Source organism: Rutilus rutilus (assembly GCF_951802725.1).
Source record: "Rutilus rutilus genome assembly, chromosome: 12".
Classification (NCBI taxonomy): Eukaryota; Metazoa; Chordata; class Actinopteri; order Cypriniformes; family Leuciscidae; genus Rutilus; species Rutilus rutilus.
In genome coordinates, this window is record NC_140217.1 from 29858365 (window position 1) to 30102296 (window position 243932).

Here is a 243932-nt window from a genome sequence, read left to right on the forward strand (position 1 = left end):
AACACAAAGCAATAATCTACAATGAAAGATTGTGTGTTAATGTGAAAAAAGAGGTGCACAAAGTGTGCCTGTGTGACTGGGGCAATAGAGAAAAGAGTTATTACTATTATTATGGTATTATTACTATCGCTATCAGGACAGTGGTTATATTTTAGGACTATTCCCAAAAACAGTACAGGCAACTGACATTGATTGCTACTAATCTGACCACTTGAAACAAAAGGCTTTCAGACGCTTTCAAAAGTGAGGAATTATGCTGTACTGTAATTTACCGTACTGTAATGGACAAACAAATCCCAACAACATTATTAAGCAAAATGAACGATATTATTGGGGGGAGCCATCTTCATAGCAGATCAGTGAATGAGATTTCTTTGGCATTCAGCCTTTAACGGTCGACTTGCACTTTGAAGGTTTTATTTATTACAAGTACATTTCATTGATGTAAAAAAGAAAGAAAGAAAGAAAGAAAGAAAGGAAGCAATGACCGCTTTTAAAACCAGATTTATCTGGTCTGCTTAGTGGCTGAACTGTGGGAAAGATGCTTTATGGGTCACCGTGATTTTGCCAAGTAAGACATGTTCCTGGATCAACATAATTTTGTTGATCCTGGAACAACATTCCTCTCTGAAAATTTTGTCCTAAACATATCCCTACCCCTAAACCCAACCCTACACTAACTTGTCCTTAAAATAAATGGGAAATGATAGGTGAATAACACTGATGTAGAAGCACCAAACCCTGGTTGTAAGCCTAATCTTGACATAAACTGTAAACTGTTGATCCAGGAACATATTTGGCGAAATCACGTTCAGCAGAGTACTGAGTGTTCAGTGAATGCATGTTATATATCATTAAGGATAGCATATCCACCATATTAAAGGTCACTTGAATATGTAAATCTTTTTCTCCTTGGAAACAAAAAAAAAAATCAAAACAACTAAACATTATATTCGTTGCGCTGAAAAGATCCCCTGGCTTGAACGGTGAAGAATAATATCCAGTAGTCTACACCCAATGACACAACGTGACCAAATAAGCTTTTCTATTTCTTTCCTCGGAGTACTTCGTCATTGGAATTAATGCCATTATTAGGCCACTAAAAAAAGCAGTATAATTGGATTTAATTCCAGCATATGGCTTTAGGTCACTAAGATGAACTTTTGGCAAAGTCAGATTTGTCTGATTCCTTGGGGGTGAAGAGCAAAAACCGCTGCTCTCGAATGATGGTTGAACTGGAATAATGGATTGAAGCTCTAGCACCACTATAAATGAACAGCTAATAATTATTGTACGTCAAACTGAATTAACAGCCGCAATAACAACATGTTGAAGCACTCACAGATTATCATCAAACAGAATCGCAAAACAGGTCAATAGTGGATTGACACCTTCAAGAAGCCACAACAGAAAAGATCACTATAGCGTCATGAAATGCAAGAGGAGAAGCGGCATGGCAGCAAATCACAGCACATTTCTGGTTATTCAGAATTTCGTTACCAATCCTTAAAGATTACCTTACAAAGACGCTTGGCACAAACTAAAATGAGTAAGTGTCAAAGATGAAATCAAATAAAAACCTGACTCCAAAGATTAAAGTTACAGAGAGCGGGTGGAAAGGATTTGACTGATTAAATGTTGATACCTTCTGTAGGTCAGATGTATTACAGCTGAAGCTGGTAGAAACCACAGCCCACCACAGTGGTATCAGATGGAGAGAAACAAAATATGCTACAATCATTGAGGAAGAAAATAACAATAATATTGCCTCTGGTGTGCATCACACATTAACATTTACCTATGAGACAATAATGATAATGAAGAATAAGATTACAAAATAATTAATCAAGAAAAGAAAAAAAGCTTGTGATTGCCTCAGAATGTTTTCAGCTAGTGTGAATCCTTTGGTAATGACTATAATTTGAAGTAGATACCTTATATTAATCCATTTGATCCCTCCTAATGGATCATCTCACAGTATCTCTGTGCAGGTGACCCTAAGGCAACACAGTAACAACTCTTATTGTGAATTAAAGTTTGGTAATGAGCACAGTGATTATGTAGGGTTCCTTACTGCAGTGTGCTGAAGAATGTTTGGTATGACTTTACAACATATTCCAATTCACTAACATTCGCTAATGCATTAGGTATCATGAACTAGCAATGAACAATACACTTGAAGGGATAGTTCAATTCTGTCATCATTTACTCACCCTCAGGTTGTTCCAAACCTGTATGAATTTCTTTCTTCTGCTGAACACAAGAGAAGATATTTTGAAGAATTTGGGTAACCAAACAGTTGATGGACCCCATTGACTTGCATAGTAGGTAACAAAATACTATGCAAGTCAATGGGGTCCATCAACTGTTTAATTCCCAACATTCTTCAAAATATCTTCTTTTGTGTTCAGCAGAAGAAATAAACTGATACAGTTTTGGAACAACTTGAGGGTGAGTAAATGATGACAGAATTCTTGGGTGAACTAACCCTTTAACAGCATTTATTAATCAAAGTGAATGTAATCAATGTTAATTTATATGTAAACGAACTCATTTTTAACATTTCAAGTTGCATAAATTAACACAAGTTAATGTATTATGAATGAACATGAATTAACAATGAACATCCGTATATGTATAAACTGACATTAACCTAGATTAATAAAGGCTGAACAATTTTTGTTCATTGTTATTTCAATGATGCAACCATTTGAAACATTTGTGTAAGGTGTTACTAATTACTGTTTTGATTGTGGGTATTATTCTGACACTTCATCTTATTATTAAATGGATAGTTCACTCAAAAATAAATAAATAAAATCTGTCATTATCTACTTACCCTTATGTTGCTCCAAACCTGTATGATTTTTTTTTGGTAACACTTTATTTTATAGTGCCCTTGTTACACGTTACACGTAGATACAATAGTTATAACTATAAATGATGCAACTCCATAATTTCATGCAACTAACCCTAAACAAACCCCAATCCTAACCCTATTGTAAGTATATGTTAATTATTATTACTCAGTACTTAAATGTATAATTACACTGTAACGCGGTCACCTTAACATAAAGTGTAACCAAAATGTTTTTTGAGCACAACCCAATGTCATTTTTTGGAAAAATGCAGGCTAGACATTCTGCTAAATAACGTTTGTATTCTGTGAGTGGAAAATGTAATGTATATGAAAGTGAATAAAGGATGACAGAATTGTACTTTTCAAATGAACTTACAAGTGCCAAATGTATTGCGATTTATCATAGCATGGGTCTGTAGATGCAAGACCTAGACAGAATAATAAAATCTGCAAATGCAAATGTGTCCATAAAGATCCAGAGACACTCAGTTTCCTTGATTTCCTTTGGGCGGTGTTGCTTTTGCTTTACTTGGCGTAGACATGGATTGCAACTATTTTGCCAACTGGACTGAAGGGTGAGAGTCTATGGAACTTATGGTACATTCTATGCATGCACTTTTTAACTAATAAACTGATGCTAATAGACTTTAGGCATTTCAAAATAAAATATAGTCTACTGTATAATATATTAATTGAATCTTTAAATAACCTTTCTTTTGTGTGGAAAAATTATGCTATAAAAATCTAGAAATATAAGCAAACATTTGCAATCTACATACTAATTAATATTCCAAATCTTCCAAAATGGTTCTACTCTCTTGCCATTATTGTGCTGATTCAGGGTAGAGCAGCTTAATACTATAACATGCAGTGACAATGGGTTTAGACATGTTGAATGCATTAAAATAATGGGTGACTATAACTAAAGGTTGAATAAACTCCAAAACAAAACCATCAGCGGTCAGTCAAGACCAGATGATGCTCCTGCCATCATTTCTAAGATTTCTCTGCCTGATGGCTTCTCCTCCAGTGGAAGGCACTATAGATGGCTCTGAAAGCTCCGCTTACATGAAAGCTGGTCTGGTTTTGACTGATGGCTGGATGACAGGTTTCCATTCATGTGAACGATCTACCAGGATTGTAAGAGACACCAAAAGTCAGAGGGTCACATGCTATGCAAGGCATTTTTTTTTCTCACGCTGACTTGGCCTAAGGATTTTTCACACCTTGACTTCTTCCAGTTGCTCTCTCACTCATAAAAAGATGAGATTGTGTGAGAGGAACGTTGTGAATCTTTTCTTCCCCCTGGTACCTGAAGAACAAAAGGCAAAGATCTCTGCCAGAGAATTGCAACCACTTAAAGAGCTTGTGGAAATATCCTTCCTGACCATTTAAAACAGCCTGGTTTTAAGGGTTTTGATGGATCTGCTGTAGCTTTCGGTTTCTGTAGTCTCATTTTTCATTTGCATCTCTCTTCTGGAGAAGTCCTTGTATTACCACAGCTCAACTCTGATAACCAGTATCCACTCTTTTTTTACTGTCCTGGTTCAGTCTATTCTTTGTTTATGCTCTGACAGAATCAAAAGTCAAGTCCTTTGCGTCGTGAGGTGTGAGGGACCGCTAAAGATACAAGTAGCCTACCCAGTAGACAATATTGAACAGTAGGAAAGAGGTGGGAAAAAAGACACGAGAGTATGCATCGAGTTCCAAAATGTCTATATGCAGACGGCCCTTTCGCCACGCTCCATCTTTGCACTCTTCGTAGCAGCAGAAGAAACTCTGGCAGTCTTTTCCATCCAGGCACTCATAAACACAGGCATCATCAAACTCCTGCCAGTACATGGAGTTGTTGAGCGTGATAACTGTGGGAGGAGGACCCACAGCCAGTACTGAGTAGTTCTGTTGGACAAAAACAACATCCTTTTAGAATTTGAAGGGCTCTCGTTTTGCAATACGCATCGGAGTCATACATTTGGATGTGTTTTGCATGTACTGTGCACAATATTTCATCCAATCGAACAACAAAACTGAAGTCGAAGTGTATGCGTGTGCATCTAATCTATGCCATGAGCAAAACAAATCCTTCAGAGTGGGCTGTCAATCAAAGCATAAGATCATGGTGCCTTCTAAGAGATTCCCACTCACTTGAACTAACAGCGTTCCCTTCAGTGGGCAAGTCAAGTGCAGCATCAATCTCTCACGGGCAGGTACAATGACCTCAAAATCTTAGCATGGCTGTCTAAATCCTTTCTCTAAACCCTTTTAGACCACACAAGGAAAAATCTCCAATAGTATTCTACCACTTATTCCCAGTTATTTGTCTCATTATAGTGACATAACTAGCAAAGCATGGTAATTACAGAACTGAAAGATAATCTATGTAAGATCACCTATAGGGTAATATTTGTTTCGTGTAAAATTGCGATGGTAATTATCCGTGCTTCTCAGCAGAGATAAGATCTAATCAAAATGAGTGATCGGCGAGAGAGTGGGAAAATTTCACCTGCGGAGACCGCCACCGGAGGAACACAATGAATAAAAAGTAAGACGCGCTTGCTCAACCATAATTTAGCATCACATTACACACATAGACATCAGCCTAATGAAATCATATTTCCATACCATCTTGAGAGATCGCCTATAACAAACACATATGCGAAAACATATATTTGATAGTAATAGTACATCACTATGTTATGAAAGTACAACAATAATAGATTCTACCTGAAAAGTCATTATTCTGTCAAATTGGATGAGTATTTAATGTATTTGAAAGGGTAAAAGTAACAATTTAATGACTTACTTGACATGTCAATATACTTGTGTTGAGTATTGAGTATACTTCATTAACCGTTGTACTGCTTTATACAGTATATATATATATAATATTTCTGACTGTATTAAAAATGGCCCTGAAAGATTTCAGTATTCATTTTAACGTACATGAAACTTTGACAGGTGACTAGAGCAAGAAAATGAAATAAAGAAAAGAAAAAAAATCCCTTACGTATATAGTGTGAACAGCATGCATAGCTTTATCCCAAAAGAAGAGCAGCATAAACTCTTGGTTCGTGCAGAACATGGTACTCACCGATCTTTTTGTCTTTTTGCAGGTTGGTTTGCCAGCACTGTAGGAGTAATAATTGAGCGTGGCATACTCCATGAGAGCCGCAAAAACAAACAGGAAACAGACAGTGACAAAAAGGTCCATTGCTGTGACGTATGAGACCCTGGGTAGTGATGTCCGTGCCACTGTGCTGAGCGTTGTCATGGTTAATACTGTTGTTATTCCTGCATAATCAGAAGAGGATATTAGATGGAAAGGCTGGTAACAAGGGAAATGCCTGCTAATGAAAAATATGAGCTAAATCATCTAAAGCGTACGCTGACATGGTTAGCATGAGTAAAATGTAGTTTGATATCTCGGCTGAATACAAAACATTGCTATTTTTTTTGGCTCTAAGCTAATTATGTGATGCTTTTTCACTGAGCAGAGCTGATTAAGTTCCATCTAAAACTCCATTGCACTGGTTGTTGTTGGACAGGAATAAAAAAAAAAATAGCTTTGTTCCAAAATCTAGTGAGCTTTCACACTAGGCTGCCTATCTAAAATAGAACCTCAGATTGACTTGCTCTACATAGGCAGGTCTTTAATACAGGCAATATGAAAGAAAAAGAGAAATACTTTAACCACCACCATAATTCAACACTACCGCAAATTTGTATTCTTTTAAAAACAACACTATTATATGCCTTTATTGATGTTTTTCCTTTCAATTTGACACCTGTCCAGATGCTGAAGTCCTTCTCTTGCATATGATAGGAACAGAGACACCTGCAAATTAAAAAATATACCACCCACACAAACACCTAGAATCTTTGAAGCATTCTTAGCTCCACTCTTGCATGGACATTTAGAGTTGCCTCAGAGAACCAGTGACTGTGCCCCTGTTTTGCAAGGGTTTCTATGGAAACAAGCAAGCTTCATCTTCAGAGAGAGATTTCGCACCCCATTCCTTTTTTCCTCTGCTGTTGTTGGCCACGGTGATTACCTTCACCTGTTAGACTGACTTCCCTTGTTACACTGGCACTTAGTTAAATGACTGCCTGCCTGAGTCAGAAAAGCCTGTGAATGAAATATGCATTTCAAAATGGCACTCTTTCCTGAACTGCTTAGCTCCATTTTAGCCTCATTAGTTCTCTCATCAGTTTTTGCGGTGGATAAGAATGACATAACAACCGGCTGGACGTTCAAATAACTGTAATGCGGTACTTCCTGTACTTATCAGTGATGGTACCCAGGCTGCTGGTTTTGAGGGTTGAAAGAGTTAGTAATGATGTAGACCGGCTGTTAGGTACTTTTCTATTCTTCCCCTACATCATTTTCCTGTCAAAGACCAGCATTTATTTGAAAAAGAAATAAATGTTGTATCTTTATAAATGTCTTTATACTGATCACTTATACTGTCACTTCTGATCAATTTAATGCATCCTTGCTGAATAAAAGTATTAAAAATCTTCATGACTCCCAATCTTTTGACTGGTAGTGTATTTTCATAATTTCTGAATTTTCATAACTTAATTTGATTGAAATGATTATCGAAATGATAGTCTAACTGTAAGTAAGATACTAATGAATTATTGTGCGTTGTTTCATTCATTTATTCATCGCCATACGCAAGAGACTGTCCATGAATTTTCTTGGCAATTATTTTTCCGGGGTAGGTTGCCAGGTCTTTCCCCGACCCTACATGGATTGGGACTCGCACACACACACGCATTCACACCTACGGACAATTTTTTGCATCTCCAGTACATTCTCAGATTAAGTTGCTCATGTCTTCAAAGACTGACTGACCACCCTATACTTGACCCCTCACTATTTTTTCTGGGTTCTGTCTTAGTCACATCCTTTTCTAACCTGACATTTCCACGGCTGTGAGTCCAAGCACTCTCTCTCTCTCTCTCTCCCACATTTTATCTCGGCTGCCTTTCTCTCGGGACTTCATCGATCAACCTGTGCCTGTAAAGCAAATCTCTACTTTTTCTCCAACTCCCTTTCTTTCCACTGAAGGTATAATGACTTCTTTTGTCAGACAGATTAATTGCATTCATCCTTCTTTTGTATGTTGCCAGTTTATTTCCTTCTTCCAAACATAGATTGCACAGGGCCTTTTCTTCCAGTTAGCTATAGGATCAGTGTAGATACCCAATTAATGTCAATCTATGATCCCTTTTTTTATGACCATCACAGCTCATGCTTGTTAGCTTGAGAATATTCAGTGGGAACACCATCTCAGGCCATGTGCTCGAGGTAATCGAACAAGACAGCCTAAAGGTGATGATACACAGGGCAACTTTTTGGGCAATGTTGCGGTCAACGGGCAACCAGATGAGACACAGGGCCCACGACCGATCTAAATTATCCATAAATATATTTATTGCCCATTTTCAATGGGGAAAGTGCCCAAGCAACAATCGCTCTGCAAGATTGCCCAGCAACATTGCTCAAAAAGTTGCCCTGTGTATCATCACCTTAAGAGTGGCAAGATAATCAAGCTACGTCATGAGACAGATTAAAAGCCTTTCTAAATTATGTCGCAAGATACATGCAGACCTCTCATTGAACAATATGGGGATCCTTTAAAAATGATCAAGGTCTAATTATTTGATAAATTAAAAGAAACAATGAAAAATGAAAAAAGAAAAATTACCTTGACAAAAGTGACATTTACCAGGACAGGACATGGACTTAATCAAAGCAGGAAACTATAAAGAAATGAGTAAAGCCAACAAAAAACAGATGAAGCGCTGTAATGAAACAAGAATAAATGTGAACAAAAGGACACACTAAAAAGAAAACACATAGATATTCTTTTTATAAAAGCATTTTTGTAATGTCTTGGATTGTAAATAAAGCAAAACATTTATCAACCATCACAATTTTGTGAATGACTTCTGTATTTCATACACATTGAATGATAATTTAGGGTATTCACTATAGCATTAAAGTGCCCCTATTATGCCTTTTTTTATTTAGTGTCTAATATACCGGTAGCTGTTTATGAATGTAAAAGGTATGCAAAGTTCAAAGAACGATGATAAATGGAGTTATAAGCCGCTTTTTCACTGTCGAGCCGAACGGTTCTAAGAACGGTAAGGCACGGTTCCAGTTCTATTTCCACGTGAACAATGACATCAAACCGTTCTCTACCTGGAATTCTCAGCATGTTTGGTGAACTGTGCTGAACCGTGCTGGTAGAATGTGTGACGTCGCCACTTGTCTATTGCCGGTCTACCAATTTCTCTGTAGCTGCCAAGCGCGTGCGTTATTTGAGCAAGTAAACACAAGTTAATTTAATAATCAAATTAAAAGAAATCTCATCATCCTCCATAACACAGTCGTTATTAACATCTCATACCATCTCTAAACTCTTGCGTTACCAAGGCAATGACTGACGCATTTGTATTAGCCTACATTTAAAATGTAACCAAAGCAAAACTAGGAACCTTTAAAATGGTATAATAATGGCACTTTAAATCTTAAAACTTTACAGTGTGTACATGGCCAAAGTAACTTTGAATATACTGTATGTCATAGTATCGTTTTAAGAAGTTTTTTTTTTTTTTTTTAAGAAACAAACATAAAGCCACACATGAATGAATCACACAAGGATCAGGTGCCTGTATTTACTGAATGTACCTAGTGCTGTTCTGGCTGGAGTTGCATCTTTTTTGATCCAAAAGGAGACCCAAGAGAGCACCACAGTAAGTATGCAGGGGATATAGGTCTGAATTGTGAAGTATCCCATTCTTCTGCTTAGGTCAAAATATACAGTCATCACCACATAGTCACCTAGAAAGAGAAAAATATGTTGCTAATGAAACATCTCTAAACAGAAGAAGAAACCAATGGTGTCTCAAATACATTGTTGTACTTCAGAAACTAAACTTTATTCATATGCATTTATTCAACACACCAAAAACACTTCTGAAATTTGAAGGTCATATTGCCTTTATATTTTCTTTGAAAAGCCCTCCTGCCAGTTTTAAATTTAGTATTTTGTAAGAGACTGACCATCCTTGAAAATATCTTAGCTCTGATTCAGTTACAATCTTTCAGAATTATTCTCCTTTCTTTGTTGGCATTGTATCTATCATTGTATTGTATCAAGGCTACTTTTAAGTGCTCATTTGATATAGTAGAGACAAATCTAGGGGTGAAGCTAATATGCAAAAAATGGTTACTCATGGTTACTCACTTAAATATCACAGGCTTTATACGTGGTCTAATCTGAAGGCCTAAACAAAACCTTTTCACTTTTCTTTGTAGCCTACAGAAGTGTCAAGTGTTTTGTTTTTTTCTTTATACAGTGATAGACAGTTTCTATCCATTTTCACAGGCTGAGAGTAAACACCGAGAGTGTGTAAAATGATAGCAAATAATTTTGTTTTAACAGGCAAAATAGTTTGCAATATTTGAAAAAGAGTCTAATTGCTTTTTTTTTCTTGAAAATATTTTTATTCATGCTGTGTTGCAGTTCTCACATATATTGATCATTCGAAAACGGATGGGAACGCTACTGTACTGTATGCAATATTCATTTGTTAATATTTGAAAAAATACTATATAACTTTGATTTAATATAACTTCAATGTAGCATCAGTTTGCACCAGAAAATTCCATTTTGCATCATCCTTGTATAACACATTTGGTATATGAATATGAGGATATAAAAAATTGTATTCAGCCCATTGACCATGTTCCCACTAAGATTTACTAAGCCCGGAGAAAATGTCATTCAATAATGCACGTACAGTAGTGCTTTAACTGAAGTGACATTTTAACAGCTTACAATCTTCTGGACCCAGATTTTCAATCTTAATGGAGATCGATTAAGATGCAGGAGGTACATTAAAGTGAATATTAAAAAAATTCTATACGTTTACTGTCAAGAGAAACAACCTCATATATCATTGGTTGGTTCTACAGAGCATAAAACCTGCATTAAACAAATGCAAATGTCAGTCTAACAGAAAATACAATGGTGTGATGAATCCAGGACATTAAAAAGGTAGTTTCTTGAGAAAATAGGTCAACACTAGTTTAGCATAATTTAATAATGTAAATTAAAGGGAGATATTATACTGATCATTTTTATTCATACCACGTTGGATGAGAATCCTTGGGTTAGAAACCGTTGCTTTGAACCAAACTTCTAGCTCTAAAGCATACATTATGATATTTACATCACCGTTCAAAAGTTTGGGTCAGCATATTAAAAAAAGAAATTAATACCTACTTATAATCCTTATTCAGTAGTGATAAATTGATCAAAAGTGACTGAAAAGACTTTTACAATGTTACAAAAGATTTCTATTTTAATATATGCTGTTCATTGAACTTTCTATTAATCAAAGAATCATGAAGAAAAATATATCATGTTTACTGCAAAAAATGTTAAACAGCGCACTGATAATAATACAACTGTTTCTTGAAGATGTGACACAGAAGACTAGAGTAATGATGCTGAAAATTAAGCTTTGCCATCACAAGAATTAATTATATATTATAGAATATATTCAAACAGAAAACCGTTATTTTAAACTGTAATAATATTTCACAACATTACAGTTTTCACTGTATTTTTTATCAAATAAATGCAGCCTTGGTGAGCATAAGAGCATACTGACCCCAAAACCTTTGAACGGTAGTTTACATCAGCCTTCGAAAAATTATATTTATCAATAACCAACTAATAATCATACTTTATTGATTATTATACTTTCATTTGATCCAAACAATAGAGTAGAAAATTACCTGCAGTTGTCTTAATTATATCTGTGGTGTTCCTCAGGCCCATGAAGTCGAACTGGTAAAGTCTCCATGACTTCTGATCAGCCGCCTGCACTGAGTTCCTCCTCCACTTGTAAATCATTTCATCTCGTGGGTATCCATCTGTAATTACATAGAGCATAAGCCAGTGACCCCTAGCGCCCCCTTCACTTGTGATGGATACCTGAGTGCAGCCCAGTGCCAGGCATCCAACTGCAGCATTTGTCTCTAGCCCAGAGCATGTTAATAAAACGCACATCACGGGCACAAGGAAGACAAAGGCAGAGAGAGAGAACAAGTAAATGAGAAGTTTGGTTCGATTATACACAGCATCCATCTTAATGCTGACACCTAACCTTGAGACGTATGCCTCTCGCGTACAACCTGTGGCCCAGAAAAGAGATTTCAAACAGCTGTCTCTTGAGGCTCGGAAACTTTAATCTTAAAAATGATCACTGATGCTGCTCTTGCGTTGATTATCCATGTCTCTTAAGTATTGCTAAGTGTATGGTGTTTCACTCTTTTTTTTTTTTTATTCTGCCTTAAAGGGATAGTTAACTCAGAAATGAAAATTCTGTAATCATTTACTCACTCTCATGTCGTCGCAAACGACTTGCTTTCAAAAAAGAGAATTTTTTATTTCAATGTGATTAAAGATGCATGCCGCCACACTTCCATACAATAGCCAGCCATAGCCTACTTTGGAAAGAAATCCTTATTCACTGAAAAGCTTGGTAAGATGTCGGATCTTTTCAATGAATCAGTTTACAGGTCTTAAACTGTTCTGAATTATTTGTTAACGACTCAGTACCGGTTTATTGTAATTGCGTGGCAAAGAGAACAAGTCTTCAGAATTAAATAAGGAAGTAAGAAATTCATACAGGTTGGGAAAAAGACATGAAGTAAATAATGACCGAATTTTCATAACTGTCACTTCAAGCAGCAAGAGTGCTGGTGTTCAAGCTACTTATGTTCCACAATGTCTGAAGATAGTTGAAAGAGTTAAAGAGAGCATTATCTGATAAGTGAGTGGATGCACTTCGCCAAGACATTGTGATTAATAAAACAGCATGATTAGATTTCCACACAAATACATATTAATGCTGTTGAACACACAATGACCTGTGCTGTTAAATGACAATCGAGCCTAATAGCCATCTGAGGTAATTGTCATTCTCTTAACAGATTAAACACACTAAATATGAAAAATGTTGTTTTTATTTTATTTTATTTAGTTAAAATCTCCTTGGTCTATGCAGAGGGCATTCAAGTAGCAATGAAGATGGTCTTGGTTGACATTTTACACTACAGAATAATAATCAGACAGATTTGTAAAATATACATTTTTGTATGATGTTGCTGAAATATACAACGGGTCTTAAAGGTATAGTTTACTCAAAATGAAATAATAAAAAAGACATTTTTAAAATATGTTTTCATTTTTCTGAACTATCCCTTCTGTGCTATATGCATATGCAGAATTACTTCAATTCTGAATTAACAAATCTAAAGACCTATTTACACTGAGCAATGCTATGTATTTTGGGGAGAATACTCCCGGTGTGTCATAAACATCTGCTGGACATCCATTAAATTCACAATCCCATTAATTGGCACTATCGAGAGCAGAAAACCAGTACCGATATATATAGGGTTAAAGGAAATACTTTATTAATTGGCACAGAAATAAGCTGGAAAATCTTCATCCTCACTCTGAGAGTAAATCCCGTTGTGCCATCCCTGTGAACTTTGAGAAATAATTAGTAGTGTATTGTATAGAGTTTACTACTTCTTGGCTCAATCAGCCATAAAGAGGTTGCAAAGGATCAGCAAAAATATTTTCAATTAAAATTCTGTGTACACAATAGTAAAATAGATGCTGCATCCAAATGATTTAAGGGGGTACCAGGGGGCCAGAGCTGAAATTGTAGTATCATTGTTTGAGTATATAACAAATAAAGATATTTTGCTGATATAATAGTGAATAGTTGTAGTTTATAGCTAAACAAAAATCTCAATCTGCTGACTGAAAACTTTTTTTGTGGTATAACGGTCCAAATGAATGCTCAACAAGCGCCAAAAGCAAAATTGGCTTTGGCAAGTAAAAAAAAATGAGCTAATGGTAATTTGGATGGACTTGAAACTAACTGCTAAATAAGTGCATGGTTTAAACAGCGAGAACAATAGTCCGACCCTTGTTGTTTTAATCTGATGTAAATCATGCTGAGCGAATCAAATTAAAGACATTCAGTACTGTGCAAAAGCCCAAATCTTTAGCTTTACTGTGCCAGCAGGAAACATTCATTTATGATTTTTAGATGTTGCTTAACAGTACATACATGGCCTCTGTCAAACTCTAAATGCCTTTTTGTCACTCCAAGCAAAACTGTAAAAACACCTACTGGTTTCCTTTCAGTCATATTGTTAAACTGTTTGTTCCTCAGACATTATCAAAAGTAGCCAGCTGTGTCCAGTTTGATGCCACACTTCTGTTCTCTTTATATTATACTGAGTTCATTAGGTGGCAGTGGATATCTCTTTAAGTTTCTTTTGATAATTATCCAAGGTCAGTGTAAAAGATACATTCCTGCTTCATTTGATCCCAAAAGTTGCCCTGCCACCCACTGTCTCTGCCTCCCCCATTTGCATTGTCCTCGGTTCATTACTGTATAACCCTTAGGTCATGATGCGCTAAAAGGTACAAGCAAATTCCACTTAATCAGAGGAAAAAATAGCCATCGCCATGGGAACCAGAACACCATTCATTGGCTTCAGTGGGTGAAGAAAGGGGCGCTGATGAATCACAGCATGCAAGAGCTTCCCGTGATGGTGGGAAGATCAGGCAGCGGGAGGAAGACTATGAGAATTAAACCTAATAGGGTGTGTGGAGAATGCCTTGCTAGCACAACAAATAACATTGTAATTTCATCATTCATCAACAAAGGAGCTTACTATTGATTTGTGGAAGACTAAATGCGAGTCATATATTTTAGTTTAAACATCCTGCCTCTGTCCACCAAAGTGCCAGAGAATGTCATGGACATGTGGGCAAAAAGGATTTATGGCTCATCTTATGACCCAGGCCGCAGCAATACCATCAAATAAGGAAAGAATAAACAGATTGATCTTAGTTTAACATTGAATCATTTTACACACACACACACACACACACACACACACACACACACACACACACACAAAAACTGCTTACCTCCACACTAGTGCCTCCTAGTATGATTTTTTTTATATATATACTGTATGTAGTAACTGATTACATATATATATAAAAAAAACTAAATTCCTGGAAAAAAGGATGTTTAATAGACCTTGTGACCCCGGTCCACACATGAGGTGCTTTATCAGGTTTTTATCAGTGCAGGACTAGAGCACAACTCTAATAGTCTAAAAGCAGAGCTGGCTGGTTGGCTTTTGTGTTGACTGAGATTAGAGAGGATGCAAAGACAGGCAGACCAGTTCTGAATGAACACTGTCAGAGCTAAAACTACCTCTTTCCAAAATAACAGACAGCCTCAGAAACAACTGACATAGATATACCGCTCAAAAGTTTGGAATCTTTAAGATTTTTTAACTCTCTGGGGTTTGAGGTGTTTTCTGTGTTTTGACATGCCCTGACATTTGTGCCTATTTCTGTTACTTATAAAATGTTCATGGCTAAAGTCTCATTACACTGTATTGAGCACAAACTCTGCTACAATAATATGTGAGCAGCACATATGTAAAAGTTTGTAATTTTGAAGAAATTATGTTTACGTCACTGAAATAAGGCCATAAAACCCATACTTACCATAAGACTTTTGATAAAATGTATCTTGTAGCCTAGCGTTTTTGCTTCAAAACGATGTCCACTCATTCACATAAAACAATTTATTGATTTAAATTTGCAAGACATGTTTTGTGTCAGGAAGGCTTACGCGGGGAGGGTGCGCATGAATATTAATGTATCATTTCCAAGGTGTTTGCTTTTTCATTTTACCACGTTCATGTACATTGTTAGGGTTATTTATTTCATGTTATTGAAAGAAGTCTTTCATGCTCACCAAGGCTGCATTTATTTGATCAAAAATACAGTCAAAGTGTGTTATTGTGAAATATGGAATTTGGAATTATTTGTATTTATTCCTATGATGGCAAAGCTGAATTTTCAGCATCATTCATCAGTGTCACATGATCCTTCAGAAATCAATTATGCTAATTTGGTACTAAAGAAACAGTTTTTACCGTGATTCTTTGATGAATAGAAAGTTTAAAATAATACATATTTAAGAAAATAAATCTATTGACATCTCTTTAATGTCACATTTGATTAATTTAATGTGACCTCGATATTAATTTCTTTTAACATTACTTTTGAATGGTAGTGTATCAAAGTTTCCATAAAAATATTAATAAGCAAAAACATTGTTCTCGACATTGAGAATAATTATAAATGTTTCTTGAGCATCAAATCATCATATTAAAATGATTTCTGAAGGATCATGTGCCACTAATGTATGTGTAATAATGACTGCTGAAAATAAATTAAACTAAAAATGTATATTCAAATAGAAAACAATTATTTTAAATTGTAATCATATTTGGCAATATTAATGTTTTTACTGTATTTTGTATAAAATAAATGCAGACTTGGTTAGCATAAGAGACTTCTTTTAAAAACTTTTTTTTTAAAAATCATAGAATCCAAACTAAAAAACGGTAGTGATTATTATTTTTTGAGGGTCATTATGATAATATTATGATAAAACAGTATGCAATATTAATGGTCATTTGTCAAATATGCTTGTGGAAAATAAATAAATAAATAAATAAATGAATAAATAAGCAAAAACCAAAACATTTTCTTTGATGTATAAAAATTATTCACTGCTCTCCCCTATATAAAAATAAATTAAACTTATAAAACAATATACACTTATAGCATTATACTGTGTCAATATTTGATATATTAATACATTTCGATTAAACGTTCTTTCTTTATGAAAAGCAGCTCCAAATACAATTTGAATAAAATTAGCATGAGCTCTGTCTTTTGTTATTTGATGAGCAAGAAGGAGGAGAAGAAAAATACAGCAATGAAAATAATCTTGAGCGACACCATTGATACAGAGATGTGGGGAATCAAGCAGAGTGGAGCTTTATATCTCACCAACAAAAGCAGAGCGAGAAAATTCTTTAGTCACACATTTTTAAAAGAGATTGCAAAATCATCTCCTCTTCGCTCAATAATCAGGACAGCTAGCATACAACATTTGCATGAATATGCACAGAGACAAAGTCACATTCAGACCAGCTGAGACATGGGTAAAACAATGGCTTTAGTCAAGGATGGTGTGACAGATTTGGCCTTAAGTACTAAAGAAGAAAATAAACATGATGGTTATTGAGGATAAATGACTTGGGAGTTTTAGATCTGCTGAAAGTGGGTGTCGCAGACGGATTTCAGTGTAGCCGTGGGCCACGCAGAGGACACAAGAAGAGAGGAGTTATAAAAATGTGCACAGGCAAGCCAAAAAATAGTAAAAAGAGTAAACAATCAAGAAAGGAAAGAGTGAATTAAAAAACACCCTGGCTGCAAAATAAGCATTTTAATATAAGCCTGGCTGTGGGAACTATATGAATATATCAATTTCTGTCATAACAACTCTCGGAGTGATTGGCATGGTAATGGATATGACAATGTTGTATGTTTGGTCTTGGCGGAATAGATCTGCTACGCTGCTGCGGCAGAGCAAGTACGGGACTTGCTACTACCAATACATACACGACACTCTGCTGTGAGCAAGTAAGACATGCTGCAGCTGTACAATATAGCGTACATGAATTACCCGTTGCAGATTTATACAGGTGGAGCTGGGGAAGGTGGAGAGTTTCTGAAAGTGTGCTGCACTGCTAAGGCAAATGCTACCTAAGTATCTGAAGGTTGAGCAGCGAGCTCATTGGCTATTGAATACGGCAGGAACCAATCAGCTGCACCCTATAGATAACGATGTGATTATGAACAGGTGAGTTAAAAGACCTATTAACCTGCACCAGAGAATGTCTAATAAGGCGAGAAGTTTCACTCTCAGTACACTTCCGGCTTCTGAAATGGTTGCAGTTCCACTTTGATTCCATATGAGGGCGCTCACAGGACGAGTGCAGAATGAATGGAGGTCTATGGCAGTATACCCATCAAAATCCACTTTTCTCAGGATATAATTTTTTGTCTAGTAATTTGAATATTGTATTCGAAAGGAGATGCAAAGAAATTACACATTGCTGGGTGTTAGATTTTTTAGAGTCACTTATTTGCTTTAAAAAGTCTTTTAAAGTGTCAATGACGTCATACACATCGTACGACCATTGCTTTACGGCAATCCTTCAGTCACTTTGGTGCTTTCACGCTCTGCACTTTCTTTTCTCTCGAGGCATCGACAACACAGCTGACACAGGTAAATACACGTGCTAGAAGAGTTTTTGTTTTGTTTGTTTCTGGTCCCGCTTCGGATGCCACGATGCCATCAAGCGGTATCTCTGGTCGTAATCAGTCCTTCACTGACCAATCAGCGTTCATTAGCAGAATGCTAGCGTGTTATGGGCAACAACAACTCAACCTGTAAGAAATCGAAAGGACATAAGTACTCGTTCATTCAACTTTCGACCACAAACCCATGTTGAACTTGCAAAACCTACTATCGAATCTGAGATTTCTCAACGGCAATCGGATGAAAGAGACAAATTTAGCCGTCTAGCCCCATAGACTCCCATTCATTCTGCACTCATGGGCGATCGCCCCCGGTGGAACTCTGGTGGAACTACAACCAAAATTTGGTACAATAGGACTTAATCGGGAGTGGGCAGGCTCTCCGTAGACGGGCTCTGCCTGCACCATCTAGTATCATGCCAGAACTTTGTATTTGTACACTTTATATTCAGTGACTCTTCCTGCAGGTTACAATATATCACCAGTAGGTGGCGACAAGTGACTGTCTTAATGAGTGAATCATTGAATTATTTGTATTCATTCAAACATTTTGATTCATTCCGGAACAATTCAAGTGACTTTTTTTATCAGTGCGTCGTTGTTTAAAAATGCTGATTCATTCAGAAATGAAATGCCGCCTACTGTGTGTCGCTTGCAAAATGAGAAACAGATCTGCTGCAGCTTTGTTTGGAACGATTTTCATTGTCAGATAAAAAACAGACAAAGTAACTGGCATTGAGTCTAAAATGATGTAAGTTACACAATATTCTTATTTCCTGAACTGTTATGTAAAAGCAATATCACACAAGTCACACATTTTCCAAGCAAATTACTGTACATGTTTCTGCAAGTAAAATGATCAGGATATTAGGACCTGGCACAAAAGAGCTAAATCATAAGTTATGACGGCATGTTAGCGCAGGTATTGATTAATGTGAGTAACAGCGAGAAACAGACATATTGTAGGCATCACTTTGTTTTAAAAATGTTGTGGGGACAGACAGACGGGGGTGGCGAAACCGTAAAATGACAAAGGCTCAGCTCATATAATTTTAAGGTTATGCACAAATAATTTTACATGAGGTAGCAATCTTTCTTTTCAACCAATTCAAGTGCTCAAACTTGTGAACAATTTTAATTTGGCAAGCAAAAGTCCTGCTAGCAAATTAAGGTTTTCTGCAGATCTTCTGCTAAAACAAATAACATGCTATATCTGGACACTGATCAAACCAAAAGGCAATTTTCAATGATGCAGAGAATGAGAAATGAGCAGCTAATGGCTTTACATTTTCTAACCATCAAAACTATATGATTGACTTTCTTCTGTGGAACACAAAAGATGTGATCAGTGGTGTCTGATCATGTTGTTTGGACTTCTTTGGTGTTCTTCTTTTGTATTGAAGTTCCAATATGCAGCAACTTTACTATTGGGTTGAGCTTTTATTGTGGGTCGGGCATTCATTTCACCAACAGTTGCTGTTTGTAATATACCTTTGTGTGCATTAACATGATGTAGTTCTACTTGAGGACATTTTTTTCCCACTTCCCAGCAATCCTTAATCATAAATCTTCACCAACTCCTCTGACATCTAGGCATTAAGAGACAGAGTTAAAATAAAGAGATGTGTTTCAAACAGAAGAGGTGCATGATCAAAAGGTAATCACAGCAGTCCCTATCATCATTTAAAAATTCCCACTTTATTTAATGAACTGATTCTGTCCTAGATCTGCACTATAATTGGTGTCTGAGTGTGCTGCTCAATTTGAAACATAACATCCTCCCTTTGTTCAACTCACAATATGACTGATTGCCTTTTTAATCAAAGCTTGAAAATAAGAGTGTTACTTTTATTTTTTGTCAAATATATACCATTTCCATTTAAAACTTTCAGCTGCATAAACTTTGTCATCACTTTTTATTTTATTTTATATTTATATCACCTTTATGTTTGCAAGCCTTTGATGGTTGTGTAAGTAAAGATAATGGGCAGGTCTTCTAATTTCACAGACCTTGTAAGTTTGGATTATGACAGTGATTTGATTCCATAAATTACTTGAGGGATCATTAAACTGAATGAGATGTTTTGAAGTTGACGTTATTACAACATTGAAACATTGAAAATATAGAGATGTAACCATAATATGTAGCAGACGATAAGAGTGGAGAGAACATAAAACAAATGAATAGAAGAATTCCTATTAAATTTCCTAATAAAAGACACAAGGTTTATTATGATTTATGTGTTGCACAGCAGAAGCTTTTAAGCTGCTAAAAAAGCTGCCAGTCAATTTGATTTTAGAAATTATTATTATCTTGTGAACTGCATTTTTGCATGCTGGTTAGTCACTTCCTATAATTTCCAAATCTCTTCATCATTTTGTGTAACCTGTCGCTCCTTCATTCAAACACATTATTGCAAACATTAATGTGAGCAAATTATTCTCTGGAATATTCTCCGTTAATAACCCCTACATCTGTCTAGATCTGTTTTTGACCATCCTTTGAAAATGACCAATTTTGCCATCAGAGCATTCATAACTGCCTCTATGCAGAGTAAAAAGGCTTTGATGGAAATGGTTATGTCTTCCCCTCCAAGCGAATCCATGAAGGGAAGCCAAAGCAATTCGATGAGTTAATGGCACTAAGGTGATTCTGTGCGGCAGGAAAAGCAGATCCCATCGGTAAGGGCCACAAAAGGTGTTTTTTTTGCAGGAATTGCAAGCACACGCAGCACTTTCCCACCTTTTAAATCAGTCTGAACAATCCATCTATCTTCATCATTACAGACTGTGTAGAGTTTCATGACCAATGACTTTTCAACAGGTCTCCAAACGGTATTTAGGTCATATGTCTTGATGGATTTTACGCACGATGCATGGACACAACCAGGTATTGCTTTATCTGAATAATGTGCATTTGTAGTGACCATTATAGTATGGAAAGTGTGTACATATTTGTTCCATTTGAATTCTGCCTTGTTTATTCTTCCACTACAACACAAATCATACTTTGCTGTGATGCAATGTGCAATTGCAGATGTCATATTTTTCTGAATAATGACACTATTGTCTTGAATAACAACACTATTGTCTTCCCTACCCCTAAACCTACCCATCACAGAAAACTTTCTGCATTTTTACATTTAAAAAAAACCCAAAAAAAAAAACCTTAATTTAGTATGGCTGGCTGGTCCGCACAATGTAGGTGATCTAAGGTTTTACTATCTTTGTGGAGACATTCGGTCCCCACAATGTAATATAAACCTGTACACACACACACACACACACACACACACACACACACACACACACACACACACACACACAGCTATATGAAAGTTAGCATATGAAGACAGAATTTTCAGTTTTTTTTAGAAGTCTACCAGTTAAGAGTCAGGCCTGCATCCTTTTTCCAGCCTCACTTCACTGTCTGATGAAATAAAAGACAAGAGGCCCATATGAAAAAAATAATGCCACTTTTAAATAGTGAAAGGTCATAGCCAGGAGGCAGGTGATAAACACGGGTAGAAAAGTGCCCACTGCTCTCGTTTCTTGTTTCAACCGGACCAGAGCAGACAAACCTGATGCCTGGTGTCAGGTCTGTTAAACACCTGAAAGCTCCTCGTTCCCTGCAGGGCAGGTACAGACACACTGGCTGGGGAGCGTTTCATTTGTCTGTTTGTTTATGCACACAGAGACTATAGCACTGTATGTTTGAGTCTGTTAAATATGCTTTAGAGGACAAGCTGCTGTGCTGGGCAGCGAGGTGTGAAATATTAAAATAATCTTTCTGGCAAACTGCTCCTCTTGGGTGCAGATGGGGGACCGTTTTCTCTGTGACTGATACAGGGGAGGCATTTCAGTCCGAGTACATTCGCTTCTATGTGGCCGCTAACATGAAAAGGTCTGCAAGGTCCTGCCTGATGGGCATTAACCTTCATTTGCATATCAATTGAATTCAAAATGCAAGGCTTGGAAACCCTGCGCCTGGTTCTCAAAAACAAATGCCAAATGCAGCAGAGAAATGGAAGAAAATAGCTTAGAGGAAGAAAAGGGGGTCCTGAAGCTTGAGGGATTGCTTAATATGGCTCTTTCCTCAACAGTGAACATTCGGACCTTTACTGTGTTTTAGAGGCCCTACGGAGAAGGTCTGGCCATTAGACGAAGAGAATTAAAATTATCCCTGAAAATACCAAAAAAAGAAACATTACTCACATCTTCTGTCAAGAAGCCTCAACTGAATTACATCATCATATAATACCTGACACCTCAAGTAGTAACATCACATCATACTACAAAACTTCATTATGTATCCATCAGAGGAAGTGTAAACATGTACTACAGCAGTCAAGTAAACAGGACTGATTGTGCAAAGTGGGACAGGTGATCAGCAAAAGTGGGATAGTGGTTTTATATTTTTATAGAAAATGTCTGCTGGAATTGAAACTGACTACTACTGCTTCTTCTGCTGCCGCCACACACACACAAAATACAAATTTCTTCAATGAAGTTTTGTCAGATAAGATCTGGAAAATGGAATGTTTTTACTGGCGGTGTATTAGTCCTAACCAGCTTGATTAAGGTCTACAAAGTAAATCTCAGCCCAATCAAGTGGAAGTTCTTCTGATCCAATATTGAACCATGAAAAAGACCATAAACGACTAGCATGGTCATGTAAAACCAGCTACAATCAGAAGGCTAACACTTACACTACCATTTGTAATATCATTGCTATAGTGCAGCTACAATTAGGTTATCAGGAATATCCAACCATTGTATAACATGATTCATGGTAGCTCATAAAAGTATGATGATTAACTATCATAATTCATCTGAACAGTTAAGTGTCCCACTTTAGCAAACATGTTGAGTTTAAAGGGGGACACTACAGATCTTCGCAAATAATTAGACATATCCCATCTTCTTGGTTCCTGCCTTAATGTCATGCTCAACTGACCATCATAAAAAAACATAAAAAAACATTAAAAAAATCCATATCTACTATGATGTTGTAAGGCAAAAAAAAAAAAAATTCAGAATGACACAGACCCTATTGGCAATTACTAATGACTGTTACATGGTATTATCCCCTGATATTTAAAGGGCAATTGATCATGAGATTTATTTCAAGTTTATGGCAAATATTTGTCCCCCTGATGTCCAAGTTTTGCTGGATCCTTACTATCTGATATTATAGATCAGGAAAATGTAACACATTTGGTTTAAGCATATTGTCCAACACAGGAGGACCGCAACTTCTGCATCTTAGGGACCAGTGCCAAAGACAGCAGTGTGCAGAGGCAAAACAGAGAAGACAGATGGTTTGCAAGGCATAAATGTCATAAAGATGCATCCCTGGACGGTGAGGAGAGGGTAGGGGTCTACGACATCTCTTATGAGCTACATACAATGCTGTCCTGACATCTCTACATCTGCATTTCGGCCCAATTCAAAATCACAGCAATTGTGATTCACAGCATCAGGCAGGTGATTCCCTCAGTGATCTAAATTCATACCTACACTGAAGAATTCCCGCAGCAATCTGGGAGTGGCAATACGTGATAAGGTTAAGTGCCAAGGATATTCCCATTTTAATACCACTAATGAAGCCATCTTCAAACATCTTCAAACCATGAGAATTAAATCATGTTATATTGAATGATCTCTGTCAGATATGAAGATTCCCCTGCAGAAGCATGAAAGACAGTTGAAAAGGGTGAGTTTCTGAACACAGACACTCCACAAATGCCAAGTCATTCAAGTTTGCCAAATCACCTGTGAATACAAAATTGTCAAGGAGCATTCAAATATTTTTTTTATTTCTATATAAAAGCTAACCATCTGTTTGTTTCCCCTGATGGTACACCTACTGTATCATTATAAGGACATTTCATAGGCTTAATGGTTTTTATACTGAGCTAATGACGTTTTCTAGCCCCTAACCCTACCCATCACAGAAAACTGTCATTTTTCATATTCTCAATTGCACATGAAATGATTTCATTTAGCCCCAAACTAGTATCTTCTTGATTAATATTATACTCACATCACAAGACATGCAAACTTTCTAATTGTTTACACAGCTATCACAATTGCATTAACTATAAAAACTATTTTAAAAAGTAACAAACATTGTTATACAACTAAAATAAAATAAAAAATAGAATGAGAATAAGCATGAGAAGGGGAAAAGAAAGGTGGAAGAGTAGAAGGTGGTGGAGAGAGTTGAGGAGGAGAGGAAGAGTGGAACAGGTAGAAAGAGATGAGGGGAGAGGAGGAGAAAGTGCATAGAAAGAGTAGAAAGGGGAAAAGGAGAGGGTGAAGAGATAGGTAAAGCGGAGGACATTGATGTAGTTGAAAGAATAAGAGGAGAAATTGTAAGAAGAAATGAAAAGAAAGCAGGATGGAAAAGGAGTGAAGAGACGTACAGTAGAAGGTACAGACTTTCAAATGTAATGATATTCACCCTAATTGACCGTGTAATAAATCATGGCTTCTTGACAGAAGCAAACAGATCCAAAGTGTTACTATGGCATTTCACATCTATATTTAATATATATTATTCTAGTATTGCACTATATGATGGTTGCTGATTTGTAGTTTTGAGAAAGCCTTAAAGTAGCAAGTTCTGTAAATTTAAAAAAAAAAATCAGAAATGAAAGTTTTAGCGTAAGTTCTGCCGGGAAGACTCAATTGTTGCGTCACTTATTACCTTCTCATCTATCCAATCATGTTCTAATACTAGAAGTATAAAGGACCCGTACTTACAGTACACTTGTCTGAGTTCGCAGATGCTGAACGCTTTCACCCACCACCACCAAGATGGTTTCTTCCCTCCACCAACAAGATGGCTTCTTCCCTCCATCTTCTCTACCACTGCAGGATGGTCCCTTCCCCTCCAACCTCCCCACCGCCACCAGGACGGTCCCTTCCAATCCCTCACGGGGGGTCGGCTGCGCCCCTGCCTTCATCTTCAGGCAGGAAATGCTGAATCCGTACCCTCGTATTGCGAGTTACGGACGGGGCCTACGCCAAATACTTTATCGCATATATTGCTTGCTGGGTCACTAATAAATGCATGATTGTTACAATATCTATTCTCCCGAGTCTTTCTGGTAGAATTGAAGTTCAAGAACACTGAGGATGACCATGTTTTTTTTTTTAAACGGAATAAGAGCATGTCATTGATAATCAATACCACCAACCAAAATGGAAAAGGCCTGTGGAGATGTTGAGGCAGAAGAACCATGCATTCAACATTCACAACGATTTTTTCCCTCCCATAATGCATGAAAAGAATATATTTTGTGATGTAGATGAAATTCTCTGGCCAGATGTAAATTAGAGGCGTGATCAATAAAGTTCAGTGATTGCAGTACTGTACAACAGTAAACATTTGCTGCATGTTTGTGTATGTATAACAAAACCCCTCATTGAAAAACTTTCCAATAAACATGTATTTTCATTAGTGTTTTTGTGCGTCTGAATATGTTATAAAAAAAAATAGAGAACACACCTGTAGTTTTGATGATAGCATTCACTTTTAATAAATGCATTAAACAGCAGTGCTTCATTATGCAGTGAATATTCAACTTTCGTCAACATAAGAGTGTGCTTAGTGCGCTGTGTTAATTGTTCTGAGAGCAACTACACTCATTTGAAGAAATGTGTCAAATCGAATGAGAAAAACTGTAACAAAATCGTTTAGTATGTTTATTTAGCATTTTGAATTACAAGGACATCGGCATGTCCTCATAATTTAGCCTAAAACCTGAATACACACAACAAATAAGGACTTTGGTGGGTCCTCATTATGTAGGTTAAACCAGTACACACACACATGCACGAATGCACACAAAATGTATTTATTACTATCCTCATGGTGACATTTTGTATTAATTCTTATTTTCAAAATGTGGTGAATTTATGCTTAAAAGGGGAAAAAATATCAGTCAATGGGGTAAGAAGAGTTTTCCTTTAGAATTACATTTATTTTTCTTACTCAATTGGCAGATATGTTTCTTGTTTAAAGTATAAACTTACTTGATACCATTCATATATCAATTGTTGTCAATAGAGCAGACATTTTGGTATACCTCATAGCCCCATCAGCAAGAATCAAGTACCTCTTCATCGACATCAAAGCAAAAATGTGTTTCTTTGAACTTGTATTATACTGCATATTAACATTATTATTAGCATAACTACAATGACCATTATTAAAAAAATATATATTATTCCTTTTGAGTGAGACAAAAAAGCTGTTGCAGAAATATCTAGATATATGTGTCTTGAGATAATCATGATAAAAAAAAAACAAAAAAATTGGGCTCTCAATAGATTAAGCATTTATTATCCCCTTTATAAATTTGACATGCATGGCAAAATCTAAAATTTCCCAAACACCCCTGGAACCTGCTTTAGTACCTCCTGGTAAGGAAGAGATATCAACAATGTCACAAACTATTTGCCAAAAGAACTAAAAGACTGAGATCAAAAGTTTCCATGGCAATGAAAGAGCAACCCTCAAATATTTCTAGATGTAGGACCTTCTTTAGTGATTCAACTCAATAAAGTCAAGGCCAAGCTTTAAAACATATTTCAAATCAAAAATCAAATCAAATCAAAACTAATTATCAGCAATAAGTAAACACACAACACACACAAATGTTTTCATGCCATATAGTATAAAGTCGACTATCAATAATTATCTGCTAATTTGTTCAAATTATATTTGAATTCAACTCCCTGTCTCAACCATTAAGCATTCATTATAAAGTGTCTTTCTCAATAAAACTTCCATTTGTGAAAGAACATCTTTGGTTAGTGCTTTCCACACAATCTGTAATATTTTAGATACTGCTGAAAATGGGCATGATGTAACACATAGTTTTCTGTAAATGGATGTTGGTTCGGTATGTAATTCCGAGCATGGCTCCACAAATGACTAAGAAAAAAAAAAACATTTCGAGAAGAGCAGAGAGCCTTGATGTGTGAATAAAGGGGTAGAAACAGAGGTGAGAAATCATATTACCCAGGGACACAAACTTTTCCAATTTACCTTCTTTGTCTGGACTCTTAACACCACAGATGCATCACCCATTACCAATCACCCTTGAGTAATGTCATTTATGACACCCTACTAATGAAGCCAGCTTTCAAGAGCCCATCGGACATGCAGAGTAATTACCAGCCTATCTGTGCCCTTGGTGCATACATGCAATGAAATCCATGGCCTAGTTTCTATATAAGAATATATGGAGAGCAAAAATGAAACATTATATCATAAAGCATGAAATCCTAATCAGCTGTGACACATTCCCAGCAGCAATACCATGTCTACCATCAGAAATGTGCTCTTGCAATATTATCCATAAAATCCGATTTTACAGGCTAAATATCACTTCTGATTGTCTTTCTCAGTTAAAGGGGCCTTTAAGGGACATTTTCCTCAATTTTTTTCCCCTGAAGTCCATATATAATGTATTTTCTTTTATGCCAAAACAGTCATAATTTAGTTTTTCATTGACAATTTCCTTCCTTTTGCACCTTTAAAATTAAACAGTATATATATTTTTTTGCTGTTGTGACTCCAATATAAATGCCCCTTTCACAGGTGAAATATTGCCAAATAGAGTTTGAATTGCTTTTGTGGCAAGACTGGTTTAACTGCTATTAATCAAACAATAGGATGAGAATTTTATTGGTGCTGTTGTTATGAGAGAAATGTAATATAATCGAATCCTATAGTGGCTTTTCAGAACATTTCTCGCTTGTTTGTGAAGATATGTGAATATTTCAAAGACATTCCAGGGCATATTGTTCTTCTAAACTGAACATTTACAGCATAAAAGTGAGAAATTGTTTGACCATTCAAAAAGATCGAAGTAGCCTATATGCACCTGTAACCCATCTGATTCTACTCGCCCCGCTTTGAGCAGGATTCGAACCAGCGCATGGGAGGTGGGTGTGCTAACAAGGACGCTGAAGACCACAGCATCTAGCGTCTGTCACTAATGCGCCTCTTGAGATCAGGGGAGTGAGGTTTACCCACACAGCTCTCACTAGCTGACCTCTTTTAAACTCATCTCCTAAACCTCACCGGGTCCCCACCAGGGTCACGGCACCAATGTAACCGGCATCTTCAGGACCTGCCTTCATTGGTGACAGCCAGGTAACGATCGTGTTTGCCGTAAACTTCGGCACTGTTTATCACCGTTGTGAAATTAAACCACTGTTAAAACACTTTTATAGTGTATAGTGTTAAATAGTGTAATTAATTAAAAGATTATCAACAATATGTAACTTTGCTTTTTTTATAAATAATTAGAAGAGGGGTTCCTTTTTACTCACTTGAACACATGCCCCCCCAGCCCTGGCAACACTGTACTGATATGCTTCAAATGAAGCATTTCAAAAGGTTTATTGATATTGTTGTAGCTACTTGAATGCGCAAGGTTGTCTTGTACAAAGAACAAATAGCAAACCAAAACATTCACAACCAAAGGAGAAAAGAAATGGAAATCTAAAGTTGTGAATCCGAGGAGACTAAAAGGAAGAGATACTCACAGCTGGAGAAGATGAGTGGGCAGGAGTGCTCATCCATAGGAAAGTTATGCAGTTGAAGCTGGCATTCTGCGTTTATGGTCAATCTATGAAGAGAAGAAGGAACATACATTTACAATGCAGAAGAATATAAAGCACAACATAAAGCAGAAGGGCAGTGCACAATAAAAGAGACATGGCCATGGCATTTGCTGTAAGTGAAATAACTAAATCCTATTTTACTTAAGCAAACAAAAAAGGAGCGGATGATTCCATTTTGATTCATGACATTTTGTTACAGTATATCAGCTGTTGATCTCATGAGGGACACTTGGTTCACTTTAAATTTTTAGGATGAGAAATTGGCAGTTTGAAGAAGCTTGTTTGACAGATGTCTACTCGGAAACAGGTTTAATTCTTTTTAATTCTCCGACATCCCAGCAAGTGACGCTCAGGTGAAATCACTGACGTTTGAAGCATCTGCTTCCTACATTAGTGTAGGATTTAAAGTTTTAATTATTATATCCCACAGGAAGAATATAATGAACCACAGCTGTGTTGACTGCATGCTTATTAACCATAAAGCATGAATAAGGATGACACTGTTAATCATATGACACAGAAATATAATTATTCCCTATCCTTGACATTTGTATATCTATGGAGTCATTCTGTTACCTGTATTTTGGCTATAGTTAGGATTGCCAAGTAAACTCATTCTGGTAGATACTGTAACTACGCCATTTGGTAATAAAAATCTAAATTACCATGTACAATATTCTGATGAAATAAGAAACATATAAATTGCTAATATTTCATTATATTGTATTTGATGTTGTGCCCATAAGGCTCATAAAAGTGTGAAATTATCTTATTTGGAATATTTTTCCCTGTCTGTTAGTGAGCCTGCTTTTGAATCGGCTAGTGTCAGCCAATCAGTACTGACATGACATTTCAAAAAGTTACGTGGTCCCATTAAAAATTACGTCAGATTTTAGATATTGCGGTATTGCACATATAAATAGTAGTTAAATAAATCAAAGAAAATAGACATGAGATAAGAAATATAATAATACTAAAAATACTAATACTAAAAAAAACATATCATTGGAAGAATACCAGTTACAAAAAATAAAGATGGAATTTGCTAATATGCAAGAGAAAATTCATTATTTTAAGAAAAAAAAAGGATAATAATAATAAAACACCTAAATGGAAAAAAAAAAAACAGTTATAATAACAGTGGTACTGTGAATAGAGAAAATGTAATTTTACTGTAAAAAACTGAGCTGTAAAATAATGGTAATCTACTGGCAGCTGTGGTTGCCAGCAATGTACTGTTAATTTACAGCCCTTTACCGTTAATTTAAAGCTCTCCTTTTTTACAGTATGTTACCGTAAAAATGCCATGAAAGGTAACTCATATCATTTGGGAAACCGATTGCTTCAAACAGTTCGAGTTTAAAAACTAGTATTTATACTGATAGTACTGTGAACTTCATTTGAGTCCACTGAAAATGAATATCTCTTAATATAAAACTGCAAACAGCTAATGTGTAATAGTGAATTCATTAAAAACATGACTTTAACTAAAATCTTTGCAGTTTGTATTTAGCGAACAATAGCATGCATGTATGTGCTAATGTACTAAACAAGGAGATTGTCACTGCATCAGCAACTACACAGTTATTGCTTTTAAATAAAGCAACTGGCAGCATAACATCAGTATTTCTCTGCTCATCTTTGACTGAAGCACAGGCTCTACTCTCCAGCACAATGGTGACCCACAAAACGAATTAATTAAACTAACAGATCTCTCCTATATCATCTTGTGCAAAAACACATAAAACACTTCAGTTTAATAATTACTCTCCTTATCAGTTATTGACTTCGCATAACTTTTTTTCTATGAACTAATATTTCAGTGAAATTAACTTCTTTCGTTTAGTAAATCTGACTGTTACATTTTAGTAGCCTGGAAATCCAGACCTAAATCTGAAAGATTAATGGTCTGGCATCGACTAATGAAAATCGGCCAGCTCGAGGGGCGGCACCAAGCATGCATTTGAAAATCTCACTGCACGCAATTGGATAACACTACGACCAATCACAACAAGCCCCATACGCTTAGCTACCAGTGGAGCTAACTGGTAGATTAGACTCTTGCCGTATCTGGTTGGCAAAACAACAAAAACGTCCTTCTAGCAAAGGAACAATTCGAGCGGCGTCTTCTGTTCCTCTTTCAGATAAAAAGTCAAGTCTAACTCGTTCATTGTAGCGGCCAAAGCCGTTTCAAAGAACTGGTGTTCATCTATAGCCATCTTGCAATGTTTACTAATGACTTCGACATCACAGCGCTGTCATCATCTGTTTAGCTCGCCTCTGGCCCGCCTATATCAGATAACCCGATGTGATTGGTGCAGCTCGGATACAACGGCATATTTAATGAGCATTATTACTCGACGCCAGAGTAAACTCACTGAGCAAATTCTACTTGTGCTCTCGCGAGAACTCTGAATGTCCAGGGTAACATTTTATAGTATATTACTGGTTTTCCTTGATTTTATGGTAATCTACTGGCAGCTGTGGTTGCCAGTAAATTACTGGTTTTCTACAGTTTTATGCCGTAAATAAATTTACAGTTGATTACCGATTAAAATACGCTTCACTCTGTTTTTTTTTATTTGACACATTTAACCCTTTTAACCACACTGCAAAAATTTTAAATTAATACTTGTCTGTCCACACAACAAAGTGTTGGAGTAACACTGAAGCAGTGTTGAAGTATAATATATTATAATTCAGTGATTAATTAACTAATTATTGAGCATTAGTGATGAACACCTGATGTTAACAAGCAGAATTACTGAAGGACAGAGGAACAACAAGAACAGAAAAAAACAAAACACAAGAACTACAACTGACTTCAGCCACAGAAGACATTACATATCTGAAGATCTCAGCAGAGGAGGATTAAACAACTCCAAAAAATAGCATTACCAGCTTCACTTATTACTAACCAGATTTACTTTATTTATTTTTTCATTCGTCTACAGAAATTCCTATTGAGAATTAACAGAGATGTTGTTTTTAACAGAGATTTGACGTTACCATTATGGAGATCAGTGTTTAGTTTAGTTGGGCTCTTGACCCTTGACTTTAACAGTTTTTCTTTGGCTGCTTGTAACTGTGTGTTTTTATAACACATTTGTTGTGGTGGAAACAAAGCCAACAAAAATGAGATCAGGTGTTGCTGATTATGATGTCATCACATAATGTTTGCATCACCAATCTTATCTTGTGTCTGATCCCTTATCAAAAATGTGTTGTTTTAATACAGCTTAAAGGGTTAGTTCACCCAAAAATGAAAATTCTGTCGGTAATTACTCACCCTCATGTTGTTCCAACCCTGTAAGACTTTCGTTCATCTTCGGAACACAAATTAAGATATTTTTGATGAAATCTGAGAGCTGGCTCACTCCTTCATAGGCTGCTATGTAATTGCATCTGCCGGCCCAGAAAAGTTAGTAAAGACATCGTTAAAATAGTCCAAGTGACTACAGTGACTCAACCTTAAGTTTATCAAGGCACAAGAGTACTTTTTGTGCGCAAAAATAACGACTTTATTCAACTATTCATTTTCTTCTGTGTGGGCCTCTGACGTGAGTTCACGAGAGCGTCACGACGCATGCGTGGGAACTGGGGAAACTAACCCTTTAATTTTATATTTCTACACTGTGAAACTACAGCAAAAGATCAAACAGTGATGTGCAATCAGTTTTTGATTTTGAACTGATTTCTTGAAAAAGAAATTGGAACTATGGCTTCAGTTAGACACACACAGACATCAAGAATCAGCCAATGAATCTCAACAATGGTGACAATCAACAAAAAAGATAACACCAAATCTGAACATCACAAAACACGCTACTAAAAGTCAACACAAAACCAACAGCAAAAATAAAAGCAAAAAGTACAAATTAAAGATAATAACCAGACAATTCAGCTGCATCATTTATTCATGCTGCACTGCCATGCTGCATGAACGATTTTTTTGTACTATGCTGGTACCCAGCATGCATTGCAGCATGAAACTTATGATTGTCACCTTTGTTGAGAATCATACGCTGATTCTTGATGTGTGTCTGGCAGATCCAGAGGTTCAAAATGTTCAAAACATAAACTCTTTAAAATCCTTCATATTTTCTGGTTGTCAAAACTACAATAGATCTCGATCTGTAAAATCACAGTGATACCATAATCAAAAATAAAAAAACATCACCCATATAAATACATCAGACAGTAAAAGAGATCAGTGAATCAGGCCACTAGATGATGATTGTGACCATTAACAAACAACCATTGTCATCTGATCCTATTTTCTTTCAGCTTTTTTGCCATAGCAAATGTATTTTAAAGACACAGCTACCAGCCAGCCAAAGAAAAACTAATGTTCAAAAGTCAAGGGTCAAGAGCCCAACTAAAGCAAACACTGATCACCATCATGGTAATGAAAATAAAACGACATCTAAACCTCTGTCACCTTTTAATAAGAACTTCTGTAGACGTCTGACAGAAATAAAGTCAAACTGGTTAGTAATAAGTGAAGCTGGTGGAGTTGTTTAATCCTCCTCTGCTAAGATCTTCAGAGATTTAATGTATTTTATCTTCAGTTGATTTCATCTTTTTTTCCTCTTTCCTTCAATGATTCTGCTTGTTAACAGCAGGTTTTCATGGGTGTCTGAATTAATTTAGAAATTTAATTAAAATAACTAAGAAATGATTCACTCAGTCAAGTGGACTATATTAGTGAACTAATGTAGGGAATAGTGAATGAGGGTATAGGGTGTGATTTGGAACACAGCCTCTGAGTGTCGACATTGAGCGCTGTTATTTCACAGTATTTTCCTGTAGGCTACTTTCTCGAAAATGACAAATATCACCCAGAATGCATTTTTTTCTACTGTATATTGCTGTTTTAATGGAAAACAGCATGTTACTGTCAAAATGTAGCCGTTTTTCTTTTTTTCTTTTTTTTTTTCAGCAATTGTTTACAGTGTAGAGTCTCTCCAGCTAGTTATTGTTTCATGGGTTGAGACACTAAATGTGCCTGCCCCTTATTCTGAAGTCTGTAAACAGTAATATGATAAATACACATCAAGTAGATTATAGGTAAATTCCAACTCCTGCGAGAAAAATTGGTGGATAGTTTCTTGAGCATATGAAATGAATAGACAAGCAGACACACAGTGCTCCGTTGGCTATTCAAACACAATCCCTTGCTTCAACGGGTAACATAGCCAGTGGATAATTGGCTTACAGTTACAACCTTAGCCTTTGCAAATGTGACAAAGAAGCCATCATGGTAAATTGCCATATTGGTAAACAAACGGCCCGACAGCACATATTAAGCATTATGGAGAGGTATGGCAAATCAAATTTCGCATTTCTCAGCTCAGACCTGAATCCGTGCCATTAAGCTCTGTGCGTCGCAGCTCAGAAAGCTTACAGCACTCACAAAATCCAGCATTGTTTACTTCAAAGCTCCGATGACTGCAATTAAAATAGAGAGTGACATTTCGTAGTCTGCACTACCCTTTTCTCTTCACACTCCTCCTAAATACCACTGCTGCATGTCTGCTGTGTCACTGAATATCGATCATGAGCTCCATATGGGAGCATCTAGTTAGCCTTTGTTCCAGATTGGCTTTATCCGTAGAATTTGCCCCTCAGCATCAACGGTGTTTCTCCTGTTGCCAAGGAAATATTTCACGGAACACTGGAGACGGCATGATGTAGTCTCTCCACTGGCCTGTGAAATGTCCACTGGTCCAAATAGACGCTGTGGTCTTCAGGCTGCTGAGAGATACCGGAATAGGCCATCGCCCTGCCTGAGATGCATTAACCAGGGAGCTGTTTTTCTAAAATACTTCTCTGCCGATAAAAGAGCACTGTTTGTTCTGTGTTTGTATGTTGTTGTTTTAACTTCCCCTTCAGTAGTACTTGATAATCTGAAAGTATACAGTATTTAGCATAGGTCTGGAAAGCTATATAAAAAGATTTATTAACATGTTTACGCATAAGGTGAATAATGCAACAAAACAAGTCAGAGTTATAGCTTTCTTTAACAGTTACATTTGTTTCTCTTGGACAAGAGGCATTCCAAGAATGCTGACATTTCCTAAAACAGCACTGGAAAGGAAAATAAACATACTAAATGGCAAAACCTCTTTTGAAATGTACACTAATGTTCAAAAGTTTTGAGTCAGTATGATTTAAAAAAAAAGAAGGAAAAAAAGAAATTAGTACTTATATTCATCAAGAAATCATAAAATGATTAAATTTCAAATAAAAGCTGATCTTTTGAACTTTCTATTAAAAATATATATCCACAGCATCCACAAAAATATTGAACAACTGTTTTTGTTACTTGGACATCAAATCAGCATATTAGAATGATATTTGAAGGATCATGTGACACTGAAGACTAAAGTAAAGGCCACTGAGAATCAATTACTGGAATAAATGACATTTTAAAATACATTTAAATATAAAAAAGTTATAGTAAATTGAAACAATATTTTACAATATTATTGTTTCTACTGTATTTTTGACCAAGTAAACGCAGCCTGGGTGAGCATTAGTGATAAAAAAAAAAACTTTTTTAAATCTATACCGACCACAACTTTTGAATGATAGTGTAATTTTACTAAATATGGACTTCTTTGTAATTGATGCAGGCTAACTGCAATATACATGCATTCATGGTTTTGTACTGAATATCAGATTTGACTCTCACTCTTGTGAAAGTGCTTCATTGTGCCAACTTTCTTTCAGTATATTTATTTGAACACATGGCCTTTAAATTATGATTGTACAGTACCTAAGCAGACAAGGTTTTGATCTTGCTGTTGTTCTCATAGGGGTGAGCTTTCCTGATGGGACAGCTTGAAAAGGACATGACAAGCGATGTAGTGTGTGTGAATAACTAGGGCAGAGTCGGCTTCAGTGGACACTGGACACCCAGTCATCTGACTATATTTGGAAAACTGCAGCAGTAGTTTTAGACTTATGAAGAGACAATAGTAGACAAGTTTCATGTGACAGACCCACATTTTTCACATTTCCAATTTTCTCTTCAAATCAAAGTTGGAATCCTCAACTTGACACTGCAATTCAAGCGAGAAAAAGATTTTACGCATTTTGTAACTTGATGTTGTTAACTAGCAGCTTTGGGCTCTAGCCGGCACTGGGATAATACTTCACTGCTGAAGAAAATCTGTGAACCATTTGCTTACATTCTCAACAGTGTTAGTTTGCTATAAGCAAATGATGCTTTCTCATGTGCACCCCAGTCTGCCGTGATGATACATATGTATTTATAAAGAGAAGTGCCAGAGGCATATACTGTAATTCACATTACTGCTCTCATTAGTAATGTCTACAGTGGTGTTAGCACATTATCTCTCTGGTGCTTTATTAAAAAAATATAAACAAATTTAGAAAAAGAGGAGAAAGAAAAACTTTTATGGTCTCAGATATGCCATTTTATGGTATTTGTTCTTCATAATAATACTATTGCAGTTATGTATTGCAATATATAATTTTTTTTATTTAAATGACAGGATAATTGATAAACTTAAAGGTCCACAAAATAATAAATAGGATATAATGTATATGTTAAGTATAAGTACAACCATTTAAGTATTACAATAATAATAAATTAAACACCATAAAATCTCATAAAATCTATATACATTATTTATGAATAAACAGAAACAAAAGTGGTCAAAAAGTTTTTAAAAAGCAGTCAACATATTATAGATATGCACCAGTACTTCCACAAATCCCAAAGGAATTCAGGTTCCCTTTCAAGGGAACTCGAGCTGCATTTGAGACGCGGTGGGAACACCCTGCGTGATTGCGTCGTGAAGCACGTGTATAATCAGTCCAATGGAAAGACGAGACGTCAAAGGCGGGTGACGTCATCGACCAGAAAACTATAAAGCACCCCCTGACACAGATCGCGTTAGCTTCTGTGCCTTCAGCAAGCGCTCTGTATATCTGTCCTTGTCTATTTACTGTTGTCTGTCAGAGTTCAAGCACACACATATATACATATATATAATGGCGAGCAAGCAAGATTTTAGGCAATGTGTTGTTCCCTGCCCTCGTTACATCACGGGTGGTGACACACATCAGCTTTGTGTTGCTTGTTTGGGAGTGGAGCATGCCCAGTCAGTTCTTGAGGGAGCTGACTGTAAGCATTGCGTAAAGCTGTCCATGCGGACGCTCCACTCTTGCTGGGCGTTCTTTGAGGAGGACGGTTCGGTTCGCGCTTCCCGAGGTGCGGGTCCCGCTGTTGCCGAGGCACAGCGGAAGCTTTCATCTTGGGGTTCGCATATGGATTTAGTAGACGGGCCCCGCCCTTTCTCAACCATTACCTGCTGAATCCAGTGCCTCTGCCAAGGAAGGAGCCCGCTCTGCGGCTTCTCCTTTCCAGGTTGAGGCACCAATGCTGCTGCTATCCAGTTCTGAGGAATTGGATGTCGTCAGTGTTGATACAGAACCGGAATATGAGTCTTCGCCAGCTTATACCCATGTTGATGCGGAGCTTATGGAGGTCTTGACTCGTGCTGTTGCTAAATAAAAAATTGACTGGCCAGCAGATGAAGTTGAGAGTAATTCAAAACGAAAGAGTTTATTAGATGAAAGATATTTGACATCTAAATCACGACCTCCTCGTCGGGAGCTTCCGTTTTTTTCCCGATCTCCACACCGAGGTGTCGAGATCGTGGAATAAACCAGTGTCATTCAGAGTACATAATCCACAGACAGCTAACTATAGTAAAATAAAAGATATTTCTCACTATGGTTATTTGACAATGCCTCCGGCGGAAGAGACGCTCGCGAGCCATCTATCCCCCGAGACAGCATCATCTCTGAAAGCCCCGAAGTTACCCACCAAGCCGTTAAAAGCTACATCTTCGCTGGTGGGTAAAGTGTATTCGGCAGCAGATCAAGCCGCGGCATGCTTACATACTATGTCTATTTTACAAGCATACCAGGTTGACCTGCTGAAGGACATGGACGATTGTGAGGAAGTTAGCGCTGACGCAATTCGAGAATTGCGTCGCGCAACAGATCTATCTCTCCGGGCCACCAAGGAGACGGCCAAATCTGTGGGTCGATCTATGGCAGCCCTGGTGGCCACGGAACGTCATTTATGGTTAAATCTTTCCGATATAAAAGATAAAGATAGGTCTGTTCTTCTGGATGCGCCGATTTCGCCTACGAGTCTGTTCGGTGACGCTATAAATTGTGTCGTCGATAGGTTTCAAGAAACGAAAAAACAATCTGCGGCGCTCCAGAGGTTTCTTCCTCGCCGGTCCAATGTCCCTGAGACTGCTGTTCGTAATATTAAACCTGAGCAGTCTCAGCCGTCTACGAGCTCCTCACAGCAGCACAGAGTGCAACAAAAGCAGAGCGTCGCCGCTCTGGCTCCTCCACAACCTGGGGAGTCTGGGTGGCAGTCGCAGTCCAAGCCTGTTAGGGGTAGACAGGATCTGAGGACCGTCATCTCTAAGAGAGCTTGGACTAAGAAGAAGTCCTGACGCCAAGGTTGTCAGGCTTCTGAGGGTGGTCCCCTCCGGGGAGGGACGGTTTAGAGGAACCGTTCCTCCTCGGCGCCCTCTGGGGGGCGATTCTCCGAGGAGAGTCGCAGCGCTGGCACTTCGGTTGTTCCCTGGCGGTTCGCTGTTTCAGGGCGCCGAAGTGTCAGTGTCCCCATACGATCCTCCTCCGAGGGTCGTAGAACGGTCAGTTCGGTTGTTCCCTGCCGGTTCACCGCTTCAGGGCACCGAAATGACTGTTCAACCAAATCCAGAGGCCAGTCTCGAGAGACTGGTTCCCTTAGCGGAATTTTTGGTAGCGTGGAAACTTCTACCAAATGTTTCGCAGTGGGTCCTGAATGTAATAGAAAAGGGTTACAGAATTCAGTTCGGTTCTCGTCCGCCCAGATTTCAAGGGGTTCTTCCCACAGTGGTGAACTCCGAGCAGGCTCTGGTTATGGAACAGGAAGTACTGACGCTTCTACAAAAAGGGGCTATAGAAAGGGTTCCTCCTCCCAGCAGAGAGTCAGGGTTTTACAGCCGTTATTTCATTGTTCCAAAAAATGATGGGGGGTTGCGTCCTATTCTAGATCTGCGTCAATTAAACAGCAGAGTTCAGAAACTCAAGTTCAGAATGCTTACACTCAAACAGATTGTGTCACAGATTCAGTCCGAGGACTGGTTTGTCACAATAGACTTGAAGGACGCGTACTTCCATGTATCTATCCATCCTCATCACAGGAAGTTCCTAAGGTTTGCTTTCGGGGGCGAAGCATACCAGTATCGGGTTCTTCCCTTCCCTTTAGAAAATGCGTGGATGCAGCTCTGGCTCCTCTGAGACTCCAGGGCATTCGCATATTAAACTATCTAGACGATTGGTTGAGTCTAGCTCAGTCAGAGCAGATGGCAGTTCGGCATCGAGATGTCGTTCAGTCTCACATAAAGAGGTTGGGGTTGCGGTTCAACGCCAAGAAGAGTGTGCTCCTCCCAGCTCAGAGGACCACTTTTCTGGGTGTTTTATGGGATTCGACAATAATGCAAGCACGTCTGTCTCCTGCACGTATTTCTGCGATTCTCACAGCCGTAAAGGGGGTAAAACTAGGCCAGTCACTCACTGTGAAACAGTTTCAGAGACTGTTGGGGCTCATGGCAGCTGCGTCCAACGTAATCACTTTTGGCCTTCTGTACATGAGACCTCTGCAGTGGTGGCTCAGGACCAAGGGGTTTTCTCCGAGGGGAAATCCATTTCGCACGATCAAGGTCACGCGGCGATGCCTTCGTGCCTTGGTCATGTGGAAGAAACCTTGGTTCCTCGCCCAGGGCTCAGTGCTGGGGGCTTCTTGTCGACGCGTAACGCTTTCGACGGAAGCTTCCCTCACGGGATGGGGGGCGGTCATGAGTGGCTGCTCGGCAAAAGGTCTTTGGCAGGACCATCAACGTTCTTGGCACATAAATCGGCTAGAAATGATGGCGGTATTCCGAGCTTTCAAATACTTCCTGCCAGACCTGAGAGGTCACCATGTGCTTGTCCGCACGGACAACACATCGGTGGTCTCTTATATCAACCATCAAGGGGGTCTGAGGTCACGTCATTTATGCAAGCAGGCCCATCAGATCCTCCTATGGGCCCAGGGGAAATTGCTGTCACTGAGGGCGGAATATATTCCAGGGCATCAGAATCTGGGAGCGGATATCCTGTCGAGGCAGGGGCTGAGGCCCGGGGAGTGGAGACTTCACCCCGAGGTGGTGGAGCTCCTTTGCGAGAAATTTGGTCAAGCTCAAGTCGATCTGTTTGCATCATCAGAGACGTCACATTGTCCCATGTGGTTCTCCCTAACGCACCCAACTCCTCTCGGACTGGATGCGATGGTGCAGGTGTGGCCGAGGCTACACCTGTATGCATTTCCCCTGATATCGATGCTTCCGGGTGTTCTGGAGAGGGTTCGCCGGGAAGGGGTCCGTCTGTTACTGGTAGCCCCTCACTGGCCGTCTCGAGTGTGGTTCTCGGACTTAGTGTCTCTTCTGGACGGCTCTCCCCTGGAGATTCCTGTCAGGAGGGACCTCCTGTCCCAAGCAGGGGGCACAATATTTCACCCCAATCCGGAGTTGTGGAAACTGTGGGCCTGGCCTCTGAGGGGGCCCTGCTTATAGAATCCGGTCTCTCGACTGAGGTCGTTGAGACCATTCTCCATTCCAGAGCACCTTCCACGAGAAAACTTTATGCACTGAAATGGAAATTATTCTCTACCTGGTGTGGTGTACGTCACCTAGATCCTGTTAACTGCCCTGTTGGTTCAGTTCTTGATTTTTTACAAGACCGTTTCTCTGCTGGATTATCTCCTTCTACCTTGAAAGTTTATGTGGCGGCTATATCGGCCTACCACACCCCTCTGGGGGGCACTTCTCTTGGGAGAGATCCTCTGATTATTCGTTTTCTCCGTGGTACATTGAGGTTGAGACCTGCATTGCACTCTAGAGCACTGGCTTGGGATTTGGCCATTGTACTTGAGGGTCTGGCCTTGGCTCCCTTCGAGCCCATTGAAGAGGTTTCAGAAAAGTTCCTCACTCTAAAAACTTTATTTCTTCTCGCTATTTCTTCTATTAAGAGAATTGGAGATTTGCAAGCCTTGTCGGTTGCTCCTTCATGTTTGGAGTTTGCACCTGGTATGGTGAAGGCATTTCTTCACCCTAGACCAGGTTACATCCCTAAGGTCCCTACTAATGTTGCGGGGCCAATAGTGCTGCAGGCCTTTTATCCTCCACCATTTAATACCCCAGATCAGGAAAAACTTTATCTGTTATGCCCCGTTCGGGATTTGGATGCTTACGTCCACAGAGCTGTCCTGTGGCGTAAATCAGAGCAATTGTTTGTCACCTGAGACTGTTTTTTTCTCACATTTGATTTAACAACTTGAATTTACCATTAAAGGGATAGTTCACCCAAAAATGTAAATCCTGTCAATAATTACTCACCCTCATGTTGTTCCAAACCCGTAAGACTTTCGTCTGCTCAATTCATATAGATTAGTTTTACGAACTCTTTATGAACTTTTTGAAGCGTCATAGTGGTAGTTGTGTAGCTGTAAATGGAGGGACAAAGATCGCTCAGATTTCATCAAAAAGATCTTCATTATGTTCTTACGGGTTTGGAACGACATGAGGGTGAGTAAATAATGACAGAATTTTAATTTTTGTTTTAAGATACTTCCGTAAAGATCCTTTACCATGGTCACTCAATCGCCATGTGAGAGGGCTATATCAAAGCCACTTCCTCAAAATAGTAGTCCTTGTCTGCATCAACAAGGGATGGACAATGTCTTTATGGTTTTCAAGAGAGGGGGGCAAAGTCTTTCTTAAATGCACTTTTGTGACAGCTGCCATTTGAATCAAAAGAATTGTATTTAAGTCCACCACAAAATACTAGCAATAGAGCCTGTTGTGCAGTTCATCCACAGTGTGATTAGGTCTGTGGTGGTGCCCATGCAGGGTATCCAATGGTTAGTTCACAAGCCCCATTGGCAGTGGACTGTTAAATAATATAACAGGCAGTTTCTGCAGCTTCCTGGCCTAATTTTGGTCAAACCTAACCTAGAGTCTTATTGAATAGATCTGTCACAAATACAAGCACTGAACCAAACTGAGCTAGTTGAATATGAACGAGTGTCATCACATCTCAACATCACAAGACACTGGAGTCACACCAGACCAGAAAGGCTGTCTCACAGTGGAGCTCAAACTCAGAAGACGGGTTGATGTCACTGAGAGTTTTGAAACTAGAGGTTTGGTAGATCTTTGGCCACATATCCAGTGGTCTTTAATGTTCTGATCATAACACAGACATCTCAGACCCATCAAATATAAATATTACTTATCAGGGCTGAACACTGTTTTGCTGTCTCAGGGAATACTCTTTGACAGTGCTTTTGACAGTGACTTCTGTTTTTTTAGCTCTGGAAAGTGGCATAAATTTGTGACCGTTGGCCTAAATTCATCCCAGCTCCTGATATTTCATCAAGGACTGTGAAAGAGATGACCTAATCTGAAATAGAGGTGGCTAAAATGTCAAAGTGACAGTCTGGGTAACTGATTAAAGGCATTAAACATCATGCTTACTGTAGGAACTGAGGCTTCAGTACAAAGAAACGGGGGTGTAAAAACTACAGGGAAACAACAAAAGGATGCGATGTCCACATTTTACTCAAAAGTCAAATTATCCAGTCAAACATTAATGCGAAAGTGTAAAAAACATTTATTACATTTTATTGTAATAGGTCATGTTTTTGATATGACTCTTTTTTGCATGTTGTTTGCATTATTAGCATGTGTGTTAGCATCCAGCTAAATATAGTACCTTAAAATTCACTGTCATAACTTGTCTCATCATACACTTAAAATATGATGTGTTGCGGTTTAAACACTTGAAAAAATTAAAAATTAAACATCTTGACATTTCCTTCCAGCTATCTTGCCTTGGGTCTCCACTCTCCACTGTAAGCACAATTTCTGTTCTATTTTTTTCTTTTTCTTTTTTGTCTTTTTTTTTTGACAGACGCTGCCAGAAGAATTTAACCTGTATTAACCCGGAATGGTATTTTTAGGCATATGTAGACATACATAGGCGAAATATGCATAATGCTATGTACTTTTTACTCTTTTTTATACAAAGTGTAATTTTCAATGTATGAAATCATAACATTTTATTTATTTATAGATGTAATATTATATATATTTTATATATAACCTAAAATATTTAGTTTCAATAGTACTGAGTAAAGTAAACACATTCACATAATGATACTTAGGTATTACACAGCATTAATCATGTACTTTACCCCTTACTTCAAGAAAGTGCAAGAAACGTTAAATTAGAGCATTTACCCTGACCAACTGCCTACTTTATTATAACATCCTGTTTTTCTCTTTTATGCCTTTCATACAGTGCTGTAATGACCTTGTCAAAAGCTTGTGGGTCTTAAAAATCTACTTTCTTTCATCTGATGGCCTTGTCGGGGTGATTCTCTATGAACTGACACAGCCGACAGTGGGTTGTGTTCAGCAACATTTATTTTTTATCATGTAGTGGTGAAAAGTAGTGAATGAAAAACATTTTCAATAAAGACATTTAAAATCAGCGACCCACTGTCACTGATGTAGTGGTTCACATTAAGAGTTTCATGTTTCAGAGTCAAGGAAATGCTTCTTGACTTTTTATTTCACATTTCTAAGAAAGTAATTGTGCACAATATGTGTGCTTAAGTGCAATAATTATAGAAAGCAACTCATACATTTTACAATATTAATTTGATCAAATTGATATATTAAAATTGATATATTGATATATATAAACGACCCTACAAACCAGCTAATTAGCCATTTTTTGTCTCATTTATTGGATAGTTTGGGAGTAAAAAAAAACAAACATATTCTTACTCATATCTTCATCAGTTTCATTATCAAATATCAGCTGGCTTACCTCAAAGTGTAAAGTATTTTCCCATCATTCCATATTCTAAGTAGCTGATTTGGTGTAGTAATCCAATGTGAATCTGCGCTCTTGGAATTTCTGAAGATCGTGTCCGGTAGCCAAATGAGTCCAACCATATTACTGTTCAAAGTCAATATTTTCATAGTGCTGTTATATCTGAGCCGGCTGTCTGTCCATGTCTGTGCAAAAATTATGTCAATCTGGTACTCCTGTGAAAAAAAAAAAAAAAAATGGTCATGTATCAAGAAAGATGAATGACATGTTGACTTAATAATAGCCTATATACTGAAGCTCTTATAGTGATCACTTTTAAACCACAAATTGAATTCACGTCGCTATTCTTGTTGATTGAATATTGAAAATTGAGCCCATTTTAGTACAACCTGGCCTTAACGGTATTCTTTAGCACTCTTAACACATTTCCACTGTGATTTTATTCCTAAACAGCCTTGATGAGTAGAAACACAGAGCCATACAGTAGCAGTCTGAATTCCTAGAACCAGCCCTTAAATTAATGCCAGAATTATTCAGTGATGGAGCACCGCTGATCCCAATGTGGTTTGGATGGAAGACAGAGTCAGCTTTGAGATACTTTAACAAGGATTATGAGGTTCTGGCACTGTACAAGCTGGCAGTAGGAGCCACAGGAATTGAATGTGGGGAAAGACACATAATCACACCTCATGGTCCACAAACTTTCAGGGATTTCTTAGGCTTTATAAACAATCCCAGCAATTGTGTAGATACCCTCAAAGGCTGCTGTATACGTGAGTACATGGTTAAATATTGCATCCGACCCATGCAACCTGTGAGGAAAAAATGCCTAATCACATTTGTTTAAACCACAGGGTTAGAGCCATCTGATACTTCTTATCATACTGTATATTTTCAGTAGTGTGTTTTGGGGGGCAAGAGGTCTTGATTTACTGAGCAGGAAATGTAAAGGATGGATATTTTTAACACAGCTGAAAGGGGCTAGGCAACAACAATTAAACAAAAACTGAATGAGGCCAGAGTTTTTTGAAAGCTTAACAGCTGTTTCATAAATGGTCTTTGCCATTACAGTCTGAATTAGCCTCCAAAAAGGGGTAATTTTTAAATCAGATCCTACCATTAATACATTAATTATGGTACATTAAATCTTGTGCTTGAAATTTTTTTTGTTGTTGTTGTGCTTTTTACTGTCAGAATGAAAGCTGTATAATACATAATAGGGTTAACCAGAGACTAATAGAGGATATGCATTTAATCAGTTCTAATGAATGTTATTTATTTGTAAATGTCTTATATAACCCTAACGCAGAATATGTCAGAGCCTGACTGCAGAAGTTTGACAGGGTCTCTGAGGTGTAAGAGTCACTGCATCTGAAATGGTACATAAATAGCTCAAAATCAATTTCCATTTCAAACACTTGCCACGATTAGAACAATTCTGTGGAAGCAGTCCAATCAAAATATGTGCCTACGCGTCATTGTGTGTGTGAAAGTGTATTTGAAAAAGACCTATCTTCTTTGGAGTGGATTTGAGGTAGGAAGACTAATGGCCTCATTATCTATTCCAGCTTTGATGTCTAAATCCAGCCCTATAAACATCCAGCTAATTTACTCCAGCCGTTTCAACCGACCAGCCTACAAGTGCACTGACCCCACTAAAGTCTACACAAACCTTCACACAAATCGGATCAATGTGACCTGTGCTAACTCAGTAAATGCAAGATAACTGTAGGCATCTGTGCACTACATGACAGACTTCCTTAAAATGTCACCATATGTGAATACCAAAGTGATGACTTCATACTTGTTCATTTCTCTGTATACTTGCAATGTACATATACTTTGAAGAAGAGTTCGTATATGTGCTGTATCTTTCTGGAGAGTTTTTCATCGTGTTTGTGGCCTTCAGCTTGCTCGTTGGGGGCTGTAAGGCAATATTCTCAGTAAAGCTGCTTTGGAACAGTATTTAGTGGGAAAAGCGCTATGAAATTATTCTCTCTGTGTATATAATAGTTGGTAGAAAAAAAAAAAAGATACACTTCCAACTTAATACACACTTAATAATTCTTTTGCCAACAACATGTCTTTTAAGACACAGAAAAGTCACACAGAAAAGTGGTTTTGGTCATTTAAAAACATACATTACTGTATATTTTTCTATACTGTTGAATATGAGTGTATATTCCGTTACATTTTAGGAAGAAGGGAGATCAGAAGGAGATCATTATATTTAGGGGTCCTTGACATCAAAAAAGTTTGAAATCTCTGTCTAAGTGGCACCTCCTCTTTTATTATGACTCTAAACTGATTGTCCCCCTTTCATAATTAATGGTGGTTGTCACCCTCCAACCCCACGTACCTGCGCCGGCCTGACAGTCATTTGACCTTTTGTTATCTCTCCCCAAAGGTGGGTCTCTTCATTATCATACCAGTCTCATTTATCACAAGTCAGTGGGCATGAGAGCAGTCAGGCCATAATTGTGACCTTTTATTCCAGAAGCTAAAGGGAGTTCAGAGGTAGGCGGAAAAGAACATCACTTCAGGTCTAATCGCCATCCAAGTGAAAATGTGTTGAGCGTCAGAATAAACAGAACTAATCTGAGGTGATTCCATTACATCTGGACAAAAAAAATGTACAGACAACAGAGAAAGAGTCTGTTTGTTCAAAGAAGCCTAGAGTCAAGCTGTTGCCATTTTGTAATCCACAAAGTAAAATTAACTTTGTTCTTTTCAACAGAAAGATTATGAATGATCCCATTTAATAAAATGAGTGTAAACATTTTCTTGTTGTTTGAGAGTTCTAGACTGTCACAGTCTGTGTGCTGTGACAATCTGTTATATTAATTAGGTTTTTGGAGTGCTGCTTCAAAGCTGCGGGCAAGCATCAAACGCTGGGGGAAAAAGAGGGAAAAAAAAGAATGTTTTACAGTATTGATTGAGTGTGCACTCTAAGCTGATGCCGATGCGGGGGAGATTCAAAGATGCAGTGATAAACAAGGAATTACATCGCCAAAACATTAGTAAACAGGACACACACAATAAAAGTGTGTAAAGATGTTGTGTGCCAGTGCAAAATTCCCACGGTCTAAGAAATAAATGGTGGAATGTGGCAACAGGTCTGTTTGTGTCCCACTGGATGTCCTTATCGCAAGGCAAGCCCTCACATACCTTAATAGGTCTCACATTTACTCAGCAGGGTTGGCAGTTTGTGGATTGAAATAATTTTGTTATTAACAGTCTGACATAGTTTGATTTCACCAGACTTGTTTTTGTCTGGATAATCCGTCGGGACTGCTGTGGGAAGGGTAATGTTTGGAGAATGCATATAAAATCAAGGTTCCTGCTTTGTGGTTCACTGCAATGGAAAGACTTATTTAATAATTAAGAAGCAAAACAATTCATTTCCCCTTCCTTAGAGGTCCTGACAGACAAATTTATGTCAGTGGTTGTATATCATCACATTCATTAGCTGCTGGTTTCAATGTAGATGCTGATTCAAAGGATAATAACCATTGTGTACAACTGCATTTCAGTAAGAACGACTACTATTGCTATAGGTCTACTTTAGCCATGAGCTAAATGTCAATGCAAAATTTATGCACTTTCGAGCAGTAATTCACCCAGAAATGAAAATGATGCTATTATTTACTCACCCTGATGTCATTCCAACAATATATGCTGCTATTTTTATTTTCAGTGGAACAACAGTAGAAACCTTTTTAATGATTTATTCTATTTTTTGCCAAACAAAGACAGTGACTACAGGGGCTATTTTATAGAGCTTTTATGCTGTTTTTCTCAAGAACTGTTCATTTAAAACATGAAAACACAACATGTGTCAGTGTGTGTGTGTGTATGTGCTTGTTTATATGTTTTATGAGGACAGAAATTTCTATAATGACATGGGTGTTACACTGGTATTACAACGTAAAAGTGGTTTATGAGGACATTTCCTGAGTCCTCATAATTAAAATGGCTTAAAAAAAAAAAAAAAACATTCTAAACAATGTTTTATTAAAAATGTAAAAATGCAGAAAGTTTTCTGTGATGGGAAGGTTTAGGGGTAGGGTGTAGAGGGATAGAATATACAGTTTGTACAGTATACAAACCATTACGCCTATATGGAATGTCCCCATAATGATAGGAATAGTGTGTGTGTATGTGTGTGTGTGTTGAAACATTATTTAATCATGGAGATTTTTCCTACCATGTGACCATTAATTTACCATGTTTATTTAAGGTTGTCACCTAAAAATCTGGCAAGGGTGACAGATGAAAATTTGCCTGCTGGGCTAACTCTGGCTTACAGTGTCTGACTGTTGATTGATAAGCACTGTCTCTATCAAATAGACTTAGAACAAATAACATTATAGGTTTGGAATGACATGAGGGTGAGAACATAATGACAGAACATTCATTTTTTGTGAACTCTTGTGGGCATCAGAATGGCTTAATGTCTGAGTAGTCCCATAAAGCTTTAAAGCCCATAAAGCTTTACAAAATTTGCATAAATTTGTATAAGCAATTACCATAGTTTACATCAGTATTAACAAACAACATATCATTTGATAGCGGTTTTCCACAAATAAGAACCTATTTTTACCCAGTAAAGTGTCGTAACCCCAAGGGAAGTTTCTTGCACCTGTGTACTCACCTCCATAAAGCTTAATTCAAAAATATTATTTGAAAGTATTTCAGAGTGGAAATATTGTCCTATGAAATTTCTGAAGGACTAGTAGGAATATCACTCATTACAGTACATTGTCTGGCCCAGGCTCTTCTGAGTAAGGAATCATTTTCTGCTCCGGTTCCTGTCCCGTCCACAGATGATCTGCATACAGATTCGTGATTTCCCTGAGCAGAGTGGCTCCCTCAGCTGTTGAGATCAGAATGAGTAAGTTAATTCCACCACGCCTGACAGGCACATCACGCCATTTGTGGTAATGACATCTCTCTGCTCCGCTGTCCCGCGCACACACACTTTCACCTTTGATTTGTGTGTGAGAGCCACACAGTATCAGATTCATCAGGCTCCTTCTCCTCCCATAGCTCTAATTAAATTCCTTGTGCCATTTATCATCTAAGAAAGAGAATATATAAATAAAGGCCTGTTGAATGAATGATAAAACAGGCCAAGGCACACTGTAAAAACGACAACTCAAAATTGTTCACCTTACTAAGATTTTTGCATTCACTGACAATAAAATTGCTAGTTGGAACTTGAACTATCTGCTGTAAGCCACTAGAACTCACTTTCAGACGTTTCTGAGGAAAAGTTCATCTTATTTTATAAATTGAGTTGATTTTATTTTGAAGTTGTAGTTGACACCCAGTTAGAGTGAAGTCAAGAACTACAACTGACTTAAGACAGCCTTAGATGAAATCAACTGAAGAGAAAAGAAGACATTAAATGTCTCAGCAGAGGAGGATTAAACAACTCCACAAACAGCATTACCAGCTTCACTTATTACTAACCAGACTGACTTTTTTTAATTTTCTGTTTTAATGAAATCAATAGTTGTATTTTAAAGTCACCATGATGGTGGTTAGCGTTTGCTTTAGTTGGGCTCTTGACCCTTGACTCTTTAATAAAACATATTCTCTGGCTGCTATAATTGTGTGTTTATAAAACACATTTGTTACAGCAAAAAAGCCAAGAGAAAACAAAAAGGTATCAGGTGATGTTGGCTGTTTATTTTTATATTGTTTTATTCATAACAGAAGCCATTTTTTTACAGCATGAAATCTAGCAGTGTTTATCAAAAAAAATAAAATAAAGTAGTTAGTGCTCAAAAACCGTTCATCTATAGCATTACTTAGACTCACACAGACATCAAGAAACAGCATATGAATCTCAACAATGGTGACAAAAGCTACAAAAAATCCAGATGCATAATTTATTAATGCCGCAATGCATGCTGGGAGATAAGGGTGAGTTTTGATTGGTGGTACCCAGCATGCACTGCAGCATGAAGCATTTCATTGATTGTCACCATTGTTGAGAGTCATACACTGATTCTTGATGTCTAAGTAATAATGTAGAAGAAAATGTTTAATGCACTAAATGTTTTTAAAATGCTTTATATTATTTGATTAACTGTTGGATCTAATGCTGTCAAGTCACACAGCTACTATAATAAAAAATGTTTTATAAAAAAACACATAACCCCAATAATCAAAGCATTAGACACTGAAAAAGATGATTCAGGCCACTATATGATGATCACACCTTCATCAATAAACAGCCAACATCACCTGAACTCAAAATAGTAAGCTTTTACAGACTTGAAAGTTCCAGTAACTTGAATTAAAAAAACTTAGTTGTCAGAACTTGAAAAACTTAGCTTACGCAACTTAATAATTGTAGTTCTTTAACACTTAAAAAAATAAGTTGATATCTTCAACTCAAAAATTCTGTGCAGTCGGTTGCCTTGAAAATTTAAGTTGAACTAACTTTTTCTTTTTTACAGTGCAGAGTTATGCAAGCTCTGGAGCATTCACGTCCAGGGGGATGGTATGGAGCAGCATTAAATAAATATGGCATTTAGCCATGACATGACCACAGGGGATTGGCCCGCAGGAAATACACAGCAGGGAGTCTGGGTCTGAGGTGTTCCAAAGTGTTAAAAAGAGTTCATTCTTTCTTGCAAAATTTCATTAGGATATTCAGAGAAATGCTAGTCTGTGTAACTATCCTTCATGTGCCCAGTAATTAACATGTAAAAAAAAACCTGCGAAGACAACCAACAAGTGCAGTTACATTAACAACTGAGCATGTTGCTGCAAAGTCTACACTGTAAAAAAATTCTAACCTCTCCAAGTCAAAATTTTCTAGTGACTGGTCACATCTAAATTTGGCCCAAGTGCAATTCTTGTTGCAATAGTCTGTTAACATTGGCTCAATGAGAAATAATACGTCAGACTAATTGAAAAATTTAGATTTGACCAGTCACTAGAAAATTTTGACTTGGGGATGTATATTTTTTTTACAGTGTAACAAGAACTAATGAAATTGTGAAGTAGAATCAAAGGGGTCAGGAGTCAAAGTTTTGAATCACCGTCTGGGCCCAAAAAGCATTTTTCCCCATTGGCAGCCATTTTAATGTAGCCGAAAGTATTAGTGTATTTATCAATTTTATTTAGTTATAATGGACATAATTTAGACTATAGGGATGTATATTTGCTGTGAACTAGGGATGTATATTTGCTGAACAACATGAGGGTGAGTAATTACTGACAGAATTTTCATTTTTGGGTGAACTAACACTTTAAATTATCTTTACGAAGATCTATAAAAGACTGGAGCTTTAAGAGAACAATCTTAACTCACAGCCAACTCTGTAAAGACCCAAAATGATTGGCATTCATCCACTGTAATGGCAAGTTATGTTGAAAAGGAATACTCTTCTTGATACCAAAAAAGGAAGAATAAAGAATACATTCTCAAAGCACAAACTCTGAAAGGAATTGTACTTTTGTGCTGCACTTTCCCATTTAATTAAATATACATTTTATCCACCTAGTTACACAAAAGTTTCCTACTGTTATAGCTTCAATGAGTTCTTCCTTTATGTTAATAAAGATGCAGTTGAGCAAGATGTCTCCTTGTTTTTTAACAGTATATTACTGTATGGTATTTTATATAATTGTAATTCTGAAAGCAGACCATAGAACTATTACTAACATTTAGCTAATCTTAAAATGACAAACTCAGTAATATAATGTTAATTAGAGAAAATTCCATTAAAAACAGCATAAACATATTTTTTGCATTCATTTATTCAGCAACTTCTGAACCTGAGAAATGAGTTAAGGAAATAACAATGTATTCTCAGGAGGCTTGAGTAAACTCTTTAGATTAGTCAGTGGAAAAAGTTCTGTTTCCATCTGAGCTGCAGATCTGTGCTATGTCTCCTGAGGACACCATGGACTCCAAGGAACCGCATTTATATTACAGAGTCAACAAACTTGTAAAATGGTAACTTTAAACCACAGAGAAACCAATGTTAATATAACATTTCCTCACAGTGTTGACAGCATCAGCAACATTGGTGCGAATTGCAATGCGCAATGGTTTTTGCTTGCTAAGGTAATAAGTTGCTTGATAGTTTGCAAGCATGGTTTTATAATAATAATAATAATAATAAGTTCAAAGGGGGTGCTAAGAAAAAAAAGGTTACACTTTATTTTAAGGTGACGTAGTTACATTGTACTTTCTTAAATAAGTACTGATTAATATTAATTAACAACATGTAGCCTACTTACTATAGAGATACAGTTAAGATTTGGTTTAGGGTTACTTACTTGTAATTATACATAATGTATTACTATAGTAAGTACATATAGTAACGTGTAACTAAAAAAAAAGTGCATCAAAAACTTCAACACCCAGCATATTGTATTGTACTTGTTTCATTTTCCATTTTCCCTTAAATTATACATTTAAAAGGTCACATTGTAAAGCGTGTGTACACAGTTATTAAGCATGCATCACTTTCACTGAATATTTTTTATTATTTACTGTATATTATCACTGGCATTAAGATCGAAAACAGCATTTGCTCTTTTTCATCACCACTACGCTAGGGCGAACAAAGTCCAAGAATTTATATCAATTATGACCGCTGTTGATGAGGAGCTTAATGATCGCTATTCGCTATTCCCAGTACCTGAACGTGCAATTGACTCCTCCCCCATCAAAACCATTGTTTATAGGCACATTAAAACATTTATCAAACCTTATTTAATTTTTTAGGTTTATAATGACTTTTTTATTTTTAATGAAAGTGAGACTGAGAATAAAAAACAGGAAAATCATTAGGGAATCTTTAGGGGGCTGGTGGCCTAGTGCCACCACTGGAGATGGATTGGTGTTATAGTGTGCCTTTTTAATAATTGCCACAACCATTTATATCATGTGGAGTGAGTTCCTCAAGGATGTTATACTCTCAAAGAAAAACAGTCACTTTTCATCCTCTTGAGACAATGCTAATTAACACTTATCATCCCCTATGGCCTAATAATGGAGCTTGCTGACTTTGTCTTCATTGAAATGCTGCGAATTTACCTCCTGGTGAAAGTCTCTAGTTAAAGAAATTTCTGTGAACTGTTCAGCATTCGATTTTTGTCCAATTAAAAGAAAGTAGGATGACCCTTTGAACATTTTGAATTTCAGAAACAAGCCTGTTCTTTTCTTTTTAAAGGGATGGTTCACCCAACAAAGAAAATCCTGTCAACATTTGCTCACTCTCATATGAAATTTGTACAATGAGTTGGGGACTCGAGCTTTCAAGCTTCAAAAAGGATGGAAAAATCACAATAAATGTATCATAAAAGTGGTACAAATTACTCATGTGGACTCCGAATAAGATTACAAGTCCACGTGAGTCACTTGTACCACTTTTATCAAGTTATAAGCACTGTAAAAAATTTCTAACCTCCCCAAATCAAAATTTTCTAGTGACTGGTCACATAACATTTTTTCAATTGGCCCAACTGAAAATCTGTAAATTTAATTTGATAATTTACAGAATTTCACTTGGGCCAATTGAAAAATTTAGATGTGACCAGTCACTAGAAATTTTTTAGTTTTGGATTAATTGAAAAGATCACATTCAAAAGATCATGAAACATTGCTACTTTTCTCTTTTTAATTTGTTGGGGTCTTTCTTTCACACAAAGCTATTGTATGACTTCAAAAGACTTTGAATATAGCACGTGAGTCGAAAAGATGGTGCTTTTTGGAGCTTGAAAGCCCTAGTCCTCATTCATTAAATCAATAATTGTATTATATTGTCCAGGATACTCTTCCAAAATGACATGAGAATGAGTAAATAATGACAGGATTTTCCTTTTTAGGTGAGCTAAAGCTTTACGTAAGACTCGGAACACAAAGTAGTTGTGAATAGCGCTCAAAGAAAAAGCCAGTTTCACTATAGGAATTCCCTCTTGGAGAAAACTCCTTTCAGATTCATGTACTTTCCAGTGAAGCGAAAAAGTGCTTACAGTGCTTTTTACTCCAACTCATTTCTCACCCCTCCCTCTGTCCTCCACGTACACTCTTCTCATTCCACTCCCTTCCTGTCTCACCTCCCCGCAATTTCTCCCCACTCTTGCACACGCTCATTCACATTCTCCTCATCGCATTCTCCTCTGTCCGTGCCCGTCTCAAGCACTCACCTTTACCACACACAGTAATCTTTGTTCCTCCCTCTCTCTCTCTCTTCACACTCTCTTCTTTCCATCATTTCATCTCTCTTTGCATTCAAACTCACCATCTAACTCAGGTGCTTATCTGGCACTTCAAAACTCAAACCCTCTATTTCACACCCTCTCAAAAGAGAAATAGAGACCGTGATGTTCTCCAGCAGGCAGCCTTCCCAAAGGTGTGAAAAGTGTCATTTTTCTCTGATCATCTTAGCCCACCCAGACCAAGTGACAGATAAGAGGGCCACTGACTTGTGGAGAAATGTTGGCAGTGCTCATGATTATTCCGCAGAATTCTGCAGGGTCAACCTCAGACCCTGAAAGAGGGTTGCATATGCTCGCTGGCAGAGCTGGAGGCATGTGCTGCTGCCCTCATTACAGACACCCCAGGGTTATTTTATCGCTGGGAACTACAGGGTTTTCCAGCCTTACTGAGACAGCTAAATAGGTTACGGCTCTAAGCTAGAGGCAAAGCCATGAACTCGATCTAAACATTCCATGCTGCTTTTTTCTTAATCTTTCATATAGCTAAAGATCACCCTGCAGTGTTCACATACACAAACTGTATCATACCTCTGTGCCATGCTGTTAATGTCACAATTTCCCTGAAGCCACATATAAATGAGTTAACACATTTGCCCTAACATCACAATCCTGCTTTTTATAATGCATCCTGGCCTGATCTTTATAAATGACGGGATTTCTCATTGCGTTCTAAACTGCCAGCAGGCGGTGAAGCCACCTGAAGCGTTTGAGCGGAGTTGAGTTGACTTACAGCAACACATTGACCTAAAATCATCCGATTTACAGCATATCAGTCGCAAATGAATAGCTTTTGAGATATATGCACCTACATTAATTGAAACATTATCTGTAATGTTAATGGTCTTTTCAGGCAGGATAAGTAATATATAGAAATCGTTAAGATGAGTGTGTCCACTCCACGCTGCAGACACAGGTAACTGACATAACACAAAATAGATTTCTTTATTTACGTAATTATGCAGAAAATATGATTTGTCTGGGATTATTAGCATAAAATGATTTGAATATACATTAAATATTAAAATATATACAATCCCTTATTACTAAATTTCAGTATACTACATTAAAAAGGTTTACAATGCATAATCTTGCTCGGAGCGACAAATACAATAAAGATGCTTGATACTAGAATACAATACTTGGAAATAAAGCTTCATGTCTTTAATTTACATTTAATTATATTATAATTATAGTTTTTATTATACATTTAACCAACGTTTAAGTCGTTCTCTTTACTGCTTCGAAATACATGTAAAGACATCTAAACAGTATTATAACAGTATTGTATAACACAACAAAATTACATAACCACAGTGAATAACTGCAATGAAGAATTAAGTTGCACATGCCTTACAAAGCAAAATCTGTATTCAGATTTCAAAAGAATCATTGAGGCATTTGTAATAAAAATGTTGAGGTGTCTCGTTCGTCAGCTGATCTGATATTCACTATTGTAACGAAGATGAACATAACTTTTAATAAGCAGGGGAAATTCCAGACTTTAAACAAATAACTATTTCAATGTTTAGGACTTTGTAGGAATGTAAAGAGAGACTGTACATTCCTACATTGCCTATATGAAGCTAGTCTATGCTTTCTATTCATCTGTGCATTATTAAAGCAAGGAATCCATTACATTTTTTTTCCATTAAAGTGTTAGACAAGCAAAAAGGTCACCACTGACCTTAAGTGAGAGGGTCGAACTTTAGTTAAAAAGATCATATCATATGACATCTAAATACCACAAATGGAACACACAAATATATACACACTCTGGAGTTGGTTTATCATTAACAGACCACTAAATCACAAGTGCATGGTCAAACATATTAAACAACTCAATATATTAAGCTGTCATTATAATATATGATGCAACCTTAAGCCTATGTAATTAGGGAAGCTACTTTTAAACCAGGGCTGGACTGGGACAAAAAAATCAGCCCTGGCATTTTGGCCCAGACTGGCCCACTATATGATCATAAACACCACCCATCTTTGCACGCCCTTAAATACATGCATACCAACTCCTATTCCTTAAAACCACAAATGCCATGTAATGAGTGAGTATAGGAACGAGTGAGAGTTAACAGATGAAATAAGTAAAAATGTGACATTTATTAATACAGTTGAACTATACTCCACAGTGATTAATCCTAAAACAAGCTATAAGCTGCACTGGCATAGCAATACCAGTGTTTCTCACAGGATTTTTGGTAAAACTGTGGTGGGTGGACCTTGGTCCTTCTAGGTAAAATTAGTAAAATTTTGTGCATTTTAATGTTAAACTCATCAATCTGGTGCATTTGAGAGTTCAAAATTAAAAGCTCCAACCCATATTCAGTGTGCAAATTAAACAAAGAAAATTTCAAACCTCTTTTAGTGTCTACATTATTTTGTAAAACAAATGCACTAAAAGATAAAGGAAACTTTCATAATTAGTTTTGTACCAATTTCTATACTTGAAAGCAGGGGCGGAGCTAGACTCTCAGTACAGTGGGGGCAGAGCTTCATCATGGGGCCCTCTGCTACCAAGTCATTTAAAAATTAAAACCAGTAAAAAAAACGTAAAATATCTGATGAATGTGTCACTTGTTGAGCCAAGTAAGCTTATATGTTAAATAAAACACAAAGAAAAGCCAAATTTTTTTACAAGATTGTATTGACGAACAAAGAAAACAGTTTGCCAGTCAAGTAAAAATGTTTCAGCACCACGGACAGATTCTGCACATTCAGATGCTCCCAATAGGCTAGTTGCACGTGGCCGCCATTTGGGATTTCGGATCAGCGAGTGTGCGGGTAGACACTTCCCGAAAGAGATAAGCACATGATCTTTTATTTTGACGCAAACTGCATCAAGCTTTTATTTTGGCGGAAAACATGGTTTACAAACGCCTCTCATTAAATTTCTAGTGAATTGCGGTAATCGTCAACTATGCAGATGTGGAAATAATGCCTAACTGGGCAATGGGTTCCTACACTCATGACATAGCCTAAGTGTTTTGAAAGTAGTTCTGCTTATCGCAGGCTCATCTCTCTCCTGATCCTCCTCAACATCATCATCAGTCACTGGAGCTGAAGAAGGTCAGAAAACATATATTTTGACACATTATACAGTGTCTGCTTGAAGGTCCTGTTTCTATTTTTGCACGCTATTTCTCTGCACATTCCTTGCGTTTCTTCTCCATCTCGCTGACTATTTTGACAGATACACACTGACACTGAGAAATCAAGAAAAGAACCAATGGGCCACTGATCTAAGTGTTTCATGGGCTGGTCTGTCAGAAAAAAATAAACCAACGGTGACTTTTTTTGACCAATGCATTACACCGGCACAAACCCAGCGCCGCCAATTAAGCAAAACAAAACAAAACGAATGGGCCGCCGATGTACAAGTTTTAAGAAAAGAAAAAAAAATAATAATACAAATTCTGTATGAGTATGAGATATATCGACCCAAAAAGCACGTCGGCCCACCGGGAAAGTGCCCGGTGTGCCCTATGGCCAGTCCACCCCTGTTTTAAACTATAAGCTACTCACAATTTCATGCAGTAAAATGACAGTCAAGAAACAAAATAGTTAACTACACTACAAGTTATGAACGTATAACAACACTGAAACTCTTCAAAGGGTGAGTTGAAGAGTCTTACATCTTTCTAAATATAATTTATAATTTAATCAGATCTGTATTTCCGTGTCACAAAAATAAAAGTTTTTTTAACGAATTAACTCAATTAAGGTGACTGCTGACTGCACTTCAAAACATACAGTACATGCACGCTAAATTCAACAATATACTAAAATACAGCCTAATTTACAGTATATAACAAAGATTGAAAAAAGTTATACGAATGAATGACCGATTTACTAGAATGCATCAGACTCTCAAGGCTACAGAGAAGACCGTTCAGGAGAGAGCATCTGAAAAGTGCCTCGGGTCACTGGACTGTGCAGTAGTGTGCTGGTTGACATTAAAAAGTGATGGAGCATTTTGTCATGCAACTTATTGGAAAATGTAGCTCATTACTGAAAATACACCAAAATGTGCACTATGTAACTTGAGGCCCTCTAGTGGTAAACTAAATGCATTTTGCGGAAGAACATTGTTTCGGTTGTGCTTTGGCTCTGTGTGACTGTGTGGATGAATATGGTTATGGTACTGCTCATAAAACATTCACTACTAGGCTTAAGAAATATAACTAGTTTAGATGGAAATGATCTCAAGCTGACTAGCTGAAGACGTTACTGTAGCTATACCCAATAATAGACACGGTACTACCTTGAAAATAAATTCCGGCACAGCGCTACAACAAACCATAATAAAATGACCCTTCACAATAGATAATGTTTTACAATGAACTCTGTAAGAGAGCTATATGGCAATTTATCTGTTCAATAAAATACCTAATGCTATCTCTGCGTCGCTTTTACAACATTTCAAATCTTTCAGTTCTCGCCATTTCCGAACAGCCAAGCCAAGCCAATGTTGATTCTCGTATTATTATTACGAGCTCTGTCACATTCTTTTTTTGCCAGCAGACTCTCCTCTGTTCTGCGTTTAAAAAAAAAAAGTGATTCCCGGAGGTTCGAGATTTAGCGTGCTCCATGTTACCTTTCTTGGTCGTTGTGAGAACTAACCTATGCCACTCCCACACCATACAGGCGTCAAAGGAGTGGAAGCAACTTGTCTTTATTTACGGATATGATGAGACACGCACGGGTGAAAAAGGATTTTTTTCATTGTATGGTGGTTGTGTCCACACTCTACAAAGACACATTTATATGCAAACACCATATAAAAGTGCATTTTGCATCCGATGACCCCTTTAAGTAAAAGTACAGTACTTAAGTATCAAAAGTAAATAATTTTTTTCATGTCAACACATTGTTTTATTATTGTTGCATTGTTGTATGAATGCACACTGTGTCATCATGTCATGGTGGTTTAAGCCAGTCCATCCGACATGCTAGCACTACCTTGAACTCATTTCAATACTTGTTTAAAAGTTACAAAACTCTCTCTTCGAAATCGAAATTGTAATACATTGTGTACATTGTTTCATTGTGTTTATTTGACAAGATTATGCTAAAACATATTTCTGAAAGGACTTCAGTTAACATTGTTAGCCCAACTACGTTTTTGCAGGCTAACTAACGTAATTGTCGAAACATACCTATGTGTTAGCGGCGTGTGGCAAATCCTAAAAAAAATCTTTTGACCGACCATACTTCATACTGAAACTTCAGCTATAAAAGCGCAGACAATTTCCATATCAAGCTTTCACCAGAAATCAACAGTTTAAATAACTCAATATGCTTGCAGGTTGGATAGCGTTTTTTTGAAGGTTGTGATAAAGTTTGTTTTGGAGAAACAAAGAAAACGAAACATACTTTCTAAGTATGGTCACGGGTGCGTGCACTGTGCCGAAGAACCGTCTTCTTCCATTTTGCCATCAACAAAAGTGAAAAGTATGACATTTGTCTTTCAAATGTACTGAAGTTAAAGTCATAAGTTTCCAAAAAAAAAAAAAAAACTCAAGTAAAGTACAGATACTCAAAAAGTGTACTTACAGTAAGTATAGTACTCAAGTAAATGTACTTTGTTATGGTCCACCTGTGGAATAATACATTTTGTTAATTAAAAAAAAAAAAAAAAAAGTTGTATAGTGTACCTTTAAGATAGTAGAGTCACTTTTTAATTTACTTTTGCTCCCTGACACATTTATGTGGCCTATCTTTGTGAACACAAAATTAGATACATAAATGTAATAAATCCGAATGTTGCTAGAGAATGGCCTGAATACCTTGTTAGCAGTCCATCTGTGCTGTAATTACTAAATTCCTGATGAGCTTCTATCATTTTTAGAATGCAGTGAACAAGCACAGGAATTTCATCCACGGAGGAATGTTCTGGTCCTGCATCTCACTTTCCCATCATTGTGTCCTGTGCTCTTTGATAGTTTCCTGTAATAAACTGATTTACTGCAGCGGCAGATTACATATGAAAGGCAGTCATCCCTCTCCTCACTGCATTGTTCAGGAGGAAATTAAATAGGAGAATGGCAGAGACCACAAAAAAAAATTGAGTATGTTTAATCTGAAAAGAAATTGGGGGCGCACAAGGTTAACCAGGCAACAGCACATGCACAAATAGCTGTTGTAAAAATCTGAGAGCACAGATCCCCATGACTATTGGGCCACATCCAGTCTTCAAAATATTCCAGAGACTTTGTACCCACAGCCTTTTACATGATGCTTGCTCTTGTTGTTTTATGTCATGTCAACATCTAAGCTTAATATTCATGGAAAGAACTGGGTCAAATCAGCTTACAAAGTGATTAAACGTTTTAAAACGAGACAGACAAAGCAGATAAATATTTACAGGTACATACAGAAAGATAAATATGATATTTTTATCCAAACTTAAGATAAAATTCTGTTTACCTGTTGACACAACCAAACATCCCTTTGAGAGCCTTCAGAACTAATTGCTGTCTGGCAACATTAAAAGCAGTTCAATAAAGTATATTTTAACAGCTGAAAGATGTAATTTTCCCATCCTTCAATAAAAAGAGTCTGGTATGATTTCATGTGTAAATGAGATTTTAAAAGCTTGCAATTATTGGATAAGGTACAGTACAGCCAGATGGTCAATATTGACAAATAACCCATGAGTAAATATAATAATGAACTAATTTTAATTACCTCATTCATTAAATGAACATGAAATAATGATATTAGTTGAAATAATTTTAATATGTGAGAAAAAAATATACGGAACTATAATATATTCCTATGCAGGAAATTGGATTCCAGTGACAAATCAGACCACAGACCAACCGGAAACAAGTTCTCCAGAGAGTAGAGTATTAAATATATCACACAGCCATCATGTAAATGAAAGCTAACTCATACCAACCGTAAAATCATAAATCAAAGCGGCGATTCAAAATAACAGGAAACACTAAATGGATAAAACAGGAAACATTTGATGGATGACTGTATGTGCTGCATGACTTGAAATGAACTAAAGTGGAAGGCCAATCAATTCTCTAAGGGTCACCAATTTGCAACTCATTTGGGCCTAAATGGCTCACAAGTACAGCTAAGTCAATTTAAAAAAAAATTCTGTGCATGAATATGGAGTTCAATTTCAAGCTACCTCATTATGCCAAACAAATGAGAAGGTATGGAGCTCAGCGCACTTAGTGACATCACTGCTTACATCGTTGTTGTGCTACTTCATCAGACTCGAGGAGAATATGCATCTCCATATCAAATGGCAGGTGCACAATTTCAGCTTTGATTTTCTGCCACATCCTACGTCATCGCGCGTCGTGTCCTACTGTAACCAAGCCTAATTTCAAACAGGAAAGCTGTGTCTTCATTGCATTGTCTGTACAACAGCAATGTTGGGTGTTTGAACAGATCCCGTTTAAGGCGAGATCAAAGGGAATAGTGTCTTAGCATTCACACTCTGTTTGTAAGACAGAGAGTGTTGGGACTTACCAACAGCTCTAGGATGTTTTCCTTTTTGTATTTGATCATGTTTGCTATACCATTATGCTGTTGTTTGAGCACTGGTGCTTTTGCTAAATGTTTCTTTTTCTTTTATCATGTTGTTGTCGTTGTATCACACTCCAGGCTAACTCTCAGACTTCCCCAACTTTAATGCTATAAACGAAGGAAAAAGTTTTCTGGGACAATCTTGCTGAATCAGCCAGATCCACCCAAACCTGCAGAGAGGACCCACATGGGAACACTCCTCATGACCTTCTCAACCCGAAATGTACTGAAATAGCCAGATGTGAAAATTTGTTCATATATGCATCCTTTGCTGCTGTATGACAGTGGTGTGTATATTAATCCCACGCCTGAGATAAAGTGAGCTCTGCTGCCCCTGAGAGAGATGCCTCTATTTCATATCCTGTATTTTCCATGTACAGTTCTAGATTAATGGCCTACTTTCTTCAGCACTTCAGTGATTTTCCACCAAACTCACCTTGTTTGTTTAGGCACTTTTAGAACACACTAGAAAAGTTGGTTTTATGGACAAAATCATCATTAAAAAAAATAATCATAATTTCATAAATGCGTTTGGAAAAGCGTAATTTTCTTTTTGATTACATGATAGGCATGCCTTTTTGGCAGCTGTGATGCTGATTAATAGATTACAGGTTTCTTTTGTGATGATTACTGGGTCAGCAAACCATAATTCCTAGTTAATTCCTGGTTGCACTTTATTTGACAGTACGTGCACTTACATGTATTTACAGCGTTCTTACCTAAGAAAGTACTACTGTATAAGGCAACTACATGGGTTAAGGTTAGATTTAAGGGTAGGTTCAGGACACACAGTTACACAGTTAGTACATGTGGAACAGGACTGTAAAATAAGATGCTACCTAATTCCTAGTTAAGATTAACACATAAAAGACAAATTAAAACAGTTTATGTAGCTCTAGTATTTTTCTCTGTTTTTATTTTAAAATGTTTTAATTAATCAAATTTGTTTTAATAGTTTGTTTTGTGTTCTAATCAATGCAAAGAAGATTTATGCCGACATTGTCCAAAACCTCACTCTGCCAAGGGTGTTTCCAAACATTTAGACAGCACTGAATGTGTGTGTGTTAGACTGGCCTAACAATCATAATCATTCACATACTTGGGTCATCTAATCTTATAAATCTTGTAAATGTTTACACTCTCAAGATAATACCTAATTGGTCAGAACTCATCCAGGAGGCTGGAGAGACATTTGAGTTTAAAATCTCAGGACAAACAAAGCATCAGACAGATTCAGATCAAGATTTGGGAGATGAAAATGGGTTAAGAACGAACAGCTTCATTCAAGCCATCTAACTAATCTTGTCTCATTTTTATCTTACTTAGTTTCTTTTCTTTTCCGTTGACAGTCTCGAGTTAAGTTTTGCAGTAAAGTTTAGTCAACGACTCTATAGCCTTTAAATGCCTCAAAACTTCAAGCTTCAGCCACGAGAAAGATTCCGCTTTTCATTAATCTGCCAACACACCGATGTGTTTGGCTTCCCAAGAACTGGTACATTGATCTGAAATTTAATAACCCTGCCTAAGAAACGTTAGAAGGGTTAAATTAATGATTGATGGTTTGTTCGGGTCAGGTTTTACAAAGTGCATACATTGCTAGAAACTTGGGATTCCATCATTTCACTCCTCAAACTCATTCTTTCCTCACTTTTGTTCTCCCTTTGAGCTAAATTGACCTGTTTCCCTTACATAATAAAAAGTACAATAGTATCTCAGTAACAATAAAATAACACTGGATTGGATCAATGAAACCACAATAGGAGGTTGTCAGGAACGGGTTCTGACCACATTCGACAAAGATAGGAATGCTAATGTCTTTTTGTTTTCCACATTCAACTACATATACAATCATTTGTGAGTCAGAACTAATACTCATTATACATTAATCATCATGCTGCTCCTTTATCTGTCACTAAAGCAATGTGGCACGTTCTTGGCTTTCGCAACTTAAACAAGACATGTTTTATTTAACAGACACTGTGGTCGATTTAATTAAAGAAATATTAGTCAGATTGTATGCACTACTTGCATTGTCTGCATTGGATTAATTGCTACTGCATTATTATTGTCATTTGCAAGTCACTTTGGAAAAAACCTGGAAACATGCAAGACTCCTTGCTACAGTAAAATTACACAACAACCTGAATTATTCAACTGGGCTGCACTCGTCACTTGTTTCTCTCCCCAAATCCTTATTCACGTGTCTCTCAAGGGCTGAGTTTCCCGATAACGATGTATCTTAGCTCTTAAGAGCGCTCTCTACGTGCAAGGTTACGAACGCTCGCCGCAATTCCACGCGCGTTTCCCAAAAATGCACTTAACATGAACGCACGAGAACGCGTTCTACGTCCTACTTAAAGAGTCGCTGTCCATTTGTCAAGTGCTGAAATGTCACCTTGTAGAATGGCTCGTAATTGTAGCACACGCTTGTATTTTGAAATGTTTCATCTAATTGTTTTCAACTGATGTGCATTTTCTACGAGGCCAATAATCTACAAAAGCACAAACCTACAAGTGTTTACCAGCAAACCTACACCAGCAAAATGGCTGAACCAAAAAAATCAAAGAAATACTTTTTTTTTTTTTTTTTTTGAGGAGATTAATGTCATTTTAGAGCTATACAAACATTATTTTCAGCAGAAAATCTGGGATTTTGCTAGAAAACTGACTGCAACTAGTGGCATTAGAAGATCAGGGAAGGAGGTCAGGAAGAAGTGGCAGGACTTTGCCAGCCTTGCTAAAAGGAAAAGGGCACTGCAGAGGACAACATTTAATAAAACAGGTGGTGCCCAATGAGTCCTCCCTTCTCACAGCAGAGGAAGAAAAGGCCTTGTCAATGCTTGGCACAAGTGCTTCAGATGGCATTTGTGGTGGTATTGACATCCATGGAGGAGTAGGGGTAACACAGCTTGAGCCTGAGTCAGGTCCTTCATCAGTTTCATCTGCCATCTCCCAGCAGCCACAACACCTCAGCAGTTTGAGAATGTTTGTAGTTGTTGTCAGGGCATATGAGAGTGTCCTTACTTAACAGGGAGGAATAAGATGAAGAGGTGGTGGAGGACTAGGAGGACAAAGATGGCATGATGGCCAACCAAGAAATGCCCAATACATGGCTGGTTTTCTATTTTTTGTTTTGTTTTCTGACCTTTTTAATTATTTTATTTATACATTCATTTAACAAAATAATAATAATAATAATAATAATAAAGTGTACAACAAAGTACAATCAAAACCTTATATTATAATCACATTGCATTTGGATAAAGTTAAAGGTGTAATCTGCCTGTTGTCTTCTTACGACGCACTTAGGGATTTACGATTACTCCAGAGCACTCGTAGATCTACAATGATTTTCAAGTGCTACTTAAGTTACGATGTTTTTGGGAAACAGACCGTAATAATAAGATCAGTCGTACGATCGTTTTTACGATCTACTTAGGCTTACGATGCTTTTGGGAAACGCAGCCCAGGTCTGCTCTTGCAGGGGTGCTTAAAAACTGTATTTTGAACCAGTGTATGGAAATGTAAGGCTAACCTCAATTTTATGCAGGTCAGTGCAATTGGATCTATTTGATCACACTGGAGTAGTTGCATTGGAACACAAAGTGTAAATGCAAGCCAGCAAAAGATTATGCAAAAATTATTTTATTTTTTTGCTAAACATCCACCTGCAGTAGAGCTAATTGTGTATACAAGTAGTGCAATGCACAATGTCATTTGCATGACTAGGGGTGTCTCTGCATCAGTGTACGCGTGGGAGATGACGGGGGCCGGTGATAGATAATGGACAATTTGATTCGTAAGGGAAAATGTCTTGTGTGATAAGCAGGCCAATTTGTCACATGAAAAAGCGCAGAGAGACCACAAGAGTGATGAAAAGCACTCACAGTGATCAATACATTTTCAAAACAGGGACATCTATAAAGATTGTGAACGTGATTTTACCTAGTACAGCATGTTCCTGGATCAACTTCTTTGTTGATCTTAGTTGATCCTGGACCAACATTCCAATCAACCAATCGGATTTGAGGGACAAGTTTACAGTTTATGTCAAGTTTAGGCTTACAATCATTGTTTGGTGGATCATTTCCCTCAGATTTTAGGGATACATTATAGGGTTAGGTTTATCCATGTATAAATACTGAATATTGCGACCAGGAATGAAAACGTTTTTCAGCAACTTTAACGAGCAGTCTATAATCCCACCCACTTTGAAGCGGCACTAAACTGCAGTGGAAAAGCAAAGCGAGCCGAGCCAAACCATGCAGTGGAAAAGCGCCATTAGTGAAGACACATACAGTATAGCTTTGCTGTTTCAATCAGTGCAACAGACAACCAATGGACGAGTAGGTGGAAATCAAACCGTCTGTTGGGCTAAAGCAGAAAACACAGCTGCAGCACAGCTAATTAATAAAAGCAATTATATACTGACCTTGGATTGCAATAATCATTGGATGGTTTACGGTGTAATGAAGTGAACTGAGTTATGATGAGTTTTGAAGGCTTTTTGAGTTGTACTAGGTGCATTCATATGCTCATGGAATGATAATGGTGTTTTGTTAAGTGCTCTTCATGTTTAGAGTCATCGTGCAGGTGCAACTATCAGCCCACGTATGTATTTCTATTAAAGCAAAGACAGTGAAGAGAGAGAGAGAGAGAGAGAGAGAGAGAGCGAGAGAGAGAGAGAGAGAACCCCCCCAAAAACAATTATATTCAGTGTGCTCCTACAGATGACCTATAAAGCTGATTATTTTGTTAACTATTGGGCCATTTTTTATATACATAACACTACATACATTTAAAATCACTGTTACTGTCTCTGTTTAGTGAGGGAAAACTTTCCTAAAATAAAAAAAATACTTCAGGTTTATATGTATATATATACATGTGCTCAGTTTCCATAGAAAACAAATTAACTGCATTGAAGAATTTACAATGGAAGCAATTTTTTACAAGCTATCATAAATTTGTCTATTTACCGATATGACAACAATGTTTATGTTGACATAATATTGACAACAAAACGTTAGCATGCTCTTTATATTTTCCATTTAAATGACATAATGCCTTCCTTCTATTCAGCTTCCTTCTAGCATCAAAAGTGATTGAAATCGCAAGTAGAGATTCCTGCCATTATCTCTAGTTTGTAAACGGATGCTAAAATCATAACTCAATGAATTATGTAAAAATCACAATGGGTAGTTGCCAAATGCATATTAATATCATAAATTGTTTGCCTTCATTAGTTCTTTTAAATTGTCCTGCAGTGTGACAAATTACTTCACAAAAGCGCAAATATCCCATGATGAATCTCAAGAAATATGAGGTCATAAAAATACCCAGTGATAAAATTACACTTTGATAAATGCGATTTAAAGTTTTGGATGTAGTTTATCAAGTCACACATTTCACAGTACTCCTAAAAGAATAGGCAAGTCGTACCTGGATGACCTACTTCCGGCGAGATTCTAAAGTGTGCATACGATGGATGGCCACGGGAGAGGATTTATCAATGGTAGTGAAGTGATGTAACTGACACTGGTAGGTCACATGATAATGACAACATGGCGAATGTAGTATGTCCGGATTACATTCATACTACACAAATTCATACTATACGGAACATACTTTTTTAATGGTCGAGAAGAAATTACTTTTTCAAAATAAGTACCCATTCAAAAGAGCATGTGATTTCGGACACAGTCATAGTATTCGGAAAAAACAGTATAGGCGAAAAGTTCCCATATGACCTACTACTTCCGGCAAGTTTCTAGTGTGCGCATTCAATGGACACTTTACTTTTATGAATGGCAGTGAAGCAACGTAACTGATGCTGGTAGGTCACATGATAACGACAACATGGTGAATGTAGTACGTCCAGTTTACGAAATTATGTTCATATAGACAAAATCAGTAAATAAAAGCTTTTTTTTAAGAGGACAGTGATTTTAAAGTGTCTATATTTTCAATTAGTATTAATTTAAAAGTGACCGTAGTAGCCATCCTTGAGTGCACAAAGAGCTAAAACGAAGAGGAAAGAACAAAATATTCAACAGGACATTTTTACTCTGACTCATCTTATTTGTTCTCTAGTTATTTAGCATCATACTCAGGTACAGTGTCATGATGTCATGTCTAATTCAACTCACATCAGTCAGCCATGTGCGATGAGGTCTTATGACTTCAGGTGCGCTCCACGGTCACATCACTCCAATGTGGCGAGAGACTTTCAGCTCTTGTTATTTGAATAATTGCATTAAAATCACTATTATGCTCTGACAGAAGGGAAAAGCAAGAATGAGACATGTTAGAAGCTGATATGCTCGGCTGATGCTTTCATAACTTGCCCTTAATGTGCTCCCTCAAGCTTCTTCTCAAATTAACTGATATCCATGGAAATGGAGAAAGAGCGGTGCGTCAGCATTTGTCACAATGGTGATGAAATCAGTGAGATGAATTTCAGCCCATCTGTCCATCAGAAATGACAGATAGACAGATAGATAGATAGATAGATAGATAGATAGATAGATAGATAGATAGATAGATAGATAGATAGATACAGTAGATAGATAGATAGATAGATAGATAGATAGATAGATAGATAGATAGATAGATAGATAGATAGATAGATACAGTAGATAGATAGATAGATAGATAGATAGATAGATAGATAGATAGATAGATACAGTAGATAGATAGATAGATAGATAGATAGATAGATAGATAGATAGATAGATAGATAGATAGATAGATACAGTAGATAGATAGATAGATAGATAGATAGATAGATAGATAGATAGATAGATAGATAGATAGATAGATAGATAGATAGATAGATAGATAGATAGATAGATAGATAGATAGATAGATAGATAGATAGATAGATAGATAGATAGATAGATAGATAGATAGATAGATAGATAGATATTTTTTACAGGACAAACTAATACGTTTTTTTGTCTACCAACCCTAGTTTAAGCATTCTTCCTCAACATCACAAACCTATCACTACTGAATCAGGGGGGCTGACTGTTCTGTATAAAACTGAGCCCTAAATCAATTACATGGCTGATGCAACAAGATTGTACCTTTTCCTTGAGCTCAGATGAAATAGTTCTACCCCTCTCCATCCCAACCCCCACCCAACCATCACGGCCCGAACAGCACAGAAGGCGTAGGTGTTGCTCTTGTGCTGCAAATGCTTGTGATCCGAACCCCTGGTTAGCAAACGTCAGGAGAGATTAACCTCGCTCCTGGTTAACACACTGAGAGCGGCGTGTTCTCCTTTCTTCATCTTATGGAAGGGCTTTCACATCCTCCTCTTACTCTAGGCAATGCAAGAGGGAAGGAGTTTGGGAATGGTGTACCTCCCTCACACTGGCTTCTCAGGGGATGAACGATGCCTGCTGCGTGTTCCTTGTGTGTGGGAGGTTTGGGGAGCAACTTCTCCAGCATTAATTAGCTGATTATCATGGTTAATAATGGGAAGGGGAATTAATTTTTGACAAGGCCTGTGTTTTTCTTCTACGCAGTGCATCTTTTATTTGCTTTGAATTATTGAGTTCACTTCAGTTGCATGTTGTTTTTCGTAACAGCATAATCTGGACAGCTGATTATTTTTGAGTAAATACATTCCCTCATTTGAGAGCATTTTTTTATTATTATTGCGTGTTATTCTATGGAAAGTTTTTTTTAAAGCATTGCATAATCCATCCTGAAAATGTTTAATTAGGTTTTAGACAGAGAGTTTTCTGATACACAAGTTTTAAATGCTAATGCTATGGTCAATTAGCTATTAATGCATGTTTAATGAAGAGTTTGCTATTGGTAATGCATTCCTGATAAGTAATTAATTCAGCGTATCATGTTCGAAGTCATTACTGCATGCAAAGCAAAAAAAAATAATAAAAAAAAAAAATCTATGACTTCTGTTTGCCCTCCAGGACCTGCTGAATGATCTCTCTGATACATATTTATGTGTGCAGTATATATTTAACTAAAAGCCACAATATCAACTTTGACAACACAGTGTTTAATTATTTTTTTAAAAAGTGGTGTTTTTTCAGTGTTTGATATTTCAGTACTTAGCCTTTACACTTTTGCTGTTTCATGAATTGTTCGTGTTTCATAATTTTTTTATTTAGTTAATAACTGTTTCTTTTCTATTTCTTTTCTACTACTTACAGTTGCAGCATACCTCATTATCGAAAGTCAAAATGTGTTCAATAATCTGTATCTTTTTTTGTGGGCAATAACAGTGAAAATGTTCAAAAGCATTTGTAGGCAACCACAAAAACAGAACAAAAATAATTTTCTGTCTCTATATGTGTGAGCATGCAGTCGAGCACAGCACAAGAGCGTCATAGGTCTGGGAAAGAGTTTGAGAACATAAATAGCGGCACTTCTCTGCTAGATATCAGGCATAATGGAAAAGCAAATCACTTCTCAGGCTCACAGCCAGCAGTTGTGTCAAAGGCAAAAGATGATTTCTATGTAACAGCTACAATCTGTTCCCTTGTGTTGTTTTGAAGCATCCAGCATGCAAACATTAAGGATTTCAGAGTTGACCCACTAGAGGTAGAAAAGGAGACACTGTCCACTGGACTATGCTATATATTACTGCTCAGGTTAACTCCCTACTGGTCTGTCGGTCAGGACCTAAATGACCAGTTGGTCTGATACGTGTCTTAGATGTTGAAAGGTTCTGGATGAATGCACTGCATACCTTTGGGAATAGCTTAAGTGGTATGCTTTTCTGCTGTGTCTTTATCTGTGAAGCATAGCACATAGGAATTCAATATTTACTTCCTATCAGTATTTACAATTAATCTACTTTTCTTTTTTTCTTTTATTAAAAATGTCCTGGTGAAATCCCCATTACTTAATGAAATAGATTGTGGCTTTAACGTATCTAATACAATCTCCAATCGTCGAGTTTCAAGTTGACATGCAGCTGCAATTTTAAGTTATTTAAGTTATGTAAGTCGCTGTATTAGGGTAGATTTAGCTACATATTTATTTTCAGTGACTCAAGTGTAGATTATATAGTTTCACCAGTAGGTGGATACAAGTGTCTTTATACATAACTTACTCAATTAAACAAGTGCGTTTTAATGAGATTTGTGATTTGTGCAATCACAAAAGATTTGTGCAAAACACTGGTTCATTCAGGAGCGATTTGAATCATTGAGTCACTGAATCATCAATTAAATATTTAATAAAAAAATAACAAAAAGTGTTTGTTTTTTCTTTCAGCCAGCGAAAGTTAGTTGCAAAGAAAATACACACACAAATACACACTAAAGTTGTACAACTTTAGTTTAGGGTCAAATTCTCACTATTAACTAGCTGCTTAGCATGCATATTACAAGGATATTGGCGGTTTATTAGTACTTAAAAAGCACATATTAATGCATTATTCTGCATGACCATATTCTACAATCCTACCTAATACCACTACCTTACTAGCTATTAATAAGCAGTAATTAGGAGTTTGTTGAGGCTAAAGACAGTGAGAATTGGAACCTAATCTAAAGTGCGACCTATTATGCATAACAGAACCAAACAAGAGATTCAAAGCTTGTTTGCATAGCATCTCGCAATACAAGTTCTAAAGTATGCATTTAATCACAATTAAAATATACTGACCTCATGACATTCAGCTGGAAATACAATTTTCTAGCGATAATTATTATGATAGTGTAAGCAGATGGCAGTTGTTGTATTTACATGCAATCATCTATGTTTTGGGGGCAAAGGAAATTAAGATCCTTTTGTTTGTGAGACAATGAGTAGGAGGTTGGTGTTATCTCAGAAAAAAAAAGTATCTTCTGTTTTAAGCAATCAAACATCTTGTGTGAAGAAGATGACAGTCTCAGTAACAGAAGCGTCATAATATTGAATGGGTTGAAAAGATATAGCAAATATTCTAAAATAAAAGAGCACAGCAAACACAGAAAGAGGTACTGATGCTCAGTGTGCTTTTTATGTGTTATAGCTGTGTTCTTTTAAGATATTTGTTTCTGTGCAACACGTGAAACAGACGAAACACAAAAACAATCTTGGTAATCTGAGTTTCCATGCTGGCATTCCATTTAACCAGAAAATGAGTCACAGACTGAGATAATGTCTCTTCACAACAATTGATACATTTTTGGTTCAAAAGCCACTGGCAAATGATTCTGAACAAAAATACCTAAATATTTAAACAAGGAGAACAGGCTTGGTGAGTTATGCATTTTAAATGTCTTATATACTTTCAGAGCAGCATGAAAGTATTCGTTTTAATACTGTAAATTGTCCTTTCAGAGAGAGATTTAAATTTGACAGCAACAGGACACAAACTTAATAATGAAATATGTTAAACATACTTTATGTGCGATTTTCTGATCCTTTCAGAATCTGTCATGACTGGATGATAAAGAATTATCTTTATAAAGTTCTAAGTATAAAGTTGCAATGAACTGAATTTGCTAAGTACAATGAAAAAATATATTAAAACCATTGTTTTATTTTGGAAACAACATAAAATAATTGATTTTGTACCAAAAAAAACAAAACAAAAAACCATAATCGCTCTATATTTTAGGAACTCGGAAGAGGATCATATTTAAGGGGTTCTAGGCATCAGAAAGCTTGAAAACCCCTGATCTATAGCAGTATATGTATTTATAGTTTCCTCAATGGACTCCCCAGTAATGGGTATCAGTGCAAACCTAAAAACTCAGTCATGGTATCTTTATTTGCTTTCTGCTCAGTTTCTCTCTAAAGCTAAAGCAAAACCCTCCTTACCAAAGCACAGATTTGAAAACACTGCGAAACACAGACAAAATCGCCCATGATCCTTTAAGTTCCGGCCTTGAGTGTTGGAGGTCCAAAGTCTCCTTTAGCCTTTCAGTGCAGGAATGAGACAAGCAAAGTGGTTTGTTGTCAGCCTTGCTTGTCTTTAATAGTTTATCTACGCAACACAGTGCACTCTTGATCGCAAATTACCCTTTGACTTCAAGGTGACATTCTCTGGTAGAACGCCTCCCCGGTTTCTGTTCCAAATCTCTGTCAATGGTGTCCACTTCAATCTGCTCTGTCTCATTCTGAAGTAGTGAGTAAACCCATCCTCCATTAACTCAGTGCAGCGCTTCAGTCTTAGCCTCTAGTTCTTCTCCATCTTCTCCTTACACACAGAATCTAGTGATTATCACAGCACGACTGGAGCACTGTAGTGACAGTTTGGGGGTGACTCATTCTAAAAGCAAAACAATTAGAAAAAAATGACATAAGAAGAAGGAGCAAAAACCTTGAAGTAGAAAAAAAAACCTGCTCCTGAGCTATGCCATTTATGATGAATTTGTGAGCGCTACAGAGTGGAAGTGGATTATGCCTTGAGCAAGGACAGTTTTTCTAGTCGGAACATTGGTGTTTAATAATGAAAATTCCCTAATGGAAATTTTTAAATATTGTTACAAAGACAATGATCAAAAATGAAAGGTATATATATAGTGAAATGTAGAATTTTAAATTACTATTTTCTATCATAACATACTTTAAAATGTAATGTATTCCTGTGTTGGCAAAGCTGAATTTCCAGCAGTTAGAATACATCATTCTAATTTGTCGATTTGTTGCACAAGAAACATTTTTTATAATTATCAATGCTGAAAAAAGTTATGCTGCCTTTTTTTAACAATATAAAAGTATTAGCTGTCCATTTGAAGCATGGTTCAACATGCGCGCGCACACACACACACACACACACACACAAATGGCAATCAAAGTGGAGCGAAGAGATACTCTGTTCATTGCATACTCTGGTACTATAATGTCTATGGGCAAGAGAAACATTTAAGAAACCACTTCTTGTCTAAACTTTTTTGTTTATTATTCTCATTATTCTCTATTCACTATGCTGATTATGGCGGTACCTGGAATGCTGATAATATGATGTTCTCTCTGAGGCTTTCATTAAGAGAATAACCACTCATAAAATAGAATTATATATTTGCGGGGCTGCTTAACTCATTAACAGTTTATGTGGTTCTATTACATTCATTTTAATGTTTTTGTATGTGTGCTACGGCTGTTGATGTGCATGATCAAAGTGACAGAGGAACTGGCTGACTTTGTAGTTTTGAAAAACCTGAAATATTTATAATGCATTGACTAATTCCACTTAAGCTTGTAAATGTTTAAAGGATTTTTCCACACATCTGAACAACAAGATAAGTGTAAAACGCTGTTTTTGTGTGCTAAAATACAAATATAACCTCAAAGCTGCTCCAAAGAGACATGCTTAACGTAACTTACCTAAGTAGGACATGTTCCTGAATCAACATTCTTATTGGTCCTGACCTGCAACAACATTACTATTGACCAATTCGATTTTAGAAGCAGACAAAGGGTTCCTAACCAGACGTGATGAGATTAAGCAATGCGATAAAAGCTATCTTCTATGTAAATCAGATATGTTTTGCCCTAACCAGCTGCAACATGACATTCTAGGGTAAAAGTAGATCGGTTAATGCATTAACTAACTAACAATGAGCAATACATTTGTTACAGTATTTATTAATCTTTGTTAAAGGGGATGTCTAATGCTATTTTAATGCATTCTGACTTATTTACACTGTTAAAGAGTTGGATTGTCAAACATGCACTCTAAAAAATGCAGGGTTGTTTCAACCCAAATTTGGGTAGAATATGGACGAACCCAACCATTAGGTAAAAAAATTTAATAAAAAAATGTAACCCAACGGCTATGTTTGTCCATATTTGTCCAACAACACAGCATTTTCTAGAGTGTGAGATTGGCAGAAACTATGTGTGTTATCCCACCTTTCACCATGGGAAAATCTCAGAGTAAAACTGGGAGTTGTGAAAAAATATGATACACAGGTGTTTTGCCAGATGAGACGTTTGTATCATCTTCTTACTCTTTTAATTAATTTTATAACTGTATCATATATCTCTTTTAATTCCTTTTATAACTGTTTATAACTGTTAATTTCCCTTGCTTTTATTTTGTGACTATTTTAATTCCTTTCTGTGTAAAGCCCTTTGAATTGCCATTGTGTATGAAATGTGCTATATAAATAAACTTGCCTTGCCTTATGTGCCAACTTCAAAAGTTACAACTGAAGCGAAAGTGATTTGAATGATGTATTAGCACAGTAAATATTGAAATTACCATTAACTAAGATTAACAAATGCTTTAGTATTTTTTAGTATTAATAACTGAAAAGTATTTTTCATTATTAGTTCATGTTAACTATAATGTTAACAAATTGTTTTATTGTAAAGTGTTACAAGTATATCATAATGTTTTGCAAAATGTTTAACAAACAATGCTTCAAAATATATTATTTTGTGTGTTGGATCCAAAAGAGAAAGTCAGCATGCACATTTGGAATGATATTACAGGGTGAGTGAATGACGACAGAATTTTTTTTTTTTGGGTGTACTATCACTTTAAGAGCCCTATCTTACACCCGGCGAAATGCAGCCAAGCGCGATTCAAGTGTTTTTTGCTAGTTTCAGTCCGACGCCGTTATCATTTTTAATGTCCTGCGCCACGTTGTTATGATGTTTTATAAACAAAGTTCGGGAGGAGCACGTTCAAATAAGCAATCCAATCTACTCGTCATCAAACAATTATGTCTACCCTAATCAGCATGACTAGAAGTATATATATATCCACACTGTCAACTCACCTAATATTCCTTGACAGTTTTTCAGCATCCCTCCACCACCCCGACTCCTCACTCTTGGCTTAATCTTTACAGCCAGGAATACGGGGGGAGTACTCTGGGTTCGGGCCGAATACCGAGCCCGGAGCCCTCTCCTCGGACAGCACGCCAAATATGCATTTATTCTATCTAACTTATTTGTAAGTGTGAACTAGTGAATTAATAGCAAATGCATTTGTGCCCATTTGTGCGCCCATGGGCATGCTGGTCTGAAAACGAGGTGTGTTCTGGCGCATTGTTGGCACATTGCTATTTTGAGGCAACAGAAATAGACTGTGCCATTGACCAACTGAAACTTGGTCTAAAGTCAATGGCGCAATATTTTTTTTATCTAAAGAGCGCGTTAGTAATGTGCGCCTATATGCGGGTCCACAACGCGCATACATTCTGCTTATTAAACACACAGGGACGCACAGCAGCACACAAACATGCCAAATATTTAAAATAAAAGGATTACAGTGTAAAAGATTATTACTGTGTACATAAAGATATGGTGGAATCCGGCTTGCCCGTAGATGGTCTGCTTGCGCACTTTTACCTCGCGCACGAGCACTTCCGTTTGCGCTCTGGAGACGCGTTCGGTCTTTCCACTATCAAATTCTGTCATGTAAATAGCGACTCTGCCATGGCGCGAGCGCAACTGGCATTTAAAGGGAATGGGAGATGAGACTCCGATTGGTTTAACGCACGTAAATCCCAAAACACACCCATTACTCATTAAGAGAACAGGGACAACCCTTTTAGACCATGCGCCTGGCGCGCCGACCATTTTTCCCATCGTTAAACTAGCAAAAGTGGATTCGGACATGCCCTAAGTGAACTTGCGCCCTGCGCTTTAGACCATGCGCTTTGATCGTTAAAACAGGGCCCTAAGAGTTAAATGGCTGTCGAAACATGCCTGAAACTGGTTCAATCACAAATGGAACTAGACCTAACCTGCAGTAATGTCTGCAAACGTCCATAGACAGGAAAGACCTGACTTTTAAAAACCTCCCTGAAAGCAAGTAGGTGGCTGTACTAAAGAGATCCAACTGTACTGGAGGGTTTGTGTGGGTGAGACTGGCTTGCCAGCATGTTACTATCGATGGGTACCACAGTGAAGGATTTCCTTAGCTACACATGGTTGCCTAGGACACAGACTGACCTAGACGTTTAAAAATAGCCACCCCTGGTACTGCCACATGAGCAGGCCTTTTCGAGCCATGCCCTGTTAATGAGGCAAATCTCATTGCGATTTGCTTAGTCATAACACCTTCTTATACTCACACTGTTTACCTGAAAAAATGCCAGAGAGGAAGTCAATGCAAAGGTCTATTTGAGAAAAAGAGAGTGCAACGAGCTGTCAGAATTCCAGAACTTTCTGCCTTTTAAATTACTTTTGGCTCAAGCTATTTTATAGATATCACTGACTAAATCTTTGTTACCAAGGAAGGTCATAAGAAACGCGGTGCATATAGGAGGACAATCGATTCAATGCAAAGTTAATTTTACCCATTTTGGTACAAGCTTAAGCAGAAAACTTATCACTGCATCTTCATTTTCTTTGTGACTGAGGTGTCATCCTATAAAGACATTCATAGGAGATGCAATTTGTGACATCAAGAGCATTTTAGTGGAGAGAGAACAGCTATTTTTATTTGCCTGAACCTGGGATCAAGAGAATTCAGAATCCAGACAATGTTATATGCGGGGCCCTTGTGATTTCCTAGAACGCATTACTGGCAATTCTCTTCAGATGTGCCAGAGACAGATTTCAGCCTCTTATCTAATGTCAAGAGAAAGCTTGTGGCTGAGCTCATACAGCTGGAAATGTGTATGTAGATAGGAAGAGTTTGTTCCATTGAAAAGAAAAAAAAGAAAGAAAGAAATGTCTAGTGAGGATCTTTTGAAGGTGCTGGACGGCAAGTGATGTCCATGGAAAATTACTATTTATAGAGTGTAATAGACTATAAAACAGAATAACAAGGACTGAGATTATAAAGGACTAGATCATCGCTTACAAAAAAAAAAAAAAAAAAAAAAAAATAGAAATAAATTTAAGAACCACAAAGACAAAGATTTCAAAGGAATAATTCAATAATTCATAACATAATAAAAATAAAAAAGATTTTAAAGGAATAGTTCATCCAAAAAAATTAATATAAATTAACAATCACAAAGACATAAGGAATTTAAAGGAATAGTTAATTTAAGATTAATAATAATAATAATAATAATGATAATAATGCATGCATATATTAAAATAATAAAAAAAGACCACAAAGACAATAGATTAGTATAATAGCTCATATGAAAATAAAAAAAGTATAAATCTAAATTAAAATTAAAACCACAAAGATTTAAAGGAATAGTTCATCCAAAAATCTAAATAAACCTATATATACACATGATGCATATATACAGTATATATATATATATATATATATATACACTCACCTAAAGGATTATTAGGAACACCTGTTCAATTTCTCATTAATGCAATTATCTAATCAACCAATCACATGGCAGTTGCTTCAATGCATTTAGGGGTGTGGTCCTGGTCAAGACAATCTCCTGAACTCCAAACTGAATGTCAGAATGGGAAAGAAAGGTGATTTAAGCAATTTTGAGCGTGCCATGGTTGTTGGTGCCAGAGGGGCCGGTCTGAGTATTTCACAATCTGCTCAGTTACTGGGATTTTCACGCACAACCATTTCTAGGGTTTACAAAGATTGGTGTGAAAAGGGAAAAACATCCAGTATGCGGCAATCCTGTGGGCGAAAATGCCTTGTTGATGCTAGAGGTCAGAGGAGAATTGGCCGACTCATTCAAGCTGATAGAAGAGCAACTTTGACTGAAATAACCACTTGTTACAACCAAGGTATGCAGCAAAGCATTTGTGAAGCCACAACACGAACAACCTTGAGGCGGATGGGCTACAACAGCAGAAGACCCCACCGGGTACCACTCATCTCCACTACAAATAGGAAAAAGAGGCTACAATTTGCACGAGCTCACCAAAATTGGACAGTTGAAGACTGGAAAAATGTTGCCTGGTCTGATGAGTCTCGATTTCTGTTGAGACATTCAGATGGTAGAGTCAGAATTTGGCGTAAACAGAATGAGAACATGGATCCATCATGCCTTGTTACCACTGTGCAGGCTGGTGGTGGTGGTGTAATGGTGTGGGGGATGTTTTCTTGACACACTTTAGGCCCCTTAGTGCCAATTGGGCATCGTTTAAATGCCACGGCCTACCTGAGCATTGTTTCTGACCATGTCCATCCCTTTATGACCACCATGTACCCATCCTCTGATGGCTACTTCCAGCAGGATAATGCACCATGTCACAAAGCTCGAATCATTTCAAATTGGTTTCTTGAACATGACAATGAGTTCACTGTACTAAAATGGCCCCCACAGTCACCAGATCTCAACCCAATAGAGCATCTTTGGGATGTGGTGGGACGGGAGCTTCGTGCCCTGGATGTGCATCCCACAAATCTCCATCAACTGCAAGATGCTATCCTATCAATATGGGCCAACATTTCTAAAGAATGCTTTCAGCACCTTGTTGAATCAATGCCACGTAGAATTAAGGCAGTTCTGAAGGCGAAAGGGGGTCAAACACAGTATTAGTATGGTGTTCCTAATAATCCTTTAGGTGAGTGTATATATATATGAAGAGTTCAGATGCAAAAGCCTCTAAGTGCCATCTGAAATTTTCTTCTAGAATGATAATTTTTATCAAGCTTGTATATTTAAGTTCAGTAATTTCACTTAAATGGCATTGAAAATTACCTATTAATTGTCATTTAAGTGAAATCACTTAACTTAAATATACAAGCTTGATAAAAATTATCATTCTAGAAGAAAATTTCAGATGGCACTTAGAGGCTTTTGCATCTGAACTCTTCATATATATATATATAAACAACTATAAAGAAAGAGGAACAGTTCATCCGAAAATGAAAACAAAAACACTAAAACAAATAAAAACGAAAACATCGCATTTACATATATGTTCCCAGTATAAGAGAGTAAATACTGCTAACTCCCCACATTTCCACCATTTGATAAATCACCTTAAAGACAGCGATTGTACCAAAGGAGAAACATGTCTCCTCTTGACAGACTACAATGACACCTGTTATCTGTCTGAGAGAGCATCTACCTGCCCGACTTTGTGAAGCGTAGACCATCAGCAGAGGAAGCTGAAGGATGATGCTTAGTTTGATGCTATCAATCATATCTCGGCTTTCACACGGGATCGTTGATTTTCAAGCAGGGCTTGACATTAGCTCAACACATCAGCCAAACGAATGCGGCTCCATCTCGACATCAACTGCATCATGTTGTCAGCGCTTTTAGCTGTGCGGCAAGTAACAGATCAAGATGATAAGTAGAATGATCTCACATTTTAATGTACATCTTAAAGCTCCATTAATTACAATTATGCTATCAGTTGCGGTTTAGGGACACGAGGGACACGAGGAACAGGGATGATTAATGCTAATTTATCAGCCCTATTCACTGTCTGGCTGCTAGCTGACTCATGTTCTATAGAGCCATTAAAATCAAATTATATGGCGCTTGAGACCCGTTTTCTGCAGTGAATACTATGAAGTTGGCTATTTCAGCTTCTCACAATAGATTGATGAGCAAAGCTGATTTCTCATGTGGACAAAAATCAAGCAGCACTCAATGCAGCTTTGATAATCATGGTCAGCTATTAGGAGTATTCATATTTCTGAAGCACTTTTACAGCATCATATCATACCGTAAGCAAACCACAGTATTATTTTCAGTACAAATCTATTTCAAGCCTCCCGTGCTGCCTTTCAGATAATCATGCATTGCCTCTTAACAGAAGCCCTCTGAATAATTTGATCATCTCGCACCGGTCATTTCTTACCCTTCCAATAAGCCTGCACACCCCTCGGGTAGTCATTGGCCAAGGCCAAGCTTGAAATGCTTGGTGAATGGAATGACCGCTGACTTCAAACTGACAAGCAGATGTTGGCTGATGGCTGCTTTCCTTATTCAATACCTCCATAGTAATCCTGCACTCAAGCCTGAGGGAGAAACTTTTTCCCATCGGAAATCTGTTTGTTGGTTTTGGCACCACAAGAATGTGCACAGACCCATGTTCTATGTGGGATGCGTTTCCCAAACATAGTTCAATAGTTCTGTGTTTTCTGAAAGCATAGTTCAAAGAAACCTTCACATACAACATCACACATTTGTGTGGTTGGAACTATAGCTCTCAGCCTGTGGTTTGAAGCATAGTTTCTTGTAAGTATGACATGTGGACATAGATTATGCTCTAGGCGGTATGACCAAAAATCTTTATCATTGTATTTTTAAAGATGGTTTCCCGGTATATCACACTATTTTTTTCTTTTAATGACTGGAACATTTATTTTCATGACTGGACCGTTTATATTGGTTTATTTTACTGTCAGGAGTACAATACATTGTAACGTCAAATACAAATTTACTTTCAAATATGGAGGTAATCCAATCAATTTATTATTGATTAACACTAACAATTTAAATGTAATCATTTCTTTTTTTTGCCATGTTTACAGTTAAAAAAAAGTTTTTTTATTCCTTAAAAAAAGAATGTTTTAATAAATTATTATTATTATTATTAATTAATTTAAGAAGTGCATTGTACTGTGCAAGTATATATTTCTTTTTATAATTTCTTTAAGTTAGACTGAACTTTTATTTTGGCTGTAATGAAGACTTTTGATATTCTGTGTGTATTAAAAAACTGTATTATTGTTGTTGTTTTATTATTATTACTACAACTACTAAACTATTATTACTAAAGCTCATGTAGAGGGTCCTCATATAGTGAGACAACAGACTCTGAAAACACCACGAGCATCACACGTGCTATTCAGTATGTGTGTAGTAGATGAAACGCCGGTGACACGCAGACCATGCAGACTTCAGATTTCAATAGCAGTCTTTTTGAGCTTTCATTTTGACAGACCCTAGTCCATATTATGATTTGATTCATTGTACAGCCCTACTTTTGATTTATTCATCCAAAAATTCTGACATTCCCAGACATCCCACCCGGCAAAAACGAATATCCAGGAGATGACACCAAAAAAATAAATGTACAGCTTACATCAATTACATACTGTATGTTAACGTGGTTAGAAAAACAATTAACTGCTTTCTGTTGCGTGCAAATGAACTATAATAATGTGATATTAATTGTGATCTTAAAACGATTTATTAGTAGAAGTGAAGTTATCCATCACCTGCGTGTGACATCAACAAAAGTCCTATGTTGTTGAACCAACGTGGTTCAAACAATGGAGGTACAACAATGTTACGGTTTCGGGAAACAGTCATGACTAGCTAGTTAATTTCTCCAACGATGCATCGTATTGTGATAGTTAAGCAGGGAGTTACTTTGTTGTAAAGGAAAAGAACCTGAGCAGTGATGTGAAAGGCAGGAGACAAAAACACAAAAAAAACGGTCATTGGCAATTCATATACTATAGTGTTATTAAATACTGGCAAGTTATATGTTGCTTGCAAAAACAAACAAACAACATCTTATGAATGGCTGACAATGGGAAGTGTTGCCATGATTGAGTAGTTACAACATCTACCAGCAGGGGCAAACTGGGTCAAGTCATATTAACCAACTAAATTTGAACCTTTGCATGAACTCTGTTATTGATGCCCTTTCTCAGACATAGTTTTACTCAGATCAATGCACAAAAATAGATGTTATCAATAACTGTAGAAGCACATTTAAACCAAACAATTAATTATTTCTTCTTTGTAAAGCAAACACATGAGGCTGCAGTGAAAAATGTGCCATTCATTCAGAGAGTGAATGACAAGTGACAGCCAAGTTTCATCATGAAATGAGCTCTCCCTGGCCTTATCAGCGCAACCAAACCAAGTGAAAATGTGATTTAGATGTATATGAACCACAGTGCATGCGTTATCAAAATATAGTCTCAGTATGTAAACACCACTGACTGATATACAGATTTGACAGGTCTTGATATGTTTGAATTCAGAAGACAGAATCGCTGCCAGTTTTGTAATGGCAGTAGAGAAATGAACTGATATCAATGTCAATATCTCTCCCACAGGTAGGGTTTCACAGTATAGTAGTATAAAAAAGTATTGGTACAATACCAGCATTGAACGTATTGAGGTACCTGACAACAATTTTCTGCAGTTCATCACAGTTCTGCAGTTCAGAAAGCATGAAAGCAAATTTACTGTTTAGCAGTGTAAAAATACATTACTGTCTGATTTACAATTAAAATTTAAAGAGGACCTATTAATGTCCTTTACAAAGTCTTGATTTTGTTTTGCCTAAAGTGTAGTTTTCATGCTTGAATGTTTAAAAAAACACATTATTTTTCACATATTTTACATTATTGCAGCACCTCTCTTCCCAGTCTGTCAGTAACACTCTGGGGTGCGTTTCCCGAACAACGACGTAACTCACTGCTTAATAACCATGTTGGTTTATGACGTCACGCACGTGGTGGAGTAATAACTTCTTTTAATGAATCTGTTTGAGATCGAATTAACGCTAGATGTTTTGCTATAAATTACAGACATGACATCTGAGGACTATTTCAAATTTTTCTGAGGACTCTTTATTTCCAGATTCAATCATAGGCTCGTTCTTACATAGTAGAGCACGTTCGCACATGCACACTCTTCAAAAACGGTGCTTTAAATCTCTTGACAAACTAAAAGACGTAAATGACACTTGTATGTATTCTAAATAAAAGACACAGGTTGTACTGAATGTCAGCTTGCTTATTTTGCTCAAAATAAGGATTTACTAAGTCCACATGTCATGCAAACTAGAAACTGTTTCTAACCACAGGTCGAGAGCTGTCGTTCCAACTACACAAGTTTGCAATGCTGTTTGCGAATGTTCGTTAGAACGTTGGTTTCGGGAAACACTGACTCGTTGAACTACTAACTTGTGAACATATTTGGCTAACGATGCTTTTGGGAAACGCACCCCTGTTTAATTCCTTCTCTATAAAACCCTGCCTTCCGAAAAAGTGCACTGTGCTCTGATTGTTTGGCTAGACCAGTGGTTTGTGATTGATCAGCCGCTTTGAGCGTGTTTTGGAAATCTCTCGCCCCTTACCATAACCGTGAGGTTTAACTAAAACAGTCCTTACCCCTTTTTTTGCATATGCCTTGAGCAGGAATTATATAAAGTTTTAAAAACTCCATTGCAAGTAGGACTTGAGCAGGATGTTTCTTAGTGATGCGCTACTCATTTTGAGGTACATAATGAGATGTTGCAATTGTTATTCCTTACCATCAGCTTTAACAAGAGTATGTCCATCAACAAACTGATGTGTATATTTCTAATTTATTGTGGTGCACATGAGGGAACCAATACCAGTGCATACAAACATAAACGTTTGTAAAAGAAATCTTGCTCCATCCTTTACTGAAAGTAGTAAGAACAACAGACAATCTGCATTAAATGGACACAGTTTTAGGTAATAGTGGTCCACAGCTGATTAACAGAAGTATTTCAGTAAGACGGTTAGCTGGAAACTTATACAATATTAAACACAAAACGAAGTATTTTGAACACCCGGCATAAAATATATACATCAATAATTATTCATACTTACAGGTTGTGATTCTGAGGAGGTGTACTGGGTACTGACCCATCTTTCAAGAGCAAGCGTTTTTCGAATCCCGCAATTTGAGAAGCAGTCATCAGTAATACATAGAACCATCCCAAAATGGGATTTGAATTACAAACGACTTGTTTAGGTGGTTCTGAGTCAATTCTTTCTTTTGGGAGACAATAAAGTGCACATTCGACTTTACAATTTTGTAGAAGATTTACATTCACATACAGCTTTATTACACACTGCATGAAAGGGAATATTTGAAAAAACGTAATATGGGCACTGTAAAGAGATGGAAAATGTTCCCATTATATGCAGAGTTATCACATCTATTCAGCGGTCTACCAATACTATTTGGTTTCAAGCCAACCCTATTCACAGGTACCACAGCTTATTGATCACATACCATCTCTAAAGTTAGATATCCAACAGCTGGGCATGAAAATCTAAGGCTACAATAATCAATCAAAATCAACATACTTTGGGAAAAAAAGAAAAATGCAACGAGCCATTGTCTCTCCCCGGGAAATGATTGCAATCCGTAACAGTCGAGCGGTAAGGAAGTGCAAGCTAAGGAAGAGATCAATACGCAGTTGAAAGAGCGAAGGTCTGGGGGCAATCAGGTGTGGCCAGGTTCACAGTCAGCCAGAAAAGGACTTGAAGCTTGAGAACCGTGCTTAAACCTTTTCACCTTTTCTGTAGGGAGTTGTGAGCTGGACAAGGATACCGAGCACAGAGAGACGGGACCTTTTCCTGTTTCTGCAGGGTATTAACTGTGTTTTGTGATGCTGATAATCTGCTGAACTAACTAATCCCCACATTCTTTCATATAATTGTTACCTATAATCCTTGGGATTTTAAATGGCACATGAAGAATTAGGTGAGGCTAAAAGCGACCTGCTGTGTTGGGGGAAATTGATCCTGTCTATCCTCAATTTTCTCCTAGGCCTTTAATTTATTGAGTCTAAATGTTGTGCTACTGGAGAGGTGGAGAAGAAGATGGGTGAAGCATTGAGAGGACCAGATCTGCACCTCTGCAAGCTCTTTCCACAGACACTAGTACATTCGCTTTCCTGTATTAAAAGTTTCTTCAGTTTTTCATAATCAGAATAACAACAAGCACAAATGAAGACCTCTTTTAAGACAACAATCAATGGCATATTAAATGTGTAGCTACCACAATTATGGAGCAGCCCAGCAGGAATTTTGGTGCCACAAACAAGAGATAACGAGAGAGATTGTCCCTGTTTGACAATGGTTTTGGCACATCCTGCATACCAATTATTAAGCTCTATTTAGCTAATCTACTATCACAGCGTGAACTTGAATAATAATGGCTTGATTTAATTGCAGGTATTTCCTGTCCATTACAAGTAAAGCTGGTTCGGTAGTTAGCTGATAATAGTTTTGTATTTATTAATGTCTGTAAATGATGCATGCCATTAAAGATAATTACAAAGATAAGTAAAGCAGAGTACACAATATATTTAAATAAGTTAGAAGTTAAAAAGGGTTCTATGCCATAATAAGTGTAATCAATCACAGTTAAAATAATTCTTATATATTTACTAATACAAATATGAATAAATAATAAATAAATTGTCTTTAATAACAGTATTTATATTAGTGTCTGTAATGCTATTTAACAATTAATAATAATGCATTATAGCTAATATAATTTATATTTCTATAATTTTCTGGATTGGAGAAGAAAAGTCACCTCTCTTCAATAAAAACAAATAAATAAATTAAGCACAAATGAGATGGTAAATTAAATCAGGTTTGCGTAATATTCTGAGTTTGCATTTCACTGTTTTTATTCATTTTGAGGAATACTGAATGCTTTTGTGCAGGTGGAATGAGTAAATTCATGCTAACATTTAGCCTATAATACCCATCATGTTTACACACATCCCACACAACGCCTCTGCACTTACTCCCGATTTCTCTCAACATGGGGACAGGAGAGGTGTCAGTCAATACATGGGAAACTAAAGTAACTTGTGTTACTAATTTGAAAATGTAACAGATCTTTTGTTGTAAATTTAAAAGTACAGCATTACTTTACTAGTTACTTGAAAAAAGTAATCTGATTACGTAACTCGCACTACTTGTAATGTGTTGCCCCCAACACTTCTCATGAACATTAACTAGGTGACAATGTTCAGCCAACAGACAAATTATTTGCTGAATCATTTATGACTATTATCCCTTAGTGCTTGCACATTTGTTACACCAACTTTTCGTGCAACCTGTTGGCAATGGTTTCAGCTTGGTCTTTAATCTGTTTTTTTACATGGCTGATTAAAATTTTTTAATCACTTTTAAAATATAATCATTATTTTCCCCCAAAAAATCTAAGAACTGTTGTGGAAGGGTACAACGGTTGCTATGTCCCTGTGCATCACACCCGACCCATGCAACACGATGACGCACTAGAAGTGCATTTAGCGATTCAGTTCCACAGCACAACCAAAACCCTCCCACTGGAATCACTGCTGTGACTTCTGCGTAGGTGTTTATTCATTTTCTAGAGTTTACACACTATGTAATACGGCAGTGGCCCAACAAAGGAAAGCAAAAACAGCATGAATGGAGCATGATGGGAGAACGGATGCCTTGGTGAGGGGCGTTGTTGAGTCCTAAACATTATAAGATCTCATTAAGATCTCCACTACAAGTACTATACGACAAACAGGCAACAATATATACTGCCTCTAATATATACAATATATTAGCATTCTCCTCTTTTTTGTTGTGTTAAAGGGGTCATATAATGGCACATGCACTTTTACAAGTTGATTGTACTGAAATGTGTGTTGGCAGTGCCTGTACACAACCATCATAAAATGATAAAAATACATCCAGTGGTTTTTTTTTAATCTTCTTATATGTTTTCCCCCATCTCAAATCGACGCCCCTCCCACGATTGTTGATTGACAGCAGCGTTTCAACACAGACCTGCCCTCGCTCGTGAGCGAGCTGTCAATCATAGTCCGCGCGGACCAGCGCGGTCATTGTTGATACGCTGGAGCACTGTCTATGAGCAGAATGGCGTCTAAGCGATTGTAGTGTTCTGTTCTTGGGTGTAATAACGAACACAGCAGTCATTTTGATGTTCCTAAATCCGAACCGCTGAAGACGCAGTGGCTGAGTTTGTTTTCGAAGGGAATATTCCCCACGATCAACGTCAATGCTTTCATTGTGCGAATCATTTCACACACCAGACTGCTTTACAAACGAGGGTCAGTAACGTTATAAAGCTGGTTTTGCTAAGAAGCTGCTCCTGAAAAAAGGATCGGTACCAACTATTCGTGTTCCTGCTGCACCTCCAGAATAACTGAAGTGAGTGTAACGTTTAATTAACCTTTATATTAATATTTATATTAATCTTTGCAAATCGCTTGCTGCACGCTTCACGATGAATGGGGCTGTTTACACTCAGGGTACATTACGGCATGTTTTCTATGTATGACGTTCTCAATATAATTCATAATCCCACGTTTATAATGAACAACGCGTTATGGTTATTGTGTTATTGTGTTACAAACGGTGTATGCACAGAACAGAGGGGCGGGGTGAGCAAAGCTCATTATCATTTAAAGACACATGCACTTAAACGGCGTGCTGAAAACAGCTGTTTTTGACCAGGTAAAATTAGTGTTTTCTTACAATACTAATGAGAATTTTTAATTAAAGTATATTACAGACTTTTAATTTAGACCCTAAAGAATCATATTAGCTTGTACAAAAATGGCATTATATGACCCCTTTAAGTAAAAAACTGTTTTTATTTACTAAGGAGGACAGTGTAAAGGCCAGCTGCAGAAAAAAATGCATTTCGCTTTGTTGGTTGAGCTGGTCCTATCACAGATGTGCAAATAACCTGCCTGACAATGTAACTGTGTGTGCGGCATTTCAAGAAAATTAAATTGTTACCAACAATAATATTGGGAGATGGAGAGACACGGTGTCGCAGAGCAGGAGATAATATATTAATGTAAGCATATTTAAATGTTTCTCGCACTCCCTTTGCATTCTGACAACTAATAAAACCCACGCAATAAACCAAAATGAAAAGATAGGAAGATAGTTAGATATTTCATGTTAATTGACTTCCATTCATACAGCTGTGAACGCCAAATTCCTCTGAACAATGAAACATTTTGTTACTTCTTTTGGCTGAATATGCAAATAAATCATGTGAATATGCATGACTGGGTTCGTTGCAGAGGTCACAATCTCTGTTCCATTCAGATGCAAGTCTAAAGAGAATGTCAATGTTTCAAACTTAAACTACATTTAGACCTTGAAAACTTTCAGAATTCTTGAATATTCTTGTCTGCTGTGAATTCCAAGAAACATCTCCCTTAAGGCTCTTTTAACACACTGTTAGGTGGCATATCGATCAATAGCTGCTGTTTCTTCAGCATTATCCAACCATTCTCTCTGAGCCCTGGACTATAATAATTGGAAGTGAATACACACTCAGATTTTCAAGGATGAATCTGATGTATTGGGAGCCAAAGACAGAATTGAACTCCAGAGGAATTTACCATCCATGTGAAGAGATCTGTCACAGTCGTCCAGATTTACATATGATATCCATCGAAGCGCACATAAATATGGAACAACCGGCTGCTTTATTTAATTTTTTATAACAGTAGATCCAGTCGATACATTTTTATGATGAACTATTATATCAAGTGGCAACTACTATGCAAAAAAAGATATTCTTTTCCTCTGCCGCCTTCCTATGCCTCAGTTTAAGTCTTTATATTGTCTTTCAATCTCAAACTTTTTCTTCCTCTGTCTTTCCCCTGAAGCTTTTCCGTGCCTCAGAGGAGATGAAGCTTAAGCATTGGACTCACATCTCAGAGGGATAGCTAGTGGCCCTGCTTTCAACTCAAACCTATACAGCCATGTGTCACCTATGGGACTGAACTGTAACTGCTGAAGGTGTGAAAGAGAGAATGTGAGAGTGACTGAGAAATAGAGAAATGGAGACACTAAAGGAATAAAAGTTCACACCAAAATGAAAATTCTCTCATTATCCATGCTGTTTTATGGAAAATAGCGGCAGATTCTTTAAAATTTTGTTTGTGTTTGACAGAAAAATAATATAATATAATTAATCTAATGTAATGTAATGTAATATAATATAGACAGGTTCAGAATGACTTGAGGGTGAGTAAACAATGAAGAAATCAATGAGGCATTTATATAGCGCTTTCATATGTACTACTGTACATCCAAATAATGACAGAATAAAATTTTTTGGGTGTGAACTATCCCTTTTAATTTATCAAAACGACCTTTATAATGACCAAAAAAGAACATCTTTATGGACATGCATTCACTCACCATATTTATTGATGACACAGGTCCAATACTATTTACGAAGATATCAACATCAATGACTGTCGGTTTAACTGCAGAGAGAGAGAGAGACAGAGAGAGAAATAAAGTAAGATGACATGAGACTCATTGCCACAAAACAAAAATGTTATTTTTTTTACTAATATTAGGATTTGTTTTACTCTCCAGCTGTTTATTATGCATCCTGTGTGAAAGTAACTTTTAACAAATGAACTGTCTGTGCACCAAGAGGTCATAAACTTTGTGATGACGTCACACTGCATAATCTTCTCTCCCTGAATCCATTCGAAATCTCTTTTAAAGGATTTCCTCTTTGAGCAGTTTATCACAATAATCTACAGTTTTAAACATTAGCTTGATTGACATTAAGCGTGGCTGAAAAGCACTCGTCACTTCTGAGAGATGAGGGAGTGGGGGGGCAAAGGAAAGGAACTGTGAGAATTTCATAATGAGTGAAAGCTTAGGTCTGACAACCCTCCATTAGGAAAGCATTTTCTGGAGCCGAAGAGATGAAGGAGGGGTTCATTCTTCACAAAAACAACAAAATGACAAAAAGACAGTGAGTCAAGTACATCATATCATTCTGATAGCAGCATATAGTGTCAGCCATGGTAATGTTTACAACTCTAAACTCTGTGAAACATCTAAATTTGTCACGATTTGGATTTGTCACAATCACAATTTTTTATTTTCACGGCCCGGAAACATTTTTCCTGAGAGCCACCACAATGTTTTGTAATCTAGAGGTATAGTTAATAAATAAATAAAATACATTTGATTTAAATAATGATATAAATAGAAAATCATAAAACTATGCGGATTAAATGCATTAGGCATCACAAGTAGAATTGGGGAGAAAAAGTAGGTTGCTTTAATTTGAAATCAAATCAAATGTCATAATCTTTAAAGAATATAACAACCGCAATGGAGAGGAGTATTTTTTCGTGTTGCCTTAGCCAACCTCTGACCACTTCTATCAGTCCAACAGCGGCTGAATGGGCACAACCCCCTCAGGTGTGCTTACACTTAAATATGAGCATGACATTTTCAATCTTCCCTCTCATTTTCTAAATGCCTTCTTCACTGAGTGTGCATAAAAATAGAGATTCCCATCTGTGCAAGAATTAACAGTGTCAGTTACCTTGATATCGTACCTGCTGTCTAGAAGTAATGCAGACAGTACCACATTAGGGCCCTAGTTTACGAAGAGGATACATTTAAAATGTGTGTGGACTTCAAAGTGTATTGTGGGTGATTTATGCAATTAATCACATGCAGTTGAACACATCCTCTAAATAAGACTTCAATTCTACGAAATGTTAGCCATGCAGCTAATTAAATATCATTCATTCATTCGAAGATTTGATATAATGTATCCTGCTGTTTTTATGTTGTCTCTTATGTTTACCAAGGTTGCATTTAATCAAAAATACAGAAAATGAAACAGAAATATTACAATTTCAAAATAACTCTTTTCTATTTAAATACATTTTAAATGTAATTTATTCTTGTGATAGCAAAGCTGAATTTGCACATAACACAAGGCATTTTTGTTTAAATACTAAAAAAATCAGGAGTTCTTCCTCTAGTTGGGATCATTATCTTCCAGCCGTTTAATATTAGCAGCGGTGCAGAAGTTAGTTAATTAGCTTCAGACTTACTGGTGCCACAATGGCAGAGATTGTATATACTAAAGTGTTGACTTGGGCCTCTTGTGGAATTCCCCTTTTTGCACTGTTTTAGCATAGTTCTGATCACGTCATCCCTGCCTAATCAAGGTCCTACATCTTGAAAATCTTGCTTGAAACGTTCAGCAATAGTCATCATTCACTTTCATTATGTATAAAAGCAGCCTAGGCATTCTTCTATAAATATCCTTAACAGATTAAAAAACATATATTTAGCTGAAATGCTCATTTAATCTGTTGTTTTCTTCATTTGACTAGACTACATTGAATGTGTTGATTTGAAACCAAGACCATGTCCCTGGCTTAGCACAGTACATGCTCCACTGCTATAAACATTAAGCATTTATTAGGTACAGGCAGTACTTCATACCTGTTTTAAACTTTTATTGGATATGTTTGATTAATTATAAAGAACTACACATCGCTGTCAACTTTGAATGCGATATGGGAAATAACAGCTAAGTACCATGAATATTTCATTACTCACGTAAGTCACAGTTCATCATCCAATGTCCTATTTCACAGCTGGAAAATTACATTTACAGTTTGTAATTGCTTTCAATTTACAGCAGTGATACAAATTAGACAGATATTGTTGCTGTGCAATGATAATGTGCAATAAAGCTAATGAGCTTAGTGTTTGGATCTGGACACAGAATGTTTGGATGCTTTTCCATATAGCATTTATAAATCTCTCCCTGCTGTCTGCCAATGTCATTATGCCTGAGCCTCACCATCCACAAGTCTTCACTCTTCCTCTCTCACACCTTACTTAAGTCGGGGAGGAAGCGTGGCTATTCCATGTAAACTCTTGCTTGGTAATCGTCTGGCAGCTGTGGGGTGGGGTCATGGGTCTGTCTCCGACAGAGGATGTCCGCTCATTGGATTTCGGATAAGGACAAGCACCTGCATCAAATGTCACACTAACTCATTAATTGCTCTACACACACCGATGTGCCGATCTATAGCCAAAAGAAGATAAGACAAGGGCAAACTAGGTACAAATAAATGTATAAATTACTATTTGGAGGCATAATACTTGCAAAAAGACAAGTTAGAAGGAAATCAGAATAGAAAACAGATGCTTAATTTGTGCAGCAACAAGCCCGCGCTGCATTTCACAAAAGCACTGTGAGCCAAGTTGATCTTAGAAACCAATGGTGCCAATGGTTCTAAGATCTACTTAGGCTTACGATGCTTTTGAGAAATGTAGCCCAGATACAGATCCAGTACAGTATTTTAGTGAATCCGCCACCGCATACACTTTATGATGTTTTATAAACAAAGTTCGGGAGGAGCACGTTCAAATAAGCAATCCAATCTACTCGTCATCAAACAATTATGTCTACCCTAATCAGCATGACTAGAAGTATATATATATCCACACTGTCAACTCACCTAATATTCCTTGACAGTTTTTCAGCATCCCTCCACCACCCCGACTCCTCACTCTTGGCTTAATCTTTACAGCCAGGAATACGGGGGGAGTACTCTGGGTTCGGGCCGAATACCGAGCCCGGAGCCCTCTCCTCGGACAGCACGCCAAATATGCATTTATTCTATCTAACTTATTTGTAAGTGTGAACTAGTGAAGTGCACACATGCATAGAAATGTTTGCTATGACCAGTATGTTTATTGAAAATAAGGATTATCAATAATGTTCTTAATAGCTTGCCATTTCACTTTTCATTTTCAAGTCATCTGTACCCAGTCTACACAAATAACTCCCAAAAATCTCATAAGCAAACTCCCGAAGACCTCATAGGTGACCTCATAATTTACAAATGGACATATTTGGTAGATACTGGAAAAAAATTCTTACAACATGGGAGAAAATGATAGAAAAACCATAGAAATAAACTTGTTCTGAGCTAAAAAAACAAATATATAAATAATATATTATGGCAGTTTGGTATGTATATTCAAAATGAATAATTAAAAAAGGTATCTGTGTGCCTAGGTGAATTTTTCTTTTCTTTTCTTTTCTTTTTTTACAATTAATTTAAATAATTATGAGCCTTTGAGTCCAAGATTGAAGATCAGATACATTTTGTTGAAGAGGTATATAAAATATACATGTGATAAAATAAAGGTGTTTATGGTGCATGAAGAGGTGCGGTAAATTTTCAATTGGCAGGTGTGGCAAAAAGTACCCTGTGTAAAACATTTATATGCATTGGAAGACAAAGCGAATTACAAACGAGTAAACAAACACACAATCAAGATCACACATCTTGATCACAATCAAGGTCAACTAAATGAACCAATAAACATTTTAAATACACCCCCATAGAGAATGAACGGCTTTTTGAGGCAAGTGGACTTTTTAAAAGCAACTTCCAAAATAAATAAATAAATATAGATGTTTAATTACTATATGGAGCATTGCGATAGCTAGACGAGGGCTTAATGAACTCATTTTTGTGAAAACCTCAAAATCAACATTTTTCACTTGTTTTGCCTGTAGCTCGAAATTATCCCGTGCGCATTCCTTTTGCCAGCACGGGTCACATATGTATAAAGCCTTAAGATATTGATATAAGTATAGGTGTATGATGATCCTGGAATGGTATGAAAAATTGAGAAAAAAAGATTGAAATTGAAAGAAGATTGAGGAATATTAGCTTAAGCTAAAGTCTGCTCTGAACCCTGTGACAGTCTTGTGCTCTATACCTCTCATTCATCTGTATTCCTGCAGGTGCACTTTGGGCCTCCTTGCATCTTCTTCCATGCCTCCAAATTATCGAACCACGTCATGAACAATTCATCGGTGGGATTTCACGCTCAGCTTCCGCCCAACATTTAAAGAGCAATCATTTAAATTTATTAGCTCTCCCTTGCTACAACCAGCCATTCACGCTTGCGCTGTAAATTGCACAAACATCATTATGCAATCCAGTCCAACACAGGTCTTATGTCTTGGCAAATCAAATCAGTGCAGAAAGTTTTGTAGTCTAACAACACGATTTTTGTCACATGCAGACAAAAGGATTCATCATGCATTTATATCCCATCATGCCGCTGAGGGATATCCTTTCTCTTCAACATCACTGTAATAAAGTGCATGTGCTTTGAAATGCGATTTGACAAATAGTCCTTTGAGACACTAATGGCTTGAGTCCTATTGTTATCTAGCTAACATGTATTGACAGTGGCATAGCAGAATGCACACTCTTATAAATTTACAGCCCTCTAATGTCATGGGTGCTAGGTTGCTAAGATGTAAATTCCACTGGGCATGTTGATAGGTTAGATGAGACAGAACTCATAATAGCTGAGAAATTCATGGACACGTAGCCTATCTCACAAGAGTCGCCACAAAGGCGAAGGAAGTGATCAGCGTATATCCTGTTTGTAAAGTGACCATGTCGTGGCCGGACATTGTGTTGTGTCTTCAATTTTCTGTCAGCCCAGCCATCATCATAGAGGAGAAACAAATTAGCAGCAATCAACCCTGCATGGCCACATTTAGCCCCTGCACCATTATGTTCCCTCCCAGAGCTGTGTGTGTCCATCGATGAGAGCATTAACATGCAAGCTCTCTGCCCAGAATCACCATAGACACACTAATTAAATCACCCGCAACAGACCGAGAGCAGGAATATTAATGATGACATCCACCACCACATAAACAGCCATTAAAACTCTCTAAACACAGAAACCATGAACCAGTTAATGATTCAACCATTTAGAGGTAAATAACATTTGATGAAAAGTCTGTCACAAAACCTAATGAGCTCACTATATGTCCACTCTCTACATGTACAGCTATCTATGTGAACATAAAAGGAAGTTCACAAGAAACCAATATGATACTGTATGTAGCAACCAAGTAGGTCTATAACGCCTGGAGAAAGTTATCTGTTACTTTCCCAAAACATTTCAAAGGGTCTTGCTTGGCTAGACAGTCAAAAAAGAAAAAGAAAAAAGAAAATGTTACACTTTACTGATAAAACTTGGCTAACGGTACACAAATAGTTGTCCCTTGCATATAACTGATTCATCTCTTTAATAAGCTCAAAAGAATGAGCTCATACAAACATTGACTAAAGTTATACATTTTTTATTGGATCAATCTATTTCCTGACGATACTATTCAGTATGAAAATGTACTTACATTTATTAATAATATTTCCCACAGCTAATTAAAGAAAGATGGAAATCTTTTAGTTGAACTTGTTGCAATGCTTGAGATTTCCTAATCCCAGATGAATACATGCAGGATACAAATGATTTGAAATGATTGTGCACTTAAAATTTCAGTCGTGTTACCATCCAAATGGAATTTTAAGTGAACAGAAATGCCATGAAATGCCCTTTGTATTTTTCTTTTTTTCTTGTGCAGTGGTACATTATGTAAGTATAACACTCCAGATGAACTCAGAAAACAACCTGCACTACACAGTTAAAACACATTTAAAGGAGCTCCGGAAGAATGTATGAAGTATAAACACCTACTGCACTGGTTCATGCCACGCTCATACAGAAGTATAAATATGAACCCAGTTGCGCTTATTGATATCTACCCTTGTGCAATCTGTTCATAAAGCCCTAAAGGGGATCTATTTTGTGTGCATAGTATAATTTTTGACAACCGCATACATGCGTTGTGAATTGCTCTTGTAAATGAATAAATAAATAAATAATAATGGTAAGTAACACTATTCTACTAACTATAATAACTTATAGTTAGCCACTAACTCTCATTAGAGTATTAGTAGACTGCCTCTGCCTGTTTTATATCTGCTAACACTTATTTTTTTTGGTCCCACAACACAGACAATTGGAACATAAAGTCCACACTAGAGGCTTAGTAACTACTAGCTAGTTTGTAACTAACTCTGTACTTTATTTGGTTGCACCATTTGTTCTAAAGGCAGAACGAAGCTAGCAGGTTGCTGTAAGTTCTCTGTAAAGTAATGTATAGTCACATAATATGACGTTTACCCTCAATATTCCAATAGCGGCCTTCAAATACGTGAGCAGAAGTTGTGTAAAAATGTTGTGAATTTCAGTTTATCCTTTATTCGAACTTCTTTTGCCTCACGTAACTAACTGTAAAAATAAGTTTCCATTAAATACAATCCCACTTAATCATGAATAACATGTAAAAACACTTATTATGTATAGGTTAAATAACATTCAGAAACTGTTTTTGAAACTAAAGTAATAAGAATCAATAAATAAATACTGATACAAAAAAACAACTACATAAGAAATTACATTTATTTATTATGACTTTACTATTACTATTACTATTTAATATGATTTTACTGGACATGCACAACACGGACCAATGCACAGAGTGTTGCGCTGTTTAACTCCTGATCGGAGGCTTCCGTAAATATTTAGTTTATACGTAGAGTTTAATGGTGGAACGCAAAAATATTTCGTAGTGCATAAGTTGTAACTTAGTGTCCTTACGCACAGCTGGTGCAACCGGCCCCTGAACCTTAACACCTAACCCTAACCTAACAGTCTACTACAGTCTACTAATACTCTAATGAGAGTTAAGCCGGGTGTACACTGTGCGATTTATTATAGCCCTTACGATTGTTGCTTGTCAGACTGTACGAACACAATCCTCGCTGTAAGTCATGTCACACTGTAAGATCTCAGTTGTCATAAATACCAGACTGTACGACAGTCAAGACTCGCTAAAAACGGACGCACGCAAGAAAACTTGTCCATAGTTTGGTAAATTAAAAAATGCATTTTACTTTATGATATGGCTTATGATAAAGCTCCCACTGTAATTAAACTGCAATTTGTATGAAATCTGTATGACAATTCCTCCCAAATTTCATAATCATAACATAGGCCTACACATACATACATTGAATACATATTACAGTATATCTAGCCAGAATCAAAAGGTCAACCAAAGCTCATTTTTTCTTGCTCCAGACTAAAAAGCAAGACTGCGTCTTTAGTCTGGATTCTGGAACTTCACCTGCTAACAGGCAACAGCATAATTAACTCATCGTCTGTGGTTAGACTGACAGAAAGTAACGATTTAGAGTGAAAACTAAAGGCATCTCAGCAGCTGCTTCCAAAGGGCTGACGCTAGTGCTGTTACTTCATGTCTAGACTTTATCAAAGTCACACAAAGCAAGATCTAATAAAAGAACAAGACAGCTTTTCCATTCCATTTTGCACATTAAATTTTAATAGATATCCCCCAAATCCTTTTCCTCCTTTAAAATACTGCTGTGTTGTGCTTTGCTTACGAATATGAACGGCTTGTATTTATTCTCTCTGAAGCCATGTGAACATCCATTCATCAGCAGTCAAAATGAAAAGTGGACAGGAGGGATTCTAGGAGGCTAACATTCGTCTTCACTTACGTCCAAACCCTAATGAAAGATTGCTCAGGCAAATCGAGAGTGTACCATCTCGGCTCCAAAAATGCAATGCCTCCTGAGACGCTGCAATTCAAATTCCATCCCAATCAGCTGTCTGCAAATATCCACCGCCTGTCGGAGCTTATATTAAGACCGCAGAAGCTCTGAGAGCCTGGTTGTGTTAGAAAGTGATACATTTTTAATGCTATTCACAGGGTTCTGTGTGGGAGGAGCTGAGGGAGGGTCAGACCGTCACAAGCATTGGGTAGTAGGAGATATGACTTGTAACTTACACCGCTGTGAAGTTTGGTGTAGTAGTTTAGTTCCATTAGAGAAGTGTGTGTTGCCCTCAGGAAAATGTCTGTGCTCTTATTCATTAACCTCAAGTGAAATAACAGCAGGGGTGATTGAGCGCTCACCAATCAGCACTGTGGCTTGGGGCAAGGCGAATGTCCCTCTTGAAACATTTGCTGAAAAATATTCTCAGTCTTTTTCCAAGTCAGTGCAATAGCTTTTAAACACTTCTTTGGCTAGCGCCTAAACTGCGAGTGCCGTTTAGATGTGTGTTGCGCTCTTTTTTTTCCTCAATAACAAAATAAACACACAACAGCGGTAAGAAATTAGCAGTTAAAAAAGCATCTGATCATGGCGACGTGCATATGTATTCACCAGCTCTGCAATTCAGCTATAATATTCGGTAATATTCTGCAATATTATTGACTTGAATGCACTGACACTATATGAGAACTGAACTGAGCTGGATTATGACATCACTGTTTTCTTCAGAGCTGGTCTATATTTATCCTTTATCTTTTTAGATGAATTGAACTCATTGCCAAATTGATTAACTTTACACAGTTATAGAACCAAACTGAGTCAACACTGAACTAATTTCAACTGAATAATTACTGTTTACGATTGTCTTTTTAGAACTGCTTTACAGCAGAATTAAATTCTGTTTGCATCACTGAATCATTATTTTTTTGTAAAGCTGCTTTGAAACAATCTGTATAGTATAAAGCACTATATAAAGGTGACTTGACTTCCGTCTCAATTTTTATATACCGCTTTGTGGAATATATTGGTTTAAAGCAAGCAGATTTACAGTATTAATCATGAAAAAATGGTGTCAGTGACTCTTTCAAATAGAATTATTCAGTGTGTTCATGTTTTTACTCATGGACGTCTGACCATGACTGACTGAACAGAAGAAATAAACCGAAGATGATTTCCATGTCAAAGCACACCTACCTACTACAAAACTGGTACTGACCAATGGTAGATCGAAGGTAATTTTCAAAACTCCTGAAACAATCTCCAAACAAACTTAATTTTAGCATGATTTTAATCAAAATTACGTCACTCCAGTTCGTTGTTTGCTTGAAGTACATCGAGGCCTTTAAAGTGAACACTAGCAAAATTTTGCAGCCAAAAAAGCTACAATTATCTTTTGTTAATAGTGTAGAAGTATGTACTGCTCACACAGAAGTCATTTTCAAACTAAGAAGCTTTCTGTCTGTGACCTGTCTGCCAAAACAACACCGCTCCCTGTTGCCGGGCTTCTACATTGCTTTTAGGGCTATAAAAATACCTTTGGAATCATTGTAGACTAACATTTCCAATGAAATGCCTGTCAAAACTGCAAAATAACAGCAAATTGTTCTAAATTGCAAAGCTGAAATAAAAAGTACTGCATGCTCTTTAAAGTGCATTTCTTACCGGAAAGATCTTTCACATTATAGTGGTGTTTATGAGTCAACAACAGAGAATCATTGGCCAACACCTTTCATCTCCTCCTGTTTGGCGTAGGTGTATTCATAATGTTCTCACAGTATGCGATCCAAATTTCAGCACAGTTCTGCAACAAAGCAAAGCTGGTGTTTACTCTCCATTTACATATGAGCTTTAAATTCCAGTAAACCAATAGCACCTCGAGGCTTCTAATGGATTATAGTAGTATTTGTACCAAAATGCTGTTGAATTTTACATCCCAATAATACCACAACTGCTGTATTATTTATAACGTCACACCAGTTATCTGTGTAGTGTGAAGTTGGCAATGAAAAAAAAACACACACACAAAAAAAAAAACACTGAATGCATTAATCGTCCAGATTTTCTTGTGAACTCTGTGAAAGCATCATCAGCCAAACAGATGTCTTTGAGGCCAGCTTGCATTTGTGTTAAAAAAACACACACACAAGTCCGATGACATAATCCACACATAGCTCCATGCTGTTTTTACAGATTATAACTTAAATACTTCAATTTGTACAGCAACACAAAATCTCTGCTGTCATATTGGCCAAGCACTGAAAAATAGCCAAAAACTCACCGCGCATTAAAAACTTTCCATATGAGGTGCATAGACCAAAAAAACTCCAAGGGAAATAGTCAATGGTTAACCAGGACACTCTATCAATGCAAGATAAAACCAGTTTTAATGGTAAACGTTTCGTTCACATGTGACCTTTCTCAATGCCAAGTTGACATTTGGTGTGTTCGACTTCGGCTGGATGTAACCAAACGGCGAGAGTTGCCGCTTGCAGTCAGAGAGGAGCTGAAAATGGAGACATGAAGTTGGACACTTTCTGCTTCCCGTAGTGACGCTTGTGTGGTGTTTGGCTATAAATTAATTAAATGCAATATTTGTCAAATACACAGACGTTTCAGAGACGTTTTCATTCAATACTTTATGTACAGCTTGATACAGCATCTGTTTGTAAAAGAATAAAGTTCAGAAAAAAAATAAAAATAAAGTTCAACATAAGCCTATACGATTTAAATACCATTAAAGTTGGGTCCATGTTTTTTTAAATCAGTTTTATTTTGATAAACATGACACAATAGAACATCGTGACTACATGAAAAGAGCTTTTACTCTTATAAAAATACAGATTTTTTGGAGCATTAGTGGAAATGTAGGTGTCAGAATAAACACAAAACGCATGTGATCGTTGTCATGCGGTGAATCCGGCCAATCGTGGAACAGCTGTGTCGTCATCAGAGCTTGTGCAGCTGGTCTTGAGAAGCGGTGCCGGCTGAGTCACTCTCGAATCACTCTCACGGTACTTTGATGCCATACGTCACAGTGTAAGTCAGACAAAATTTCTAACCGGCATGCACTGCTTCAAGTCAGCTGCCGATCGGTCTGGGCAGCACCGCATGAAGTCAAACAAGCGTAATGCTTAGTCCAGGAGCCATCGTAAGAAGTGACATGATTGCATGGATCACATGGTCAACCAAACTGGGGTATGTTAACTAACATTTTTGTGAACAAAATTCAATCTAGTAAAGATTCAAAGATGATACATTTTAAACAAAAAAAAAAGACATATGTGACCCTGGACCACAAAACCAGTCACATGGGTCAATTTTTTTAAATTGAGATTTATACATCATCTGAAAGCTGAATAAATAAGTTTTCCATTGATGTATTGTTTGTTAGGATAGGACAATATTTGGCAACTATTTGAAAATCTGGAATCTGAGGGTGCAAAGAAATCGTAACATTGAGAAAATCGCCTTTAAAGTTGTCCATTTATGTTTCACGAATGTGCTGCATTCACCCACAAAAATAAATGTTTTATATATTTACGGTAGGAAATTTACTAAATATCTTCATGGAACATGATCTTTACTTGATATCCTAATGATTTTTGGCATGAAAGAAAAATCTATAATTTTGACCCATACAATGTATTGTTGGCTATTGCCACAAATATACCCGTGCTACTTGTGACTGGTTTTGTGATCCAGGGTTACATATTGAAACAATTTAACAAAATAAAAAAATTCACCAACATGCTAGATCACAAAACATTGTTTCCAAACAACCCATAGTAAAAAAAAAAGAAAAGAAAAAAAAGATAATCAATTACACAAAAAAATACAAAAACAGAGTGACATATATCAAACCAATTCACCAACATACTTGATCACACAATTTGTTTCCATAACAGCCAGTAATAATACGCAAGTTATGACCATCAAAGAATAAATCAATGTAAATGTAAATAAATAAGTCAAAATGGAGAACAATAAGATGTTTATTGTAGATATTTAAAAAATTGAATTGATATGCATTCTCTAGTTTAAAATGAACTCACAATGGAGCCTTGACAGCATGTGACCTAACATGTGCTGATGCCTCCACTTCACCTCCACCATATATAGGCCTACTGGTTGAACATTATTATTGTATTTTAAATGCAATTTATTTGCATCAATTATACATGAAAATGTCCCATTGAGGGCTAACATGGACATCCAGCTGTAGATGAATAAAATGCAGATAAAGACATTGTGACTAATTAAACAAAGAGAACCATTGCAACAGTATATGGTTTATCTGTGTTCTTCAAGCCATCTCAGTTATTTTCTTAAAGTCCGCGTGAACCGGAAGTTGCAGACGACTTTTCTCCAGTGCTGTGACGTATTTCCCAGTGAAAAGGAATATTGAACAGAGGGCAGGGTTTTACTCTAGCGCTCCTCCTCTCCATCTCTCGCTCATAGCAGACTAACGGTTTGAGGGGAGTGGTTAAGCGTTTCCCAAACCAAGCCGTCAAACATACGTCATCAGAGAAGGTCCTCCAAGGCAGAGGGGAGGAGCATTTTCAGATTTTGATTAAAGATTACAAAGCCAAAAAAAATGTTGGTGTGGATTGACTTGCATGGATGAATTGTTCACCACAAAACTAACAATTTAGGCAAACAAAGTAAATATGGTCAATTTTGAATTCATGTGGACTTTAAGGACAATGTATAATGCAATGTCAACTGACAAAGCCTTTATCACTGTATAGAATACTATAAAATAATATAATTTCTGCATATTTCTGTGATCAGTCCACAGAAGTTATTTTAAACTGGTTGTCATTAAGTGTAATTGTTCTATTGTATGTGATGGTGTGATTCAAAATAAATAAATAAAAATGATCAAAGTAAAGATGAATTTGACTGATAGCATTATTTAATTTAAATTCTTTAAGATTTCTATATATATCGCAATATATCGTTATCGTGAGCTCTTTTGGTCACGATAATCTGTATGCACAACTGCTGTTAAAGTCATTTAATAAAACTCAAGTTGATTGCTACAGCCTAGAAAAATAAAAAAATAAAAATCCCTTCCGTTTTTACATTTCAAAACATATCCAGAGCAAGTATACTGTCCACCATCTGTCCACCCCTGCATGCCATGGCCACAGAGAGAATGCTGGTGCAAAAGAAGAAATTGCAGGGAAAGAGAATCAACAGATCTTAATCAGATGATGTGGTCATCGCCAGAACCTCAGCGAAGCGGATGATGCCTCCGGAAAGGCTGGCGTGTGGGGGCATGTAAACATCCCTCGGGGGGGTAAGTGCAGCGGATCTGTAGCAGGGTAATGACCAGTCAAAGGAGGAGTTTATGTCACAGTGAAGCTGAACCATATCAATGTCAAACACTCAGACGCACAGGAGACATCCGGGAAGATGGGGAGGGCATGATAAACAAGGCTGATATGACCGGTGGGCAAGTGACCTCTTTATCATCTCTTTCTCCCTCTCCTGTCATGTCTCATCGGCCTTTCCTTTCACATGCCTGTCTTCAGCTTTCATAACGTGCCTCATTTATGAAACATTCCCCCATATGTGTAAATTGGCCCAGAATAAATGGTATTAATAAAGTGCTTCTTTCACATTTACTAACACACATTTCTATCAGACAGACACCCATTCTTTCTAGCCCATCAACCCCAGTTTGTAATCCTCAGCACATAATTCACACAATGTTTTCCCTGCAGTTCAGCTATCCTTAATTGAAAAGGCCAGTTGTTTATTGGTCATCAACTCTGTACAATCACACATTAGGCCATGCATAATGCATAAACATAACAAATTACAGTACATTTCTACAGTGTCATTAGTGCAGTTATATTAATATGCATATATTTGCATTTATTATTACAAATTTTATAAATAAATTAGTATTTCTTCAATTATGGTCGCTTGCATGTCCCAGGGTTTCATATTATTAAAAAAGTGCCTTAGCAAGAAAAATAGCTGTTTTATAAAAAAAAAGAAAAAAAAAAGTTTAAAATGTGATTTCCATCACATAATATACATTAATAGTGTGAAGAGTGTCTTTTAAGGCCAGTAGTTGAAGACACATTCTAATATGCATATTGCTGTAGAATGTTCATAAAATGTAATACTAATCCTAAAATCTATTACTTGACTGCAAGTAATTACTTGACTGATTGGCAGGTATACCGGTACATACAGTACAATCTTCTAAAGTGCCTGCATTTTCCATTCACATTGTTCGTCTATATCCGTGAATATTATCTAAACAAACAAGATTATACGGGTGCATAAAAATGTGCGCAAACTTTAAAACCATGTGAACATTAATTATGCTCCAATGCAAACCAGTTACTCATAAATATGTTTGTCATGTTTCATAAATGAGGGCCAGAACAACTATGTCCAAGCTGTCTCTAATCCTCTCCTGCATCTTCCTACATCACATTTAACATTTTATTCTCATCCATGTGTCTTTTTATTTTATACAACAGTCAGACTTTTAGGAATTCTACATGAATGCTGGATTGGAGGGTTGTGTGTGTAAAGGAGAGAGAAAAGGAGAGAGAGAGAGAGAGAGAGAGAGAGAGAGAGAGAGAGAGAAAGAGAGACAGAAAGTGACAGGGACAGACAGGAGAGGAGTCCTGGAATTACACCCTAGTCAATTATGTGACATACGCTGACAGAGACGGCACACAAAACAAAGCTTGTGGCCACAGGCAGAGTTTTGCCTTACTAGTGCAGATCAAATTAATAGTGTCCTTGTCAAGGCAAGTTACTGTATTATTTCCATGGAGAGAAATTAAGAGGCTTGGAAGAGAGCTTGTATGATTGCTGACATTAAGGACACAGCAATAGGTGAATGATGTTGTACTTGGTATATGATAACAGGTACTTGACATATGAAATCGCTGGAACAGTCTTCAACAAAAAAATATCACGATACAGGAAAAATTCAGGGAAACAGATAACACACCTCAACATTAACGTAGACAGGAAAAATAACTGAGCCTAACACAGGGCTTAAATACACTGGGACTAATGAGTAAATTAATGAGACAACAGGTGAACGGGATTACTAATCAGACACGCTTGGAAACTGGGTCACAAGGAAAAAAACACAATAGCTGGGTTTCCATCCAAACGTGAAGCAAATCTTTTCAAAGTTAGCAAAAAAAAAGAAATGCGAATCAGGTCTGTTTCCATCAAGTTGTTTGAGTGGATGATGATAGTATTGGTAACCTATAACCAACAGTAACTAAAACACCATCAGCGGAAACAACCAATTTAGTCACGTGGGTTTAATGTTAAAGTCAGGATTTATTCGGCAAATGCGTTTCTATCTCCCATTATTCACATTCGTGCAAGTCAAAAACCACCTCAAACGATTGTAAAAACTTTTTTGCGCATTAAAAGATTTTTTCCCCGAAATATGGCGTTTCCATCACTCGTTTCTGATGCGATACTTCACGCATAAAAACAGGGTGATGGAAACATATGAAACATAGGAATCCTGACATTAATAAATACTGTGCTAACAAATGATTTGATAATTTATAGTTAATTTTAGTTAATGTATTAACTAATGTTACTTATTGGAACCTTACTGTAACATCTCTTGTTTTGATTTAAAAAAAATTAAAGAAGTTAATACTTTTATTCTGCAAGGATAAATTAAATTGATCAAAAGTAAACAGTACGACAGTAATGCCTTTCATATTGTTACAAAAAAATGTATCATGAAAAAGTGCATCATGGTTTGCACAAATAATGTTTTAAACATTGAAAATAATAAGAAATGTTTCTTGAACACTAAATCAGCATGTTAGAATGATTTCTGAAGGATCATGTGACACTGAAGACTGGAGTAATGATGTTTATATTTCACAATATTACTGTTTTACTGTATTGATAAAATAAATGCAGCCTTTCACAATGCAGTCTTTCTTTCAAAAACATTTAAAAAATCTTACCGAGCCCAAACTTGTGAACTGTGGTGTATATACGCATCTCACAGATTGTTACCCTAAATACCTTCTATTACTCTTCCAGGCATGGAATTCTCTGATATTCTGTGGGAACCCTGGTTACAAAAACATGCCTTTTTATCTATTTTATGCACAATTCTCGTTGTCAAAGGAAACTAGAAGACTTATCTGAAATACACAGAGAGGAATGCCCTTCTGATTTAACAGAGCTGAAGAAATAAACTTACAGCATTTCACAGTAACTTATCTCCGCGTCACTCTGTATCTGAAGCCGTGATAACCTGTGATAAGTACTCATGATCCTGTGGAGGAGGGTGATCTTTAAGGCTTACATCCTGGCAGAAAGGTGTTAAGCGTTCCTTCATGCTCACCTTTTCTACCTAATCAGGAACGTCAGACTTCTTGCACACTTGCTGGATTATGAGGGATTTCAGCATCACTACACTAAATAAATGGGGTCTAGTCCAGGTGAATGAGCAGCAGAAGCGTGTCTGGCTGATACTTTTTCGCTTCAAGCCAAAAGGGTTTGGATTAATGTAGCTGAGCCTGACTCTCCTTAGCTCCCGCCCTCCTTCCACAAGACGCGTATAGGCTCATTACAGGATGAAATGTCAAGGGATTTTGAAATATTCAATGAGCAGGGGCAGATATCCAAGTCGAGACCTGGAAGATGTCACTGACGCTAAGAGGGAAAGAGACATATGAGGCAGGTGGCATGACAAGGAGGTAACAGGCCTGTGGAAATGGCTGGGATCAGACTGTCGTCCTGCTGAGGGGCCAGAGGAAAACGGAGAAGCACTCAGACAGCTGGGCTCACTGACCTTTATTAATAGGGATTAATAAAGACTAGCAGCTAATTCCAGAACAATCACCACTGATAAGGCTTTAACTAGGAGGGTCTTGAAAATAATTAGTATTAATGAGGGGAATTTATTGACAAGTGAAGAATGTCCACAGACCATAGCATTAAAGGTATAGTGCAGACAACATTTTTCATTTTAGTCATCGGCTGCATCCAAAAGCTTAAAAATGCTGCATTCGGAGGATGCATTCCAAGGTAGGACATCAAGGCATGTCCAAATCCAATGTTAGCTTCACTTCCTGTCTCGATTTTTTATCAGCAGCATATGTATCCTTCGCTGTCTTTGATATCCCACAATCCTGTGCAATGCATTCTGTGACAGTTAATCTAAAAAATAAAGATGGCGTGTAAATGTAATTTTGACCAATGTCTTTGATGTCATTTAGTGAGAAATTAGTGTTGTAGTAATTAAAAATTAGCTTAGTTATCAAAGCTCTCTCTATTTTGTTGTACTTCATTAAACTGTTATGCTGCCTCAGAAGTCTGTCCGAAATCAGTTTTGTGAAGTATCTTCATGTGCAAATGCTGCCTGCAATGTCACTGCCTGATAGGGTAGGGATGTAACAAGCTGCTTAAGCTTTTGGATGCAGCCTTTATTTACTCACACTCATGTCGATCCAAACAGGAACTAACTTTCTTCTGGGGAACACAAAAGAATAGATTTTGAAGAATGTTTCAACTGTTGTCCTTACACTGAAAGTCTGTGGGGTCCAAAACAACACTGACTTCCATTGTATGGAGAGAAGAAAAAAAAACATTGCACTTAAAAAAAAAAAAAAACTTACTTAATCTGAAATTTCTTGTAAAAAATTTCTTTAAGGGACTGTTCGTTATTTATTTAAGGGGCCACCGGAGGAGTTTTGAGATCTGTTGTCAAAAAAGACATGACCCTCCCTTCGCCAGCAATAATTTTTTCTATGACCCTCCAAAATGATTGTGAAAAAAGGCATGACCCTCCCCGATAATTTATTGTTCTGTACTGGTTTGCGCTTGGCAAAGATGTTCAGATAGCCATTGTTTGTTTGTTTTTTAAACCATAAACTCTTGCTTTCTCATCTGGCTGTAACGATAGACCAAACCTACGATTCGGTTCGTATCACGATTTTTTATTTTAGATTTGAAAAAAAATCATGTTTTCGGTGCTGATGCGGTGTGACTCGTTCAACATGTGGGTGGCGTTGCGAATAAAGCATCTAAAAGCTGTCACAAAGAACCGGCAAAAGTAATGATTATTAATATGTCATATATTGCTAGAAATTTTAATTGTTTTTAATAAACAAGTGTTTTCTGTGTCGACTGCAAAGATGAAGTTGACGATGCGTCGCGATCTTCTCAGAACGCGCCAGAGAGATTTCATAAGCAGAAAGCAGTCTGTTTTCCTTCGTTTTGAATTGTTCTGCATGTTTAAAAGCAGACATTTCAAGCTTTCTATATATTTCTCAGGTCTATGAGGCAAGTAGCCTACCTTACGCTGAGTTTCGGTTCATTTATGAGACAAGAGTCCAGTTCACTCGCCCGCGCCTCCGTGTCATGATTATCTATTTTCTACTATATTTAGACTACTTCTTATTTATTAAATCCAGATGAAACATTGATTAAAATTAAGATAAAATTAATAAAAAAAACGAAATTCACTTTAAAGAAAGGCTTTGTACTTTCTGTTTGAGGTCTCTGTGCCATTTTTAAAGTCGCTTCAGAGCAGTCATGTGCGTGCGTAATGGAGAACTGTCACGTCCGTAACATTTATTTTTATTTTTTTTACATAAATGCAAACACGAAAAATAAAATAAAAATAATATAAAATGTAATTTTCTGTGGAGGCCGATCTTTATTCATCCGGTGGGTATATATATCTTGGTTTGCAGTGTAATTTATAGAATTAGCCTACTAAAAAATATTTTGCCACCTAAAAGTTAAAGATTTTTTTGTGTCACGTCACATGTGTATTTCCCTCATATTAAATATAAAACGCATGTGTAGACTGATATTTTTCTAATGTCTTGACTCCTTTCAGACGTTTCAAATAAATGCATTTTCTGAGAATTTTTATTTTAAGTTTTGACTGCAAATGTCACGTCCATTCACTGGAATCGCCCAATTTTAACGAATTTATCCTCAACTAGTTTTTGTGGTGTAGGTCTATGTATTTTATGTTAACTTAAATAATAGCCTACTAATAGTGATTTAAAGATGTGGTAGCGCTGCGTAGATCGCGAGTCGTCAACTTCATCTGTCTAGCCGACACTGACATAAAAATAACTGTTTTATTAGTAAACAATTAAAATGTCTCCTGCTATATTGAACATATTTGCCTGTTCCTTACAAAACACTGACAGTGGGGTTTTTGACCGGGGTTTTTTTTTTTTTTTTTTTTTTTGAGCAGCTGCGGACAAATTTTTCGACACACACACACACACACACACACACACACACACACACACACACACACACACACACACACACACACACACACACACACACACACACACACACACACACACACACACAATATTAAACAGGATTTTTTTATTGCTTTTTTAATACAATAAAAATTTCATTTAATTTATTGTTTAATAAAATTATAAGCCTATTATTTTTAGTTTATTAACAGCAACAACAGCTGTAAAGATGAAGTTGACGATCGCCATCTCCGTAGTAGTGAACACGCCTATAGAGAGAAATGCACATCATTACTACATAACCAGAGAGTAGCCTATTTCTTTTCGTTTTAAATGGTTAAAAAGACATTTCAAGCTTTCTTAAGATATATTTCATGTAGGCTATGTGAGGCATATGCTGAGTTTCGTTAAGTTAGGATGAGATGCGCTCCTGTTTACGAGCAGTGCAAGTGATCACGCGGGCGCCTCTATGATTGTGTTGTCTGCTATATTTGGTATTTGGCAATTGGTTGATAAAAAAAAAATATTAAAATTAAGATAGGCTACAATTTATACAAAACGAAATTCACTTAAAAAATCGTTTTCTGCAAAACAAAACTTAATTAAGTGGTCAAAATCATGTCTGACCCGCTCCATGTCTCTCGATATTGCGTATAGGCTACTCGTGTGTGCGGTTCACTTTTCATAATCAACATAGATGAAAAAATAACATTATTATATTTTAACAAAAATGGAACTAAATGAGCTTATTTAATGGTAACAACACAGTAGGCCTACAGACTCTGTATTTGTACAAATTGCTGCACATTCATTTTATTCTGAATTTTGCACACACAAGTTGAAATGCATTTGTTTGTGCATGCATGTAAAACATATCTCCAACATTTATCAAGTTCACTGATAATTATGCGTGCATTTATTAATTATTATCTTAATGAATAATGTAACAAGGACGAAGCATGTAAACTGTTTGTTTAGAATTTGGATCGATCATCGCAAATAGATCCGAATGAAGAAACGTACAAAACCATAGGCTATAGAAAATGGGTGGGCCCGGACCTAAATGCCCACCCGGGTCCAATGGTAGCGCCGCGGCTGGTGGTAGCCCTACATCTTACACATCGTGGAAACAAAATAAGAATGGAAACTAAAATATCCAGTATCGCCCTACAGCGATGACACTGTGCACTTAACAAAAGTTCATGCTCGTGCTTTAAAGCTTTGCCGGGTAAACATTTCTTTGGCATTCTGTTCTGACATGATGCACTTTTTCTAAGCGCGAACTGAAGTGCGCACTGTCAAACAGCGCCAAACTGGATTTTTGTTGGGTCAGACCCATCTGATATCGAAGGGGGGCTGACAACGCGAGATCAACATGGAGATAAATGGAACAAAATAGCACCAAACAAGCCACTTTGAAATGTTGCTGTTTTAATGAATATAAAAGTTGGGTGACCCTCCCCTAGACTAAAAAAAGTTGGATGACCCTCCCCTCAACAAAGAATAAAAAGACATGACCCTCCCCTATTTTCCTCCGGTGGCCCCTTCCATAAATACCGAACGGTCCCTAATTAAATTAAATTGGATTAGGCCAAATTAATATAATATAGTAGTTTAACTCAATTCGATTAAGTTTGTGAAACTCAGTTTTATTTAATACATTTCATGTTAGTCCAACTTAAACTATTTTATTAAGCATAGTGTCATTATATACCAACAAATGCACGTTAGCATTGTAAATATGACTTAATTTGTATTATGTAATAAACAAGCACTAGTTACACAATGTTCACGTCATTTAGCGATTCACAGTCTAAATATAAGCTTCACTCTTCACCACAAAAGAACTATAAGAATAACAAAAATTGTTCTAAATCTCAAAAATCTCCAAGTCTTTCCTTTTACTCAACAACACATAAAATAACACTTGATTTTAAAATGTACTCTCCCAAAAAGGCAAAGCATGTTAGGATACCGAAATTGAAAAGGTTACAAATATTAAAACAAATATTATTCACGTAGTTCACGAAAGGATTAAGTAAACTTTTTACAAATTTAAGTGTATTGAACTTGATGAAATTAAGTTGTAAGTGCACTGATAAAATGATAAATTGTGTTGATTTAGCTCATTTTAAATTGAGCAAATTAAACAAGCAGCAAATGTCCTTTTTGAGTGTCACTTTTTTAAAGATATCTTCTTTCGTGTTTTGCAGAATAAAGAAATGAATATACAGTAGGTTTGTAACAACATGAGGGTGAGTAAATGATGACAGAATTTTCATTTGTGGCTGAACTATCCCTTTAACTAAACAACCCTGTAGCGATAAATTCTCTTCTGCTTTGCTTAGAGGAGGTTAAAGCATGGCTAGGCCAAAATGTCCTCTTTCTAAATGAAGACAAGACTGAGGTCATTGTTTTCGGCCCAAATGAAAATTCTCAGTGTATAAGCCCTGATTTAGAGAGTCTATCGGCTTTTCTATGCGGAACTTAGGTGTTCTGTTTGGTTCTATAGGTGTAAAATTTGCCAAACACATTTCATCCGTAGTCAGTTCCAGTTTCTACCAACTTCATCTACTGTCTAAAATCAAAGGCTTTCTCACACCAAAAACTCCGGAAATGGCTGTTCATGCATTTATAACGTCTCTGCTAGATTACTGCAATTCCTTATATTGCGGTAGTGTATATCAAGTTCTCAAATTGCTCGTCTTCAGTTAGTCCAAAATGCTGCGGCCAGACTTATTCATAAGTGTCGCAAATATAACCACATCTCTCCGACTCTCAAATCTCTACACTGGCTGCCAGTTCGACAGAGAATAGATTTTAAAATTCTACTCTTTGTTTTTAAATCTCTACATAACTTAGCTCCTGCCTATCTCTCTGAATTTGTCTCTCCGTCCAGAAGCCTAAGATCCTACGACCAGGCTCTGCTGGTAGTCCCTCGCGCTAGACTCAAGCGTAAAGGGGAGCGTGCATTTGCGGTGGCAGGGCCACGACTCTGGAATACCCTGTCTGTAGAGATTAGAACGGCCCCTACTCTTGTCTGTCTTCAAGTCTCTGTTAAAAACCTACCTTTTCTTTAGCATATTGATCTCTATTCTTATGTTGGTTTTACTATTTTATATTTGAGTCTGATACTGTTTTGCCACTCCTGTTTTTCCATTCTATATTTGAGTCTGATACTGCTTTGCCACTTCTGTTTGACTATTTGAGTCTCATACTGTTTGCCACTCCTGTCTTTCCATTCCATATTTGAGTCTGATTCTGTTTTGCCATACTGTTTTGCTACTCCGGTTTTAAGGTTTCTCTTAGCTTTGATGCTTTTATTTGTGTTTTATGTGTTGTTATGCAGGTATTATTTTCTTATTATTTATCTGGTTGTTCTGTAAAGCACTTTGGTCAGCCTAGTGGCTGTTGTAAATGTGCTATATAAATAAAGTGAACTTTAACTTGAACTTGAACTTAACTGCACTCTAGGCTACCCAGTTTAAGGTCTAAAATAAAGAACAACCCATATTATTGTGATGGAAAGCCTTGTTCTGTTTCTCCAAATATCTAAAGACTTAATTTATAATTTATAAATTGTTAATAATTCAACTCCCTCAGCTATGTTCATTTTGAGCATGAAGTAAGCAAATAAGACCTTGATGAGAAGTTGAATTATTGAAAGGTTGCTTATGTGTCTGTCCTTGCCGGCAGCTGCACATACTACGGATATTGTTCAGAAATGTCTCAAAGGAAGCTCCTTTTCTACTCTTAAAGACTAAGATGCCCTCCAGTGAGATGAAAAATGTAAAAATCATTTATTTGCATTTGTTCTGTTTTTGAATATTAAGGTAGCCTGCAACATCATTCGTTTCTTCCTGGGAAAATAGCAATTTCATATACAACCTCTCTTGGGTCAGTAGGAACATTCAACCTCAAATAACAATTTTGTGTGATTCTAAACCATTTTGATGATTCCAATTTGTCACAGTTATATCATACCGTATGCATTTAGTGTTTATCGTCACTTCCACAGACCCTAGAACAGGATGTGCAGAGAGATGAATGAGTTTCGGTGGAACACAGCTCATTAAATAAACATATACACAGAAGATACAGAGTCAAAGAGATAGGGAACACAGTAAAAGACTGAACAAAGTTAATGGCAGCACATTAAGCCACGTCCTGCAATGTGCTGGTGAATAGAGCTGGGAATCAGAAGGGTCCTGGTGATACACTATGTGGGTTAAAATGTTTTTTAATGTTAGGTATTTTCAGTGTAAAACTGAAGTATTACAAACCTTTACTCAATGTGTTTCTGGAATGTCCTTAAAATATTAATATAAAAAAATTAGGTTTGGGGTTGGAAAGATTTAGTAATGCTTTTGGGGCTGCAATTAACTGAGCAAAAATACAGTAAAACAGTTATATAGTAGCCATACTCCAGTCTTCAGTGTCACATGGTCTTTCAAAAATCATTCTAACACTTCTGTCATGAAACTCTAGATGGCGCAGGACGATTGGTCCTTAAGTCACATCATTCTTTGTAGCGTACAGCTGATTGGTTCCTGCAGTATCAGTAGCCAATGAGCTCGCTTCGCTCAACCTTCAAATCAGTGTAGCCAGACGTACGATAATTATCGTATTTGTACGATAATTTTGACCTCTGTATGATGTACGATCAATAATGAAAAAAATCCCATAATGTACGATAAGTTCAGAATTTTGTGACAGTTCAAATGATGGTCGTTGTAATCATAGGGCTTCTATACTCATTGATCTAGCTGTGGATGCTATACGTCTACTTTCAAGATTGTGAGGAGAACGTGATTGTGGTGTTACGCATGTCTTCCATCTCAACTCACGTTACGTCTTCTGGGCATTTCATCGTGTAGAATGACTCTCTCTCACAAGCACAAGTTAACATTCCTGCCGCGGTGCTTAGGTCAGCTGCATGTTTACAAGCTGTTCAGCAGTGTCAAAAAGTTGTTGGTCTAGAAAAATAGCTGTATTATGTACGTTTGACTCGTATATGATCATTTTCTTCCAAATACGATCATTTTGAGCTTCTGGTACGATACTTGGACATCTGGACATTCCAATCTGGCAACACTGCTTCAAATACTCGGTCAGCATTTGCTGTAGCATGTTAACAGTCCTGTTTTAATGCTTAGAGTGAACTACTAATGATATTAGGAGCTAGCGAATATGCAAATTTGCATTTATGCAGCAGCAACAGCAAGCAGACAATGTAGTTGCAGTGAGGATACAGTGACGAAGTATTGTTGGCATGTGAACTTGTTAAAGTGAAATAAGCATTCACTTTTGTATTCACATATTTCAACGTAGCATACAGCAGTTTTTAGTACTTTTGTACAGCAGCATGCATAGCAATTCCAGATTGCAATGTGAATATCATCAACAGCAACAACACGCTAGCAGATGTCGCGGTGAAGTAAAGTGCTTGGCTTAACTGAGTTGAGATGAATCATGCGTTGGCTAACGAGTTGATCATGCAATGTAAACTTTATCATTTAATATTAGTCTCAGGACATATTGAGGATACAAAATCAGTTGAGTCTGTTGCAATTTGTTCACGGTTGACCCCCATTTTGGCTTAAAACGCCTGGACTATATGCAAATGAAATGTATTAACCTTATTTCCAATACGGAAGAACGCAAGTAGATGCATTTAGGAACAACGTTTTATGCTATTGTCGAATACTTTTTTGGTGTACACATTATCATATCATTTGTTAAAGCTCACATAGTGCGTGTTATAATTAGGTAGGTTTGAGCCATATTGGCTCAGACACAGATTGCATAGTGTACTAGCATTAAGTCATTTGGCAAAGCATGCCCAGGCACACATAGAATAGAATAACAAAAATCTTAGTTTAGTGGAATGCATGCACTGCTATGTAGGCACATATGTAGCTAACAACACACTGGTAGATCACTAGGGTCACCCCTCAAAAAAAAAAAAAAAAGAAAGAAAGGGGGGTGGGGGGGGTGTACACTAGCTCACATAGGGCTACACTGTGAGCTGCTTAACTCGCATTACATGTCACAAACATGTCACACAGATGCACAGAGCAGTGCACAGTGGCAGTTGAAGAGTGACATGTGGATTAGTAGTACCAGGACTGTGAGGAAAATGGACTGCTGCTGATATACACAAGCCTTGACATCAATGAGCATTATGAAAGAGAAAAGAAAAAGTATGAGGGAAAAAAAAAATGAGAAGAGAGCGAGGGATTGGTTTCTGCATTCAGAGAGGTGGTGCACCTGGGCTTGTGCCTGTGAGGATCAAATCTTTTTATGGTGCTACTTTTGCACACTCATTCTGGCACACAAACTCACATGTTTTTAGTGGCTGATGATGAAACAAAAGTTGCTTTCACTGATGGCAAGAAGGGCCTAAAGGTGGAGACATCCTTTACACAAGTCAGCTTTATACACTCTCACTTTACATATACATGCACATAAATTTTCTTACACTGACACTCTTTTGCCTGAGGGCTTGTGTACAGTACCTCTCTCTCTCTTCTTCCCTCCCACATTCTGGCTCTTTGTTTCTAGATCATTACTTCTTTCTCACCTCACACTGTCTCTCCGCCACGATAAAAATCACAACATAGTAATGACCAGCCCACCTCCCCCCGCTTTCCCACACCACCTCCACCACGCCCCCAGCTCTCTCCATCTCTCTGCTGCATGGATGAATCTGGGCTAACATAAACTAGCACTTTATAATGAGTGTTCCTCCAGGGGGGCTGGTCATGGGGCTTATCCAAAGTGAAGCGATTCTTTTTCCCTCTATTTATGCAGCAGACAGAGCAGATTGTTCTAGCACGTCTGCCACTCACCATACGCCATACACCCTATGAAGGAAACTCTCATGGATGGGCCAGGATTTGCTTCCTGAATTCCAATGCGCATGTGTCACATGCGTTTAATGTCCCTGATCCCTTTTACCCAGTCTTTCCTTTACCCTGGTAATGATGTCGCCCGGCTGAGTGAGGCTCAATGCACATGAAAGGCAAGCGAAGAGGGAGGCTGACCCATTTTGAAGGGTTTCCCCTACAGCTCAGCCCAAAAGAGAGCTGACACAATTGGGCCACTGTGACACTGCTACTGCTGCGACAGTTGCGGTGACAATACCAAAAGTGCATACATACCTCGTGCAGATGCACACCCCCCCCCCCCCCCCCCCCCCCCCCCCGAGATCCATTTAGACATATCATTTAAAGAAGCAGTTCATCAAAAACAAAATCTGTCATGACAAACTGAAACTTTTTATAGTCCGTAATAATCAAAAATGCTATTAAAGTAGTCTATAAGACTAATGTTGTATGTTAAAAGTCTAGTCTAAAACTATAGGCCTTTTCAGAACGTTTGTAAACAATAGGCACCAAGTAACTTCCGGGTGGCAGAACGCGAGCGGCTTCCACTGACTAACTGAAGAGATCCAGCCGGCGACTGCAACAGTTACATAGTTAAAAACATTGTTGTTGATCAAAGTTGAAACGATGATGAAAACGTGTTGTGTTTGGGGTTGCGCTGCCAGATATACAGCAAAAGGTATAGGGGTTTCATCGATTTCCTGTGGGTGAGGAGGTTATAGCGAGTGGACGTCGTGTCGTCAAAAGTAGGAAATCTTAACGATCCCCTAAATTATATGATTCATCCAACGTTTACATTTCTGCTGCCAACCCTGCTTCAACTCTGCTTCGTGTATTCTCAAAATGGTCCATCTACAAAATCACAGAAGAGCATTTATCTTCCGCCGGGGAAATTCGAGACTCATATTAGTAAACTTGTCTCTTTTGATGAAGAGACTCAGTGCCAGTCACTGCCTGAAGTAAAAGAGGGCTGCCCACTCTCACGCATTCACCGTGAGACTCACGCAATTGTCACTTTTCACACGCTCTCACGCCACACATCCATTTTCTCACGCAACTTACCGAAATGTATATTCCACCAATCAATGTTTTTCAACCGCGCAAAGGTCGATATAACAGCTGGAGAACAATTGTCACATAACATTTACCTCAGAAAAGCCATTTAATGACTATGATAGGCTATATAGCACGTTATTTTGGCTAGAAAAAAGAGCTATAGAGAGTATTTTGCTAATTATGTGTAGGCCTACTATATTACATATTTATTATATTTTTTACTTATATCATTAAACACAGTTGTTATTATGATAAAAAAATGCATTATATTTAATTACTTTTTTTTTTTTTATTACATTTTTACTGTCGATGGTGGGCCTCCCTTCCAAGCAATTTACTAGCGTTGCCGTAGGACCGGAAGAACGTCTATTACTGTTGTGACGTCATGGTGAATTGTCGTATACAATGGCTTTGAGTAAGAAAATAAAATGCACGTAAAATATGTGTGATATTCACAGTCAAGTGGATCACTGATTCAGTCAAACAAACAAAATTAACTAATTAATCAGTCATATTTGTAAACAAATCGTTTAAGGTCATCAGTGAATAAAGACTTGCATACCCAGCATTGTTATGTCTGTACCTAACACAAAGCTATTGTATTACTTAAGAAGATCTAAAATGTAGCGCACAAGTTGTATTGACCACTTTAATGGTGCTGTAATGGAGCTATGAAAAGATTCTTTATAAAAAAATAAAAAAATATAAAATAAAAAAAATTTATACACACACAATATATATATATTTTTTTATAAAAAAAAAATTTTGACAGGCATTCCCTGGGAATCAAACCCATGATCATGTGATTTCTATATATTAGAGTGAGTAAATAATGACAACATTTTTATTTTTGGGTAAAATGTTCCTATAATTGTATCACATCATCTATTAAACACTCATATATACTCATATTTATGATGAACTCAATGACATGTTATACTGCATGTCAAAAACAGCTAATTAGCCTGTTAGTAACAAACTGTTTACTATGCATCCATCTTTTCCAAAACATGTCAGTGTGATTTAGTCTATTACTGTTGAATTCCTTGTTGAAAAAAGCATCTGCCCCTCACTCTAATTGCGCGGCATATTAGCTTTAATGCACCAGTCGTTTTCATGCTTTTAGAACGCAGTACACTAAGAGCAGTAGCCATGTGACCCTTTTAAAAGACAACCTTGTAACTAGCTGATTGAGCTTAGCACAGATGGCACCTTGAACATTGGCCAACAAAAGAAGCAAAACACAACAAATGAATGCTAAAGAGGGGAGAGTACCATCTGATGCTATAACACCCAGAAGTCGTAAACCACTGGTCAATTCACTGGCAAAATGGACCCTATTAAGAAAACAAAGCTGATAAAAACAAGCTCAAAGCAACAGGTTCTTTGGACCCAACTTGCACACTTCCAGCTAATTCACTTCCACAGATGGACTATACTATTCGTTAACAAGCTCCATAAAACACTGCCATGTTTAACAGTGACGTTAATGTACTATTAATCACAGGCATTTGGGATAATGTACTGGTCCCATAATCAAATAAAATCTTGTAGATGAGTTTGAGAACAACATCATGGAGAATCAGGAAATTGGCAGTGGCAAGTGTTTACAGAAGCTCCTCTTATCGTAACAGGCATAATAAGAACAGAATAGAAAAATAACCTGAGAGTGCTTTGTACAAGCACAGTCAAATGGATTATTATGACAATAACAATGTACAATACACCGGTTTTCAGTACAAGGGGATTTCAGACAATATGTAGATAAACAGTAAAATAGTCTGTAATGTACCAGCAGAGCTCTGATTAGAGTCTTTGTTCTGTAATCTTTCATTGTTAGCATATTTCACAATACAACGTTAGTGCACGTTTGACAAATAAAACTCAAGGAATATGCAGCATCTGTGGTAAAATTTTTACCATTTTATAGAGGACAAAGGGGAGAACAAACTGAATTTAAGTTCTATGAGTTTCTGCAATCATCTCCATGAGAAAACACAATCAATAAGTATCATATCTCACTGAGGCGGGTTTACTGAACAATCTAGGGATTTATGCACAAATAAAAGGACGATTCTACAAAGAAGATCATTTTCGTGCTAATCTGTTTCCAAAAAGAATCAGGAAAAGTTTAACTAGTGCTGATGTTATGAAGGTACCAGAAGTTCCTGAGGAGTTCATAAATGATCTATAATGCTATATATGCTATTTGCAGTAATTCTAATTTGCAAACCCGCTGAATCAATAAACATGAAGCTGGACAGCATAACACGCTATCTTAATACTGAAACACTGGTATATAAACAATTATGGTCAAGAGGATTCTATTGTTTGCACTCTAATCTTGTACTTCATAACTTCCATGTGAGAATCTGGTTCAAGAGCTCTTTTTTTTCTAGCCACAAATATTTATAAAAAAATAACAAACAAGAAAATGACATTTCTGTCTCTCTCTCTCTCTCTGTGTGTGTGTGTGTGTGTGTGTTGAAACAGAAGGTCTCAACAGTTGTTGAAAGTGTATTAGAGCCTCTTTCATTGACCCACTCTGCACTTGAGTTGGCAGATCTGAGACGTGCCCACCATCTAAGCTTCTCAATTTCTATGGACTTCAACTGCATCTTTCTAATTCCTTAACAGTGTCTCATGTAGCTGTCTTCATACATAGTATCACAGCCATTCAGTGGCATCCTTTTATATAGCAGTACAGTTCTCTCCAGAAAAGCGAGCTACAAAAGGGAAAAACAAAAGCTATTTCACGGCAAGGTGGCTCTGAGGCAATATGCTTGATTTGTGTGGGTTGTTGTAGGTGTGGTGTGTGTGTGTGTGTGTGTGTGTGTGTGTGTGTAAGAGAGCACATAAACATAGTCTTCCTCTTTAAAATCAGATGGTAGTATAAGAAATATAATTTGGAGACTGTCATCCATCAAACATGGGAGGTTGTTCTTCTCATTGAAGGGAAACAAAAAACATGTAGAAACGGTAAGGTTTTTGCAGGGATAGGCTTTCTAAAAATGCTTCGAATCCAATAGGATGCAATATATCACAACGATGCCACAAAACCAATAACAGACCTGACAGATGTGTCAAGAGCGGTTGTGATGTTGTGTGGTGACATCTCAGATCGAGTACAGAATGCGCTGCTTGAATTGCAGATTGTGATTTCCTCTCATGGCACTCTATTTAGTTGCATTTACTAGAAAATAGCATCAATCTCAACCCTGAGATATGTTGTTAGTCTGAGTGAAATGACAATTTCATGTTATTCTGATGGAAAGCCTGAAGTTTCCCGCCGGATCCATGAATCCTGCTCTCATGGAAGCACTCCGTAAGCTAATATAACTCCCGAAACACATGAAAACAAGCAAATCTTTGAGATTACATGCAAAAGTGGATTGAAGAGCACTACATGAGGTTATTAAGAGTGCTGTATGGTTAAAAAAGGAAAACGGTAGGAAAAAAACATGAAATGCCTGTATAAATAAGTAGTAAAATCACAGGAAAATATTCCACTGCTGTAGGAATTCAATTACTTAATGTAAAACAATAAACCAGCAGTCTAGCTTTCGCTCACTCTCAATGTCTCTCAAACAGTGAATACATTTGACATTTTTATTCTTACTAGTAAAAGGAAAATTGTGTTGCTTAGTGTAATTTGCGAGTGCGAGAGATTCTCTACTTTATACTCTTCAGTATAAAGCTAACGCACTTCGCCAGTTTGCAAATGCATGAATTGTTGTGGTAAACACATCAGTTGGACTTTAAAGTAAATTCAGTTTATATATGACATACATCTGTTTGCATGTTATGCCTGTAAATGGAGCCTCAAGTTGGGTAAGGCTGAATTTCAGTACCATGGACAGCTCAACGTAGCTACACAGTCTTCTCAATGCTCACATCTACAAATCCACTCACCTCCAATATCCGGCCGTAGTTTTTTGTCATACTCCTTTAGTAAGTTGTTTAGTATTTGCGTTGCGTCTGTCTCGTGGGTTTTGGGGGCCAACATTTGATTCACAGTAACGTCGTCATACTCATCATCCTCAGAAGCGGCTGTTTGAAAACTAAAGAAATAAAAGAAAATGCATTTCACACGTCACCATTAGGGTCATTCTCTGTGTTTCAATTCAATAATCAATTGGTTTAAAGACAACATTTGCAATTGGTTTTAACTAAAAGTATATCAGTCAGAATTTAACAGTTACAGCAATGTGGAATAACAGAAGTTCATTAGTCCCCTTTTCAGATAAAACTTTCTATTTTTTGAGAGCACAGAGGACTGATTAGCAATCAGTCAAAAAAAATAAATAAATAAATAAATATGGAAGTAGAAAACGTTTCACAGTTGCACTAAATGACAGTTAAAGGCTGGGTTTCCCAAAGCACTCAGTAGACCTTTAGTCACACGCAGAGTAAGTAGTTTCCCAGAATCCTCATTATCCAAATAGCATGTAAAAACATTCATAAATTAACTACAGCCTCTAATCACACTTGTCCATTACATGCCACTTAAAATGGATATTTCTCTATTTTCAGCATTTTATCAGAGACCAGAGGGCTAATTAAATTAATGTATTTTGATCATTGCAAACCACTGTACACTATATCTGAAAATAACAACCTCAGAGACCTATATATATGCTAACTTTCTGAAGGCCTATTTTGATTAAGTAACTAATTGCAATAGGGAGGCAATATATTCGTCATTATGGTTATGATATTTCCCAAGGAAAATCAAGTTTAAATAAATAAAACGTATTCAAATAATTGGCTTAATTATTATTATTATTATATAAAAAGAAAAAAACATAATACATATGTTTATTTAGTTAGCATTAGTAAACAAAAAGAACCATTTTAAGATTTAGAGATCAGTTCTAAATATCAGTTATCTGACACTTAATTGACAAACATTAAATTAATAGGGAAACTGATCAAAGAAAAACAATATCGTTTAACTTCTACAAATATATAGCCTATACACACACACATATATGTTATATATATAATTTGCACGATTCACATCTCGTGCAAATTATTCATCACAAGTTGGGCCAATTCCTACCAAAGCCATTGTCATTTTTATAATTCATTTCAGAACTTTTTAACAACTTTCAGAACCTCGACAAAATAGCATGCAATTTCCACGTTTTCCATTTTCACGCTATTTTCTAGATAGGAATAGAAACTTTTGGACATACTTAGTTCAGCACCTTTGGAACTGACAGCTCCGGTAACGACGAACGCATGCGTTATCTCTACCCTAAAATAACGTAGGCTACGACGGTAGCTAAAATTATTTTAAAAGCATAATTTTCTATGTTATCAGGAAACCCAGGCAAAGACCAATCTAACAGATTACAACCAAAGAGATGCTGTTTAAATACATGACAAAAGCGCTAAAAAAAAAAAAAAAAAAAAACCTATGCAAAGATTGAAATAAACAAAGTATTTTGAACTTCTTAAAAAGCACAAATCAAAAGACTTATTGTTAAACTTAGGTGCTCAGTGCGTGCATCACATCTTCATCGCCAGATTGGTGATATTATGTGGCATCAGGCTAGACTATGCAGAAGAAATCTGCCACGGATAAACAGAATTACCCTTATGAACAATTAATCCATGTCAAGACAAAGAGGGTAGAACGTCACTTACCATGCACGAAACACTGACAGAAGTAAGAAGTAGAGGAACAATTTGGTGGACATGTTTTAGGTGAGATTGACTCCGTGTTGAATGTGGCACACTGCACGGAGACTCTTCTAAGAAGCAAAAAAAAAAATAGTGACAGAGCTGCAGCCTTTTTCTTCCAGCTTCAGTTAAAACAGTGGCGAGTAGTCTAGGTTATAGTCCAACGGGAACGGTAAGACCTCCTCGGCTTAGTGTCCGGTGCTTAAAGTTCACTTGCATTGGCAATTAGCGAGATCAAATAATAGGAGAGCCCCTCCTGCTCCTTGAAGTTGCGCTGCCTTAGATTGCACCACCAGATACACATACTGACGTTCACACAGAGACAGAGCGCAAACTTACAAAGTGGACACCTTCAAACCTCTAACGCATCCGTTAGTTTCTCCAAATTACGTCATTAAAAAAACAAAGTCTGCTTTCCCAGACGCTTCAGCGGAACTTGAGATCATCTTCGGGTACATCTGATATTTTCAGCGGCAGAATGCTTCGAGGAGATACATTCAGAAGCGGCTGTTTACAGTATCAGCTAGGTAAATGATTACCGCGCGGACTATGTGTTCGAAATGAAAATTGGCGCATAATTGCTGCAATTACTTTGCACGTGCATTGATCGCAGTGCGATTAAACCGATAATAGAGCAAGATTGAGGGTGTAGAAAATGTCATCATCCAATTTAGAGTCGAATTAATTATTATTATTCATTGCATCGCACTGTATACATTCTGATGTTTCTGGCATAAATATAAATACAAATGCAGTTTTCTGTACTCTGCCATATTATTGTAAGTGAAATGTCATTCGTCGTTCTTTATTTCTTTCTTTTACTATCTGACTCGGATATACATAAACTGCTGCTAATTTAACCTTTAAGGCTGGAGAAATGTCTATCCATACTTTGTCCTCGCATTGTTGTCTGTATGAGCAGGTGCACATATGCAGTATAATATTTGAGAGACAGCGCCGACATTTATCACCACAGGCAGCTCCCAGTCGCCCACGCACTTTGGAAAAAAACAAGCCATTTCTCTCTGGCTTTGCCCTGCGTGTTGTGAGATTTTTCCTGACTTCTTTCTAGAAAGTTCAGTAGCCTATATGTGGTAGGCTACGCTTAAAAAACGCCAAAGGCGATTCAACTTTTTATTATTTAGAAGAAGTCTTTTGTGACATTTAATCAAATACTAATAAATAAATGACGAGTTTCATTAAAGCTGAAGTGTTTTTGCTCCAGTTGGGTCAAACAACAATAAAAAAAAAATAATAATAATAAAAAAAGAAAAGAAAAGGTGATTGTTTCAAACAGGTTTCCTCGCGCACTCCCCCTCCGTCTGCCATTGGTCAGCAAATAGATCGTCCCGCCCCAAACGCCATTGGTCGAGTCTACGACGTGCTTGTCGGGATCTAATGTTTGGTAGCACCACAAAGCAAGATAGTAGAAACATCAGCCTAAAATGCCTTACTTATAATTGTCTCTAAATATAGGAAAAAGTATTTAACATACAAGAAATTACACACTTCAGCTTTAATAACACATCAAACTACATGTCGAGCTAATTCGCTTTGTTTTCAAGTTCTTATGACGGTGTCGTGTCTCCCTTTTTGGGTTAGTGAGAGCATCAACTCAGCTAGTTCAAATGCAGGATAGACTATCCTCTTGTGGCTGATTACAGTAATGCAGATTGGAAGTGCAGCACACAGTTAAACCACACATAGGCTACTAAACCAAACCAAAGTGGGAGAACAAAAAAGGAGTGCAGCTAACCACAAGGAAACTCACTAGAATTGAAAACTTAATTATTGATGTACAATCAAAGCAGTGCCAAACCTTCTAGTGAAAACAAACGTGCACTTTTTAGACCACTTTGAATTTAAGGAAACAAATGCACAACAAAAGCCTGTAAAAGAAAAATGATTCAAATCAATTAGAAAAAAAAAAACATTGATAGTGAAATGGATGGAAACAAATACATTATGACAATAATGATGCAAATATTACAGTGTACAACTGTTTTGAATTCTATGCTTTTAAATCATTGCCAGTTGTGACATCTCTATGCTTCAATTGTGGATGGTCAATATGTTATCTGTCACTTTCAAATGTATTCCATGTTAACAATCATGCCACTACCAGTTTAAATGGTTTTCAGCTGTCATCTCTGCACAATAGATTCAATCAAAATAGTGACATAACCAAACCCTTTTTAATAAGAAAAAGCATTTTCAGCTTTAGGATATGCAATCTATGTTTTTTTTTCTTTCTTCTCACTAATAAAATGAAAGCAACTGGGTATCTATCCACGATACAAACATAAATCTGTAATGACATATCTTAGTGACAGCTTCTAAACTCTACACTAGCGGAATTCCGGTCCAGCATCAGGAATAGGAATCCAAGCTCTCACTCCGCCACTCAGGGGATTAAAGGTTTAAAGTCCATTGGCATGCTGTGCATTATTGTGTGAGGGATGAATTCAGTATATTGGAGTGGCTTACACTTGCCTTACATGTAATAAAATGAAGTAAAGTCTTTCTGTGAGCCCCCAACAAGACTGTGACATATCAAATGAATGTCAGTGTAACTCTGAAACAAAGTAACAGCTTACTTAAGAATGGTGACAAAAATGTAAATGCATAGAAGAATACACAAATTTAATCTGTATATTCTTTGTACTTCTATATGTTTCTTCTATTTATATTTATACTTCTTGTATATTCTTTGGACATCACACACTGAGCACAGCTGCCAGTGTCCAGCAATATGCTAGTATATAGCACTCGCAATGCAAAAATGCAGTCACTTGGTTGCACTGGTGCTAGTTTAATTTGGTACTATGTATAGAAGCACTGGTTGGAAAAAGCAACTTAAGTGAAGCTAAATCCTTCTCAAACAGATGTGGGCCAGATGTTGCCGGCACACAGGACCAGAGGAAGGATTCCGCATCCTCCCTGCTCCAGGAACTCTGGTCTTGATGTGTGCATGCTTGTCTGAGTGTGTGTGTGTGTGTGTGTTTGGAATCCATACATTATGGGGACCAAATGTCTCCACAAGTATAGTAATACCAGTAATGTTTTACCTTGTGGGGAAATTTTTAAGGCCCCCATGAGGAAACAAGCTTATAAATCATACATATAATGATGTTTTTTTGAAAATCTAAAAATGCTGAAAGTTTTCTGTGATGGGTATGGTTAGTGTAGGGGGATAGAATATACAGTTATACAGTCTAAGTATAAAATCATTTATGCGTATGGAATGTCCCCATAATGATAGGAATACCAGTGTGTGTGCGCGCACGCGTGTATGTGTTTTTTTTTTGTATAATCCCAGGAGTAATCCCAGGAAGAATCCTTCTTCCAGTTACAGTGGCTTCTGCAGCAACTGTTCCATTAGGAAAACATCATGCTAAGCTTGATGTGCACAGTCTTATTGCCATGATCCTGTGAATAGCAGCCATGAACCCAATAAACATAAAACCCCTACAATATCATGGCACATGGTCCAGCGCAAACGAGCAGCATACTATTTTTGATGTAAATAAAGTCCTTATTGATCTTCGTTGCTTTAACTGAGCTCATCAATGTGGGAACATTTCCGTGTAAGGTCGCAAACATTCTAGGTCAGGTTAATTCTAAAGATTGCATAAGAAATGTCTTTGAACACAAGTAATCACAGAACTTGGTCAAGAAACATATCAGGCAGAATTTATTGCTTCAGACATGTATGCTTTGAGGAACAGCTGTACATTTCTGGAAACATCCATTGTTGTAAAAGGGCACATTAATGACTCACTTGAACACTTTTCATGATTCATTCTCTTATAGGCCTGAGTGGCATACAGAAGAGAGGAGCTTAATGGCTCTTGTAGTTGGCCTCTTAATGAGCTACACATCATCCATTGGGTCACTTAGTTCTTTGTGCCGTCTCACTTCCATGTAACAAGTTCAGAATAGAATGATTACAGGATAAAAACCAAAATCTTCCCGAGTCACATTTTCGCAGTAACAAGGTCATTGTTCTTTCCTCCATGTAATTCCCCAAGTAAGTAGCCATGCGTTTCAGTAGAAGGCCAGAAATGGCATTATGGTGTGACATTTCCATTTTATCATGCTTGACAACAGCAGGTTCCACCTTTCTACTGTATGTCTGACCTTCTTTCTGTCTTTTTTCCTGTCTTCACATTTTGAGAATCTGAAAAAAATTTGGCTATGTAAATATTTCGGTTACACTTTATTTTAAGGTGTCATTGTTACAGTGTAATTATATATTTAAGTACTGAGTAATAATAATTAACAACATGTACTAACTATAGGGGGGTTAGGGTAGGACTAGGATTTGGTTGAGGGTTAATTGCATGTAATTATGCATAACTTACTCTTATTACTATGGTGAGTACATGTAACCTATGTAACAAGAACACTGTAAAATAAAGTGTTATCAATATTTTTTTTATTTGGTTTTCAGAACTTTTTACTTGATCATTTCACATTAGTCTTGGTAATGCAAAAAATATCGCTAGGTGTCAACATTTAAGGCTTTTGCTGACTCGTTCCAACCTCAAAACCCACTGACCAATTTACAACACAGAGAAAAGTATGAAAATGGCTGCCACCTAAACAGCATAGTTAAAAGCCAAGTTAAAAACTATTAACTGTAAAGAAATGGCATATTCTGTCAAAGCCTACAGTATTTCACAACACAATCTGCGTTTTCACCATCAGCAAGCTAGCTTCCATTCATGTCGCTTTGGCTGCACATTGGAGTAGCATAGCAGAACCATTTTCAGCTCTTCCTCACTAATGTTAAGCCGCATCTACATTAAAAGCAAAGCATAAACAAGCTATGTACAAATGATTCGAAAGTCTTAGCTGCAACCCGACCTTGTTCACCTTGCAGAATATCTTGGTCTTAAGTGTGGAAAGCTGCCTAAGGCGCACAATTCTATTGAGCTACTTCAAAAAAAGCTTAGAAAAAATGACAAATGAAAGTGAAATCAGTAATTGCGGGACATTCCCGAGTACTCGTATGAAGTAATCCCTCTGAAGGCAACATTTTTAGCATGTCTAAAAACATAGCATAGCATCTGCCTGCCTTACACCACTGATGCTAAAGCTATTAAACATTAAGTAGAGAAGCCTCAAGTCCATTAATACAAAGCAAGGGTTTCATTATAAGCAATTACCCATTACAACATAGTAGAAAACGGTTTTTGCATAGCATTTGGCCTTGCTGTACTTCTTTTCATAAATAATTTTTTAGTCTGTGATAAATGTTGATGCCAAATGCATAAATTTTTGTTCAGGTCCTTTGGAAACTTTTCATGAATGAAATGGTAGCTTGTATGGCACTCATTTCATTGTAAGATGAATGCAATTACGATGGAAGTGGAAACCAGGGAAATATAAAATAAGAAGTCAAGGCAAATATGGCAATTATATTCCCATGCAATTTATGATGTCAGGAAAGAAATGCAAGAAGAGCACTCCTCTTATAGGTTAGCGAAGTGAGAGGTGCAGTAAATGAGTGCTCGTCATCATTTTCAGCGAGGATAGCATGTTGCTGAATACTGACGTGGAGAAGAAAAAGAGGCTGTGAAGGGAATGTTGTGGTGGCGTCGGGTATTTTGTGTGGGTTAAACGGCACCTTTAATCACCGGTTCCCTGTTGAGGTATGTGGCCCAGTAGACCAAGTTAAAAGTCCCAAAGAGGACCGGGAACACTATCCGGGACATCTTGTCAATTTTGCTGACGCTGTTGTAGGTCTTTTTGGGGTCCATTGCGGGCTTGGTCTCAGCGCTCTTCAACTGAACAGTGGTGCTGTTGGAGATGGTGGAGATAGCCGCATCCTTTGTGATGTTGGGGGTGAAGTTAACTCCAGATGAACAGGCATTGTTCGGCTTTTTGGAGAGTGCCAGTGGGTCTTTTTTCTGTGGTTGAGAAAGGTGAGGAGAAGATATTTTTAGAGTCAAGAGATTTCAAACAAGATTGTCAGTGTAAGAATGAAGCTGCTAACTAGTTTGGAGAAAGCCCAGATAATGAACCAGTTTGAAGGTCGTACACTTCTAATTAAAGGTGAAATACAGTCAGGGTTAACAGAGATCTGACTCAGAACATTAAACAATGGCCTCCGCAGGGCCAGCAGAAGAAATTAATTAATAAAGCAACAGTATAATAATGGAGCAGTCGAGACTGTGGTTCAGACAGTAGATTGAACTTGATTTACTCAAGAGTATGTGCAAATGACTTTGAGGCAGTTTTTAAAGTAAAATGCCATTTAGTTTATCACAGTAATCTTCTGTTCTCAATCAGTGAGACTTTCTGAGACATTACATACTATAATTACTTTAGATTGAAGAGAGGACGTGGTTACAGCTCTAAAACTCCTGCTGTACCGCATATATCCAGTACTTCCAGTACTTTCAGGTGGGCAGAGGTAATCTGTCACCATGCCAATGAACAAATGCCAATGAACAAATTGAGTTGCTTATAGAAAGCCCATTTACTTTACTATCTTGGCTTAAAGGAATAGAGCTTTAAAGCTTAAAAGATATGCAAAAGCACCATTACAATAGTCCAATCAAGCCAAATGTGATGTATTACAAGTCTTCTGAAGCCATACGAAAGCTAAAGAACAGACCAAAATTGATGTCAAGTTCGTTAAAGAACTTCGCTAAACAAACCCAACTGCCTTTCTCCGAGCTGGTCTCGAACCCCGATCGCCGGCATGCGAGACCGGCACGCTAACAAGGACATTAAACACAGGCTTCTCTATTCTGGTGTCACTAGCTGGCCTCCATTACACACGCAATGCAAGAGTGGATGTCTATTTATCATAGCAGATCTCTCTTTCAACAGCATTTCTTCAAATCTCCTTCTTCTCTCTCGTCCACCATCATATGCCCCCTAATGCTGATTGGCTATACGTTTATTGTGGTGCTCGGTCAGACCAACTTTCCAACAGCGTTTTTGAAAAAACTTTTACAGTACATTTAAATACTGTTTATTCAGCAAGGATAGATTAAATTGATTAAAAGTGATGGTAACTAATTGTTACCTAACTAACACTAAATTGTTAAAAAAAAAAATCAGTATTTTTATATTTCAAATAAATGCTATTCTTTTGAACTTTTTATTAATCAAAGAATGCTGAAAAATATATAACACTTTACACAAAAATATTAAGCAGCACAGCTGTTTTCAATATTTATAATAATAAAATCTTAAGCATCAAAAATCAGCATATTAGAATTATTTCTGAGGGATCGTCTCAGGATGTGTATGCAACCAGGGTCCCTGAGAAGGGGAACAAGACGCTGCATCTTAGTGTTGGCACTATGGGGAATGTGTGACCGGTGTCTGAAGCATGTGTTAAACCACACTTCAATATTCATTGGAAAGCCTGTCAGTATAAAAGGTTGCCTGTATTACACATCATCAACTCTTTTGTCTGAAGGAGAAGTGCAGGCAAGCCTGAGGCATGGCAATGAGACACAGTGTCTCGTTCCTCCTACTCAGGGAAATTGGTTGCATATGCTACCTGAGATGTCCCCTTTCGAAGTGGAATTTCAACACTGTGTCTTGGTGTTGACGATATGGGGAATCAATAACCACTATGCTATGCTGAAGGGGTGCCTGCCTCACTAAGCTGTGAATATGCACAAAAACAGTGGCCATAGCATTAAATGACTCTGCGGAACTCAGCCGGAGTTAAGAGAGTGTCATCCCCAAGGGTGCATCCTATGTGACTTGCAAAAAGCTAGAAAGTGGAGCTACTCCCTATGCCAATATCCCTGGGTGCTAGGGAAAAAATCCCCAAGCTTCTATGCTCCATAGCAAGAGAGGTCCCGGCTAGTACAATCTTCCTCCCTCCCTTGCAGCACAGGCCTCAGCCCAAAGCCCCAAGAGCAGAGCTATAAGGGGAGATGCACAACATAGCCTCGGATGTGTTGAAGTATGCCTCGCTATCACCTTAGCAATTCTGCCTGAGAGGCTCTTAGGGAGCAGCCTACCAAAGGGAGCATGCAGGGTGCCAAAAACCTCAGTCCTTAGGGCTCCAACATAGTCAAGTAGTGGAACTACTTGTTTTTGTTAGATGTAGCCGAACTCCATTATGCCCAAGCTACAACCTTCATCACTGACACAGAACCAAGGAGGAGTATTTGTCTTTATCGTTATTTACGATGGAAGGCAAAAAAGAGAAGTAGTTTGCCCATTACCTCTCATTCGCCAAGCTCTATATGCCAAGGCAGCTGCAGGGGAGCTTACACCCTACTTAAAAACCTATATATCCACGGGGGAGAGCAGCTCATAGGGTATGACTTCAGTAGGAACTTCTCACAAAACCCGTTATAGCTAGTGATTCTCCTCTTCTTCTTCTTTCTATATTAATCTATATTATGTGACAGATAACAAGGAGGGGTGACCCCTACTTCTACTTGTCAGCATTCTCAACGCAGATCATACTAAAGAGGCATAAAAAAAACAACCAAAGGGGAGCAATATCCCTACTTCAAGACCCAACAATAGTTGGGGAGGGAGGTAAACGAAGTAGAGGGATGCTCTACCCACATAACTCCATGGTGGCACCTGTCTAGAGGGAGCAGGTGAAAAAACTGGATGTCCTCAGACATGTGACTTCTTTCCGACACCTCGCCGAATGCATGAATGTGCCAGCATGCATACCTTTCTTTTTACTACTCTTAGCGCGACAGAGAGAGCAGTTCTGCTTTGTTTTCTTAAAAAAAATAAAACTATTCAATCCCTGTGTAAATTCACCCTCTAGAAGCACTGAAGAAGTTTAAGAGTGTAGAATTGTTTTTTACTCTAACAAAAAAAACTCTACTCCAGTTAAAAAAGGCAACTGGAACAAGAAGAGGTGCGTCATCTCACTGTAACCATCCTTCTTAACCGTTACCCTCAACAGTGCTTAACATCAAGTATTCCACTGGACCAATCAGATGACAGGTCGTAATTATTGCAACACACATCACTTACAACATCATCAGTCCAGCTTCAGAGCCTGATGTAAGCGTTTAACCTTTTATGCCCCAGCGCCCTCCTCCTTCACTTATTCTTTCCGACCACTTTTTATCAATCGTCTCCCTAAGCCTCCAGCTCTCCCTGTGCCTCCAGCTGTCTGAAGACGGGCCAGGAGAATTGGAGGCACTGGAAGGCGAAATGAACCGAAATGATAGCAGCTGCTGTTTGTTTGGTGGCAAGGAGAGCCAAGTCTGTGGTGTAGTGCAGCTCAATGACCGCTTCAGGAGACAGTCTCAGGAGACAGTCCCCTGATCCAAATCTCTCAGCAGATATGCCTGCAGAACAGTCGTTGGGCCCTATCATACACACGGCGCAATGCGGCGCCAGGTGCAATGCAAGTGTTTTTTGCTAGTTTCAGCCTGACGCAGTTATCATTTTCACGTCCTGCGCCACGTTGTTTAAATAGCATGCGTGCTGGTCTTAAAACGAGTTGTGTCCAGGCGCATTGTTGGCGCGTTGCTATTTTGAGGCAACTGAAATAGACTGTGCCATTGACTTTAGACCAGGTTTTTGTTGGTCAATGACCCAGTCTATTTCAGTTAGTATTTTTTTTTGTTATTTAAAGTGCGCATTAGTAATATGAGCCTAAAGGCGGGTGCACAACACGCTTACACTCTGCTTATTACACACACAGGGACGCGCAGCAGCACCCAAACATGCCAAATATTACAAATAAAAGGATTACAATGTAAAAGATTATTATTGTGTACATAAAGATATGGTGGAATCCGGCTTGTCCAGTAGATGGTCTGCTTGCGCGCTTTAACCTCGGTCATCTCCTCCTCTCTTTCCACTTGCAAATTCCGCCATGTAAATAGTGAATCCGCCATGGCGCGAGCGCAACTGGCTTTTAAAGGGAATGGGAGATGAGACTCTGATTGGTTTATTGCACGTTACGCCCAAAACACACCCATTTCTCATTAAAGAGAATAGGGACAACCCTTTTAGACCATGCACCGGGCACGCCGACCATTTTTCCCGTCGTTAAACTAGCAAAAGTGGATTCGGACATGCCCTAAGTTCACTTGCTTTAGACCATGTGCTTAGATTGTTAAAATAGGGCCCAGAGTCTCCCAAATCATAATCAAAGGTGCCTGAAGGCTCAAAAACCACCACTCTTTTGTTCTCATTGAGATGCAAAAAATGTACAGAAAACCAAGACTTAATGTCAGACAGACACGCAACTAAGGATCATAAGCCTGTTTTATCATTATGCTTCAAGGGCAGATAAATGTGGGTGTCATCAGCATAGAAATGAATTGACACCCCATGCTTGGTAAAAATGAACCCCAAAGGAAGCATTTATAGTTAGAACAAAACAGGAGCCAAAATGGAGCCTTGAGAAACTCCAAAATTCAAGGCACAGCTGGATGAAGAAAAACCATCGAGACAAACAGGGAAAGATCTATCATCAAGATCGTCAAGACAATCCAGAGCACAACCTTTAATACCCACATATTGTTCAAGGCATGAGATAAGGATTTTGTGGTCAACTGTATCAAAAGTAGTGAACATTTTGAACTTTTAAAAGTGCAGACTCGGTACTATGATGCTTCCTGAACCCAGATTGAAAATTTTCTAAAACTATTATTTGACTCTAATAAAAACTCTGCAATTGTAATAAAACAACCTTCTCTAACTTAAGGCTTTTGAAATAAAGCATACATTTGAAATAGGTCTATAGCTTGATAAGATGATCTAGATTGTCCCTCATCCCTTGAGAAGAGGGCCAAGCATGAGCGAAGCTTGTCACAGTGAACGCATCCAGCTCCCTCGTGTGCTGAACATGCATACTCCGCTCCCAAGCAAACAACGCAAATATCATGGGTGTCCTCAGGTGTCATAAAACGAGGACACAGCACTTTCTAAAGCATTTGCTGCATGTGGTTACATGAGGGTGTTCCCTATAGCGTCAACACCAAGGTGCAGCATCGAACTTCCACTTCAAAAGTACTGTTCACAAAATTACTGTTTTTACTGTATTTATGATCAAATGTGTGTATAAATATAAACTATAATGCCAATAATGAACAGTCTTTTGTCTACATCACTTACTGCTCTTGCCTAAAGAAGGACCCCACAGCAGTGGTTTTGGGCTTTTAGAAAGACTCCTCAGCAGGAGAGGAGGAATAAGCTGGTGTTTGATAAAAAAAAAAAACTGAGGGTGACATTTAAGAAAGCTGTGCTGGAGGTCCAAATCTGACCTTCAGAGGTCTAACTGTAGAGCCTTTACTAACACACACACCACAGTGACATGTGCACTGACCACTTTGAATTCTGTTTTGTTCAGTGTGAATGAAAAATTGCCACCTGGGTGAAAATGGATCTTGCATAAGGGGAAACCTGGCATTTACATGTACATCAAACAAGCAGCTCTCAGAAATTTCAATGAAGTGGCTGGTCTGAAGGGCATTCTGGGTAAAGGCTAAAAATTCATCCTGTAGAATTTCTAAATGTGACATCCATCAGCAGCTAACACAAATGCAGCACATCTAATAAAGCCGCTGACATGAGTTAGTGTCACTCTCTGAAATGTTGTGACTGAGCACTCTCAAGCTGTTTGTGTGTCTCGAAACAATTAGAAAAAGCACATTATATAACCGTTTCGAGGGACGCAATATAGTGCAACCTTCACGTCAAACAGAACTGAACTGACATGTTATGCAATTGCACTAAAAAATAATACACTTTCTGAGAGTTGAACATCACATATGCACAAACACTCAAACACATACTAACTTACTTTAGGCTGCTGGGCTTCCAATGCCTTCTTTCCATCCCATGCCCAGCTGCGTTTGGTAAAGTAGTTGACTGTGGCAAACTCAATAAGCGCTGAAAACACAAAGGCATAGCAAACGGCGATGAACCAATCCATGGCGGTGGCATACGCCACTTTGGGAAGAGAGTTGCGTGCGCTGATGCTGAGGGTGGTCATGGTCAACACTGTGGTCACACCTGTCGAGGATCAAACATAGATATTAAGAATATTATAAGATAAGAGTTCTCTAAAGCAAAATAAATACACTACTGGTAAAAAAAACTACACTACTGGTTTTTTTATGTTTTTGAAAGAAGTGTCTTATGCCATACTCTGGTCTTCATTGTTACATGATCCTTTCAGAAATCATTCAAACATGCTGATTTGGTGCTCAAAAAACATTTCTTATTAAAATCATTGTTGAAAACAATTTTTGCTGCTTAATATTTTTGAGGAAACCATGATATAATACCATTGAGATAAGATATAAGATATTTTTTAAATATAAATAAATAAAATAAAATAAATAAATAAATTTATTCAGCAAGAACACATTAAATTTATAGACATTTACAGTATGTTAAAAAAAAGATTTCTTGATTGAGTACCAAATCAGTATATTAGAGTTATTTCTGAAGAATCCTGTGAAGTAATGGCTGCTGAAAATTCAGCTTTGCCATCACAAAAATAGAAACAGAATAAGCAAAAAGAAAGCAGTAGTTTTAGATTGTATTAATATTTTACAGTATTACTGTATTTTTGAATAAATGCCGTTTTGATGAGCATGAGACTTCTTTCAAAAACATAAAAATGTTTAATTATCCCAAACTTTTGACCAGTAGTGTAAATAAAAAATTAAATAATAGAATACTATCTAAATCCTTAAAGTTTGTAAAACTCCATAAATCAAATAACACACTGAATTTAAAAAGGTATTCTTTAAAATATATAAGTGTAAGACTATAATTTATTTATTTTAAATGTATAAGTGTTAAACTGTAACTTATTCATGCAAGGCATGTAATGCTTTTAAAATAAAATGATTTGTCTGCCGAAAATGATAACAGTAATCCATCAAAATCTTTTCATTCATTTTGTGAATGTCACCACCAGTGAGCAGGGAAATGTTGTCTTTCATCCAACATAATTCTTTTAATTTTAAAAATACTTTGCATGAATACAATATTGGTTCATGAATCATAAACTCATCTTAACAACAAAACAAACCAAACCAGTGGGGAATACTGACATTAAGATAATTTAATTCCCAGAAATGTAGTTTATTCTATAAATAAATAAAAAAAAAAAAAAAGTACAACAGGTAGCAATGCATCAGTGCAGTTCAAATATTATTGTTTTTAAATTTCAAACATGCCCTTAGAGTGACAGTATTAATAATTAATAATTCTTTATGCAAAGCACCTGAGAATAGTTCTGGAGAATTGCTGAAGGAGCAGAGGTGTTCTGTCCCTGTCAGAGGGAGATCTGCAGATCGCCCCAGGCAGTGGACACAGAGACTTTTAGACATAAATAGCTATGGTACTATAGTGTCTTAGGCATCAGCTCCGGGATTTCTCAGCCTTGGGCTATGCAAATAAAATACTGTCACATGTACGATATCAGTGAGCGGGTCTTTAAACCTCTGTTCATGGATATTTGTGTATGTGTGTGAGAAAGTTTTATGTTTTGATGTATCCTTTGTTGGCCAGTTATAGAAACGTTGTTTGCGTGGGCACATATTTCTTGTGGACTGTCTGCTCGCTTATTATTGCTGATTATTTCCAAGATACAATTCAAGGCATCAAAATTAAATGGGAATGGCGGTGTGAATTCAGAAACAGTCATCTGAGTGGATTAGTTCTTCATTCCCTCTGATTGAATCAGTCAATTCTGATTTCCATTTTGATGAGAATTATCGATGTAAGCAAAACATTAACTGATGGCCAAAAGGAGCAACAGCTAAGAATCCATATATGCTAGACGAGTGAAAAGGGAATATAGTTATAAAAGATGCTCTGCATACAGTCTTGGGGAGTAAATCTCTGATGCTATGAAGTACACTAATGAGTTTTTAAAGGTGCAATCAGTGTGTGTTTTTATGTAAGAGATCTATAATCACTGGAAAAATCTATTAGCTTTAGCATACATTTTTAAGAAATCACATAAGCTACTATAAGGATATATTTGGATTCACTTATTAGATGGAGGCCCGGTCCGTGTAGAATAAAACCTTTTTTTTTTCTTTTTTTTTAAATCTGAAATATCAAAAAAAAAAAAAAAAAAAAAAAAAATCAGTCTTAGAGATCTATAGTAACTGGAGAAAGCTATTAGCATTAACGTTAGCATTTTCTAAATAAGCTATATATCACCTAAGCTATAAACATTATACGGTTAATTTGGGATTTCTCAATAAAGAAAGATGCTTTTTGTGTCCAGAATCAGATGGTGAATTTACACCATCAACCAGCAGGGCTAACAGCAGGTTAATGTTAACTTGAACTATATATAAATATATATAAACTGAAAATTTATGAACTAAATTATAAGTTGAAGTACTAAAATTTCAACAACAACAAAAAAGAAAAAACAAATGAAAACTATGTAGAAATATACATATTTTTTAAATTACAAAATCTCAACATGTTCTCAACGTGGCAGCTTCCATGAGGGGGTGAACCGATTGATGTGGATTAAAAAAGAAATCTGTATAAAATCTGAATTGCCAGAAAAAGCACTAACCGAAGACAGTCCTGGCAGGGACAGATTCACGGTTGAGCCAGAATGAGACTTGGGACAGAATGACAGTCATGAAGCAGGGCATGTAAGTCTGAATCACAAAATAACCGATCTTCCTCTTCAGGTAGAAATGGGCCATCATGACCGTGTATTGACCTGCAGGGGGAACAATGAAACAGAAGAAGAATGAAATGAGAGAAAGGATGAGAATCGAAAACAGTAATGGAAAAATAAGTAAGAGAAGAAACAAAGGGACTAAGAGAGGGAGGGATAGAGTGTGATTAAACTCTTGGGGGGATAAGTGCAAACCAGCTGAGAGGTTTAAAAAGAAAATGAGAAAAAGAGAGAGAGAGAGCGAGAGAGAGAGAGAGGTGGTGATACACAAGTCAATGGAAGATAGAGACATAATAATATGAGACAAATCAAAACAACTGGGAAGTGATGCGATTATGGAATTTTCCAACAGTACTGTCAGTATTCTTATAGGGAAGCACTTTGACATCCTGGTTGTTGGTCTCATTAGCACCAAATAGTGGACAGTTTCTGTAATGTCTGACCACAAAGATGATTTCACTGTGTTTTAGTAAAAAAGAACAACTTATTATAATAAATCACTTTAAATTATTAAAAACTGCATAAATCACCAGTATGGAATTGATAGAATCATCTAAATAAAAGTGACATTTATGGTGTGTTTAAGAGCTGTCAAACTGTGCTCTGGAACATGGTGAGGTAAATCATTAACTAGAATAGAAAAGAGAATACAGAGTGAAAAAACTATATATCCTGTTAACCAAGCGAAGATTGAATTTGAAAAAAAAAAAAAAATCCTTTTGAGCCACACAGTCTGATAAACTATAGAAAATCCACTGATGACTGCTGCTTTCTCCTGGCAAAATCGGATTTTTGTGTCCCACTAATCCCTTGTCACAATCTGCATCCTGTAGGCTCTCTCTCTCTCTCTCTCTCTCTCTCTCTCTCTCTCTCACACACACTGTCACACGTCTGTCTCTCGCTCTTTCAATAGTTCCATCCATTCTGTCAGGCCAGGCCATCCGCGTTTAGGATATAGCACGCAGAAAGAGAGTGAGGGAACAAAAGAAGAGGGAAAACAACACAGCGAAAGCACAAAATCTAGTCGGAATCAGAGGGGATAGATCAAGTGGATCAGATGAAGAGCACAACAAGCTGTTGAGCCTTGGAAGTCAAGGAAAAGTTTGAACATCGTGAGGGCCCTGGGGGCAAAGATGTCCTCATCACGAGGGGCTCGTCGCATCCCCTTCGGCTCGCTCGGCCCTTTATTTCAATGACAGGGAAGAAAGCACAACTGGCAGCGCCCCATTTCAGATATTGCGCCTTGGATGTGCCCTGCTTGGTGGGAATCTTCTGAGAGCTGCAAACATGCGACTGTGGTGGATTTTACTGCTAAGTTTTTGGAGTGTTTATGGAGAACTCCCATTCATAGCAGAGAACAACGCTGCCATGCTGGTCAACTGGTGAGTAGTCTGCTTTTCTACGCTTCAAAAAAAATAAAAAATAAAATAACATAGCATTGAAAGTTGACAGGAACAGATGAGCATCTGAAGGGGTCAGCTTCTAAATCAATTTGAAACAGTTGGGAAGGGCAGGTGCTATTTTCTGGATGGAAGTTCTTATTAATAAAAGGTGACAGGTTATCTGGATGTCTTTACAGTGCGGGCCATGTGATTGAATGTTGACATTTCCACCAGAAATAATTTCACCCCTGTATGGCAGACTCTTTTTTTCTCCCTTCTTTGCTCTTTTTTTCTTCTCCACCGGGTTTTCTAAGTTGAGCTAATGACCCTGCGCTCATGGTATGAAGTACTGGTGGATCTATTTCTGACTTTGTAAAGAGGTTTGCACCTCAGATTAGCAGCAGTAATGACCAGCTGACCTTTGTCCTGCAAGTCAGCCATGACAGGGGTGGGGGAAAGCTTGTTTAGCTTGGAAGCTTGTTTCTAAAAAAGCTTTTGGCTACCTGATGACAGCTGGCATACTTTGATGTGTAAATCAATCAGAATGAGAAAGAGAGATGGCTCAGCCGGGTTCAAAACATGACATGGTCAGCGCAGTTGATAGTGTTTTCCTAGCTCACGATCAAAGTAAGATAATGTCTTATTGAAAATGACTGGACGCCAGCTCAGCACGGTTATCCATATATGTACATCGGAAAAAGGGGAAGCCCCCGACTCCCTCCCCCATGCTTAATGATTACAAAGCTAGAGGCAGCAATGATATGAGTGTATTACAAGTCCTCTTTACATAACCGAATTAAGCAGATGCCGGCTATGCCCCCTTCTCCCCCTAGTTCAGCTCCCATGTGTCTCTTGCCGGCTTGAGCCAATGGCGGCTGACCGACGTCACATGGTAAAAGCACAACTGATGGGTAGGCATGAGGATTTACCCTCCAGACCCAATGGCTCAGGATAAGTGTTGTTTTTTCCCCTCCCTCTCTATCTTCATCTCTTCCTATACTCACGCTGGTCCTAGAGACAGCTGGCCATGAGTGGGAGGTGTACTGAAATCCTCATCATCATTTGTCATCCAGCTTGATTTGAAAAAGCTATAATCACTATAGCTATCACTTTATTTAAGAGAGACAACGTCACATGACGTAGAAGAATAAAACTGAAAGGGTGTGATGCAACACGTTATGTTCCAGAAAATAATCCTTGAGATGCAACAGGTTAGAAGATCAGAAAAAAAATATATAATTACTTACTGGCAAGTAAATAAACTGTAAATAAACAAACTGTAAGCTACACTGTTATTTTAATCTAAATTTCATACACACACACACACATATATATATATATATATATATATATATATAATTTATTAAAAAATAAATAAAAACATTGTGTATAAAACTATAAACATAAAAATAAACACAAATATAACAATAATAACATTAATATTGATTTGATATACTTTTTGTTTTATTGTAAAAAAAAAAAATCTAAAAGAAACATAATACAAAATATAATAAGAATAAGAATTATTTATGAGCATTATATTTTCTCAATTAAGGGAGATACTACAAAATGTTTTGGACCCCAGTCCTACCTGTCAAGTATGATTCACAGATATTTTACCAATTGACTAACTTACACTCATTACAATGAAAGGGTTTGGGTCAAAGTGGTTTACCTCTACTTGTGCTGATATCTTCCGTACCAGCCCTGTGGCCAATCAAATGGTATTGGTTGAGACGTGACCCTTCCTCTGCCACTACCACAGATTTGCCAGGGCCTTTAGTCCACTTATACACAACTTCTGAGATAGGGTAGGCATCTGTAAAAACACACAGTAGTTTACACTTTATACCTGCCACAAAGTTAGATTATACAGTGATAATGGCTTATTAACCAGACACAGTGAGTAACCTGTTTAGTACCGTGTTTAAATAAGGTTACATAAATGTTAGTCACTCTTGATTGTACAGTCATTGTCAGTTGATTGCATTGCATGCAGGCAAGTTTCATTTCTCATATTAAGGAGGTACAGTGTCTACACCTGTCAATCATGGGAAAATATCTGCTTTCTTTATCAACGGGGAGCATGTTTGTCTGACTCTGCCAAGTGTAGAGCTGGGAGTAATACATTTAATCATCTGCACCTGGGTTGTATAATAAGATCAGACCTCCAGGTTAAAAAAGAAACATCTACACCTCAGTTGAAGACAACAGGATGGAACACTTCAAGTGACATGACTTGAAGAGATAGCAAGTCTTTGTTGAATATCTTAAAAAAGTGTGCAGCCTTATATTGTTTCTCCTTTACAAAAAAAAAGCTAGGGCCACTAAATCTAAAAACAATCTTTATGATTGTTTCACATAAAATAGCTGCAGCTTTACAGTGACTTTCATATCACTCTTTTTTTTTTTACTTTCGCCCCCTCCCTCCATCTTGACATTCAATCTTGAAGCAAAACATTAATCCTGCCACTCTCAAGACGGATGTCTCCATCACAATTAAGATTGACTTCGACCATCTAGACTGAGGGATTATTCTGCAAACCATCTACACACACACACACACACACACACACACACACACTCACAAAGACCTACAGTACGTAACCTTAGATACCCCCAACATGTTCCTGCAAACTAATCCGAACGAAGTACAAAAATTGTCTTCCCCGACTACTATCGATATTGCTACATCAAGACTAACACATCAACCAGATGCTCCTCTGAATCAGTAAACCTACTTTTAGGAAGCACTCAAACACAGTTGAATGTTTTTACAAAAAAAAAAAAAGTCCCATATTTCATTGGGGGGTTGCAGAAAAAAAGATTTTAGAATTTAGAAAAATTCTAATAACGTAATGTTATATGCAAGGCATTTTAGGCAAGTAGCTTCTGGGCCATCCTCATAGACACTTATAAGAATGGACAGTCCACGTGAGGATAAGTCCACACATGACTTATTAAGACTCTGTAGGGAACCTGCCCAATGAGATTTTAAAGTTAATACAGAGTACCTGGACAGTGAGCATATTTAGGTAACTGGTGCAAAATACTGGCAAGTCATGATTTTCTATTCTACAGTATTCGAAAATTATAAATTTACTTCAATACGTATATTATCATGCTTGTGTTCTGTGTTATCTCCATTTCCCTTTCTGGGCCCGGTTCCCCAAAACGTTCTTATCGCTAAGTAGTTCTTAACCTATTCCTTAACCTCTCTCTTAACGTTATGGCACGATTCCCGACACGTTCGTACGCTAAGTATATCTTCTGTAAGTCACACTTTCGTAAGGTTGGTCTGGACCACTCTTAGCTTTACCTTATCACTGTTGCAGGTCTATACGAATATAATTCTGAAGTTTTAATACACCCAGACAGTATTAAATTAGGCTAATTCAAGTGTTTTCATGCAAAGAATTAAATTGTCATTACACTGATTGTTGTTAGATTTTTAATTATATTATTATACAATATTATTAATTTAATTAAAAAGCGCTTTTAAAGGCCAGTGAAAGCATAGGCTACTGTCAGTTAAGTCCTATTCAGACGCTAATATTGTTTCTCATGGGCTTGTATGCTCCACCTCAGCGAACAAAAATTGGAAAGAGAAGAAAGCACGTACAAATTTGAAACGGTTATTATGGCAGCAGTATATGATACAATTAAAAAATATGTAGGCTAGGCTATTATAGGCTATTATAGTTTGGATTATTTTTTATAATATCCCATGAGTCCTAATAAATGCAATTTCAACTATTTCTGAAGTGCTTCTTTTATAAAGAACACCGCTTTCTCACATAAACAGCCCCTGCACGAGAGAATAATTGATTCTCGAGCCATCGATATCAACCAATTCAGCACCATCGCCACGGACAGCACCCGGTAACTAGAGTTCTCAACGGCTCGGGTCGGCCCGACAAACCCGACGGGACCCGCGAATTCGGGCCAGGTTCGGGTCGAAAATATAATCAAATGACTCGGGTCGGGTCGGACCTCGGGCTTAATCTTTTCCGCTCAGTGAAAAAAAAACAAAAACATTTATTAATCATCGCTGCTGTTCACCGTAAAGAAAGTCTGGCTGCTGCGTGCAACGTGCAACATGCATCATGGAGAGGGGCGGGGGCAGACCTGACGCCGCTGCGTGCACGCCTTTAGCCTGGAGAAGAAGATGGAGTTGGTGAAAAGTAAACTTGCCGCAGGTGAATTCACCGTCGCTACTACAGCCTATTTATATATTTAAAGTTTACTGTTTCAGTTGTTTATATTGTTTGTATTGTTAAAAGGCGTGAACATTAAAGGTTGATTTGAATTCCCGTCTGCTGGTCATGATAATACGTGTATGAGAAAAAAAAAATTCCGACGCGGCATCGGGCCGCGGGCCGGGTTCGGGCAGATAATTCATGTTGATGTGTCGGGTTACATCGGGTCCGGGCTTTATAAGCCACGGGCCGGGTCGGGTCGGGTTGTAATTGTCAGGCCCGTTGAGAACACTACCGGTAACGTCGCACGTAAGAAGGTATATCTTAAGCAGCTTCCTAAGGTATGGTTCGGGGAACACACTTAGGAACATAAACAACTTTGGTAAGATATATCTTTCGAGTCTTCTTAGCGCTAAGAGTGAGCGTTATCGGGGAACCGGGCCCTGTTCATTACTGCTGTCATCATTATTGTGCATTTGGTATAAACATTTACCAATTATGTGTGAAATTTCAGACTTTATGAGAAACTGGAGACTTTTTTAAGAATTGGATATCAAAAAGATCAGGGCTGCGTTTCCCGATAACGTTGTCTCTTAGCACGCTACGAAGACTCTTAAGGTATAACTTAACTAAAGGTATACCACTGCTAGGCGTGTTCCCCGAACCATACCTTAGGAAGCTGCTTACTTGCGACGTAATCCGGTGCTGTCCGTGGCGATGGTGCTGAATTGGTTGATATCGATGGCTCATGAATCAATTATTCTCTCGTGCAGGGGCTGTTTCACTGCATTATGTGAGAAAGCGGTGTTCTTTATAAAAGAAGCACTTTAGAAATAGTTGAAATTGCATTTATTAGGACTCATGGGATATTATAAAAAACAATCCAAACTATAATAGCCTATAATATAGCCTAGCCTACATATTTTAAAATTGTATCATATATTGCTGCCATGATAACCATTTCAAATTTGAACGTGCTTTCTTCTCTTTCCCATTTTTGTTCGCTGAGGTGGAGCTGCGATGAAATATTGTTCTTGTAAATACTTTCCAGCATTTCAGTAATAAAAGTGTGCATCTTACGTACAGTGCTCGGCAGAGATCAAAAAGGATTTAAACAGTAAATTTTGAATATCTTCTTGTAAACGTTTCGGGAAACACGTATTATCGATAAGGTACAGTTTAAGGTGTAACTTAAGAACGACGTAGCGTTAAAAAGGTTTCGGGAAACGCAGCCCTGTTCTCCTAAGAAAGGTGTTTGAAGCTCGGTGCAAGTTCAGGTGGTGAGATTAAGCAAATGAGTGTGAAGACAGTATTGGTACTAATTATGGGTGGTGATTGTAAGTGGATCTAATTGGATTGAATTTAGTGCACATCAGCTGATCCTAATAAGCTCTGAACTTGTTCAAGTTCAAATGGAAAACTATAAACTTTGTCTATGGATTGAATTAAAAAGGAGACTGAAGTTGTACATGGTGGTAATGGTAAAAATCATGGTAGAATGATACATATTATGGATGTGGATATAACATGTGGATTAGGAAAATATGTATTTAGTGTGTTTATATTATACCCATAGCACTTTGGGAGGTATTATACTTACTTTTTTGACATACTGTAGACTGGAAACAGTGGGTCTCATTCACTAAGCATGCATACGCACAAATTTGTGCATGAAATGTGCATGTTTTCGTGAGCAAATCTTGATTCACCAAAAACTTTTGCACTAAAATGTATTCTAAATTTACACAAAAATCACAAGTATGAAACCACACATACACAAAAAGCACTTTCTCTGTGTGGCCATAAGAGATTTTTATTTAATTAAATTATATTATATTATATTATAATATAAAATTAATAAATAATAAAATTTTATCCTTAAATATATTTCATCTTATACAGAGAAAGAGTAAGAAAAGCTGGCATAGCTTCAGCTGCATGGTTTCTCTGAATAACGCAGATTTACGCGTGTGTGTATATAGCTGGTAATGAGAGGTCTGTAATCTCAGTTTGTATAAAAGTTGTTTATTGTGTTTGAACTGGTTTTGAGAATGACACACTTGGCATTGCTCGGGGATCTAGCGAGAGCTATGAAAGGCTGTAAATGTTGTGTGGAAAACCCTTATATGGAGATGGTTTGGGCGTGTTTTATGCAAACGACTAACCTCGTGCACGCGGCCGCTCATTTAAAACACTCTAAATTCAATAATATTAGAACGAGATTAAGAATAAATTATTGTGCGTACAAACATGTTGTGAATTAGGCAGACATTTTTTGTGAGAAGTTCTCCTGTGCGTACAAATTCACAATCATTTGTGAATTGTGTACCCAGTGTCTGATAAAGCAAAGGAAGTGACAAGGTCTGGCAAACTGAGGACAAAATATTTCTCATAGGTCAAGGGTTGAGACTTGAGCGAAACAAATGTAGCTCTTCATTAAGACAGGGTCACCACAGCCCACAGAGTGAATAGCCTGTAGAATTCCACCTTCTTACTCACACATGACTGAAATGCTTTCCAGTTAAAAGAAATTGTTCAGTGAGATTGGCTTGACAGAATTCATGTGTGCGTATAAAGGTTTAGCTATACTTGAGAAGCAACAAATATTTGTATTTGTCCTCACAAATACAGTGAAACATGTCAAAATCCCACAAAGAGACCCTCACTTGATGAGATGTCTTTATTATTATAGTGAAACCAGCATATGTGTGTGTGGTTTTATCTGTATTTGTGGTCAAGGATGTAACATTTTTTGCATCTTATTTTAATCTAAATTCTAAATTATCATTGTAATTGTCATTTATTAAATGTCAGGGTTTTCATTTTGTTTGTGTGTGTCTCATTTACAATCTGCTCTTGCTTTTAATGTAACTTTCAAGGCTTTTCAGCATTTAAAATCAATGACAATGTGAAGTAACTAGGTTTCCTCGAGGTTTCCCAAAGTTTATTTCTTCTATACTAATAAAAAAGCAGCACTCAAATCATTCCTAAAATGTGACAATCTGCAAAAATTAAATGGATAAATTGATAAAATTTAATAAAATTAAAATAATGATGATAATATTTTTCTGTTAATGTGATAAAACTTCTCTAAAATTGAGTACATTCAGGAAAGACAAAGATTCAGCAAGAATATTTTCCACTAGCCTAAAACAGTGGCCTTAAATTAACATTGATAATTCTATAGAAAGACTTTTTATCCCCAGTGGCATGAGTAATATATACTTTTATGCATTTATGCAAAGAAATAGCTATCATAAAAATAAAACTTTCAGCAACTTTCAACCTGTCCCTAAAGTCTGTCTTTCTTTACACTAAGATTATGAGGCTTGGCTGCCCTAAGGTGATTTAAATAGGCCTAGATCTCAACAAGTTATTGTGTAGACCAGCCTCGTACAGCGCATCCTCTATTGCTGACCTATGCCTTAGCTTATTTCTCTTCCAAAACTCTCTGGGAAGAGATATATTGGATTAATCTGAACAAAAATATGACTCACCATTGGGGACCTTTACAAGGTTGAATTATCCCACAGTAATCTTTGGTCTACAGTATATAATCTTTTGAGGTGAATCTGGCCTGGATGGCACGAGAGCCCGAAGGCTGTATTGCAGTACTGAAAGCACTTAATATATATTTTATTGGTACTAACGTCATCAAATAAACCTTAATGGACATGGTAGAAAGTAAATGTCAAAAAAAGAGATACAGAAGGAAGAATATGGAGTGAAAAATATCAGAAAATATTGTGGTTGTTCTAAATGACCATTCATCTAGAAATCCTACATTGCTTTACTTGTGGTTTCGCTCCAAAATCTCAATATGTAAACTAATAAAATGTAATAGACATTTTAATTCAAACCAATATTAATCTCTATTTATTAATTTGTAAGTGGGTTAATGTACAGTCAGACGGTCATTTACAGAGTCAATGACTCCAAGACACTCCCCAGCCTCTTTCATCTCACCAAATAAAATCATTTCATGAAATCAATATTTCATGTCCAGCCATGCAATAAGTGGGATAATGTACAGTCAGCCAGTCTTTACAGCAAAATAAAACCTCTCGGTGTGATACAAGACTCCTCAGCTTCACGTCAGGGGCTATTTTGTGAGAATGGCCCTCTGACTATACATTAATCCTGAATTCATGCCTTCGTACAGGATTCACTCAAGGTGCTTACATATAAAGGATAATATCCATAGCCAGAGATGTACATTGTGTCTGTGGAGATTAACTACAATAATGATTGTCTGCGTCTCTTTGAAGAGCAGAATATTCCTCAACAAAAGGCTCCGCATTAACATAACGCATACAATAGTTTTACAACTCAAAACTGTTGCCGTTTATATGGGCACCGTTGCTTTTCTCAGGCATTTTGGTTGAGATGACAGTTAAAATCAGGCGTCTGTCACTGTTATCCAACCAGCCAAACAAAAGCTGCTAAGTGCAGACAGAATTTATATAACCCTTTACATAACACAGCACAATACTTCAAGTAAACACGTTTGTTGTGCGATTCACAAGTTAAATCACTAATTCTCTTCCGCCTGTATATCGAGTAACTCTCGCAGGGAAAATGGTGTTAACCTCTAAGAATACAAGTCCTAATGAAGGCTAAATTTTCAATTACCACCTGACAATGAATAATTAATGCCATTTGAGACATTTGAGATAGCTCACAGGGTGTTTTATATATAAGTGGAATGTCAAAATTAAAAAAAGCTGAGAAATGACTGATTAAAAAAAAAGACTAAATAATAAAATCTAATGATTCCTTAGAATAGTTCATGTTTATTAACAACGTACTATTCATTTATGGAAGTCGTGCTCAACCTTTATTAAATATTTATGGTGAGTAAGGTAGTTTTTGTTTCTATGATGAAAGAAATAATATATGATAAAAATCAATAAGAAGGAAAAAAAATTAAACAAGTAAATGCTGTTGGATATGCTTTTGTCCATAAGGAAGATCTGAAATGCCAGAACAAAACAAGAATTGGTCAGAAAAAAAACTGAACTGACAATAAGACATCTTTTGAACTACGAAGCCTTGTTAGAAAAATATTTTCACTATATACTACTGTAGTCAGCCCATGAAAAGGAGAGGGTATTTTTCTTTCTTTTCTTTTGGTGCACAAAAGTTTTTTAGACAGTGGAGTACCTCAAAGGGATAGTGAAAATTCTGTCCAAACCTGTATGAATGTCTTTTTTTCTGCTGAACATAAAAGAAGATATTTTGAAGAATATGGGTAACCAAACAGTTGATAGGCACCATTGACTTCCATTGTATGGAAAATACAATAGAATGTCAATGGGGTTCCATCCACTGTTTAGTTACAGACATTCTTCAAAATATCTTCTTTTGTGTTCAGCAGAAAAAAAGACATTCATACAGGTTTGGAACAACTCGAGGGTGAGTAAATGATGACCGAATTTTCAGTTTTGGGTGAACTATCCCTTAAAATTGATGGAGTGTGGCTGGTTCAACATTCGTTTCAAGGGTTGTCTGCATACATCAAGGTCAAACCATGCAGGCTAGTGAGATTACACTTTATACCTTACTGTACTTCTAACTATGTTGATGTACAAAATTAACAATCCATCCAATCCAATCGCATAGGAAGCCTATGAGATGTCCAAATGCACGGCATCAGATTCATTTTAGGTCACGGGCCAGATAAGATTAAACGTCACCTTATGCTGGCCGATTTTTTATTTGATAAACCTTGATGTACCCATGCAGAGCGTAAATACATGGTCTTATGCAACTATTGAATTTCAAGAGCAACTTTCACAAGATTAAATCCACATACAAATTGTATCAATGGAAATATTAATTACCCGCACGACAGCTATAACATTTAACGCAAATTAAAGAGTTTATCTGACCTGCTGTAGCAAAAAAAAAAAATATATATATATATATTTAGCATGATCTAATTTAAATGTTTAAACATTCAAATCATCCAGCGGGCCAGATTGACTTCTGTATTCTTATCTGTGTTTAACACCACTGCCAAAAAAGCCTATGAGAGGTCTTCAAAACCTAAAGAACTCCAGATCATGAGGGAATTTACTATGCAGCTACGACAGAACAATTAATAAAATATTCAGATATGCACAATCGCCCCTCCTAAGCACTGACTGTCATGGTTTCTGCAGTATCCTAACCCAAAAGCTCACCGTGCACAGCCCTATCCCGTAATGCCCTAAACATCAAAGAAAGCTGAGCTCATCTCAGGTCATTCTTGGCTTCTTAGCACCAAAAAGCCTTTCTTTTATATGTGTGCAATGTGTACGTAAGCGCAGGAGGGACGGCAGGACACCTTCCTACTAATCCAGTCCTCAAGTCACCCTCCTCTCTGTAAGAACCAGGTGATAATCTTAATCCTGCTCTTGGACAGGACGCCACGTGATAATGAGACTAAACTGGACATACCTTAAACACCAGTCTGTCAAGCTGCCTAAAATGGGCCAAGTTAGTACACAATTTTTTTTTACTCAATTTTTCAATATGCTAAAATGTATTAAGAAAATATGCAGAGAGAAAAACTAATGCAAAGAGGTGTTCGGTACCTAATATATTAGAAAGATACATTTCTCCTGTAGTGGGAATTTCATATGAAATATACAAATTGTTGCTCCTGTTACCATCTCCGTTCTACGCTGTGCGAAGACAACCAATGAACACTATATATTCCATTATTTTATACTTGCATCTTTTTCATCTAAATAAGAATATAAGATGCTATTCACATCAATCAAATAACAAATGGATGTAATTGTGACTACACACTTTAGAATCAGAGGGATTATGTTATGATTTCTTGGAATCTGCTATTTTAATCTTTTTGTAATGGCAATGAAACCTGTAGAGTTCTTTTCTGAGTGGCAAGGGGGATTTTTCCACATTTAACATGAAATATTATGGACTTACAGCTGCCAAATTTGAGTGGGCAGGCATGAGCATCCATAGGGAAATCCTCCAACTGCATGGGACACTCCGCTGATATGGTCAATCTGAAGAGAGAAAAATTAAGATATGATTAAATCTAGATCAGCACCTCTGAGGATATGTTTTAGAGATCAGTTGTTAATATAAACATGTCTTATGTAAGTTGCCATTACCATAGTGACAATCATCACTGCAACATTAATGATTAATGCATTTTTCTTATTGAAAATCTTCTCAAAGTGGCTATAGGATTGAATAACGAGTGGATATTAATAGGAAGACTGAGCTTGCATGTTGAGTGCTCTTAGATGTATTTATAGAACAAGGGTGCCATCATGTGCCAGAAGTAGAAAGGCTGCCAAATCAGTGAAGTAAATCACTGCTAATTCTGGCTTTGCTCATAACCACACACACACACACACACACACACATACATACATACAAATGCTTTTTTCTATTCAATTATTCTCAGTTTTCATTCATACACACGGCAGGATTTAAAATACCTATTTTGAGCTGAAACGCCACCTATTGAAATATTAGAGGACTACAAGGAAAAAAACTGAAATATCACTACATTCAGTTCAATACAACTTCCAACTGTTATACATTACATCTTAATTCATCTTACAAAAAAAGCTTGAATTGCTGTGCTCCCAACCAATAGAATAAGGAAGTAACTTTTGTACCTTCTGATCACAGCAAAAAAGTTATATTCTTCATGTAAAAGGAAGTTTATGATTAAAACAAGAACAAATATCTTCCAATTTTGCTAAATTTTTCAAGACTTCATTTAACATTTGCATCTCAAGTAGGTGTATCTTGATCTAAAGATGTTTAGATATCTGTATTGGAAAACAGGACAAAAATACTGAGGAAGATATTCCTTTTTTTCAATGCATGCAACATTTAATGCCATGACTTTATGAATTTACGACTTTCTACATTTGATTTAAGCCTTTTTTAAGACCCGCAGAAACCCTGCTTAACTTTTCCAGATGCACAGTATAAATAAAATCAAAATAAATAAGACTTTCTATATGAAAACAGATAGTTGCCTTTATTTATCAGGGTGTTCCTCATTGGTTTCAAAAAGTTAGAAACCCCCTGATGTAGAGAACACTGCAGTGGTTCTGCAGTGGCTAAATCCACTGTCCTGTACCCCCCTCTAGTGGACCATTTATGAAACCTTTTTTTTTTTTTTTTTTTTTTTACCATTATAACCATATGATTTCCTGAAAAGATCTGAGGCTAAACACATTAAATGTGATAGAGATGGATTTTGCAACTGGACAACAATCATCCTATCAGAGAAAGTGACTCTGAATTCGATTGCTGGATGTTATAAAGTATATAAGCGATCTAACATGACATAAGAAACATGAAATGGAAGTAGCATCATATAATTATTGTTGCTCTGTCAAACAGCCAAACGGTTTCAGGAAATTCCTGTTACAAAGAAGTGTATAACAAAGAAATCTTCACGCATCCAACAAACTCGTCCATGATTTTTTACAATGTCTGGTTGCATAATGTCTATTGTCCAAAGTCTGCTGCTAAAGAAAGTAATCAGCAAGGCCATTTAGCAAACCAATTATATGAGATCAAGGCTGATCATTACCATAATGGTTACAGGATGGCGGGCTTATTATGCCACCCTGTGGCCATTAAGCCCTCCCTTAACGTCCCGGCTGGAGCTAATTCAATGATTTGGTGTAAGCAATGCAATAAGATGTCAGCACTGACCCTCAGCTGACAGCGTAATGAAGGGCTTGATATTGCCACGGAACTGGATATGCTTAAAACCTCCATCATCAGCAACTGAGGATGGGACCAGGGTTGAAGGGCCCATGGTTGCATCTCTGACTGGAAGTCCTGCGAGAATGTAATTAATGGGGTGGGACACGTGAGGCACTGTTCCTTCACTTAATCAGCGCAGGGCCTTCATCTCTGACAGCTCCATGATGAATTGCTGTATTGGAAAAATCAAGGGCTGTCCTCTAAACTCAACCTCCATTCGACCAGCTCGCACAACTTTATCAAAACCAGCCATATGGGAGGCAAGGAGTTCGCTATGTACTTACTGAACACAGTTAGTGCTGAGGTCAGCATTGCTGGATGTGGAGACGAAATGATGTGGCACTGGGGCCTTGACAAATGGTGAGCGCTCAGAGTTTAATCCTTACAGTGAGCTTTATCTGGTCTGTGATAGCCCATTAAAGCTCATAAATTATATATCATTTCACAAGAACGTTCCATCCACCTTTTCCCTATGCCCCATGACGCTTTGCACAAATTATGCGAGTAACTTCTGTTAAACTGTAAACAATCAGTGAAAGGTTCGCTGTATGAACACAATAAGCTTTTTTTAAAAACAGGGTACAATGAAGTGATATTATTCTACACACCCTTTAGGAAATTTAAAAGTGTAAAAACATCATCAGATTACTACCACAGACCATGAAGAACCCCAAAAGCTTGATTATTTCCGCAGCAATATTACGGACGTGTTATATATCACTGTAGTAATATACGTCTGTATTATGTAACATACGTTGCCTTAATCAAAAACGGTCATTGACTTTAGCATTGAGTGTTAACATCTCAAAGTGCTTTCTGTCATTTTGACAAATAACAAATACTGTTTTTACCCGCTTTAGAAACATTCCAGTAAACACTGCTAATAGGATTAGGAAGTGAAAAGGGGAAACAATTAGCCGACATTTTAAAGCATCCGTGTGAAAACCTGGAAAGAAAAGAGGATTTTGAGAGAAAAACGAGAGATTCTTAGTGCATACTAGTGAATTATTCATAGGATATATCATAAATTAAATCGAGAGAGCGCACCACAAATACGCAGTAGGGTCTACATGTTTTTTTCATGTTACAAGGGAATACAAATAAAAAAAGAAAATAAATCATCTCGTCAGGAAAAAGTATAGAATGTATAGAAAAAGTCTGTATCTCTAAAAAATGGCGGCTGATTCTGTGCTAACACAAAATTACCACAAAACACAAAATCAACAGTAACACAAAATTACTGTTAAACTCAAGTGTATATAAATAATGCACAACTTAAAATACTTAAAATTAAAGAATAAAGAGATAATGTTGTAATACTTTTTTAATATTAGAAGTATGTAGCTTTCAGGTTGCAAATACAGTGCGTGTATGTGTCATTGCAAGATATAGAAAATGGGATGCACCAATACCAGTATCGGTATGGGCCCGATACTGCACCCGTGTGCTCGTACTCATTCAAATGCTCCGATACCAACAACAGATACCACGCAGCGTGTACAGTAACAGTGCTTGTGACAAAAAAAAACAAAAAACAGAGCAAACAGAGAGCACAATGGAGATATCAGAGAAGGATGTCTATGAAGTAAATGTATCTAATTAACAGAATATTAAACGCCCAGAAATCTGCCTCTTAGACAGCGCGTGAATAGCCTATTAAATTGAGTTCTCTTTCATGTCGTCTTGCGCTTGAGTGGACAAATTTACACAAAATTATGTAAAAATGCCCATATAGGCAAGTATCCTTGCAGTTGGTTATGTCTTAAGTGAACATAATCAGTTTTAAAGAAAACATGTGTTTAACAGTATGTTGGATATGTGCAGTTCATAAAGTGACAGCAGCCTAATAAACCTACTGTTGTCTTTGTCCTCAATTTTATTCTAACAACATAAGACAGAGAAAATCACTCACTGACTGGTTAAGCCCTGCTGGAGCAGCTCTAAATATTCACTGTGCTATTAAATTAAACATAAAGGGCCAGATTTACTAACCATTGCAAAACCTCTTTTGGTGTTAAAAACTGTCAGGATTTACTAAAGACACGCAGTGAAACATTAGCGCTGACAAGGCATGGACAGAGTTATTTTTGCGGCTGACCTTATTGCATATGCATTTGTAGGAGTTTCCCTTTCAGATGCAAAATGTATGGGAGGAGAGTATTTCAATTAATCATGCGAGGTGATTTACTAAGTTTTGCGCTCGTCAATTTACTGGTGTTTGCGCCATTATTTACCAACCCCAAAAAAGCACGTCTTAAACCAGCGCTAACTGGTAGATTGCGTTGGTCATTATGGGATTGATCCGGCCGCGTCTGTGTTCTTTAATTTGCGCATTGTCAGTAGATCACGCACAGAACTTTCCACTCCCATCTGCGCTTTTTTGGAATTGCGCTCTTACACTAAATTGACCTGTTTAGTAAATCTGGCCCAAAATATGATAGAGGAATAATATGAACAGTGAAAGTACAGTAACAGTAGCTCCTACAATACATTTTAACAGGCATAATTAGGCATGACTAATTAGCTTAATATTCTTTTGGTTTGTCTGCCCAATATTTTTAAAAATTAAAAATGCAATGAAAATACAGATAAGAGTATCGGTATCGGACTCTTTCTGGAAAAAGTGGTATCGGTGCATCCCAAATTAGGCTACATATCAAATCACTACAGGACTTTGTATTAATTAGCACATTCACAGTCAAGAGCTGATTAAAAAACATGGACAATCAGATGTAAGCAAAATATGCGTCATTATCAAGTGGTATAACAGCTATTTAAATACACAAGAATATAAACAGATTTTAAGGGAGATCAAAGGTACAATTTTAACAATTGCTCATTGAAAAACTCTTATTGGTCTACCATTAATCTGAATATTGAAGCGGATGTGTCCCCCTCAATGTCTATGTTGGTTATGACACTGTTGTTTTTATTTATAAAACCCTGTTGTTTTATTAACACATCTGCAATTTTTACAATGCATATTTGCCTACTGCACCATTTTTCTCAACATCAACCTCAAGCTAAAAAAGTTATTTTAAAAACATGGCAGATCCTTCAGAAGATTTGACAGTTTCTAGAACATCTCCCTTTTGTTCGGTCTCGTAACCTCCTTTTTAACTCTAATAAAAGCCCGTAGACTGCGTTCCACTTTTAGAATGTGGGTGGTGAAATGTGTGGCTGTTTTGCCCTGCTTTTTCATGGCAGCTAAGGTGCTCCTTTCCATCTCAGCAAGAAAAGAAAAAAACCTTACTGCTGATCACTTTTCCGGAAACAATGTGCGCATTGGTGAGTGGTAAAAAGCCCTTTTAATGGTTTGCACTGTTAGGAAATGCAACACTGGGCAGAGTTTATTGTAGGCAAGCTACAATAGCTCCACCATTGATTTCTAAATGACATGCTCCAAGTAATTTCCTCTCAGAGTCATTAATGTTTGATTGATGATCTCGTTCAATTTACAGTCTAAAAAAGCAGCTCTATCTAAGGTTTTATCAATTGAGTAATTTTGTAATAAGTGTTTGGTCTCACAATATACAACGCAATAATTAAAATGAAAAAAAAAACAGTGAAGCTTTGCAAATGAGCAAGGAATGCGTTTTGTGTAAATGAAATGATCCATGTTCTTTGCCTTTTCCATTTATTTTATATTGCTTTTAGACCCACTATATGAAATCTAATTGTTACCTCTATGGAAAACTCACCAAATTCTCCATTGCATTTGAATTTGAGTTAATAAAAGCTAATAACTCATTATATAATGGATCATCATAACTGTTACCTCAGAGAATAAAAATAACTAATACATAACCCTCATAATCCAAACACTATTACGATTGTGCGCCTCAAAATTCAGCACTTAAACAAGCAGGTTCTACTATAGAGAGGATTTAGTATTGATGCCATTTCGAGAACAACAATAGCGGCTTTTATACAACAGCACTAACACAGCAGTGCACGGCACTTGGCAGTAGATTGTTGCTGATGATAGCTGGGAGAGCAGAAACTGTATGTGTGTGTGTGTGTGTGTGTGTGTATGTGATTGTAAGTGTGCGTGTATGTGTGTGTTCTCTCCCTCTGCCCTGGTATTGCGAGTAATGGAGCAGACAGTCTGTGAAGAACAACTCAACAACAGGGGCATAAAACATACAGCCAACTTTGTTTCTAACTCTTATTTTGCCTCACCCCCCTTTTACTTTCTTTTCTATTGTACACCGTTAGGTTGGAACACCCTTGGGTGACTGGTCTAGAGTACAAAGAGAAGAAACTAGATACAGTATGTGTGTGGAGTTTCAACACATTTTGAATCTGCCTCTATGTTATTGCAGTGTCCCCAAATAGAGCATTTGGGGCATCAGTACACTAACCAAAGTCAAAAGATTTTTTAAGATAAAACTGGCTAACATATATGAGGTTTAGTGGTTTAGTCAAAAGTGCAAGAATGATTAGTCAGTGTGATTAGTCTTGGTAGCATCAGTAATAATAGATGTCAAACAATCAGTTGTTTTTTGTTGTTTTTTATTTTATTTTCAAGTGTACTGCATTCCATCATTTTCCAGTAAAAGTGTATAATTTTCTGCCTTGTTTTGGTAAATAAAGCTTAAAGTTCTATTTAAAAATAATTTGTTTAAAGTAACATAATGTGTATAATAAAAAATACTGAATAATGCATAGAAAAAGTAATTATTTAAATTATAAATATACATAATAAAAAATTATAATTTGTACTTTTTTGTGTTAAGGCCTGTGAAAATATTGGCAGGGCATAAATAAATAAATAAATAAACAAACCAACAATGTTACTGTTGAACCCTGCAGGGACCTGAAAGACCCCAAGGCCTCATGGCTTCTATAATTTTCTGAACCCGAGAGAGGATGCTTCTGATCCCTTTTCAGTGCAAAGCAATGTAAATTCTTTGCCTATTGGGAAAATCACTGTGGTCGTTAAATAAATAATAACACACCTCTCCTCAATAAGCAGGATGATCTGAAGTATCATTCAAGTCTATAGCATAAACAGAGCAAGAAGAATTTTGTCTGTGAAATATAAAGAGAGTAAGTATGAGGAATCTAAAACATGGCGAACCACTAATGAAAACAACAAAGGTAAACTCATGTGTCCTCTTGTGAGAAGACAACGTCAAAAAAAAAAAAAAAAAACAAGTATAGAGAAAAAGCTTTAGCAGGGGCAAGCTGAACATTCCCACTGAGATTGTTCGATGCGGCACATGAGATGCTGAGTTCAGCAGGAGCCGAGTTCATGTGTGCTTAACACATCTGTCACATAGCAGTGGGTTCAGCAGTGCAAAACAGAGGTGAGGAGGCCATTAAATGAGATGAGGATCAAATGTATGGCTGTACTACCCATACTCAAATCCATTCATGCAGACAGCATTTCATACTGTGAAATGACAAGGCATTGTAGCTTAAACTGGTACCTCATGGTGTACAGCAATGTCCCATCATCCTTCAGTCTCAGAAGCTTGTTGGGCGTTGTCATGTTGTGAGCAATGGATTTTTTGCCATTAAGGAAAAAGGTGTCAGGTGTCCAGATGTTGCTGGCCAGCAGGTTATTCAGAGGTAGCATCTCCATTGGCCCTTTGAAACACAAACGCTCATCTTTCCAGCTTTGACGGAAAAACACATCAATGGTGTATTCCTGTTCAAAGGAAAATGTTCATTTAGTGTGCACCAGAAGGCAGGGTCGTCGTGAGGAACCCCAGGCCCTGTGATGAGGAGGAGGGGCACACTAAGGCCTCCCCATAAACTTTTTCTCCAGGGGCCCATGAATTACAGCGATGACCTTGCCTGAAGGCAAAATCAAACGTGTCACATGACTAAATATAAAAAATGAACAATAGTTGCATTCATCAAATCATACTGTGACCTACCTAAGATATTGCATGCAGAATTTCAGGAAATGTTGCAGAGGTGAAGTAATGTTACAGAGTGAGGCAGGATTTAATGAGGAGTTATCTCAGTTGGGAATTTCCGTGAATGAATGGTGTTTCTTCATGAAGAAAGGATCTGGTTTAAATACTTACCATCTCAGTATCTGACACTGGCCCAAAGCTGGTGACAAAGATGTTGGTCTTAATTTCAGTCACTTTCTCTGTAAAGCCACAAACAAATAGGGATTTATTAGATTGTTTAATTTTGGATGTTATATATTTATACTATAATGGAAGTTCTACATATTTTATACTACACATACTTTATATATTCATTTACTAATATATATACAGAGAGAGAGAGAGAGAGAATGTAAATAAAATATGCAGAATTTCCAATCAAGTATATATATAAATAGTGTATATATCGTAGGCCTAAATAAATAAATAGAATATAAAATATATGCAGAATTTCCATTAAAGTACGCTTTGATTCGCTATTTGTATTGGTACGCTGTTTCTTTTAGTTGCATACATTTTAAATGAAAAGCAGTTAATTCCAGGCTCCTGACTGCACTTTCCTTCTCAAAGTACTAAATCATGTCTAAATCCATCATTTGTCAATTGACATCATGTTGCTGATGCGCAGTTTTCACATGGAAACAGGTGCAGCCAGTGTTAATTCTCTTTCTCTGCCATAACGGCATGATTTTGACATCTGAGAACAATAAACCAGCACCTATTGAAAAGAGCGATAGCTTTCTCAAGGTCAGCGGGCACATTCATATCCCTTCTCTCTCGCCCACCCTCTCTCTCTGTCTCTTGCAAGAACACTGTAATTGCAAGTGCCGGGAAATAGTGGCTGTTTGATTTTCACAGAGAACCAGGAAATTTCTGTGATCACTTCTACTCTGTGCAAACATCTCCTGTATGAAAACACTTCCTCCCAGTTAGTGGATTGAATAGAAGCAGCATCTCTCTCTCTCTCTTTTTTTCTTTTCTTTTGAAAGTCCTTCATGCTGCTGGTCACGATGGAATGTGCAGGCGTTCTCTCTGTTTAACCATCTGCCTTTATCTGAGGACATCTTTTCAATATAACTACCAGAGGTCAATGCCAGACATTAATTGCCCTAATATACAAGAAAAAAAAGAAAAAAAAGAAAAAAAACGCCTCTCGCTAAATCACAATCTTGCTACAGATTTTTGAAGTATCTAGGCATGGTATCTAGGCAGAGTTTACCTCCAAGCCCAGGTCGCAGTCTGTTATCGTAGCCATCCAGCAATCCATCCAGGATTCGTGTAAATACTGTGATGTTATCATTGAGCTCCGACTCTTTAGGAGTCCCTGTAGTAGACTGGGAGAGGCTGATGCACAAGACCATACAGATAATTAATAACTACAAGTATTAGTTCCTATATCCATTAGGTGACCACAATGATAAAATTGTCTGGAAAATGTGCATTCTCAAGATATCAATAGAATCAACAGACATATATGCATGTTACATTAATTGACTCCTGCAATTAACTAGAAAATAATATGAAGTCAACGAGAAATAGAAAGTTACATTAAACGTAATCTACCTCAGATGGCAGGTGAAAGTCATGAACAAAACACCGACCCACATGCTTCTCATTTTGGCGCTGCAGTGGGGTCCATATCCCATACCTGCAAAGAGTGCAGCATATGGAGTCATTCATACCAGCATGATAATCTTATCATTCTCCATGAAACTCCATGAATTCTGCACACTTTAATTTAAAATAAATTGAGAAGGTAAGTTAGAAATAGAGGTATATACAAAATCCCTAAAACAGGATGATCAGTAAACTTAAAAACAATATAATTTACGAAGTGTTAAACAAACAGTTTTGGTCAGCTATACAGTTAAAATTTGGACACCTTTTCATTATTACTTTAATAATAATCATAATAAAAATAAGTAATAACAATTGATGCCATAAATTAATTTTTTTAACTATATAATTTTTTTAGCCAATTTCAGATACTATACAAGATAGCCTATATATATTTTTTTTTTTTAATTTTTAAATCAAATTTTAAGACTATTTTCTATGTCAAACAAATGTGTTGTGCATTTCGATTGTATGCCAGTTTGCAACATTTCTTTCAACGTGACCGTTTGTAAAAAGCAGTAGGAGCGCTGAGTTTGCAGCGGCTGTAATGCTTAGTTTTAACAACATCTGGCGTATAAACTTGTCGAACATTTACAGTGAGTCCTACAAAGCAGAGTTGAGCAGAGATCGTGTACAGTAAAAGCCTCGCATCTTACCTTAAATATCTGAATGGTGCAGTGGATCCACGTTGGAAAAAACCAAACAAAAAAAACAAATGCAATGAATTCCTTTTGAAGCAGTGAGCCAAATCCTGCAACGTTCAGCTTACAGCAGTAGTAGATGCGTTGTTCTTCAGATATATCCAGTCTTAACCATACAGGCTCATTGTTCTGTCCTCTTTTACGATTCAGTGACTGAACAGCCGCTGCAGAACATCCCTTCCTTTCCACCGCATCCCAAAGACCCCTTCATCACTCCTAAATCCAATTGAAAGACAGTAACCAGGCAGCCCTTAAAATAGCCTAGTCTTTGTTTTCTCTCTTCCCCTATTCTCCCTCTAGTCAACAAATTCCCTTTAACAGACCATTACTTTTCCCCCTTCTTTCCTCTGTGGTAGCCTAGCACGACATCTCAACGCTTATCTGCGCAACCGTTCAAGCGTTACAGAGTTTAACCGGATTCTCCGCTTACCGGGTCGGCGGTTTGACGTCCGTTGCTCTCCTCACTCTAGCCCAACTGTCACTCTAGAGGCATTTGTTCGTATTTGGGACCAAAGTAATAGGACGTCACCTCCGCTCGCGCGGCATAATTACCCCCCGAGGGAAATTTAAGCGCCCGTTGGGTTTTGAAACTTATCTTGTTTGAGCTTATTCAGAGAAAAGCGCGATTACCCCCGTCCCCTGCGCGCGTTACAAACGCGGACGCCAGAAAATGAGTGGATTTCCCAACAATTCTGCTTACTATGCATTTTGCGCGCGAGCGTTTAGCTCCAGGCAGCTCCCCATGCGCCAGGCTGTTTAATGAAGACTGGCTTTCTCTACATGCGGATCATTATATCTCCACTGAGAATAATTATGGTTTAAAAGTATCAGTTTGCCCAATTATAACGAGTTGTAAATTATAGAATAGTCCTTTTTTATAAATAGTTTAAAATATATACGAAGTATAGGTATATAAATACATCAAGGTATCAGCCAAAGATACATAATATTGATTTGATAGGACTAGATATAAAAAATGGTTTGAGAGCAAGTATTGTTTTATATGAAACAGAATGGAGTAGTAATGAGGACAGCCATCAGAGGGAACTCTAATCCCATTTTTTTTCTCTGATGCTGACTATCACTGCAGTGACTCAGTCGATAAATGAAAACCTTAAAAGCTCTACCTGCTCCAATTTCACGTTGTGCATAAGTGAAAAGAACTAGTTTATTTTATAATGACACATTTTATGCTGATTTGGGGTGACAGGGCAACTGGGAAATGTCTCCAACACACACACACACACATGCAAAAAGCATTGCTATTACACCACTATTCTAGTGATTATGCAAAATACTACAAATGTATTAAGATTACTTCAAAAATAAAACAAGCATGTGTATTGAAGACTCCCAGTAAAAATGCACGCACATGGGTAATGTATGCAGGTGTTACATTGATTTACAGCAAGAGAATCAAAGCAAGTAAATTAAACATCTGCTTTGGGTTGGTTTTAATGGTCACACTGCTATCGAAAAAACAAACAAACAAGCATCCCTTATAGGACAAGATTATTTCTAGGTTCATGAAGATAGTAAAGACAGTTTGTTGTCTAAGCATAATGTGATATTTAGTAATGTGATTTGGGGATTGATTTATTTTTGAGGCGCTTTTGTCTGACTGTTGATTGACTCCATTGATGTGCACTCCAGAGATTTCCACACAGAGCAGCTGTTACCTCTACAGTCCACCTGTGTCCAGCGAGCATCTGATAAACATGATCTAGTTGCGAGTGTGTGTATGTGCGCATGTTAAACAGAGCTTGAATAACTAAGAAAAAAAGCAGCCTATGTTTGAACCCAAGACATATGTTATGAGTTAAAAGTGATATATTTGGGAATGGTTTTTGGGATTCTTTTCTTTTACTGTACACAATCAGAACCATAACAATTGCTTAGAGAGTGTGTTGATTCCAAAAATAGTAACATGGCATTGAATGATGGGAATAGTAACATCACCTCCCTTTCTGTTTTGCAGGAATGCTGTGGATGGGAATAAAAAGCTGTTTGCAATCTATGACACAAGGTAAGTGACTTATTTGTATGGCAAAAAAAAAAGAAAACGTGAATTAAACATGATATTTTGAAGTAGAAAGACTAAAATATATTTTCTTGTAAGACTTACTCCAATAATCTTTGTTTTATTTACAGCATTGAAAAATTATTTTTTCTTCCCTATTATCGACGGCATGTTGTTAACGCCTCAGGATGGGAGTTTCGCAGTATCGCAGGGGTCTGAATTTTTCAATGGGTATTACGAGTGATTTTGCAGAGTTCTGTCTCAATCTAAAACAAATCAGACCGACAATGTCAGCCACGTACATACATTATTCATTCAGCACAGTGCAATATTCACTCCATCCAGAGAAACTATTTATCTGTGTCCATTTAATCTGGAGGGGGTGGAGGGGGCGTGCGGAGGAGAGAGGTCTTTTGCATCTGCGAATTGACACGAATGGAAGGAAAAACCCTTTCAGTGGAAACCAGTTATTCCCCTCTTACTGATACTACCTCACCCCTATACAGTAGATCAGAAAATTGCTTTGATAGTTCAGTGGGCGAAATAAAGCAAAGTGCCTTGTGAACTTGTGGACGCGGTCTATTACCTCACATTTAGAGAGGTCAGGGGACAATGGTCATTTTAAAGGCAGGGATCGTGAAAGGTTTCAGTCCTCCCACAGCCTGTTTGACTAGTGTTACTTTAAAGGAAATCTACAGCATTAACAGCATTTGGCTTGGTGTGTGACCGTGACTCGGTGCCATTTGCTCAGCCCACACACTGAGGAGCCTTTGCATTTGCAGATGATGTGTGAGTGGAGTGCTTTGTTTGGATGATGGGATGTGGGTGTGTGTGGGTAAGTGCTGTTCAGAGCTACCCTCGCTTTCTATCTCTCTCCTTATAGTAGCTGCTCTTTATAAATGTTTATGCTGCAAGAAGCATAGAAATCATTCCAGCTACACATGTAGCCTACAGCTACAAAAAGAAATCATCTTAGAATTGAATATTGAACACATTATACTCTATTAATGCCAACGTGATAGTAAAAGGGGCAAGGGCACTTACTGAACATAAGTCTTAAACTTTAACTTTTAGTTCTGTACAAAGAAGTGTTTTCAGAAACAAATTTCAGACCTAAAGAATTTACACCCAGCCAATCCATGAGTTTGGAACTGGCCACACACGAAGTTGAAATGGAATGGCAGGAAAGGGAATTTATTGAACTGCAATTCAAAAACACCAGTAAGGCATTTTGAGAAATGAGGTGCACTTTCACCTTGGTCCAAAAAAGTTAATTTATAAAATACAATGAAATAAACAAAATAAAAATTTCAATCTATAACAATCAAGGACTTAATACACTTTGCTTTCCTTGTTAAAAATTACTGTTTCGAATTTCTTAGAATGTCAATTCTAATGTGATTCTATTTTCCTTACATTCAAATTATAATTTCAAACTCAATAACTGATTAGGAATGGTTACCCAGGACTAGTTGTCCTAAAACAGATCAATATTTGTTAACAACAAGTATCCATAATATAGTCCTCCTAACACTATTTCAGGCAGCGGATCAAATGCTAAATGTTGCCAAGCTAAAAAAAATACAGTATGTACTTGAGAGCTCAAGAAGAATGGACATCTCGGTGGAGACTCAGTCCTCGGCTCTGAAGCTTCTGAAACAGTACCAGGAAGCACAGCCACATCCCTCTGCATCCGGCATCTGCTTCTAAAAGCATTAGCCCCGCATCAGTCTGCACACTACAGTCTAAATGTAGCTTGGGGGATTTAAGAAAGCCACTAACTTCGACCATTGACCATATCAAATCCAGCAACAGCTCCCTTAAACAACCTTTCAGTCAGAACAATGCAGACCAGTTTTTTGAACACAGGTCAAATTAACAGGATTAGTTTAATGAGTTTTTAAAGCTTGGAAGAAGCCATTACACTTCGGCTTAATCTCCAGCAGACTGTCAAGCCTCACTGAAAATCTGATTATGTATAATAAAATTGTCTAGAGGCTCAATGGAGGAGCCTTAATATCCATTGATGGGGAGTGGTAGTGAGAACAAGTAATATATCAGATTGATTTTATCACAGAAGGTATCAATACAGTAGCGTTTTTCTCCTTCCACTCTGTGCCATGATGTTCTGTTTATCACTATTAGTGTGTATGCTGGCATGCTGAGGTTGGCTACAGTACAGAAGGTGTTCTTATAAATGTAATGTTCTAATAAAGTTATAAAGCACTGCCATTTGATACCTTGATGTAGCAGATGTGCAGCTGAAATGATCTTCTCAGAAAGAGAAAGATTAGCCTACTAGTGTCCAGAACACTCAAATGTAAGGAATGAGCTGAGTAACCACTTAAAGGTGCAGTAAGCCATTTTTGAAAAACGCTGTTGAAAGTGGACAGCAGTAAGGGGTGTATACATGAGAGACATTAGCAGAATGACTATAGAAAGAGAGATGGTAGAGAAAATACAAAAGATGAAAAGGCCAGGGGAACATAACTTTAAAAAGAAGGGTTACGATCAGGCAAGAGGTAGGACCCAGGTTAATATTGGAGAGGTTTTCCAGCGCTGGAGAGACTTTAAGGAGCGGGAATTATTATTATTATTATTATTATTATTATAAGCCTGGAATGTGTAAACCTTCTCCACTGCCCTTTTCAAGCATCCCAAAGCATTCAAGGCTCCCAAAGTGTGTCCGAAAAGTGAGATGACTTTCTCCTAATATATGGTTTTTCGTTTACGCCATAGTCATTGCTTGTGTACCTCATATGTGTACTTTTATGTGAATCTGGGGGCGGATTGGAGGCATCAAGATAGGGGTGTGTTTGTTTTGGTGATTTTAAATATCAACAGGGTTTACCAGAAATCGCTTACTGCACCTTTAACAGTTATGACAGTATCATTTTGAAAGTTTTTTTTTTTTTTTCTTCATTTTAAAATATAGCCTAGGCATTTTAAACAAAAATGCAATTTTTTAATAATATATGTATGTCTATAAGAAAGTGATAAATAATAATAATGCCCGATACCGAAAACTGAAAGTCCAGTCCAGCCAACTGTTTATGGTTACCTAGGCCTACTCGCGAATTTTGAATACTTATGAAACGTCTATATAATATATACTTTATTTATATGTAAAACAAATCAATTGTTTTATGGCCCCTCCTCAACCATTTTTTGGTTTTGACTTCCTGTGTCTTCCAGCAAGAAACCCCCAAACCTGATGGTTACATCAGACCGTCCTGCACTTGAACAGCAAAGGACTAATTTACAACGCAAGAAGTTGTGATTTGGTTTGGATTTGTTGTAACCAAGTTGCTTTCCTCTCACAAAGATTTGTGATGTAGGCTACACCCACCAGCAGGAACGGCAAGAATACACGAGCTAAAATACTCACCGTTTTATTGTTCTCCATGAAGGAAGAGTTGGGGAAACCCTTTCCAGTCGTTCTCTTCAACGTTTACTCGCCTGTATATACACTTTTTCTTCTAGTTAACGAGCCCAACGAAACAACACCGGTGTTTTGTTGCGATATACAGTTAAGTTTTTGTTTGAATTGACATGTTGAAAGAAATATTTCGGTAAACTCCGCACTACACACTAGCAAGAACGACTTCACGACGAAGCTTGTGGAATGTCACGTGACCACTTTACTTATAGTGAAGTCCTCGTGCTCACATGTCAATTTCATCACACTCCGGTAGACTCGGTCATCATTTTCGAAATCAGTGCCCGAAATTTCAGTTTCAGTTTCCAATTCTCGCGTTTTCCCGAGTGAACATCTGATAACAAGCGTATTTTGTTGGCTTTATGTGGGAAAATAAGTATTCCTTGCTTTGCTTAGCTGAAATAAAAAAAGAGGCGTAAGACTGAGACTTCAACAGAGGGTGTAAATTCGGGACAGCACAGCTACGAGCGTCAAAACCGAAGGATGGAGATCTGGCTGTGCCCCAAACACAGACTCCCCTGCTGCAAGCTCCGGTAGTGTCTTGGGCAAAATGCATTGTATTCACCGAGCACCTAACCAAATAACGCAGTCTCCGCAAGAGAGCGAAAACGCGGATCGCAGCGATTTGTTTACGCGTGTTTGACAGTCATTGGAGTTTAGCAAAGACCCACTGATGGAATAACGTAACGTGTTACCCTACGCAAGGAAACCATACAACGTCAGTTTTGTCGCTCGATTCCTTGTCTGAAAGAGTATAAGGAATGTTTGGAATACAGAAACGAAGGCTGTTTGGTGTTCTTTCATTACCGGTAATTGTGGCAGTGATGTGCTGTGCTCAAAGGTAAGAAGAGCTGGTGGAGACCATGGCGCGAGAGCATAGACCTCCTGGGCTCTAATATGATGGAATAACCTTCTTTATTGTTTCTTTACAGCGCCAATGAACCAGGAAACATGTCTTTTGTCAAAGAGACAGTAGACAAGCTTTTGAAAGGGTATGACATTCGTCTTCGACCAGACTTTGGAGGTATGATGTCGCTCAATTCATTAATTGTTACTTTTAATGTTACATAAGTATTTACAGATTGTTTTAAAGACTGATATAAAATAAATAAATGGTTTTGGTGAACTTGAGGATTAAGTTTTTCTTCTCATTTAAGGTGCACCAGTGGCAGTAGGCATGAGCATCGATGTGGCAAGCATAGACATGGTGTCGGAGGTCAACATGGTATGTCTGTTTCTATCTTTAATTATTTATCGAACCATTGATAAGTAGCATAAGCAGACTTTTGGACATGTCCTGTGAATTTGTAAAAGAGCTTTCCGTGGTGCTGTCCATGGTGCTGAATCCACATAGCTTAGTGTCTTCTGCCTGTGAGTGCTAGAGCTTTGCTCAATCTGTTTTAGTGCCAAGGTCTAGTAAGGGAAGTGTTTTTAATATTAAAATCCTGCCAGGACTTCATTGTCGACGATGTGGTGTTTTTTTTTTCATCATGTTAATGCTTTATCAGTGCAGATCAGCACCAGCAAATCACTTCCAATGTCAGATGATAGCTTTTATTGTGATTTGAATTAAAAAAAAACTAAAAAACACTTCCCACATTTTAGGACTAGAAACTGTAGTGGTGCTTTTTGAGTCAATAAAAGTTTGCATTCTGTACTGAAGTGTTTATGATTCATGGATACATGGGTAACACAACATTAGTGGATTAAATATGAAGCGTATGTTTGTGTTACATACATTCTATTTTTGGCTGTTTTGACTGTAGAACTCATACAGACTTGATATATAGACTTAATTATACGGTATAAAATGTCGAGTCAAAGGTTCTCAGTGGTACATGTCCACATCAGAGTATGAGAAGGGTTGTCTCTATGGAGACCATGTCCATTTCACAGTCATGAATATGCAGATAGGTTAGCCCTCTCACCTGGGCACTGAAAGGAGGATGCTGTCAGCTTAGAGTCCCACAAGGGGATGGACACATATGCCAAGGACACAGCTTGACTGTGACACAAGAAGTGATCATCAGTCACCTAGACTTGTGTTTATTCTTTTGTAAAGTTGATAGACTGACAAGATGAAATTGTCCAGTATCTGTCCTCATCTACTGTACATAGCATGATATGTCAGACAATTGTCCCAGTGTGGATCAAAACTGTTTTGACATATTTGCAATTAAATTTCTTCAATATTGTGTTCTTTGTGAAAGTCGTTATGTCTGATCTCAACTTTGACTTTGATTTGCTCTGGCATTGTGTCACATCAGAGGATATGTATCCTAGAGATTTGATATGTCACTTTACCTTTAAGCCTGTCACTGATCTTACTTTTAAAGGTGAGAGTTTGAACAAGGTGCACTAATCTTAGATTAACTCCAAAACACGTCTGTTGCAGCTCAGAGCGGTGAAAGTCACACAACCCATGCAATCACAAAAACTCTTACAACTTGAAAAATCAGCCCGGATATGGCATAGTTTTTCATTTTGAATATTTGTCCCTGAAATTTAGCAGGTTGTCCAGGTTAATGAGCTTTTAGCTTGTTAGTTACTTTTGATTTAGTTCTATCTGTAAGAAAACACTCCAAATTTGTTATTGCATCATTTTTCGCTTGTCGTCATGTGAGATGTGCGCTGCTCTGATTGGAGCTGTCTGTAATGCTATGCTACTCAGCCCAACTCTTCTGCCCACATCTTTCCTTTCCTTTGCACTTCTCCCACTCACTGTAGAAATGCATTGATCAGTGCATTTTTGCAATATTAAGATCATTAATAATTAAACACGACCACACTTAGTCTTATCAGGTACAGTATGTGAGTTATTCACTATAGACACACATTTAGCTTTAGTTCTCCCGTGGAGTAAAACTGACCCTGTCAGCATGAACTATTAACTCAATTTGTAGCCGAAATCAACAGTGCTGCAGACATTATCCCGGTTGATGAGGTTAGCCATGTGACTGAACTTAGAGCGCTTTGCACGGGAAGTCTAATGGTAAGGTAATCAAGCAGACGCTAACAGGATTTTCCAGCCTAAGAATGGTGTTTGCTCTTTACAGATTAGTTATTTCTGTATAATGGATTAGCTTTCTTTAGAGGTACAAATTAGGATTACTTGGCCCATATTGTTAATAGCAGTGGTCCAGGCAGGGTGAGGACAAGGATGTGTGTGTATGTGTGTGGCGGGGGTTGGCTCAGCTCAGCAAAGCTCAACGCAGCCCAGCACAGTGGGGATATCAGGGAAACCTCTGTGCACAGTAGGGATTACAGAAGTCAGTGTGATTATTATTCTGTGAGACAGTTAAGCATCCAGGGAATGACAGGAATAGAGAGCAATAAGAAACATAACCCGTACAGGCATGTCCGCACACACTCCGCCTGTGTATACATGACTGCTTATGCAGACTGTATGAAATAGTTCATCTCTCTTGAGATTATCTTTGAAGTGATATGATTGAGAGTGTGTTTGCTGGTGTGAGAAAGAAAAAAGTCTTCTTAGTATTCATTCATATATGCATCAGAGTTGAATGACTACTTACTCAAAACTACTGTTTGCGAGAAGGAAAATGGATTATAGATACATACTGTCGAAATCATTGCGTCACACATAGAAACTGTTGCTGTCCGTGGTGCTGAAATGTGTGATTTGAGAAGGATTTTGCATATGGTGAGATACTGACATATGATGGGAACACACTACACGATTTTCAAAATCGTTGGATCGCTGTTCTTCTCGCACTACATGACAGTCTGGGGTTGCATTTAGTTGCTGTTGTGTGCACACTACATGACAGATCGGCGACAGGGGGGGTCACACATTACACAACATTTCAATGGGAAGAATCCCCGACAAACTCTGTCTGGTCTACAAACTATGTCAATTTGTCGGTGCGCTGATTTGCAACGGGGAAAAAAAGAAGAGCATGCAGAAGCCATGTTTGCTGATGCTCTTTGGCTGTTGGTCTTCACAGATGTAATTCCAGGCAAAACACATTTCACACTGCAGGACAGTCGGTGACAGGTCCAGATATTTAGCATGCTGTGATTGGTGCATGCTAAATATCTCACGGGCATCGGTGACAGATCGGCGCTTCACTCAGATCGCGTCTTTGATAATACACACCACGCGATTGTAACTCACGTGAACGAGCACCGATTTGCCTCAGATTTTGGCCATTCATCTACGCATTCCGCAAAACTGTTGGCGAGTGAAAATCAAGGATAAACTCGTGCAGTATCTACCCAGCATTAAAGAGGACCTATTATCCTTTTTTTACATTTTACACATGAAAAAGTTCTGCAAAGTTACAAAGCAAAGTCCACTTCAAACGAGGTTATTCTCTACATCAGCACTGTTTCTGAACTACCTGAAACATCTTGACTGTAGGGTAAATTTTTTTCCAGGAATGTACACATCACAATATTACTCATTTAAATAATTCCTGCCCAAAGCATACACAAAATAAAGGGGGTGAGGCCTGGTTGAGTTGCATTAGTAGTGGGTTGTCACCAAATCCAAGAGATGCTGTTTTTTCCACCCCGGATCTATCGCAGTTGTGGTAAGAGACATGACATTTTCAAAACACGAAGCGATTGACCAATCTCAGTAAAACAGCATAATAGGTCCTCTTTAACAGTTTGTTACAACTACAATCAATTAACTTTATCTAACATAGCTCACAAAATTAGACATATCAGGACGGAAATAAGCCATATTGTTTAGATTTACTACTTTTTACATTGATATATATTGTTGACAGCGCATTACTTTATTTCCCAGTCGTTGTTGTAATTTTACTATGAACTAAGCTATGTTCTGTTATTCTGACATTTATTGTCAAGCACACACATACATATTTAATAGGACCTTACTCTGTCAATATGTCACATGAAACAGCTTTCATTTTGTGTTTGTTTAATTTCAGTAACAGGCTGAACCCTGGTGTGTTCAATACAGATTCTCCTGTAAGTGCCCTGGTGTGTTCAGTTCACTTGTAAGTGTGGCTGACAACACCAAAGGCTTTAGGAATTTCAATTTAGAATATCCTCGACCCCAGTCTGCCTTTAAAAGGTATTGTTCTTCAACATCCCAGCTTGAATAGCCCCTTTTTGTATCAAGGCAGAGCTTTTTCAAATGTTTAAAGGTGTTTGAATGTGGAATAGTTGCTTGTTGACTTATGCTGATTTGATGGGTTGTTTTTTTATTCACTTATGTTTTTGTCTGTGTGTCTGGACTGAAGATTACAAAGTATATCATTTTAAAATATTTTTTGGTTAGGGCTGGATACACCTCAGAAGTTTTCTACGATATTATAAGCAGTGATGCAATGAAAATACAGTACAGTACATGACAGTAAAGACATTTATTATTTGTGACCCTGGATCACAAAACCAGTCACAAGTAGCACGGGTATATTTGTGACAATAGCCAACAATACATTTTATGGGTCAAAATTATAGATTTTTCTTTTATGCCAAAAATCATTAGGATATTAAGTAAAGATTATGTTCCATGAAGATATTTTGTAAATTTCCTACCGTAAATAAAAAAATTGTGAGTGAATACAGCACAATCGTGAACATAAATGGACAACTTTAAAGGCGATTTTCTCAATGTTTCGATTTTTTTATACCCTCAGATTACAGATTTTCAAATAGTTGTATCTCGGCCAAATATTGTCCTATCCTAACAAACCATACATCAATGGGAAGCTTATTTATGTACCTTTGATGTGATGTATAAATCTCAATTTCAAAAACAGGTGACTGGTTTTGTGGTCCGGGGTCACATTTTACAAAAGATTTATATCTCAAATAAATGCTGTTCCGTTTTCTTTCTTTCATTCAAAGGATTCTGAACAAATGTATCAAGGTTTCACAAAAATATTCAGCAGCATAACACTGATAATAATTATGAATTAGAAATGTTGCTTAAGTGCCAAATCAGCATAGTGGAATATGATTTCTGAAGGATCATGTGACACTGTTGAAAATTCAGCTTCGCCATCACAGGAATAAATTGCATTTTAACATACAAAATAAAATAGAACACAAACATTTTAATTTGTAATGCTATTTCACAAATTTACTTTTTTTTTATCAAATGTGGCCTTGGTGAGCATAAAAGACTTCTTTCAAAGACATTAAAATACTGACTCCAAACCGGTAGTGTATATAAGTATATACACTAAAACTACATGGCCGAAGATAAACCCCTATTGGTCAACCATGAGCTGTTTCCAGAACAGTGTGTATAGCCTGCAAGTAAGGGCTAACAGGGCCATACTAACCAAATCTTGACCCCTCAGTGGAGTCAGGAGTCATTTCTATTTCACCAAAGTAAATGTTGCTCAACTGTTGACATTTAGACTGTTAAACGGCAGGTGTAACTGTATGTGATGTGTGTGATAGATTGTTGGAGGTAATATAGTGACAGAATTGCACAACTGCCTCATCCAGCCATGTTTAGTCCAAACCTGTTAACTCTTGCCATTAGTCATTGAGTCACAGGAAAACATGTCCTGATTGACTGACATATCCACGGCTTTTCTTACGCCCCTGTTGACTGTGACAAGGCCTGATTGTGTGGCATAGTGTATAAATAGCCAGCTGCCATGGCAATGAGGCTCGCACTTGCAGAGTGTCAGGTGGGCAGGCGGTGTGTGCGCATGTGTGTGTGTTGAACGTTTAATTGTGGTACCTCATTAGCTAGACTGACATGCCAGAGACAGACATGAAACACATCAAGATTTGAGTTAGTATGTGTGTTAATGAAACCAAGAAGAACAAAGTCAATGGAGTGGATGTGATTCGAATGTCTTGCCGTCACATTGTATGACAAAAGTAACAGTCCCAGAAGTTCAGTAGTGACATGGGTAGACATTACAGAAGAATTTGTGGATTCCCCACAGCATTGAAACGCATAGACTGAGACAGCGCAGCTACACTGAGATGCACTCCAGATTTTTACCCAAGAGGCTTTTTCTTTTTTTCCTGCTTTCCCATGGTTTCCTCTGAATATCTTCATTGTTTTTTTTTTGTTTTTTTTTTGCTCAAGCTCTAAAAGAATCACTCTTTACTGTGACAGGTTGTAGTATAATCATATCATACCCTGAAGTTTGTTCTTGAAAGTTACACCAATGTTTCTTGTTCAGTACAATTAAAGCTCTGAGACATTTCTGTTAATTCAACTGTGTTGGGTTATGGTCTAACAATACACAACTTTGTTCATTAAAGTTAAAGTGATGTTCGGGCTTCAAAACAAGCTCTAAATTACAGTGGGTAGTAACTAAATTGAGGATTTGTCGTGTAAAGTTGTCTAAATCATTATTTTAGTGGTGGGACTACTGTTTTAGGTAGATAAGAAACTGGATATGTGGGTGACTTTAAGCATAGCAGTTATGTCACGTCCCTTCACACCGTTGTAAAAGTTGAATGATTGCTCAGACGAGGCTGGTAAGTGATTCAGTCACAATAGTCACATCTTATCATGTATATGTCATGTAATGTAAAGTCTGGATATATTTAATACAGTATTTTCAAGTTTATTTATGTCCCATAGACTTTCAATGGAAATGCATTCCAGTGAAAACACAGCACAATCTTTATTTGTTTTGGACAATTATTTTATAGCTTAACTTGTAATGAAACCTGGATTGTTCTTCCTTTTACCTTTATGGTTCTAAAAATCTGTAAAACATTCTGTAACTCAAATGTATTACATAAAATGCAGACACAGCTTCAGATTGAAATATGATCCATGCGCTGTCTATTAAGGTCTACTTTTCAATGTTGTGCTCTTGATGTCAGTGCATGCAGCTGTATTCTGTCTTCAGACCGGAAGTGGCAGGGCTGTTAAAGACTAAAAGCTCTCATGCTCTCCTGTCAGTGGGGTAAAGTCAGTGCCTTGAGTAAAAAAAAGATTTGCTTTATGTGCATTACATTTTACTGTACCAGTGTCTGTCTCTGTCTCTCTCTCTCTGTCTGTCTGTCTCTCTCTCTCTCTCTCTCTCTCTCTCTCTCTCTCTCTCTCTCTCTCTCTCTCTGTCTTCACTTCTAAAATCAGGGTAGTGGTAACGTCATTACTCACGCAAAGACATATTTTCACTCACAGAGTTGAGTCGCAGTGCAAGAATTATGGCATGAAATATCCCATTCAAAGCTGTCTGTCAGCAAGATTGCTTGGGAAAGGGAAAAAATTGTTGAAAATATTACACTCTTCCATAAAAATGAATTAAATACAATTTGCATCTAACGGACCGTGCTGCTTACACAGCCTCTCGAGGAGGGCCCAGCACAGGCGGCATTAAATTACCCTGTCAAAATGTGCTGTTAGCAAGCAGAATATTTCTCAGAAATCAAAAGCATTCAGACATAATCAATATACTGCTGCTGTTCTGTGTTCAATCAGGGGGTGAATCTCACAAAACCTGTCAAGAGTATGTCCCAGTCACATTTCACACAGAAATAAAATTAGGCCTATATATTTTTGTATTTATTTGTGTGTGTGTGTGTGTGTGTGTGTGTGTGTGTGTGTGTGTGTGTGTATGTATATGTATATATATATATATATATATATATATATATGTATGTACATGTATATGTATGTATATATAATTTTTGGACGATTTAAAAAAAAGAAAGTTTTTTCCCTAAAAAAAAATCAGATTCTCATTCATATTTTTAATATTACGTTTAATATTTGCTGATTTCAATAGAAAAACAAATGTATTTATGGTTACACTTTATTTTAAGGTGTCCTTGTTAAAGTGTAATTATGCATCTAAGTACTGAGTAATATTAATTAACTACATGTACTTACTATAGGGTTCAGTTAGGGTTAGTTGCATGTAATTATGCATAGTTTATAGTTATAACTAGAGTAACTATGTAACGTGTAACAATGACACTGCAAAATAATGTGTTACCGTATTTTTTTTATTATTATTTTAAAGAAATTTAAAGAACCCCACCAGGACAAATGACCAAAAAATTAAAATAGAAATAGAAACAATATATCTGTACTCACTATGAGAATCTGGGGGGGGAATGTGTTTAATGTTCATGAAAATAATGTCCAAATGCAAAACATCTTCATTTCAAGACTTTATTTATTATGGAACATGTATCTTGTACATATTTTTACTTAGGGTTAAATGTGACCTAGACATGCTTTCTTGAGATTCAAAGACCCGTCAAATTGCTTATGGAGGCATTTAAAAGAATATCGTAAATCTCTCTCTTTCTCTTTCTCCTTGAGGGGTAGTCTTTGCCTTTCTTGACAACATCTGAAGTCAGGGAACATTTCATAAGTGCTACTGACGCACAGGACTGACATTCTCATCCGTGCACAAACACGAATGAAACATATTCAGTGTGATAGTGCTGCATGGATACACAGCAGATGATCGCTCTGGCACAATGTGTGTGGCAAGTATAAGTGGTTGCCCTGGAAACCAATATCATCTTTAGTATGGATTTGAAGATGTTTGTGGTACTTACCCAGGTGAAGAGGGAGGTGGGGGTGGTTTTATGAAATTACAGGGGTTTTTTTTAAGCGTATTGCCTGAAAATGTAATTATATCTACAAAAAGCTCCATCATACCTGCTGCTCTCTGGTCAAGCTTTGTGTAGAAAACTGTCAGATGAATAAGTTGATCTGTGTGGCATATTTAAAAATAAAAAGATTTCAGAAGCACTACGATGATCCATTATGATGAATGCTGGTGGTTTCCTTTAATTTAATGCAGCTGTAACCTGATGGCTGAGTTTGGTCAAAGAGCTTTCAAGGTGAAAGTAAGAGAAGGAAAGGCACAGAAAGTGAAGAATGCACCGGAAAGCCTCAGAAACGCACAAGGTATCGGGCCAGAGCTCAGCAAGCCTGTGTGGGCGTTCTGCAGAGAGGGAGCGTCGTCAAGGAGACTGGAATTATTAATATATTTAGTCTTTTGTTTGTGCTCGCCCCCTTTATTTTTAGCTTGATAGTCAGCTTTGTGGCCTGTAATTGTTCAATCAGGCGTAATATCAGTGTATAGAAGTGTTAACTCTGAACTTCACTAAGTGCCTATTATCTCCACCTTTAGGATAAATAGGTGTGCTCCGGGAACCATTTCCTTCCAGCGACTGGTATGTGTCATATGACCTGAAGGCAAATGGAGCATGTTGCGGTCTAAGTGCCCTCTAAAAACAGTTTGCGTGGACCGCAAGGTGACATCCAGGGGTTCTCCGCTTCAATTATAGATGGAGTTAAGAGGACATTCCACTGTTTAAATCACGGCAAAATGTCCTGTTGGATACTTTGGAGCTCCTGTTGAAAGTCTCATTGACACACTGCAAAGCTCCTGGGCTTATCCCTGCCGAGCACTAGCAAGTAATGGAGAGGGCAAGCAGCAAGATCACGCTGTGACATCAGCCTCTTTAAACACCATGTTAACTACAGCCTGTTGAGTTGCAGAGCTCTCTCCTCTCTCTGGAATTCGTCCGCTGTTACCAGGAAGTTTTCTTTTTTTCTGTGCGCTTTACAGATGGTTGTCTTTCTTCAATGCTGTTGTTTGCATGGGAGGAAGCACGTTGATGTCAGGAGGAAAATCAATATCATATGAAAGAAAACTGGCTCTACGACTGACCTGAACCTTGGGCTGCCAGATGTCATTTCTGAGCAGAGGATGCAAGAGTCCAACGCTTCTGGAGTCAAAAGTAGTTAAAGCCATTAGGAATTTTTCTTAAAGGGACAGTTCACCCAAAAATAAAAATTCTGTCACCATTTGCTCACCCTCACTCGATCCAAACCCGTAAGACTTTGGTTCATCTTTGGAACGCAAATGAAGATATTTTTAATGAAATCTTAGCTATTTCTGTCCCTCCTTTGACATCTACGCAACTGACACTTTGACGCTTTAAAAAGTTCATAAAGAGATCGTAAAACTAATCCATATGAATTGAGGGGTATAGTCCAAACTTTCTGAAGAGACACGATTGATTTATACGCTGAACAGATTGAGTTTAGGCTTTTATTAAGGCACATATAAACATACAATGAGGTTCATTCTCGTGTGTTACAGAGAAGGTTTCAGCTTTCACAAGAGGTTTGTTCTCCCGCGTCAAGCAGGTTCGATTGAGCTTTTATGTTCGCTGATCAATGTTTATATGTGAATAAAAACCTAAATTCAGTGTTCATCACATAAAGTGATCGTGTCTCTTCAGAAAATTTGAACTAAACCGCTCAATTCATATAGATTAGTTTTACGATCTCTTTATGAACTTTTTGAAGCGTCAAAGTAGTAGTTATGTAGCTGTAAATGGAGGGACAGAAAAGTCTCAGATTTCATCAAAAAGATCAAAAATAAATGTACTCACCGTCATTTTACTTTCCAATCCTTGTTCTTTGGAACACAAAAGAAGATATTATGAAAAATTTCTCAGTGGTGTCCATACAGTGAAAGTCAATGGTGTCCAATGTTGCATAATGTATATATTTAACTCCACATTGGTATATGTAACTACACTGATTTAGGCCTCGTGGCAAGTGTAAGCTGTAAGCACTAAAAAGAAACAACTCATTAGTCATTCATGAATCAGACTACACTGGCTGCACTGTATGCTTTTGATTCACTAACAAGAACCAGTTCATAAGAGTCATTCATTCTGTATGACCAGCACAACATAAACAATGTCTTGAGTGTACCTGTAAATTCATTCATTTTGTTAAGTACCAATCAGAAATGAACATTAAGCTAGGATAGGAGAAAGTTCATCTTTAAATGCGACAATTGTTTGCTTATTTATTCACATAACAATCTTTTAAACTTTTCTATTTATTACATCTAGCAAGTTAAATACCCACACTACGGATCAGTGAAGTTTTCACGCTGACACTGCACAGAGGAATCTCTCTTATTGCTGTTTTTCTGGTATTCCCAGCAGACGTGGTGGTGGTAGGTTGACGTAAATGCTCTCTGACTGGCATGCTGAAAGCTCGTCTTTGTGTGAGAGCACACACTCCTCACCCAGCTGATGACACTATCACCTCAGCCTCTCAGAGGGTCTCATTTATTGACAGGATTTTTCTTTCCTTTTCTATGATTGATCCTGCTCTTCACAAACTTGTGTTTTCAAATACAATGTAGGGTGTAAATATGGCGAAAAGTGTCGTTTCTATGCCATAAGTCACTCCAGATTGTATACATTGTTAATAATAATAATAATTAATAATAATAATATTAGTATTATAAATATATATCATTTATAGTTTTGTAAATATTAAGTGTAAATAATATTATTATATGTATACTTAAGTTAACTTATTAGTATTATTATTTAATGTACATTTTCCAGCCTTGTAACTGTAATCTGAATCTAGCAGGGGTAAATCTATGTCTCAGTTCTTTTGTGAGTACCCATGTGTTTGATGTCAGCCCCTAGATTACTAGATTGTCAGTTTCAGATTTGAAATAATGTCTCTCTGTTTGTTTCTCTTGCCTTTCATCTGTTATTTTTATCTGTGGGACAGGGGAAGTAGTGTATATGTCAGAATGTGGTGTCACTTTATCATGAGGGAATCCCTCTCAGTGGAGAACAACAACAATGATTTACTGTGGAGTCATAGCCTGAGATGTAGCAAGCAGCATCTTAAGATGCCTTTATTTTTAGCTGTTTTCTTTCTTGCAGCTTGAATCTACTACTATAAAATTTTGCCTAGTAATGAATGATTGATGCCTTATGTTTTGTGTGACCACTGCAGCACAGTTCCCCAGATATCTTAAGTATCAAATCGCTCAGCTGGCACGACAGCATCTGTTTACTCCATTATTAAACATACATGAAAACGACACTGGTTTTACAATTTTCAGTGCACTTCTTGCTTGTCTGGATCACGGTTGACTAATGCACTGTGTGTGTTATAGTACATGATTATAATCATTCATAACTAAACATTATGCTTGTGTAATTTGTGATGGTAGTGTCTCTGAGCAGATGCTATTGTATGGAAAATAGTTAAGAAAACATTACCAGACACAAATGGCCCTACACACAGGTATTTGAGAGATGAGCATCCTCTGCTTCATCTCCGGCTAGACAATTTACTAAGTACATTTGTTTAATGTTGGGAAAACTGTGCAGAAAACATAACAGAAAGTGAACAGAGGTGAAGCTACCAAATACTTAATTAGCAAATATATTCTGGCTAGCTGCACAAGCTATTTGGCAAAATTTTGTTATATATATATATATATATATATATATATATATATATATTTGCAGTCACACTACCTTTCAAAAGGTTCGGGTCAGTATGATTTTTTTTTTTTTTTTTTTGAAGGAAGTCACTCATGCCCAAGGTGTAATTTATTTGATCAAAAATACAGTAATTTTTTTTTTTTTTTTTTTACGTCATTTATTCTTGTGATGGCAAAGCTGAATTTTCAGCATCATTACTCCAGTCTTCAGTGTCACATGATCCTTCAGAAATCATTCTAATATGCTGATTTGGAGCTCAAGATTTATTTTTGCTGATTAATATTTTTGTGGTAAACATGGTAAACGACGTGATTCCAATTTAATGCATCGTTGCTGAATAAGAGTATATATTTCTTTGGGAGGAAAAATCTTATTGACACCAAAATATTTGAATGGTGTATATGAACTTATATTGTTTGTTGCTTCTAACGTATATTACTTTTCAACCCAAAATGAAAATTCTGTCTTAATTTTACTTTAAACACCCTATTGCTGTCCAGGCCTATATGACTCTTGCTTCTGCAGAACACACACACATAATTTTGATTCATATTTTTGAACATTGACTCTCATTGCACAAACAAAAGAAAACAAAAAGAAAATCTTACTTTTGAATTTCAAAAAAGGAAAGAAAGTCATACAGGTTCAAATGATATGAAGGTGAGTAAATGATGACGGAATTTTCATTTTCAGCAAACTATACCTTTAAATCTTCACTACTGTGTTTCTACTACCCAACATTGACTGGGTTAAGAACTTCGAAGCATTCTTAATACTAATTAGCATTAGTATTACTTTTGGTAATGTAGGGTATAATTTATTGTGAAAATGATTTGTATCCATCAGTGTCATTTAGGGGATTAATTAAAACAAAAGCCTTACAGAAAGGCATGAAGGGAGAAAGGAGGAGAATAAGAAGAAGGATAGGGCTGGAAAGAATGGAAGACGGAGAGAGAGAGGGAATCACAGACATTAGTAATCATAAAGAAGGTGTCCCTGTCATGTCGTCCCCCTCATCTCGTTAGCTAATGAACTCGGCTTACACGCTCCCTTGCACAGCCTCTGCTCAGCTGGCACAGTCTGAAGGCAGCCCCAGGGACCATAGCCCGGTTCTAACATATGTTTCTAAGTGAATTACTTCTTATTACATCAACAGGTTGTGCACATTGCGGTGGACAGCATGTCAGGTCTTCATTTTACCCATGAGTACCTAATAGCAGACACACAAAGTACACACACACACACATCCGTGCTTCCTACTGGATTTCAGAGGTTCAAATTTGACCCAGGGGACAAATAAGATCCATACATTTTGTGATTTCAGCCCTTTTAAAATTCATTGAGTTTCAGAGGCGGCCCAAATAAGGCCTATCATGCCAATGCTTTAGTTTGATTGAATTTCTATACTGTGAATCGCTGAGGTCATATAGTATAGCTCTACGAGCTGATGTCGAGTGGACTATTGAGACTATATGGAAATGGTAATGTAAATCCGTAGCCCGCGCAGCACACACCAGACTGCCTCGCAGAGATGGCCACGCAGCGTCTGCGTGGCAGACAGACTTGAAAGATGGAAGCCGAAGGCAGCTTGTTTTCAATCCAACTTTGACGCTTCTATAAATATTACTCAGACAACCGAAAATCTATTTGCTGAAGGCCACAGCCTTTAGATTTCTGTTTCTGACCTTGACACTTTTGACTCTTCAGGAAAAACAGAGTGTGTGAGCTCTGTTCCAAAATCGAGGGTGAATTCCGAACGGCATTTTTGCGTCCTTTAGGGACACTACGAGAAGGGGACACAACTTGAAGGGTCATTCCAGAACAAAAGTGAGCGGCTGAATGCTTTCTCAAAAGGCCTTTTTACAAGACTGTTAACTAAGGGTACATACGATGTTCACTTTGAAGAAGTAATTTTGTCATTTATGATCACATGGTCCTTAATACATCACGTGTATCCTCACGATTTATTGTGAAAATGTAGGTAATTCTTTTTCTTTTTCTTTTTCTTTTCTTTTTTGTGGTTACCTAGTGCCACATGAAGAGAGTTCACAAATGGGAATGAATTGAAGACACAAAGAGGCAATATTTGACATAATATATTGTTTTATATATTTTGAGCACCTATCTATCTTCTTAACATATTGCTTTAGGTTTATTAACACAATTGTTTATTACACTGAATTTTTTGTTGTTGTTCTGTTCTTTCTATACAAATTGCAATTTAAATTGTATGGCTGATTTGGCTAAATGCTGTGGGTGCTTTATTTATAATCATTTTGTTTGATAAAACAAACTGCTAATGTTTCTCTTTGACTTTTCTACAGGACTACACATTGACCATGTATTTCCAGCAGTATTGGAGGGACAAGCGGCTAGCGTATTCTGGAATCCCTCTCAATCTTACTCTAGACAACCGGGTAGCTGACCAACTCTGGGTTCCTGACACGTATTTCCTAAATGACAAGAAGTCTTTCGTCCACGGTGTCACGGTGAAGAACCGCATGATCCGCTTGCACCCAGATGGCACAGTTCTTTATGGATTAAGGTGAGAACTAACTGATCACATAACCAGGGCCTCAAACAGGATGTCATGTCATCTCTTGGAATATCTGATGTCCAGGTTTTTCCTAATACCATTCAGTCATCATTAGAACACATTAGAACAAACTGATTATTCAGTCAATAATTTAAGAAGGTCCAGACTTTAAAGCTCTTGATTCTATGTTGTACTTCAAAACTGACCACAATAAATACAATAAAACGTGATCAATTCTAGTCAAAAAGCTTTCTAATTCATGTTGGTGCAATATGATGTTTTCTCCTCTTCATCAGTCTTTTTAATTTATGTGGCGGTTTTAGATCATGTTTGACTTTCTCCATAGCGTTTTAAAGTGGTAAATTCTCAATAGAATTATAATGGGTTGCACATTTTATCATTAGCTGTAATGTATATACACACAATATATGGTGATTCTCGCGTCACTCATGCAAAATTATATAATTGGGCTTCAGTCATGTTGTGCAGATAATTGGTCCATTTAAGTTGTACGGGAGCAAATGAAAATGAGCAAAATTGTTATTTTAGTATTGTTTGCTTGTCTTGGCTGTACATTTCCTTTTTTTTTTATTGTCAGGATTTGATCACTAGATATAGTATGTCAAATATACATACAACCATCTTAAATTACAATAAAATGCTTAAAAAGTACAATTCATTTAACTATATTTTAATATATTAATTAACTTTTTTTTTATCCAAAATGGTCATTCAAAATGTTTTTCACAGACTATTCACATAATTTGTATGTATTTGATGTTTTAACTAATGAGGGAAGAGTATGACAGTATGTCTTTTCAGCAAACAAACAGATCATGAGAGCGTGCCCTTTTTTGGCCAGTGCACTCGTCAACTAAATTGCCTAAGTGCTAATGTGTGCCTTTATCTTGTTAAATCCCTTCAGTGTTATCAGAGTCTGATGAGCTGCATTGCTCTTTCCCCTGCGGAAGAGCAGGGGTATGCCTTCATCCTCTGTACCAGCTGGAGTGCACTATGAGCCAGTTACCGTAGCCTAATTTAGCTTTTCGTTTTGTTCCAAATGAGATCCTGTGGACTAATGCAGCCATATGCTAATGAATGGTGCTTGCTTATAAAGTTTATTGAACCATTTCCGTCCTTTTGTGATTTATCTCCTTGCGCTCAAATGTAACATCAGCAATCCATTGAACATCATTTTACAGTTCATCTAGGGAGTTCCCTGGCTATATAATGCACATTTTGTAGTTTGACGAAGCGATAGTGTGGATGGAGGGCTTTTATTTGTTTGCCTGAGCTGGGCGCCATTAAAGAAAGAAGAGCTTGCATATTTATGGGAAGGCATTTGAGTGTGCTCTCATTAAAACGACTCTGTAGATGGAATGAAGACACTGAGTTTCCTCTTTAATTTACCTCCTCCAGGAAGGAAGGACCTCTGAAACATAGTAACAACCCAATCTAAAGCAATGTTATGTGCTCATATGTCAAAATACTTATTTGTGGTGATGCTTAAATTTAAATCGAGGGAGAGCATGCAATACAGAGACCAAAAAAAAAGTGGAATGACTGCTTTAATATGTTGTTGGAATATTTTACTGGAGAGATAAAAATGTGTAAACAGTTAAATTGAATGCATGGTAGAGTTATTTTAACTCTCAAACGATCTGTCCAGATTGTGTGAGCTAAAAAGTTCTGTTGTCCATTAACAATAGTGTAGCGATGCATAAAACACAGTTTAAGGTGCAGTTACAACACTTTGGCACAGTTTTGCAGACAAAAAAGGTCCACTGTCTCTTGTCAATAGTGTATCGATGAATAAACCAAACCAAGCTTTCTGTTGGTGAAGCGAAATCTGCATGGGGAAATCTTACATCCTCACCCAAAATGCCCAGTCGCATGTTGAAATAACTGAATGACTGATGATTTCGCCTTACAAAAATTGTATAAAAGAAATGAAACGTCCCTGCCATAGAGGACCTTGGTGAGACCCTGCATTTAAGATAAAATTAGAAGGATTGAACATGATCTTCCTCTTATGATATGCTTATTTCAATTGTTACCAGGAAGTTAAATCGATACCTGGACTGTATTGTTACCTGGATGAGAAACCAAACCTCACTTAAAATGTTCATGGATATTGATTCACAAAGAACATTTATCATCACATTTTAGTCTAAGCTCACACTTGTAGCAAAGTGACATGATGAATGGGATATTTTATTAGATTAAATATGGGCTTTCCTTGAGCTTGCTTGGCAACTTGAAGTACCACTAATCAGTAGCCACTTTAATGGGACAAAAAAACGCATTTTCATATATTCAAGTCTGCACTATTTGTTCATGTCCACTGATGCATATGCATGCTCTGTTCTATATTTGGTTCAAAAGCCTTTTGAAGGGCAGGAGGAGCCATATTTTAATTTGTTCTATCTTGCTCGTCCTGTTTACAAAGATATACACAAAAGTTTTGCAGTGTTGTTGAGCAAGTGTGGTACATGCTATATAATACCGTAGAAGAGCTGTGAGCACCTGAATGTATAGAATTGTGGCTTAGATTTTCCTGTAACCTTTGTGTGTGTGTTTGTGTTTGTGTGTTTCTAGAATCACCACCACTGCCGCTTGCATGATGGATCTGAGAAGGTATCCATTAGATGAACAGAACTGCACTCTGGAGATAGAGAGTTGTAAGTGTTCTCTCTTTTCACTCATTTACACACACCCTGCTGCAAAGACCAGCATACATTACCATGCTGTTCCTAGCTGGTTTATACTAGTCATTGCTAGTTTGGTGCTTTTCTCACTGGCGAGCAAGCATAGTCATAAATAAAAAATAAAATAAAATTGACAGTATTACCGAATATAATGTATATTTCTGCTGTAGTGCCTAAAATTATAATAATAATAAATGTTTACCCTTTTACAATTTAACTTCTTTTCAGGTTTTGAATAGATCATATCCTTTATACCATATTCTACCGTTTAAAAGTTTGGGGTCAGTACGATTTTTTAATGTTCAGTAAAGAAGTCTATTCTGCTCATCAAGGCATTTATTTGATCAGAAATACAGTAAAACACTACTATTGTGAAATATTATTACAAGTTAAAATAACGGTTTTCTTTTTGTAATATATTTTAACATGTAATTTATTCCTGTGATAGCAAAGCTAAGCAGCCATTAAAAAAATCATTCTAATATGATGATTTGCTGCTCAAGAAACCTTTCTAATCAATGTTGAAAATAGTTGCCCGGCTTAATAATTTTGTTATAATTTTTCAGGATTCTTTGATGAATAGAAAGTTCAAAAGAACAGCATTTATTTGAAATATAAATCTTTTGTGACGTTATAAATGTCTTTACTGTCACTTGATCAATTCAATGCTTCCTAATATTTTAAACATAGTGTAGCTTAAAATCAAACATTTTTTGTATGATTATTAGGTTGTTTTTGCTGAATATGTTATTTTAGCAGGCTAATTATTTTGAACTGAATGCAAAATGAAGTTTTAGCTTACCTTGTTAATCAGTGAAAACACAAAAAAAATTGATATATTTTATTGTTTTATCCTTATTACTTATTTTTATGATTAAGACTATATAATAGGATTTTCGACTCCAATCTATAATCTTGCATGACACCTATGATTGTCAGTCAACTTCTTTTGACAGAAGCATTGTGTTTTGTTTATGCTCTTTAATCTGCATTAAAACAATCAACTCTCTCTGGACCATCACTTTTATTTGCATCACTTCTTTAACATCTAGTTATTCAGTTTAGTAATAACCAAACTTTCAGTTTAGAAACCAAACTTTAAGTGTACGCAGTGCTTCATGTATGCTAATAAAACCACCGAGCTCATTATGGTTTACAAACACAGCAATGCTGGTATGAAATGGAACGGTCTGTGTCACAGTGGGAAGTCTGACCCCTAACAGCTCCCTACACAAAACAGATACTCATATTCATGATTATGCTAACAATGCACTTGTGCTGCCTTTTTCAGCATATGTTACACATACCAATTATGGAAAAGAAACCCGCAAAAGGCCGCATTTCCAGGGACCGCATCCTTATAATTGTAAATGAGGGAAATGTAGTTTTTTTGAAAAGAACAAGCATTGTTTATTCAACATAATTTGGACAGAGTTGCTGTGATTAGTGAGATGAAGGAAAGGGACCAACATTCAGTTAAAGAGTGATGTATAAAAATATAACATAACATAACAACATAATGTAATATATTAAGCTCAGTAAATCTCTCACCAGAACATGACATGTGATCTGATATTTACTTTGGTCCAGTAATTTATATTTTACTCCTTGACAAATTTGATTTATGTTTTTCCTGTAGATGGATACACAACGGATGACATCGAGTTTTACTGGAAGGGAGGAGAAAACGCAGTTACTGGTGTGGCACGTATCGAGCTCCCACAGTTCTCCATCGTGGACTACAAACTTGTGTCTAGAAATGTTGTCTTTTCCACAGGTAAAGTAGCAAAACAGGTTGAAATTATAAACAGTAAGACAAAACCCCTTTGTATAAAACCATTTCCATTTAAATATTATTCTTTGCACCAGACTTCACTTTTAGTCTTGCTGTCAAGCTTTTTTCATCATCTTTGAAGGTGACTATTATTTGTCCGCTTACATGACCTTATATTTACGTCCTTGAGGTCATGACCCCTTAAGATGCAGATGGATTTTTTTGTAAACTTCACCTTTATATTAATACAAGTTGATTATCTTGTGCTTAAAATATTACAAAAAATGTCTAGAACATAACCTGAATACAAAAAGTGAACTCAATGTATCTACTCCTGTGCATCCTGGCAGGAATTTTATTGTGCTGCAAAATGTGGCTGAGTCTAGCACTTATTTTTATTATTTGTGCAAGGCATACTTGTTTGCATCAGGATAGTCAGTAAAGGGGTCCCTGAATCATTTGTTATAGTTCTTGCTACATAGTCAATAACAATATAATTGATTAAATACTGAAATAGTGAAATGTGTTGTTTTAAGAGTGTAATTTGCAAGTCATGTAATTACGCAGGTGAGAAAGTATATAGCTTATATCTGAGATATGGGAGATTTCTAAATCTAAGGAAGTTTTAAACCAAAAGTCTGAAGTCTATCTGTATAAAACATGCCATTAGTCTAGAACAGTGGTTCCCAATTCCAGTCCTCGTGACCCACTGCTCTGCACATTTTGTATGTCTCCCTTATTTAACACACCTGAACCAGATCATCAGCTCATTAGGAGAGACTCCATGAACTGAACTGAGTGTGTCAGATAAGAGAGACCTACAAAATGTGCAGAGCAGTGGGTCACGAGGACTGGTCTAGAATAACAGTGCTTGGAAAAAAAAAGTAATCTCTGATCAAAAAGTTAATTTACAGCACAGAAAAATGATGAACACTACATATCATATATATATATATTTTTTTAAGTTTAAGTTTTCTCTGGTTGTCCTGTTTTCTGCCCGCACCCTCATGAGATTGATATTCCCATGTACCGCTTTTGAAAATCTGCCTAATTGGGGCCTGTGCATCAAATATATTTATTCCTCATGATAGAACAGACCAGTAATAATGAAGGAGCAATTACCACTCTATTTCCTCAAGCTTCTAAAGAAAAGAGCAGAGATGGAAGGGGGGAGAAAGTGAGAGATGGAGTCAGAGAGGGAAAAACAGCCACTTTATACAAACCATCACATATTCATGAGGTAGAAGACCCATTGCATAAATTATTCTCTTCTAAAACTTAGGCATTTATAGAGGCAGCGTTGCAATGATTATTCCCCACCCTGAATTAATTATACATAGAAAGAGACTGGCTATCCTCTGCACATAGTGAAAAGGATTATGGGAATCATGAAGTTGCGATTGAAGAGGATGTGACTATATTGCTGATGCCATGATGAGCTTTTTCTAGGAGGGAAAAAAACACTTTGGGTCAAAATTGTGTCAAAACTGACCCAGGCTAACCAGCCAAACCTTGACCTAGAAGGGATAGTTCACCCAAAAAAGAAAATTCTGTCATCAATTACTCACTCTCATGTCATTCCAAACCCATAAGACTTGCGTGCATCTACAAAACACAAATGAAGATATTTTTAATGAAATCTGAGAGATCTCTGTCCCTGAATATAAAGTATTTTCATCCAAACCCCTTGACCGAGGCTTGACATAAAATTTTTCCTCACCAGCCACTGTGGTTAATGTATTTCCAAAGTTACTAACCAATCAGCATTTTCACTGGCCACAATTTTGACATTGATAGCATGGGGGGGAAATTATGTGCAATACGCACAATCCCACGCCGAAATTCAAGCCCTGTAACACCAACCATATTCATCGAGAGCACATGAAACGAGTGAGTGAGCGGAGGCGGGTTTGTGTGTCAACTTGCTGTCAGAGAGATGAGAGATCGAGAAAGCGCAACTGGTATCGTGCATCTATTCTGCGGAAAATTAGTATTGGAAGCGTTTATAGATATTTCAGTGCCAATATGTATCGACAAAATGATATTTTGACAACACTATAAATTGCACTTAGTTTATTATTTCAGATATTTTCAGATATTTAAAAAAAAAAATCTATATATTGTATATAAAACTCAGCCTGCCAAAGTGGCTAGTAGGAGTGACTGTGTTACACGCCACTGCTGAAATCCACCCGCATTTGGCGGGTTGGCAGGTGTTAATGTCAAGCCCTGCCCTTTACGGATCAAAACGTTCATAAAGAGATTGTAAAATAAATCCATATGAATTCAAGTCTTCTGAAGAGCACGATCACTTTATATGAACAGATTTAATTTAGGCTTTTATAAACATTGATCAGCAAATGTACGTAGTGCACTCAAGTATGGTAAACGGAAGCTCAACCGTACTTGACGCACAAGAACAAACTTTCTTGGTTCTTGTTGAAGCTCAAAAATGCTGGCGTGACGCAATGAACCTCATTGGTTCTCACGCGTAAAACAAGCATCCTTGAGCATATACAATCGTGTATACGTTCATGTATTAAGTCTGTTCATTATTTAAAGCGATCGTGTCTTTTCAGAAGACTTGGATTAAAATCCTTGATTCATATGGATTTATTTTACGATACATTTTTGGAGCGGCAGAGTTTTGGGTGAATAGAAATCTCTCATATTTTATTAAAAATATATTTATTTGTGTTCCGAAGATGAACAGAAGTCTTACGGGTTTGGAACAACATGAGAGAGTAATTTTTGAGTGAACTAACCCTTTAACATATCCATCTTAACATAGTAACAATAATTACACAGTAATTAACCAACAGTGTGAGTTTAGGGGCGGGACTATCTGTTTCTCTGACCAATAGAAGATGAGAGGAATGTTGATGTTTGTACATATCTTATGTACAAACAAAACCTTTCCACACAGATCACACAAGTAATTAGTCTGAAGTGTGTAGGTAGTTCATCACGTAGGTTACTTATTTTTATAGACTGTAATGTGAGTACAGGTTGCGTAATGTGCATCTGTAGGTTGTGTTATATGTGTGTAGGATGTGTGATTTATTCATAGGTTGTGTGCATGTTTGGGTGTGCGTATGTGTATCTAGGCTTAATGCTTGTTATTTGCATTTTTTTCACCTCCATAAATAACTACGCAGAGATACATAGTTCAGATCACTCTTGCTTAATTTTGCATCATGTCAGTATTATAAGGCACCGTTTCACCATGACATGTAGATACCAACACCTTCTGTTCTTTGGACTGATGACGGAGTTGAAAATGGTTGAACAGTTGAACTCTACATTGAACATGGATTCGAATTGTCAATAGTGTAGTGAAGTATTAAAGCACAGCTCACACAGAAGTTACTTTTAAACCAAGCAGCAGTCTGTGAGGTTCCCATTGCAAAATCTGCGTGGGGAAAGTTCTCAATAGTGTGAATTTCTATTGAAATTACTGGATTTTGTCACATATCTTGACAAGCAAATTTTCCTGGGGCTTGGGCCATAAAATGACACTTAATATTACAAAAATACTCCAGAAATTATAAATATGAGGGCAAAGTTGCCTTTGTATGAAGTTTTTATTTTCTATTTGTTGATTTAAATTTTATCTGTAAGCGTAAAATATAGTTTGTGTTTATATATTGATATGACATTATTTGAAGTATGAATCGAATTGAATATGAACGTGTTTGACAGATGATATAAGTAGTTAGACTAAATATGCCCTTATAAAAACAAAATCAATTCCATGGGGTTAATATTGTAGATAGCTTCAGAACTAATAGACTTGGACTACAAGTCATAATAGTTTTGATTTCATAAGGGGCTTTAACATTTAATATTTACTCAATATTTCATTCTCTTTTTTGTCTCCTTTCACACTGTGGTGTTTGTGCTCAAGGCTAAGCTGCAACAAATCACGCTTTTTTGTTTTTTTTTTGTCCACGCTTGCTTGTTGCCATAGCAACAAAAGCTACCCGTGCTGTCAATGCTACTGATGTAAAATGTAAAGAATTGCTCCAAAGCTCTTTGAAATAAATATCCATCTTGTGTCTCCCTATTTATTTATTTTCTCAGTCTTTGCTTCTCTTTCTTTTTCGTTCTCTTAAACTATCTTTCTCATTTCTTTAACAGGTGCCTATCCTCGACTATCTTTGAGCTTCAAGCTAAAAAGAAACATTGGCTACTTCATCCTGCAGACCTACATGCCCTCAATCCTGATCACCATCCTGTCCTGGGTCTCCTTCTGGATCAACTATGATGCCTCAGCTGCCAGAGTGGCATTAGGTATGCTATTTATTCATTAGCATGTCCTGTATGCATCTGACAGGATGTATGTCCTCTGTCGTTTCCACTCTGGAAGTGCATGCTTTATTTAACAGCACATTGTTGGATGTTCCAATAACTAGAACGCCAACATTCAGTATTCTGTTTGAATTGTAACTTTTTCTATACACACTCCAGGTCTCCTCAGAGTCCTCACCCTCCCTTTGGTTTACTTTTTCTTGGATCTTGCCTCCAGACAAACACTGGCACACACACTAGCTCAGACACATACACAGACAGATATTGTAGGGGCGCATGCATCATTTAACAAGGAACAGGGTAGACCCAGGTAGCCACAAACCCATTGCTTTCGACACACTACAGCGACTGCTCACAGAGAGAGACAGTTCTCAGTGTGTGTCTTCGCTCTGATGTTGTTATTCCAGAATGAGGAGTGACACAGTTTGCCCGAAAAGCTACAGAAACTCTCCAGCTGCAGTGAGTCGCAGGACACAAAAGCTGTGTTTCAAAACCCTGCATAAACAGCCTTTTAAGGCATCTCATAGGCACTCTCCCATTGCGAAATTTTGTCCAAATTTTAAGGAATCTTTTTGCAAAAACCTGAGAATTTACTGTTTACATTGATGTAGTATAAAATATTTGTGTCTCCTGTGCGCTTCACGTAAGGAGTGCTTTATGTGTGACTGCTATATTTTTTAGTAGCGAACAGTGTGGCTTTTCAAGCTACTTTTTGAGTTGCAAAATAATATTGTAATAATTTTTCAGTAGGTTTGAAAAGTAATGATATCCATTTTTATATGTAGAATTATATACATACACTACCGTTCCAAAGTTTGGGGTCAGTACGTTTTATCTTTTTTCTTTAGAAATTAAAATTCAGCAAGAATGGATTAAATTGATCAAAAGTAAAAACTTTTACATTGTAAAAAAAAAATCCTGTTGCTCTTCATCAAAGAATCTTGAAAAAAATGTATCACGTTTCCACAAAAATATTGACTGTTTTCAACATTGATAATAATATTTAAACAAAAATCAGCATATTAGAATGATTTCAGAAGGATCATGTGGCACTGAAGACTGGATTAATGCAAAATTCAGCATTTCTCTCACAGGAATAAATTTCATTTTAAAATGTATGTATATAGAAACTAATTTAAATTGTAATAATATTTTTTTAAATCTTACCGATCCCTACTTTTGAACGGTGTATATATAGTATAATTTAATAATAACATATGTATCGCTGTGATTTGCCACGCTATCAAAATAGCTTTTATGTAGTTGACTACTTTTTATTATTTTCTTGTAGTATTGCTTACCACCTTTTACCAGAAGCTATAGCTGAACTACTTTAAGCAGATTGTTCCATTTCAGTCAGGATGCTGCCCAGAAGACAGCAGGACAGCTCACTTGGTTGTGAAACAGAGCTACTGTGAGCGCCTTTTAAACCAAATTTCAGTCTCACTGCCTCCAGCCTACTCACTGCCTGTGTGGACACCAGACTAGGGGCGAATGAGCTCAGATTTACAAAAGCTTCTACTGTAGAGTCTTTCATGCATGTACCAAATTATCATCTGTGCATTTTTAAATCACAGAGATAGATCACAGAGTGCAGTACAATATCTTTGTAATTACATGTTTAATGTGCGTGAGAGTGTGTTTGTTCATGCACCCAGGTGCAGCTCTTTGAGATGGATGTGATATGTTGGATATGGGCCTTCTTTAGGGAAATTGTCCTCATTAACCATGTTAAGCGGAGAAATGAGAACACTTTACACTGGGAGGGAAGAGTCTCCTGGGTCCCCCACACATATACCACCCATCTCACCTGCCTCTGCGCATCATTATAAGGCCCCCCACCCCCTCTGTCTATTTTGTAGCGCTCTCTCTCTCTCTCTCTCTCTCTCTCTCTTTCTTTTCTTCTTTTCTTTGTCTTTTTCTGCTGTCCTCCCACAGCCAGGCAGCCAAATGAAAACAAAGGGATCAATGTAGCTAGAAAACAATTACATTTAACTTCCATTTCAATCCCAAGGCATGCTGCAGCACAGATGAATCTCTGGCTTAAATGCCTCTGTCTCGCCACTTCCCACTGCCTCGCTGACTCCATCCATTCCCTGCATCCACATCCGGCCGGCCCCGGCCTTATATCTCGCACTGCATTACTGCAGCACACTTAAGGACTTCCTTTCATTTCAGAAAGGAAGTTATCAAATGATGCAAGAAGCAAACATATTGAATGATGTGGATGATGTTTCAATGGTGTCTTCTGATTGTTTTGCTGACGTGGACAGGCATGTAGATCTTTTCTGGGGAGATTATTGTAAGATCTCAAGATGGGTTAATGACTAAAGCACATTATGAGTTACATTTATAATACTTTTGCATTGAGTCTGGCTCCATTCTGTCATGTAACAGCTGCTTATTATGATTCATTCAATTCCCATTTGATAAAATCATGTCCCATCCTTCCTTTTGTTAAAAAAGGACATGCAATGAAGCAGCTGCCCAAAGATTTTACCAAGATGGCAACTGAGTTTACTGGCTTGCCTTAAAGGAATAGTTCTGTCATAATTTACTCACCTCATGTCATTCTAAGCCTATATGACCTTTTTATGCATGGAATTTAAAATGAGAATTTTCAATGCAGTTATAAAGAATGGATCATTTACAATGAATAGAATTAAAAAGAACCCAAATGCGCCATAAAAATATCATAACAGATCACATCATATCAGATCTATTCTAAGTCTTCTGAAATAGTACTATAGATTTATTTGGTGAAGTCAGATTCTTAAACAAACCATTCAGAAAGGTATTTACACTTTATCAACAGATTGACTGAACAGATTGGACTCATTTTAACCACTTTTATAATGGTATTTTTTGTCATTTTGAATATTGACCATCTTCACTTTCATTGTATTGAAAAGAGTGGCCATGATGGTCTTCAAAATTTCATCTTTTGTACAACTGGTTTGGTACATAAAAAGATAAAGTTTTCATTTTTGGGTTAACTATTCCTTTAAAGGAACTTTGACTAAACTCATCTGGCCAAAGTGCTTGAAAGAACTCTGATATAGATCTTGAGTGTTTGTCGATGTTGTGCATTTCACTTTCAAAAGTCTAACTCAAAAGAACGACATCCCACACTATTCGCTGCAGACAGGTCTGTGTGAAGGTATGTTTGTTCTGGTTAGGTAACTCCTCTGCGCTGAACTCTCTGTGCTGAGCTGAGTTTGATCCTCCCTTGCTGTGACCTGGTCATTGCACAAATCAATGCAATGTGCTCCGTGTGCAGCCCTCTCTTCTTCGCACCAGAATGCTGCTTTTGAGTTTATGTAAGCTAGGACAGGCATCCATCTGCCCACACATGTCCTCTCTCACTCTGGGGACTCAGGCCTTTACAGTGAACACACAGTGGGAGTGAAGTGCCAACCATTTTCTTTGATCTCTATGGTTGTTAAATTGTATTCTACGTTCTAATATTCAACTCTAGTAATAAAGCTTGTGAATAAAAGGTCTGAAAGACTAGACATGCTAATTTTAGTTGAACTTGTGCAGTTCTATGACAGCTCACATTTTCACAGGAAAATTGTTGATGCTCTGTACACTTAATTCTGTCAGCTTATGAATTTATGACAGACCGGTCATTTAATACAGAGCAGCTGTTCCCAACCAGTCAGTACCAATTCTTCAGCAGTAGGTAGAATGTAAAATTATTTTATTAAAATAAAATAATAAATAATAATAAAATTTAAAATGTGTATAATACTTTATTTGTTTGATTGTTCATTCATTCATTCATATATGGGTCAGTAATTATTATTTTTTTATTCAGCAAGAATGAATTAAATTGATCAAAAGTGACAGCAAAGACATTTACAATAAAACAAAATTACCCCATAAAAAAGATATCAAAATTATTTTTCAAATAAATTCTGTTTGATTCATCAAAGAATCCTAAAAATATGACACTAAAGACTGGCACAATGGCTGCTGAAAATTCTGCTTCATCGTAGGAATTAATTCCATTTTCAAATATAATAGAATAGAATAGAATTTTTTTATTTTTAAATTGTAATGTCACAATATTCCTGTTTTTATTGTTGTTGTTTTTTTGACAAAATAAATGTAGCCTTGATGAGCATAAGAAAAAAAATATTTTTTAAGTCTTTTGTGTAGCTCCATTAACACATTCTACTAATTTATAAAGCAATAACCAAAACAAGCTGTGTATAAATTGTTTAGATGAATTATGTACAGTATGTAGCCTATATAAAGACATCAGACAAATGTAGTGCATGTCTTTACTCGACTAATGATGCTATAGGCCTATTGATATCCACTGCAATGAAAAATTTACCAATTCCTTTTTTTCTTCTTTTGGTCGATGAGGGACTATTTGAGACTTACTGATGGGGCTGTGGGGATACATAAAACGAAATAGGTTGGGGAACACTGCTAGAATATGCATAATGTCTGTCAAAATCCATGAAAAGAATGTTCACCTCATAATCCTGAACAGAAATCACTTTATTCCGTGGAAAACCTGTTCACTGCAGCATTAGGGTGAACACTAAATTATTAAAGCCATTTAAATAGTCAAGAGACGAGAGAAAATAAGAAAAGCATGTACATTCTTTTAAAATTCACTGTCTGAGATGTTCTGGCCAGTCAAAGTCACGGGCGCAAAGTGCCTGGATTGTAATTCCTGGAATTGTGCTAAATGTAACTTTAAATGTTAATGTGATGCTGCTCAGGGTAGAAACTAGGACGTGGCTGCTTTGCAGTCAGTCGACAAGACCCTTTTCTCGTTAACGAGGTAAAGGCATTCCTTAGGGATTGCGAATGTGACGGAGACAAGGCCCCCTGTAAAGCACACTGCCTTGCACTAATTACACTTTAATTAGAGGAAAAACCCAAAGTAACAGTGTATAACTTTTGTGCTCGAGATCTAAGCTAAGATCTGGCTTGTCATAGTCAGGATGGACATCACTTTCTCTGTGGAGAGATCTTCAAGTAGTTTTGCTATGTGATTTGGGACAGAAGTTGGCAGTTTGTTTGAGAAATTAGCCCGTCTATGATGAAGTCTTTCTGTGTTTGTTGTGGAAGAGGTTGGTTCTTTGCAGGGCAACAGAAATATTGACAGTTCCATTTCTTGCTCCAGTCAGGCATATTCACACTTTAGTACCATCAACTGGCTACAGCAGAGTCAGCAACAAACATACTGATTTGAGTGGCAGCGTTAACGGAGCCGATGTTCGTAAAGCAGATTTATGTCTGTTTGCAGAAAGGTAAAACTACCAAATATGCAGAGCAGAGGCTGAAAGAAATCCCCACAAGTGTTAAAGGGATAGTTAATCTAAAAATGTTTTAATTCTGTCACCCTCATCGTTACAAACCTGAGTTACATTCTTTTTCAGATCACAAAAAAATATATATATTTTGATGAATTTTGGGGTCCAAACAGCTCCGAACCTTATTTCATTGTTTGGAAAAAAAAAACTTTCCTCAAATATGCCTTTGACGTTGTTTGCACACTGACAGTGATTTTTTTTGTTTCTACAAAGCAGCGATAAGTTACATCAAGATACCAGTATGTCGCAACTAGACTCACTTTCAGACGGCACGTCCACAGAACGCCCACAGTCTGTTCGCTGACCATCTGACTGATACATATTGCTCAAAAAACTGGAAAGCACTTTCTCAATCTGGCAAGCTCCAATCTGATTGGCTGACTTCACACAAGTTGTGGGGGTGCAAGCTTACAGGGATTTTTATCAGTCTGCCTGGAAAGTCATGTTTACAAGTTAATAGGTTGATAAAAGTGCTTTTGATAATAAAATAATCACTGGATTTGACAAAGTTTGTCAGGTTAGTGGCATCAAATAAAAAAAAAAATATTCAAAATTTATGTAGATATACAACCAAGTTAAACTGTGTCCTATGGAAGCTTGTTTAAATAACGAAAACATTTTAAAAGATAATTGTGACTTTATATCTCGCAATTCTGATATGAGATATAAACTCGCAATTGCGTGTTAGAAATCTCGAGTTTATAACTCGCAATTCTGACTTTATAACACGCGATTGCGACTTTGTCACGCAATTCTGACTTTATATCTCCCAATTGTCTTTACACATTTTCTGCTGTTTTTAGTGTCTCCACAAACATTTTATAACTACATCCTTTTTCATGCCAGTTTATTATTGTGGTATAGTCTATTTCAGAAAAATAAAAAAACTCTTATCTACGACCATCATTTCCCAAAATTCACCACACATGGATGCCATCACTTGAGAGAACCCTGAATAATGGCAGATTGCTGGTGTTTGGAAGAAGTTTGGAAAAATAATGGAGATATTTTATAGAGTAGGAGTTTGAACAGTATATTTGTATTATCTTCTACGTGTGTGTGCTTGTTTGTACATATTTGAGTGGGTGTTTGAGCAGTTGGAGTATCGCTCCTCTTTGAACTGGCAGTAATACTGACTCAGGATTGACTCACAGAATAAACAGAATAGAGTATCACAGCATAGAATCAAGAAAAAGCATAAAAAAAATGCTATTGACCTTTCTATTTATATAATATAATCTATAATATAAGACATTCTGTTAAATATGAATAGCATGTGGGAAAGCTTGGAGAAAGGGAGGAAGACACTAAAGGGAAGAAAAAACAACAACAGTGCTGGGCTATTCTCTTCAGCTGTGGCCAAGTTGATCAGTCATGCTGTTTTATACCTTGTATGTTATTCTTGATTTCTCAGTTCTGGCCTCTGTACAAATGAATCCAATCTAATCAGCTAATTAGGTCAGAACTCACATAATGTATAATATACAAAAGGGTGCAGTGTTGTGGCTTTGTAGTGGCGATTAAAGGTTCAGAGACTGTCAGTTAAGGGATAAAACAGCATTTTATTTAGTATTGCAATCAATTATGAAGGTAACCAGGCTACTGCCATCATAAGTGGATTATTCAAAGCTAGATTTGACAGTGTTGTGGTTGTGTAATTCCGTTTACTAAGCAGGGCTCGGATCTGGCATTTTAAACATTGTGACAGCACTCGATCTGTAGCACCCATTCTCAGAGTCCAGATTCATGGTGGGCGTTGGAACAGAAGTGTCAACTGAGAGCGCTTTCATCCCTGGCTGAGTCCTTCCCTGAAATTTCAGTCAGTGTGTTCTGCCTTCCATCAGCATGTACTTTCAAATTGCTTACACTTGGTTGTACTGAGACATACTGTCTGTGTAAACCTTATAGTTTGCTTCCTAGACCATACATTGTGACTGTTTAAAGGGATAGTTCACCCGAAAATGAAAATTCTGTTATTATTTACTAACCCTCATGTCATATGATGTTCTTTTTTCTGTAACAAAACCAATTTTTTATTTTTGGTGAACTATTAAAGGTATAATGGAGGATTGTTTTACTTCCGGGTGGATCACCTATACTATTGGTCCTCCTAATTGTCAATCATTCTGGTGAATCAATCAAACTTATTCAAAAAGTGGAGAGGGCGGGTCTTATCTAAAATTCGGAAAGATCCTCCACTATACCTTTAAATTAATATTTTAAATTAACACTTTCCCCGCCAGCATTTTTATCTTTATTGTTATTTTTTTTAAGTTGCCAGCCAGCGCCAACATTTTTGACCATTTTCACAAAACTGTCATGGCCCCCTGACTATTTTGTTAAATTAATATATGAGAAAAAAAAGAACAGAGCCTGTGCTTTTAAACAAAAACAAAAAGAAACCATTTTATTTTAGCTTAATGCATTCTTTTTTTTGTTTTGTTTTTTTATCCACACTTGAATGTGGGAAAGTTAAATTTAAAAAAAAAACACCATTTTGCACGAAAAGCTGAGAAAATCTCATTTTTGTCAAAGACTTTATCTGGATCGGATTCAGAACGATGATCCAAACATACTGTAGATCAAGATCGAAAGCTTTTACAGTCATATACCTCTTTGTGGGTTCAGCATTTCATTCTTTAATGTTGATTTATATGCTGTTGAAGGTTTGATGATCACATTAGCCTACATGTGTGTAACTAAGCAATCTTCTATCGCTTGTTTCTTTTTTCTGCAGCAAAACTGGCAAGTACAACAATAAATAAACAGTTTCAATATAAGAAAATGTTAAGTAAAGGTAGTTAAAAAAAATCTCATGAATGGTTGGGAAAGGGTTAATATAACTTAAATATAAATATTTCCCATACAGGTATTACCACTGTGCTGACCATGACCACCATCAACACCCACCTGAGAGAAACACTTCCGAAGATCCCGTACGTCAAAGCCATAGACATGTATCTGATGGGCTGCTTCGTCTTTGTCTTCTTGGCTCTGCTGGAATATGCTTTCGTCAACTATATTTTCTTTGGACGAGGGCCTCAGATGCAGAAGAAATTGGCTGAGAAAGCTGAGAAAGCCAGTAACGACCGCAGCAAGTATGATGGCAACAAGGTAAAAGTCCTTTTTATCTGTCACGATGCCAGTGTGAAGAATGAATTGAGTGTTAGATTTTCATTCTCTTTTTTTAAAATAAAAGGTTGTGGTATGGTAGTCCTGGGGGAAACAATACAAAGGCATGAAACAGGAAAAAAACTAGAATGTGATGTTTCTAAGTAACTGTAACTCTAAGAGTTGTACAGTGTTCTTTCCTACTTTGACACCTGGAAAATTCTGCACTTCTTTCACTTTATTTACTTTATTTATTTAGGTCATTCCCAGTCCTGAGGAATGTCAGTATTTCCTCCTGCAAATGTTTAATTCTGGAATATTGTGTCAGAAATATGGCCACTGACATTTGCGCAGCAACAGCAATGTCCTGAAATATGTGTCATTTTTTCCTTGAATCAAAAGACAAATTCCAGACTCAAGTTGAGATTTTTGAGGTTAAAGCATTTGTGCTGAAGCTCAGATGGAGGACAAACTCTTGTTTGTGCTTTTCTGACCAGTCTGTTCAAGAGGGAGGCAACTGCAAGCCATCATCTGTTAAACAGTCCAATCAGGTACAAGGCCACCGTCACTCACAAGGGGTGAGTGTGTGTATTGCTGGCTGTTTTGTCAACGTTTGTAAGCTTCGTCCTGAAATCCTCCTAGCAACAGTTTCCCTCTCATTTAGTGCAAAATAGTGTTTCTCAACTGGTGGGTCTGTTTCAAAGCAGCGAAAAAATAGGCTTATATTCAATTTTAAAGGGGAGGAGAAAATGCTTCCCATATGTTTTATTATTAATGTTCAAGGCTGAGTGTTCAATCAGACTCTATTATATTAATCACCATCTTTTTACTGTAGAGCATGAAACCATCAAAATGCAAGAAATAATACATCATTTTTACTATTGTCATATAAAAAATGTTACATAATTTTTATTTATTTTGCTTATTCAGTTCATGTAATGCTAATATATTACAACATTTGATTGTAGAGACATTTAATTTTGGACAATATTTTTGGACTTGATGTCGCTACTTGATGTCCAATGCAAAATCTATGTTCTGATTCGAAACTAGTTGAGAACCACTGTTCTTTTGTGTCCATTCTTTCTCCATGTGTAATGGCGTGATTTCTGGTCCATTCATTCGTTCAGTTAAAAATTCTGGTTCAGTACACACCATCTCATAACACAACTATATACCGTACTCGACCTCTGTAGCTGTTTTCTCATTTGCCCCATCACAAACACTGATCAGGATTATGAAGTGAGCTGTAATGATATTTTTGCAAGAATGTATTTCTGAATTATTTATTACTGCAGAGACTCAGAGGTAGCAGTAAATAAACAATATATCATGGAGGGACCTCCTCTTGAGAAATAACCTGAGCTTGTTGTTCAGCAAAATAGCAATTACTTCTGTCATTTAGCAATGGGAGGTTTTTTTTCTTCCTGTTTCATACTGTTATTTTAATTAATTAACTAGAGGAAAAAAAGATTTCGATTTTTTTTCCACTCATGACTTGTAAAGACTCATTTCACTCAAACACTTTTAAGTGTTCTAGATTATTATAATTTTTTTGTAGGGTTTTTTGTTGTTTACAGTGTTGTTTTGTATTTTTGAAATCAGCTGTGTGTTATGGATGTACATTTGTGTGTTTATTTCCTTTTGCTGTTTCCACATGCGGTCTGTGTATGCGCCATTTAATAAACACACTTTTTTTGTTGTTGTTGATGATAAAAATAGGAATGTGACAAATATATTGCTTTTTTAGGCTACGTCTACATTAATCCGGATACAGTACAGGCCAAAAGTTTGGAAACATTACTGTTTTTAATGTTTTTGAAAGAAGTTTCTTCTGCTCATCAAGCCTGCATTTATTTGATCAAAAATACTGAATTTTTTTTTTTATATTGTGATATATTATTACAATTTAAAATAATTGGTTTTCAATTTATTATACTTTAAATTATCATTTATTTTAAATTATACTTTACTTTAAATTATATTTTTTTTCTTTTGAATAAATGCAGTTCTTTTTAACCTTTTATTCATCAAATATATTAGGCAGCAGAACTGTTTCCAACACTCATAATAAATCAGAATATTAGAATGATTTCTAAAGGATCATGTGATAGACTGGAGTAATGATCCTGAAAATTCAGCTTTGCATCACAGAAATAAATGATAATTTAAAGTATAATAAATTGAAAACCAATTATTTTAAATTGTAATAATATATCACAATATTAAAAAAAAAATCTGTATTTTTGATCAAATAAATGCAGGCTTGATGAGCAGAAAAAACTTCTTTCAAAAACATTAAAAATAGTAATGCTTCCAAACTTTTGGCCTGTACTGTACATTTGAAAATGGCGTTTACATTTTTTAAAAAGCGCTCTCCGTCCACACTAGCATTTTCAAGCGTTTTCCAAACGTTTCTTATCCACACTGAATCGTCAGAAAACACTAAATTCACCTTACTGCGCATGATTAAAACCTCATAAAAGCTCACTGAGATTATATAGATGGAACAGACATCATAAAGTTCTCATGCTATTCTTCTGGCAGGATCATTTTATTTAGCTAAATATCTCACCATTCACTGACGCGTCAGTGTCACTCACCATTATATGTTTGGTCTAAAACGCAACTGCTCTCATGTTTTATCACAAGACAGCAATTGTGATCAAATTTTCTCTCATCTTTGCAGGACTGTGATATGAAGAGTGAACAAAGAAACATATCTTTAGCAACAGTGTGAAAGTCAATAGCACATAACAGGCACAATAGAGGTATAAACATACATCTATCAGTTCAAAATGCGTCACACGACTAAACGTGCGTCATCGTTTACAAATACCTCCGCTTTCACAGTCCACGAAACGACATTGTCAAATTTATCCACTTGGGAGAGCGTTTTCTAAAAGTCTCAGTGTGGATGGAAGGCCAAACCAGAGAGAAAAAAAGGGAAAAAAAACGTGTGGACAAGGCCTAAGGACTCCCACATATCACCTAGGTTACATTAAAGTATCACACCTTATATATGAGAACTTTTGCTTCCTAATATGATTCTTGTAAGGTTAACAACTTGCCCAACTTGTTCTTATTTACACTGGCTCAGATTATAACCTAAATATGATTTGACATTGCAATTGTACAACCTTATACAGAATATTGCTTTTTGAAATGTGTGGCTTGTTTAGAGCATCTCATTGTCATATTGTTACTGCAATGATGCATTAGCATGTTGATGATTTATAGTACCATTGATTATAAAATGAGTTCTGTTGGATTCTGTGTGTTGTACTGGAGAACAGCACTTCAGCAGTAATTCATGTCTGTGTCATGTGTCTATGGCAGTGCTTTACATATACAGTATACCATTATTATTATTTATTTTCTTGTGAGCATTCCACTGTAGTGGATACATAATGTAACTGACATTATTTGACATGTAAATCATAGCCACATAAATCGAGTTGTTTGTCATTTATGTGCAAAGAACTGTTTTGAAGGCTCTTTCATTCTTTATGTATGTCATGTGAACGCCTCCATTGTAGCTTGTCTAACATGCCTAACTAACCACAAAATCCTCACTTTTCATAATCCAAAAAACAAATACATTGACTTTAATAATGTCTAAGTAGTTTAGGGGGGTTTACTGAGTAATTTACTTTTTAAATTCACTGTTTAAAGGTTTTTTTGGACCCTGTATGAAATAATAGTCAGAAAAGACTATTGCACTGTGCAATATGAAATATTGCACTGTGCAATGCACTGCACTATGAAATACTATTCATATGCACTGTGAACTAACATGAAAACAATGAGCGACTGTATTTTTTATTAACTAACATTAAATGAAAACTGTAACAAATGTATTGCTCATTGTTAGTTCAATGACTAGTGTTAACAAATGAGGCCTTATTGTAAAGTGTTACTGAAAAATCATATAGCTTTTTAAATGGAATATTTATTGAACCTATCTATATAGTTTCCATATGTGTTTTTGTTGAGTGTCATACTTAATAGTAGGCTTTATAGAGAAAGAAAAACGTGGTAACCAGGATTGTCTCTGCTTGCAGGTGGATTCCCAGGGAAATATCCTTCTGACCACCCTGGAGATCCACAATGAGGTGGCCGGGAACGAGATCACCACCAGCGTCAGCGAAGCCCGAAACTCCACTTCAATGGTGTTCGATAACTCAGGGATCCAGTATCGCAAACAGAGCACAGCGCGGCCCGAGGGCCGCCACAGCATTGAAAGGAACGTGCAGTCGAAGAAACCACGGCTACGCAGACGCTCTTCCCAGCTCAAAATCAAAATCCCTGACCTCACAGACGTGAACGCCATCGATCGATGGTCACGGATAATATTTCCCGCTGCTTTCTCTCTTTTCAATTTGATCTACTGGCTCTATTATGTGAATTAGGCCTCAGACGTCAATGGGGTTTTTTTGCCCCGTCACAATTTTTTCATGTTGCCAAGTGGAAAATTCACATTTTTTTTTCTTTGCTCGGACGTACTTAAGGGACGTACTTCCACGCCATATAAACCAAGGTTTTTCTACATTGAACCCTTGTGATGTTGAGAAGGGTTCCGATGGAATGCTACCTGCACTAAAACTCTCATCATACGCCCATGCTCACATAAAGTACATGTGTACTCAAAAAAAAAAAAACTTCCCATTCACATACACACAAAATCAGTTTTCTAAAGACTATCTCTGTACATACGTTGCAATTTTTGAAGCCACGGGACTTCCGCATGATGCACTCGGAGCTGTCTTTAATTTGTACATGTCGATATGTTATTACGATTGAGAGATGCTAATTGCAAACGTTTCATGCCAATGAATCTTTATTGTCGGAGCGCAGGTGATTAATATTAAAAGAAGATTACATTGTTGTGGAAATGCAATATAACAAGGTCAAATCACGTCTTCAGTTTCAGAGCTTGCTACGTAAACATCAGCTGTTCTAAACATTGCCGTTATGATCTTATTTAGACAACGTTTGTATATAATCATGTTATGATATGCTTTTGGAACATGATTTCCATCCGCCTTGGGTTGATATGATTATACGCCACTTTTTGCAATCATTATGTAAAGTGCTTCAGTACATGTAAGATAAGATAATAATTGTACACTTATCTCATTTCAAGGATATCAAAAATGAGGACAAAGAACAAAACATAAAAAAAACACTGCAAATGTGGAATATTTAAATCAGGGCCTGCAAAGGATTTCCATGATGCCATCATGAATATCAAGCATAAGTAAACAGACAATCCTAGCATTGTGTTTTTCTTTTTTTTTTCTTTTCTTTTTTTTTTGTAGATGTGTAGCAAATACTGTATGATTTTCAAGTGAGAGTGGGTTTGTGTGTTTTATTCTCCTCTGTTTTTTAAAGAATGCCTGAGTCATTTCCGATATCATTGTAGGCCTTATGTAAACATCGTATGGCCCATTTACAACACATCATTTTATTTAATTTCCTTTCCGGTTAGGGTTATTTAAGGGTAATTTTATTTAAGGTAAATGGACAAGCTCCTAACGCATTTGAGGGAATTGTATGTTGTCATCAATACACAACTTGTCTCAGGTTCTCTTCCAACATGAAAATGGTCTGTGTTTTTCTGATTGCCAGTATTCACATCATATTTGTTGTGATTCATTTGTATTATATCCTTGTGTACAGCAACAATGATTACATAGCAGATTTAGACAGCATGATATTGTTTGCATTTAGAGATTCTACACTGATTGTATCTGATTTTGTTTTGGCAGATTTCTTTACCATCGGTCATATGCACTTACTCTATTTCAGGGGCCGAAAACTGCTGTCTGGTAACTGGTTAGAGAGTCATGTTGTATACTCATGCTTGCAAACCATCTAAATATATTTATAAATCTCTTTCAAATATCCCGTATGTGCTGTTGACAAGCCATTCCAACAGGTTGCTTTGCAGTTGCATTGTGTCAGTAGATGCTCATTAATTCTTTAATTACTTTTCTTCCCTCTTCTATTGTATGTTGTAAATATATAACCCACAATCCACATGTGACCCATTTCTTTCTTTCTTTCTTTCTTTCTTTTTTTCTAATATTCACTTTTGAGGTTTTATTCTGTACAGTCCACCTCACAAATGACCAGATCTCTATTTATGAAATGTGTTTAAATGATTAGATAAATGAGGAGTGAATGTCCAGAGGACAATATGAGGAAATGGAATAAATTTTACTCTTTCAAATAATTGGTTTTGCCTTATTTCAAATTATAATGAGGTGCTTTTAATATACTTTAATTATTGTCATTATCAACATCATGCATAATTCGATCTGCTCCATCATTTCAAGTCATTTTTGACATAGAAACACATTTTGAATTGTAAGCACTAAATAAGGAAAATATAATGCTCTTTTTTAAAATATAGTGTACATATTTAAACAATAGGTTTATGATTTTAGCAATATGCTCTTCTCTTTAGTAAAATTTTCTAGTTATAACTGACGAGCTGCACTGTAAAAAATGATATGATCAGTAAGTTATAACAACATATGTTTTTACATTGCTTTAACTCATCAAAATAAGTTGAGCAATTTTTGAAAACTCATTTTTTAAAGTCAGTTTATTGCAATTTAAGTTTAAATGACGACTTGTTCACAAGCTTTATTGAAAATTTTCAGGGTTGAAACTTATTGGAGATGATTACAAAAGGGATAATACATTTCAGTAAGTTGTACTCTTATCTTTCAACAAAACCTTCATATGTTCATTCTTGGCTTTTTTCGTGCTGTAACTATAGAGGACAAAATGACGGCCATGCGCGATCAGTGATCACTTTTAGAGCATCTAAACGGCATTTATTGTTTGGGTTTAGTAATGGAATTGAAAACTGAGAATGTCGCGTTTCTCCACAAACAGCTCGCCTTTGGAATGACAGATAGTGTCCTTGAGTCCTTGAGTGTAATAATGAGTCCTCCACAATGGCCACTGGCCAGAGGGATTTTGAGCCATTTCTCTTCCAGAACAGCCCAGGTCACTATGTGATGCTGGTGGAGGAAATTGTTTTCTGACTTGCTCCTCCAAAATACCCTAAAGTGGCTCCAAAATATTTCAATCTGGTGCCTGTGCAGGCCATGGGAGATGTTCAAATTCACTTTCATGTTCATCAAACCAATCTGTCACAAGTGTTGCTGTGTGTACTGGTGCATTATCATGCTGATACACGCACCCCCTTCTTCAGGGTACAGTGTTTGAACCATTAGGTGCAAATGTTCCTCCAGAATCATGGTTCGGTAGTCCTTGGCATTGATGCACCCAGACAATCACTGATCCACCCCCGTGCTTCACTCTGGGTGTTAACCCTCTTTGGGGCTTCTCCACACCGTAACTATCACGGATATGGGAAAGACAGTGAAGGTGGACTCATCACTGTAGTTTTACACCGATTTACACTGTTGGCATCAATGAAACTGACATTTGCCATTGGCATGAATGACCAAAGGTTTGGCTATAACAGCCTGACCATAAATTTTGTCTCTGTGGAGCTCTCGACTAACAATTTTGGTGGAAACAGGAGAGTTGAGGTGCGCATTTAATTCTTCAGTGAGTTGGGCAGCTGTGGTTTTATGATTTTTGGATTCAATCCGGGTTTGGACATCCCTTTCAGACAGCTTCCTCTTGTGTCGACAGTTACTCCTGTCAGATGTGGTTCGTCCTACGTGACGGTATGCTGGCATTACTCTGGATACCATAGCTCTCGATACTCCACAAAGACTTGCTGTCCTGGTCACAGATGAGCCAGCGAGACGTGCACCAACAATTTGTCCTCTTTTGAACTCTGATGTGTCTCCCATTCTGTTGTGTGGATTGCAATATTTTATGTACAGCTGTGCTATTGATTCAACTTTTACACTGTTCTTACTGATGGATTGTAAAATCAGTGAAGATTAGCCAACAGGTGTGAAACCTCCAACACTATATTGGCCAGCGTTTCAGTTTCATTGTCCAACCCCCTGTATATTTATCACAATAATCACAACAGACTTTATCAGGTGTTTTTGGGAGGGCATATTGGACAAGCTTGCATCAAGTTTGCAAAACCTGAGCAGAACACTTCAAAATGCATCCAATTTCATAGTAATGCAAAAGCAGTATTAGGGGAATAATAACTCTGAATACAAACTCCAGCTTATTGTATTAGGTTTGAACAGTGTTAGGAATAGATACAGTATTTGAGATTAGAACAGCAGGAACTGGAGAAAAAAAAAGAAGGGAAAGCAAAACAAAATAAAAATCATCAGGACATTGTTTTTTTTACATTTTAGTCAATAAAAACATCAAACTCAATCTTACATTCCAAACCAGACGATTGTGCTGTATACCAGAAACCCTCCCCCATCTGCACTGCTTCTGTCTAGGAGGCTGAGTTTAACATAAAGGGCTAGGCATCATAAACATGACTAATGTTACTGGCACATGTGACTGGTGTCATTTAATATATGTATTAATCAGCAGTGGTGGTGGTGCTGAGATCATGTCTTGCCAATGTAGCTGAACAAGTTCTTAACACAAGTGATTCATCAGTTCACCATCAGTCATTTGAAGGACACAGCGATGAGGAAAGCTCTAGATTTATATTTCTGTATGTTTCATGATTGTTTTAATTTTCCTGACACTATTGGGGAACTACCATTTTGACCTCTATCGGTTGCCTTAAAATCACATGTATCAAAGTGCTTATTGTCAACCGTCTTTTAGTTTTATAACACACTCTCTGCTAATTGGCAATCAACACTATATGACTCATCGTGAAAAAGCCTCAAATGCAATTGAATCCAAGTTAAACTTACTTTTCACCTACCGTTTGTATTATTTAATTCCCTTTATTTGCAGTATGTCTGTCATGATTCCTGTCTTGTGCTGACCTTGTCTTGTGTGGACTTTTATGTTGGACTTTTATGACTTTATTAGTTGATTAGTTCATGATTGTTCCCCTTGTGTGTCTTGTTCGCCTATCTCCCCTTGAGTGTATATATACCCAAGTGTTTCTCATGTTCTTTGTCTGGTGTTGTCCTTCTATGGATGTTATTCAATTCAATTCAAATTTATTTGTATAGTGCTTTTCACAATACATATTGTTTCAAAGCAGCTTTACAGAAAGTGCATTTCAGAAATGTTCATAGAAAAATACAGTTAGTTAATCATGTATTAATTTAGGGCATAACATATCGCCGGCGTCGAGTCGTCTCTTCACAGGCGTCGAGTCGTCTTTTCACGGGTGTTGGGGCATCTGAAGTTTCCATGAGAGGCTGGATACAAACTGGAGCTGACAAACTCTATTTACCTCGGGACTAGCGTCCCGAGATAACAACAGAAAAGCAGATGGGAAATAATTAGCATAGCTGCTGTTCATAATATTAATGCATTCGATCTGATTCAACTGTAGTATAAAAGGTAAGTATTATGTGAATGCTTGGCTAAAGAGATGTCTTTAATCTAGTTTTAAACTGGGACAGCGAGTCTGAGCCTCGAACAATATCAGGAAGGCCATTCCAGAGTTTAGGAGCTAAATGTGAAAACGCCCTCCCTCCTTTAGTGGACTTAGATATCCTAGGAATGACCAGAAGCCTTGAATTTAGTGATCTTAAAGAACGCGATAGAAGCCAGGTATTTTACTGTAGTGGATAAAGTAACAGGACATCCTTCTAAATTAAAGTTGTATTGTAAGAGGTTTTGTGGGCAGTTTTTTGGACCAATAAGTAATACCTTTACTTAGTTTTATCTAAATTTAATAGCAGAAAATTACACGTCATCCAGTATTTTATATCTTTAACACACTCAATTTAGATAATTTAGTGTTTTCATCTGGTCGTGATGAAATATATAACTGAGTGTCATCAGCATAACAGTGGAAATTAATTCCATGTTTTCTTATAATATTACCAAGTGGCAGCATACTGTATATATTGAGAATAGCAGAGGGCCTAACACAGATCCTTGCGGCACTCCATAGTTTACTGACGTTATCTTCGATATTTCCCCATTTAAACAGACAAAATGGTAGCGGTCTGATAAGTACGATCTAAACCAGCTTAATGCCTGTCCATGAACACCAGTGTAGTTTTGTAGTCGATTTAAGAGTATTTTGTGATCTATAGTGTCGAACGCAGCGCTAAGATCGAGTAAAACTAGTATTGAGATACAGCCTTGGTCAGAAGCTAGAAGTAAATCATTTGTAATTTTAACGAGCGCAGTTTCTGTGCTATGATGCGGCCTGAATCCTGACTGAAACTTTTCATAGATATCATTTTCTTGCAAGAAAGAGCACAATTGAGCGGAGACAACTTTTTCTAGTATTTTAGACATAAATGGAAGATTTGAAATGGGTCTGTAATTTGCTAGGTTATTATGATCTAATTGTGGTTTCTTAATGAGAGGTTTTATAACTGCCAACTTGAATATTCTTGGAACATGACCTAAAGATAAAGACGAGTTAATAATATTGAGAAGAGGCTCTTCCACTACAGGTAACACTTCTTTCAGTAGTTTAGTGGGTTTTGGATCTAATAAACATGTTGTTGGTTTAGATGCAATGATAAGTTTATTTAGCTCTTCCTGTCCTATAGTTGTAAAGCGCTGTAGTTGTTCTTGAGGGGCGATAATTGAGGCTGAATCATAAGACACCATTAAAGATTGTACATTTACAATTGTGTTTCTGATGCTTTCTATTTTCTCAGTGAAGAAATTCATAAAATCATTACTACTATACTGTCACGGAATATTTTGCTCCGGTGATGTCTGTTTATTTGTTAGTCTAGCCACGGTGTTAAATAAAAACCTTGGATTATTTTGGTTATTTTCTATTAGTTTGCGGAGATGCTCAGCCCTGGCTGCTTTTAGGGCCTTTCCACGCGATTCTAAAGACCTCTAAATTAGTTTGTTTCCATTTACGCTCTAAATTACGAGTTTCTCTCTTGATAACATGCGTAGCACTGTTGTACCATGGTGCTTTAGTTTTCTCTCTAACCTTTTTTAATCTAATTGGTGCAACAATGTCTAATGTACTAGAGAAAATGGTGCTCATAGTTTGTTTGGGTTCACTGAGCAGTTGAGATAGATCAGGTAAGCTATTTGAGAATCTATCTATAGTGGTTGGAAGGATTGTTCTGCCTGGTCGATAACATGGCGCAACATGACAAATTTCAGCAGTACGTAGTATGCAAGTTACCATGTAATGATCAGTGACATCATCACTTTGCGGTATAATATCTATATCGGTTGGATTGGTTCCATGTGATATAATTAAATCTAGTGTATGATTAAGACGATGGACGTTTTTCTTGACCCCAAAGGAGTTTAATAAATCTGTAAACGCAGCCCCTAACGCGTCATTTGTGTTATCTACGTGTATGTTAAAATCTCCAACAATTAATGCTTTATCGACATTGACCAATAGATCTGAGAGAAAGTCTGCAAACTCTTTTAGGAAATCAGCATAGGGCCCTGGAGGTCTATATACAGTAGCCAAGGCTAGAGATAATAGGGATTTCTTTCTTACATCTAAGAGCGTAATATTTAGCACAAGTACTTCAAATAAATTAAACCTGTGACCTGTTTTCTGAGTAACATTAAGAATATCTCTATAGATTGTTGCAACACCGCCACCACGACCAATCAGACGGGGCTCATGCTTATAACAGTATCCTGGTGGAGTAGACTCATTAAGACCGAAATAATCATTTTGGTTTAAGCCAAGTTTCAGTAAGGCAAAGTACATCGAAACTATTATCTGTGACCATTTCATTTACAATAACCGCCTTAAGTGTGAGCGATCTAATGTTTAGAAGACCTAGCTTTATAAATTGTTTTTATTCACTAATATTGAGAATTTCTGGTTTAATCACAATTAGATTTTTCCTAGATTCTACAGTAGATTTAATATTTGACCTCACTAAACGAGGAATAGACACAGTTTCTATATAATGTTCTACATTGGTACTTATATCAATTAAGTTGGGACAGCAAAGACTGTGATTTGGACTGTGTGTGTAACGTCTTGGAGATGTTGTCCGACAGAAGAGCTGCACCGATTCTGCTGGGGTGAAGGTCATCAGCACGGAAGAGCCTAGGTCGCTCCCAGAACAGATTCCAATTATTTACAAAGAGCAGTCTCTGTTCATTACACCATGACATTAGCCATTCATTTAGAGCAAATAATCTACTGAACCTTTCATGTCCTAGTCGGTACGTGGGAAGCGGTCCAGACACGATGATCGTTGTTTCAGGCGATGTGCTGCGTACAGTCTCGATCAGGCTCCTGTAGTCCTTCTTCAGAACCTCCGTCTGCCGCAGCCTGATGTCGTTCGTTCCCGCGTGCAGCACGACAGCTCCGACGCGCTCGTCACCGTTTAGGATCTCGCGAACCTGCGCAGCTACATCGAGAACACGAGCACCAGGAAAGCAGTGAGTGCGCACCTTACCTTTACCTGAGGTAGCGTGGACATGCCGGACGATGGAACTGCCGATGATCACAGCGTCGCGTTCCGTCTCGCGTAGAGGGGAGACCGGGAGGGGCGGAGAGGTCCTTGCTCTGGTCCTGGCTCGCGTCTTCCGCTGTGGAATCACCCAGGGTCCATGGTGTTGTGTCGGTGCCGGAGTGAATGAAACCAGGGATGATCGCGTCCTGGGTACAAGGGTCCTGTGCAGAGAAACACACGGAGTAGACGAGGTCGGAGTCAAAAAAATTACTAACCACTGACTTGTGAGCATCGGCGCGTGATGTTTCAAGCGCTGATCGCCGATATCGCAGCTCGGCTTGCCTCTCTAGTAGGTCGCGGATCTGCTTCTCCACGGACTCTAGCTCTAACTGCACCGAATGCAGCTCGAACGTATCCTCACCTGCACTCAAAGGTAACGTTAGACACACATCTGATATATTCGCCATTATAGCAGATGTGCTATAATGGCGAATTATAGCTTTCAGTGATACGGGTGTAAATAAGACGATCGATAGGCGAGACCACGCGTGCAATGCTAGCGGGCTATGGCTAGTAGCGGAAGTTCGGAAAGTTGGATATACTGTAAGTAGCGATATCAAAGCAATCTGATTGTTTTTTTATAAAGAATAGTATCGGAGATATGTTCACACGCTGTAAAATTTGAACATTTTGATTTATAAATAAATGTGAAAGAAGAAAATCAAGGATTATGAATCAATTCGACGAAGCTCCCTTATCTGAATTTAACAGAGCGCCTGTTATGAATTTAATTGTGCGCCTGTTATGTGTGCGCCTGTTGTCGCCTTGCCCATGTCTGCATTTATCAGTTTTGCCTGTATATTTACTTATGTTTGTTTGAATAAAATATTTGCTGCATCTGGATCAGCATTAGGGATGCTGTATTTGAGGTGTATTATTTTATCTTTATCAAAAATAACAGATCAGCATTGGGCAGCTGACACTAGGCCATTGATTCTTTCTTTTTTTTAATGATCATCTTTTTTAAATCATTCTTGCGATTAAAAAAAACTGCAGTCCATTCAGGTTTGAGATGTGGTATAGTCATTATAAAAATGAAACCCCCTGAACTTGGAACTATAAAATCTAGCTGCAAGAAGAGAGCAGGCAACTTCAGCGTCCCTTTCAAAGTCTTTCTCCTTCATTAGCTCTTTCCACCTGGGAAAAGCTATCCCGATATTTACCCTCGTTTTTTTAATTCGCCGGTCACGTTTCCTTTTAAAATAAATGTTTCGATTTTTTGGCGACGAGGACTCCTTCTCGTCATAAGAATGATCCTGCATTATGAAGTACCATATTTGCTGCATCTGGATCCCACTCTCGTTCCTCTGAAATAGCCACCGTTACAATGTCTGTATGTATTACACTTTGAAAAATGAATCCTAACATGCATTGTCCTTAATGAAGTTTTAAAATTCAGAGCTAGTTTTCATGTTGGATCACTTATGGTTAAAGCACCCCTTTCTGTTGATTGTTTCTATAATGTTGTGGGTTTGTCCATTTTCATTTTCTTGTTTTTTAGTGTGATCATTCATTACTGCAATAAATATCCAGCCTCTCAGCTTCTGCTGTGAAATGCAGTGGATGGGATATTGGATGGGATACTTACTGTGTAACAAAGTCAGCTCACTCTCCATCATTCATTCCTCAAATTACAGCACATTTGTAATTATGCCAATTGTATGAACCAACATAGCGACGAAAATCAATACACTGAACACAGATATGCTTGAACTTCATCATGCACAACACACACCATACAGACACTATAATGACACTGTGTGGGCATAAAAGGGCACGTTGGTATGTATGCACGTGATTTATTACCCTAACTAATTTGGAAAGGGGATGATAACTTCATTTTAGCATGTATTACTAATTAAAGTCGAAAATGCGCTTGTAAGCAGAACAAGTTCTCCTCTAATGAATCCCATGAGTTGGCTCCTAATAGATTTTTAATCTGATCTCCCCCCTGCCACCTAACTAATGGGGATATAAAACAGGATCTTTGAGGTGTACTATTTTATCTTTATCAAAAATAACAGATCAGCATTGGGCAGCTGACACTAGGCCATTGATTCTTTTTTTTTTTTAATGATCATCTTTTTTAAATCATTCTTGCGATAAAAAAAAACTGCTGTCCATTCAGGTTTGAGATGTGGTATAGTCTGATATGTCTGAGATGTGGTATAGAGATGTGGTATAAAAATGAAACCCCTTGAACTTGGAACTATAAAATCTAGCTGCAAGAAGAGAGCAGGCAACTTCAGCGTCCCTTTCAAAGTCTTTCTCCTTCATTAGCTCTTTCCACCTGGGAAAATATATCCCGATATTTACCCTCGTTTTTTTTAATTCGCCGGTCACGTTTCCTTTGAAAATAAATGTTTTGATTTTTTTGGCGACAAGGACTCCTTCTCGTCATAAGAATGATCCTGCATTATGAAGTACCGTGCAGTGCAGCCTTTCAAATTTGCCGGGGCAGTGACAAGCGCCTCTCACTGATCTCCTTGTCCGTTTTAGCTGGTTTCAGTCACGTGATGCTGGCTCTGAACTAGAACGCGTTGTGGAAACGCGTTAAGGTAGGCTAGTGATTTTTGTCCCTCTCTGCTATTATAGTTTTTCAAAATGGCGGAACGACATGGAAGCCTCCTTGGACTTACTCGTCCAATAAATCAAGATCAGAAATTCTTCGCTTATGAGGATAAGTCAGATCATTGGCAGAGGTAATTTTACACCAATGAGGACATATTTATGAATGAAGACATTGATTTTAGCTAATAAAAAACTACACAGTGTACCTTTAACTGGACTAAAATGTTACATATATAGTGTAAATAGCATCTACACTTAGCGTAAATAGCATGTAACGCTATTTGCACTTAGTGCATAGAAAATAGTTTTGGATACTATTTACACTCAGTATAAATAGCATCTATTGCATGTTAGCCACTGCCTTTTTTATACTGGAGTCAAGTCAAGTAAAGTCAAATCAAGCCACCTTTATTTTTATAGTGCTTTTTACAATATACTGTAGATTGTTTCAGCTTTACAGTGATAACAGGAAGATAATGCAACAAAGTTTGTTTCTGCTGTACATCAGATTTAGAAGAAAATAGCATCATAGTCCAGCTTAAGTAAGTACAGTGATGGTTAATTGTTATTGTAAAAAAGTTATTAATTTAGTTTATTTATATATATAGTCGCTCTGCAGAAAACCGTGATGTCATCGTCCAGCTCAGTTCAGTTCTCATATAATGGTGTCAATGCAGGCAGATTGATAATATTGTTGAATATTAAGTGTCTCCAACTAAGCAAGCCAAAAGTCAAAGGTAACAAAGGCGACAGTGACAAGGAAACAAAACTCCATCGGGTGGCAGAATGGAGAAAAAAACCTTGGGAGAAACCAGGCTCAGTCGGGGGGCCGGTTCTCCTCTGGCCAGTGAACGAAGAGTGTATGATTATGATTCAGGCAGCATTACAGGTCAGAAGTCAGATTGGATCAGAACATTCAGAATATTTATCCAGTTCCATCTGGTTGAAGATCGGAGTCATCATGCCAGTATGGAGACGGGTTTGTTGAGGATCAGTGCCGATGGCTGTCATGTCTTCACACGGGAGAGTCTAGTTGACACAATCTCTGCTGACACTTCAGGGATGCGTTGTGGTCATGTCTAGGCGCAGGTCCTCTATCTGATCTGGATACATCCTGGATCCGGCTGACTACATCATGCGTTGTGGTTGTGTCTAGGCGCAGGTCAACCATCTGATCTGGATACGGCCCGGATCCGGCTGACTACATCATGCGTTGTGGTTGTGTCTAGGCGCAGGTCAACCATCTGATCTGGATACGGCCCGGATCCGGCTGACTACATCATGCGTTGTGGTTGTGTCTAGGCGCAGGTCAACCATCTGATCTGGATACCGCAGGGATCTGGCTGGCTTCAGTAAACCTCAGAATAAACAGAAAGACTAACATTACCGTGGATGCCATTCTTATATGATGTAACAAGTACATCAGGTGTTATCAAGTACAAACTGGTTCTGCTGTGAAAAATTGTTTTTGGAACCCCTGTTTAGACCACTGTTTAATACAAAGCTATAAAATGAATGTGGATAGCATAGCTCAGATAATGTGATTTATTTTTATTTTTTTATGAAAAATGTTTCAGTTCATATTGAAATCTTAGCAAGACCTGGAAATCTTAGCAAATTTGAGTATGTGATATTGTGGTAAGATCTCGTGATAATTCTTGGGGAGAACATATGTGAAGAAAGATCTGAGACGCAAGAGTCATAAATGAAAGTCTCCATTGTCCTCCATTTAATCGCATTGCTGTCTGGAAGAAACAATTGAGATATTATAAAAAATATAATTCAGTTTGTTTTGTTCCACTGGTATGTGGACGAAAATGACCCAAGTTAGATCTCGATACAAAAGAAAGTTTAAGAATTATTCAAAAAATCACTGTGAAAACTTATATGCAGCTCAGTTGTCTTTTAATGTAATAAAGCTGCATATTCAGGATTGCACACTATTGCAGCATACAGTATAACAGTGTATACAGCAGTTCTGTGTTGTCTGTTACAGGGTATTGACTTTAAAGCATGCTGACTCTGTCTAATCTATCAAAGGGGACATTTCATGTCATTCAGTCAAGAAATGGAGTGCAACATAAAAATTAAATCTCAGGTTTTGTGAATAAGAGCAAATCCTCCCAACCGTTTAATAGGTTTCATGCTTGAACAGGAATCTTATTATAGTCTGATACTCAGAGTTTTGGTTCCCTCCCTGCACAATTTTTTTCCTGTTTACTTGATATAATTCTGACTAAGCTGTTTTGGGGTTTTCTAAAACACACACACACACACACACAAATCAAGAATCGATACTTTTTCAAAAAGAATCATTACTTGATAAAAAATAAATTGCTACTTTTCCTAAAATGAATCGATACTTTTGCAAAAATGAATCGCTACTTTGTCTAAAATGAATCGACACTTTCCTTTAAATGAATCAATACTTTTCTAAAAAGAATCGCTACTTTTTCAAAAAAGAATCGCTACTTTCCTTAAAATGAATCGCTACTTTTCTATAAAGAATCAATACTTTTTCTAAAATGAATCACTACTTAAAATGAATCTCTACTTTTTCCAAAAAGAATCGCTACTTTTCAAAAAAATCGCTACTACCCTTTAAAAGAATCTATACTTTTTCCTAAAAAGATTCAGTACTTTATCTAAAATGAATCGATACTTTTTCAAAAAGAATCAGTACTTTCCTTAAAATGAATCAAAACTTTCCTTAAAATGAATCGATACTTTTCCTAAAAGAATCGCTACTTTTTATATGAAACGATACATTTTGACTCTCCTTGCTGTAGTTTTGAAGTTAAGACTTTACTGTACTTTTGTGTATGACACTCAGAAAAAAACAACTCTAAAAATGCCTTCAGGGCTAAGGGGGTTTAATCACATATCAGGAAGCTATAAAAGTATTACAGACAGTGCCATAGTTTCGTGAGGGGTACATTTATAACTGCATTCCTGAATTCCGCAGTGTTTTAGCTAAAACACACAATATAAATGACACAAAATATCTGCACATCTAGCTACTTTGTATGTGAATCAGCCATAGAATATTATGTTGTTATTTATTAGAGAAGTACCAATATTACAATTCTGACAAATATCCATAATGGTTACACTTTATTTAGACAACACGTTCTCACTCCCAAATCGTCATATATTGACGCTAGCGTAATTTTTCGGCACAGCCATTGATTTCAATGAGAAACCTTTGGCGTCATACAATACACAGATGCGTTGGGCATGCATGGGAATGTTATCGTCATGATGAAATTATATTGGGTTATAATTTTGCCATTATGACATGTTGTAGTGTGATTCTCAATTTAATCAGTCAGCATAATTTTATTTACGCAATTTAGACACATTTGAACACGTAACCCAACCCCACGACTACAGGCACAATGTATAAAAAATAAAAAATACATTCTAATAGTCCAATTGTTCCGAGGCCAAACGTTTGATTTGTGTGAAGAAAAGACCCAAAAGCAATCAGGTTCTTCTCTATCCGCCTTACATCATATTGCACACATTCAAAAATTGCAGCCCTGGGCGTCGAAAAATGACGCTAAAGGGGTAGGCTACCTTGTGCGTTAAAAAGTGACGCCGAGGGGTCCTGCCCAAGCGTCCATATGTGTCGAGTTTGGGTGTAAGAAAGCGTCTCTTTTAGACTATAAGTAACTTTGCAACTACATGTCAACTAACTCCCATTAGAGTAATACACTGTAGTAGACTGAGTTAGGTTAGGGTTAGGGTTGACATGTAGTTGCAAAGTTACTTATAGTCAATATGTCTGTTGGTGGACCATCCAAATAAAGTGTTAACAGATATTAATCAGACAATACTCTAATGAGAGTTAGTTGACATGTTGCAAAGTTACTTATATAGAATATCTAAAGTGGACCATCGAAATACCTCTTTTATATTTTGTCTAAATACAGTAAAAAATAAACACAAAAACAGTAGTTTTAAATTCTATGGATATTCATTTTGATATTTGCTGAAGATTAATTTTAATAGTGTTATTAAATTATTAGTGTTTTAAAAGATTCACTTCAAGTGAGTGTTCAGCAAATGTAATCTTTTACATTTAAATTAAATATTACAATTAAATATCCAATATTTAAATTTAACAAATGAAGAAATTTACCATAATTGACAATTAACCTAATTGAAGGAAATGATAAATTATTGGAAAAAAAAAATATATATATATAAATAAAAATATTTTTAATAAATAAAAATAAATAAATATGATACTGTTTCAGCTTGTACCTACTGTAATACCAGAAAAGCTGGCCAGGTCAAAACTGAATTATAGCATTTTAAAACGTTATCAAGCATACAACAATACAGGTTTCAGAAAGCTGATTCAGAATACCAGTATACCTATTAAAACAATCTCTGCATGGTGTATATTTCTGAATTTCATAATGCACCGATAAGCACAGTAGAATCTCCTCTGAAAACATATGCTCCATATGTCTCTCTCAGCTGCAGTGGATAGTGGCAAATGTCATGGGAAGCATAATTAGCATGTGTGATTAATTAAAAAGCATTATCTATCGTTAGCCCTCAGCCACAAAGAATAGTCTAAAAGGTCGGAATCTATAATTAGTTTATTTGGAGTAAAACAGATAGGAGTGAGCAAACAGGAGTCGCTGATGTGTTCGCCGGAATTATTTTTCACAGTGCTGTATTAATTTGTTCAGTAATTGGCATATAAATGAGGAATCTGATATTCGTTGGTGAGGGGAAGCGCTCTCCGCGGGGAATCATGCCGTGCGAAGCAGTTTCCTCCTGGAAAAACAGAACCCTGTGGTAACAGAGTGCCCACACTAACAGAGATCACAGCACTATGACACTTTATTTAAAAATATCTGCATGTTAAACACTGTTATTTGCCTTTCTCGTCAACTAGATAATGTTCTGATGACAGAGCAAACCACACTGGAGGGCTTCAGCATGACTCTCACAATGGTTGATTATATAACTATATGAAAATATACGTTTCTGTTTTCTTTCACACACTAAGATCACAATAGAGAAGAGGAGCAAAAGAAGCCCATATTAAATCTGACTGGCTTGTCCTGCACCTGTGGGTAGGTGTCAGAGTGGGTGAACAGAGGACTCAAATGCAGAGGGTTTGTGAAACAGAGTTTATTGGAACACTTTGGAAAAAACAACCTCCAAATTGAAATTACACATATGAACATATATAATGAAATATATGGGAGCTCCAGAGCTGTCCGTACAGCCACCAGTGGACACACAGTGGACGGGGAAGGAGACAGAGAACAGCAGGAGAAAGACCAGCTGTGTCACTCCTCGTCTGAGTGTCCTGGGACAACAGCAAACAAAGGTAAGACAGAGAACAGTTCCAATGAGACAAAGCACAAATCTGACAACAAGGGGCAAACACAGCAGAGAATATAAGGGGAAAAAGGAACAAGCAACAGGTAACCGCATGCACACACGTTTGCACAGACAGTGCTGATTGCCCAGATCACGAGCTGCAGAAAATGACAGGACAAACATAGACAACAGGGGAAGCCGATGATGCACCCTGAACCGTGACAGTAAGAGGTCAATTGAGAGGAGAGTTTTAGGGATGCCAATTATGTAGATTTTGGACTTAATAACAGTCACTGCATGAATATTTGCACTGAGGGACATGTAATTAATCTAAATTAGCGATGTTAGAGATAGGAAATGGAATAACAAGTGGTGGGGATTTTACAATGAGGCCTGAAAGGGAAGTGGATGCATCGCAACAGAGGCAGTTCATTAAAGAAGGTCATTAATCACAAACAGAGGTCATGTAGAAAGCCGTGCCCGCTTGTTCTATTAAAGAGTACTGTAAATGTCAAATAGTGCAGCCCTCTTGTAAAGATGACAGCTTTTACTGTAATATATTAGACAGTTAATTTGTTAGACATGTGTTGATACTGTCACGTGTTAGACACGCATGAACAAAGATGAATCAAAAATACTTATTTATTCTCTTCTTTGTCCTAGCGTGTATCCCATATTTGTATAGGGTCTGCTTGGTCGCATGCTTTTCACCACTTGGCTCGATCTAGGGCATCATCAGTGGTGATATTAACTGCGTGCATGTCCCCAGCCAGACGATCGAGCCACCGCTTCTTTGGCAGGCCGCTCGGTCGTCGTCCAGGTGGTGATAGATGATAGGCCGTTTTCACCACTGTCTCATCGCCACTTCTGATGACGTGGCCATACCAGCGGAGTCGGGCTTCATGCGTCTTATCAACTATGAGCGCCACACCCATGCGCCTTCGGATATCTTCATTCATGACGCGGTCGAATCGCATGAGGCCGAGGGACCAGCGGAGCATCTTCATCTCTATAACGTGGAGGGCCTGCTCATGTTTGGTGGTGGCTGGCCAACACTCGGAACCGTACAACGCGACTGGGTGTACAACGGTTTTATAAAACTTGCCCTTGAGTGGTATGGGCATTCGGCGGTCGCAGAGAATGCCCGTGACTTGTCGCCATTTGAGCCATGCTGTGTTGACTCGGGCTCGGGCGTCAGGGAGGGAATCGCAGTCGCTCCGAATGAGCGAACTGAGATATTTGAATTCGGTGACGTTGTTTAATGGCTGCCCTCTAACTCTGATTGTCCCGTTGGTCTGGGGTCCGCACTCCATTTACTCAGTCTTTTTGATGTTGAGGCACAATCCGTGCACGTCCAACCGCTCATTCCAGTCTTGCACTTGACGTTCAAGCCCACGACGGGCTTCGTCAGCTTGGAAGATGTCGTCGGCGAATAGAAGTGACCAGGGCTGAGATGCCTGAATATCCCTCGTGGCAGTATCCATGCAAAGGTCGAAAAGGAGTGGGGAGAGGGCGTATCCCTGGTGCATGCCGACGGTGGTCGGAAACGGTTCGGACAGGCCTGCGGGGCATCGGACGACGCTGGTGGTGTTGGTGTAAAGGAGCTGGATCCACTGTATGTACTCTTTGGGGGCACCGTGAGAGCGGAGGGAATGCCAGATGAGATCCCGGGGCACACGGTCAAATGCCTTCTCGAAGTCGAGAAAGGCCATATGTACTTGCTGGTTCTTCTCCCGGTGAAGACGGCAAGCTCGACCTCGATAGGGCTGCGGTACAGGCCAGCGGATGGGGGCGGCGCTTGTGATCAATGGATGCGGGAATTCCTTGTTGGACATCGAGTCAAAGTACTCCTTCCAGCATTGCAAAATGACGGGGGATCACGGAGGACTTGATGGCCGGCGTCTTTGATATTCATATTACTTGACCGATGTCCAGTGTCTAGCGATGGCGGTCGTTCACGAGTTTGTAGACTCGGTTGGCTCCTTCAGGCGTGTCGAGCTGGGCATAAAGGTCGGCGTGGTGCCGGGCCTTCGCGGTAGACAACTCCTTCTTCGCTATCGACTTCTGTTGTCTGTACTCATGCCAGTCGTCGGCCACCCATGAGACACGCCACAATCTGAACGCGGCCTTCTTCGCCTTCATAGCTTTTTGAACCTCGTCGGTCCACCACCAGACCTGCTTGTCTACAAATCGTCGCCCTGGCTTGGTCGCACCGAGGCACTCTCCCACCACGTCACGGATCGTCTTAGTCATGTTTGCCCAGAGTGTTTCAACAGGCTGGTCGCCTTCAATGGCGGCAATGTGGGAGTTGAGCACAGCAAAATTCAGCCGTTTCTTGAAAGTGGCTACGGACTCAGCAGCTCTGGTTGAGTTAGGCAGATCATTCCACCAGCAGGGAACAGTCACGGTAAAGGTCAGTGAAAGAGATTCTGTGCCTCTTTGAGATGGCACGACAAGACGTCATTCGCTTGCAGAGCGCAAGTTTCTGGATGGCACATCAGTCTGAAGTAATGAGTTTAAGTAAAAGGGAGCAGAGCCAGTGGTTGTTCTGTAGGCAAACTGTAGGCTCTGTAGGAGTTGTGTAGCATGCTCTGATAGGAAGGGCCTGATCCTCCTAATGTTGTACAAGGCAAATCTACATGACCGGGCAATTCTAGCAGTGTGGTCTGTGAAGTTCAATTGATCATCAATTGCAACTCCAAGGTTCCTGGCTGACCTTGATGGAGTTATGGATGATGAGCCTAGCTGAATTGTGAAGTTGTGATTAAGTGTTGGGTTGGCCGGGACCACAAGCAGCTCTGTCTTCTGACCAGTAGAGATCCAGTAGACTTGGAGCTGGGCGGGACCTGCGGGGACTGGGAGGCGCAGGGAAATATCCTCTTCCATTTCATCATGATAGTTAACAGAGGCCAGCTGCAGCTCACCTTCAGAGACAGGAGTGTAGGAGTAGCTCCACTCCATGCCCTCAAACTCTGAGGACACCCACAGTGACGGATGATTTAGCTGGTTCGCACACCGAGACAGACAATCTGTTGGGCTTGGGCTCCAGGGCGATGATTGGCTCAGTCTTTGTTCCATCTGGTGCTGACATTGCGGCGGGCTCAGGCTCTGTGTCTAAAGTGGGCTCTGGCTTACGCCTTGGATCGCTTGCTGAGGCTGGTAAAGTAGAACACACAAAGCGAGTGGTCTGGAGCCATCAGATCTAAGAAGTCCTTGGTGTGGACATCTTGATTTTGCTCCTTCACCTCTATAGGCAGAGCAGTTGGACAGCCGGCAGGTCCATAATTAAAAAAAGGTATTCTGGTATTCTGTAATGTGTTACAAAAGAATTAATTAACAACCACTGAAACAAACAAGGAACTACAACTCAGGCAAACAGGCACAGGGAAAACCTAATTAAAACACGTTGAACTGACAGAACTAAACGTAACAGAAACAAAGGACTAATAAATATAATTTTTCATCTTACACAAAAAATGCACCCTACAGGGATTGTTACTTTAAGAGAAAAATAGCTATTTGAAAATGTTGTTTTAAAATGACATGAGAGTGGTAAATAAGAGAGATAATCTCCATTCGAAATTGTATTGAGAATGCTTTTTAAATTGCAACTGAATTACTGAATTTGGAAGTAGAATAACAATTTTAATTTGAAATTGAATTGAAATTCAAAGAAACTCATTCATGTAATTTTTAAAAGCAAAATTTGTCAAGACAGACTATCTCTCAGGATCACAATAATTAGTTTCCTTCCAATAAAATCAGTCATAAGAAAGCTATAAGGTATGGCCTTCTGGTCCTCTGTTGACCATTGGACCCCTCAGATGATAGAACCAGGCAGGACAACAGGCTGTTTAGGGGTGATAAGGACCATGTTGCCTCTAACCCTCAGCAGAGCTCAATACCTTGTGATGGGTCCTGTACATAAGCACTTCTCCATCAGAGACTACCCAGGCATGGTGTGATGAATGAGCTGCTGTAGGGGACAACTGAGCTTACCATGATAATAAAGAAAAACGGTTGGAGAAGAGCCTTTAGTGGGAGAATTAATTCTAGGAAATTAATACCAAAAAAGGGTCCGGCTCCAGTAAGATAGCATGAATAGAGTCTCTTCGCCTTTCCCGTGAAACATATTTAGCCCTGAAGCCAAACTGACGAATATTTATTGAAAAAAATCTCCTCAAATTCCTCCATAAATCAAGATAGTAAAAAACAAAATTGTAATGAGAGGCAAATGATGGCTGTTTATGCAAAACGTGGCAGGCGGTGTACCATTGGAATTATTTGAGGCGTCTGACAGCTAGGTCACTCATATGTTTAATTCATGAAAATGTAAATCATCATAGTATTATGTGCACAGTTAGTTTTACCCATCACTGCTGAAGCCATTTCTCATCATGGAATTGGTTGTAAAATACACACTGATAGTCCAGAACAATACATGCGCGAGCAAACAGGATTTTTTTTAAAGAACAGTTCATAACACCGAAATACAAGTCATTATTCATTGATAATCTTCACCTCCACTGTGGCTCTCAAATCAAATATGGCACCCATGCCGCAGGTTGGACGTCAATAACATCAAACATCATTTGTTCTCAAGTGTCTCATAGCCAAACACCATGATGTGAGACAGAGACATCATATTTGATTTCCAAGTCACAGCGGTGGTGAAGATTGTCAGTGAAAAATTACAAGAGAACTAATCAAGCTGCTGTCTGTCATGATTGCTGGTGGTAGCTTTGTGAAAAATAAAACTGAATACAGTATATTAAAACAATTCAGACACAATTCACTTTTGACCAGTGTGGGGAATTCTATTTATTGACAGATGAAGGACTTTTTTTCAACAACAACAAAAAAATACTCTAACATCTTATGGTGCAACGTGGATAGGCCTGTGTTTTATTTATTTAAAAAAAAAAATGAAAAAAAACAGAAACAGTATAGCACTCCATAAATGTGATTTATACTGCATGTTGATACAAATTGATTCACACCACTCACTGAATATTTTAACTTCTGTTTGCAATCATTAGCACTCAATATGCAAAAAAGTTATAATAAATTTAGCAGCATGTGGCAATTAGCAGGGTCCGAGCAGATGGCATGACAGGGAGAAGGGTGATTGCTCTCAAGTATCAGAACCTTGCCAAATTTTTTTAGACACTATCAGAGTACAGGCCTACATATGTGTCCCATTTCACCTAATACTTATTAATTGCCTGGAGAGTCATGGTGAATTCAAAATTAAATGTTTTGAGAAGAGAAATCTTCTGCATTGATACAACACTTGACCCATTAATCCTAACACTTACTATTCTATTCTGTATATATATATATATTCCATTCTAGACTTACTGGGACTAGTCATAGCACTTACATATTGTTGCCCTATTGTTGGTTTGATTCCTTCTATTGGTCTCCTCATTTGTAAGTTGCTTTAGATACAATGAGTAATTAGAATAATAGAATGATTCAGTGTAATTTAAATATAAATTTTATCATAAAAAATTAGCATTGATACCATTTTTGATAGGAATTTTTCTGATAGGAATTCTAGGCACTCCCAGAGTCTAGTTTTGACTAAAAATGGTGTCCATTTTGACCTGGTGTCCATTTGCACCAAATTTCTTTAAGTTTAGACTTTAGATTCAGAAGATATACTGTAGATAGTAAGTATGGGCCTTGCCTGAAAAAGTAATTGGCCTTAGGGTTAGAATTAAACATACAGTTTATATAAAAAAAAATTGAAAATGGTTTTAATAAACGGCATTCTAACCAAAAGAGAAACTAATAAGTAACTGATTTCAAAGGTAGCAACTGCATAAACATCCACTCAGGCTCACAAAACACTCCTCAAGTAAACTGTGCAAAACAATCAAAAAGACTCACAGTAAATGTCAACATTAGCATCTGGCTAGGCTAAAGTCTCAATATTCTAATAAGCACAACAAATATGTATCACACACAAAATGGGAAAATAGATCAAGCAACTCTACAGGATTGTATTTTCTTCCACCAGAAATGTTTATACAGCATCTTAGATGGTAGATGAGGTCCACCAGTAATCCTGGGTTTTCAAAATGGCCTGGAGTCAAGCATTCAATCACCTCCTCCATTTATCCCCTGACCAAAAGGACTGAATCACTGCCCAATTGATCAGTCCGACTGCCAGAATGATAAATAGGTATCTGTCAAGAAGAGCCACCCCTTAGATATGAAGCCATGGTGGAGGCAGACTACAGCACAACCTTCACCAAACCCCAATGAATCAGTGACTTATGGGGAATTAAGGAGACCTTCTTGACCAATCAGCTCCACGGGCGGTTGGGGGCTAAACGGTCCGACAGCCTTACCTCTAATCCATCAGGCAGAACATTCTGGAACAAGCATTTACTCTGAGAAATTTCAACCATTTCCTCTCTCTCTGATATCCACTCCTGCCATGCAATCCGTAGGAATTTGAAAATCCATAAATGCACACTAGATCAACCAATGATTTTCTGCCATTGTGAACTGGGACTGCCAATCCTATAAAGGACAACAGGATGCATCTCCCTACCCATGACCCTCTCTGTCATTGGTACCCTTGGGTTTTCTGGAAAAATGTTATTTGGCATGCATCCCAGTGCTTTATCCTAGTATTCTTATTGGATGAATTTCTATCCATCCTTCCTGTTATGCAGTTATGTCATATGTGCCTTAATATGCTGAATAAAATACTAAACTTAACATTTAAAAACCATGAGTTTTCTGACAATTAAATGACCATAGAGGAGCATCATTCTCAAAACAGAAGCTCAGACATTATGCATGAGATTTCTTTTTTCGGTTTGCTTCACAGAAAAGCAGGAAATTAGGAGATAAAGAATGAGAAACCTTTAAGATATTTACCAGCGATGTTTTACAAAACATCATCAACCATTGGACGATATTGGCCTGAAGTTGTAAAAAAAAAACTCAAAGTCGGTTTGTTCTCCCATCTCTTCTCCTCATTGTCTACCTTCCTGCTGTTAAATGTCAACCCCTGTTCCTGTTTTAGACGTGAAGTGATAACATGAAGGATGTACATGAGTAGTGAACTGAGAGCAAGGACACTGATATGCTTCTCTTGATGGATGGAACAGTCTTATCCCAAAAGGTGGAAGTGAGGAGAAAACGCAATGATACAATATTGCTATATATTCCTCATGGGATGGATTAGTTCAGGGTGTTACTTATATGATATTATAATGATATCATAATATGATTTTATAAGTGGCTAATTGTATCGTGGCTCTCTCCCATGCAATAATCTTTTCGTAATAAAAATCTATCTCACTCTAATGTCTCATGCATGTTTTCTCTCATTACAATTAAAGCATTTACTTAATGCCGTGGAGGATTTTGTTTTTGTTTAATTAACCAAACAACCTTTGTTCTTGCTTGAGGCAAAGAGAAAATGCATTTCCAACAATAAATCACGATACAACGAATGTATGTTACAGAAGCGGATGTGGGTCGACGGTTTGCGCCCCTCATTAAAATCTCTGTACTTTTACATTATTCATACACTCCTGTTTTGTTATAACTGTTGATCCATAGCAATTGAAAAGCACCAACCAGTCGGTGGATTCGCGCATGATCTGTTTATTAAAAAGGAGTTAGCTCGCCTTGTGTTTCTGAAGGTATAACACAATTCCGGAGCTCCCGAAGCAGAAAACCCAAATAAATCAAATTCATTAACTCTGTAATTGATTTCATTATTTTTCATGCTCAAAACAGAAAGTTTTTTTTTTTTTTTTTGGTTTTCAGGAAGGGATGGAGGTAGAGCTTGGGTGCGTGAGGCAAAGGTTGAGCGCATAAACAGTTTGGCCAGGGGGAACCCAGCTAACAAAGTTATGTTCTGAGAACGTTTTCCAAACATTCCATTTTGGTTGTGGGAACGTTGATTTGAAATGTTCTAAAAATGTGGAAATGTCCAGTTTGCTTAACGTTGCTGGAACGTTATCTTAAGGTTAGCATAACATTCCTGCAACGTTCTTTCCCCCAAACATTTTATTAACAATACAACATTCAAAGAACGTTTATTTGGAACATTCCAAGAACATTAAAATGTCCACTTTCTTTCATGTTAAAATGTTACTTTAAGGTTAGAATAATGTTTCTGCACCATTCTTTCAACTTTTTTTTTTTTTATCAACACAACCATGTGAATTATAAGTGCACACTTTTACAGCAAATCAAAAAGTAGAAAATTTCATATGATTATTGCTGACAACAAAAAAGAACAACAAATATTTTCCTATCAACATTTAAATGAAATGGAAACAGTGTTAATATAAGTAGTGTGACTAGCACTGGACCAAACTAGCACTGTGGTCCAGTCTCCTTATGCTCCGTCTGTAAAGTGAACAGACTGACTGATGTTACTAATGGTGATTTATTATTTAATAAACATTTAATAATAACAACAGTGTGGCTACTCCATAAATGTTAACCCTTAAGTTATTTAGGCTGTGCTTTGAGTATATACTTTAAATATTAAATCACACAAGATTCAAATATTCAAGATTCGAACCTGGAAAGGTTCAATAACACATTGTAAAGGATTACACCTGAAAATGAAAACTTCCATCATTGAGGGGGAAATAAGATAATGTGCATCAAAATCTGTACCTGCTAAACGTTTCTAATTTGTCAATTTTGCCATACTATGGAAGTAGGAATATAATACTTTCAGTGTATGACAATAGCAGCATGAAGAAAAGTCTTCTGAAGCTATTATAATAAAATTATAAAAATACGTTGAAGAACGTTGTTCTAAGAACGTTTTCTATCAACATTATGAGAACGTTCATCAAGCACAAATAACATCCTAAAGACGTTCTATAATTTATAATAATAGAAATTGAGGAAAAAATAAGTAGTAATAAAATGAACTGGTGGTGAAACAAGAGAAATGAGAGAAATGTATAGAAAGAAAAGGTAGAGGAGAAAATATAGAGTGGGAGAGACTGTCTATATTGACCTTTACCAGAACATTTGTAGTTGTGCATGCTGGTGTGTGGGTATGCAAGAGTCTATTTGTTTTCGGTTTCTGTCAATTCAGATTATGATCAGTTTACGAAGGTGTGACTCCAGATTCTCTGACCGCAGACCCTTTCCCATAAGCACACGCTACAGATTAATGGCCAATTTTCACACAACTCTGTTCAGACATTCCACTCTCCTGAGACACGCTGAAAAACAGTGCTCCCCCTCGGCTTGCCTCTCAACAGCATTCAGTGTGTTTATTCGCCTGCTGGCCTTACTGTCTAATGTCTTTGAGATTAAATTTGAAGCATTGTTGACTTTTGAACATCAGAACATGTTCATCCTGTGTCTTATTAATAAGAAGAGAAGAGCCATTGAAATATTCCCTATAGCTTTTCAATCTGCAGAACTTATAATATAGTCTTACTTTAGCAATTAAAGATGCACTTTGTAATTTTTTGTTTTTAATGCGTGGGGTTCTTAAATTATGGGGTGCTAAAAAATGTTTTTGACAAACAAACAAAAAGATTTTGTATTAAATGCACTACCTATTTTTTGAGTAATGATAGTTATTAATTAAATATGTTTAAGTGTTTTTTTTTTTTTTTTTTACAAAATAACCCAGTTGATATTATTAATCTATTTCTTAACAGTAGGGATAAAATGTAAAATGAAACAGCTTTTATTTGCGTGAGCGTTGAACTTTTTTTCAATGTTTTAAGAGTAAAATTAAATAATAACGGAATCATTTTTTAATGTTTTTGAACATTCAACAAGGCTGCAATTGCAGTATTTTATTATTAATACAGTAAGAACAGTAATATTGAGAAATATTATTACAGTTTAAAATAAACTTTCTATTTTAATATATTTTTTAAAGTAATTTATTCCTGCATGGCAAAACTGCATTTTCAGCATAATTCCTCCAGTCTTCCAGTGTCACATGATCCTTCAGAAATCATTCTAATATTCTGATTTGCCACTCAGGAAACATTTCTTATTATTATGCAGTTAAAGAAATGGATTAATAGAATTAATTAATAGAAAATTAATTAATAGAAAGCTTAAAAGAACAGCATTTGAAATAGATTTTTAAACATTTGAATAGTATTGTATACTATAATATAGTTTAATATATACTGAGTGCATCTTTAAACAGAGGTCTTTACAGAGAATTTGAGGATTCTTAGTATGGAAGGGTTGTTTCAACAAAGTAAAAGATTTAGCAAAGGCTTTTTTTTTTTTTTTGGTTTATAGCAGCCCTGGAGCACAGTGGTTATTCAATAACAAATGCCTTTAAAACAATGATAAACCCATACCACTGTGTTGATTTTGTCTGAATGCACTGAAAACAAGACTTTGCTGTTGTACTGCTTTACTGACTGCAGGCTGTAACTCTAAATGCCGGCCTGATGAGCGTGAGAGTATCAGATAATAGTATCCAGCAGGAATGGATTGCATGGCATAAAAGGTTTCCTTAACCATATAAAAGGGAGCATGCAATGCAATTTTATTTCAACTAGAAGTCCTGCACATCGTAACGGTGCTTTCATTTCCTTGGTATGTCTGAATGCTTTCCTTAGATATTACAAAAGCAACCCTCTATACAAGTGGCTCATAACAAAAGATGTATTATTCTTGCATGAACCGTGGCAGAATTCTAAGGAGATATAAAAAGTTGCTGCATGGAAAGTTTACTCTGAACTAGTGTACACAGAACAATGTAACTATATTCAGTCGTCAAGTTGTGCATTTGTTTTTGCGTGCTGCGATTTACATCAGAAGTGAAGAAATCCCTGCCATAGGTGACTTTTTTGTCAGAAAAACAGAAATTCTATCATGTAAGTTAACTCGTGTGAAATTTGAAATGATTGATTTGATTGTGTAGCACAAGGAAAATAAGCTGACCCGACTGAATCAGTGCAATCAGATAGACTTTCAGAGAATGATTAACTTGTGATATTGTGGTGTAAATTTAAAAGAGTAAAATGTTACTTTACTTACTTTCAAGTAATCTGTTTGAACAATGCTATCTCCAACACTAGCCTAATGCATTACAAAATAATAAGTGCAGTACTGTAGCACAGCAACATTTTAGATGCAAGTGATATACCTCGTTTTGCTATCTGCATTTTTTGTTGGGTTAAATGGTAATATTGTGTGAGTTAAGAGGCTCAAAGGTATATAAGCACACTTGGAACACAAATAACCTACATATGAAAAACCAAGCAGGAATGTATTGATTTCTCACCATAATGCCAAAGCAACAACGTGCAACTCAAGGGATTGATTCAAGGAATTCCCAAGTTTCACAGCACACCCTTAAGGTGATAATCGATCATTGATCTGCACGTACCGATGCTGCTTCAGCTGAGGTTTGACCACAATGCTGTTCATAAATGCCAAGTTCTTTAATAAGGGTTCCCTCATGACCCAATTCAACATCCAGAAGAATGTTCAGAGGAACACGTCTCCTCCTGACCTACTTTACAATGTGGCACTATATACATTTTTAATATCTTTTAAGAATTTTTTTAAAAATTGGGTCAAAAAGATCATGGGCCCAATCTTGCACCCAGCGCAATTGACTTTGTACACCGACGCATGTATCATTCCTGTTTTGCACCCGCGCACAGCGGACTTTTCCCTCCACAGACGCACGTCGGTAAACTAGGAAATACACTTGCGCTCCCTGGGGCGGTTCAGCGCAAAGAGGAGGCGTGTTCCGGTGCAAACGTTCCCTCACTGTAAAAAATGCTTTTTTTGGTGAAGTAAATACTACTGAATTTTTTTTTTACTATTTACTATTTACTATTTTCATGTAATTTACATGAAAAAGTTAGTTCAGGCAAGAATTTAAAAAACGAAGTAAATTCCATATCAGTACTTAATTCAAGCGAGTAGAAATTAAAGCGTAAATATCAACTCAATAAAATTAAGCAAAAATTACTCAACTTTTCTGATACTGGGGTTCCCATCATGCACTGGACCTTGAATAATTAATGAGGTTAATTTTTCACTGGTTTCCAGCTGTATTTACACTGTTTTATCATTGCTTTTGTTGTTAGGATTAGTAACTTGCCATTTTGTGACATTTTGAGTACATTTTCTGCTCAAAATGACACATTCAAACACAAAAACGATCCATCAAATGTTACCGTCATTGTGTATTGTCTACCAAGTATTGAGGTCTTTGCATTCACATGATGCTTAACATCTAACATGCTATAGTATAAATTACTTAGATAATCTAAGTAAAGCACATACTATAAATGACTGATATAATTCAATATTATTGTTTGAGTGAAATGTAATGCAAAGGAAATTTCAACTAAATCGATATTAATCAACCTTTTACTAGCCAAGTTAAAGTTACTTATTTTCTTTGTTACGTTCACTTAACTAGGTTAAGTAAAGTTAACTTAATTCCATATTCCAAGTAAATTTTACTTAAAGATTTCTAATTAAAGCTACTGATAAATATGTTTAGGTTTTTACTTGGCAAAGCTTTGTAAATTTACTAGCATTCTCTGAGTGGAAAAAGTTGCCTAGCTTTTTTCAAGTAAATATCACTCCAAATTTGTTTCAGTGCTGATGCTATTTTGCAGGTTTAGAAAACAATTCTGCCACTGACCAGGAAAAACCTAGTTTAAAGTCAGTGGCGCGTTGCGCATGTTATTCATATGCTATTTTAAGGGTGCATGCTTGACCATAATCAATGTAGCCTGTGCACAACACACATACACTTTGATTCTCTCATCTACACAGAAGCAGCCGTTTGTCATTTTTGCAAATCATACATTATTACGATAGATAGATAGATAGATAGATCTCCTCGGCTGTGAAACGCTGCTGGCGCGCGCCAGGCAAATCCGCCGTTACAATAGCAATCCGCCATGGAAAAAGCGCGTCTGCTCTTAAAGGGAATGTGAGATGTCGCTCTGATTGGTTTATTTCACGTTACGCCCAAACCACACCGATGAATAATGAAGCTACTTCAGACCAACCCATTTTAGATTTGCGTCGGGCGCAAGAGTCATTTATCCCGCCGGTATAATAGCAACAGCGCCCAAGATCCGTCCACAAAGTTACTTGCGTTTCACGCTTGATACTTGCGTTTCAGATCGTTAAAATAGGGCCCCATATATGTATATGATCTTTTTGACCCATTGAAGGTGGACTTCGAACTAATTTCATGTAAAAGATGGGCTTACATGATATAGCGCTATGGCACTGCCTTGTCTGTTTTTTTTTAACTCATATTTTTTCAAATATTTGTTTTGTTTTATTTTTGTATGGTCCATTATTTTCTCATTCATTTTTTTTCTTCTCAAAGAGGCACTACCTCTCCTGTCTGCTCACAGTAAATGTCTCAGAATCAGATGTAGTCTAATCCTGGATAAAATGAAGCTGCTAGAGGTAATTTACTTGGTCCAGAGAATATGACCTGGGTAGAAATCAGTCCAAAAAATACTTCAGAAACAAGATGCTAAGTCTAAAAGTAGGATATTGGGCTATTCTAGTCTCAAAAATGTTCTGTCCATCACACAAAATCCATGTGGAGGCTGATTGAAGGCAAAATTGGGCCTGGAACCAAGCACAGCGTTTTTTCCATCATTTCTTTGAAAACAGAGGCTGCATCAAAAGCACATTGGAGTAAAAAATCTATTCCCTGTGTCACAAAGAGAGACTTTAATGAGCTGGCCGACTGCTTGCTCTCTCTCTCTCTCTCTCTCTCTCTCTCTCACTCACACACACACACACACACACACACACAACCACTCTCTAAACTATGTCAATCTGGCAAGAGAAATCACAGGGAATTTATTCTGTGCAGATTTTTGAAGTCGTGCATCTCTATTTCATACGCACATCATGGACTCCTTTCTGAATACCAGTGGCAGCTCTCTTAAGACTCAGAACACCATAAATCTGTTCCAAAACCTTTTAAGGCAGCATCCTGTCATGGAACCTCACAAGTGACCAAAGTCATTTTAAATACTATTTGATATGAGCATGTTTCTAAGCTAATATATTACCATTAAAAAGTTGGTAAGATGTTTTTAAAGATGCCTCTAATGCTCACCAAGGCTGCATTTATTTGACCATATATATATATACAGTATATATATATATATATAAAACCACAAGTATTACAATTGAACATATTTCTATTTTAATACATCAAAATGTGATCAAAGCTGAATACTCAGCAGCCTTCGTGTCCACATGATCTTTCAGAAATCATTCTAATGCTAATTTGCTGCTCATGAGACATTTCTAATTATTAATCATGTTGAAAACTTGTGCTGCTTAACATTTTTGTTGAAACCATGATACATGTTTACGTGATTATTTTATAAATAGAAAGTTCAACAGAACAGCATGTATTTGAAAGAGAAATCTCTTGAAACATTATAAATATTTTACTATCTCTATTGATCGATATAATGCATCCTTGCTGAAACAAAGTATATATAGGATTGGGTACATAGAAGAAAGATAGGAATAAATAAAACTGTTTTGTGGCACTCAAATGACTTAAATTAATGGCTTATTGACTGTCTAGTGATAATGAGGATGGATGGCAGTGCTGAGAGAAGCATTCTGTTCTTACTCAGTGTCTGTAACTAATGATTGAAAAATACCTTTCCTGATCTTAGGTCAGTAGATAGATGCTGCAGGGTGACAAAAGCAATAAATCATGTATTTATCAGATTAATGGTCCAGTTGATTCCTCCATCCGTAAGAACAGAGGTGCTTCAACTTGTATCCCTGTAACACTCTTTCACCCTTCTAACTAACTAGACTGACTTTTCAAACATTTTCAAAAGTACTATTTTAAACATAATTTTTGTGGTATTGTGCATTTTTTTTCCTGAAAAGAATTGATTTCCGCGTGAGATTCAGATGTTTCTATGTAACTAGCTGCTGTTTCTGTACAAAAAAAAAAGTTTAATGAGTTTGAATGTTTCCAATCAACACTTTTAAGCAACTCTGTCCTCCAAATTGAATGAAAAATTCTATTTGAGCTCTTTCATGGAATTAATTTTGCTCCAAGGACACATTCAGTACTGAGTCTGATGAAGAACAGTGCTGCTAGAATGTCATGTTAGTATTATGCAACAGTGTGCCCAACTTTGTTTTGTTTCGTTTCTTTTATTGTTTTTTCAAACAATTTGACTGAATCAAGTCATCCTAGGACATGGCATTATCTGATTCTCACTTTGGGAGCGAGCCTATGATGGCTGGAAAATGCTGTCTATGTTTGCAGTTCTCCATGTTTTGAAACAGATCCTTTGGAAAACACTGACTGTATAAAATCTCTCGTTGTTGTGTTTCTCATGGGTGAGTGGCCTATGTTGTAACCAGCAAGCTTAAGGCACAGCTGAATAGACAGGGATGTGCATGACAGACAAGACTTTCTGCCTTCAGGCTCTGGGACCAAGAATCCTCTGATACATGAGAAGGACTAGTTGAGCTCGCAAGCAGAAAAGTTATTGCTCCTGTGTAATATGCTATAGGCCTATATGCTATAGGCCTATCTGTAAATATATACCTTTCAGTGTGGGAATAGAGAGGAAGTATGAATTAGAGGTGGATAACAGTGAATGTAATAACTCTTTTGATATCCAGCCGGTGAGGGGAAAGAAAGGTTGTGTTTCAGCCTTGGGTGTATGCAGCTTTATTCAGGGAGTCCTTCATCTGAAGAGTACGAGTCATAGAGACATGAACCACCACACATGCACTCTCAAACACACATGATGAGGGAAATGATACTGTATATGGGACTCGAAACATGAGCTTACAATATTTTCTGAATAAGATTGAGGTGGTACAGTAATTGCAGGAATGTTTTCACTAATGTCTTCTAGGCCCTGCACCGTTGAAGATACTGTACCAAAGCATCATCATTTGTTTTCTTCAAAAATGAATAGAATATCATATAAATTACTGTTCAAAAGTTTGGGGTCAGTAACACACACACACACACACACACACACATATATATATATACATAGGCCTACATACAAGCAAACAACTGAGGAATAGCTATTTCCTCTGAGATGGTACCATAGTATGTTTTGGTAACTTTTTGTTAGTGGCTACAACAGATTTTTGCATCTGTCTGAGAAAAGACACTCATCAACAAAAACATGAAGCTCAGTGCCTGTTATTTCTAATAGATTTCCAACAAATCTCCTCCCGCTCTGTCTGGAAACGCTCGCTGACATTCGACTGTTCGTGCTTAAATGTATAGAAGAGTGCTGAAGGCACACCATACACAGCATTTGTCTCTCTCTGGTTTGAAAGTACTTTGAGTTGGCATGTGTTTCAGTATACTGCTCTTGTCGTTGTTTAGTGTGATTTGAATTGGAGGCTCAAGGTCTGTGTATTGTGTGGAGACACACAGAGACACAATGACTGGTCGTGGATAAGTGTTCCCTATTATACTGAGGGGTTTCTGGGAATCATGCCAGGCTTTCCAGGACAATACTACTATGATAAAACACAAACACAACATTTAGAGATATTGGAGAGGATCCCATTACAAGAGAGGTCAGATGAATGCAGTTGTAATGAATATATATACAGTATATACACTGTTTTGGTTACCATACTGATCTTTGAATTCACTTCAGGGACTTTTCACCCAAAAATGAAAATTCTACAATTACAACCCACTCCAAGCAGCCCTTCTCCCTACAACAAAAGTGTATCGTGATTAATACATTTTAAAGAGGTCATATTATGCCCTTTTACAAAGTCTTGATTTTGTTTTTGGGGTCTACTAGAATAGGTTTTAATGCTTGAATGTACAAAAAAAAAACATTATTTTTCACACATTTTACATTTTCTTCCCAGTCTGTCAGTAACACTCTGGGTTGCGTTTCCCAAAAGCATCGTTAGCCAACTTTGGTCGCAAGTTCCATTTAACTCTATTGGTAACGATGGAGCTTGCTACCATAGTTGCCTTTGGGAAAAGCACCTCTGTTTAGCTCCTGTCTCTATGAAGCCCCTCCTTCCGAAAAGCACAATGTGCTCTGATTGGTTAGCTGAACCAGTGTGTTGTGATTGGTCAATCACTTCTGGCGTGTTTGGGAAATGGCAAGTCCCTTACCATAACCGTGAGTTTCAATGCACTACTAATGCAACTCAACCAGGCCTTGCCACCTTTATTCTGTGAACGTCTTTAAGAGGGAATTATTTAAATAAGGAATATTGTGACGTACCCTGTAGGCTACATTCCCAGAAGAAAACTCAATATTACAATCGAGGTGTTTCAGGGAGTTCAGAAACAGTGCATACTGATATAGCATGCGTCTTAATCATTTACAGTGTAATGTGCTATTCACAATTCACTTTTTTTCTTTTTTTACACGGAAGAGCATCACACATCAATGCAGGATATCCCAAAATGTGGTATGTTTTTTGTTGAATGCCAAAAAATCTGAGTTGCGTAAGAGAAGGAATCTAAATACATCATGTAAATAATAATATTAATAAATATTCAATATTTGTTCAATATGGCTTGATGCCACAGCGTATCCAATGTGCGCATCTCCTAATGTTGGCTTACAGTTCAATTTGTTTGTCAATACATGTTTGATGGACAGTTCAATATTCATGCTGTTTGGGGATACAAACAGTTCCTGAATCTACTTGTGTTGGTTGTTATCCTGCAGAACATTCATCCAGGCCACAGAGATGAGAACAGACTGTAATCAAGGTGACTGACACCCTGAATGATGGTGCAGGCCTTGCTGTAATAGATGCTCCCTCTACCCTCTCCTCTGAAAACCTTGTGATACAGCGGTAAAAAGTTCTTACATTTACTCCTGTAGTTCACAGGGCACATTTCATTAGAATCTGAAGACAGTGTTCTGTGTTCCACATTTCCATAATGCATTTGTCTTGTTCTCTAGAAAATGAATATCGCCTATTAATGCCAGGTTAAATAAAACACAAGCTTAAAGGCATATTCCGGGTTCAATACAAACTCAATCGACAGCATTTGTGGCATAATTTTGATGACAGCAACAACAAAAAATGCAGAAATGCAGCTTGCTATCTAACAATGCTTAACTTGAATTTAACCCTTCCTGCAAACTTCTCTAATCCCTGTGTTGAGGGACATTGCTAAAATGTTTAAAATTGGTTAACAGTTGTTCAAATGAATGGCTGCATCCATATTTCTGTGCACAAGTCCACTGGGCCATATACTCCAAATCCCATTTGTCCCATTTTTACTTTCAGAACAGTCCTCATTAGCGCCCCCTTTGAGAACAACAATGACATGACGTTTGACATTTTGTATAATATTGTAACTAAAATATTATTTTCATAATAAAATGATATGCAATATTAAATACTTAAAATATATTCTAAATAATTTCTAAATTGATTAATTCTAAATATTTTTTTTCAACAAAAAAGGATTACAACAACAAAATAAAACTGGTGTTAAAGTGAACATTAGGTGCATGCAATCCAGAAAAACAAGCAACATTTGTGCATTAATGATTGTGCCATTAACACTGAGTGAGTGTGTTCAGGAGGACAATGAATGCAGAGGAATTCCTCAGACTGAGGATTCCAAATATAGCACATGAATGCGTAATGATGTCCCTGAAGGAATGCTAGAGGAGGAAAAACACCCACCAGAAATAAAGAAAATAGTGTATAGCGACATTTAAATGTAAAATGTAAAATGTAAAAAGACCTTTAGAAACAAATGTCTTTTTGGTAATTTGTACTATACAGGGATATATACTGTGACAAACACCAGCAAGCTTTGAGAATACCACACAGTACCAGCCTAATTCTGAATAGCGCAGTTTAGTTTGTGTGGGCTGTGCATTCAAAACCTGACTCATCATGACTGGGCGTTTTACAATCAGGCATCAGATGCAATCAAAGCTTCTGAGACAGTGAAGGCTTTGGCATTGAAAAGAAGTCGTAACATATACAGTAAATCTAAAGGAATAGATCACCCAAAATGTTCTGTTGTTTAATCTCTAGAAAGTCATATCCAACATTGACCTAAATCATAACACCACTGCAGGTGCAATGTTCACTTCCCTGTTTCGTCATACACACTTCTTTATGCACTATCAGCAAGTCCAAAGATGCTTGTCATTGGTTAGTGCCCGACAGCAAGTTGTTGTTTTTTTTGTTTTTGTTTTAAGTGCACTTAGTTGCTTACAATGCCTTTTCTCAGTGAAAGAGCAAAGCAAGTTGAAGGAAACTTTAAAAAGCACACGCAAACCAACATTTCTTGGCACCTTAAGTGCTTACAAGCACAAGAGTTTACAAGAAATACCCAGACCCTTGCACGGTTTTCAGCCACTCCACTTCTCATTTCTCATTTCACATCTCTCTTCATTTCTGTCAGGGGGAACAAGCATGTTGCACTTCTCTAAGCAAGCTTTTTATTTATCACGATTTTTTGTTTGCCTCTGTAAATAATGCATTTGCTTTCCATGGCATATAATGGTTTCTGAGGTGAAATTAGTCAATGAAATGTCCATGAGATTAATCTGTCTACATTAATGTATGTGCAGCACATGAGTTGGCTTTGTATGAAAATGAATCTTAAATTCATTTAGAAACTGACCATATGCAACAAAACAAAACAAAAAACAGTACAAAGTACAAATATTCATGATAAAGTAGGCAAAGTTCTTGAAAATACAGGGATTCGGGCACAGACTGTGAGCTCAGAGTGTAAAGACCTGCACATTTGCTACTTCCTGAAATGAGAATGAAACATTTATGACCACAAGGCAGGAGGTGAGAGTAAGTATGTTAGAGAAAGAAAAGGAGGGGTAAGCGGGAAAATCTATTAATTATTTGTGAGCACTTTGTTTTCTACATATTATGTGTGGAAATGTCAAATGTGGAATTATAAACCTATATAAATAAAGAAATGTAGCAAAAGAGTATATAAGTTATTCATACTGAATAAGTTGTACAGTACTATACGTAATGATAAAAGTCTTTTACCACACCACTACCATACTACACCCAGCTGGTTTATATATATATATATATATATATATATATATATATATATATATATTGTATGCATGCAAGTATGTATGTATTTATGTGTATATGCAGTGCTGGTCAGAATTATTTGCATATTTGTAAATATGATCAAAGATGGCTGTAAAAAATAAATCTGAATTGTTTATCATTTTTATTTTTTTTATTTTTTATTTTATGCAAAAATCTAACCTTTTATTGAAGTAAAAGAATTGAAAGTGGGGGGGAAATCACATTATGAAATAAATGTTTTTCTCCAAAACACATTATTTGCCCCCTTTTATTAAATACTTTACATCTGTCCATAGAATGTTTGAAAAGTAACTGACACTACTGGAACTTCAAACGGGACAGGTTCTAGGGTCAGATGACACAAAAAAAAATTGCTTTTTTGGCAGCAAACACTTAATACAGGGATAAAAAGTACCCCGTGTGTAAAATGAAATACTCTGCTGTATCTTTAATGCTGTAGGCCTAATTTTCTGCCGGAGGTCCTGGACATCTTGTTCAGATACATGGCATCATGGATTCGATCAAATACCAACAGATAAAAAATCTAAACCTGACAGTCTGTGCTAGAAATCTTATAATGGGCCATGTTTGGATCTTCCAATAGGACAGTGATCCAAAAACAAACATCAACATCAAAACAAAAATGGGTCACTGAGAACAAAACCAAGCATCTGCAATGGCCATCCCAGTCCCTGACCTCAACCCTATTGAAAATGAGTGGGATGAACTGAAGAGAAGAAGCACCAACATGGATCTGGGAATCTGAAGGATCTGAAGAGATTCTGTATGGAGGAATGGTCTCTGATCTCTTGTCAGGTGTTCTCCAAACTCATCAGGCATTATAGGAGAAGACTCAGAGTTATCTTGGAAAAAGTACGGTGCAAAAAGTATTTAATAAAAGGGGGCAAATAGTTGTTCCCAATGTGTTTTGGTGAAAAACATTTATTTCATTATGTGATTTTCCCCCCACTTTCAATAAACAATGCAGATTTATTTTTTTTCCGCCATCTTTGATCATATTTACCAAGGGGGCAAATAATTCAGACCAGCACTGTGTATATATGTAGTGTGATAAGTGCACTTGTATATATCGTGATTAATCGATTTGACAGCACATATTATATATTTTTTTTTTCAGCTTTACTTTACGTAAAAATAACAGTACTGCTGTAGGCCATTCCTTTTTGCAATTACATTTGGTGTTACTAGTAGTGCTTAAGTTACACGCTTCACCTTTAAACCATTACCAAATATTGACTTTTTGGTTGAAATTCTTTTAAAGCAAAAAAATACAGATATCTTACAAGCATAATAGATCCTCTAGTGCTGCGTGATCTTCGGGTGAGTAGGAACACAGGAAGCTGAAAAATGTGAGCGAGAGGGGTCTTAAGGGAAAATAATGAGCTGATCAAATGAGGCACTTTTATATCCAAGCAGCAGGCCATGGCAAACTGAGATGTATTTGTGTTGTGCGGGTAATGTGATCCTGTAATGGATTAAAGAAACACGATTCTATCTCAGCCATGTTGAGCCACACTACCGTGCACAGAAGTGATGAAGAGACTGTTAGACAGCACTGCCTCACTCCTGGTACCGCCGTCGTGACTGTGATACACAACACCATCCTAATGTCACCTAAACGCACAGCAATCTCCAACGCACCCTGCAGAGTACACAAACACACTCCCTCCCTGCTTCTCTCTCTCTCTCTCTCTCTCTCTCTCTCTCTCTGTAGACACCGATATATCATCCACTGCTATGGTTAGGAAAAATGCACTTCGGTTTCCAAGCCAGAGCCGGTGTGATAATTTTGCAACTCTTCTAAATCTAAGTGGGCTGATAGTTCTTTAATTAAGCGGACCAGTGGTTCCTTCATAAACTCTTGAGTGGCTGAAGTGATCAGCCTATGTGCTTTCTCATTAAATACCAATTTAACTTTCAGGCTTCAGCATTGCTCTTGTTTTAGAGGGGTTAGAAGTAGTAGGCCACAGAGGGCAGTTTGGCAGCTGTTGACCTCTGCCGGGAGACACTGGTTTATCAAGTCGGTGTAACACGTTCAATCAAATTACTCCCACCTCACTTCCTCTCTCTTTCTTTATGCATCTCCTCCCTTCCCTGTCTCCCTCACCCTCTTCATTCCCATAAATCAGCTCCTGCACTTGCCATATCAAATGATGTTTGGGGTTTCATTTATGGTAAACTGCCGTTCGTCTGCCAGGATTGGCCATCCAGAAGCTTTAACAATTTCTACATCTCTTTATAACAGTTACCATTAAAAAAATAAATGAATACTTTTATTCAGCAAGAATGCATAATGGATCAAAAGTGACAGCAAAAACATTAACGATGTTATAAAAGATTTTTACTATATTTTTGATCAAATAAATGCAGCCTTTCAAAACTTTTATATATCATAGTTTTAAAAACTGGACACTGGTAAACCATTTAAACCAACATTTATAAAGCAAACAAAATATTAGCAATTTACAGTTTATTTGGGCCTACAGAAAAAAGAAAAAAAATTGTCAAACACAATTTTTGAATGGCTGTCAATAAAGAAAGATGTTTTTGGGGGTTATCTGCCCCAAGTTACCAAGCTAAACCAACTTTTTTGGACATGTCCTATGATAGTGCTATGATTATTGGACATGTCGTTTTATGGTATAGCCTACTTTGAAATACCCTGGAGTACCATATAAATATAATGATATATGGATATGGTAATCTTAGTAGCCCTATATATAAAAACACATACACAAAATGCACATAAACCTAGTCATTTCCACCTTATATTTCAACACGGAAGTAAGGTGTTTTCTCTGAATGTGGGAGACTTCCGATGTATTAGCCGCTATAGGGAAATGACGAGAAGAATATGTCAAAGTTCAGTAAACTGTAAAACTGTTGCCACTACAAACCAGCCTGTTTATAATTAAGAAATTACATTAAATTAATTTGGTAAGAAATACCAGTTTGCAATATCAAGCAGTATAATGAGCTGTTTTGTACAGCTAAAAATAACTGGAAGCGAAGGACACCGGAAGCCAGACACATTAAAATTACAAATTCCCGCTCTAACCTGAAAAATAAGGTGGATACCATTAGTAACTTTGTAAGGCGAATGGGTGCTGTAATTCAATTTGGATGATCCAATAAAAAAAGCATGGAGAAGTGTTGAGAGTATCTTTAAGGTTATGTTAAAGTCAAATTCAACATGGCTTCTAAAAGGCAGAAATGCATGCGCTGATGACTGTTTCTCCAGGCTGCATTTGATAAACACTGGCCATAAATCAGAGCCGAATCAATCTAGATTACCCTGACAGTGGCTGAAATACACTCAATAGCAATGATAACACGGATAGCCTCTCATGTTTCTCTCCATATAACCACTCCTTCCCTTAAAGAAAGCTGGTGGAAAAAGTGCAGAGGTGAGCGGAGCACTCTCACGGATGGATCTGCTTCAGAGAGCGAGTGGAGCGATGGACACAGAGAAAGAAAGCTGGAAAAGAGAGAGCAGATGTATTACCTAATGTCCGAGCGTTTGCTTGGGGGGGAAGTCACCTGTATTGATTGATCTGCTCTTTGCCGGTATGCCTCTTCCACCATATTGTTCTAATCTAATAATGCTCTTAACAGATGTGGCTGATACGGTCTCTCCATTCTGGATTCGGATCGTTTAATGTCTGGTTCGTTTCTCCCATCGGTTCTGCTTTAATGGACTCTGAAATTCCATCAGTAAGGCTGTCCTTTCCCATACGATCTAATCTGAAGTGGAGGCATTGTGATCTCAAAGACAGCTGAATACCCCACTTAATGGTTTGAATTATATAGTGTGCAATTAATTATGTCTTTTTAGTTGCTGTTGTTATTAAGTCAAGATTTTATATAATTTACAGTAACTAATTGGGACATCAGTGGGGAAAAAAAAAACGCTTAGCCTAAATTATAACGCTATACTGACTTAAACTTCAGCCTAATTTTGCCACAAACATGATTTTATATTATTTTAAGAAATCATTACTAATTTAAATGAATACCAAAAAGTTTCAGGACAATGCTGATGACCTACATGTACTTGTCATCTGGAGACCAGCTCATTTAAAACCCACTGCTCATGGCCCACCACATCCCTCCTCCTGAATGATTACCCTTCTCTGGATGGAGCTTATTGGTAGGAGTGTAATTAGCATGAGCACAAGTGTAACTGCTGTGCTAATCGGTCTCAGAGCTGTTGTCCCGTTTCTATGTCCTCTCTGGTGGTTTACAGAGCGTTTGTTTTAATATTTGTGGCAGTGTGGTGCATCAGACTCCCACACACAGCCAATCATCTGCTGAAGCCCACTCTCCTCAGTTTCTGGGGGTCTAAAATTGGGTTTCTCTTACTCTCTCTCTCTCTCTCTCTTATATTTATTTATAAAACATTTGACTTCTCTTAGGCCTTTTCCTCACCTCACACACCCCAAACTGTGACTACAAACAGCTTAAATCTGGACTCAGTCAGATTTAATTAATATAAAGTGCTGTTTGTGTGGCTGTCACTGCGTGTGGATCTTGCCTCAAGTCTTACAGACTGGTCTTTTTTTCAAACAATGGCTGAGTAGTCCACTCGACTCCAGTATGTTACTTCATAGAAGATTATGTTAGAAAAGATTGTGTTGATAAACAGGTTTGTAGTGATTTTTCCAATGTGTTCTCTACTGAGTTCATTCCACTATGCATGGCAAAAAAAAAAACACAAAAAAAGGCTCAGCGCCAAAACTCTATGTGGACCTTCTGGTAGGCTTCTGCTGTGCTGCATCTCTTAGCCCATGCAGGCAATGTGAAAACTGTAACCTGTTATTTATTTCCTTCTTTCTCTGCCCCTCTGCTGCCACTCAGACTATCTTTGTGACAGGAAGCTCAAATGTGTCAATGTGGGTGGTTTCGCATATGTAAGGGTGAGACAGTGGACTCTTCCTCACACTTTACACTCTTACCTAAGATTCTGTAGTCATGCCTAAGTTTGTACTGTGGCAGTGTGCTTTCTAATATGACATTAGCTCTGTTCCAAAATAGTGAGCTGCCTGTCTAACGTCTACATGGGCACATACTTTCTTGAGGCATCCTACAGCTGTCAGCTACTACAGTAACTAAAATGGTACCTTATAAGATTGAAAGACTTGAAAAAATTGCTATATTGGCAGCAGTTCTGGTATATGTTCACTCACAAATAGCGTATCATGTACGAACAAGAGAAAAAAGGTCAATTGTCTATTGCCAATAGTGTAGTAATGCATGAAGCACAGCTCACACAGAAGTCACTTTCAAGCCAAGCAAGCAACTCAGCAAATTCGCATGACAACAAGTGAAACTCCAGATTGCACTTAT

The 243932-nt window shown here is 37.3% G+C and overlaps 3 protein-coding genes across 8 annotated transcripts; 1 reads left to right on the forward strand and 2 right to left on the reverse strand.

Moving 5' to 3' along the window:
- Positions 1-4460: 4460 nt before the first annotated feature.
- gabrg3 (gamma-aminobutyric acid type A receptor subunit gamma3) lies at positions 4461-122512 on the reverse strand. Its single transcript, XM_084424900.1, has 9 exons — positions 122333-122512; positions 120593-120741; positions 89375-89442; positions 43807-44027; positions 28747-28829; positions 11682-11819; positions 9564-9716; positions 5952-6151; positions 4461-4759 (listed from the first exon to the last, which is right to left on the reverse strand). The coding sequence occupies exons 1-9, from the start codon at positions 122383-122385 to the stop codon at positions 4481-4483; spliced, it is 1344 nt and encodes a 447-aa protein (XP_084281026.1). The 5' UTR covers positions 122386-122512; the 3' UTR covers positions 4461-4480.
- A 3527-nt stretch (positions 122513-126039) lies between these two features.
- On the reverse strand, positions 126040-165057 carry gabra5 (gamma-aminobutyric acid type A receptor subunit alpha5). Of its 2 annotated transcripts, none has more exons than XM_084424893.1 (11): positions 164977-165057; positions 159524-159784; positions 158814-158898; positions 158470-158594; positions 157383-157450; positions 156777-156997; positions 149524-149606; positions 140061-140204; positions 136893-137045; positions 134139-134350; positions 126040-128283 (listed from the first exon to the last, which is right to left on the reverse strand). In XM_084424893.1, exons 3-11 carry the CDS (start codon positions 158894-158896, stop codon positions 127990-127992), a joined length of 1383 nt encoding a protein of 460 aa, XP_084281019.1. In that variant the 5' UTR covers positions 158897-158898; positions 159524-159784; positions 164977-165057; the 3' UTR covers positions 126040-127989. The 2 variants fall into 2 exon arrangements, with proteins under 2 accessions (XP_084281019.1, XP_084281018.1); XM_084424892.1 differs by lacking the exon at positions 164977-165057 and adding an exon at positions 159999-160210.
- Positions 137074-204271, forward strand: gabrb3 (gamma-aminobutyric acid type A receptor subunit beta3). 5 transcript variants are annotated; one of them, XM_084424887.1, is made up of 11 exons: positions 137074-138385; positions 161547-161594; positions 165960-166051; positions 166185-166252; positions 180585-180805; positions 183395-183477; positions 185144-185281; positions 189419-189571; positions 197798-198042; positions 198537-198590; positions 202104-204271. In XM_084424887.1, exons 1-11 carry the CDS (start codon positions 138291-138293, stop codon positions 202449-202451), a joined length of 1545 nt encoding a protein of 514 aa, XP_084281013.1. In that variant the 5' UTR covers positions 137074-138290; the 3' UTR covers positions 202452-204271. The 5 variants fall into 5 exon arrangements, with proteins under 5 accessions (XP_084281013.1, XP_084281012.1, XP_084281015.1 ...); XM_084424886.1 differs by having other exon boundaries at positions 137075-138385; positions 198537-198617; XM_084424889.1 differs by lacking the exon at positions 198537-198590 and having other exon boundaries at positions 137075-138385.
- Positions 204272-243932: the final 39661 nt, after the last annotated feature.

What these genes read in the sequence shown, in the direction of transcription:
- gabrb3 (XM_084424886.1), top strand. Translation starts at nt 138,291, where the DNA reads ATGCGACTGTGGTGGATTTTACTGCTAAGTTTTTGGAGTGTTTATGGA. An exon ending in GCTGCCATGCTGGTCAACTG is followed by an intron (nt 138,386 to 161,546) that starts GTGAGTAGTCTG and finishes TCTGTTTTGCAG; the next exon opens with GAATGCTGTGGATGGGAATA. An exon ending in AAATGTTGTCTTTTCCACAG is followed by an intron (nt 185,282 to 189,418) that starts GTAAAGTAGCAA and finishes TTTCTTTAACAG; the next exon opens with GTGCCTATCCTCGACTATCT.
- gabrg3 (XM_084424900.1), bottom strand. Translation starts at nt 122,385, where the DNA reads ATGTCCACCAAATTGTTCCTCTACTTCTTACTTCTGTCAGTGTTTCGT. An exon ending in CTGTGTCATCAATAAATATG is followed by an intron (nt 44,028 to 89,374) that starts GTGAGTGAATGC and finishes TTTTTTTCACAG; the next exon opens with GAGTACCAGATTGACATAAT. An exon ending in TCCAGCCAGAACAGCACTAG is followed by an intron (nt 6,152 to 9,563) that starts GTACATTCAGTA and finishes CTGATTATGCAG; the next exon opens with GAATAACAACAGTATTAACC.
- gabra5 (XM_084424893.1), bottom strand. Translation starts at nt 158,896, where the DNA reads ATGGGATATGGACCCCACTGCAGCGCCAAAATGAGAAGCATGTGGGTC. An exon ending in ACTGCGACCTGGGCTTGGAG is followed by an intron (nt 157,451 to 158,469) that starts GTAAACTCTGCC and finishes GTGGCTTTACAG; the next exon opens with AGAAAGTGACTGAAATTAAG. An exon ending in CCCTGCCAGGACTGTCTTCG is followed by an intron (nt 134,351 to 136,892) that starts GTTAGTGCTTTT and finishes GATCCTCGACAG; the next exon opens with GTGTGACCACAGTGTTGACC.